Source organism: Anastrepha ludens, chromosome 4 (assembly GCF_028408465.1).
Source record: "Anastrepha ludens isolate Willacy chromosome 4, idAnaLude1.1, whole genome shotgun sequence".
Taxonomy (NCBI): Eukaryota; Metazoa; Arthropoda; class Insecta; order Diptera; family Tephritidae; genus Anastrepha; species Anastrepha ludens.
In genome coordinates, this window is record NC_071500.1 from 58,334,580 (window position 1) to 58,622,937 (window position 288,358).

At 36.9% G+C, this 288,358-nt stretch overlaps 6 protein-coding genes across 8 annotated transcripts; 2 read left to right on the forward strand and 4 right to left on the reverse strand.

Annotated features, from left to right (window-relative positions):
- Positions 1-73,693: 73,693 nt before the first annotated feature.
- LOC128862508 (aspartate aminotransferase, cytoplasmic) lies at positions 73,694-102,715 on the reverse strand. Its single transcript, XM_054101168.1, has 7 exons — positions 102,190-102,715; positions 80,673-80,780; positions 79,779-79,852; positions 78,549-79,026; positions 78,321-78,486; positions 74,602-74,744; positions 73,694-74,515 (listed from the first exon to the last, which is right to left on the reverse strand). Exons 1-7 carry the CDS (start codon positions 102,302-102,304, stop codon positions 74,379-74,381), a joined length of 1,221 nt encoding a protein of 406 aa, XP_053957143.1. The 5' UTR covers positions 102,305-102,715; the 3' UTR covers positions 73,694-74,378.
- A 1,931-nt stretch (positions 102,716-104,646) lies between these two features.
- LOC128862510 (serine incorporator 1) lies at positions 104,647-108,774 on the forward strand. 3 transcript variants are annotated; one of them, XM_054101173.1, is made up of 7 exons: positions 104,647-104,831; positions 105,120-105,672; positions 105,735-105,844; positions 105,934-106,117; positions 106,185-106,391; positions 108,106-108,244; positions 108,311-108,774. In XM_054101173.1, exons 1-7 carry the CDS (start codon positions 104,796-104,798, stop codon positions 108,447-108,449), a joined length of 1,368 nt encoding a protein of 455 aa, XP_053957148.1. In that variant the 5' UTR covers positions 104,647-104,795; the 3' UTR covers positions 108,450-108,774. The 3 variants fall into 3 exon arrangements, with proteins under 3 accessions (XP_053957148.1, XP_053957146.1, XP_053957147.1); XM_054101171.1 differs by having other exon boundaries at positions 104,649-104,831; positions 108,085-108,244; XM_054101172.1 differs by having other exon boundaries at positions 104,649-104,831; positions 108,094-108,244.
- Positions 108,775-108,786: 12 nt separating this feature from the next.
- Positions 108,787-110,916, reverse strand: LOC128862509 (probable glutamate--tRNA ligase, mitochondrial). Its single transcript, XM_054101170.1, has 7 exons — positions 110,695-110,916; positions 110,400-110,634; positions 109,936-110,346; positions 109,489-109,875; positions 109,278-109,426; positions 109,072-109,220; positions 108,787-108,984 (listed from the first exon to the last, which is right to left on the reverse strand). Exons 1-7 carry the CDS (start codon positions 110,801-110,803, stop codon positions 108,862-108,864), a joined length of 1,563 nt encoding a protein of 520 aa, XP_053957145.1. The 5' UTR covers positions 110,804-110,916; the 3' UTR covers positions 108,787-108,861.
- Positions 110,917-113,048: 2,132 nt separating this feature from the next.
- Positions 113,049-115,282, reverse strand: LOC128862511 (tyrosine--tRNA ligase, cytoplasmic). Its single transcript, XM_054101174.1, has 7 exons — positions 114,984-115,282; positions 114,445-114,883; positions 114,208-114,393; positions 113,913-114,093; positions 113,515-113,841; positions 113,343-113,460; positions 113,049-113,286 (listed from the first exon to the last, which is right to left on the reverse strand). Exons 1-7 carry the CDS (start codon positions 115,182-115,184, stop codon positions 113,158-113,160), a joined length of 1,581 nt encoding a protein of 526 aa, XP_053957149.1. The 5' UTR covers positions 115,185-115,282; the 3' UTR covers positions 113,049-113,157.
- A 351-nt stretch (positions 115,283-115,633) lies between these two features.
- Positions 115,634-118,962, forward strand: LOC128861844 (elongation factor-like GTPase 1). Its single transcript, XM_054100220.1, has 7 exons — positions 115,634-116,166; positions 116,228-116,461; positions 116,568-117,191; positions 117,253-117,569; positions 117,633-117,912; positions 117,973-118,759; positions 118,823-118,962. Exons 1-7 carry the CDS (start codon positions 115,801-115,803, stop codon positions 118,960-118,962), a joined length of 2,748 nt encoding a protein of 915 aa, XP_053956195.1. The 5' UTR covers positions 115,634-115,800.
- A 3,815-nt stretch (positions 118,963-122,777) lies between these two features.
- Positions 122,778-242,332, reverse strand: LOC128862512 (uncharacterized). The gene is made up of 5 exons (XM_054101175.1): positions 240,866-242,332; positions 141,912-142,063; positions 141,319-141,397; positions 123,906-124,059; positions 122,778-123,710 (listed from the first exon to the last, which is right to left on the reverse strand). Exons 1-5 carry the CDS (start codon positions 242,330-242,332, stop codon positions 122,956-122,958), a joined length of 2,607 nt encoding a protein of 868 aa, XP_053957150.1. The 3' UTR covers positions 122,778-122,955.
- Positions 242,333-288,358: the final 46,026 nt, after the last annotated feature.

Below are 288,358 nucleotides of genomic sequence, written 5' to 3' on the forward strand. Positions count from 1 at the left end.
TTCGTTTAATATTCGTTAAGAAAAAAAAACATAAATACTGCACATGAGCGTTCAAAATTGATATGGCAATCCAAAAATGAAAGAGCTAACCTTCGCGTTACGTATGTATATATGTATAGTATAAAAAATACGCTTGTAATATGTGGCAACGGTGATTAAAAGTAACAAACTGAAAATACATCGAGCAACTTTTTCTGTAAACTTTTGACGTTTTTTCTCGCAGTGTATGCTTCATGACAAGCACCTTTAGCGAACGTAATTGTGGCTTGTCAAAAGTTTTAATTTAATTAGTTGACAACTTTGGGAAATTTACCACGTAAATTCATATATTTTATGATTTAATCTGCAACACACTGACTTACAATCATTCCCCCGCACTTTCACACCTAGATAACTGCAATTTCCAGCCGCTCCACTCATTAGCGCGTCAATACGCCCTGCAAATTTGTCTATCTGTAAATTGGTTGATTTCCTGAGCTTACATGCACATGCATACACACCCACATACGTGTATGTATAGGTATGTAAATTTGCTTTTACTTGTTTTGGTATGTAGTGGTGAGCGTATTCGTGTAATGCCATGTTTGCGTTGACAATTGATTTCTAAGTGACGGGCAACATACACTTCACAACCAGAGCAACATCAAACACCCAATGACAACACATCGGAGACACAAGCTGACAACGAAATTACAATTCAATTTAAACACTCAATCTTGATCTGTAAAGCAGCTAGATATGTGGAAATTATTTCATCCACTAGTTGACGTATTGGCACATACGACTCATGATAATTGCGTGAGAATTACAGAGACGCTTGTACATAAATCGGATGTTTATGTGTTGGGGTATGTTACAGAAATTAATGAAATTTAGCATTACGGAATTCCAGGCCAAGCGAAGGTGGATGGTACTTCGGGATAAGCAGTTATAGAATTCTCATAGTCGATGGCTTAGCCATGCAATCTGATTTAAGGCACATAGGCTCCGACCCGAAAGATCACAACGGACATGGAGTAGGCACTAACTGATTTTAAATTTCAATCTTTTTCCCCCCTGTCATTGCTGAGTAAGAAAGACTTACCCACTTAGCGCATGCTTTTTAGGAGACTGCTCGGCTCTCAGCGAATTTGACAGAATCAGCCGATGGGATGACGTCACTTGGTGTGTGTTTACAAAAAAACTGAGATTGTGTTGGTGATATACGACAAAAATTAATCAACCATCTGAACAACGACTGATTGGACGAGAGTGTGAAATGATTGTGTAGAATTCGGTTACCGAATACCCAAGTGACGTGGCAGCCAAAGTTACCCTCGCTATTTTCTTTTTCACCATAGTTAAAAAGCAAACCTGGTAAATTTATCATCCTTGACGAACAGTACTATTCAAAATCCCCTACAAAACACACCGTTCGTTATGACGTTTTTAAGTATTGGAAGGCATAGTCAAATTTAAAAGCTCAAAATCTCACAATTTTCACAAAACCTTTGATCAACGAATGAAGCCATCATCAAACGAAAATAACAGATTTTGTTTTGCCAATTCTGGGTGCATTCGTAAATTATAACGAAATTGTGAAAATTCGACAATAATATTGTCAGAGTTATGGCAGATTTGTGAGGTTTTTATGGGAAAGCTCAATGAAGCGTTAGAGCTAACGATAGTACTAAATAGCTTGCGGAATCTCAGTGATCCGTTTTTTCTATAGGACCACATATTTATACAGACCTTTCGGTTTTCGGTATTCAAAACGAATAATGTTCAGAAATCGAGTATACAGTTCACTCACGCTCCAATTCTTCTTCTTCTTATTAACTGGCCCGATAACCGCTTACCAGAATTGGGCCGAGTTTAACACAATCCGCCAGCCGTTTCGTTCTCGTGCTAACCAGCGCCAGTTGGACACACCAAGCGAAACCAAGTCCTTCGCCACCTGATCTTTTCAACATAAAGGAGGTCTTCCTCTGGTACCGCATCGAATACTTTGAGAGTCGAAGAGTTTGTATCCATTCGGACGACACATCCCAACCAACGTAGCCGCTGGACCTTTATTCACTGCGCTATGTCTATGTCGTTGTGAGTAGGATGGTTCCATTTGTAAAAGTCCGCGCAAGTGGAAAAAGTCCCTGATTGCCATTCTCTTAAGAGTGGTAAGGACTATCCTTCTGCATATGGCCCATGCAGTTCATAACTTCGGGGCCTCGTCCAAGTATCCTCTCGGTAGCTTCCGAACATCCGATTGCGATCGAGCTAATGTGAGAATGAGAATGCGAAACAATGCAGGATATTTGGATATGCGCTTAGTTTGAGACCTTCCACGTAAAAATCCTCCTCAATGAAAAAGAAAACAAAGCCGCATCTCCATATTTTTACACATGGCTCCTATCAAAAATGTGTGGGGAATGGTTACATAATACCAATGAAGTTTACTCCCCGCAGGATTTGGAGTATGTGAGCATATGGAGGCAGGCTTCACTTTTTTATACGAAAGTATGGTATGGTTCTTTAAAGCATAGTCTAACTGCATCGTTAAGAATAAGTGGAGATTATGAGTTTGTCTGCATTCAGTGAAAGCCCTTAAGACTTTGGTCAACCCACATGCGAACTAGTGCATAAATGGAAATTTCAGCGTGAATATAATCAGTAATGGAAATAAGTTTGAATATGAGGTGATCTTGGCAGTTAAAACTCTCCCTCTTATCTCTGATGGCTAGGAGGTACGTCAACTAAGCGCAGAGTACCGTTTATCTCGAAAGATCTAGCTAAACTTCTCTTCCCATCAAACGAAAAAATCGACCGCTTTCGTGGCAACCATATTTTTCACGTCTGTTTTAAGAATGGCACATGCCATCGAAACAATAATTCTGTATTTTCTCGTATTAGGTAAAACGATTTTCAAAACTCTGTGTTAAGAGATGAAAAGCCGAGCTCTGAAGCAAAAAACGTTCTACCCCTAGGTTAGCTTAAAAAATGGAAATACAATATAATGAGAATTTGAGTATATTGCGCGAATTTGAGTAGAATTTTCCAATTCTCAGTTTTCTATTTTGAATTAGTCGGATAGCCACTTTCAACAGAATTATTTCTTGATTTACGATGATGCACGATGAACAGGGTATCATCATTTGGCTTCTTGTGAACCTTGGCCTACAAGACGACTTTGCGCCATTCTTCAGGCTCACGTACGGCAGGTTCTCTGGTACTTCAACCTTCGTCTGGATCTTCCTTAGCCTTGTACGCTTCTAACATTCGCCCCAGGTAATCTCATCTGGTCTCACCGCCGTTTTGCATTTTATCTTTAGTAGCTTTAATTTGAATATGTTTGATAAACCATAGAGCGCCTTGTTTCCCACCTTCAGCCTCACTCTGATGGTCGGTTGCATCGCATACCGTACACTATATAGTATTACTCCCAGATAGATAAAGTCTCAACTCCCACGTCTTCTGTTTTCGTATCTTAATATGTAATATCATTTACTTAGTATTATGTTGGTTGATTCTTAGGCCCATCTTAGTTGTCGGTGCGTAGATAATATTAACCCTAATCCCATTTCGATTGTCGTTCGTGTCCGGCCCGTTTTCTATGAAACTACTGCACGGTGTTTCATACCAATTGTTTATGATAAAATATTATTAAAATAAAAAATTTTGAAAAAATCTCTTCGGATATGTTTAGTTAAAGCTTAGAAGAGACCTTATGAATTTTTTCTAATTTTCTGTTGGCGTTATATAGTAGAAATACTCATCGACATGGGATTAGGGTTAAGACATTCCTCCAGCAGACGTATATTTCTGCAGACCAGGCCGATGTCATTTGCACAAGCAGAGATCTGGGTCTCACTTATTGTAGGACAACTATATCTTGCCTTCGAAATGATGTCGTTGGATTGTAGAGATGGACTCCCAGCTGGACTGCCAATATAAATAGTGGCAGTTTTTATCAATCAGCTACATTACACAGACACAAAGGAACTGATTCCTTGTTTTTATTACTATGTTAAGCATCTGTGAGTGAATCGCACAACATAACTGAAGTTAACAGCAATCTTTCAGAATAATAGAAAAATGTAATCGAATAACCTATTCCTGTATAAACCTACGATTTATTACACTTTACGCATAAGGGAGCGCAACATTGCATTTAATGAAGAGGATAATTTTTCTATTATTTTTTTATTTTATTTTTTTAATTCATGTTGCTGAAGTGCAGATGATCTCGTACATAGGTAAGTACTATAACTGGGTACTTTAAACAAAACAAATAGAAATTGTCTTCTTGAGATGAAGACATCGATATATGTATCTAAAATCCGACTGTAAATGCCTAAGATATACCGAAAAATGTATAACAACGAACTTGCGTACGGCCAAAAAAACAGAGATCTTAACACTAATTAAGTTATTAACGGGCAGCGATGAGGTCCATTTTCAGATTAATGGCTATGCCAATAAACAAAATTGTCCAGCAACCCAAATTGAAGAGCAACCCGAAGTCTTCAAAAACAGCCATTACATCCGTTGAAAACAACCGTTTGGTACGGCCTATTAGCTGGAGAAATCATCGGCCCATATTTCTTCAAAGATGAGTATGTAAAATCTAAAAGCTTTGTGGATAAACCAGCATCACCTTGGGCTTTAGAAGCCAAAATTATTAAAGTTATTCACGATACACGGATCGACCGACCAAAGTCCTCCAGAGAGTCATTCAAAATTGGTGTATACGAAATGCCGAACTACGGCGCAGTTACGACCAAGATTTGAAAGGATTATCGTTAAAAAATTAATGTCACAAATGGTTATATACAAAAAAAATAAAGTTTGCCCAATCAATTTAAATTTTCGTTGTTTTATTTCAATTTAAAATCCGGTACCTCTAAATTGATTACCCTTTGCATGTATTTTTTATTGTCATCTGAAATCAGAAGCTTCTTCTGAATATTCTTGTATTGCATCAAAAATTGTGTAGGCGAGTGCCGAATTTGCTCATAGTATGCTAACGTATGGTCACTTTGAAGCAAAGGCAAAATTACTGAGTTGCATTACGCTATCAATTGCGGCCTCTTGATCCGCGTTCTCCAGATATGCGATTGTTCATGCGATTATTATCTGTTTCCAAACAAGAAAAATGGCTCGATGGCAGTTGTTTTGCACCGACTGAAGACATTAAAGGGGAATCTAAAACATATTTAGCAGAGTTCAAACAATATTTATATATTTTTCGGAAGGCATAAAAATATAACGAAACATCGTTGGACGTTGAAGTTTTCCGCACTAAAGACGACTAAATTCACAAATTAAGTGAATTTTTTTAGTCAAGAGATGTGTAAATGTATGCATGTATGTATCGTACTATATGCATATGTATTCAGTCTAATTAACTTGTTGATGGTTGGCAAAGCTCTCTCCACATTATTCGTACTATTTACATACATATTTATGTTGTCACCACAAAGTCTTGTCTACTGTCTGTCCACTCATTGATTGATATTTTAAGCCTACAAAATATGCCCAAAGAAACTGAGAAAGCAGCTGTCGTACGCTTATCTTGAGGCCATGTAATCTCAAATGCAGGACATGTACACACACACACACACTGGCACAAAGTTGAGGTTGTTTAATAGTCCATGTATTAAAGATTTAGTATATCTCAACTGAAATTTCATGGAACAAGTCATCTTTGTTGGTGAATGATTAGAATTATACCATATGCAAAATTACAAATTAGCGGTGTTTGCTCTGGCCAGTTCACTTACTCCAAAAGTCATAACTGAAGCTCTGATATTCTGAGTAGATACCCACTAGGAATTTGTGGCACCCTAACTTATTTAACTTATTCATAGCTAAATTTAATTATCACCAGTAATGCACCCATCATTCGAGCTCTTAGCAACTTAATCAAATTATTGATATTCTTAAATTACTTCAATAGTAGGTACTAGTAAGTGTTTGTGTAGTCGGTAAGAAACTATTGTATTTACCGATGTTAAATAAATAAATAAATATGCATAGTACGAGGCCGCCGTTGGTGCATGACTCCTATTCGTAGGCGCCCAGGCTCGAATCTCCGCGCATGAAACATCAAATGATAGAAAACGCCTTTTCTAATAGCGGTCGCCCCTCGGCAAGCATAAGCAAACCTCCGAGTGTAGTTCTGTCATGAAAAAGTTCCTCATAAAACATATCTGTCATTCAGGGTGACTTAAAACTGTAGATCCCTTCATTTGTGGAAAAACACCAAGACGCACACTACAAATAGAAGGAGGGGTTCGGCCAAACATTCAATAAAACATGTAAGTGCTAATTATATACGCATATAAGGTATGGTAGTATATTGGGTATGGGAATAAGTTTCCGTCAAAGAGGTGTCGCTGCTGATAATATTTTTGTGTTCGCTCTAGTAATATACGTTGATTTGAAGGTGTGTACGTGGTCTCGATCGCAGTAGTTGGCATTCGTTTGAACCGGAAATATCCTTTTTTATCTCACGTCAAAAATGTTAACGTTCGTCCCTAAAAGACAATATTTACGGGAAGTCATGCTTCATTATTACCTTTTAAAGAAAAGTGCAGCTGAAACGTGTTGTATTTTGATTAATATTTACGGTAATCACGTTCCATCACATACAACTTGAAAGTGGTTTCGACGCATCCAAATTGGCAATTTCGACGTGAGTGATAAAGATCGCATAGGGGCACCGAAAAATCAGCCGCAGGTAAACGTTTGCATGCGATGGCAATGGTCCCGAAAGCAGGTAAGTGGGTGCCACATCTATTGAAAGAGAGACGTCAAGAGACGTGTCAGATGGAGGCTTTCAGGTGAACCAGGTCCATCGACAGCGAAAAAAAAATATTCATGTTTCAATGATTATATTGTGCATGTGGTGGGATCAGAAGAGTGCCATCAATTACGAACTCCTTAAACCATCTGAAACCATCACTAGCGATCGTTACCGACTGCAGCTAATGCGTTTGAATCGAGCTCTCAAAGAAAAGCAACCGGAATGGGACGGTATACATGACAAACTGATAACGTTGTAGCTTCCAATGGCTTATACTTCACATAATATTATGTATTATTTAATTGTTTAAATAATTCGTAGTTCTGGCTTAGAAAGGACGGAAACTTATTCCCATACCCAATATATATCACCTACGAAGGAAATATTCTTCTATTTTTTATAAAAAAGAATGCTTCATTCTTGCGAGAGCTGCTAAATCGCAAAGGATATGCCCTGGTGATTCATTACTCAGCTCGCAAAAACGACAGACATTTGTTTTTACTAATCCTAGTTTGCTGAAATGATAACGAACACTTTATTACCCCGTATAGTATCCAGTGAGAGTTCGTAAGATCTCTCTATCCAAATGTAATAAATAAAGTACGGAATTTTGCCTGTCACTGTACTGGGCTTCCCATTTAGTGCCGCATGAATTCCATGCTGTTTCGATAGTTGACAATTTCCTGCATGTAGGCCTTTTTAAGCTCGCAGAACGGTTCGGGTTCATGGAATTTTGAAGATAGGATGAATATAAATCTTGAAAAAGTTATTGATTTGCTTCTTTTTGTTCATTAAAAACTAATTCATTAATTAGGATGACACTGAGGCAGAGGCTAACATTTCGTTGATTATCGCCAACAAGTTAAAAATCCTTGGAAAAAAATCTAATTTTGTAGCAACATAGTAAACTTCCCATTACTATCACAAAGTATTTGGATGGTGGGCGGAAAGGGAGGGGGCCTAGCATCACCCACCACCGACCTTAGAAAGACCAAGTCCCACTATTATAACCATGAAAGTTACAACTTTCTAGGGTCCCTATAGAATCCCCAAAAGCGTAAAAATAATGATTTTTCACGACTTTATTTGATTACTCACTGAAAGATTTTTGAAGAGAAATGCACAATGCAATTAATAACCCATTTAATCTATTTTCAAGCATTTAACTAGGGTTTTATAATTCGTAATATTGATTTAAATGTTGTTTTATTGTACTTATAAAATTTATAAGTGTATCGCGCGACTTTTTATTTCAAATCTTCACTTTTTATAAGAATACTAGCAAACCCGGCCCCCTTCGCTGGGCACACTAAAATAGAATAGATATGGTTTAGAACAGAAAATATATGGTTTTCATATTATTTATTTCTTTATTCTTTATTCAAGCGCTTTGGCATAAACAATATTTTTTGTTTTTCTATTTGTTTCTGAGTAAATATACAATAAAATATAAATTGAAAATCAGGAAAAAAGAAGATTGTTTTTAAATTTCAAATCAACGCATATGAATAAATAATCGTCTTTTTTCCTGATCATCCATGAATTTTTCGTTTCAATTTATATGTTTTATTAAGCATTGGAGCTTTTTTAACCATTATCCATTTATATTTTTCAAAAAACAAAAAAACGAAAAAAATTGTTTTTTCCACGAACACATAATTTCATTCGGATTTCACATCAAATTCTCAAATTTCGTAAGAAATTATTCACTGTTCCAAAATCCACTCCAAAAAAATTCACAAACAATTTTTACATGTTGCACTTACGTTTTTTCCTTATGGCATCCAAATCAGAAAGAAATATTGGCACATTGTAACTCACACTGTCAATTTGACAGTTCAGTTCCGCCCCAAGCGTTAAAAAGGTAAACGACGTTATGGCTGGCTCAAAAGAACGCTGTACCCGTTGCCACTGCTCCGAATTACAACCGAAAGCCATTTCAATACTTACTTAACAATGTGCATAAGTTTGGTTTAATTCGGTTCAAAGACACGGCGGGTTCACGTTTTGGCATATATTTCGAGACCCTAGTCATCAATAGGTATGAAAATTACCCCGTATTAAAGCACTAATCAACAGCTTTCATTTGATATCCATATTGTACAAACACATTCTAGGGTCCACGTTTTGGTCTCTATCTCGAGACCCTAGTCACGGAGCGGATGGAAATACTTTGAACTAAAGCATTCACCAACAGCTTCGATTTGATACCCATATTGTACATACACATCCGAAGGTTACCCGGGTCCACGTTTTGACCTATATCTCGAGACCCTATCTACCAATAGGTATCCAAACTATACGGAAACCATCTTCAATACCTACTTAACAATGTGTGTAAGTTTGGTTTAATTCGGTGCAAAGACACGGCGGGTCCACGTTTTGGCATATATTTCCAGACCCTAGTCATCAATAGGTATGAAAATTACCCCGTATTAAAGCACTTATCAACAGCTTTCATTTGATACCCATATTGTACATACACAACCAAAGGTTACCCGGATCCACGTTTTGTTCTATATCTCGAGACCCCAGTCACGGAGCGGCATGAAAAATACTCTGTACTAAAGCATTCACCAACAGCTTCAATTTGATATCCATATTGTACAAACACATTCTAGGGTCCACGTTTTGGTCTCTATCTCGAGACCCTAGTCACGGAGCGGCATGAAAAATACTCTGGACTAAAGCATGCACCAACAGCTTCCATTTGATACCCATATTGTACATACACATCCGAAGGTTACCCGGGTCCACGTTTTGACCTATATCTCGAGCCCTATCCACCAATAGGTATCCAAACTATACGGAAACCATCTTCAATACCTTCTTAACAATGTGTGTAAGTTTGGTTTAATTCGGTGCAGACACGGCCGGTTAGCGAACACACACAAAAAGTTGACTTTATTTTATATATAAGATATAAGATTTTTTTCAGTTTGTGTCCGAAAAATCCAAATATCTTACGGAACCCTATTTTTTTCCAAAATAAAATGTAATCCATGTTACTCCTGGATAATGTAGTTTTCGAATGGTGAAAGAATTTTTAAAATCGGTCCAGTAGTTGTTGAGCCTATTCGTTACAAACAAACAAACAAACAAACAAACAAACAAAGTTTTCCTCTTTATAATATTAGTATAGAAAAATCCAAATATCTTACGGAACCCTATTTTTTTCCAAAATAAAATGTAATCCATGTTACTCCTGGATAATGTAGTTTTCGAATGGTGAAAGAATTTTTAAAATCGGTCCAGTAGTTTTTGAGCCTATTCGTTACAAACAAACAAACAAACAAACAAACAAAGTTTTCCTCTTTATAATATTAGTATAGATTATTTTATCAAAAGCCATATGTCAATGTCGTTCATTTGAAAAACCACAAAAGTTCTATCGAACCTCAATTTTTGGGTTTCGCTCTTTACTTGCTTACAGTCTGTGTCAGAAAAAAGGAACCGTGATTATGCATGTTTTATACTTCCTATATATAAAATTTTCATATATATTTAAAAAAAAATTTTACATAAAAGTATGTACAAAACTACGAGTAGCAACTACTCAATAAGCCGTGTAGTCTTCATCATTATCGAATATAGCCTGGCATCTTCTTCATGCTTTGCACCAGCTTGCTCGTCGACAAAGTGGACTAGATTTTGCGAACTTGACGCACGAGTTGCTTTAAATCATGGACTCGCCTTCCAGCAAGATGCGTTTTCATAGTACTCACACAATTTCAATGGGGTTGGCGTCTGGGGACTGTGAAGGCCAGTTCGATGCTGTGACGCCATTTTCTTGTTTTGCTGTTTCTCAATATGTTTTTCTGATAGCACTGGTTTTGATTATAAGGGACGGTAGTTGATTCTCACATCTTTTCTCTTTTGAGCAAGAACTGATCGTGCTTGGCGTAGTCGCAAAGAAGGATCCCGCTTAAACAGATGGATGGTCACTTTATCCTGCTTTTTTGTTGTCACTCGCTTTTAGCCGCGCTCGAAAAAGTCATCAACATTTTCGTACACCTCATACCGCTGATTCCACACCAGAACAAACTTTTTTGATTTTTTAATAACTTTTGCAGCCGAGGCGTTATATAATTTCGGTCCTTTCGAATGCGTGCATAAAAATACTCACTCATTTTTATTTGGGTGCGTTTACGGGAAAGTTTCGAACGACACTAACCTGAATTAGCATTGGCATCGTAGCGTCAAGCAAGCAAAAAGCAGAACGAAATATATCTTCAAGTTAGAAGAAAAAAACCGGTTCTTTTCTTCTGACACAGACTGTATACACCTTAAATATTAGCATTTACGCAAGGTTTTACAATTCATAATAGGTAAAAAAAATATATAATATTATTTGTAACTTCGGCCAATGAACATCTTCACGATCACATCCCACAATCAACAGAATTCTCAATAAATCAATCAATAGAAAAAGTTTATAAGTGAATGCTGTTCCTTTTCGGTATTTGAATTTAGGTAAAATAAACGTATGTAATTGTTTGTGGGCATTTTTTAACTTAAGGAAAAAAATAAGCATTTTTAACGTTAAATATTCCTACTAATTCTTAATGGTAATTTCTAAAGAGTATAATACTATAAATCAAAAGGCTGATATATTAACTACATTGTGTTATAACTTTTAAATTAAGACATTTTAAGCAAACGTTTTGTGGTAATGATGGAAGGCCAACCCAAAGCAAATTGGTGGTAAGGTAGTACTACAGAACTAGTAAATTTGACTGCAGGGATGCTAACCACAGAAATTTATGCACACGTTCCTACATATTATACCGCACATTTACATCAACCATTTCCAGACATAACTTGCACGTGTGCAGTTTGCGTAATATACGAGGGGTGCTTGAAAGGACTATGCAAGTCAGAGATGTGGCACTACTGGCACGTATCGTCGTTGTGTTTAATCAGTGGCATCTATTGGAAGAACACAAACCAAGTTTCAGCCAGATGGGTATGTTTCTATGTGCCTTCCTTTGAAGTCAAGTCGAGTGATTTTTCTTTTCCACGACAACGCCCCAGCTCACGCCTCGACAGTTGTGGTCGCAAAATTTATAGAAATAGGTTACCAATTTGCTTTACAACCCCGCCTATTCTCAAGAGTTAGCTCCCTCGGATCCCTCGGATTACTATTTGTTTCCAAATTTGAAGAAATGGCTAGGAGAAAAGGATTTTATTCAGAGGAGAAGGTGATTACAGAAACGAATGGCAATTTCTTAGATTTGGACAAATCATTTTATTCGGAAGGGATCAACAGACTGGAACAGCGTTGTGAAGTATATAAGCGAAGTGCACAAGCTTAAAATGAGACGAAACTAACAATTAAGTAGTTTTCATTTTTGCACGGACTTTTTAAACGATCCTAGTGCTAGATATGCATACTATACATACATACATATGTGTATTTACATATTGATTTATTCCATTATTATAATAATACTAATATAATCAATTGCTCTGTACTGGCATATTTGGTGACGTGTGCTTGGCATGTGGCAGTAGCAAAATGTAAAAAGACTACAAATATACAAAACCTTTAGCTTCGAACAACAACAAAAATTGGAATTCAAATTCAAATTAAGCAAGCATGTATTAAATTTCAATTATTAATATTAATTGGTAATTATAAAATAACAATAACAATAACATTTCCATCAGTACCACTAATACTACAAGTATAGCAATAACCACCATAATGAGGATATCAGCCTGGAGATCAAACGGAGAATCACTCCTGCTAATAGGTGTTACTATGGGCTAAGTAAGCAATTGAGTAGTAGCCCTCTCTCGCATGATCAAACTGACACTTTACAAGACGCTCATCATACCCGTCTTGCTTTATGGCGCAGAGGCATGGGTAGTGTCACAAAGCGATGCAGCCGCTCTTGGGGTGTTCGAGAGAAAAGTTCTTCGTAAGATCTTCGGTCCTGTGCGCGTTGGCGAAGACTACCGTTCAAGAATGAACCACGAGCTGTAACGCCTGCGTTGGCTAGGACATGTCGTGCGTATGGATGAAGAAGCTCCAGCAAAGAAGGTGTTCGAGGGCGAAGTCCAAGGGAGCCGACGCAGAGGAAGACCATTGATCCGGTGGAAAGACCAGGTGGAGGAAACGCTATGCTCGCTTGGTGTACAGAATTGGAGAAGGCGCGCGCGGAGCAGAGGCGCCTGGTGAGAGCTAGTGAGGTCGGCCGTAACTCGGTAACGGGTTGTTATGGCCACCTAAGTAAGTAAGTAAGTACTTATAGCAAAATGTATTTCTTTATTTACTTATTATAAAAAAAATATAATCATTGTCCTACTAATCGTGGGGCATGCCTTCAAAGCCTTCCACTCACTGTTGTCATAAGTAATACTCAAAACTAATTGTTAAGTTTTTTTTACTTGAGGATTGAGTGGTTCTTCTAGTTAATAGCCGTAATCTTTTAAACATGAGTTGAAGAAGGACAATCGATGTCGATTTGCATGCAAAGCAATAATACAACTCCAATAAAGTTGTATGTGTTGCTGTGAGGTGCTGTTTGTTTAGTTTTTTGAATCAGCAATAGTTTGTATAAATACTGTCATGATACTTGAGAGTTACCTATGCACAGGCTGGCTTGCAAATATGCAGCTGCATGTGGACGAGTCAGCGAAGAAATTGTGGGTGATAAACTCTGTCTAAAGATAAATATTCTACTCCATTATTTTTTTCGTGAGTACTGGCTTAGAAGGGTTTTCAGTGAGTAGCAGCTACAGTGAGTAGTAGCTTACCATGAATCAGTCGGACTATTCATTGAAATTATTGGAGTTGAATCTGAGCACCTCCAAAATCAATTTATCGTATTTTAGCAGAATACTTTGGCTATCGGGAGAATTTCTTACGTAGAGGTTGTCTATGCCACCTCGTCAGCTCGTCATTCGAGACTTATGGCCGAGTGTTTGCGCTAAAGAACGTAATTTAACTATTAACTACTCTCCGCGCGATCATTTGCACTACGGGAAAATATATTTCCCGACGTAAGAATAGAGTTAAATGAGCGTAGAAGTCTTACGAAGGCTTAAATCTGTGTTCTGGAGATAATCGCGAGTTTTTCATATTTTAAAAAGGTCTTATTTTCTTCGGAATGCGCCTTGTATGTATTTATGTACGTAAGTATATACGAGTATAATTGTCGCATTCTGGCTTAGATGTTTGATCGAGTTCCTCCTCTGATAGGTGGCGTGGATCCAGGTATAGCAAGAGTATAGTGGCTGACCATCGTAGCCCGGCACAAGTAATAAGAACTCTGAAACTCTGTATGCCAATGTCTCTATTTGATGGAGCTTTTCAGATAACGTAAGACAAGTTTTACAGCACAGCATTGAGTTTGTCGGTGTTCACAGCATCACAGCATTCAATTCCTCGGTATCGCCCCAAATTGTGAACTGCATAGTGCTACAAGGATCTCAATGGGAATGGCAGACGATTTGAATGCCTGCCCGCGCTTGTTATGAAAAGTTTTTGTGCTGTTCGATCTTGTATTTTTGCATTGGGTCGATAACCCGATATAAACCCACTCGCCTACTGCAGAGCGATGTATTTTTGCTAAAGTTAACTGAACTACGCGTATACGAGTACACTTACATAGTTGTAAAGGTATTACTCAAAGCGTAGACTGCGGCACAGTGATCTATTGTACTCCACTCACTTCACAATTCTTAGAACAAGAATATGTGAACACAATTGGTGATGTCTCCAACTATTTTAGCCCAAGCGGTTATCGCAATTCAAGTAGCATATCGAGCGTTAGCATTGTGGCTGAGTCACGAGCTCATATTAGAAAATTTATTAGTCTACAACAGCCCTGCCACAAAGAGCTTTGCCAATATATGGTAACTCTTACAATTTTTTCTCATATTTACTGAGCTTTCCTTTGACGGTTGGTGTATTGGTCCGCTGTATAGATGAGTTGGCATCTTGGCATTTTTGGCTAACCTAACTGCTCACTTGTTTCCCTTATAAAATGTTTAATAAGCACCCAGTTACACCATCTCGTATATGTGTATATTACTCCCTATTTGGATATTATGTATATGGGCGCACACATACATTTACATACATGTATAAAATGTACAAGTAAAAATTTTAAGCTGTTTGTCTTTAAATGGTCCCATTAATCGCTGGTAATACCTACAGAAAGCTGTCACGCCAATGATTCCACTTAACGAAGTGTGGCGACAGCGTTAACTATATACACTAACTACAACCATTGAATTGTGGTTACAACCATGTAGCTTCGTGTTGTAATAGCCAAGTGCTCGACGGTTAAATCGAAACGCGAGGCAACTGACATGTGTGGGAAAGACGTGATCCGTCATATTGTCAATATAAACATGACAGGGCACATACTTACATATGTATGTATGTGTTATTACATATAAGTTAATATTTATAAACATACATATTTATGTGCATATGTATGAAAGTGTTTACATGAAATATTTATCACCACGTTTGAGATGAGCAACAAAACCACTAGCGGTGAGTAAACTACCGCGAAGCGTGGCTAATGCAAAAGTATACATGTATGTGTGGACAGATAAATTAAAACGTTGACGAATATGGAACATTGAAAATGCTATTAAATTAAAAAGAAAAGATGAAAACTATAATTTCTTTCACTTTTCATGGCAATTCAACTACGAGTCCGAGCAATTTTGCAGGGTGAAAGTATGTACCTATATAATGAAATTCCTTTAATGGCATTTTCTGCACGTAAAACTTTACAGTTAATGTAAAATAAACTCCTAGTGAATAAACTAAACTAAACTACAGGGTCCGGCACTCGAAGTGTAACCAACTTCAGACCGCTCGCACAACTGATGCACGGACATCAACCGACGGTTAATTGGCCAAATGACAGTCCAGAGTATTGTTTATAAGCGCGAGGAAATATTTTGCTGAGAGTAAAAAAGGAAAATCAGTAATTTATTTCAAATGTAGTAGTGTGATTGCATTATATTTGGCTGGAAAATCACAACCAGCGATTGCTCGTGAACACGAGCACTTTAACGTTAACAAATTTTCTTTATCGCACCATTACTCGTTACAATGATACTGGTAGCATCGCGAAACGTCCATGAGGTGGTCATCAAAAGAATGCAACGTCACGTGAAATGGTTGAAAAAGTGAAGAAGCGTCTTGAGCGAAATCCCCGACGAAGTGACAATCAAATGGCGAAAGAACTGAAAATATCTGACCGTAGTATCCGCCTAAAAGGAGCATGATCTCACACCAAAGCAGCATCAAGTCAGACTTGACAGAGCGAAGGAGTTGATTCGCTTGGCTAAAATCGATCAATTTCCGAACATTGTGTTTTCTAACGAGAAAAATTTTCAAATTGAGTAATTCGTAAACTCCCAAAAACGATAGGGTTTATTTGATCGACCGTTCATAAGAGAATTTGAGTCACCGAACTAAAAAATTCACCTGTCTCGAGGCACTGAAAAAAGGCATTGTCCGCCGTCACATTCGGGCAGCTTGCGATTCGTTTCTGGACCATCTCAAGGCCATAGTCAAGGCAAAAGGTGGTCATATCGAGCAAAAGTAAATTGATTCTTAATTTTTTATTATTTTCACACATTTTTTGCTTTGAATTGAATAAAAGTAATTTTCCAAACTAAATTGATGGCCTTTTTAATTGGTTACACTTCGAGTGCCGGACCCTGTATCTAGTGAATAGTTGACATTTTATGTGCATATTTTACTACAATACGACATTCTCGTATAAACGCATTCTTAATTTTAGCTTTCCTACTTTCTCTCTTTTCTTAATGCATTGCTCACAACAACTTCTAACTCATATTTTTTGTCAAGCTAACGGAAATTTAGATTGCTTGCAAAATTCAAGCCGTTGCTTTTTAAATATCATACTAAAAATAAGAACATATTTAGAATAAAAGAAAATAAAGTGAAAAATACCAAAAATATAATAAATTTCAAAAGGTATTTAAAAAAACAAATTTAATTACGTAAGTTTTCGAACTAAAATGGGGTATTTCAAAAGTGACGTCTAGACGTCAGTAGTGAATAATTCCTAGACGGTACCTTTTTTATGTTATCAATGGCATTTGTCAAGTAGTCAGATGTACCTACAATTTTAACCATAGAAGCTTACACAATAGAACAACTCGCTAAAATTATTGAAACTTATTGTGAAAATGGTCGATCTTTAAGAACAACATATCGCAAAATTGATGATTTTTTTTGGTAGAAATAACCGTCCGAATGTGTCCACAGACTAAGGTTTTTTGTAAAGTAAAGTCTATATGAACAAGTCAACAACGATTCCAGTGATTGCTGAACTCAATGCGATAATGTGTGAGCGAGTCCTTGAACATTTCAATTATCGTATGACAGCCTGTAGACGCACTCATGGCGTACATTTAAACTACGTAAATTTTCACATAGTTGTTAAAAGTCGTATTTTGAATAGAAATATTGAAACTTTAAAGAATAGAAATTATTACATGTTTTATTTTAAAGCCACATCTGGGCGCGTCTTTTGAAAGATCCTTTTTTACAGTTATAGCTTAATCTAATATTTTATAAATATCTATATATTGATTATATTTGCTACAGCCCCTTTTTGTCCCCTTATCCTGTCAGAAATTGTATGGTTGTTTCTATTTGAGAAAATTCATTTTTCTTTTAGAATCTTGAGGATGTTTTTATGCGAATGTCTTTCCAGTGTATAGAAGCATCGACTGAAATAATGTGTTGGTGAATTGCCAGTGGCTTTTTCTCTAAGTAATTTGTGTTTGTTTGGCAAAAATCAACAATCTTTCATCTCATTAAACATGTGAGTATTTTTATTTCTTCTTTTGTGTAAACTAAATATTTACATACCTACATAGACACAAGAGACTGGCGACTCAATTCAGTTCCGTAATTTCCTCATGGCAGTAATTGGATTTGACATTTAATATTAGATTGCAGTTTTGGTTTTGTCCTCTGACAAATTTTAACTCTCTTCATCAAAATGATAGTGAAACGAGCAACGAAAAACTTACGAACATAATTATGTATGCATACATTCTTTGTGTGAGTTCATTTGTTGAGTAAAGTTTAGTGACTTTATTTGTACACCGTTGATCATAGCCTGCGGGAGAAACCTGAGCTTTTGTTCTAATAATTTGAATTTCGGTAAAGCACAAATGAATCAATATACGTGTGTATATACATAAATATGTAATGTTAAAAAAGTTCAAATAAAATTTAAATAGTTTGTATGCAGTTCCGGTTTTTTGCAATTCCCAACTACCGTAAAAGATTGCATTGGAAGATATTAACATTTACCAGTTAAACTCACTAGTTGCTTACATGCATACCTACGAGGCATTGCTATTATATAATATATGGAGTTGACACTATAAAACACGTTTTATTGATTTCATGCTTATTAACCAAGAATAAAAGATTTCTCTCTCCCTAGGCCGTCAGCACAGAAACAAAAAACGAATAGAAGAGGCAGAATAGGCGAAAGTAAACTTAAACTGTCAAGCAAATGAGCTTTTCATCTTTCAATTTGTTCGCAATAAATTTGTATTACTGATTGTGATCTATTATAGTGGCAGTATAATTTGTAATAAAATTGTAATAAATTAATCAAGATTCCGATAGTCGTTTTCCGTAAAGTTCGTCATACAAATTTCACTCGACTGTAAGTCATTTGGATCATTTGGCTTATCTTGCCTGCAGAACTCTTCCCACTTTCTTGCCACGGTGTACTTCATTTGTACGTTGTTATGATTCGTGCGTTTGCAATTTAACATACGGCACTTCATTTTTATTATTTTGATTAATTGAGAATCCTCGTATTCACTGAATAGTGAGAAATAAGTAAGTTGCTCACAAATGTGTGCCTATTTACTATGCTAACCTCACTAATTCTGTAACGTATCTGCGAATGGACATCTATGTATTTATGTATATTCTCTATTTCCCGCATATTAACTTACACCAAGGCGAATTCAGAGAAGGTATTTAGCATGTGAAACGCCTTCCAATCCAATGACCAACAACCAAATTGCAAGAACAAAACACATGTAAATGTTGTTATTACTCTAGAAAAGTCATCGCATTTTCTTGAATTTTTATGCGGAGGACGCCGCGGATAGAAATTATGTGTATGTATGCGTATAATTTCTTGTGTTTGGTTGATTTCATTGCTTTTGTCTACTCTTCTTCTTCACAAACAAATAATTCCCCTTCATTTTGTTTGTTCAAAGATGGACTCTTACGACACGGCAAATTTGGAAGGTTCAATCAGCTCAATAGGTATACATGCATACATAAATTCTATAATGCTCCATACGAATCTTCCACTGTTCGAAATAGTGCGGAATCCTTCTGACAGTCATAAAATTTCTTAAGGCACCTTTCTGGTCTATAATTTCGAAAAAATCGATTTTATTTTTCATCTTATGTTAGTTTATACTTTCAAAAATATACTTGCAAATTTGCGCTTTAATCGTGTTTTTCTCGAAACTATTTTTTCCGAGTTGGTGTTGGTAATTTCTCAAAATGTACTGAACCGATTGAGCCGTGAATTTTTAATATGTTATTGAGTAGACTTGTGGCTCTCGCGGGTAGCAGAACTATTATTTTATAATCAATTTTTCTCCCTATGAATAATCGACCGAATTTGTTTTTTCAGAGGTACCTGAGCAGCCCAATCAGTTAAGCCAGTGGCATGTGTTACGTCAGGGGAAGCAATTTTTTTATTATTGCCACTGAAACATTTTTTTTTTTTGTTTTTGTAAATAAAGAATTGATCTAATGAATAAAAACGATTTTCAATTGATACCGATTGTTTTTCTTCAATCTTCAACGCCTTGAATTTTCACGTGTCTAGACCAAAAAGGTTCCTTAAGACACAGTATTTGGGAATATTTTAGCAGAAAATCTATTAGTTAACTTATCGTATTATATTTAAGACAAACTTATTTTTCTCAGCTACGGAAAAATATATGGCAGCTACCGCACAGTGGCTCCTAGCAGGGAAAAATCCTAATAAAGGAAATCTAAAGAAATGTTCGACATTTGTTTTTGATTAGCATTTAAATATCATGAAAATCCACCTGGTTGCAAGCACTTAACCGTGTTTGCTCCACTATTTGATAAAAATCTAAAATTGTTTGATCCTCATAAAAACAAATCAGCTTTTCGGAAGCAACATAAAACTGTACGCGTACTACGAAATGAAGGACAGGCGCACATAAGAAAGAATCTGCGTCCCATTTACATACGAGATCTGTTAAAAAAGTATCGCGAATTTTGTATTTTTTCAAAAATTGCTTTTTTATTCATTAATATCTATTTTGTCCCCTTCAAAGTAATCCCCACGAGATATTATGCACTTGTGCCAACATTTTTTCCAATCTTGGAAGCACTTCAAAAACACATTTTTTTTATCTTGTTCACTTCCTCCTTCATTTACGTCTTTATCTCGTCAATGGTAGCGTAGCGTCGTCCTTTCATGGGCCTCTTCAGTTTCGGGAACAAGAAAAAGTCACAGGGGGCCAGATCTGGGGAATACGGTGGCTGTGGCATCATTAGTGTGATGTTTTTGGCCAAAAAGTCGGGCACAAGCAACGATGTGTGAGCAGGGGCGTTATCGTGATGCAGGAGCCAATTTTTGTTCTTCCACAAATCCGGGCATTTCTGTTTTTCGGTCTTGGTTCGAGCGGCAGCTTCCATTGACATGATTGAGCTTTGGTTTCCACCTCGTACATATACCATACATACAGTACACTAAATATATGGGGAAATGCAAAAGTACTTTTTTCACTCCCCGCGCATCTATCACGTTTTAAAAATATTTCTTTCCAGTAGGAAATAGTCAATTAGCGTGCTTAAAAGTTTTAAAAAATGGTCTGAAGACGACACAGCTAATTATCGCTCTATAACTCGAAATCGATCAATTTTAGATATTTTCATTCAGAATCAAGTGAGGCATAAGCATTTCTTTCATACAAATTTTCTTTCATACAAAGTTCGTTGAGTATGAAGTAAAAAAAACCGAATGTTTAGAAAATTCTTGTGTCAAAGTTCCCCTAAATGTTCTCAAACAGATCATTGGATGGAATATAAAATATAGATTTATAATATAAAATTGAAAATTGAAAAACTAGAATGCAGATCATAAAGTTAAAAAATTAACTTTTTATTCCTTTCATGATGTTTGTAAGTATAAGAAGCAGAAGAGGAACATGTGTACATATAAATATACCTGCTTAATAGGCGCCTGCCAAACCATTTACGCTTTAATAATTTATGAAAATTGTATAAAATTGGACGCCTTAATTCGTACGAGGTGCAAAGATTTCCCATAGTATATTTTTGTCAAAAATAACTTTACTAAAGAGCTTCAATGGCCTACATTTTGAACAACAGATGTGGGATTTTAATTAACTTTACGATAATAAATAAAAAAAATCGCCTACAATGGATATGAGTGACTTATTATGCGATATTTTGACAACTTTAATTACCGTAAATTGGATGCAAACACAGCCATTAGGAAAATACACATACATACATACGTGGGTAATTACTAGACATGCAAATCCCGGAATCTCTTAAGTACTGGCAATCGCGCCAATTTTTTTCTGGAGCCACGGAGTCAATGTGTGTAAAAAATTGTGATCAGGTTTATATTATAAATCCCCATTTTTTTTCTCATTAATACTAGAGTATCATAAAAAATATAATATTGAATTCATTTATTTTGATCGTTTGTATTAAATTTAAACTGTGAAGGTTTAATATTTTGTATAATGAATTAAAGTCCAGCTACTTGTTTAAGGTAACATATTGGCAGGTAAAAAATGTTAAGTCGTTTTAAGCTGACTCCATACAAATCTATAATTACACATATGCACACATATATACGTATATGCATTAAAAGGGTTTTCGAAATGGATGTTCGAAATGTGTTAGATTAAAGCAATTAGATAAAGTTTTTTAGTTATTTTTTTTTTTAGTTATACTCGTATTTAGCTAGTTTTTTAGTTTACATTATCATAGAAGGCTAAAACGCGGAGCAGCTCGTGTAATTCATTAAATTTCATTTCATCAGTTCGAAACACGCTCAGCACATTGCATGATTTGTATTCAGAAACTGTACGCTAATGAAATGCGAAGTCTGCTGTAAATATTGTTGCTGTACGTGAGAGTTGTGGGGCAACCGGAGGCAGTTGTTTTCTCTTCATTTACAAGAATTTGGCCTTTCTGTGACTTCAATTTAGCGCGCCTTTGGGAATTCAGTATAAAATCCAACTATTCCAGGAATTTATGATAAATCCAGCTTTTTAACGCTTTAGGCTTCGAAAGCCATCTTATGAAAGTCAATCATAAACCTGCATCTAAAAAATTTTTTTTTTATGTGACATTGTCATCAAAACCAAATTCTGATCTACCAAATACTTGAAACCAAGCAAAGGCGCTGCATACTTATTTTAGATATTATGTAAATACTAATTATGGGGGAAAATGGGCTGGGCTATTGCAAACAAAAAGACCGATCTGTGAAAACGACGCTCACCCGAGTCGCGCAGTGACCGATAAACAAGTCCAAAAAGACGAAAAATTAGTACTGGCTCATAGGCTATTGATACTAACCATAGGCTGGTTAATAAAAATAAGAGTTTAAATGTAGCAGATGGCAGAATAACTACATTGGCACATGAAAAAATTGCAGGTCGATTGGAGTATTATAAATATTGAGTTACGACGGATGTCTTAAAAGCTAGTAGATTCAATGAAATTGTATGCCCAATTCACATAATCTAGCTTCCAGTGACATTCTCCTTTTTTCAAATTTTTAGCTGGCAAGGTGGTAGCGGTCATAAAAGTAGGTCTGTAAAAAATTGTTCAGGGGTCTAAGTCAATATATTCTCGAAGTAAAAAGTGTATTTCCTTTAAATGGTATAAGACAAAAAAATACCATCCTTTCATTCATTAAGTACCTTATGCCGGAAACTTATCTGTCGCACCTTGTACTCGCGTAACCATTGACGTTGATGCCAAGAAAAATTGTGGGCTATGCGCCCTTTATTAATTTTGAATCGTCTGCTAAAACATAAGCATTTATTCATTTTTTTCGTTAAACTCTAATTTTCTATATAAAATGCAATACAAATTCTAAAAACAAAGTGTGCGTCTTGATGTTGTTCCACAAATGGAGGAACCTACAGTTATAAGCCGACTCCGAATTGCAGATATTTTTATGAGGAGCTTTTTCATGGCAGAAATACACTCGGAGGTTTGCCATTGTCTGCCGAGGGGCGACATTTTTTTATCATTTGGTGTTTCATGCCCAAGGTTTCCCGCATAGGCACAACCGAATGATAGTCACGCACCAAACACAAAATTAGTCTTAGAATAGCATTTCAAATGGATCCCGTAACACTGGGACATACCACGCGCGCTTATATTATCAATCTTATTTTTTAGTGAAGTTGCAGGGCACTTGCATAAACTTAGCAAAATTTCTTGATTTATATGCAGAATTTTTTACAAATTCCGCGCGCATTTAAATTAATAAAATTATATGCAGATTAAGTAAAGAGCAAACGATGAAAGAGCAAGAGGTTGGAGAAAAAAAAAACAAGTTAAACAAACAGACACAAATTTGCCATTCAACATTCGCAATGCATTAAGCAATCAAAATTCATTGACGGCACCGAAAAAATTACCAACTGCCAACGGCACGCCGGCACAAAAAAGGCATCCAAACTTTGCAGCAACAGTAGAAAATGGGCAAAAATCAAAGAGCTGAGCAAACAAAAATGCAAAAAGTCAACAAACAAGCAGCAGCGGCCACTCCCAAGTCTGTTGCCGCAGCAGCGAAGGTGGTTGCTGATGGTTGATGGCGCAATGGACATTCACGACGCTACGAAGACGCGAAGGCGCTATGTGGTGGAGGCGGACAGTTGGAAGACAACCAGCTGGCGTAAGAGGATGTAAGTGGGCCTGCTCGTTGTGGCGAGGTATTAAAATTCTGCAGAAATGCAGAAAAACGTGCAACAACTAAAAAGAAAGAGAAACATCAACAACAAAAATACACTTGCGTGTGTCAACGGAGCGTTTAAGGTGAATATGAATTTTCTTAGGTTTTGGTATATTTGTGCATATGCATGTGTATATGTATACGGATATATGTATGTGTTTTTCTATCTGTTATTCCAGTCAGGCACATTTTCTACTAAGAACCACCCCTGCCCTTGTTCAGTTCCTTAGACGCACCAGCCAACCGCGTCGTATGACAGTTGAATGAGCAAATCGTAATAAATAAATGCATTGCGAATACGCAAATAAGTGAAGCTAAAGGCGACAGAAAAATGTTTTCCAAACGAAAGTAAAAATTCATAAAAGTAAAGTACTACTTACTAAGAACAAAAGAAACAGAAAAAAATCAAGCAGTAAAGGGAGCCGAGTAAGTAGCAGAAAATGCGACGCTCTTCAAGGCACTGAAGAACCGAAGACAATTTTTTGCTACCCGTACTAGAATATGCAGAAAAATACCATTTTTAGAGTTATATACTAGGATCATGTGTGTGTGTGTGAGTGTATTTTTGTATGCGTGTGATGCCACTAAATTGAATAGAAATTAAATTTCATTGGAAAAATACGCCAGCGACCACCATCATGACTGCATGGCAGTGGCGACAGCGACAAAGACGGTAGCGGCGGCCAACACAAGACAAATGCCGCACGCCGACAGCTAGACAGCGTAAGACAGGCGGCTAACTTGGCATTGAAGGATCATTAAAATAATGACAACTCTGACCAATTGTCGTTGCCACTGCTGCTGCTGTTGCTGTTGCTGCTGAGTGGTCGTGGTTGCAGACCTTTACGAGTGTACGCGTTCAGCAGCTCTGAACGTTACCGTCTTGAGTGTGGTCGTTGGAGCCGGCAATACTGGACGCTGGGCGCGTGAAAGCACGAATTAATTTAAAATTCTGCGCACACGCAGTTGTGCACAGCCGCAGCAGCCATGTGGATTCACTGCCGCCACTGATGTTAAGTGTGTATGTATGAAGGGTGTGCAAGACGAATTTTATTTTAAAGCTTAGTGCCTCTTAGTACTTAGTACGCAAGATATTGTGGGTTCTATTCCTAATCTTTGCTTCAGGCATGTGGTAATAAAATTAAATGTATTTATTCTAAAGCTAATTATGAAGAAATTAAATTACTTGGTCCGGAAGTAGCAGTCATGCGAATAACTTGTCTACATTTAACTACTGCATATCCATTTCTCCATATGGTTTGTGAGTATATTGTTTGCCTTGCGGTATGAGGTCTTGCGTTGTCGTGGTGAAACAAAACTTTGCGTCTATTCACTAAAGATGGTCGATTTTTGTTAAGTGCCTCATTCAAGTTTGATAGCTGATGGGAATAATAACACAGGTCTGCAAAAAAATGGGTTCGGAATGTTCTATAAAAGTGTAGTGTCATTTCCGAAGTAATTTTTTGCGTAGAATCCGAATCCGGGGTTTAAATTGCTCTATCACGTCAGGACTTTGAGATATCCTAACCTAAAAGTGCAAAAAACGCTGTTTTTGGCCATTTTTGAGGTTATGTAGCTACGAAGATTTTGCTCTTCATAAAAAAGTAGACGTGGTATATCTTAATTTTTCACTGAGATATCGCATTTTGAAGTCTCCATGTTTGTTTTTTGTGCGACTATGTAATCGACCGTATCACGTCTCATGTTATCTCAATGGATTTTCGAATATCGAAAAATTCACAAACATGGAAACTTCAAAATGCGATATCTCAGTGAAAAATAAGGATATTTAAGCAAACTCAACGGCATTTAAAAGAGAAAGACTTATACTTTAAAATGCTATGTTTACTTTTTTATGAAGAGCAAAATCTACGTAGCTACATGACCTCAAAAATGGGCAAAAATAGCGTTTTTGCACTTTTAGGTTAGGATATCTCAAAATCCTGACGTGATAGAGCAATTTAAACCCCGGATTCGGATTCTACGCAAAAAATTACTTCGAAAATGACCCTACACTTTCCTAGAACAAAACGTTGTTGACCTGTGTAATCAGCAGTTATCGTCTGGTTTGGTTCCAGAAGTTCATAATAAAAAATACCGGCCATATCCCACCAAATAGACAAGAGAATCTTCTTGGGGTGAAGGCCATCTCAAGGGGTTGGTTCTGGTATTTCATCTTTAGTTAACCATTGGTGTTTGCGAACAGGATTATTGTAAATGACCCATTTTTCATCACCAGTAACGATACGGTTCAAAAAACTATCATTTTCAAGCCGTTGCAGCAGCTGAGAACACACATTCACTCTCTGCTGAAGGTTGGCGACGGAAAGCCTATGCGGAACCCATTTTCCCAGCTTTGAAACCTTTCCCAACTGAACCAGGTGCCTGTGAACTGTTCCATGCGATGAATTTCCCTCTGAGCTATCATATCGACTGTCAAATTTGGCTTAGCTTCCACGAGTTCGAGCAAAGCGTCGGAGTTAAAGACTTCAGGACGACCAGAGCGCGGGGCATCCTCCACGTCGCAATTACCACTTCGCAATTTTGAAAACCACTTTTGCTCCTTTTATATGCCTCTTGTACGGGTTCGACATGCGTATCAATTCCAGCTGGATCGGTTGTTGCAACCGCATGGGTAGTGACAATTATTAATTACAGGTATGTACAAGGGGATGGGCCAAACAAAAATTTGTTTCTGAATGCTACCCGCTAAAATTATTCTTTGACCAAAAGCTTAGGCTTGTAGGAGTATTTAGTACTTTTATTTATTTTTTAATTTAGTATTTACGCGTGCCACCAACGCTTTGAAAATTGCCATTAAATTCTCATGGTAAATGTACACCTTTCCCAAAGGTCTCAAAAAAGTTACAAGTAATAAAGAAAAACGAGACTAAACTGTTTGCTTTTTAATATTTCAATTTTTTTTAATTTTGGTGTTTAAGGGTCACTATAAAAAACGTGTTTTTTTAACATAGAGTACCATTTTTGGATATTTAGAAAAACTCATCACAATGCTGTCAGCTCTTTTACTTTTTTGTATTGTAATATTTAACATTTTTTTAAGATTTGGGTTTCTGTCTGAAAAATGCTACCCTATATTGAACAAAAAAAAATATTTTTTATAGTCAGGGTGACTATTGTCAACCATTGCCATAAAAAAAACCTCACAATGCTGCCAGTTTTTTTTGCTTTTTTATCCAGTGATTTTTTCTAATAGTTCATGCCTTTGTAATTTAAAAAGATTGACTTGTCAATCTTAGTTTTTTTTTCAGGCTATCGACATGGTTTGACAGCTGAAAATGGCAAACTGTGTTGACATTTCTGTTCAGTGAGATTTGGCAAGTCATCATGAATCGTTTAACGTCAGCGCGTCCAAATTGTGGATATTTACCTTGAAAAAAAAAATCAGTCCAAGAAGTTCGTAGAGCGAAGTGTTGAAGAAGACGCCGAAATATTGATTCGGCGACGTTCTCAAACTGTTGTGCTTCGTTCTTCGACTACGTGGAAAATTTTACGTAAAAATGTTGTCTTACGTACCTATAAAATACAACTCGTGCATGAATTGAAGCCAAATGACCATCGCTTTCGTCGCATTTGTGCTGATTAGACTCATTAGGATTTATTATTTTGACTTATTTAATAAGTGGTCAAAATTTGAACCGATAGGTCATGACGGTTCATTAGACTGTATGGTTCAGTGACCTTTCTAAGAATAGCAAATTATTCAGTCGTGATAAATAAGCAATTTACTATAAGCGAACATATAATCGACCTGTAAAACCTCTTGATTCCAAATTTGTTTCAATAAAAACATACGCATTTTACTGCTCAAGGCATTTTCTTCTTCAAAGAGATTTTGGTTACTTTATATACATAAGTGCGTTTTCGCGACACTCAGCCATTTTGTGATTGATTCACCAAAAACGCCTCGCTTGAGAAAACCATTTTTTTACATTTTAAATCAAAGTGCTGCTTCGCAAGTATTTAACCAGATGGCGCTAGGTCTTGCATACAACCGTGTCAGCCTCTGCCACGCTTTGCTCGATGTGATGGTGCATCACTTCGCATTGCGACTTTTTTAATAGTCTGTGCGTTTTTGGAACAAAGCACGTTTCAGTATGATTAATTGATTTTGGTAGCCTTGACTTATAACAGTTTCATTTTATTTTAAAAGCTCATACCAGATCAAAAGAGCTAATGATGTCTGCATATGGTAGTTTGAAATGTTTTAACGTTGGGAGTTAGAGATTTTAAGCAGATGTCGAAATCAGTTTGAGAATACATGTGTAAAGTACTTTCGTGAAATCAGATTAGAAATAGAAGTAAATATGTTTGTGAAAAAGTTATTTTACAAACCGTCACTAACATGCAATGAAAAATTCCATTTAATAAAACCTTGATTTGTATAGTGTTCACTAATGCCTACTTTAGAAAATGCTAAATCAACGTCAATTAAAACGTTAATCAAAGGAAAAGCATAAGAAATTGGTTCAAAATTTAATTAAATTAAAAAAACTTTTGTTCAAAAAAACAAAACTAACTTTTCGCAAATAAAGGTTCTTCGAAAAGTGACGCCTAGATGTCGGAACGAACGCCGAACGTCAAGTACTGAGGTAGCATGCCTCCTGTCTACCAGCACATGATCTATCTGGTTAGCTTTTCGGCTTTCAGGGATTTTCCACGTTTGTTTGTGGATGCGCCTGCTGATCCATAAGTTATTTTCAGTTGCAAAGCTTATTAGTATTACTGCTAGAGCGTAAAGTGTTACTGAACAACCATCAACATCGACATCTCGACGTTGTCAGCAGTGAGGCATTCATGAATCGACATGAATCGGCAGATTTTAGACTTGTTCATGGTCGACATTTAAAAGATCTAATTTTATAAGCCGTTTTAATTGTTAAGAGCCGTAGCTTGTACAAAAATAGTATAACTTATTTTAAAACAACATCTAGGCGCGTCTTTTGATAGACCCTTTAGGAACGATCAGTGATATTTTGTGACAAAACATTTTAACCAATATATTCGCCTTCTTCACATCGATACACAATTTTTCACTTTTTTCCAAGTTGCCAAGCGACATATCTATCTATGTCACAGTAGCCTGAATAGGTTGAACTTGTATGACGCTCTGCATCCAATGTCAAGGGAGTATCTATAGAGTCTGAACCTTTTTAATGCATGTGGAATAATATCGTAAAAGAGATAAAGTTTCAAAAAATTTTATTTAGAGTTTTTATCAACAGAACGGCCTAAAATGTATACTTTTCAGGGTCCGGCACTCGAAGTGTAAAAAACTTCAGACCGCTCGCGCAGCTGATGCACGGACATAGGGCACGGGCATCAACTGTATTTTAGTTAGCTAAATGATATTCCAGAGTATTGTTCACAAGCGCGCGGAAGCTTTTTGTCGAGAGTAAACGTAATGGATTTCAAATGTAATAATAATAACATGGAAAATAACAGCCAGCGATCGTTCGTGAGCTCGAGCACCTTAAAGTAAATAAAGTTTCTGTTTATCGCATCATTACTCGTTACAATGATACTGGTAGCATCGCGAAACGTGATGGAGGTGACTCCCAAAACGGTAAAGTTTATTTGACCGACCGTTCATACGAGAATTTGAGTCATCGATTGTCACCAGGAGGCAGCACCCGCCACAAGTAATGGTTTGAGCCGCGATAACTGCAGATGGGCGCTCACCAATCGATTTTATCGAGCTTGTCATCAAGGCAAATGCGAAATATTTATCGGGAAAGTATTCTGGAGGTTACTTTGAAGCCGTTAGCAGACAAGTATTTCGGTGGCAGACCATGAACGTTTGAACAGGACTCGACACTGTTGCACAAAGCTCGAGTGCACCAAGAATAGCTAAAAACAACCTTCCGAACTTCATAACATTCACAAAATAGCTCTCAAATTTGCCAGATGTCATATTGGAGAGCAAGGTCCGAACTAGAAGATTCACCAATTTCGAGGCGCTGAAAAAAGCCATTGTCCGTGAGTGAGCCAAAATACCTGCAAGCCACATTCGGGCAGCTTGCAATTTGTTTCTTGACCGTCTCAAGGCCACAGGCAAGTAAAAAGGTGGTCACATAGAGCAAAAGTAAATTGATTCTTCATTTTGAATTATTTTCACATGTCTTTTACTTTGAATTGAATAAAAGTAATTTTCCAAACTAAATTGATGGCTTTTTTAATTGGTTATACTTCGTTTGGCACTCGAAAATTTAAAACTAAACAACTCCTAGTTACAGGTAATACAGAAACAATCTGCTATAGATAAACCCCTTAACTGGGGGAAAACAACCATTTTCACAGCGCTAGGCGAATACAAACGAGTGTTGTCGATGGAGTAAAGTGAGATTACCAGTACATGTTTTGGAATTCTATTCATTAATGCTGATAAATATTCCCATATATACGCGTGCGGAAATTTTTGTAACAAAGAAAGCCAATTGAGCATTTTGGCCTCGTTAAATGATTGTTGGTAAGTGCTAATGCATATTGAATTATAATAGTTTATTGTTTGTACACGCAATTAATTTTACTGCATCGAATGCAACTACACTTAATCAGTTGAATATTTCTTTTGTTAGTGAAAAGAAAGAGAGCTTGTAAATACTTACGCGTAACTTTTGCAAAGTAGTTGCTGGTGTTGTTGTTGTTATTGGCTTTTGCATTTAATTTTGCGCTTTAAAATCGTTGTTGCTCATTCCTCATTTTTGAATGGCCTGCATTTTAATATTGTTCACCTTTATTTGTACTTTTACACGTTACCTGATTGCCACCGTTTTTGAATGCGCCACACACACAATGCATTGGAGTATATGTGTACATGTTATGCATATGTGTTTATGTCATTGATTTTGTTGTAAATCACTTTTTTGTTGTTGGTTTAGCTATTAATGGCAAGCTGCGGTTTTTATTGCACCTATTTTATTGGAAACTGACATTTCATTAGTTCAGTTACATAATTTTGTCATTTGCAGTGTTTTAATTTGCAATTAAATTCATAATTAATTGTTGTTATTTCTCTTTACTTATATTTTATTTTTCTTTATTGGATTACATTAATTAAAAAGTCAGTGTCATGATTAAAAACTGAAAAACAGAAATCGTTAGAAAAGCACGCGTTCACGCGCATTCGTAAGTGCACGAACGTTTACAAGCATGCCTTGAACAGTGCTTAAGTTTGGAAAATGCTATAATAAAAATTTATAAAATTTCAAAATAATATATTAATAAACATAAATTAACACATATTTTATTATGTATATGTTTTTGTAGCGTATTCAGTTTTCTTGTTATTAATATTACTTTATTATTAATATTATTTGTATTTTAATTATTGTTGTAACCATTATGATCATCGGGTAGTGACCCAAACAGATATTTTATTTCGGCTCTTCACTTTATGGCGTGTCGTATTCCAGAATTCCGGAGGATCACTGCAACCTTAACCTATTTAGAACGTTTAGATCTTTGAAGGGTGTTATGTACCAGATTTTTAATGGGAACATTCATCGATCTCCCAAGGTGACTACATATTCATTGCTTGCATATATACGAGGTGGCGCAAAATTAGACCCCCTATCGGAATATTTATAATTTTGTGCACATGGCGTCGTAAGTCAATCATATCTGGCGCTTGTGAGCCAGATAGCTGCAAAATATATGTAGAAACTGAGCGCGGAAGGTACAAATAAAGATTTCCATTACTCAAATTCATATTTTTTTATTTAGTAAAAGAGGTGGTTGATTAATTTTACGCCACTTTGTTTGTAATAAAATAGGTCGGCAATTATAACAGATAACCTGCACTACTTTGACAGCTAAGCAGTAAAGGGTTTCAGAGTCACTTGCAGAACTGCGAGTTATTTCTTTAGCATGGGACTAACTGTTCATGAGGGGTTAAGTTAACTCTTAACTCGGGGATAAAACGTAAAATATTTCATACATCAAATTTTAAGGGTTAACCTGATAGCCCTGCGATAATTCAGAATTAAAAAGAGGTTGACTTCAAGTCCCTGTTATATTAAATTTTTTTAATTAAAATATGTACTCGATTAATGAAGTTTTGCTATCAAGCGATAGCGAATTATTCTTTGAAAATTTGAGTTCTGATTATTTCGACAAAAGAGTGACAGAATGCATAGATCTCAACAAAAAAACAAGTCGTTTCCTAGACAGTTTTGACTTGAGAAAAAAAGGGTATTTTTATTAAATAAAATGCGTGCCGGATTAGAAAGCTCACACAGATTAGAACCTAATGCAAAATGTATTTCACACTCAAGTAAACGTATTTTTATTATTTTGCTGCGGGCCCTGATATAGAATTGTATTACTCTTTTCACGCATTCGTCTTTTATAGAAGGAACGCTCCATCCGCTCGTTTATTTCCAATTAAGTGCTTACTTTTTTCAAAATATCTCAAGAAATACTAATTTTCAGTGTTACCGAAATTTGGAGCATGGATGCTTTGACTTGTATGATTGCATTGAAGTGCACTAATCTTAAAATTAGCTTAACAATATTTTCTCAAAACAATCTGAGGTTAGCGCATTACACGTATTGGGAAACTGGTTCGAGAGAGGAATGCAACTAATTTTAATCTTTATTCCATTTTGAAAAGATTTACATTTCCACTAAATCAGAATAGTGCACCCATCATTTAAATGTACTGCTAATTTCACGTACTACAACAAAAATTATTTTTTTTACTTTTTTACTCACTCTTTTCCAATTTTACGCACTTTCCCTCTTTCTAAAAAAAAAACAATCTCATTCCTCATCCCCAAAAACTTATCCTTCCCAACTTTACGCACGCACAATGGTCAGTGCATTATTTGCATTGTGGCTGCTAAAACAAGCAAAAACAAAGAAGAATACACAGTTACACAATGCATCAGTGGCGACAGCTAGAGGATATCTGTAATCTGAAATCCCTTTCAGAAATCAAAATATATTTACGAAACCAACGCAAGGGTAGTCTTTCTATGTTCCCGAGAGGAGTGAACAAGGAAAAAAACATTTCAAAAGCTTAAGAATTGTATCCAATAATTCCAATTATATTATCGAGTAGTTGGAGCACACGTCAACTATCGCCTATATTACAACAACGAATGCCTAGCTGAGCTAAACGGCTTCCAAATCGCCAACTACATCCGCTCGTTCGTGATTATACAAAATTACAAAAATATATACAAGAGTATGCTGTATTTGCCTTATAAAAGAGGTCGACTAAGGAAAACCCGGATTGATACAGTTAATGACGACGCTCTTTGGCCTGAAAATATGAAGGATGTCTGCAAAGGATTGAGATTATTTGAGTGAGGCCTGCAATTTTAGCACAAAAGCGTCCATATAATTATGGAAGTACGTAATATGTGTAAAACAAGGTTATGGTGCAGCATGGCTCATTTTTTTACAGAGGGTCAAAGTTTTAATTTTTTTAATATTACATGTAAAAAGTGTTCATTTCTTATACAATAATTGTTGTTAATGCTCTGTGGTGGAATTTCCGAAACCATTTTTTTTTTTGCAACACTTAAATTCCAACCCTTCTCGTCTTACGTGCCAATTTTACCTCTTTATTAAAAATGTCGAACGAAAATGTTGTACGATAATGGACTAAATATCTCGCTCTTTGCAAGGCGTACCGGATTTCAGCGAAAAAAATAGCGTGAAGCTATTTCCGTACTAGAAGCATGCTACCATACTAAGGAACCAAGAAAAGATAAGAAAAAACTCAAGGTGGAAAATATGGTAACAGATTCGTCGGTTGACTTCCAATACTGCTCTCTGAGAGCACTTTAGCAAAATATTAAGTCGTTTAATGAAAAAGCAACTGATACTATGTGCGAAGAAAACCATAATAAAATAGCAGGAATGAAAGTAAAAATTCAGTGAAAATACTGCGTGAAAATGTGGAGTTGAAAAGGTAACGAAATTAAATACAAAACAGTATAAGGCAGCGACCGAAAATCATAAATTGGAAAAATCTGAAAGTTTCACAGACCGAAAATGTTACTTGAAAACTCGAAGAATTACAAAATTTAAAAAAGGGAGACCTTAATAAAATAAAGTAAAATTGAGTAAGAGTGTATTGAATCCTCAAGGAAAATTATCGTGAAACCTACGCTATTTATAATGAGATTAAAATTTCTAAAATATCATTATCAAAAACACTTGAATAACAAACGACTTTTTCAGGGCTATATTTTACGCGCCGCTGAGCTGACCCACTATATCACCTTTGCAATTGTTGCAATGAACGACGTAGTGGAGTAAATTTCTGACGACCTGGTATCGATGCCAACTATGGACATGAGACATCAAGTTAAGAAATAAAATTGTTTAATAGAGGCGCTTCCTTGTCCTCTAAATGCATTTTTGCTAGGAACAATCATTTACTACATAATATCGAAGGTCGATAAATTTGTAAAACAGGATCAAAATGCGCACAAATAATTGGAAGAAAAACTTGGCCAAATACGCAGACAAGGAGACGTGCGTAGTACCTTCCTTGAACACAATTCAAGTTCTGCAACAGATTTGTGAACTTTTTAGCATTGATGATGGCGAATATCGCTAATTATGAGCTGCATAATCCCTGCAGCTACTCCGAGGGCGTAATACGGGAGTATTCGTTACGGTAGTGTTGGTGATTGGTAGCGGCCACCATAAACAAGTGGATTTGTGTGTGGTTATCATTCAGTGGGTCCGGATTCGAAGTACACTGTGGACATGAAACATCAAATAGAAGAGAACGTTTTTTTTTTTCTAAACAATCATACTTCGACAAGCAGTGAGAAGCCAACAAGTTTACCATATTTCTGCCATGAAAAAGCTTATCGTAAAAAGCAACATATATGCGTTCGTTATAAGAATTAATCCTGGAATGAATACCACTAGTTGAAGGAGAAGCACGGCCAAACCCCTAATGAAGGATGTTTGCTCTAGAGGTGAGTAACTCAACTCAGAGCTGAGCTATTGAGTTAATTCCTTTTTTGTGAATCAAGCAGAGCCTCTCCAGAGATTTTTTTGAACATTTTCGAGAATGCAATTTTGATTCCATTGAATTTTGTTATAGAAAAGTACAAGTTTCAAGTAGCTCAAAAACTTCAATGATTTTTTACAATTTTTTCTGTTGGCGGGGTTGGATGTTTTCCTCCATCTAACGAATGCTCGAAAATTTCTGTACACGGGTAAAGTTATGATTAAATCGTTTAAATTTTAATGAAAATTCGGCGAATTTTTATAAATTTTGTAAAAAGTTTGAAAATTTGCGTCATATGGTTTTTGTTGTAGCATAAACTATAGCTTTATACAAAAATAGTCGAAACGTGTCAATATGTGATGTACACGCTGACTGTATTTACTTGTTGGTGATAGTATAGAAAGGGCTAAGCTTCCATGCTGTAGAATTTGAGGTGAGAAGGCCAGTCGCTATTGAGGAATGCGGAGAGTTCATCTAAGATGTCAATATTTCCGAAGCCTATTGAGCATTTGTGGCGTAGCCGAATGAGAGGAATACCATTCAATAGTACCCGGACTCAAAACCACTCGCAAGAAACACCAAATGATACAAAAATGTTTTCTATTAGCTGTTGCCCCTTGGAAGGCAATGGCAAACCTCCGAGTGTGTTTCTATCATATTTGCCTCTAAATTCAACTGTCATTCGGATTCGGCTTAAAACTGTTGTAGGTCACTTCCTTTGTAGAAAAACGTAAATTCGCACACTGCAAATAGGTGGCGGAGCTCGACTAAGCACCCAACCATTATTATTATTATTGTTGGGAATTGTGCGGTTGTTCAAGGTGATGAGTCAAGAAAAAGGATAACTGATATACCTTTTATCACTTGTACTCTCCAAAATCGTTTTTATGTTTGTGAGCCCATTAGCAGATAAGTTAAATTATGTTCGCATATCTTGACGGATGTGATTATGTTTTATTCTCACATTAAACACTTTTTGTTGACTTTGAAACCACTGCATAGCCCATGACAACTAAATTCATGCAAATATGGATATATGTACCTATGTAGGTACGTAAAAACGTGAGTAAACTTGTATTCGAATAATCGTGTAGTTTTTCATAGTGTAAACTGCGCATGAGCGCTGTGTTCGCGCTGGCACTGTCGCCCATTTGCTTAGTTAAATGGAAGCTAGAAAATTTATTGCTCTTGGTGTACAATTTTCTGTTACTACATATATGTAAGTATGTACATAGTTTTACATTTTGCACACCTCCAATAAACATCAAATGTTAGACATACATACATGCATACATACACGCATACATACATTCTCGTACATATTACTGTACTAGTTTTTGTAGACTTCGTCACGAACCTGTGCAGCGATTTACCACAGGTACAACTTTATTTTGTTATTGACGGTTAACTTAAATTTTTTTCATATTAATTTCTCTATTTTTAACATTTGTTGCATTGACATCACAAAATGTTGTACATAATTCTTGTTCTCAAAGCTACTATTGCTGTTTACCATTTTGAACAACATTTTTTTTTCACTTTTTTATTTGTAATTAGGACTTATTTTTTTCTGAATTTTTTGTTACTAAGCAGCGCTTGAAAAAAAAATAATTTAAGCATAGAAAAAGTTATTTGCGTTTTAACCTTTTTCAACCCAGGCTTATTCTTTTTCTTCACATCGAAACGCATTACGACACACTGGCGACTCATTTGCGCGCTCATTAGCGCATTACTCAACGCTTTGATGACCGCTTAAAGCTTAGTAGTATTTTGCAAGTCGTTGCCGCTGGAGTTGATTGCCTGACCGTTAGAACTTTTGTAGCAACAACAATATTATACCCATTTACGCAGCCCTGACTGGGGTGACCAAGTTAGCCGTACGGTTAAGTTGATTCGACCGCATAACTACAAGTACACAAAGTAATTTAAGCTGGTTGGAAGTATTGGAATTATGTTAATTTCAATTAAGTTTTTCAAGTCGCGTTGGATGCATGTAAAGATAGGCTAACACTTTAACTAATTAACTAAATTCTTGAAATTTCCTAGTGTGTTCCTGAATCAAGTATGCTTTCACGGACTTTCTAAGGAGGAGCTGTGAGATCCCCCAAGTTTTTCCACAGTCGACCTTTTTCATTTTACATCAACTTCATGTCAGTTTGCAAAATAAAAGTTAACATTTTTTTACCTAACCTTTACCGCCAATATTTTCCAAATTGATTTTCAAACGTTTATATTTCTTTCCATAAGGTGAAGTCCAAAATAAACAAGACTGAGCTAAAAACTCAGTCACAAGAGTGAATCGATGAGATGGTGCATTATCATGCAATGAACGCCAGCTTCCTCCTTCGCGGTATTCAGGGCGATTCGACGAATGCGATGCAACAAACGCTTAAAAACCCCAAGATGGAAAATTGCATTGACGGTTTGGCCCGTTGGCATGAACTCCTTGTGGACAATTCCCTTGGAATCGTAAAAACAAATGACCATCGATTTGATTTTTAACTTCTCCAAACACAATTTTTTGGGTGGTGGCTCGTCTGCGGCCTTCCATTCGGCACTTTGACGCTTAGTTTCAGGTTCATGTTAGAAACACCACATTTCATCACCAGTTACAATGCTGTAAAGGAAGTTCGCGTATTTTCTCGCCTCTTTAACTAGGTCTTTCAAATGTTGAATTCTGAGCAATTTTTGGTCCTCAGTTAACTTGGGCGGAATGAAACGAGCACAGACCTTTCCTAAGCCAAAATGATCAGTGAAAATGCAATAAATCGATGTTTCGGAGATATTCAAATCCGATTCCATGAATTTCAATGACGGTTTCAGTTCATTTTTCATGAATTTACGAAGAATTTCGAAGGAGTTTTCGGTGATTACTGATTACTGATTTTGCTCATTGTCATTTATGTTCTCACAACCATCTTTGAAACGTATGAGCCACTCATGAACTCTAGCACGAGATAGACAATCATTGTCATTAACTTTTTCCATCAATTCAAATGTTTAGGCAAACGTTTTACCGATTTCAAAACAAAATTTGATATTAGCTTTTTGTTCGAAACTCATTTTTGTACCTATGACACAAACATACTGCCCCTTTAGACGCAATAATTTCGCTTTTACTGAACCGAACGTCACCAAGCTTTCACTGGGATATAGCAGCCAACGCACTAACTCGGTCTTGTTTATTTTGGACTACACATTTTTATCAAAAGTTATAGCACAACTCTTGTGCATGTATCTATGAACAATACAAAGCAAAATTAATCATCATACATGTAATCAGGGAAGTATTTAGAGTGTAGGTATGTAGAGCTCTGAATTAGAAAAAGTTGCCGGTTGACAAAATTGTTTGTCAGTCGTATAATTATGCCAAAAAAATGTCAGGAGCGAAGCAAAACATATCCGAAATGTGTGAAATACTCGAGATACTCTGTACATTCCATGCCAAACCCATCTCCATTTTTGTGGAGACCTCATGCAATGCAAGCTCTTTGATTCGAGAAGTTTTTGGTACCTTTTTTTTTGTTTGTAAGCAACCAACGGAGCCTATGTCTTATATCATATTTGAAAAATGTATCAAATACGCAGTGAGCAGCCAGAGCTAAAACTGTCAATGCAATCCAAAAGCTGATGAGCGCATAGGGCATGTACATACCTATGTACGAGTATTAGAAGAGATAAAATCTTCTCTGTATTTTGATAGCAGTACGCATAACAGTGCATTTGGTAGCAGCCACAAACAGGTTTTCGACTTCAATTTCATATAATATATACCTGACATTTCTGCTAAAACGTCATGCCCAACATCTAAAGTCTTTCAGCTCATTTAAAGTACACTAAAACCCCATTTCAGGAGCGAACGCTGCAACCGCATGGCTTTGTGTGTGACTACCATTCGAAAGGGTCTCGTTTCGAAGCCCATAGTGGGCATGAAGCAGCATACATATATCATTCGGTAGGATTTTTCTAATAGCGGTCGCCCCTCGGTAGACAATAGCAAGTCTCTGAGTGTATTTCTGCAATGAGGAAACTCTTCATAAAAAAATTATCTTCTTGGCATTGCCTATCTGTACTTGGATTAGTTACGGGCACTGCAGATACTATTTTCTTTGCATCCCCTCTTTGAGGATCGCGTAAGAGTCAAGTTGTATAATTGAGTCAAGCTTGCACAGGGAGTATTCGTATGCCAATGCATTCAATATAAAGTACAGAGCCTCAACTAATATTTGTTTTTGATCTGTTGGTAAAATTTCTATACTTTTGTTAAAATTTAGAAAATTTGGTATCAGAAGGGCTACTTGAGGAGTGCCAGACCGGCACTTCAACCATTTCACCTACCTACCTAAATATCAAGGGTAATTATTTAAAGGGTTATATACAGTTAGAGTTTTCAAAAAATCTTTTTTTTTTTTCTTAATGTATATATATTTAAGAATACACACAGAAAATTTAGTATCGTTCCGGTGAATATTTTCGAAGTTACACGCCAATTTGAAAAGAGTGCTTGAAAGTACCAGGCAAACTTTAAACGCGTTTTTCTCAAAATGGTGTTTTCAAAGTCGGTGACCAACATTACTCGAAAAGGGTTAAACCGATTAGTTTCAAATTTTAACACGATATAAATATATTTTTTTGTAATTAATCGAAGATTTTTTTTCATCGATAAATATATATTTTTTATAAACAATTTAAGGCCGAAATTTTGGTCAAAAATCGTCATTTAGTCAAAAAAAAACTTATTTTGCTTATTCCTTCGATTAATTACTAGATTTAACATTACTTTAACCAAATCTGTTTGGTTTTTTAATTTCAGAGCATCCAGTTCAGAGACATAGTGGTTATTGCAAAACGTCTTTTTTGAGAGGAGCTCCCGGAGATCAGCTGTAGCTCCTTTTCAAATAAACATTTTACTAATACTAAGGTTTAAAATACAGTTAAAAGATAACATAATATATGTACAAATTTTTAGATCAATAAATTTAAAAGTTTTTTTCTGAAAAATTCGCTAAGTATTCACGCCACGCTACAGAGCTTTGCCAAGGTGGTCGATATTCACTGTTAAAGTTAAAGTTAAGCTGTGTAACAACACAGGCAAGCGGAAGTATTTTCTCTCACTTAAAGAGTTGGGGGAATGAACCGAATTAATACATAGATTAAATTACTGCCAGTAGCTTTACAGTAGCGGCTAATTAGCAGGAAACTCATTTTACGCTATACTTATTTAGAAATTAGACGACCTGACGGTGGGGTTGTGAATACATGTTACAAGAAATTACAAATACGTCATACACGCATTAAAAAATACATAAATTGTTTTCAAACGGATATTTAATGTATTTTTTTCAACCAGCAGAACATTAAAGCATTACACAAGCAAAGCTCATAAACATAATAATGCATTAGATTTTCAGCGATTGGGCAATATTTCTCTCAGCAGGTGTGAAAATAATCTAATTCAGCATTTTTATTGTATGAAGGAAATGAGCAGTAAGCATTCTTAAAGACTAACTAAACTTCAAACACACATATTTTTTTATTTGGTTGATGTTGTTGTCGTTGTTTATTGCTCACATGTCATTAGAGAATTCATGGACACATTTGGACATATTTTTTCAACTAACAACAGTAAGTAAATATGAACAAACGTATAAGCATTCCCTCCGTTAAGTCTTTTGACTCTTGTTATGATAATTATTGTCATCCTCAAGTTTATTGTTTTTTGTTTTCCATGTGTCCTCTAGTGTAGTTTTAATGGTTTTTCACTCGTTTTTGTCCATGCTTTCGCTTGTAAAGTTCTTTGTTGCCTGTATTTATTGTTATTTTGTATTTATTGTTGTTCTGTAAGTATGTAGATTTAAAGATTTAGTTAGTTAAGCATTCAAATACAGTAGTGGCCAGATAATTGCAAACGCCACCAATCAATAGAACAGTTTTAAAACTATGTCAAAACAGTTATACGGTAATCGCTAATCTCTCTGTTAACAAACACAATTGGACCCGTATCAATCCATCAAAATATAAAACATTTCAGAGAGAATATGTTTATTATTAAGCGCCTTACCTACCAATGTAAATAATTTTTTTAAGTTCTCACTCATCATTTTTATGGTTTATTAATTTTTTAAATTTTTTCTTTTTGACATTTAATACTTTTAAAGTAAAATCCGAAATTCTGCCGCTACTTTTTACTAGAGAACGACCGAACATCGATTTTTAAGGCCGAATCGAAACCAAGCTGTACATTTTTAAGGGTCCAGTAATAAAAAAGCAATCATTTTCTAAAAATCACATTAATTCCAGCTCATAACATATAAAGGGTGTTTTAAAGGTCTCCTAGACGTTTTTCTATCCTACGCAGAACCAGTTTCTTGAAATTTTTTCACAAACCTTTGAATTGTCATGCGGACGATTAATTCCACCAAAACCATCACGAATTTTGCGTATGTTATTCTTAAAGATCGGTCATTTTCATTATAAGCTTCAATAATTTTAACGCGTTGTTTTATCGCGTAAAATGTACTTCTGTGTACTAGACAAATATTAAAGATGACATAAAAAGATACCTTCTTCTAGGAATTATTCACACTAACATCTAGGTGCTATTTTTGAAAGAACCTCTACTTATGCTTGTAAATATAACCAAATATTATAAAAAAAAAAAAATTATGTAATAGTCATAGTTGATTAATTGTATCTCGCAATGTAAAAACTATAGCTTATCGATATTGTGACATTGCTAGTGGCCCGTAAATCGGGCTAGAACTCAGCTGCAGCAGCGAACAATTGTTCCCTAACAACACTCGGAAGCAATTTTTCCCCAACAAAATATGCGGCATTCGTTTCCAGGGGTTAAAAAATTTTGCAAAAGCTCCGACTTAATACAATACAATATAAAGTCAAATAAAAAGAGGAACAAATATTTAAGAAAATATTTGGCCAAATTTGTTCCACTATGTAATCCTTCATTCATCTCCGCAGGCTATTGAAATATGGTCAAAAAGTATTTGGATTGTTTAGTTTACAAATTGTCTTATTCGCCCGCGGTCTTAATGCATTTTTCTACTACACGTTTTTTTTTCATAATTAGAATAAAAATTCCTCTTTCTGGGAAATTATTTCTAATTGTATGGTCCTCACTGTACTTACATGTATTCGCCCCACTTTATTTTTAAATGCTAATATTTTCTTGCCCTTTGGCTCATTGCCTGAAGTAAGTTGTTAACTACAAGAAGATCCACACATTTATACATACATACTCGTAATTTAGTTGAGGAACAAATTGCCATTGGATGAAAAAAAGCAAATGGCGCGTGTTCTCTTTTGGTAAATAATTATTTACTGTGTTAACAGAGAAAAGCAAATTTCAAAATTAGATGAAATAAGTTAAATAATACCAAGATGCCTTTTTTTTACATACGCAAATGGTTGATTGAAATGTGATGTCTTCTGCCGTTTGATACTTCAACCAATTATAGAAATATAAGACTCAGAAACCCGCAGGAGTTAAGGTACCCTAACCGCAGTCTACGAGATTATCATAGATGAAGTCCTCAAAGGATAATCGCACCCGTTCGCTTATTGCAGATTACAAGGATGAGAAGACTGCCAAGCGGTTCTCAAGCATGGTTTGATAGGCTCCGAACTGAACACCACAAGAGAGGATATTATACCGCTTATGCAAAACGCGACCGAATATCTTGTAAGGAATGCAGACAAATCTACGGAGTATGCGATTTCGGTCTATTACTTTTAACAACGCAAAATGTGGGAACTAATGCTGTTAACTGGCACACCATCATTGCATTGAGAACAATGGTATCAAGTTTAACCTAGGAATTGATGAAGACTTCTTCAAAAGTGTTTGGAGAGATGGTCTTCGGGTGAATTATCGCAAGATAAGAGATAAGACAAGAGATTGCCATAAAAACCAATCGAGTTTCCAAACTTAGAAGGGACTTTATAACTTTCTCAATATGCCGGGATATTATAAATTTTGCCACAGCTGCCGGCTCTGAAACGAGTTTGTTTCCAGAAATCGACCAAGAAGGTGTTAGTACCAGTTTCTTGGGATGTGGATTTGTGAATTACTTGTAAACTGGTAAAACAATAAATTCTGAATATTATTGTAACCTTTTAGACCAGTTAAAAAACAAAATTCGTGAAAAAATAAAAAATATCTTTGCAAAAGAAAAAAATATTTTCCATCAGGACAACGCACCGTGTCGCAAGACCATTTTGAAAATGGCTAAAATCTATGAATTAAGGTTCGAATTGTTGGAGCATCCACCGTATTCTCCAGATTTGGCCCCTAACGATGCTTCGATTTGTTTCCAAACCTAAAAAAAATCATGCATGGAAAGCGTTTTTCGTCAAATGGTGAAGTCACATCAGCTGTGAATTTTGCAGCCCTTCCAGATTCTCACTTCAGGGATGGAATTCATAAATTTGAATCTCGTTGGATCAAGCGTTTTGATGTTCAGGGAGACTGTGATTTTTTATCGAACCGCAAAACTTTTTTTTCTTTGTTTTCCGTTATTCTCTTGCACCTCTAGACCAGTGAAATGGTGCATTATCGTGCCAAAGTGATCTGCTTCCTTGAATTGAAATTTCGAAGCTTGGTAAAAATTTTGTACATAGCTACCTGAGGAGTCCACAATTCCACTTCAAATGTTATCAACAGACGATTTCTTATTATTTTTTTAGGAAACAAATTACTTTTATTTTCTGGGAATAATCAAGCCGATGATTGTCTTGGATCTTTCGCCGTAACTAAGCGTTTCTCTGCCCAATTGTAATCTTTTGTATCACTCGTAAATTTGTTTACGATCAAATAAACTTGCTCCGGTAATTGCCATGTGCTTTTTGAAACATTCCATGCGTTCCCGTAAAATATAATATTTACCCAGTTTAACACAAAAGCCTGATTAAAGCTCATTTTTCGACAGCTGTACTAACAAAGATATTTACATCCACATGTCATACTCAGGAATTTGAACGGGAATAGGCGACTAGTATAGGGTGTTCAGAATTTAAGGTTTCTCCCTAACTGTTGAGCGTGTTAGCAAGGAGTGGACAACGTCAGCTTCATTATATTTTTCGACGATATAGCAAAGGACATATTAATAACATTCGTTCGCAATCGAAGCGTATTTCAAGGCTAATAATTAGTCTTGCAACTGCTCGTCATAGATTTGGTTCACTTTACAATATTCGACGTTTACGTGACGCTCTAAGTGAAGATTTGATTCGTTCATGGGTGCAAACAGCGCACGGCCAGGGCGCAGCCAGACATCGAAAACAAATTAAAATATTGAATTCGTTGCTACAAGTTTGCACGATAATTCACGTCAGCCACCCTAAGAATACCAAAGCAAGACAATATTGGAGGGTAAATAAACAGTATATTTGTGGCCCGATCTTATCCCTATGGACTTTTTTCTATGGAGATACCTCAAAAGTAAAGTTTATGAAACAAACTTAGTGACCATCTCAGCACTAAATGAAATTATCGCCCGAGATCAATGACAACCCGAAATCACTTCTCCAGGGAGTGGCAAGAAATACGAAGGCCCAGTTTCAAACGTGTCGGATACATGCTCAACAGTCAGGATTTAGAGGAAATAGTTAGAAAAATAAATAGCGGCCGCCGTAGCCGAATGGGTTGGTACGAGACTACCATTCGGAATTCAAAGACGCACACCACAAATAGGAGGAGAAGCTCGGCCAAACCCCCAAAAAGGGTGTATGCGCCTGGGTAGCTCGGTTGGTAATTTATTATTCTATTCTAATTAATTTTCAACAACTTTTAATAAGAAAATATAACAATTCTTCCTTCAATAAGCAATAGCGCTAGCGCACTCTTTTTGATTATATGTAGAGTGGTCACATCCACCGTAGTACGTACGTAGTACATCCATCCTGCGTAGTACGTAAAAAATGTTAGCTCTGCGAAAAATGTTTGCTGTGACAATATAAGTACATATTTCTTTGGGCTCACTGTAATATAAGAATGTTACATCCCTAATGAATTGCCGCAAACGAAATTCCCATTATTTCAACTCACACTGAAGGGTTGCAAGGAAAGCAGGCAGACGTAGCAAAATGCTGCAAAATATTTATTCGCCGATTCAGTTTCACTTGCGCGTAATATCTCCATTGAAAGTGACAACATGGGACGAAGTGCGGATTCAGCACTAGAATTGTTATTAAATTGTATTTGGAAAATAAGTCCCTGCACGAAATCGGCAAAGAATTGGCAAATCGCATTCTACGGTGCAAAGTGTTATCGCTAGTTACGTTAATACTGGTAAATTGGAGGCTAATAACCACCAACCCGTTAGGCGAAAAATATTGGCTCCACGTAAGGAACGCAACAAAGTAGCATCAGTCGCGCAAAATCCAAAAATGACCTCCACGATACTATGCCGAAATATTTAAGAGTATTTGCATAAAAAAATAGGCCCACAACAAATCCGTAATTGTCTGTATAACGCTGGTTATCAAAGCAGAGCTGCACACCGCTAGCCCTACATTTCAGATATTAACATTTCAGATATTATTTACCATTGTAAGCAGCTTAAAACTCCACCTCAATCACCGGATCTGAACCCAATTGAGCATGTCTGGGAGCTCTAAGAAAGGCGAATCACAAAGCACAAAATAACATCAAAGACGTCATTACAGACTGCTTTAAGTGTTAAGTGGGAGAAAATTGCAGCTAATGAAACCAAGGTATTGGTAAAAGTATTAGAAGCAGTTGTTTAAGCTAAAGGCGGCCCAACAAAGTACGGAATACTCGTTTTTTCTATTATTATTATTAATAAATACTCTTTATATGGCTATGTACGAATAATATTTTTGCATCAAATCGTGCCTTATTTCGTTATTGCCTTAAGGGGGGAGCCTGGTTTATGAGGTCTAAAAATTGCATCTCTTGGCGATTTTTTTTTTTTAAGAAAAAAATAATTTTAGCGCTGCAAAGTTTTTTCTATCTTGTAATGAACATTTAAAAAGTATAAAAAATTTTTGTTCTGGTTAAAATAAGTTGAAAAAAATGTTTAACATAGAAATTAGTAGAGCGCTACAACGCTGGAGTTTCCAACTGGCGTACAAGATACAGCTCGTAATTATTATCTAAAGCAAAAAATTCAAATGGATTTCTAATTATCATGATTTTTTATTCTAGATGAACTAAGAAAACTGAGAGAAATTCCAAAATTTCAACTTTTTGGGGGTTTTAAAGAAAAAAATGCCTTTCTATAAAAAAAAATTCACTTCAACTTGGTAAAAAATCTTGAAAATTTTTTTTTATCTATTTTGTTAGTTCAAATAGAAGAGAATTTAATACTGAAGGGAACAAGCTATGATTCATTTCAAAAGGTTCATTAGTTTTTTTTCATTCTTGTACGCCAATTCAAAGAAATCATAAAAATGAAAAGTCGAGAAAAGAAGAAAAAGTGTGTACTATAGCTGTCCGGTCACAGCGTAACTACCTAACGCTCGACTACCTTTGGCTTTGTATCTACGGAAATATTGAGAATTAGGCTCTGTAACTTTGTGTGAATATTCTGAAATATATTAGGAATCGCTTAAAACGAAAAAAAAAATTGATTTTTTGACCTTATAAACCAGGCTCCCTCCCTAAGTTCTCTAATCCCAGAAATGAATGTGGAAGTTTTTGTTCCTTAAATATGGAATAAAAATGTTTTTTACGAATATATTATATTAAAATTTTGTTCATTTGTATAAATCGTTCTAAGTATCAGGTGTATCTGTTTATAAACTGTGAGTGTACGAATAAATTGTGTGACCACTGTATAAAGGAAAGACAAGTGCTGGAGTATGGCATACCACACCACACCACTAAAGGGTTAAGCCGAAAGATATATTGTTTTGTTACTATCACAGTCCTATTATTATAAAACGTATGCAGATGTGCCGTTTTGTAAATTATTGCAGGCATATACATTTGCATATAATTATGTATATATACACATACACATTCATACATGTTTACTCGTCTCTTTTTTGTGCTGTCGTTTTACTACATACAAACCACTTTTCTTGTGTATGCCTATCTGTACATGCATATACATGGGCATACCCATTGTTTTGCGATCTTGATTTGTCGACTTTTAATTCTCGTTTTATATTCATATTTGTTATTGTTGTTGTTACTGCATTATTACGGTTTCGTAATAGTGGCTTAAAAAATACAAAACTATACAGTTATTTAGCTACGGTTCTTGTGGCCCGTTGCTCGCGGGACACACACACATACGCAAAGATACACATAACACTAAACACTACAATACGACGACGCGGCCCGCACAACACATGCCGCAGCATGACATTTGGCTAAGCGACCAAGACGCGACCACGCCGCGCCGCGCCGTTTCTAATCATGCCGATCAGCACCCGCAAAACAAGGCAAGTTGATGAAGTAACACAAAATGCAAAACCCGAACAATAATAACATAGAGCGTCACCAGCGGTGCTACACCTGTTACATTAAGTTGTTGACAGCAGCGACGGCGGTGGTGGCGACGGCAGTTGATTTTTCGCGCTGTTATTTTACCTTTAATTTTTTAATATTATTTCATTTCACAAAGTAGTATATAAACACAAACACAATCACTTATGCATATGTATGTATACATATACTATATTCAAGTAAATAATTTCACTTGCAGGCAAATCGTTTTACTTCATGTGTTCACATATTCTTACATGATTAGCGCGCGCGCGCAGGCGCATTTCTATTTGTACCCCACTAATGAGCGGGCGCGATTATAGCTCACTGTGCTTATGGTAAATATATGGGTATGGGAACATAAACATATACATCTGTATGTATGTATGTGCGTTGTGCACACCCTGAAACGTTTAAAGGCGAAGCCACGTCTATGCGAGAGTTGCGAAGACAAACTTCACTGAAGACAACAAAATGAATATACTACAAAAAATAAAGACGGGGCAACACCACCGTACGCGCTGACACACTGTAAGAAACTGAAAAGCTCAACTCAAAGTAAACGCTTGTGCAGGTACTAGCAGCGGTCGCTCTGCAATGGTCGCTTGCCGCCGCTTGCAATTGAGTGAAGTGGAGCGACGTGTTGTGGTGTGGTCGCGCTTTGGCCAAAAGCGCTGAAGAGGTTTTGAAATATGTTTATATGCATACATATGTATGTACCTACTCAGCGCCGCGCGCCGGCAATTGAACTAAGCGAGGCAAAGCAAAGCCAGAGAAAAATCAAAAGCGAAGCGTGCAAGCGCGCGTTTGAAAGGTAAGCGAGTGACCAGGTGAGCTCAATGCACGACGCTGTGAGTTTGTGTGAGCTGGCGATGGCGCTAGCGCTGGGATTGAAAACAGTCAGCAATGAGCGATTTGTAAGTTGCAGGTTGTATGTTGTTATTTAGCCACTACAATTTTAATGCCCAAGTTGCTGGTACTGTTGAAGTGTTGATGGCGCTATTGTTGTTTGGTGTGTTATTGTTGTTGTTATTGTGATTGTGATTGGCTTCTTCGTTGTAATTTTCTTTGCTTACTCGAGTTCATGTTTTGGCTTGGTTTATTGCACGTCGTTCAATGAGTTTACTTTGACTCTTGTCTGTTTTTCTAACTTAAAAGAAATTGAAACTTTCTTACGTTTCACTTGAACGTTCTGACGCGATTTAATGTAAAATTCGTTACACTTGTCTCGCTAAAGGAATTTGAATTGGTGACGAAATGAAAGTGGAAATTAATTTTAATAAATAAAAAAATATTATTTTACTTACACACACTGTTTCCTCAATACTCGTATTAGGTGTGTAGAGTACAGAAGGCCAACATTGCATTATATACTTGCAAAAACGCGGTCGGTATTAAATGGGGACTAACACCTCGTGTTACGCATTGGCTCTATACTTCTGTAGTTAGGCCAATCTTAATGTATGGAATACTTGTATGGTGGCCTTCTGCTCAAAGGGCGAGTTACGCTAAAATCATGAGTAAGGTCCAAAGTACAGCTTTCTTATGCATCTCTGACGCTTTAAAGACTACCCCAAGCAAAGCGCTGGAAGTGCTAACAATTTACCTGCACTAAATCTGGTAGGGAAACACGTGGCCGCCGCCTCGGCGCTCAGACTCAAAAGTATGGCGCTATGGAAAGACCGGTGGTTTGGCCTCGCTTCTATTTTGCACTCTCTGAATAGTCACAAACAAGAAATAGACTACTCTATTGATAGACTCACCTTCGAAAGGCTCTTCAAGAAGAGTATATCGTCAAGAAGGAAGTGGTAGACACCCAAGGCCATGGAAAAAGGGGGAATTAAATTTTTCTACAGATGGTTCCAAGCTAGACGATACGGTTGGCTATAGAGTTTTCTCAAAGGAACTAGGACTGGAACTATCCGTTCGATTACCAGACTACTGCAGCGTCTATCAGGCAGAGGTTCTAGCTATAAAAGAAGTGGCTACTCGGATAGCCAGGCAGCCATCAAATCAATGAATGCGGCTGTACTAATATCTAAGGTTGCACAGGAATGCCGGGCAGCCCTAAATGATATTAGTATTGTATTCAAGGTCAGTCTTATTTGGGTTCCGGGGCACAGAGATATTGAGGAAACCTGTAAAGCTGATGAGCTAGCCAGAAAAGGTACTGCTTTTCAACTGCTCACTGATATAAGTACCATCGAAATACCCATGGAGTAAACTAGTAAACTCGAGTAAACTAATAAAAAAAAAAAAACAATATCCAAGAGGCCAATAGGTCACGGAGAAATGAAGATACGTGTCTAACAGCTAGGCTACTATGGTCCCAATAAACAAGAAAAGAACAAAGGAATTGCTTAGTGTCTCAATAGATAATTTCTCGAAGGTCGTGGCTTGTTTCACCGGTCACAGATTTGAGCGGCGTATGTTTGTATGGATCTGCACACAGCTTAAAACCGCTTCCATTTACAATAGCTTTGTATGAGATGTGTGGCTTAACTAAGAAATTGTTCCATATACAATTAATGCTAGCGTTTGCTGAATTATTTCTGGGTTGCACATGTTTGGCAAACACTATTTTGGATATGAGAATGACACCAAGGTATTTATATTCTGCTACCACTTTTATTTCCTCGCCTGTGTACCACCATTTTTCTGCCTTGGCTAGTTGATCACCTTTTCTAAAGACCATCATCTCAGATTTCATTAAATTTACTTCGATGCTCCACTCAGCGCAATATATTTCTAGTTTTTTAATCATAGATTGTATGACATTAGGATTATCCACCAAGAGAACAATATCATCAGGATATAGAAGAAGGCGTACATTTATTCCATCAATCAGTATAGTAAGTGTACTATAGATGCAAGATGCAGTTATTAAAGGTGTTATATGTTGGCAACTTGTCACCTGAAATCGGCCATCTTGAACGCCCTTAAAAAGACAAAATGCTTCTTTGAAAAACTACTTTTTATTTCATATCAATTACACAAAAGTACTATAAACCAATAAAATCATTTAATAAACTTTCTATTTGCTGCAATAACCTCCTCGGTTCTGGTCCTGAAACAATTGCATTACTGGAGGTAAAGAAATAAAGAGATCCGTTCCATTATTGGCAGGAAATATATCATTTTCAGAGACTTCATAGATGTGCTCGTATCGACCGGTGATCTGCCTCAACTCTACAAGACCATTCAACCTTAAGATATAATCTTGTACACCTATACCGCGTGTCCTTTTTCTAGTTCTTCCTTCGCAAGACTAGGAAGCATTGAAAGAAATTCTAAGCAGATACAATGTATAACATATGTATAATGAAATGGGACCAACGAGTAGTAAGTATGGTCCGGAGGTTTGCCATTGCCTGCCGAGGGGCGACCGCTATTAGAAAAATGTTTTTCTTAATTTTGGTGTTTTCACCGAGATTCGAACCGACGTTCTCTCAGTGAATTCCGAATGGTCGTCATGCACCAACCCATTCGGCTACGGCGGCCGCCTCAACCTTAACATACCTTTACAAATTATACAAACAAAATTTTTAACCATCATTAGATGTTCCATGTCCACAGAGGGCAGCATCCGGAGGCATCCGAATGGTAATAACACACAAACACTCTCGGCTGTGGCAAAGGAACCGAAGCTATAATCAACCACCTGCAATATGAATAGGACCAATCTTAATCGAGGGAGGCCGTATGCTTAACAATTTCTCCCGCCATGCAAATACAATAATCAACAGTAGTTGCGTTAATCGCTAGTTAACTCATGTCACTGGCTTATGAAATGAAATGTTTATTGAAAGTCTATCTTAACCGATTGCATATTAAAACTATTCTCGAGGCAACAAGCTCAAGACTCTCAAGAGAAGGCTTTTCACAAATTTACAGAGCAGAAATCTAAACACTTTTGTATAGTTATATTAGGTTAGTTAGACTAATAATCAAAACTGTTCCATCGTGGCGCCATGCAGAGGAAACACAGAATACACTAACCAACTAGAGGAAGGAGAAAGGGACTTTGGATTAGAGAATGGTAACCAACGGTAGACCAATTACATTTGTATTGGCTAAATCTCGCTACAAGTTCTCTCGAGCGCCCTCGCTGCCCGTGGCCAAAAGCACTCGCTGAGTTGACGTGAAGCCGATCTTTACAAGAGGGAACCGATCTGTTAAGGGAACCTTATTTCTCTCATTTCGCGGTGAAACCGTCTCCAGGATCCCGTGTCTAACTAGTTCATCAACCCGTAATTTCTACCGCAGAGGTGCCTACTAACTAACAGATGCATTTTTTGGCTTGAGGTGCCTACCTGACTAACTGTTGCATTTTTGGCTTGAGTGGTTAAAAAGACAGGGCATTTTCAAAGCATCTACTCACCTTTCGATTTCACGAAAAACTTCTTAAGTTCACTGAAGAGTCTGTGAAATATATTTAGATAAAACTTCTTATCCAGCTAGCAGCCTTAATTATATAAATAAAATGAGAATGCATGTAAAATCACCATGGCTTCTCCGACCAACTCCAAGCGCAATCCAATCCACTCATCCACCGTTTCAACGTTTGAAGTTTGAGAGAGCCACGCGATAAACTGAATGTTTAACTTAATTAGATCCATGTCATCTTCATATAAATGTTCAAAACAAAAAGTATTTTCAAAAAATCATTTAGTCCCTCTTAAACCTATTGCCATTTTCCCAAAGTGTTGCGACAAGCAAAGTACTCAAAATGAATTATAATTGTGCACCGTTCGAGCATTTTTCCCATTTAACTTTAAGTATGAAGATAAACTTTAACATTTAAATAGGTAAGACTTTGCGCTGTTACCATTTGGCAATAAAAATCCAACGACAGCATTGAAGTCACAGACGTCAAAACGGCTGTATCGGGGACGTATACAGCAAATGAATATGCAACACGCAGTACAGCACGTGAACGTCTGAATGGAAATATACGAGTACATACCTATACATATGTAGATATGCATGAGTGTGTTGTGTTGTGGAAGTCAAGGGGCAATGGCGGTGTTGCGAGCGGAATAAAGGTGGCAGTCTCTACGTCGAGTAGCTGTGACTGTCAAAGCAAACACGACGGCATGCAACATGCAACAACCGTAACAGCCGCAGCAGTAGCTTGAGCTGGAGCAGCAACAGACACAACAACAAAGATAACAACAAAACACACAGCAATTGTTTTTGCTACTTATACTGGTGTCTCAACAACAACCACAAAAACAACACGTGCAAAAGTTGCGTTCGGTTGCGTTTTGACTACCCCAGTACGTGTGTGTGTGTGTTGCTGGTATTTATTTTTCATTTTGTGTTTTGTTTTTACATTATTTGCTCTTGTTGCATTATGTTTTTGTTGCCTGAAATATTTTTATTTTGATATTCATTTTTGCCAAACCTCAGAATTTTTGAGGTGTAGCACCGCGTCTGATATTTTTTTGCCTGCAAGCAACAAAAAAAGACAAAAACTGAATACAATGCACCAGCTTTACGCTCATACACCAATCTGTTGCGCATCGGTCCCAGCAGCGGCCATACTGTTTAGGATATCTTGAATGAGTTTTTGTGGTTTTGTTATGGAACTCACTTGTTTTGGATTTTGTAAATGTTTTTATTGCCATCTTTAATGCAGCTTTATGGTTAACAGTATTGCAATATAACAAATTGCTTTCAAGAATCGTTGTTATTTAAAGAAATTGCGGCAGTGGTCGAAGTTCTGACCTTTGTTCGTTTTAGAATTGTGTGGGCAATTTTTGTGACTCGTCAGTGGAAATCCAAAGCTCAAAGCTCAACAATAATTATCAAAAATATGCAGGAAAATAAACATGCCAGTAGTAACCTTCAAGAGATAACCTTTCCACCTTTCACAAAAATCAGAAAAAATGTAAAAAAAAACTTTCCGGAGAAAGTTGAAAAACCATTTATCAAGCTGCAACCATACAAAAAGGTAGAGTATGAACGAGGGAAGTTCAAACGGTTCGTGTAATAGATGGGTTGGAAGGGGAGTTGAGACTTTCACTCAACACTAATTAGCGACCTAAAATATGCTAACCAATGCTAGTTTTCAGCCGAATTGATTGATTAACCTTTGAATAAACGAATTTGAATTAACCAACCAATGGGAAGAAAATATCAACTATGGAAAAAATGTTGTTTCATTTAATGACCAATTCTTCTGTAAACCATAAAATATATTATGTACCATATTTTATGAAAAAAATATTAAGGGGACAGATACCTGTAAACGGCCATATTTTCCCTGATTTTCATTAAAATTATATAAAATGAAGAAGTCAAGATATTTTTTCAAAAATGGCATACAGTTTATTTATACATTAAAATAATATAAATTTTTTATTTTTATTTTAATCATTTAAAATGGCGGATGTACCATACACTCAATTCTTCCAGGAAGGTCGCGGCGGGGCTTCTCAATCGGCGGGCATTGTAGCATCGGCGTCAGTGACCTCAATACAAAAAACTAAAATTTTTTTTGTTTATTAATGTCATAATTTCTATATAAACTAACAATAAATGAAAAAAAAAAGTTCGCGGAATAAAATTCTCCAAAAAAAGAAATTAATTTTGGGGCGACTTTTCATACTACTTTTGCTTCGAAAAAATTATTTTTTCGAAAAGTTTTCGAAAACTTGAAACACATATAAAGTAATATCATAAAAAATATGTGTGCAAAATTTCAGGGAGATCGGTCAATAACTTTAAGTTATCGTGTACGCCAATTCGAAAAATATAGTTTTGAGAAAAACGCGTCTAAAGTCGGCAACGCAACTATACCTCTCCCAGCGCACGAACGCAAAGAAAAGAGTCGTCACGGTTGACGATCTATAATACAGGGTAGGCCAAATAAGACCTACTAATGACTAAAATCTACTGCTTAGCAATATGCGCAGTTACTCCATCTTGTTGAAACCACAAATTAGGATACTGCTCCGCCATTGGCCGCAAAAAGTTTTCAATCAATGTTCTGTAAGAAGCTCCTGAAATCGATTCCGGCATTTCATCCTCATTTTCGAAGATATATGGACCGATAACTCTAGTGGCTATAACACCGCACCAAACAGTACATTTAGATGGGTGCAACTGATGTTGGTGTGTTGCCCTTGGATTTTCAGAGCCTCACAATCTACAGTTTTATTTGTTGACATAACTGTGTAAGAATAGAAAAACTCGATAATTTTAACGCGTTGTGTTGTACTGTAGGGTTCCAACCTACAAAAAGAGAAAAATAAATAAGTATGCCAAAAAATAAAAAAAGTTATTTGTGCTTAACATTAGTAGGTTTTATTTGGTCCACCCTGTATAAGAAATACTTAAATTTACGTTCTAAAAATTTTTTTACATATTCTTAAAGGACTATATTAACATTTTATGAAAAACAAATTTTTTTCGAAATTTTAAAGGTATCTGTCCCCTTAACTAAAGAAACAATTATTCCAAAATCGCACTGTCAATTCAAGTGAGGAAGGGCTACTTTTGATAAGGGAACTAATCGCAGAAATGCTCCAATTATTCATCTTTACACATTTTCCTCACACCACTTCAGAAGCAACAGTGCGTTGACTTACCAACTATTCAATGAGTACAGAAAAGAGGAGTGTATTTACGAACCGGATTGTTATTGGAGACGATATTGTGTCCAAAGCAGTAGTGGATGCATTAGCACCATTTGCGAAGTTCAACTAGTCGGAATCGGCGAGATACACGATGGCTATATTTATAGTGTGGGATTCGGAAAGCAAATGGATATCAATGTTCTCCTTCTTAATTGACGCGATAACCGCTTACGCGATTTTGGCTGAGCTTAACAGAGCGCGTCAGTAGTTTTTTTCTCGTGCTAACCGGCGCCAGTTGGACACACCAAGTGACGCCAAGCCCTTCTCCACCTGATCTTTCCAACGTAGAATACTTTCAGAGCTGGAGCGCTTGTATCCATTAAGGCGGCATAACCCAGCCAATCTAGCCGCTGGCTCTTTAATCGCTGCGCTATGTCTATGCCTGTTTCTGCCATGAAAAAGCTCTTCATAAAAATATCTGCCGTTCGGAGTCGGCTTGAAACTATAGGTCCCTTCATTTGTGGAACAACATCAAGGCGCACACCACAAATAGGAGGAGGAGCTCGGCCAAACACCCAAAAAGGGTGTAAAACTCATACAGCTCATCGCTCTATCGCCTGCGATATTCGCCGTTACCAACGTATAAAGATCCAAAAATCTTCCGCAGAATCTTTATATCAAACACTCCAAGCGTCGCTTCATCGGATGTTGTCGTCGTCCAAGCTTCTACGCCATACGTTAGAATGGACATGATGAGAGCCTTGTAGAGTGTTAGTTTGTTCGTCGGAATTGTTCGGAGGAATTTACTACTTATTTGCCTACTTAGTCCAAAGTAGCACTTGTTGGCAAGAGAGATTCTACGTTGGATTTCAAGGCTGGTGGTTCCTAAATAAACGAAATCATACCTGTCAATAGTAACGTGGGGGCCGATACGCTGTTTGTTTGATGGCAGGAAGTGCATCGTTTTGTCTTCGTTCACCACTAGACGCATTCGCTTTGCCTCTTTATCCAGTTTGGAGAAGGCAGAATCAACAGCGCGGTTGTTAAGACCGATGACGTCGAAGATGCATACGCCAACAATTGTACACTTTTATAAAAAATTGTGCCTGACCGATTAGGTTCTGCGGCTCGTACGATCCTCTCCAACATCAGGTTGAAGAAGTTACACGCCAGCGAGTCACCTTGTTTGAAACCTCGTTTGATATCAAACGACTCGGACCGGTCCTTCTCAATTCTGAAGGCGATGCTGGTAGTGAGCAACGTTATCCAGCATAGTTGTATTAGTTTTGCGGAATACCAAATTCAAAAACCGCGGCAGGTAGGTAACTCCTTTTCTTACTGTCGAATGCAGCTTTGAAGTCGACGAAAGATGGTTTGTGTCGATTCTCCTTTCATGGCGATTTCTCCAAGATTTGGAGTATTGTGAATATCTGGCCAATGGTAGACTTTCCAAGTCTAAAGCCACACTGATAAAGTCCAAACGGTTGGTTGATGGTGGGCTTCAGCCTTTCACACAATACGCTCGCTAGAATCTTATAGGCGATATTTAGAAGACTAGCCCCTTGGTAATTTGCACAGATTGCAGGATCGCTCTTCTTATGTATTGGACAGAGCAAGCTGATGCATACACCTTACCAGCTCCTCGCCGCCATGTTTGATTAGCTTAGCTGGCAGTCCGTCGGTGCCAGCGGCTTTGTTGTTCTTTAACCGCGTTATCGGTATTCTCACCTCATCATGGTCGGATAGCGAAACGACAATTCCGACGTCAACGATTGGGGTATCGGAATCTTTACATTCTCTGTAACATGCGCAGTCATCACTTTTTAATAGGTTCGAGAAGTGTTCCCTCCATAATTTAAATATACTCTTGATGCTAGTCACCGGATCGCCATTTTTGCCCTTACAGGAAAACGCCCCTGTCTTAAAACCTTCTGTAAGCCGCCGAACTTTGTGGTAAAATTTTCGGGCGTTGTTTCTATTGACCAGCATCTCAAGCTCCTCGTGCTCACGTATTTCGGCCTCTCATTTCTTCTTTCGGCTAATACGTCTCTCTTCCTTTCTTAGCTCTCGGTAGCGATCCCACATGGCTCGCGTTGCACCCGGTCGCAGCGTGGCTCTATAGGCACCATCTTTTCTTTCTGCGGCAGCATGACATTCCCTGGCATGCCAACTGTTCGGGCTCGCTGGGATCCGATTCCTTCTTCGGCGGCGGTACGTAGAGAACGAGAAATGTTGCAAGGTCCTATGTTTTTCTTGCCTTGCCCCGTCCATCGCATCTCGCATCACAGGGACATCAACCAGCGGGCAGAGGCACCTGCCGCAGGCGACATGGTAGCATTTTCGATCAGTTAATACCGTATTTCTCCGAACTTCGAACAGATCTCTCTATCCGCATACTAGAATTTGAGGTTCGTGCTAGGGCGATCTTTCCAAATACGCAGGATTGGATCGAGGGGAGAATCTGCACCGAAGCCTGCACCTCTGTCTTCACTGACGGTTCCAAGATGGAATCAGGAGTCGGAACAGATGTTTTCTCTAAATCAGCCAATTTATTTATCTCCTTTAAACTGCCGAATACTGCTAGTGTTTTTCAAACAGAAGTCTTTGCGGCCCTGAAGGCATGCAAAATACTTAGGGAACGCGGGAGCAAGGGAGATATTAACATTTTCTCCAATAGTCAAGCCGCGATCAAGGCTCTGACGACGCCATGGTGCAGAACGAAATTAGTAAGCTCTTGTAAGAAGGAGATCAAATCTCTTGGGTGTGCAGGTAACATTTCTCTGATCTGGGTTCTAGGACATAGGAACATGGAGGGAAATGAAATTGCTGATGAGCTTGCCAGGAAGTGGACTGAATTGGCCTCAGAGACCTCTTACCCGCTCATAGGCATCCAACTGACACTTGTTAAAGGGGAACTGCACAAATTATTTTTCAGGAAAGCGTAGAGAATATGGAGCTCCATTTCTTCATGTGCTATTTCGAAAACCCTTTGACCCAAGTACAATATTCGAAGGACTCAGAAAGTCCAATGGACTCCTCACCATTAAATTTCCAAACTCGTAGCTGTGTTTACCGGTCACTGGACGATCGGCACACTTACAGAAAAGCTAGAGATGTCATTTAAGGGGACATTTCAGAGGAGGAGACTGTTGAGCACTTTCTCTGTAAATGTCCGGGTTTGGCAGCTAGACGATTAAGGTCACTGGGTGATCCTTTCTTCGACAGCCTGGGGTAGTCCGCGAACCTAAATCCCATCAATCTTCTCCATTATATCAACAGCTCTGACTGGCTGTAGATAACTGCCTGTTGGATGTCTCATAATGGTATCAAAACGGCACTTCAGTGCTACTTGAGGAGTGCCAGACTAGCACTTCAACCATTTCCTCTACTTACCTACCTGCACCCTGGTTGCACAGACTGAAATTTCTTAAATTTCAGCCAGAAAGCCGCCAGGCCATTTGTCCATTGGTTCGCAGATTTTCGAGTGTGTACCATAGATTCACGCACCGACTCCAATATTTGTTTCCTAGTGGACTTTTCTATCACCATTTCAAGGTAAGACTTCTAATTGAGACGTTTATCTAAGATATCACCCGATATTTTATTACGTTGCAGCAGCTTATAGAGCCAGAGTCCAACTTTAATTTGTTTGTAAAAGGATTGTCTTGTAGGATTAATAGAAAATCCTAATCACCACATCAGTCTGTTATGCGCTCGATCCATGAGACTGGAAATTGTGCCTCCAAATTTGCCTGACACAATTCTCAGCGTCCTATAAAACCACCTGCAGCTCGGAGTCGGCACAAAATTCCAAGATTTTGAGAAAATTCAAGACACAAACGACAAATTGAAGGTCAACCAAATACCTAGCAAAGAAGATATATATGTCAATCATTAGGTTAGGTTATTTTGAACCGGTTGACTTGCAGTCACGCATAGACCGGTTCGGTCCTTAGCGATATGCAATGGAATTTATTAGATGTGCGTTTTGAAATACTTGTTTCGCATGGCATTTGTTTCTTTTGCGAATTTAAGGAGCCATTTCCAAACCATTGCTGAGATGTCAATCATTGGCACAGGGTTCCTTCAAAATGATGTCCATTGCGCTACGAGTGACTTTTTTTTACAAAAAAAGATTCCATTTTACTTAACCTATATTGCACATAAATATCTCACAGAACTAGGTTACCTCAACATATTCATATTTACAAGTGTACTACATTCCTTGCAATTCCTTCAAACATAAACGTCTTAATGCGCAAAAGTAACTGTAGATCGAATTAAAAAAAGCGAATCTATCTATGCGATAACAACCTATACTCGTAATAGCCTTAAACAACTAAGTGCTGTGGTAAATACCATAAAAATTACACGCTACATGATACTAAGTGCATTTACGAGAACTCATGCACAATCACACACACACACCACCTCATAAGCAACCTCAAATGAGTGCCACCAACTGTGAGGAGCAAATATTGTAACCATGACGGCTAAGAAGTGATTATCCAACGGCATGAAGGAGGGAAAGGGGCCAAACGCGCTTTTCGGCGCTTAAATATACACACATAAATGCACACATATACATACATATACAGTCATAAGTAAATGCCTGCAGACACTTGCATTGGAATCACAACAATTTATTGCAGCTGTGACGTAATTGCTGCACAATGATGATGCTGATGATGATCACGATTACAATGGTGATGATGATGGCGATGACGATGAAGATGGAGATGACGATGATTAAACGAATATTGGTGTTTTTATTGTAATTTGCCTCAATGTTGGTAGTGCGCAGCGCTGAAGTGCTGAGCGTGCGAGCAAGTGACTGTCATGATTTTTTAAGTATGTTTGTTAAGTGGTATTTGCAGCTAAACTGACGACAACAACAGCAACGGTAGCACCAACTACACACCGACCAGGCAACACGTCAGTAGCATGAATCGACGTCTCTGCACAAATTGCAGTTGCATGTTGCAAGCAGCAAGCGGCTTAATACCTTCATGTCGTTCTTCAGCTTAACGCAGCTCAGCCGTTTCGGTCACTTCAACTTCCAGTTGGAGTTCATTTTCAGTCTGAGTTTCGATTTCAGCACTCGGATTCTGTCTTCGGTTGCAACTAAGCGTATAAGTATGCACATATGTATGTAGGTTCATCCAAGTTGCGGTAGCATAACAAGCAATTACAACTAGCTGTCCGATACCAATCAACGGGTGATCCCCCAAACTGCCACTTAACCACTGCGCAGTAGCGAAAGTCTCAGCGCTGTTTAATTCATATGCATGGCTCAAGTTACGCTCCACACGGCAGCCCATTCAGACAGAGCCAGCCAGCTTCTTGCAAACATACGTACAGCACAGCATGTTGCAAGTTATGATTTGAGTGGCAACGGCGTTTTTCTGAATTGAATGTGTCGTTGGTTGTAATTTTTACGCGCTCGCATTTTTAATTAAACGCGAAAAACGCTCACTCCTGCTGGCCGCCGGCTCACACTGTAGCTGCTATAGTTGCTAGGTAACGTGGAATGTAACGTCTGTAGGCATTGGATTGCTAAGCGTATCGAACGTCAAATGATGTGTGTCAACAACAGATTATACGAGAATGTATAAAAAAGTTGAAAAGCTATCGAAAAGTCACAGCTATGTACTCCGATTGGTGGTGTTGCAAATTAATTGAGTGGTTTATTTATGAGAAAATGCTGACAGCAGCAGCAGAAATATTGTTTTGACTGTGACGTGTTGCGGCATTGCATGAAAAAGCCAAAAATGGAAATTTAAAAAACTTAGTTTTGGTTTTATACCCAACGCATATCTCCGTAGTTTCTAACTGACTTAAAATGCTTTTGAGGCGCTTGAACACAAAGTATTTTTTTATACCATATTTTTTCATCTATTTTGCTTAAAAAACCATATTTTAAATAATAATACAATATAATCCCAGAATTAGGTTCATATAGATTAGAATTGAATAAAGAAAAAATACCGAAAAAGTTTAGAACTATTGGTAGATAACTTTTTAAGCTAGAATGCCCAACAGTCGAAAAAAAGTAGTTTCGAGAAAAACGTCGTTCTAACTAACGCGCGCTACGGTGCGGGACCGACGAGCAGTCACTTAAGTGCTCATAGAATCGGGAATAATGCGAATTTTGCTTTACAATTTTTACCACATATTCTTGAGTAGATATACTAACGATTTATGCAATAAAAAAAATCGGGGTAAAAAATCCCCGAATCAAGTCGATGCTCATTTGTTTTTACGATTCCAAGGGAATTGTCCAGAAGGAGTTCGTGCCAACGGGCCAAACCATCAATGCAATTTTCTATCGTGGCGTTTTTAAGCGTTTGTAGCATCGCATTCGTCGAAATCGCCCAGAATATCGCGAAGGAGGAAGCTGGCGCTTATTCCATGATAATGCACCACCACATTGATCCACTCGTGTAACTGATTTTTAGCCATCACCGTATTCGCCTGATATGGCTCCCTGTGACTTCTGCCTATTCGGAAAATTGCATTTGGCTATGAAAGGAAAACGTTTTACGTCCGTAGAGGCCATCCAAAAGGCTTGTATCGACATCCTGAAGGACATTCCGGTCAATGACCTGAAACACTCTTTCGAAAAGCTTTTAGATCGCGCAAAACAGTGCATCGGGGCCAGAGGTGATCATTTTGAATATATAAACTCGAAATTATCAGAACAAATCTATTTTAGCTCAGTCTTATTTATTTTGGCCTCACCTTGTATATCTTAAAAAGGGGACTTTAAGCAGCGTTAAAATACCATACCGATTGTATGCACTGGGTTTTAAAACTTATTTATTACTTTTTATTTTGTAACACTTTTCAATTCATATTTATAAAATACTGCATTTTTTCGTTTTTGTTGTTGCAATTTTCATGTGTATTTTTATTGTATCACAATTCATTTGTAATGCAATATTTTGTTACTCAACGGTATATTTATGTGGCATTCTAAGTGGCCGCCGAATTAATTAAAAATTGCAACAATAACAACAACAAGAGCACCTTGTCACCATCAGCAACTTCCAAAACTATAACGCATTAAGCAGCAATGGCTGTGTATGCATATATGTCTAGATGTATGTATGTATGTATTGGTTTTGCTCTATGCAACATTGCAACGAACTGTTGCAGTTATTGATATGAAAACTGCTATGAAAAGCAAACGCAATAATTTATGACGAGATAACGTTTTGCATTTTAAGTAGTTTTAATAGTTTCGCGTAAAAGTGAAAGAGTCCAATCGCTCGCTGACTCGTTTGTTTGATAGCCTTTAAGTGGTGTTGAAAAGTATTTAAGTGAGTTGTTAATCGATCGTCGATGCGAAAATGTTATTGGGCATAAATGTCATATTTTTTTCGAGACGAGGCGTAAATATTTAGTTAACTATTGGCAGTGTTGTTTTCGGTCTGGTTAATTGTGTACAAGGCCGTAACAAACTCGTTGCATTATGTACATAGTAACGCACAGTAATACGTTGAGTTATTTAACAGTTTTAAACTTTTTATGAATTCTTGAAAGCATAACCAGTAGAATGTAAAATTCCGTAATTTAGCTCAGATAGTTACGTGTTAATATTTCTGTTTCTTTTATGGATATTGTGGCCATAAACGCGAATCGAAAATGCAGAACAATTTGTTCAAACAATATATGTACATATGTACATACATGCATAACTACATACAGAAGTATATTTACGTAATTTAAAAATAACAAACAATAAACATACGTTTTCCACCAATATTTTCGTCCTAATATTAATAATTTAAATTAAATAATTTTATAAATATATTTAAATATAAATTTAAAGGATATATAAAAATTATAATAATTATAATTAGCTGTTATGATATTTTTGGCCAGGTTTGACTATTTCTCTTTGATTTGCTTAATTAGGTAACAAAAACCGTATAAATCTGAATTTCAAACTTTGCTCAAAACTAAAAAAAAATCAGCAAAAATTTCATAAAATATCAAGATTTTTTATTAAAATGTTTAGCATAATTTTTAGAAGGCAAGTTCAAACTGTTTTTCCTGCTGCAAAACACTCACGATAATAGCGTTGCAAACATCCAATGTTCCTTAGAAATGGTAGTTATTATACAGGGTGCGCCATCTTTATGTCGGTATGAAAACATTGAATAACTTTGAAAAAAAAACAACTGATTTGTATAAGTGAGGTATTTTGGTTATGTTATTTGGTCTGGTTATTTCCAATTTATTAAAACTATTTTTTGAACACAATATCAATCCAGTGGACACCTTTATTAGCAATCACATACTGCGATCTTTTTTCTGCGTTTGTCATCACCTTATCAAACAGTTCGGGTTTTATACATAGCGTCAATTTCGGCACAAACCTTACGTAAACCTTACTTTTCAGATAACCCCACAAAAAGAAGTCCAGGGGGGTTAAGTCAGGTGATCTGGGGGGCCAGTCGATGTCACCTCTTTTTGACACTAAACGTCCCAGTATTTTTCGTTGCAGAAATTCAATTGTTGCATTCGCAGTGTGGCATGGAGAACCGTCTTGTTGAAACCAGTAACCGTCTAAACCTCTCTCATGATGAGCCAACATCCATCGATATCGGTTTCCATTGACCGTTTCATTTTCTCGGCAAAAATATGGCCCAATGATGGATTTGGCGCAAATGCAATGGCGTTTCATGGCGTGTGGATTCTCAGTTCCCCAAATGCGGCAATTTTGTTGATTCTCGCTGCCAGAGAGGTTAAAATGTGCCTGGTCAGTCATTAAAATTTGCTTCCAAAAATTGGGTTCAGTGTCAACCATTCGAGTGACTGTTTGGCCGTATCCCAAGCGACATGAATGGTCTGTCGGCAATATTCTTTGTGTCAATTGCACTTTATACGGAAACAAATTTGAATCATCTTTCAAAATGTGCCGCATTATGGTTTCACTGACGCCAAAATGCTGAGCAAGATGGCAATGCTGGGCAACGCTCTCCCTCACTGCTTCAATAAGTTCATTAGAACGTCTTGGTCGTTGATGAACGGCATGTTGCCGCGATACTTTTTGCGATTCAGCGGAGCGGTTAAGCTCTGTGGTTCGTATGATGCTGTCCAACATCAGGTTAAAGAAGTCACTGGACAGCGAGTCACCCTGTCTGAAACCTCGTTTGGTATCAAACGCCAATTCTGACGGCGCTGCTGGTGTTAAGCAACGTCATCTTGCATAGCCCTATTAGTTTTGAAAATATTTACAAAGTTAAAAAAACATTATTTTATTTTTTCTTGCGAAAACTTGAAAATTTTCGATTTCGACAGAAAAAAATTATGTAAGTTTTTGGACTCTGTAACTGAGTTTATGTAGGAATTGGATACTCTGCTTCTAGTGTTTGTTTTTTTTTTTTTTGCTGTAATCCGTGCAATCTACAATGTGATTCATTCTTCTTTTGTTTCTCTTTCACAGCTTCAGTGCAGATTTCAACGTATGAAACAGTCCTATGGCGCAAGATCCGGCGAATCACGCGGATTTCTAACTCTGATATATGTAGTCAACGCATTGCATTGGCAAGGAACCCATGACATATCCTTCTAGTACTCGGATTGCTTTCTTCTCATAGCTTCCTTTCAAGAAGAACGCGTTGGCAAATACTTTGATCTTCAAGAATCCAGTTAAGGTGAAAGATCGACCCAGTTTACAAAAGTTTTTGATACCGTAGCGATTTTTCAAAGCTTTATGTGAAGATTCACAACAATTCATAGCCATCCAAACTGATTCGTTTACAGAAGAAAGAGGTACTGCATTCGAAAGAGAAGGTTCAGCTGGCTATTGCTAATGTTTGACATATATGTCCTTCTCCTTAGTAGGGCCATTCACGTCATTTAAACTCATGAGTGGAAATGATTTTCAAGATTTTCTGTACAAAATTCGCCCATCTGAATTTCTTTAAACCTGTAAAAATAAAAAGACTATTATTGTACATACTGGAAACTAGGGAAGTGGAAAACGACCTCGGCATAGAAGACATCCTCGAAACCGACCCAAATCTGCAAGAAGTGAAGGAGGGTGAGCTGGAGCAGATATCCAACCCGGCGAAGGAACCGAAGCCTGATGCTGAAGGTGCTTCAAATAAGCCTTCACAAAAGTAAGGAAGCCTCAGTTGAGCTCCTTCATAATTTAGAAGGGCCAACTACGATGTGGCTCAAGTCCAGAAACCATGGATTGGTTCGGGAAATCTGGTGTCTCGACTGGTCTCACCAAACTGCAATACCTTCTTCTCGAACGCTACGAACAGGGTAAAAGCAGTGATACTCGTTAAGAAAAGTGTGTATTCCTACTTTAACACTAGTCTCTCCACAGATTATGGGAAACCTCACCTTTGCGCTAAACATGGAACGGTTGATTGCATCTGTTACACGATGTACTTGTATGCTACGGCTAACGCACGACTGGCTCATGGTATTCCCTATTGCCCACCTACGGGTTGTTGATAACATTCAGATCACAATGCAGCTAATAGGTTATTAATATAAGGGCATAACTTAGAATTGAATAAGCTTTAATGTTACAAGATTTACTTGTTTTCCAGTCGAACCGTTGTTATTCTGAAACCTCTATGTTGACTGTCAAGCTGAGAAATTAGGTGCTCAGCTATGTCTGGAGTTAACAGAAATAGTTTTTGGAACTAATTCTTATTTTCTCGTTTGAGTTAACTGCACAAAAATTGTTGTCGTGTAATTTGCGATAATTGGCTTGTTAACTAAAACAGCTGATTTTGCCTTATCGATTTTTGTTGTGAAACAGGTTACCGACTAGCAAAATCTTTAAAATTGTGGTTAATGAAAAATAACAAAGCGAAATTAAATGGGTTAGTGAATTCCACTACAGCTCTCTTATTGCACTTTCAACAAAGTTCCACTTTTTGCACATTCCTATGGTAAATCGGCACAGAACACTATGTGATGTTTACATTTTAGATAATATAATGTGCTCAACGATTCTATGGAAAATCAACGGGGGAAACATTTTATCCCCGAAATTTCTCAGCAGATAGGTATTTATTTTCGCAGAGGAGAAAAGTAATCATAACAGAAAATATAACGAAATCATAACAGAAAATATAAAGAATTAGCATGTACCACAAAAACATTTGTTATAAAATTCTACTATAAGTCTTTTAATACATAAAAGCTCAAAATTCGACTTGAACGCCAGAAATAAGTCATGTCAGCGCACCTCGTCCAGCAAAAATGAAGCCGGTACTTCATAATTAGTGTGAAGTTACATGCAAAACGACGCATCACTCTTTTAAATTTCACTCTGTAAAATTTTTTTTTTAAACTTAAAAACTGACAAGCAAAATACCAAGGCAAGAAATAAATAGTTTTTCCACACATTATTCAGCTCCACAATTTGTAACAGTCAAAATAATTCATACATAAATATTATATATAAGAGTGCATGTATGTTCATATGTACGCATGTTTTTACGTTTTTATTTTACACTAAATACTTTTTTCAATATTCAGCAAAGACACCGACTAAAAATGTTCTGAAAAATTAAGGCGCAATAAAGAAATTAAGAGTGAATTAACTCGAAGATTAATGAACTTATATTGAAAATAAGCTACTAAAAACAGGGTAGTGGAACATGCATGGGTGTATAAATATGTACATCTGTAATAACACGATAATTAGTGATGTTGGAATGGTGTTGCGCGCACTGCCATAATTATAGATGCCTCTCAAACCGGCGACGCGTACAAGAGTTTAAATTTTGTGAGCTCCAGTTTCAATGATTTCCTCATTTATGTATTGTATTTTTTTTTTTTTACTTTTTATTTTTTTTTTTTATTATTTTTTTCTTTTTTGAATATAAACGGCTTTTTTCCTGCTCTGTTGTTGTTGTTTAATAACAGAAACAAACATTTTGTTCGACTTGCGCTTCCGCTGGCACACAATTATAACAACATTAAATGATAACGAAAAAAAATATGGGCAAAAAACATATTGGAAGGGTTACGTAGAAAGGAAGAAGTTTGTATAATTGGAGATTTGCTACACAATACATATTCATTCTCGTTTCCCTGTTAAAACTTGTTTTGACTAGCAATTGAAAAATGTTTGTTGGTAAAATACAATTTCCTAAAAACCAAAATGTTTTCCCGTGACTTAAAAGGAAATTACATCAGTATTAGTGTTATTTATTTATCAAAAAACTTTGGTTTAAGAAAGAATTTTGCATGTTATACAGAGTGCGCCATGTTGTTATTGTAGCAGCATAAACATTCCCCATACATACATGGGGAATGCTGCTGAAGTGACAGTCCTTCGCCGGATATAAATCCGGGTCGTTCCGGTAACGTAGATCCGACTGTCGTGGGAACGCAGGGTGCGTCATCTTTTATGTCGGTATGAAAACATTAAATAACTTAAAAAAAAAACTGATTTGTATAAGTGAGGTGTTTTTATTTGATTTGGTTATTTACAACTTATTAAAACTAATTTTTGAATACAATATCAACCCAGTGGCCACCTTTATTAGCAATCACAAACTGCGATCTTTTTTCTGCTTTTGTCATCACTTTGTGTAGCATTTCGGGTTTTATAGCGTCGATTTCGGCACGAACGTTTGCCTTAAGCTGGTCAATAGTGTGCGGCTTGTTGGCGGAAACCTTACTTTTCAGATAACCCCCACAAAAAGAAGCCCGTGGGGATTAAGTCAAGTGATCTGGGGGCCAGTAGATCTCGCCTCTTTTTTACGCTAGTCAGTGTCAACCATTCGAGCGACTTTTTGGCCGTACTCCAAGCGACGTGACCGATCGTCGGCAATATTCTTTGTGTCAATTGCACTTTTTACGGAAACAAATTTATATCATCCTTTAAAATGCGCCACATTGTGATTTCAGTGACGCCAAAATGCTGAGCGCGACGCTCTCCCTCACTGCTTCAACAAGTTCATTGGAACGTCTTGGTCGTTGATGAACGGCATGTTGACGATCTTCTTCTGTCCCGTGCTCAAAAAAATTCGAAACCAAACGACGAATAGTATGGTCAGACAGTGCCTGTTTGCCGCGATACTCTTTGCGATATGCGCGTTGAGTTAGAACAATAGAACGACTATTTTCGATGTATAGCGTCACTATTTCGGTGTAAAGCGATCCATGGTTGAAATTGTATTGAATTGACATGTGTGTTGAAGTCGATCGGTTGATAAATGACAAAGTTATTCAGCGTTTACATAGCCACATAAAAGATGGCGCACCCCTGATTGGGATATACAAAATTAGATGCATTGATTTTTTTAAGAATCCATTTTTTTTAAATAAATATGTAATATTCAAATAAGTATATCATTACTTCGAATGTAATAAAAAAACATATTATCGGAAATGTATAGGCCCATTCGAGAGAGCCGAAGCCCGCTGGAAGTGCTTTAAGCGGCAGTAGATAAAGTGGAAAAGTCTTTCACTTTCTCAAAGTCAAACACTTTCAGGGCTTGAGTCTGAAAGTTCATCACTCAGCCATTTGAAGGTTCATAAATATTTTGGTTGGTGGCATAATCAACTTCGGGTTTTAATAGCCGCGAGTAAATGGTATCGTTTAATTGGTACTTTTTGAAAGTTGATGTTGCTATTGTTTTTGTTCTTCGTGGAATGATGTGTTTTTTAATTGAAATGTATAGCAATCGATTTACAAGGGTGTTGAATGCGATAACTGTTTGATCAATGGCTAGATGTGTCTAGACTTTTTACCCTCAAGACGGCATATTTTATTTAAGTCAACCTCATTCAGAAGACGTTCCAGATAGCCGATGGCAAATGCTTCCTTCGTCTGATCTAATTATACTGCACGACATACATACATATGTATCTGCTGTAAAGATAACTTTTTTAATAGAAAAGACTTTTTACAGTGGTCGCTATAATCTTCACTTTTGGAAACTAGAAAAAGGAGAGATTCTCAAGGAGGCATCAGGTGTGTGCGTACGAAATCCGGCTCATAACGGGTCAGAAAGCCTAGCTCAAAGGAGGATATATGTGTAGGGCGTACAATTTTGCAAATTAAATTGAAAATTGTTTACGGATTGTTCACGCTAAAATTTCTTTTGGCAACCGAAAATGCGCAAACGTCTCTAAAACTTCACTAAGCAAGAAACCGGCTGTGATCCTATGGATATACACAGCACTTATCAGACCAATTATCACTTAAGCCTCTGTGGTCTGGTGGCGACGGAGCATGATTAAGTCCACGATCCGGGAACTATACAGGCTGCAAAGAAGTGTATGTTTATGCATTACGGCTGCCATGAGTACAACCTCTGCTGATGCCCTAAGTGCTATGCTTGATTTGCTCCCCTTGGATCTTAAGATACAACAGGAAGCAATAAAAGCGATGTGTAGACTCCATAAATATGGTGTCTGGCACGAAGACGGAACTTCGGGACACAGAGAAATCTTTAAGTTGCTTTCCGAGCAGTATCCACTGTTTTCGGCTCCTAAAGACAACCTGATACCCACAGTTTCTTTTGGAAGGAAATTTGATGTCAGATTTCCATTGTATTCAGGAAGGTTTGACGGATATTTTCTTTACCGATGGGTCCAAGAATGAAATAGGGTCTGTTAGTCGGACGGTACTTAAACGATAGTAATAAGTATCCCTATGCTATGGGAAAATGGCAACTGTTTTCCAAACGGAAGTTTTTGCCATCCTGAAAGTACCCGAATGGATAATCGAGAGGAGATGGAGCGGGGAAACAGATTAGAGTTTTCAGTGCCAGTCAGGCTGCACTGAAGGCCCTGGAGAACGCGAAGCAAACCTCAAAAGTTGTTCAAGAATATAAAAAGAAGCTTAATTCTGTCGCAAGACAAAACAGGCTTGTTCTTATATGGATTCCAGGACACTCCGGTGTTCAAGGAAACGAAATTGCCGATGAATCGGCCAACCGTGGATCAGCGGTTCTCCCACAAGAGCCAGAGCCAATAATCAGAATCAGTTCCACAGGAATTATGAATTGGATCAGCGATTATGTATGCAATTTACATAAAGAGCGATGGTCCGGTCTAGAACGCTGCGGAACTGCAAAGTGTTTTGTGACAAGTCCGAACAGAAAACTGTCAAACTTTCTACTAAATCTTGGAGGAAAGACGTTCGGTTGATAGTCGGTATTATTACAGGACACAACTTATGGGGTAAGCATATGACCACCATTGGAATCATTGAGAACCCAATGTGCCTGTCGAGCTTGGAGGAGCCGCATAGCACTGAACACTTTCTCTATGAGTGTCCTGCCTGTGCTAGAGCACGGCTACGAGTTTTGGGTTCCGATGTCGTGAGAATGAGTAATATTCGTTCCCTAAAACTTGCCAAAGAATCTGGAAAATTCTCTCAGGACTAACTAGCTCTATCTCTGACTTTTCTTTTCTATCTCTTTCTCTGATACTTTTCTCCTTTACTCCTTGACTATCTACCTTCTTTCCAGAGCTCTAAATACAATGGGCTTTTTAGGCTGAGTGTTTTAGGAGCCTCCAAATCTCCTGGTGCTCCTTGGTTCCACCTTTTCAAATTTCAATTCCAATTTTTTCAAGAAAGAGACTACAATTTGCAGTAGAAAAGTGATTTTCTCAGAGCAGTCCAAATATAAACATTTTGGTTCTGTAGAAATGCCGTTTGTAACGATGTGTTCGATGCGTCGTTAGGCAAACTAGTAAGCAAATCGTCTGGGCGTGCTTTTTTCAATCATCGTGTTGCGCAGCTGGCTGGCAGTTGATGGAAATGTATATACCAATGCATATACTATATATTCGCGGCTTGAGAATAGTTTGATTCAATCGATTGAAGCGAATATTGAAAATTACATTAGTCAGCTAAATTTTTCTTCTCGCAGGCCAGCAATTATTTAACAAAGATTGGAATTTCGGCCCAAACTAAGGCCCCTATTATGAGTTAGATTCGATCTTCGATATTCGCTGGTTGTCGAAGATCGAAAATCGAATGTCAATTTGGTATTATGAGCTGTGCAACGCTATCGAAATTTTCGTTGTTTACCGAATTTAGAGTCGAATGCAATTTTGCTTTCGATTGTGTAGCGTATTGTGGGAAAATTAGTTAAAATGAAAGTTGTTTGCGATTATTTATTGTTTTATAGTAACCAAATAATAAACATTAGTATATGTTAATTTTATGCAGGTCGAAAGTCGTGAGTACCAAACAGCAATTAGAAAGGCTGATTGCATTAATGGAAAAGAATCCACAAATCGCAAAAGGGATTTACACAAAAGCAGCAAAGAAGTGGGAGGAGTTTACAACGCAGCTGAATTGATTAGGACCACCAGTTAGAACGGCAGCAAAATGGATTAAGGTTAATAATGGTTTTTTTGTGATGTTTGTTGAAATATATTTTTATTTTATTTTTATTTGAATAAGGAAAATTTATAACAAAAATAAAAAATAAGCTATGGCGTAAAGGTTTTTATTTAATACTTTTTAGTTTTTTCTATTGTATAATATTCTAAGAATTTCAATTCTTATGTTTTCTGCTTCTCCGTTATTTGACTCCACTTCAATATCTCCTGCATCATCGTTGAGGGTCTCATCGGATAACTCTTCATCCGGAGCTTGAATATTGTAAAGCAGACAAATGTTGTGCAAAGCTGCACACACATTAATAATTTGTGTTGCTGTTTTTTGGAGAATAGTGGAGAGCTCTTGCCTGCAACAAACATCTAAACCGGTTTTTCAAGACTCCAATTGTTCTCTCAATGATACTTCTCGCTTTAGCATGTTGTTTGTCATTAAATATGGTTTTAGAGCGTATCCAGCATCACCTGAGACAGACAAAAATTATTAAAAACGGAAATACAATTGGTATATATTACATACCGAGGAGCCAAGTATTGCGACGGCCATTGAGATGTTGCTCCTCTAAATGCGCTTTCAATGGCGACATGTTGAAAGCCATGGAATCATGAGTAGCTCCTGGATTTTTCGCACTTATATAAGTTATTTTCATTGTATGATGCCAAAACCTAAAATTTACATTATTCACATTGAGATGAATCATCGAGCCACAACTCCGTTGTACTCATTTTCACAAAAAATACTTTTTTAACTTTTAAAAATGTTGTTAACAAAGAATTTCAATACAACTGCTTTTTCTCTTATTTTGATTTGCTGTATCAGCTGAGAAACAATTATCTATTGTAAATGCGTCGAGCGATCGAAACTCACAATAGTCCTATTCTTCAGCGAATGAGCACCATAATACCAAATGAAAATTCGTTCGATCAGCACTTTCGACTACAGTCGAAGATCGAATGTTGCTCATAATAAGGGCCTAAATCACAGGCAGAACGTTTGGTAATAAAGAGGCCACTCAGAGCTTCATGCAAGTCTGACCGGAACCTTGCACAACTAAAGTACATAGCAGCTGGTTCATATTTGTATAGCTCCGCGGCAAGAAATGAATCACTTTACGCTTGAACGGCGAAAATGAAATCGAAATATATTCAACAAAGTGAACCAACTATCTGGCGTACGCTTATTTGACAATACGCAAATAAAAAATTCCTTTATTTGTTTACATTAACCCGTTTGTATTTTTTGCCTTCAAGTATCATTTTGTGCCTGAATCAGTTCGACAATAAAAACTTTTCGACACAAAAACCACAGCATAACATACAATATGAAATTTCCGATCACGCGTCAGGAGCTTCACGCAAGCAAGTTTAGTGGAAAGTAAATTCAAGGAAGGTACTGATCTGTACTTCGTCGTCAAGGGGGCATTCTTTTATCTCCTCCGGCTTATCAGCATCGGTGCATACTGTTAGGTGCACGCCACATGCTTTTATCCATTTCTCTCTTTGTGACTTCACGAACGGGTCACAAAAACTTACATATTAGGCCTCTTCTATTCGCCACTACTCTGCTCGCTATTTCTTCGCTCGGCTCACTTGATGAAAAATGTACATGTGAAAGTAACAACAAAGTTAACGAGCAAGATTCGCCACTAGCGAGTATTATTATCCCTTATAAATCTAGTTATATTTTACAAACAAATGTAATTTTAGGCAAACAAATGTAATTTATACCAACTCTGCCAAGATATGTTTATTAATACCAGTTGCTTCATATATTGGCCATTTGCTAACGCTTGGCGAAATGAAGAGGCGTATTGTGTCGTTCAGTGACCCTGCGCAAATCACAAGCATTCGGCTTTATTCCCATATAATGTATATGCTGCTACACAATAACAACAACATAAACGGGAGCGTTCATTTGCCTTGCAGTCGCAGCGTACAATTAAAGTTAGCAACCCTGCAATTGGGCTAGAAAACCTGGACTAATCCCCCCAAAAACAAAGTAAAGAAGAAAAATAATGCAACTCTTTTTACAGATACTCATATTTTCTTAACATTCGGCGCGGCACCCGCATTTTCGAAAAAGTTTAAATAATCGGATTTATCTTGTGAAACCCATACATTGTACCTACAATGATCGAATTTCTTCGTTACTTACTGAAATGTCATTTTTTTTAATTTGCGCAATTCTCGGAAACTACTCTGATTATCGCATACCATACTTTAAATAGCAACGGAGAATTATGTGCACTAAGATTCATTGATTTGATTTTATCTCCATTTTTATTCGAGTTGCCCATTAAACACACAGACATACATGGTTTAACCAACTCCTCTCATCATGCTCAACGTTTTGATATAAGTACAACGGATATAAAAATTACATTATTAACAGTTAAGCGTCATATATAGATTTAGTTTGCTCCTATCGGGTTTCCGTTTTTATTAAAAAACAAAAAACAATATTTTTATTATTTATTTTTATTGATTTTTACTGCAATAATATCAACACAAATGAATGTATGCACACAATATAACGAGGAACCTGATCGCTGAACGCTTAATATATTTACAGTATTACAAATAGAGTATACGTTTTTTGCTATTTATCGTAATGTAATAATAGTATATAATTATGTTTGTAAACTTTTGTGTAAATACATAGCCTTGATTATATTTGTTTAAACTTGACATTTGGTTTTTATTTCTTGATACAAACATTTTTGGCGGTTTCTATTTAATATTTGTATTTTACTTTGATTACGGTTCTACATTTATTGCATTACTAATACAAAATAAATTCTGTTGGTTGCATTTATTTGTTTATTTTTGATTTTTTTGCTTATTTTTGATTTTATCAGTGGGGAGTTGTCATCGATTTTAGAGGTCATTTAGTTGGTTGGGTGTTTTTGGACTGCTGGCTATGAATTACTTGTATATTACGCGTATGTATGTATGTACATTGTACATCTTATAAACATTCCCTAATTAATTTATGTGTACTCGTTTGAAAGCCATTTAATATTGAAGTTTAGCAAATTCTAGCATGTTTTCGTTTGCTCCGTTTTTTTTTTTGCCTTGTAAAAGCCTCTCTTTTTTGAATGTATTGCCAAATAAATGCGTTGCCAATTCTCAAAACATATTTGATTTATGCTTTTGTAACAACAGTGTTTATGGCACTGGCCACGAAATCGACATTATTCTCATTGAGGCCACACATGTTGATGCGTCCTGATTTTAGCAGGTAGATATGAAATTCGTCGATTAGCATGCGCACTTGTTTCTCTGTAAAAAGAAAAGAAGATGGAGTTAATTAACGTGAATAAGTAAATGATCATGGTGAAGCTTTCAGCTACTGTCTATAAGCATACCAGACAAGCCAGTGTATGAGAACATGCCAATTTGTGAGACAATGTGATCCCATGTGCCAGGTGTCTTGAGTTCTGTGAGACGATTGAAAAGTTCTTGACGCATTTTGATAATACGAGAAGACATCGTTTTAATGCATTCCATCCTGTAAAAATCATAAAGAAGTAGCTCAAAAAATAGTTTAATAAAAAAAAATAAAACTAAAAATAGGTATAAAAAATAGAAAATGACAAATGCAATATAATAAACAACTTAAGCGAATTTTCAGCGTTATAAGAGGTTCACTTATAACTGGATTATCTGCTTTTTCGAGCTTAACTGCCAATTCGTAATTAAATAGCGAGATTACCCATACAAAATTTCTCTCTAGAAATCCGAGATTATAAAATAATCTCATATTATGAATATACTTTTTGCTGTACAACCCTGTGTTTTCTGTGTTATCGATAATTATAATTACAAATAAAAGTAGTAACTAAATAAAAAGGTTTCCGGCAATGAAAAGAGGTTAGCAGACATAACTCGAATACAATTTGTGTTTGATATTATTAACTAGTAAGCATTCATATTAAAAAAAAAAATTGGTATCCATGGATGCTTTGCCTTGTTATTGCTTATCATAAAATGTAATACGAGTATCAATTTTGGCTGCCATAATTTTTTGCAGCCCCAGTAGTCGTCGTTTACGGATTCCCTCTTACTGTCTATTACTAGCAGCAAATCGCGCAATTCAATTGACTATTGCTTCTTTTGTAGCGGCAGTCTAATCACTTACCCTGTCAGAAATCAAAAACAGCTAATCAACTGATAGAGCAAAAAAAAAAAACATTTTACAATACTCCAAAGAAATTTGATACAAAACCTTTAAGCAAGTAAGAGGGAGGAGGTCTTGCAGGCTGTCAGCAACGTAATATAATATTATATATAAAGTGGCGAGCAGAACTGGCTAAATGCATTCACGCATTTTTGATTGCTCTGGAGTCGCTTTTTTTAAATAATTCAAATTTTCAGGTTAAGTACTTCATTTATCAGGAAATAAATATTAATTCAAGTTTACAAAATATTAAAAAATAAAAAATATATTATAATACAAAAATAACGAAAAATTCTATTCGTGCTATTCGCCAACTTTGCACGGCGATAACTTTTATTGCATAAAACTTAATATTAATAATTTGTGCTTAATTGCAAAATGACTTCAGCAATCGTAAATGCATGAATGTGACAAACATTTAGCCAGTTCTGCTCGCCACGGTACATATTCAACTTAGATTCAATAAGAAACGTCCATAGTTTTTGCTTGCCGAATGGCAGATATGAAGTTTGAAGTATAAATGGACACTAGTGCCAAAACTAGTGAAAAGGGTTCATTTCCGCATGGGCACATTTTTTGTATTTGAATCAGATGTTCAAAATGTATAAATTACACCCAATTACAACTGGCAACTATGTTTGGTTCTACAATACAGATATGACCCCGTTTATGGAGTACAATTAATGTATTCGGCTCTACATTACGAAACAAACCGGAATTATATCCAATTTTTCTGTTACAAAAAAACAATAACTTTATCTACATTTTTAAAACATTGTCTTTATTTATTCGGCCTACCCATGATTAATCGGAAATCGAAATGTTACCAGTAATAAAATAAAGTAAATCTTTTTGGGCCACTTTCATCTGCTTTTAAAACAAAATTCAACACAAAAAGCAAAAACAAAGTAAACATTTTTTTTTTTTGATTTTGAACTCATTTCATTTGTAAAACCTATGAGAATCGACCGTCATCGCATCATATATGTCTGTGCATGACCACCAGTCAGCTGCAAATCTACTGTATGCATGCAACATAAAATAATTGGAAAAGTTTTATTATAATGCCGGTTACCAGTCCAGCAATGACAAAACTCCGATTGTAGTTCTGCGACGAAAAAAGATTCTCATAAAAACTATATGCTTTCGGAGGCAGCATAAAACATTGAATTCCGCAATTGTGGAACAAAATCAAGACACATATGGCAAATTCGAGGAAAAGTTTGACCTAACACCCAACAATGACTATATACATATATACAAATATATTTATGTTATATATTAAAAAATTATATTAAACTTCCACTGCTTGAAACAGAGGCAATATTGGAATTCCTATGGCAACTTGCAAATTAAGGATAAAAAATAATATTCTACAGGAGGCCAATGAGGAGAAAATACGCGTGTTACAACCAGGCCAATCTGTCCGCAAATAGATATGAGAAAATCAGAAAAGTTGCTTAACCTCTCAAGAGAGATAATCTCGAAGGTTGTGGCTTGTGTCTCTGGTCATTGGCCACTCTTCTAGGCTTGAAATATTTTCGCATGAATACTGCAGAAGTTGTGGAGACGAGGAAGAAAAAGAAACAGCAGAACACTTCCTCTGTAATTATCCAGCCTTACCTAAGAGTAGAGCAAGGTTGTTAGGGAAATACCATTTTGACTCTCTTACATATCTCTTTATAAGAAAGTCTAACAGGTTCCATGAAAAGTAAACAGTAAGATTCCCGTATCACACAGTGGTGCCACAACAGACCTACATGGTCTAAGTGAGTTCGCTACTCTATGCAAGCCGAGTACCACAAAAACCTAACCTAGCCTACGTAAAAACGATTAATTTTTGAACACTGAAATGTGCGTTGAAGTATTCTGAATACGGATTACTTTTTAATACTTTTCGAGTACTAGGATTAATGAAACTGAAGAACGATTTAAATTAGACTAGGTGGTTTTCTGAATTGTTCACTTATTTAAAGTCGTTGGGTGTGCGTTGAAAAAAAAATTAACTAACTTTATGCCGCAAGCGCGAAAGCGTCATAACAAGAAGCTCTCCCCAATAAGAATAACTCCACAAGTCACTGAGCCGCAATGTGATTCATGTATAAGTGATAGGGTTGCATATAACATTTTCACTTACGAGCTTTATTTGTTTTTTTTTTTTTAGTGAGTTGAAAAATTCAGCCCTGATTTAGTACCTAATGATTTGTTTTTGTTCGCGAACATCAAATATAAAATGCGAGGTCAACGTCACCTGTAGAAGCTGTTGAGACCTTTAACAGTTTTGGAGGTATCCACTTCTAAGTGACAAAAGCGCTTTGAAAATTGGTTCAAAAGAATGCAGAAATGTATTGAATTCCAAGGAGAATATTCTTAAAAAGCAATAAAAATAATTTTCATTCTTGTTTTGAGCGCAAAATATAAAAACAACCCTCGTACGTATACTTCAGATATATTTTTTTAAATCACATCCATCCAACTTTTTGAAACTTTTTAGTTCTCAGTTCAGTAAGAATGCGCCCTAAAACTTGCTATATTTTATAGAATACCGTTAGAGTGATACTCCGGAGCAGAAATGGAACAGTATTGTTGGGGTGTCACATAACCGATCATCGTTTGGACGTATTTCCTATAAGTCAACCAAATTGTGCAGCTCAAAAATTTCAAATGCCAGAATAATGAATCAGTTAATCATGATGAAAGTGAAAATTGTGTGTAGTGCATAATTTACTACATACATACTACTTTCTGATCTAAGTTTCTTGGGGCCAGTTTTTCAGTCCCACTTTAACTAAAAGTTCCAGTTAAACTAAGTTTAAACGCAAGGCTTAAACTCAATTTCGGAATTCCGCACAGTTAAACTAGCACTCAAAAACTGTATTTTAGTAATTGTCTAGCTTTTTTACTCACCACTCCTTACGCAGCTCTGGGTTATTCAACACGGTTCCAACAATGCGGCTGCCGAACGCTGGTGGATTCGAGTACATACCACGCACCAACAATGTGATTTGCGATGCCACCGCTTCTGCGGTAGCAGAGTTGCGTTGTACCACCGTCAAATTACCAACGCGCTCACCTTAAAACACGTACACACAATTAATATAAATGTTATATAGCGCACTTTGCATTGAAACCTACAGTAAAGACCGAAGTTTTTAGCAAATGATTGCGCGACCAGCATCTCGAAACCGCGTTCCACAAAATAACGCACTGCCCAGGCATCCTTCTCCGGATCACCGCTAGCAAAGCCTTGATACGCCGTATCGAGGAATGGGAAGAGTTTCTTGCGTTCCATTAAATCGGCAATTTGCTTCCATTGTTCTTGTGTTGGATCACAGCCGGTAGGGTTGTGTGCGCATGCGTGCAATATGATAATGGCACCCTCAGGCGCAGCATCCAAATCGGCCAATAAACCTTCGAAATCGATTGTACGTTTCTCCTGATTCCAATAACGATATGAGCGAAGCGTATTAAAACCGGCATCCGCGAATACTTTGTGATGATTCTCCCATGTGGGATTTGAATAATAAACGACATTACGTTTCAGAATGACGTTCAAAAATTGCGCGCCTACGCGCAGAGCGCCAGTACCAGAAAGCGTTTGGACGCCAAAAGCCTAAATGAGAGGTGAAATTTTATAATTTGCAAATACATTAAAATTTCAGTTTCACGGTTAGGGGTAGTCAGAGGCCGGAAAGAAGTCAATTGTTTTACTTTACAAAAATTAAAACATAGCATTAATGTTTCGACTTGACTTTAGCAAAATTAAAAAATAATAATAATAATTATAAAAGTTATTGCTGTTTGTGTTCAGCCCGTTTCACCAGAAGTCCCTTACGGTATCATCACAAGTCCTTGGAGATTCAACTAAAAGTTTTATTAATAGATAATCTTATGACTGATCGATGCTTTTTCACAATTAACAATATGGCGGTCTCAGGAAATATTTTTCAGATTTTTGAGAAAAAAACCGACAATTCAATATTTAAAAAAAATCGAAATTTAAACGAAAAATCCTTCAATCAGGCACGAGTTTTTTATGTTTTTCAAAAGCAGTCCACATTTCATTGAAATCTACCCGGCGGTTTTTAAGTTACAGTGATCACCAGTTCAAAAAACATAGTTTTGAGAAAAACGCATTTAAAGTTTTGCGAACGCTCCGAAGCGTTTCCTTTGTTAACTGTTGAATAACTCGAAAAGTATTTGTTGGATTCGCTTCAAATTCTCACACAATATTTTTAAGATATTATACAACAAATATAAAATCAAGATATTATACAAAAATATAAATTATATAAAAACCAATTTTTTTTTTAATTCTGACTACGCCTAACCCCTTCATGCAATTTCTTTTGTTATTTTACTTACTCGTTTGTCAACAATAGCAGCTGAGTTCTCACCCAACAACAAACCAACGGCGGCTTTTGTGAATGCCTCATTGCCTTTAATTGAAATTAAACGATGTAAATTAGTGCAAATACAGAAATGTAGGCCAACAAGTGAAAATAAAATATAATAAAGGGTTTTTTTAACAAGAGGTGTTATTTCGATGTTCAAAGAAAAATAATATTTTTTATTATAAATGATCGGATATTTATTTCATTATAAAGACGAAGGTATGCCGTTAATAGTGAAAACAACATCAGGTAAAGAAGCACCACGACCACGCTTGCAGGACAATATCCTTTTCATGAAATTTTCCAAAACCGAATTGCAAAGTGGCTGCCCTATGTTCTCGATAGCCTCATGAATTTCATCTTTGTGGTCTTGAATCGACCCTGGGATGTTGGCGTAGACCTTCTCTTTCACGTGGCCCCAAAGAAAAAAGTCACAAGGTGTTAAATCACAAGATCTCGGTGGCCAATTGTGATCACGTCTTCGAGAGATAACACGGTCCGGAAACTGTTCCTGCAAAAGATCAATGGTTTCGTTCCTTGTGTGGCAAGTAGCGCCGTCTTGTTGAAAATAAACGTTGTCCAGATCAATACCATCCAATTCCGGCCATAAAAAATCATTCATCATCTCCCGATAGCGCAATCCATTCACCAATAACACCTGTTATTGGAAAACCCTTTATTATATACATATGCACGTATCTCAGATACATCTTATACATAAATACGCATTAAAAAAAAAATGTTTTTAAGCTTAAAATCAATCCGCAAAACAATGGATTTGCATAAGCAAGCAAATATATATAATATACAGACATATGTAAGTATAAATATATATGGAAATGCATAACTGTCTACTGATACTTACCCAATACTGGTAAATACTCGTGATTCAATGTTTCATCGCTGGCAATTTTAATTTCAGTTTTACGCACCACAGGCAGCACCCACGGTTTGCCCTCATTCGTGCGATAAGCTAAAAGGAAAAAAAAAATGCCAAGAACGTGCATTAATTAACTAAATGATATTGATTAAATTTGTATGTAATATTATTTATAGTTGAGAGTAAAGCTTTTTTATTTAATTGGAGTTTCAAAAAAGTGGCACCTATTAAAATAAAAACTGTTGCCCGTAATGTTGATGAGCGGATTTAATTTATTATAAATATTATAAATCGAATTAATCAAATTACGAGATGTAAAATGCATTTGCGGTGAAATACATTAATTGGCCTATTAATCAACCTAACCTCCATGATACAAACCACAACATGCGTGAAACGCGACAATGGGCTGTGCGAAGAGTGGTTCAAGCAAATACTAGCAAATTCGAAGTTTAACTCTCCGCTGCACATCTGTTAATTCTCTATAAATTTATGGATATCACCTTTTAAAAACGATCCTCGAACAGAACGAAAATAGGCCAGACCCGAAGGCAACCAAAGGTTTTAAAAAAGGTGTCCAAGGGAGGGTTAAACTAGCTTTGAGCTGAATAAAATTTCAGTTAAAACTGGCTTTTCCAGCGTTCTCTTAAAAAATGTATGAAGAAAAACTAGTGAATACTTAAAATTACTGTAATAGTTTATACTTCAACTTTTGTAAGCATATAATTGAGGTGTTGGATGTTTTCGGGTTGCTGCTTTATTCGTAAAAAAGTGTTTTGATGTTTGTTTCGATTTAAGTTTTAATTTGCCTGCTTTTATGGACGTTCCGTCGTAGCCGAATGGGTTGTTACGTGACTACCATTCGATACCCCGGCCTCGCATCGAAACCCCGGGCCATGAAACCCCGGCGCTGAATGTACATATTTCTGCCATGAAAAAGATCCTCATAAAAAACCAACTACTGTTCGAAGATGGCATACAACTATAGATCCCTCCATTTGCAAAAAAATATCAAAGACACACATCGGCCAAACTCCCGACAATAGATATTATTATGATATTATTTTATGAACGTTCGCTAAAGAAAAAATACTGCATTCTCCTCCAGACGACTATATCGATTTAATATAAGGGTTTTCCAATAAGAGGTGTTTTTGGAGATCTTTTCCCGTAAAATATCAATGGTTTCGTTGCTTGTGTGGCACGTAGACCCGTCGTGTTGAAAATAAATGTTGTCCAGGTCAATTTTCATGCAATCAGCAAAGACACGACGTTGTTGATGATCGGCCGGCTTGAGTTCTTGTGTTAACTGGACTTTATAAGCCTTAAGACCCAAATCTTTATGCAAAATACGGAGTAATGACGTTTGTGGAATGCCTAATTCTAAAGAACGACGAGGAATGGGCAAACCTGGGTTTTCTTCAACACTTTCGGCTACAACAGCAATATTTTCGGCTGTTCTTGAGCGACGTGCACGGGTTTTATTCTTCACATCATTAACTTGTCCAATAGCTAGAATTTTTTCACCAGTTTCTCTATTGCGGTTCAACAAGGCGCTTCACGATGACCCAAAAATGTTCGAGTTTTACGAACCGCCTCTGCCAAATTTTCACCATTTTTATAGTGAATTTTAATAATTTCAATGGGTTGTTTAAGCGTGTATCGTTCCATTTTTATTAATGACGTAGTTTCTACTCGTCAAATATCAAAAAATGGCAGCTTCAAAAGTGGCATCTACCGAAATAGCGGGCTATTCAAAATAACACCTGTTATTGGAAAACCCTTTACTTATATATGGTATGTAGATTTCAGAGAAAATGGTTTTTAAATGAAAGTTGGGAAAGAAGAAAGTAGAGGACAGTGGAAAACATAGTTATAGGAAAATATAGTATCAAACATTTCAGTAACATATTATTCATCATTCTTCAGTTCTTCTAGGTCTTGCGCTTCTTTGTGCACAAAGGTATTTCAAACTGCGCATGCTAAACATCTGAATGCAAAAATTTAGATTCTTTCAGGTTTCACTATTTTTATTCAAAATACGTCTCTTAATCTTATTTTTGTTAAAAATACAGCTTTAACTGTTGAGGACGCCGAGATATCGATGTTGAGTGTTGTTCAGCAACACTTTGCGCTGCAGCAGCAATGGCAGTATTGACTGCTCATTTCGTTTGGGAAGAGTATATTTTCATATACCAAATTATAATATGCATAGCTCTTTGCCTTGTGCTAAATACATAGCGGAGTATTCGCGTAATGCTCTTTTTGTTAGAGCTTTATGTGAGTTGAATTCGTTCTCGGGTTCTATCCAACTAGATTTTTCTTCTGCATATTTAATTACTCTATATTCTATTTTTTAGGTATTTAAATCAGATCTCATAGTTATTATACTTATCGTAGTATGTAAGAAGCCAGAGTTCATAGATTAACATATGCCCACTAAGCAGTGAGACTAACTTCAGACATATATTTGAGTGCATAAAGAAACACACAGATGTAGCTTCATGGACTTGTCATCCCCAAGTGTGCTTATACTTAACCGTCAAACTCATATTACGCGAAAGTTTCCAAATTATAATAATAATATTGGACATATGTTAAATAAATAAATATTCTCAACAGAATCTTAAATTTTTGGTTTATCTGGCTTTTTTTATTCTTGACAGAAGTAGTTTTTTGAAATTTGTTCACCAACCTTTGAAGTGTCTTCTCATTCGAACGATTATTTCATCCAAAAAAATTACGAGTTCCGCGATATGTTGCTCCTCAAGATCGACTATTTCCATAATAAGTTGGAATAATTTTAACGCGTTGCTCTGTAGTATAAAATTATACATCTGTCTACTTGACAATTTTCAAAGATGACAAAAGAAGGCACCGTCTGGGAGTTATTCACTACTGACATTTAGGCGTCACTTTTAAAAGGCCATTTATTTTTTCACATAACTAATATATAATATATTATATAACAGTATAATGAAATCGAGATAAATATAGGCAGGTAATATACCAAACAACTGAGGGATTATGACAAGAGTCGATTAAGCCATGCCTGTCTGAACGCCCGTCAATAAAGCTTGGTGCACATATTACCCTTTCTCCAAGATAAGTTTTAGAGCCCATATAATTATATATGCTATTTTGTAAGCTGATTTTTTACAATTTTATGTCGCTGAGGTGTCACAACTTTTCTTCCATACAAAGGAAGAAAAAGTCTAGCACTGTCAATAAGAAAAATTGCTAAAACTCAACAGTATTTTGTAGTTACTTGAAACTTTCGTATACACGAAACATTAATTTTTTTAGCTGATAAAAGCTGTGGTATATTTTTAGCGAATTTCTTTAATGAAGAACATGCGTTAATAAATAATAAGAAGAGGACAATGATGATGTGGCATCGCCGATATGATCATTTAAATGAGCGTGATTTGTGTACGTTCTCTAGTAAAGAAATGGTTGGAGGCTTAGACATTAGAAAGCCCAAAGATTTTTCTAGCGTAACGTGCGCTTTATGCAAAATTTCATGTAAACCTTTCTGCTCATATCACACTGTACTCAGCAAAGGCAAGTTAGAGATAGTTCACACAGATATCTGTCGCTCGATGCGAAATGCTTCGCAAAGTGGATCTCTGGCAAATAGGACATTAATGGAAATGGGAACGTTGTATTATAGAGGAGTCGAAAGTGGCAAAACGCTTGTGGTGTGAGGTTATAAATGCGACGAAATCGTGCACCCACAAAGGTTCTTCATTCCCACTTAAAAATTTTTGGAAGTCGTAGCACTACAAAAGCAACAAAATCAGTCAAAACTTATATCAAAGAGTCGTAAATTAGTTTGGATATTAGTTTTGGATATCCGCATGAACGCAAAGCAAGGTTGTATGACAACCAGCGAAGAAGCAAGGTAAGTTCACGAGATGTAAGATATTTTGAAAATTGTTTTTCCGAAAATAAGTCACGTCAAGGTTTTAAAAACCAGATAGCGGAGCCTTGTGATAGTGAAACTCTTACTGGCCCAACAAAAAGATTTAAGCAATGTCACAGTTCCTTATGTAAGCACAGTTGACGTCGATACTGGTGAGAATGAGGAACAAATTGAGAATGAAACATGAAATACTGAAAAACAGACAAAGCGGAAATGACAAACGTTGTAAGAAAGCGGAAGATAGGCAGACCTACAGTAGATAGATCCGGAAATGTTGGTAGACCTAGAAAGATATTTGTTTTTAACGGTAATGCTAATGTCGGAGTACTTAAAACTATTTTCTCTGATCCGATCTCAGTAAGAGAAGATTTTGAAATTTGAAAGACCTAATAAAATTCAATGGTGGGAAACGATGAAAGCTGAGTACAATGCAATAATGAAGAACAATAATTGGGAGCTAGTTGACAAGCGTGTTGAAAAAAATATTATTGGATACACGTGGATTTTTTCAACGAAGTTGAAGCGTGATGCCAGCATTGAGAAAAAAACAAAAACGGCGTGTTCTTGAGTTCAACCGAAGTTGAATATACTCTATGATCAAAAAGTACCGGGAAGGTGATATTGACTGTTTTCTTCCAAGACTGTTTTCTTCTTCTTGACTTCTGTTGCTAAGGCGTAGTGCACCATGAATACCTTCCATCGGGCAAGACAGTTAATAAATAATATTATTTATCCGTTTGAAGCGTTTGAGAGATGCTGCACGTCGCAAACGGCCGGAAATGTGGGCACACAATTCCTGGATTTTGCATGATGATAACGAGCCATCGCACCGAACCCAAACTGTGCTGGATTATTTGACCAAACACCAAGTAAATACCATCATGCAAGCACCGTATTCACCTGATATGGCTCGTACGACTTCTTTTTGTTACCCAAGTTGAAGTTACCACTCGGAAGAAGATTTCAGTCGATAAAGGAGATCAAAGAGAATGTGTCGAAGGAGCTGAAGGCCATTCCTTCATCGGCCTAACAGAGGTGTATGGACGTCTGGATTAAACGTTGGCACATGTGTGTTGCTTCAGACGGGTCATATTTTGAAGGAGATAAAATAAGCTTGCCTGAAATTTAACTCTGTTTTATTTTATTTAAACATTCCCAGTACTTTCTGATCATAGGGTATGTCAATGTGCGAGGAAAGATAATTTTCTATTGTATAGTCAACTGTTGCAAGTGCTTGGTTTAAGAGAGTACTGCAGCAAAGCAACAGTAATTAACTGCGATTATCGCGGAGCACAATTTCTCGTACTTAATCCCATCTCAAAGAAAAGAAGCAAACATATTGATATTAAATATAATTATTTAAGAGAGAAATATGAATCGAAAGAGACAGATGTTGAGCGTGTTACTTCGCCCGATAATGAGGCCGACTTGTTGACAAAATCTTGACAATTTAAGCATATGAATTGTTGTAAATATTCCTATTGTATACTGTCATTTAAAATATTCTCTCTATTCCTTCGATTAAATTTGCTTAAACGAGACGGTCGCGTGCTCCTTTGACACTCTATTTCGCTAATAAAAAAGTGAAAAGTTTTCATGTAAATTTTAAACATTTTGTACAAAGTTTGAAACTTTGCGTTACACAGTTTTTGTTGTAGTATGAACTATCAGGTCAGTCCATAAGTTCGAGCGTATTTTACCCGTAATTTCACTTTTTTACGATTTTTGCATACAAAAAATTATTCGCGGAATATAACGGAACTATTTATATTTTCTTTGACATATTGTGCTTTCAACAAGTGATTTTAATGGCGGATAGAAGCACGTGTTGTTAAAAAATTAAATGAGATCTCCGCACGCGTAGAAGAGGCATAGGTATTTTGTAAAAGTGGTAAAAATGCAACAACTACTACTGCAGAAATAAACACTGTACACGGAGAGGATACTGTGAGTGTAAGGACTGCGCAAAAGTGCTTTTCATTCCGAAGTGGTAACTGCGACGTGGAGGATGCCCCGCGCGCTAGTCGTCCTGAAGTCTTTAACTCCGACGCCTTCCTCGAACTCGTGGAAGCTGAGCCAAATTTGACATTCGATATGATAGCTCAGAGGTTAAATTCATCGCATGGAACAGGCACCTGGTTCAGTTAGGAAAGGTTTCAAAGCTGGGAAAATGAGTTCCGCATAGACTTTCCGTCGTTAACCTTCAGCAGAGAGTGAATGTGTTTTCAGCTGCTGCAACGGCTTGAAAATGAAAGTTTTTTGAACCGTATCGTTACTGGTGGTGAAAAAGGGGTCCTTTACAATAATCCTGTTCGCAAACGCCCATGGTTAGATAAAGATGAAACACCAGAACCACCCCCTAGAGATGGCCTTCACCCCAAGAAGATTCTCCTGCCTATTTGGTGGGATATGGCCGGTATTGTTTATTATGAACTTCTGGAACAAACCAGACGATAACTGCTGATTATTATTCCCATCAGCTATCAAACCTGAATGAGGCACTTAACAAAAATCGACCGTCTTTAGTGAATAGACACAAACTTTTGTTTCGCCAAGACAACGCAAGGCCTCATACCGCAAGGCAAACATTAGGCAAGCTGAACGAGCTCGGATGGGAGCTAATGCCGCATCCACCATACTCTCCGGATATTGCATTGATTAATAAATACTTTAAACATCTTTTTTATTAATTTTAAAACCACCTTTAAAAAACGCACGAACTTATGGACTGGACTGATATATTTTTTCTAATTAGTAGTGTGTTTATAATTTTGCAATGGGATGTACACACATACATATATGGGAAAAAATCGCAGGAGTACACACATAGTTATTAACATCTGTGCGGATGAATGTAAGCAAAGTTATTAATAGCTTAAAACGTGAATACAAAATGCACTTGTTTCATCATCCACATTTCTTTTCAGTGGTATTAGCCGCGATAACAGGTGGCTGGCATTAACGAGCTGAATTGTGAAAATCGGAGGTTCACATTTCACACCTTGATTATATACATAAAATACGTGTCTGCATACGTGCATGCCTTTAGAAAAACGCATACATACTATACGTACAGGGTGGCTCAAAATTAATCATGCTAAAAGGGTTTCCCAATAACAGGTGTTACAGGTGAATGGGATTACACTGTCGAGAGATGATTAACGATTTTTTATGGCCGAAATTAGATGGTATTGATCTGGACAACGTTTATTTTCAACGAGACGGCGCTACGTGCCAAACAAGCAACGAAACCATTGATCTTTTACGGCAAAAGTTTTCGGACCGTGTTATCTCTCGAGGAGGTGATCACAATTGGCCACCGAGATCTTGTGATTTAACACCTTGTGACTTTTTTCTTTGGGGCCACGGGAAAGAGAAGGTCTACGCCAACACCCCAGGGTCGATTCAACACCACAAAGATGGAATTCGTGAGGCTATCGAGAACATAGGGCAGCCACTTTGCAATTCGGTTATGGAAAATTTCATGAAAAGGATATTGTCCTGTAAGCGTGGTCGTTCGTGGTGGTCATTTGCCTGATGTTATTTTCCACTCTAATGGCATACCTTCCTCTTTATAATGAAATAAACATCCGATCATTTATATTAAAAAATAGCATTTTCCTTTAAATATCAAAATAACCTATTAACAAATTTTGCTTTATCTAGACCTAATTTTGTAAACAAATTAAATTGAGTTACTTTATATTGTATTTATATTGATTGTTAATATTATAATTGCCAAATTTGGCTTCCTTTTTTGCAGTAATTTGTACTGATTATTAAAATAAATAAATAAGTAAAACCATTCTATATATATAGTAAAACTTATTCAAAACAATATTAATTGTGCGCCACCTTGCATCGTGTTTTTTAAGAGCTTAAGAACTTGAATAATAATACAAAACAGAAATATTTAATACGAGAAGCAGCAGAAAATTGGCCGTTTGGAAGTCCAGATCTGAGTCTATTGGACTACAGTTTGTTGTCAAAATTGCAGAACATGACCTCTCGAAAAACTCAGAGGAATTTGGAGAGTCTCGAACAATCTTATGTTCAAGCAGCGACGTCAATATCCACGGAAACCTTGCGTGCTGCAATAGCTGAATGGGCTCATCGTCTGAAAGGTTGTGTAAACGGAAATGGTGACCATTTCGAATGAATTTTTTTAGGGCGACTAATATTGAGTATGGGAATAAGTTTCCGACCTCGTAAAAAATATGTCGCTGCTGATACTATTTTTGTGTTCGCTCTAGTAATATACTGCTGATTTGAAGGTGTATGGCAGGTCTCGATCGCAGTAGTTGGCGTTCGTTTGAAGCGTAAAGATCCTTTTTTATCTGACGTCAAAAATGTCTACGTTCGTTCCGAAAATATAGCATTTGCGCGAAGTCATGCTTCATTATTACCTTTTAAAGAAAAGTTCAACTGAAACGTGTCTTATATTAATCAATATTTACGGTATTCACGTTCCATCAAATACAACTTGTAAGTGGTTTCGACGCTTCCAAAGTGGTAATTTCGAAATGACTGATAAAAATCGCGAAAGGGCACCGAAAAAATTGGAAGACACTCAACTATTTTCAACATTTATTGGATGAAGACGTATGTCGAACCCTTGATGATATAGTTGGGTGTTGACAGATCAACCGTCGGTAAACGTTTGCATGCAATGGGAATGGTCCAGAAAGCAGGTAACTAGGTGCCACATCAATTGAAGGAGACAGTCGGTTCTTCGTAACCGGAACAACCCAGATTTATATCCGGCCAAGGAGTGTCATCTCAACAGCACATGTATGGGGAATTTTTATGCTGCTACAACAACAACAACAGCGATATCGAGGGCCGTTTGGTGACGTGTGCGATGCTTCTTGAAAGGCAAAAAAAGAAAAGGTTTTCTTTCTGCATCGCATCGTCACTAAGCGTCGAAAATGTTGGAGCCTGCCGGGAGAACCAGGTCCATCGACAGCGAAAAAAAATATTCATGCTTCAAAGGTTATACTGTGAATCTGGTGGGATCAGAAGAGTGCCATCTATTATGAACTTCTTAAACCATCTGAAACCATCACTGGCGATCTTTAACGACTGCACCTAATGCGTTTGAATCTAAAGAAAAGCGACCGGAATGGGACAGTAGACATGACAAATTGATTTTGCTGCATGACAACGCCAGGTCACACGTTGCTAAATCGGTCCAGAAATATTTAGAGGGACTGTATTGGGAAATCTTGCTCCACCCGCCGTATTCCCCAGACATTGCACCTTCGGATTACCTTCTGTTCCGATCAATGCAGTAGCCCTTATTGGAGAGCAGTTCACTTCTTACGAAAGCATCGCAAACTGGCTCAATGAATGGATCAAATCAAAAGAACTCGAGCTTTTCGTCACAGGAATCCGTATGCTGATTGAAGGATGGAGTAAAGTTGTAGCTCCCAACGTCACATACTTCACATAATATCATTGTTTAAATAATTCGTGATTTTGGCTAAGAAAGAACGGAAACTTATTCCCATACCCAATAACATACCGCATTAGAAGCTTTAGATACGCAGTTTTATAGCCCATTAATAAATATGTATGTAGGTATAAATATAGATTTGCAACGTAAGAAATATTTTGCATGATAGTTATCAGACAATGTAAAAGTCAACGTAGGGAATTTTCTCTTATCGGCAACGGAAAAAATCACCATCTCATATAATAACTGTAATGAAACATTTTTTTCATTACATTTCAAAATTCGAACAAAGTTTTCAATTTGTAAATTCGAGATAACAGTCCCTGCAATTAATGCATTTTCCTCAACTCTGGACAACGTTTCAGTGACGTCATCCCCACACTTGCCATACTCGTAGTTGCAGCTAAAATGCCAAGGCGCTTATCAGAATGATACCACAAAATACAAATGTACGTATAATTCATTACTGTCAATTAATCGTTAAACTATAGTACGTGCAAAGATGTCTCTATCTCTCTATCATTTTGTATATAATATCAGTAATGCTATTTTTTATATTTATTATACGCATCAATTTTAACAATGCACATGAATATATATTCACAAACACTCATTCGCGTATATGTATTCATGCATACATTACGTTACGTTAATATTGTACACAATCCCAGCAATTTGTGGGCAAGGTCAACTTTGTTTGGATGACTTGGCTTCTTCATTAATTTGCGTGATCGGAAGTACACTTAAACTCACATAATTAAGTCACTTTACCTTTTTACAGTAATCGAAATGTTGTCATGCTAAATTTTTTAATTAGTTACAAATAAAAAACAGTTCATTCTATAACAAAAACTTTCAACATCAAAGTTCCAGACTTTGTACAATACAAAATTTACAAAGCGGCTTCCGAATATGTGCTTTAAAATGAAGGCAAATTCTGAGCATTGGGTGCAAAAACAATTGACAAAAATCAACGCGATTTTCGCGCGACTTCAAACTTTCATTTTATAATTGGCGCTTACACCCTTCTTGGGTAATTGGCCGAGCTATTCCTTCTAATTGTGGTGTGCGTCTTGATGTTGTTTCACTTATGGAGGGCCCTGCAGTTTCGAGCCTACTCCGAACGGCAGATATTTTTTATGAGGAGCTTTTTCATGACAGAAATACACTCCGAGGTTTGCCATTGCCTGCTGAGGGGGAAATAAAAATAATTCTAAATATAATATTTCGATTAAAAAGTTCAAAATTTTGCGCTCAACTTTTTGGCATTTCTTAAATTTTTGAGAATTTTTTGCAAATTTTAAAACTTCGAATTATAAGGATTTTATTACACAATCGATTATATTTTTATAAAATTATAAATCTACCGAATTTTGTAAAAAAATAAAGTGACTTAATTATGTGACCGCAAGTGTAGTTCCGTATATAGTAAGTACATATTTGTATGTATAGGCAAAGCTTGTCAACAAAGCAAATAGAAACAGCTGAGCGCTCATCATTCAACTTTAAAATACAAATATTTACCCACGACTAAAGAATAGAAAAAACAAATAATTTAATTGCAATACATTTATATAAACCTACACACATATGTACACATGTATGTGTATGAATGAAAATATACATATGTATTTGTACGTACGGTACTATTACGAAATGAAAAAACAAATTAATAATTCGAATGTGATTTAAATACTTAAATATATTCTAATTGACGTCACAGCCAGCGCTACCAAGAAAATCAAAATCAAACAAATGGGAACGCTGCTGCTATCGGCTGTGCCAAAGGCTACGCCGTAAACAGTTATCACTAAATTGCACATTATTATTAGATGAAATAAAAAGTTGTGAATGTGTTTTGCTATATGGCTTTAGTGAGCGATATTCACGACTCATACCATATGGTGATTTATATAAGTTATTTAGTAATTAGGTGTTGGGAGAAGCCAATTTTTAAGATGTGCAATTAGATGAGAAAACATCAGCCCAATCACAAATATTCCCGGCATGTTGTATTCGCGTGAATTTTTTTTTCCCAGTAAAAATTTCTCCACTTCTAAACTCCCGGGGAGCAGATTCCCACGAAAACAGTGGGAATAGAATATTCGAACTTCGAAACAGCAGAATTCTACATTTTGAAAATTTTAGGAGGTTTAAATTGTTTGAAAATTTTAATTATTTAAAATAAAGTTCAAAAAATTGGAAAAAGTAAATTAAATTTTATACAATAAATACATAATGTAGCTTTCCAAGTGGTAGCAGATGAAGAAACTGCTGAAATGAATCGTCAGCCACAGGCACAAAAAGCTTTAAAAAGGCATATTCGCTATAAAGCGGACATACTTCAATTGAAGTAGGCCTTGTGCATATGCAGCTGCTATGTTTGAGGTGCTTGAAACGAATATGTGGCAAAATAAAAGCAATTTACCGTTACGCCTATTGCAAAACTTGCTACAGCTTTGCGCTTGTTTTTCTGAAGTTCAATATCAAACGAGCATCGAAAAAGATACCAAAGTTTCTTTGGCCCAATGCAATCTCAGTAAAATTTTAGATCAGGTGGTTGAAAAACTCATTTATATCCAAAGTGGATGAATGTAAATAGGTAAAGTAGAAGAAAAGAGAAATGTGTGACGCGTTTGCCCTCACCCCAATATTTTGTAGCGGCCCAAGGTATTCGAAACAAAGTAGAAATCACTCTATAAGATCAGTGAGCAAGGTGGTAACACAATTTTCTAGAAATTCAAGTGATTGTCAATAAAAAATTAAGAAAAAATACTAAAATTATCATTTTTTTATTATAACACTTTTCGTAAAAATAAAACTATTTACTATATATTATTGCTAAAAGAGTTTAGTACAATTTTTCGTTGCTTAAATCCTTACTAACCAACCTCCCGGTGTCATTATAAATCTTTTCATTTTTGCAAGTAACTCTAGTTGGCAGTAACTGTTGTTAGTAGTTTTTGACCTAAAAACGAAAGTTTAACCTAATTTTCTATTGAAAAGTTTAAGTTCTTAAATTGTTGTGTACTGCTCCCTAACACTTTCCTAAAACACAATTTTCCCTTTTACAAGTTATTCTGTGATAGGAGGAAGGGGAAAAGAGAAAAGGTCCATGCAAATTTTTATTCATGAGGAAAGCGATATTCATGAAAACCGAAAAAAAAGAAAATAAGTAAAAACAAATGGTAAGCAAAATTTATGGTAAATAAATTAAAATCTTTTTTTTTAAATATGCACCGAAACAAATAAGTAAGAAACTGGGCTGTAATGAGGGTAGTCAAGTGGCCCCTCTAGATTTGTGACCAGAGCAAGTGTAGCAACTTTGTGCGCAATTTTACCCACGTCTCATCACCTATTATGATGCGCTGGATAAACGTTGGGTCCAAATTCACTTGCTCAAGCTTGCCTTCAGCCACCTTCTTGCGATGAATTTTTTGAAAGAAATTCAACTCTCTTGGAACGAGTCGAGCAGCCACGCATCTCATGCCCAACTGATGGTGTAAAATGTTGCGAATTGATTCGTGAGGCACGCTAAGGTCACGAGCTACCTCCGTCGAACTTAAATGATGTTTTTTCAGCATCATTTCCTTGACTTTGTCGACGTTTCAATCCGTTGAAGACGTTGATGGTCGACCAGATCGGGGCAAATCTTCCTCGATTTCTCGGCCCTTGCAAAAGCCTTATACCACTCGCAGATCCGTGTTTTTGCCATAGGCTTTCTGCAACATTTTCAAAGATTCGGCCCACGAAATCCCGTTCAAAACACACAATTTAAGACAAATTCTTTGTTCGATATTTTTATCCAATGTGAAAATCGCAGAGCACACCTGCGGTTGACTGATATAATTAAATGCCAAAATCAAGCAAATTGACAGATCATGCTCGTTTCCACAACAGTCGGTTCTACGTTAGCGAAACGACCCTGATTTATATCCGGCCAAGGACTGCCCCTCCAGCAGCATTCCCCTTATGTAATTATGGGGAATGTTTATGCTGCTACAACAACAACAGATCACGCTCAAACCCTACGACATTATAGAGCACAGTTGTACCAACATTCCAGCAAAATAAATTTGACATACAAGCCTGTGTAACGCGCACTTTTTAAATGAACAATTCCCGATAATATTTTGAAAGAATGTATTTGTGATCACTAATGTCAATTTAAAACTTAGGTATGTCAATTAAGGTGCACGGATGCCGATAATACATATTATGGTTTAAAATTTAGACTACCATTTGCAAAAATTATAAATTTTCCGATATGCTGATTAATTTTACGCCACTTTGTTTATATGTACATACTGTATTTCATTTCATAATTCATTTTTTATTTTTTTCATGTTTTTCAATTCATTATCATTAAAAAGGCCATAAAAACCAAAACCCACGTAAGTGTTAACACTTTTTATGTTGTTGTACTTTTCTAGTTTGATAGAACTTCGAGTACTTTTTAACATCTCGTTGATAATGCTTACTTCACACATCTATAAATACTTCTGTATTCTGTATTACTAATTTTCAAGTAAAAAACATCTATCCGTCCCACTAGGGACCTCATGAACACTCTTATATGTTACCAAGTTACCAATGCGATGGAATCTTATTTATATTCGGCAAAATGCATACTAACATCAGTGTGTGGGTGCATAAGTCAGTTCCTAGAGAAGATATTAAATACACCTAAATATGGCCTTTTTAGCTTTTGCTAGATTCAAGGGCAATACAACCACAAAGGGATTTGGTTTTTTTTTTTGGTGAACAGAAAAATATCGCATTTTCTTGTTGAGCTTTATCAATTCTTGATTCATTAATATTCAGTTAACTCGATCATTTCCACATTCAATAGCAAAGCAACTGAAGCAGCAAAAGAACGCATGATCGACTTTTGAATGCAGCGCAATATTTGAAACACATAATTAAGATACAGGCGTGAATAGATGCACATGCTCGTATGTGAACTAGTAAGAATTAACCAGTAGGAATTAGCAAGCAACAAAAATCTTGAAACTTTTAAAGTATTCCCTCTCAAAGAGAGTGGCCTGCAAATTCTTGTGCGAACGCGAAATTTCCAGAAACTTGCTAGTGTCAATAAGGGGGCGTCCATAAATTACGTGAGGTGTTTTTTTCAATTTTCTGACCCTCTCTCCCCCCCTGGTGAGATGTCGTGAGATTTTATTCAACCTCCTCCCCCATCCCCCAATCTCACGTGAGATTTTTCAAAATGTGGGTTTCTTATGTAAACGCGTTGGATTGTTATTGTAAAAAGAAAAAAAATTTGCTTCGTTCTTTTATTTACGACTAGTTAAGACTAGTAATCAATATTGCTGCGAGTTATAAGTGTAATAAAAATTTAACAATAGAAGACTTAAATCGTAACTACTGCGATTAAAAAAAGAATATCTACTCTAATTCAGTCCATGGAGAATCATGCGCGGTTTCAAGAGAGACTATTGGGTCCAACATGTCCATATGATTTTCAGTAAAATCATGTGCTCCTTAAACTTCGTTCTAAGCCGTTGATGCTTGCGCACAGTAACTCATTAGCTCGTCTTGTGGCAATCCGTGAGGGTCGCACTTTGCGGAACATACGCGCTTGCTTAGCTGGTGCAATGTGAGCTGCTCTCCTGTGCTCTGCAGCTCTTGTGATAGATGCGAAGTAAATACCGCATGTACTGCAGCATATTTTCTCGAAATCATCACGTATACTTGGGCAATAGAGATCAATAGGCGTGCTGATGAAGGCATTCAGCGGTTGAATCGGTACGCGTATTAGAAATGGAGCAAATGATTTTCCGTCATGTTCTTTAAAGTCCGGAATTGTCAAACGTCAACCTGAGTGATAGGGCGTTCGGCTCATAGTGGCGCGAAAACAACCGACGGGCTACACTGTACCGCAAATTCAGATTAAATTGAGCTCTTTGGTATAAAACAAATATGGTGGTTTGACAGTAGTAATTTATAACGTCGAAGTATGAATGAAATTATTTTCTTTCGAACGAATTAGTGAATGATCTTAATCATACTACGATTACGCTTGAGATTAAATCTTAAGCATGTACAATTTTTTTGTTTCAATCAGAAAAAAAATTGCGTGATATTTGCCGAGACCCCCCCCCCCACTCTCCAACGTAAGATTAGATGAGATTTGATTCGACCCCCTCCCCCCCTTAAACATCTCACGTAATTTATGGACGCCCCCTAACTGCTAACTGCAGCGGTTGCATGGAGAACAAAACAAAACATTTAAAAAGAGAAAACAAGGGAAAACTACATTTCTGCAGATTGGATAAGATTGGAATCCAATAAATAAAATAACAATAAAAATAAATAAATAAATTACATCATTTGTAGATGTGGGGTATAGACAGAAAGTTCTACGAAATACATCTGGAAATGTTTTTTACGAAAATATATATTATATTTTCCTCAAGATGAAGGGAGTGCTAGTTTGCCTTTCTACAAGTCTCCTGTCAGCACGAAGATTGCTGTAAAATTCGCTTTGCAAGAGTTGTTGGCTTAAATTTTTAAACCGCTACTTGAAGCACGAAAATGAGTTAGAAACATTTCGAGAGTTTATTAAGATGTTAATGGACTCTTGGTGAATGTCGTTTAGGGACTGTCTGTTTTCTGACCGGTCCGGTGTCTGTTTTTTGTTCGTCTGTATCTTATCAGTGATTTGGAAAAGATGGCTTTTGACATAGTCGCTAGCCAGCAGCATTTCATACACCTGTGGGATTGTAGTAAACTAACAGTGTGGACCATGAACACCAGTGACATACCGGAGAAAAACCTTTAGACTTATAAAAACGCCGTACTCCATTCGGCTGGTGGGTGGCTTCTTATCATTTTGGACCAACAAGTCTCATCAAGGAACAAATTTTGCTTCTATTCAGACAGTTCTTGTTGATATATCATTGTTCGAATCATCGAACTACAATTTTGGGACAAGTCATCGCTCTTCCAAACGCTTTGGAACTTTTTATGCTATGCGAAAGAAAATATCAAGATACCTAGTTTTCTTCATACATTTCATTTGCATATATGTATACACTCTGCTCTTAACGATACGTGAGCTGGGGGACTTACTTTTTATAGGTAGCAAACGCCTCCAGCGAAAGCCAAAGAGGAAATGTTATACCCTACACCGATCACCTCGCATTTCTAAGAGTTTATATAAAGTACGCAGCAATATTTCTTCCCAATATATAAATACAAAATATTTAGTTGTATTGGAGATGTCCCAAAACCGGTATGTATGTATGCAAGCATATACTATATATATATGTATTATATATATATAATTGGCGCGTACACTCTTTTTGGGTGTTTGGCCGAGCTCCTCCTCCTATTTGTGGTGTGCTTTTTCATGACAGAAATACACTCCGAGGTTTGCCATTGCCTGCCGAGGAGCGACCGCTATTAGAAAAATGTTTTTCTTAAATTTGATGTTTTCACCGAGATTCGAACCGACGTTCTCTCTGTGATATAAGCATATACTAGATTGTATACTCACACCTGCGTCCACAATAATCGAGCCTACATATTGCAAAGCGTTTACTATCGTATTTATTTAGGTTTTATTTAATTTGTTTTTATTTCCTTACAAAAATATAGTTCATCTTATAACAAAAAAAAAAACCAAATAACTCAAAGTTTCACACTTTGCACAAAAATTTAAAAATTCAACAAATTTTCATTAAAATTGCAAACTTTTTAGTCAGAATTGTTTGAAAAATGTTTAGTCTCAAAATTCGCTTTGATTTTTGATAATGATTTTTGTTGTCAGTGTTATTTAAAGCTTTGTGAGAAAACTGCAGTGTATCAAATATAATTGAAGCTGTGTACATCGGCATGTGCATATAAAAGATTTACGACCTGCGTTCAGATCGATAAATGCGCAAAAACGAAATTTAATTACAATATTTTAAAATTATTATTTACTTTTTCCACATTTTTTATGTGCATATTCACTTTTTCAAGATCTATGCCAAAAAATATAATATGTAGAGTACTTACGTATGGAACCTTACATAACACTTGAATTTACTTCCACACCTGTAGATACATATATTTATATACATAATATTTATATTTAGAGGCAATATTAACAATAACGAGATTTGAAATTTTGTAAAATACTCCCAGTTTTGTATATCCTAGATTATATATTCTACCAGTGTACGAATTTTGAAAACTATCTCCGTTTTTTTAGATCATGGTTTTCCTTTTTCGATGCCAAAACCATGTATACTTTTGTCATGTATGCATTGACATAAGCGTATTTGAATTTACGTACCTATATGTATTTATATTTAGAGGTATTATGCAAATGTATGAACACGAAAAATTTATTTATAGACCTAAAAATAAAAACAAAACTGCTGACAACACAGAAGAATGTATCATATTTATTCAATTTTGTATTTGTACTTAGAATACATAGATATTATACCTATATACATATGTACGTCTGTACATATACGAAATGCAAACAATTTCCATTTCAAATGAAGATTTTCTTCTTTTTCCTTCTTGTTTTTTTCTTATAACAAATTTCCGCAACCAGTATACAGACAAACACTAAACGGCATTCGTCGGTAGTCCCTTACCACCTTCTTAAGCTCCCGACCCGCGAATGCCGTAATTGGAGTCCAACCACCATCCACAACAGAAGAATAGCTCCAGCTATCCCGAGAGACCCACATAACCGTGGCACAACTACGTTCCATCCAGAAACGACACCGACCTACCCAATATATGTCCAGCATGTGAAGGCACACCGCACGGCACTAGCGACGTATTCACATGCCCTATTAAACCTACTCACCTAACACCCCTTTCCCTTTGGACCCAACCTGTCGAGACAGCACGTTTTCTGGGCCTACCGTTAGATGAGTTAGACTAAGACTACCCCTGACTACATCGCTCAGATAGGGTTTAGTAAGCTGTGCAACAACAAAAAAAAGGTATTAATTAAATTTAACTGGCGGCCGCCGTAGGCGAATGGGTTGGTGCGAGACTACCATTCGGTATTCAGAGAGAACGTAGGCTTGAATCTCGGTGAAACAACAAAAATAAAGAAAAAAATCTTTCTAATAGTGGTCGCCCCTCAGCAGGCAATAGCAAACCTCCGAGTGTATTTCTGCCATGAAAAAGCTCCCCATTCGAGCCCATATCCATTCTCGGCTCGAAACTGTAGGTCCCTCCATTTGTAGAACAACATCAAGACGCATGCCCCAAATAGGAATATATATATACACATATATATATATATATATATATACATATACATATATATATATAATTAAATTCAACTTAACCTTTAAACATATAAACGGATCTACATAAATGGCATAAACAAAGCCAAGCCCTTCATAGAAATCTATTGATTCTGCTCTACATGGCTGTCAATTTATGTAATTGGTTCGCGACTTTTCAGAGCATTAAATCATTACCGCTTCTTTTCTAACCAAGAGTTTATTTAATTTCAATTCAACCTGAAAAATAGCCTGATCTATTCTCCAGAAAAGTGATAGCATTTTACTGTGAACTCTAGTGGGTTTTTCCGATTTTATGCTGATGGCAAAAGCATAATCAAATAAATTTTTGCCATCAGTATAGTTTCACTTCCAAAGTCCCTGGCCTAACCCATAGACGGCACTAGTTTTATTGCATTCACCTCTTTTTAGTTACTACTAACCCTAAAAAAACAGCTGTGAGTTATTTTGCTAAGAGTGACGCTATTTTTGTTATTTTCAAAATGGATCAAAAAGAATTTCGTTGTTGTAGCAGAATTTCGTGTTTTAACTTTACACTGCTTCTTGAAAGCAAAAAATACCATTCAAGCGAAGAGAACATCAAAACATCAAAAAACCCCACAAAATCGTTTCGAATGATAGGTGACATCGTAAAGATATCAAAAGACGTGTTGACTTTGTATTCCATGAACATTTGTTATCGCTGAAAGTGAGGCATATTTCGAGGCAAAAGATAAATCGTCTTACAAAAGTGCTATTAAAATATTAGAACGGCACTGGAATGATGTCGTTGTTCTTGATGGGAAGTACGTTTATGAATAAAGCTAATTTCGAACAAAAAACGTGTTTCCTCAGATAGTAAGGGCCTGTTCCCCGAAAACATTACCTATTATTCATTTCCGACGGACGCTGTTGCTGTAACTGTTATTGCAACGGTTTGCATTAAGTCATTTCCTTCATGGCAAGGAACGACTTGGGTCCTATTTATAACAAGGCCGCAGCCTCTCTAGGCAATGCATCTACTACTTTTTTCCAGTTATATCCATATGTCCTGGGACCCCGGAACTAATAAGAGCTCAAACTCAAAGGATGACCACGCTTTGGGTGCCGACTAACTGTTGCTCAGTCTACGCTGATCTCTGCAAATAGACAGATGGCATGTACTACCGCTTGGAAGATGGTGGGAAAACTACTCATCGGCACATTCCGCTTTGTTATGGTCCCAGCACCTATGCCTTCAGGTGTCTTCGAGCGAACTGTATATCAATGTAGGGTACACTTTTGAGTTTGCTTGGAGAACACATGTACTCCAGCTTACTTTTTTGTCCAGTTCGATCCTGAATTTCTTCACAAATTTAATAACCTTAGTGACGTCATGACGTCATGACGTCGATGAAGAAGCTGATTTTACCCGCAACTATTTCATAAGCGCAGATAAAACTGTGCTCTTAGTGCTTCATACATATTTTCAGCGCAGATTCATGGGAGGCACATTAAAATTGTAAAACCTCGTGACAATTAATATTTAACAATAACAACTGAAATGGTTTTTTTAGAGTCAATGCAATGATTAGTTAAATAATTTCTTTCATACTACTTATACACAAAATGAACATTGTGATTAGAAACTGGTTGTAAAGCTGTGAATCTCTTGTGCTAAGTTTCTCTAGTATAAATCGGTTATCTAATTATGAAATTGGTCACCACATCTCCTGCCTCGTAGTTTGCAACATTCACAAGTTCGTTACATCGTTAAAAGAATAATTTGAGTGCTTAAAAGTCGTTTGCAAACTATTTAGCCATATACTCCACAAAAAGTTGTTAAAATTAATAACGTATTCTACTACTTTTACTTCAGACAATAGTAATATGTCGACTTGTCGAATGATGATGATACCATTCACCCATTTTTGGAAGATGTAATCGAAAAAAAATTAAAATTACGGCAGTTCTCAAACTGCAGCATCAAATATCAGGGACGATTACATTTCTAGTATTTTCTGCAGTTTTTTACAAATTACGCCTAATTCCTGCTTAGCGATTTAAAAATTGAGAAAAATGTCATTTCAATTTCTGGAACATACCAAATCGTTGCAATTTAATGTTTGAGAACGAAAACGGAACAATGACAGTCAACACATATCAGCACGTTTTCGATAAGACTTTCATGTGAAAATGAATTGCAACACATGCGAGATTCAACATAATCTCTATAAATAAATATAAAATGTCGTCGAGAGGGGTATGCGAGTTAAAATTTCCGGCTACATTTAGTAAAATAGGAAACACCAACTGGGTTTCGCCACCAATGAACGATGATATGTAATTTGAACACCACTTACGTATGTACGTATGTAGGTGTGGATATGTAACCATCAACTTTTACTAAGATTTCAATTATTGATCTAGTTATCCTTCCTTAGTTGATTTTATTTATTTAATCTTCGCTTGCGAAATCTTATATGCATAATGTGTAGTGCACCAAACTTTTAATATTTTGTATAGCAAAGAAGTAGAGACAACTTTGAAAGCTGCCCTGCACACGCCTCTTATCGGCATATTGCACTTAGCACAGTGGATTCGACCTTCAATTTGACCTTTTAGCAATGATTCCATAAAAATTTTCTCCAAAACTTTACTTGTAATTGCAGTACAATCACACAAGCACTTCATTTATCAACAAATCAATACCTCATGCGATTTCGTGGAGGGCAAATTCCAGCACTACTATTCCTTTACTACTTTAGTCATTAAATTACACTTCATTTTTTTGGTAGAGTTTGCTGACAAGACAATTGTTGCTTCGAGTACATTCACCTTTATATTACTTTATTCAACCTATTAACTATTTCAACTCACCTCCCACTCCCAGATTAGTCTTTTTAGGATCGGTATCCTCCAAAAATGAGCGATTTAGGGCAAACACCTCAATGGCTGGTCCCTTTTCAACACCTTCGTACACAGATTTAGACATTTTGTTCTCAATTAGGTAATAGGTTATGATTATGTCTAATAAAAAACCAACCGCGCAGCAGTATTGCTCGAGCAGACTGAGAATATAGCAAAGAGCTGCAGAACGTTAAAGTGGATGCCGCGCGTTCTCAACGTACTTGGCGACACAATTGTGTGTATGAATGTATATACGAAAGTTATCAGTACAGCGACTTTGTTGATAATCTGTGAACGCTTCTTTGGCTTTGTATATTGCTTGCGGCCGGCTATTGGCAAGGATTCTGGAAGCTAATGCCGTGGATAGTTTGTAGATAAAAATATACAAATAATTTACCAGCAAACCCCAACACAATAACGAATTAATACCGAGAAACGCGTTTTAAAATACTCATAATTTGGGAATGCAATAATGAAAGATGAGAGAAGTCATTAAACAATTGTTTTAAAATAAGCAAAAGAGCTTACGCAAGAAAATGTCTAATTAGACAACAATCAGCTGTTTTGCGAAATGCAAAAGAGGAGAGCAAGAGTGGAAACAGATGCATAAGTGAGAACAGATGCATAATTAGACAGCGTTCATATAGGGAAACTTTCGTCGGCACTTATTCGGAACATTGACATGCATAACACGTTGATACAATATTTTTGTCCAATATTTTGGAATTTCCTTTTTGTGCCATAGCTCTGTACACTGTGACGATAGTATGGTAGGCCTAAAAAACATGATGTTCCGACGGGTTGAGTCCTTAAGGAGGGGTTGTCAAGTGAGTGGGTTTACGAGGGCATTCGAATAGGCGGTTAGCGTTGTACGCGGTACCTTTACGTACCGAATATAATTGTTTAGTCTTTATTTTCGCTTTGACGGGTTCCCGTATGCTTTATATTCATTCGAAAAATCAGTTCTGTAGAGTTGATTTGGAGAAATTTTATTAAAAAATAGCTACATAACTATAATTTAGGAAACTGAAACTTAAAGTACGTTTACATATGCATTAATCACCATCAAATCCACAAAATTAATCTACCCGTTCACATATGGCAGATAACCTGCAAAATCGACAATCAGATGCCAATATTGTTGTGAAAGTTTTCTCTTCATATAAATTATTTTGGTGGAATATTTCGATGTTTTTGGTTTGTTTGATTATTATTAACGATATTAAGAAAAGACAAGGAAAAGGAATAGTTAATTGAATTATTATGAACGATATTAAAAAACGACATGGAGAAGAAATAGTTACGCACTGGGCTGCTAATAATAAAAAGTTGGAGGAAATCCGTAAACGACGTTTACTGAGGTTTCAAAAAAGTATGGCAGCAAAACGCATTGGAAATTCGATATTACATTTTATATAAACACACCCTTTTTTCTGTTATATGAATGCATAGTTAATAATACCTAAACAAACATTTTATTAGAATTATGTCTGTATCCCAGATTTTGGGAGAGAAATTTTGTATGGGAAATCTCGCTTTTTAATTATTGATTGGGAGTTCAGCACGAAAAAGTACAAGATATTTGGATACTGTTGGCCTAGACTTAAAAACAAATTAAACATACCTTAGTGAAACCTACCATTCCAGTATTACGGGTTTCTGGTTATTCTAAAGCCCACTTATCTTAGAAAACATTAAAAGTTGTAGGTGTATAGTGAAAATTATCATAATGTGTAGCCAACATCGAACCGTAAACCGTCTCCCTGCGATTTTGAAAGTAGCTGTTTAGCTTATGTAATCGGGGATATAATGGCAATTTAATTGAACATTTCAAATACCAACCGTTTGCAATGTATAAACACACGAAATAGTAGCTGTTGGTTCACTTTCGATGGCAAATGAGTTAACGTTATGGTGACGCCGTTGCTTGTAACTGTTATACGGTCGTACTCGCCTTTATTTGTCATTGACGAACAAGAATATTGGGTAAAAATTTCTAGTCTATGAGAACAAAACTTACGATTTTATGAGTATTTCATCGTCAGTTATTCTAAGCGGTGTTTCAATACTTGTTCGATCTAGGAACTCAAAATTTATTAGACCAGTCACCACTGTTTAAAAATGTGTCCATACTCTGTCATATTTATAGTTATATGCATTTATATAAATATATCAGCAGAATGAAGAAAAGAGAAAGCAAACAAACAAATGGCAAATTAAACAATGAGTTTCCTAAACACTCCAATTTGATAGTTGTTTATTATCATATATCCTTAAACTAGAGTTTATGGTACAATGTGAACACCATACTACTGTTATTGTATTGAAAAAGCATAATTGTATCGAAAAATCAACCCTGCCTGTGAACTGCGTTGAGTTCGAAGTTGCATTCATTCATAATCGTATGCAGCTCTGTTTTTATTTTGTTGACATATTATTAACAAAGGAAATATTGCAAGATACCAGCTGGAAGTAACTCACATTCGAAGAAAAAAATCTTAAATAAGGGCAGTTTTTGGAAAATTGAATATATTTAATAGGAAAGAAATATCTTAACGTGAAAATTTAATTATAAAATGGGTGCAGTTTTAGGATTGTGCTCTGCAGCACAGGTAGGCGTATATATAAGTTAAATACAACCGAAAAAAAAAAACGCGATACGACGCAAAATAGTTGCGTTCTTTCTCAGTTGGTACAAATAATCAAAAATCAATACTTCGCAATTGAATATATTATGTGACATAATGTGTAACTAAATTATTTATATCTTCTCGTTAGTTTCATATCTACTCATACATTCAAACTCAATCATTGCTCATCATCTGAGTTTACTTGGAAATCTGTTTTGTTCATCGTTACCCGTATGGACCAATAATTATTCATGTTTTTTTTTCTTGTAGTGCGCTTTGTGCTGCACCGGTACAGCGGCGAGCTGCTGTTGCAATGCCTGCCCTTCGTGTAAAAACTCAACTTCATCCCGTTTCATGTACGCCTTCATGCTGCTGGTGGGCACTGTGTTAGGTGCTATAGCACTTTCGCCTGGATTACAGGATACGCTGAAAAAATTACCTTTTTGCATTAATTCTACTTCCACGGTTAGCTCCAAAGCATTGACAACTTTTTCTGGAAATTTACAAGTAGACTGTGAATATGCACTCGGTTATATGGCAGTGTACCGCATTTGTTTTGGACTGGCCTGTTTCTTCATGTTAATGGCGTTAATTATGTTAGGTGTGAAGAGTTCACGTGATCCGCGTTCACATATTCAAAATGAATTTTGGGGATTAAAATTTTTGATTTGCTTTGGTGCGGCAATTGGTGCCATTTTCATACCTGATGGCTCTTTCGGGCCCGCAATGATGTGGGTAGGTTTAATCGGCGGACTGGCTTTCATATTGGTACAATTAGTAATAATTGTGGATTTTGCACATTCTGTGGCTGAAAACTGGATTGGTTAGTAAATTACAATGGACCGTAATGATTTACATTAAAAGCGTTATATTTTTGTTTTGCAGAAAATGCTGAAAATAATCGAGGCTACTTTTATGCATTGGTCGGAGTTACACTTACAAGCTATGCATTATCAATTGTAGGCATTTCTTTGTTGTACATCTACTTTACGCATGTAAGTTTTAAAATTTCGAATAATAGTTTAAGACTATATCTTTTCCCGCTAAACTTTCTGCGATAATTGTTTTCTACATTCTTTTATAGTCAGATGGTTGCGGTCTCAACAAATTCTTTATCAGCTTCAATCTTATACTTTGCCTGATTGTGAGCGTTTTGTCAGTTTTGCCAGCTGTGCAAGATCGTTTACCACACTCGGGGCTTTTGCAAAGTTCGCTTGTTACTATCTACACTATCTACTTGACCTGGTCTGCAGTCGCTAACAATCCAGGTTACATCGAAATACTGTAACTACTAAAATCTATTTTTAAGCTTTCGTTTGCTATCTCTTGTAATAGAAAAAGAATGCAATCCTGGAATGTATGGCGTTATAAATGGTGTTACAACTGGCAATACGACTACTTCGCCCCCAACACACAATTCCAAAGTGACTTTCGATACGACAAATATTATTGGCTTGGTCGTATGGTTATTCTGCATTCTCTACAATTGCATTAGCTCGGCTGTTGAGGTTTCCAAAATCAATAATGATGGCGAAAAGCGTGGTGAGTTTTAAATTAGTTTTAATACTTTCAGCTTCATAAGCTTCTCTCAGCTTTAAATTTTTGACCAACTTTTGATTAAGCATCAAATTTATATCATACAAATATTTTTCAAAGATTATATTGGGTAGCCCAAGAATTTTTGAGCTTTCCGAGCGAAATGTTTACGTCAAATTTATCCAGTAACTTAATTTCCGAGAATTCTCTCTCAACGAGAAAAATATCAGAAAATACACGAACGCAAAACCAGTAACAATTTGCAAGTTTTACGAACAGCTGATTAAATAGTTTACAAGAAAAATTACAAAAATTAAAAATGTTTTAACTTGAGCAAATAAAATAATGAGCTTCGGAATCACATGATTTCATTTTGTCCACAATAATTTGCTTCATTTCATCATCCCTGTCTAATGAAGAACATTCCATTAGGAATGACAATTCGCAAAACTTTAATTCGTGTTTATTTTTACTTTGCGATCAACTGTTGCATCTCACTTGCAAATTATTACGAGTAAAAATTTATCCAGTAAAAACTTGCAACTTCCCCTCAAAATGAAAATGTCACTTTGCTCTCTCACTTTCCCCTACTTTGCAAGTGGGTGCATGAACACCAAAACGTGATAATTTGTGACAATTGTTACAAACTATTTGCTTCATGAACAGATCTAATAACTGCATAACAATACTTGGAAGCGCCAAATTCGTCTGCAACTACTTCGTACGCTCAGATAAAACTGTGGGGCTTCATACAAGTTTTAAGCCCAGATAAATATACCCGGAAAAAAACACGGCAAATATCACCACAAATATATTTTATATTCTCAGGTTTTTTGTTGGCACATTTTCCATTTCAGCGTTTCTGACTATAAACGGTAAATTTCAAATGGCAAAGGCAAATTGTGTACAAAATACCAAATTCTGTAAAAAAATAACTTGTGTGTTTACAAAAAGTTCAGGCATATCCTTGCAGGTCATATGTTTTCGTAAAGGATCATTTTTGCCAGCGTAAAAGAAGCGTCTCTCTTGCACCGAACTGTCACTTTGCTCTCGGAATTTTTGAGTAATGGATAATTTTGTGGCGTTAACGACACATTTTTCGTAATCGAACACGGCTATAGTCCGCAAGGGGTGCAATATCTTGGCTTTATGTTAGCGGCATCATATATTTTCTGCCAAATTCTGTTTCTGTCACATCATCAATGGCAAACATATGCATTTCTATTTATGAATTCTGGCCACCTCAATTTAAATTCTTTCTTCATTATCATTAATTGTTAACAGTAGAATAGTAATAGTAAACAAACTGTGTATCGGTACGGAACTTTTTAGACTACCCAATATTACAACTTAACCATTTTTGGCACCATTAAAATTCCATCTCTTTTGCATTCTCACATTACATGATCATTGCGGCACTCTAACTATTCACACTGTAAATACAGTTTCAAACAATTTATTGGAATTTGCTAAGAGTCTTTTCTTCTTTCATTTTATTTCTTTATAATTTGCCACTTTCGGTCACCTTTAATGTAATGTACATCCACAATGAACTAACACCCAACATACGAAACTAACGGTGTAAACATCGGTGCAATGGATTTGGTTTTCTTTCGGTTCATTTTAATTTCTTTCATATTTTGTATATTATATGTACTCTATTTACAATTAAAATGCTTTTTCAAATACACTAACATAGTCTTAACAGAAAACCTCTCAGATTCAGAAGCCGGACAAGGTGATGGCAAAGGTGCAACCGATAACGAAAATGAAGGCGTTACATATTCCTGGTCTATGTTTCATATTGTGTTTGTATGTGCTTCCCTCTATATTATGATGACTCTTACCAACTGGTACAAGTAAGCATAACGCGCATTATTGTTAGCTACGCATGTGTACAACCGACTTTTTACTTTTCCTGCCAGACCGAATTCTGACATTGAATTATTCAACGCTAACGCGGCTTCTATGTGGATCAAAATAATATCCAGCTGGCTTGGCGTCTTCATATACGGCTGGAGCTTGGTGGCACCGATTATACTTACCAATCGAGATTTTAGTTAAACAGCATGAGAGGAAGCAAACGAATGGCAGGAAGCTTTATGTGGATTTGGAAGATTAAGAAAGGAAATAAATATGCAATATAACTAACACTATTTCTCCATTATTAGAACGAATCGCTAAATTTGAAATAGAAGGAGTGATGTGATGCACGGAATATTTTCCCTTTTCAAACCATATTCGTATATATAGCCGAATACTTCTAATCCTTAAATGTGAATCATTATAAGTGTACTATTCATATAAATTAACTTATGACTACGTGTATAATCAAAAAAATATTCGCCTCAAAGCGTATACAATAATGAATTATATTATTATTCGATGAACAAAATCTTAATGTTTTTTTCTTAAATAGGAATTAACTTTTATTTACAGAATTAGGTATGTTAGCAGAAAATGCATGAATTATGGGCTATGATTTTTTCCCGACTTTGGTTGCTGCCTCGTTACTTTTAAAATTAGTGTTACTTCTAAGACGTTGTAACACAGAATCTTTTCCAAGAATGTCCATCATCTCTGCAACGCCGGGACCTTCCTGCAATTTTGAGATAGTGTATATCGCTATGTTCTCAAAACAATTTTTAAAATTAATGAGCGTGTACGATAAAGAAAAGCTTATAACCTTTAAACCACTTAAAGCTGACCGCAGTGTTTTCATGAACGTAGCAAATTTGAGATTATTTTCATCCGCGAATTCCTTCAGTTTTTGATTCAGATTATCTTTTGTGAATTCTATGCTTACTAAGTTCTCTATCAGAGATTGCATTTGATCTAAAAGCAAAATTGGTTTCATTTAGAACTATAATTACTCCGTATGTTACTTCTTACCATTTGAAATAGTCTTTAATTTGAACTCAGCAGGTCGAACCCAAAGGAAACTGAGCTTTGTCGCGGTTAAATCTTGAATGAATGTCAAACGCTTAGCTGCCCATTTTAAAACATTCTCAATATGCTGGTCATCTAAATCAAGGTTTTGTCTACAAAAAATAAAAAGCATACAATTTCATGCTTCTCCTTAACCATCATATCATTGGCTTACTCCTTGGGATAAGCTTGTCGCACCAACGCTTTTACACGACGCACCAAATCTTCAGTATTTTCTTTGCTTTGCAGCATTTTAAGTATATGAAGTTGGTTAAAATCATTTAGTAAATCAGGATTCAAACGGCTGGGATGTGAATTTACACGCTCAATGCTAAATTGTTGTGCCAGTTCATCTATCGAATATACTTGTTGTTTTTGCCCAGGCGTATGTTCAAATCCGCCACCAGCACTGACAACATAGTTTACGATTGCCTCCGAGAAATACCCTTTATCCCGGAAATGCTTGATACCAATGTCACCTTGACGTTTACTCAATTTTGTGCCATCGTGATTGACTAACAATGGAAGATGGCCATATAATGGCGGTTGCCAATTGAAAGCTCTATTAGATATAAATAAACCAGAGTTATGTGGTATTTCCTTACAAATCTGCCACACTCACTTGTACAGCAGTAAATGCTTTGTCGTTGATATCTGCCATTCAACGCCGCGAAAAACATGTGTTACTCCCATCATATGATCATCTACCACGTTCGCAAAATGGTATGTGGGAAAGTTGTCGCTTTTCATAATAACAGGATCACCTTCGTTTTCACTTACGTTGTGCGAAACGGGACCATATATTAAGTCTTGCAGTGGTTCCTCATGCGCCGTTAGTTTCAATCGTATGCAGTATGGTGTCTTCTTAGCCAACAATACGGCGATTTGCTGCGGCGTTAGGTACCGACACTTATTGTCGTACCGTGGAACTTGCCGCGTTCGAATTGCTTCTTTACGTAGCAATTCTAGCCGACGTTCGGTACAAAAGCAGCGGTAGGCAGTGTCGTTCTCAAGCAGTTCACGCACAGCTTCTCTGCAAGATCTCTAAAATTATTTTAATACTGGAAAATATATTTTTCGACTAACAGATAAATCTGCTTTCGCTCGCTTTGCACATATGGACTACACTTGCCACCAAAACCTGGGCCCTCGTCAATCTGTATGCCTGCCCATAGCAAATCTTCAATTAAACTTTCTGTTGCCCCTGGCACAAGCCTTGTTTGATCTGTGTCCTCTATGCGAAGCAGGAATTTACCATTTTTATTTCGTGTAAATAAGTAATTATATAAGGCTGTGCGCAGTCCGCCCAAATGCAGGTAACCTTGGAAAATGTTTCAGTTATAAATTTACTATTCTAGTTAGTTAATCCTTCCAAACTAACCTGTTGGGCTGGGTGCGAAACGTACACGGATCTCATCGTGGATCCAGCGTTTCGTTGTCCGGATACTGTGATGCGTAAACAGGGCCGCTAATGTCCGTTTGGAATACATAGTCCACAAATATTTAAATCAAATTAAAAACTAGGATGAATCTTTCATACGAGCCGATCAGTATTTTTAGTCAGAACGGTAGACAGATGTTCGAATTTTATCTATGACTAGAATGACAGCTGATTGTGCCGCTAATCTGTGAATTCACAATGGCTTTTTTTATAAGCGCAAATATTCAATTCTTTGATTAGTGTTGTAACAGAATTTTCTTTTCATTAAGAAGAAAAACTTCATCGATCTTAAAAAACACAAAAAAAAGAGGTTGTCTGGAAAGTCGGTTTACTGAACGATAAATTCGGTTCGGACCGTATTTTAAATAGCATATACAAAAGTGGGCGTGGCTTTTCGATTTCAACAATATTTCTGTCTGATCTAAAAGAGATGGAGAGTAATAAATGTACGAAGTGTGAGAGTGTTTGATTAAATCGTTATTGTTTTCAAAATATTACCTTTGGCGTATACATTTGTATAGGTTTTTTTGTATCAAATTCAAGTCGTTTTGTTTGATATTTACCGGAGGTATCACGTTTTCTTTTTGAAATATGACGGGGCTATTCACCAACTTTCCACATTTTACCAAACTACCCTGGACAGAGAGTGATATGTGTACCAAGTGTCATCAAAATATATAAATTTTTGTTCAAGTTATCGCCTGCACGAACGGAAGTGTATACGTGGCTGTCTATCAATATCAGTATATCAAGCAGTTTTATGCGAAGCCGCCTTAATGAAAATAAATTGTATGGGCGTATCAGTAGAAAAAACCGCTACCGTCTAAAAAATTAAGGTACCCTTGTCTTTCACAAATGCTCATAGAGATAAGGACGTAAAATTCTGGAAAATAATACTTTTTGCGGACGAAACTAAAACTATTATGATTGGTTCTGATAAGAAGAATTTTATTCATCGTGAAAAAACCAAGACTTCAATCATCGGTATACAACAAACACTGTAAAGGACAGTGGGCAAATTCAAAATTTGAGCATCTTTTTCGTGGACTGGAGTTGGACCCTAATGAAAATAATTGGCAACATGGATCACTTTACTTAAAAATAAGATGGTTCACATTCCTTTGAGTCCATGGTTATTCATGGATGATAATAAAAAATTGCATTTCTGGATTGGCCAGCACATAGCTCCAACTTTAATCCCATTCAAAATATATTGCATTAAGGTTAAAAATTTAAAAATGGTACTGAACTATGTCAAGGAGTTCAGGAAGCGTGGAACTTCTGACTTACGGTTTCACCTTATTTTAGCGGCAATACCTAAATATATGTGCATGCATTTAACAGTGAAACAATTTTATCTAAGGTTTTTAAGGTTCATTCACTAACATCCTTAATTATTATTTTCCTATTCATATATAGGGTAGAATCACCTTATTTAATACACAAATAACTTGGATATATATATGTATATCCGTTCATGGTTCACTCCAGCAACATTCACTGTTACAACATTCTTGAAATTTTTAGGAGTTGTTGTTGTTGTAGCATCATATACATTCCCCGTGCATATACGAGGAATGCTGCTGAAGTGACAGTCCTTGGCCGGATATCCGGGTCGTTCCGGTTACGTAGAACCGACTGTCGTAGGAACGATTTTTTAGGAGTGTTTAATGCTGCTACAATAACTCCCAATTCTTTCTCTCCCTTCCTATATATAGATATATGTATATACATATACTTATACCATTGGCATATCATATTTCCGTTTGAAATTGATAGTTCGGTATAAGAATTTCTGTGATTTTGAATCTATAGAATGGTTTCAGAACTGCTCTTCATAACCAGATAACTAGCCTTTGAATCTGTTACATACAAGGCTAACAAAGTAATATGTCAGTGTACCTGTATCATGATTATACTCAATCCTTGAATAATTCCTCCGATGGTGAGGTCTACGCTATGAGAATGGCCTACATTTAAATTCCATCAAGGAGCGACTGAGTTCCACATTTGCTCTACTACTTACACTTACCCGACCGCTTACAGGTCTCTGTCGGTAGGTCTTAAGTGGATACACATTCCATACAAGCTCATGCGTTATCCAACCTATGAAATATACACCTTATCGTGAATTGTTATTACGAATTCCTCTTGAAATTCATTTCTTGCTGGTGGAACGCTTCCAAAAATACTGAGGAATAAATGCAAATTCGGAAACCTCCCTTCTGTTTTTATTGCTATGGGAAGCGAATGTTAATTGTGCCACATTTCAAAAATAAAATTGCAAATAAATATTAAACTTGCGGAGTAACAGTTCACTATTACAAATTTTATGAATTACGTCTTGTAAAAGCATTAGCTGGCTTCACATCATATATTTCTAATTCACATTATTTTTTTGCGTTACTTAATGCTGCAGTTCGATAATTTGCTTGTAAGTTTCTCGCCCTCGGGTGTGAGAAGAAAGTTTTCTTTCCAAACAGCAACACCGTCGGCATTTGTTTTTAAATCTACAGAAAGTTTCTCCCACACCTTCGAATACAGAAAATATTATTAAACATTTAGCAATAAGTAATAATAAATTGTACCTTCTTTTTGGGATTTAATTGTTCGTCTGGGTTGCCATCATAACCTTCGAATGTCAATCGACTACCAGGTGCTGCGCTGGCTGGAACAATGATGGGTTCCACCACAGTGTGATCGGGGCTATAAAAATAACTAGTTAAATACCTTTAAAATGCTTTACTATTTCCTTTATACTTTGACGTGCATAGCACCATGCCTTCAGAAAGTATGCCACGCATTTTAGATGGTTTAAGATTGCACAGGACCGCAACTAATCGTTGGTTTAACTCCTCAATTGTGACAAACTTCACCAATCCGCTAATAATAGTACGTGGTTGTGCTTCGTTCAAGTCAATCTTCAAAACATACAAAGTGTCTGCGTCGAGATGACGAGAAACTTCCGTAACCTTGCCAACGCGTATATCTAGACGATGCGGACCGTCTTCTTCAGGTGCTGCCACATTATTCGCATTCACACCTTTGGCTTTACTTGGTGCTGGATAGGCAGCTGCACTGAGTTTTCTGCATCAGAGATATAATTATATGCCAATTAATGTAAATCAAAAGTATGTTAATGGTAAGCCAATTCTTACTGCAATTCTGGGCTTTCGAAAGTTTTTCTAATTGGCTCTAAAAGCTTATTAATGTATTTTTCAACGGAACCTTTCAAGTCTCCAGGATGTAACTCGTTGTCGGCAAAACTTTTCTCTAAGTCGGCGTAGTTGTGGAATGTGACATCACCTCCAAATTCCGCTGGACGATTTACAGAAAAGCCTAAATGAAAATATGAAAATAATTGAGATTAAACAAAATTATTTACCATCTTCTGTATGTACCTTGACTGGTTGTAAACCACTGCCAAGGAAATTAATAATATTTAATACGGACCTTCTCCCTCTTTGAAAAGCGAAAACAGCACATGTTTGACGAATGACAAAAGACCATTGTCCGCAATATTTCCAGGCTCGCAGAAGGCTTTCTTTAGCTTCTTTTTAACATTTGCGGGCGAATCTAAAAGGTCAATTTTTGAATCCTCTTCCGAAGATGACATCTTGCCGCCCGCTAAACCCGGTACTGTAATTGATATATATTAGAAATTTTCTCTCAAAAAGTAAGTTTTTATACCCATAGGATTCATAAAATGTATACGCTTTTCATAGCCTAACTGTGGCAAATATTTCTCTGAGAAAGTGAAAATTTTACGCTGATCAACACCTCCAAATTGTGCATCCACCTTTAGGTATTCTTCATCTAAAGCTTGCAATCCTGGATAAAGTAAGCCCGAAAGTAATGGGTATTCTATTTGCTTTACCACTTCAGCACCAGCTTTTCTTGCATCGTGCTGCGTCACTACCGAGCTTAATCTGTATACGTCCAACGTATATTCTCTTGAGAGCTGATAGTCAGTACCCCTAACGAACTTCAGCTTCTCCAATGGAACGTCTATTGAGCTCAACATAGCTTTGATGACAGCTTCGTAATATTTTGTACGAAGCTCGAGCAGCGCCCATGGCGCCTTCATATTATCGAGGTAACCATGCAAATCAGCAAAGAGTATAGTAACCTAATAGACAAAAAAAAAAGTGAAAGGTGTGACAATTAAATTTGATTAGTAGGGAGTGTTATATGCTTGGTAATGTTATTAAAATTTCCAATTTCATTACCTCGCAACCGGCCTTGAGGAAATCGGCAACTTTTGACATAGGCACAAAGTAGGCTACATGTGGTTTGCCTGTAGTCGCTGTGCCCCAATAGATTTTCAGATCACGCTCTTTGAGTACCGCATTTAATTTGTCCTCTCCCAGTGTTTCCTGCAGATTGCGGGTGATTAATTGCTTCTTTTCTTCAGCTGTTAATTCAACCATTCCGATAATTATTTTTTTATTTAATGCCTATGAGTCAAAACACTTTCGCAGAAAGAAAGAACCGATTGCAATGCAACACATGCAAAATAACGTCAGCAACTTTTGACACTTGTTCAGCTCTTCTTCAATTTGACCGAGCTGCCAAGTGCATTTACATTTTTTTTATTGTAGGACCAAATCAAACTTTTCCGAATAAAGTAAGGCTCCAGCAATGGATTCTGGTAGAGGGGCAAAAAAATGTTGATGTATCGGTGTCTACAAGTTAAAGTCTTTTTGCTTATTTTAATGTGTGAGATGCAGCTGGAGTTATAGCCCTTAGCCTTAGCTTATAAATTAATTTACCGTCAAGTAGTTGAAATTCTTTGCTTCAAATAATTATAACAATTGTGAATAGTCGCGATAGCGATTTCACAATTCGGAATGTAAACAAAAAACATCTGATTGAAACACACAATTCCCCTTTTTATTTCGCAGGAGGTGTGATTGTTGCGTTTATTTACGAAATAGTAACCAAAACACGTGCAGATAAGCATTCGCTTTATATTTTGCTCGTGTTCATTTGTATTGGGTGCGTGAAGTAAAGGCAAAGATAGCAACTAAGCAAAAGTGAATTAAAATGACGGTGGTAGATACAAATGCTTTGGTTAAACTCCAAAAGGACATCGAACGAGTGCGCAATATTTGCATCTTGGCACATGTAGATCATGGCAAGACAACACTTGCTGATTCACTGGTAGCTAGTAATGGCTTAATTTCACAACGTTTGGCAGGCAAGCTGCGTTACCTGGACACGCGTCAAGATGAACAGGAACGTGGTATTACTATGAAGAGTAGCAGCATATCGTTGTACTACCGTGGCGGTGCTGACCATCCTGACCATGAGAAAGATTATCTTGTTAATCTGATTGATTCGCCGGGACATGTTGACTTTTCCAGTGAAGTATCCACGGCTGTGCGATTATGCGATGGCGCCATTGTGGTGGTAAGTAATAAAAAGCAACAGATATAGGAAAATATTTTACTGATATGCGTTCCTCTTCAAGGTCGATGTAGTTGAAGGTGTCTGTCCACAAACACGCGCATGCTTAGAACAAGTTTATATGGAACAACTAAAGCCAGTTTTAGTTTTAAATAAAATCGATCGCCTCATAATGGAAATGAAACTAACGCCAATTGATGCTTACTTTCATATATCAAAAATTTTGGAGCAAGTAAATGCTGTACTTGGTAGCATATTTGCCTCCGATGTGTTGTCGAAAGAAGACATAACAAAAAAGGTATGCTTATTGATGTAAAATGTTTGATATAAAAGAACATCGTTATTACTAAAATTAAAATACGATCAAATTGAAAGACAACTTTATTATATAATTATACTTTCAGAATAACTATGAATCGGCATTGGAAGAGGCCGATGATTCAAATTTATACCTCTCCCCAGCTGCCGGTAATGTTATATTTTGCTCTGCCTATGATGGTTGGGCATTCTCGGTATGCGATTTTGCTAAAATTTATGCCCAGCGTCTAGAAATGTCGCAATCGGACCTTGAACAAGTACTCTGGGGTGACTTTTTCTATAACGGCAAAAAAAAATGTGCAGTAGCTGGTGCTCAAGAAAAGGCCAAGAAACCAATGTTTGTTCAATTTGTATTAGACAACATATGGACTCTTTATGATATCATAGCAGTGCGTAAAGACAAGGAAAAACTACCGGAAATTGCCGAGAAATTAGGCATAAAACTGCAGGCGCGGGATTTACGAATAATCGATCCGAAAGCTCAAATAAAAACTGTGCTTGGTCAGTGGTTACCCATCGATCGCTCTGTGTTAGAAATGGTGGTGCGTCATGTGCCGCCACCAAATGTCATCTCCGATGAACGTGCAGAACGGTTGCTATTTCCATGCAATGTGGAGATGAATACCTATCCCAAAGAAACTCTATTGCTGAAGGAAGATTTCAAACTATGCAACGACGAGAGCCCAAATATCATTGTTTTTGTCTCTAAGGTATTGCTTCTTTAATAATCTCTCCTTTATCAAATGTATCAAAAAAATGTGTTATCTACAGATGACGCCTGTACACGTTTCACAACTGCCGCAGAACAAGCCGAAGCGTTTGAATGAGGAATTGTTACAAGCGCGTCGGGAAGAAGTTCGTCGGCGTATTGAAGAACGCAAGCAGATTGCTGCAGCTGCCACGGTGGAAAATCTAATAAGCGGTGTAGAGAAGCTGAATGTAGAAGAAACAGCGCAAATAGAGGTTCAACCAGATCAAGATAAGGGTGATTATGTTTTTGTTGCCTTTGCGCGCGTCTTTAGTGGTACTCTGAAGCCGGGAATGCGTTTGTATAATTTGGCACCTAAACATGACCCCAGAAATAAAAAGTAAGCACTTAAATCTTAAGCCATCATAAATTGACTCTGAATAAAAGACTTGTGTAATTTTAGTCAGGATTCGCCTTACATAAGCGAAGTGACGATTAGCGATCTGTACTTGTTTATGGGTGGTGAGTTACAGACACTTGACGAAGTACCCGCTGGTAATATTGTGGGTATTGGCGGTTTGGATCAGGATATCGTAAAGACAGCAACATTAAGCAGCACTCTCGATTGTACGTCATTTAGTGAGTTGAATGTGATGGCTACTCCTATATTGCGTGTCGCCATTGAGCCAGTTAATCCACAAGATTTGCCCAAACTTGTGAAGGGTCTAAAATTATTGAATCAGGTAAAGTGAACTAAAATTTAAGTAATTTTTATGGAAATTGAGCTAATTAATTAATTGTAGGCTGATGCATGTGTTCAAGTATCTGTAGCGCCCACCGGCGAACATGTCATCACTACACTAGGTGAGGTGCACGTAGAGAAATGTGTACGTGATTTAGAGGAAAGCTATGCAAAAATAAAAGTTAATGTGTCTGAGCCTATCGTGTCTTTCCGCGAGACAATAGTGCCTGAAGCCACCGTGGACATGGTAAATGAGGTTATTGTGAAATCAGCTACAGACAAAGACGTTAGTAAAAAGATTATCACACTCCAAACGGCCAATAAGTTAAGCACATTAAGAATTATAGCACTGCCACTGCCGCAAAGCACTATTGATTTGCTAGAAAAATACATTAACCTATTTAAGGAATTAGCGGCAAATGTAAAAGGTGTGACAATATCCGAGAAGTATGTGTCGCTTATAACGCAAATAAAAGAGCAACTAGCCACCACCTTAAGTGAGTTCGATTTAAAAGGTTTATCGACACTTACACCAGCGAAGTTAATCGATCGAATCTGGGCGCTCGGTCCGCGCAATTGTGGCACTAATATGCTTTTGAATTTGAGCGACTACGAGCACCCGAATTTCTGGCAGTCACTGACCCACCAAATCGATATAGAGGCTACAACAAAAGCAGCGACTGATATACGTCGAGATAATAATAGTTCATTTGTTAATGGCTTTCAATTGGCGACCGCTGCAGGACCACTCTGTGAAGAGCCCATGCAGGGCGTTGCCTTTGTTGTGCTAGAATGGTCAATAGATGCGGCTGAGGATCTGAATTCCAAGTCTTATGGCCCATTTTCTGGTTTGTTAAAAGTAGTTATAGATTTTTTGTTTTGCATATTCAAGGTTTAATTTCTATTTTCAGGACAAGTTTTAACTGCATCAAAGGAGTCGTGTCGCCTGGCATTCCAGGCCCAACCGCAACGTCTTGTCAGTCCCATGTATAGCTGTAACATTGTGGTGAATGCTGAGGTTTTAGGTGAGTTCGAAACTGCATTTTTATAATAACTTAGTTTATGTTGTCTATAGACACATGAACACGTCAGCTATAAATCGGTGGTATCGTCGGTATAAATAGTAAGATAAAATATAAGAAGATGTCGTTATAGGAATTCACTGGAACTTCTGGTATCTCTAGTTTTGTGCGTTTTATTTTCCTTATATTTTGGGGCCGTCGTAGCCGAATGGGTTCATGATTATCCTTCGGAAGTGCATAGGCTCGAATCTCCGTTTATGAACTTTAAATAATAGAAAAAGTATTTTCCATAATAATAGCGGTCGCCCCTCGACAAGCATAGGCAAACCTCCGAGTGTATTTCTGCCCTGAAAAAGCGCCTCATAAAAACCATTTACCGCTCGTTTCGTCTAACTCAACTAACGGTAAATCCAGAAAACGCGCTGTTTGGAGAGGTTAGGTTGGAAATAGGTGGCTAGTGTCATACAGCACGACACTAGACATATATTGGGTATATCGTGGTCGATTCTGGATAAGTTGGAGTTTAACCTACTACAATATCCAGAACGTAATTGGGCCAAAGTTATGCGGGTCTCGAGAGGCAGTTGAAGCTCTTTAACTGTAATAGGAGCTCTTGGAACTCACTACGAACTGTTCCTGAGGACGACCTCTTGGGTAACATCGTGGTGGTTGTGGTTTGATACCTAATTGTAAGGGAAAACCATTTTGGTTCAATATGGAGTTGCATTGCAAACGGTTGCCGGAACTTAAGCACGGCCGAGGTTCAGAGGGATCTCGTACCCTACCAAAGTTGCTATAGTGTGTATTCCACCCTTCCAATTGGTACTTGAAATGCTTTTAGCGAAGGGGGACGCTTATCATGCATTCTAGCAGAAGATCTCTCAGATTTTATTCGGTAATACTGTAGTAATGACAACTGTATAAGTACGTTAACGTAATGTCGTAGATAAAAATCAAAGGCAGTTGCCTGAAAATTGTTTATTTTATTATTCTCTTAAAGCGCTGAGCGCGACCACGGTCCCTGGGGACTGCCACTGCTCTTTCCCCGTGGCCGGCTCCGGTCCCTGGGAGCCGTCGTTACACTTTTCGTGGGACCGACAATATTAAAGTTAAAATATACAATAGATGTAACCTGAATGAATGTAGGCGAATATACTTTTAATGAGCTTTATTGGTGCATTCCAAGCAAATATGTGGCTGGGATTTACAAATATAACAAAATGTAATATAACAACCTGTTTTTTGTTAAATTTTTGACTTCTTAGACCCAAATAATGTCGAATTTTCATCATAACAAGCAGAACTTTATTTTCGATATTTATTGACGTCCCCTTCTTTTTCTGTAATTTTTCCTTTATGATGAGTAATTTTTCTTTCCCTTCATCTACTCTTTGTGTCAGCCCATTTGCCGTTTGTCTCCGAAATTCCTTAACTAATATTTCTTGTCCGGTTACTTCTTGACAGGCGAAGAGGGAATTGATCGCTGATAATATTATATTATCGCATACTTAGAGAGCGACCGCTTTCTGCCGGCCCACAATAGGAATTTTTGGACACATTTTGTTCATAAATCCTAGAGAAGGCAATTATTTACCGATTTTAATAATTTTTTTCTTAAAATGTTCCTAAATAACTTGGGATGAGAATGTCCAGGCCCGAATTTAAATTTTTTTTTGCTGTAGGTGTACCTTTGTGAAAAATTTAAAAGAACTTTAGGAATAAGAAATTGTGTGTATTCAAATTCGGTTTGGCATTTTTTTTATTGTAGTTCTAATGAACGGTATACATCCCGGCAAGTATGCAAATTCTCAGCATCCCTTAAGGGGTGAGTGAGAGTTTCACCCTAATTCGGGAGTGCTTCCCCCGATGTGAAGGCTATTGAATAGTTTGGACTAAAACCAAGTGCATATAGATCTGACCTCGCAGGGGCAAATGGGCAATGAATTCTGATTGAGTAACCTCAAAAACATATACCTCAACTTTTTTTGAATATTTCCGGTGAATATTCTGTGTTTGACCTTAAACTGCCCTTCAATTTGACCCTAGAAGAGCAAAATGACAACGAATTCGGACTCAGCAATGCTAAAAGCAATACATCAATTTTGTTTTTAATTTTCCGGTGAATATTCTGTAATTGACCTTGAACTGCCCTTCAATTTGACCCCAGAATAACAAACTGACAACGAATTTGGAATCAGCGAATCCGAAAGCATATACATCTATTTTTTTTTAGTTCTCCGGTGAATATTCTGAGTTTGGCCTTGAATTGACCTTTAATTTGACCGCGAAAGGGCAAACTGATAATGAATTCGTACTCTGCAACCCCAAAAACGTATGTATCAATTTTTTGCAATTTTTCCGGTGAATATTCAGGTTTGTCCTTGGAAAAAATTAGTTTTTACGTTTTTAGTAGTAGTTCTTACGTAGTTCGGGTATGATTTCACCCCTGATGTATTACCGTTGATTAGAACATCAATGAAAAAATTCCAAACCGAATTTAAATATAATACATATAATTTTTGTTTTTCAAGTTTTTCTGAATTTTTCACAAAGGTACCTCTATTTAAGGGTGTGTTTTGATATAAAAAGAAAACTTTAATTCGCACTTAGATAATCTCTTCCAAAATCATTTACGAGCATTTTAAGAAAAATATTATTAAAATTGGTCAACAACTGGCTCCTGTAGCCATATTTGAGCAAAATGTGTCAAAAAATCCCCACTGTGCGACCGGAGGAAAAGGTCAGAAATATCGGCGCCACAAGTATTTATCTATCTACTCTATTTAATTCTATTCCCGAAATTCAATGAAACGCTATTGTTTTTATTTTCAATAAAAAATAATTTATTACAAATTACAAGCGAATTACAAAATGCAATTTAATGCGTTTATGTCGTTACTAAAATTAATAACTAATAAATGCAGCTTAAATTTTATGCATAAAATAAATAATTTTTTTTTTCACTATATGCAAATACTTAAATAAACTTTATGTTTAATTATGTTGATCTCTTTTTAAATTTCAACTGAAAACGGTGTCTACGTTACAGTTACTAAAACTTTTTCGCACTAAATCGTAAATTAACTATCCATGTGTGTGTGTGTGTGTGAGTGTATCGAAAAAATAGACTAAAACAAATGAATCAAAGCACTTCAATGGATTTAACGAAATGCTTCAATTAATTTGTTATACTCGTATATTTAAATACTAATATAGTTAAATCCATATATTATTTATTATTTAGTTTATCTATATATTTTAGTGTGAAATATGTAGGCGAAAAATTCAACACTATTGGCAAAAGGCAAAGCACTAAAGTATTTCCGCACTAAAAAGCATACAATTTAGAGTATCGATAAACGTCTATCAATAATGGAACTTAGTTGCTACGATAATGATATTATTTTTAAAATAGCTACTTTAACGTGTTGATTAAATTTAGTTAATATATTATTTAGAAATATATTTTTTTTGATGAAATAAATGTCTAGGTTAGTATCAACTTTGACATCAATTGTAGCTAAATGCCAGAGCAAGGCTTATACCCCTTTATAGTCGACTTCATGCTTTGTAATATTTATTATTACATTTATATGTTTCGTGGTTTATTTGAATTATTTTTAAAATATTTTTTAATTTCTCTATAAATCATGTGTTTTTATTCTTAAAAAAATCCTTGTGTGTTTAAGCTTTAATGCTTTCTCTTTTAATATTCCTGCATACTCCTGCTATGATTTTCTTAATATCAATTATTGAGCATTTAAGACTCTTTTTTTTATTTTCTTTCAGTCAGTAGTATTTTGAATAAATACGACTATTAAAAAAAAGGCCTCTTTAACTTTAAAGTTTTGTTTCACAAAACTTCCACGCCTGTTACAACTTTATACGCTTAATTTTACTTTCGTTTTCACTGTTTTGTAATATTAACTCTATTCGGGCTTTTACCGATACGACGATCACTTTCACACTTAAAAAAGGAAGAAGAAGAAGAAAATTACTCATACGCCACTGCCGCCTTCCTCTTAATCCCAGACGATCGTCTGCTGAAACTCCATTACACGATCCCACGGGAATTCGGGCGTATTGTGTTCCCAATCGTTTGCCGCTCCAACGACTACTGAGCGTTTTTGACGCAATTGTGCCTCTTCTTCGCTTTGTTGCTGGGAAGCAGCAGACACCAAATCTCCGTCGCTACTTAAGTTCGCGTTCGCCGTTGTCTCTTCAATGCCAGCAGTAGCCGCAGTTTCAGCTGACTGTTGTGTGCTTGTGATCAATGATTTATCCTCATCTTTTGCTGCCTCAATTGGTGTTTCACCTTTGCGTTCATTGTTGCGTCCATAGATACCCGTTGGGAAATTATTAATCGAAGCGAGTGTATCCGGTCGATAGTTATTAACACTGAGCGATTGATGTGGGTTAATATTGTTGTTAGTGTCTGGTCGATTCAAATACTGATAGCCGCCAGCTTGATGTTGGTTTGCGAAGCTATTTTCCGGGTGGTAATTGTTGTTGTTGGCCGCCGACGATGAGGCAGAAAATGATGACGATGATGAGCTTGGACGGCCGTACGTGTCTTTAACACCATATTGTGGCACATTTATGTAGGCGCTACTGCTTTGCGTACCTGGCCGGTACAATGGTTTCTGTAGCTGATAGCGTTTGGGTGGTTGTGAGGATGGCTTGCGCACTGAGTAGCCAGGCTTGACGCACATCATGCCAAACACTCGTATGCCGGGTACACTGGCGTATTTGGGCTGATCATGGGCCATTGGACCCTCTGTGGGCGAGAAGAGTAGAGCGGAAAAGCAACCAGAATATTAAAAAAACCAGTAAAATTGCATTCGTTTAATTAAGTTGCAATTTTATACAATTATTTATCGATTTTATAGAATTGTGCATTTAATTGTTTATTGTGTAGCAAAATTGTTTATTAATTGCGCATCTTGCATTTGGCTCACCGCCGGAAACTTACCCATTTTGAAATGATCCGGACACCTGCAGATGATTAAATAATGTGACTTGCCAGTGCGTATATTCTGTAGCGCCAATAATGACCAATCTTTGGGTGAGTTGCATTCTCGCATCTCTGTCGTGGCTTCGCATGTCTTCGCCAAAGTAATTGCCTGCTTGAAAGGTGCAAAGGAATAGAAGAAGAGTGCCAGTGTTTTTAGATAGAGATACAGCCGAAGAAAAAAAATGTATAAACTCGAATTTAGAAAATGTTCTTTTATTAAATTTGTATGCATGAATGTAGATATACTTCTGTATGTACGTATATGAATAAATGCGATGCGTGTCGTCCAGCAGCAAAATACGGGTTTCGTCATCTAAGCGTTGAACCTGACGGCAGTGTATTGCACTCCCAAGGCGCGTGGGGCGCTTGTGGGCTTTAATGTCTAAAGATAACCCATTTTCACAAGAGAAAGGAATATAGTAGACAATAACTCAGGCACTTTGACATTAACTCGGATTTTCCAAATTTGTGTACTAATGAAAGTTATGTGGCATTTATTGCTATTGTGCAACCACTGGTTAGGAGTTTAGTGTCAATTAAATAAAATAAAAATAAAAGAATTAAATAAATATTTTAAAATATCACTTAATTCGCTAGTCAATTGCTTTATTTTACAAAAATAAAAAACATAGCGTTAATGCATTGGGTTTCGACTTGACTTTCGCAAAATTAAAAAAAAACAGTTGTTTTTATAAAAGTTCTCGCTGATTGTGTCCAACGCGTTTCTCCAGAAGTCCCTTGCGATTATCATTACAAGTCCTCGGAGATTCAAATAAAATCAATCGGACAAGAGAAATTAGTTTTATTAATAGATAACCTTGTGTCTGGTCGAAGCATTTTCCAAAATTATCAATATGGCGGCCGCAGAAAATATTTTTCAGATTTTCGAGAAAAAAAAACCGACAATTAATTGTTAAAGAAAATTCAAATTTTTGAAAAAAAAATCCTTCGATCAGGCACGAATTTTTTATGTTTTTCAAAAGCAGTACCATATAAATTTTATTGAAATCTACCAAGCGGTTTTTAAGTTTTAGTGATCACCAGCTCAAAAAACATGGTTTTGAGAAAAACGTATTTAAAGTTTTGCGAAAGCTCCGAACGCCCTTTGTTAATTGTTAAATAATTCGAAAAGTATTTGTTGGATTCATTTCAAATTTTCTCACAATATTTGTAAAATGAATTAATTAAAAAAAATCCAATTTTTTGAAAATTCTAACTACCTCTGGGATTAGGTTTTTGTTCAATGTTCAATGTAATTTGGACTTATTTGAGTAGAGTATCGGAAGCGCCTCTTGACGCTCGCCGCCTGTAATCTGTAATCTCCAATAGTCTCGCTCTCCATATTTCCGACTGAGTTTTACGAAGATCAAATTCTTAAATCTTACCAAGATCTTCTTAAAAAGAAAAGAAAAGTCCAAAGTTATATACCTAACTATCAACTTAACTGTCCACGAGCCATGCTTCCCATAATAATAATAAAACTACGTTAGGCTTCAGTTTCAAGAAAATATATAATACATCTGGCGGGCATTATCTTATCTCAAAATCTGCTTCTCGCTTTAATGCGTTCTAAATGTCACAAGCAAATCGAAATAATGCCCTCAGGCCTTGCTTCTGTATGCTTTTCGACTACAACAATCATTTCGTGTAAAGCGTATTGAGTGAATCCGCAATTGGTCCTGAGAAGGTTGATCTTTTTGAGGCCGATGTTTAAAAATTTTAAACATGAATAAAGTGGGTTTATCCTTGCTAATTTTTGAAACGAAAGATATATACGTATGATGAGCACCGACATTGACTCAATTTCTTTATTCAGTTTCTACAAAATACGAATTTTTCAGCTAAATATAGATCCAAATCTCTACCAGTTTGAGGCAGAAACTTCAGGTCTCGATATCATTTCGTTTTAGTGGATTCTGAGATGCATCTAGGCGTGGGGTATTTTTTTCTTGGGTTCATCATTTCTACCAAAGTTGAGCAATTTTTCATCAATTATAATTATAACAGCGATATCACGTTTTTTTCTTTTTTGAGAATTACTGTTATATGGCGCTTACCTCTTAAAGGTCGTGGTCGCTTAGCTCGCAACTACCACATCTTCATCCAAGGTCTGAGGTTGGTAAACGAATGTCCTGTCTACAAAGGTTGATAAGAAATTTTGTGCTTTGAGCACTAATTGACAGGTAAAGAGAGGTAGTAATGTGCCATAATTTTTTTGGCATTTCCAAAATAAGAGAAATATATTAATAAAAAAATATAATTTGACAAGAGAAGATAAATGTGTTCTCCTTGCAGTAACTTGCAAAATATCAACAAGATTATATGTAGTAAGCCACGAATGTCTGTGCATCCACCCTTGGGAAATCGGTTAAAACTTATTATCTTATTAGAGCTTAGATCGGGCTACTGCGAATAACTTTTATGTAAGCAAAGTATTATTGCACAAGTACACTAGCCGACTGGGTTGATGCCAGACTAACATTCGGAATTTGGAGAACGTAGGTTCGAATCTCCGTAAAAACTCAAAATGAAGAAAAAGTTTTCTCTAATATCGGTCGCCCAAAAAAATATTTCCCGTTCGGACCCGGCTTAAAATTGTAAGTCCCTCCGTTTGTGGACATCAAGACGCACACCACAAATAGGAGGAGGAGCTCGGCCAAACACCCAAAAAGGGTGTAAGTCGTAATTATATACATATACTTGCCCTAACCACAATTAATTCGTACCCTTACGATTTCTTCCAACGAGGTGTGCAAAATTATAAACACACTACTAATTTCTTCCAAAAATACTTTGTACACAATTTTTTAAATTTCATTGCAACTTTCAAATTTCTTTACCAGAATTCATAAAAAAATGACTACAGAATATCGTTGATTTTCCACAATTTTTTTTTTGACGGTGCCACACTTTTCTTCAGCTTGTATGTGCTTCATGCGTAAGAAAAGGCGTCATACCTCAGGAAAAAAAATTGTCAAAACCAACGGTATTTTGTAGTCACTTGAAACTGTATAGGTACACAGTAAAAATCTTAAAAAAAATTATTTAAAAGTTGAAAGCTTTGAGGAAATCTTAAAAAAATTTTTTGCGAATACAAAGTTTGAAACTTTGGGTTATATGGCGTTTTTATTATTTTATTATTATTTTTTAAATAGTCGTGTGTTTATAATTTTGCAATCCGGTGTGTATGAGAAGAAATAGTAGGGGCACCAATTAACAGCGGTTAAGGCAAGTTTATGCATAGCGCACTAATTATGAAAAGTTATATAATAAATATGGGATTTGTTGGCAGGCACCGTAGCCGAATGGGTTGGTGAGTAACTACCATTCGGAAGTGTAAAGATTCATGGATCCGCGCACGACACCAAATAAAAGAAAAAGTTTTTTCTAATAGTAGTCGCCACTGGGGAGGTTATGGAAAAGATCCGAGTGTATTTCTGCCATTAAAAAGCTCTTCGTAAAAAACCATTTGCCGTTCGGAGTCGCCTTAACAATAAAAACGCACACCACAAATTGGAGGAGAAGCTCGGCCAAATACCAAATAAAGGGTATAAGTGGCAATAATATACAAATATTAATAATACATATACAGTTTTTGCTGTGTTTGAATTAATTTGATTAGATTGCAAATAGGCGCCAGAAAGAACTTGGGCGAACATAATATTCAAACTCAATGAATCGTTTATAAGCTTTCGCGCAATATTCTCAGTAGGTGTCCACGTCCATTAAAATAATCTCGCGCACAATAAAAAATTATAAATTAGCTATCATTTTAAATGCGGTTCAATTGGTTGATTTATTGTACATACCATAATAACCCAATTACTGGCAATTTTAATAGTATTAGAAAAATTAGTAATCACAATTGATAACACGCCTAAATTTAAATAAAATATATACGTAGGAGATGTGTATGCGCTAATTGTAAAAATAAAATAAATTATTGTTTGTCTCCTCAAATCACCAGGTGTCCGCTAAATGTCGCTGCTAACATTGCTACTGCTGCTGCTGCTTTCCATTCCAACTACATTAAATTGCATCGCGTGAGACAGAAAAGCCTCACAGCTTTGGCGTAAATTAGACGGCAATTTGATGGTAGCTGGAAGTGGCTGCAGCCACGACAATGCAAGTACCATATAAAGACAACAACAAGGGTAATATGCTTTCATACATATGCATATAGAGCCATATGTACATATGTATATACTTAGCTACAGGCGAAATAGCAAGCAATAGAAAACATGCAAAACTCAAGCAGCAAAAATAGAATCGAAAAAATATGTATGCCCATACATACATACATATATATGTACTCGTATAAAGAAAAAATCTGAAACCCAGCAACGGCAACAGCATGCATACGGATAGCGCAGTTGGGGCACGATGTTGGTTCGCTTTATTGCAAAAGCATGCCGTGTGTGTTGCTCTTGGCGCGATACATCGCCAATGGCGGGTTTAGAGGCGCTTTGACTTACCGTGGAACCAGTTGCAAGTGCCATGGGGCAGACCTAGATGTGTGAGAGTGTGCTTGGTTGCTGCTGGAAGTGTAGCATTTTTTATAAAAATGCATATGTATGTGTGTATGTATTTTTATTTTTGCATTGCTGCACTTTGGTAATTGCTGCCGCTATGGCTAGGCGTTGTATGTGTGGATATGTGTATACATTTGTTGTTCTTATTGGTTTTTGCCTTTAGTTCTGGCGTTTGCCGTGCTTGATTTTTCTGTACGACTGCACAACAGCACAACAGCATGTGTGGAAAAATCGTGATTAGCGGTTTTATTTGTCATTAAATGAGGTTTTAATGCTGTGTTGCAGCAATACAAGCGGATTTTTATACACTGGCGCATTAAGAAATTTATTAATAAGGGGTAGGTTGAAACTTATTGAAATGTTGCGTTTTTTAGTTTTTTTTTGGTTTTGAAAAAAATGATAAATCATTTATGTGGTATACAAATGTGTGGGTATAAAAATGTTATTAACTCTGTTATCTCAGTTATTTAATTTATAACTATTTAGTGCGAGCTAGACAAAAGAGTCGCTTGAATCTTTATTTGCTTAAATACTTGTGTGCCGCCATTAGTTTCAGACAGTCCATTAATCTTCCGTAAAATGATTTCCTTCTTACATTCGTAGAACGCATTGAAGCATTCAACACAGTAGAGGGGCGCTAAACGATAAAAGTAAAACCTATTACTTGACTTAGTAAAACTCATTAAAATCGCCTAGGTGGCTATAGGCGTCAATCAAAGAGTGGGAGAGGTGCAGAGGGCTAAGTACACATGAACCTAATTGTATCCTCGTTTAACGTCATACGGCTCACTTTTCTTTATTATTACCCATGGCGGGATCTGGTTGAGTTCATTAAAAACATGCTCTTGATCAGATTTGTGATCGCAACCCTAGGTGTCTCAAAGCTCAGGAAAAAAGTTAGTAGAGGAACACCTCAAGGCGGTGTGCTGTCCCCTATCCTCTGGGTGCTGGCAATAAACTTCTTGCTAAGAAGCCTAGAGATGTTGCAATGGTAGTAAGAAGAAATTTCCCAATACACTTTGCGAAGTCATGCAAAATTTACTAAACATGGTTGAAAACTGGTCAAAAGCAAATGGGCTAAGCGCCAACCCCAATAAAACTGAACTCATCCTATTTATCAGGAAACATAGAATTCCAAATATAACTCCCCCGACTCTAGATGGAACGGCACTGTCATTCAGTGATGAGGCCCGCTATTTAGGTGTAATACTATGTAGACAAAAAACTTAGTTGGAAGGCAATGTCGAAGATAGAGTAAAAAGAGCGACAATAGCACTCTACTCTTGTAAATAGCTGATAGGACTAAGTTGGGGTCTTTCCCCATCTATCGTATATTGGCTTTACACAGCAATTGTCAGACCAATCCTAACATACGGTATACTTATATATTAAAAAACCATTATTATTATTAGAAGGCCATTACGCACTGCGACCAGAGTTGATCTATTGTGCAAGACCTATTTTTGTAACCCTAGAGTTTAAGGCTTTTTATAAATTTTAGCACTATTGTGGGTTTGTTGTTCCAAAGATTACATGGAGATACTACGATACCACCAAGGTGGTGAAGTCTTTGTCTGCCCAGCGCAGGACATTCACAAAGCACATGTTCTGAGCTTTCTATATCCATTTCGCAAAAGCGGCAGACATTGGTCTCTGATAGACCAATGTTATTTAAATGATACCTCAGGCTGCAGTGACCTGTGAGGTATCCTGTTAAAAGACGCAGATCTACTCTGTTTAGTGAGAGTAGCTTGTCTGATATTCCTTTGTTGGGACTAAGAAATTGTTTGGCTTGACGCTGACCGGCACAATTTAGCCAGTGTGCAGCAAATTTCCTTTCTTCCCATTTCCTGAGGAATTCATTAATGTGGCTTTTCGTGAGTCCACAGAAAGGCTCAGGACCAGTAAGTTGCATATTTGCTCCTTGTTTTGCGAGGTCATCAGCCATTTCATTCCCCTCATGCCCTTCATGTCCCGGAATCCAGACTAGAGTTACTGTGTTGAGGTTTCCTAACATGTTGAGAAGGTTTAGGCAATCATTTACCAATTTAGAGGTGATAGTTGTTGATAGAAGGGCTTTTAGAGCCGCTTGACTATCTGAGAGTATGTAGATGTGAGTACCTCTCATTTTCCTGCGAAGGCATTCTCTCACACATATTTCAATGGCATGTATTTCTGCCTGGAATATTGTTGGGTAGAGTCCCATCGGAATCGATTTTTTAAATTTAGGCCCATTGATTCCTGCCCCTGCTCTACCATCTTCCAGCTTGGACCCATCAGTGAACCATAATTGAGATCCAGGCTTGAAATTGATAGAATTAGTTCTCCAAGTTGTTCGTTCATTAATAATAATTCGGAAGTTTCTGTAGAGAATGGGTTTGGGAGATATTGTATCCACCCTGTGTAGTATAGGAGTGTGTCGAAAGTCTTCTAAGATCTTTAGATGTCCTCTCATATCTCCACTTTTAAGATCGGCGTTGCCTTAAAAAACCATAGTACATGTACAAATAATGGCCACTCTTTGCATCTGCAAGGCCCTTAGGACTACACCCACAGAGGCAATAAATATCATGCTTAACTTCTTACCAATAGAGCAATTCGGTAAGCAAACAGCTGCTAAAGACTAAGACTAAGAGGGCACTCTTCAATTTTAGAAATATTGCCCTGCATTCATGGTACAACAGATTTCTGTAACACCAAGGATATCAACTTAAATAAATCCTTCGTCACAGTACTTCCTTCCAAAGAGGAATGGGATAACGGCCTTATTGTGTGGAAAAATTATATAAACATCTATACAGATGGCTCAAAACTAGACAACAAAGTGGGTGGAGGGGTTTACTCCGATAAACTCGGAGTTAGCCAACCATTTCGCCTACCTGATCATTGCAGTGTCTTTCAGGCGGAAGTCACTGCCATAAAAGAGGGACTTACGGTAATAAAAGCGAGAGTGTTATCCATAAATGAAGTCTTCATATACTCGGACAGTCAAGCGGCAATAAAAGCACTTGAATATAAAACACACTCATCAAAAACAGTCTTAGAATATTTTAAACTTCTAAATGACGTATCTAAGTGCTACAAAGTGCACCTTATTTGGGTGCCAGGCCATAGGAATATAGCAGGGAACTGTAAGGCAGATAAACTTGCTCGAACCGGTACAACGTTGGATCTCCAACCGGATAAGGCGCTGATACCCATGCTTATATCCACTTGTAAATTACTTATAGATAGGGACACCATCAAAAAGGTAAATACAAGTTGGTAAAATCTTACAGCATGCGAAATAAGCAGACAGACATGGCCGAGACGGAACAGCGGTCGATGGAAAATCTTGTTAAGTTTTAACAGAGAAGCTATGTTTAATAGGCAGCCACGCTAGAAAGTTAGGACTCCCGTACTTCGATTTCTGTAGAAGCTATCTTAATACAGAAGAAGAGGAAACAGTCCGACACCTTTTATGTGAGTGTGAAAGCTTAGCTATGAGGAGGCTTCGCACTCTTGATATGGCATTTTTAACCGATGTAGCGGACATAGCGCATATAAAACTAACGAAGCTCTGCTCGTTTATTAAAGCTACCGGATGGTTTGAAAAGGAACATGTAGGGTAAGGATAAGCTCCAGTGGTATCACAATGGATCTAAGTGTGGTCTAAGTGTGTCGTTACGACACCCTCCCAACCTACCTACCTACCTACCAATGGCACCTAATATAGAAAAAATATTTACTTCAGGGCAATAAAATTCTATAGATCGGACTACCTTCAGAATATATTGCGAATATGTTCTTACATTGGGTGCACGAATAGAATATCGCAACCAAGGTAAAATGTTGCGTTAAAAGCATATAAAAATTGTCAGATCGGCAACTGTAAATAACTCCTTACCATTACACTCGTGAATTTTTAATCCGCAAGGCGTTTAATCCGGGCGAGAATCAACAATACTACAATAACAACGAGCGTAATGAACGAAGGAAATGGTTTCAATATGAAAATTGGAGATATAACTCTCAGATGCCAGCAGAATTTTGTTATTAATTGACACAGTAATCAATTTTTTAACTCTTCAAAGCATTTTGATTCAGTTGAAGATGCCGAGCGACAGATTGTTCACATGTGAAATGTAAACGTCGTAAGTGAAAAGAGAACTCCATACAATAATCCAGTGTAAAAAAGACTTAGGAGGGTTACTCTTCCATGCTCAAATGTTGCTCAGGACGTTAAAGCTTAATATTAATAGTGCAATGAAAAGGTGTGCTTTATACAGGGTTGGCCATATTAAACTGACCCATGTGATTATTAAAAAAATATGGGAAAAGAAACATTTTTTTGTGTTTCATTGTGAAAAACATTTAATTTAGTTCAAGGAGATTCGTTTACATCACTTTTTGAATATGATATCGCGTAAGTGGTCGCCCTTAGCTCGTATAGCGTAATGTGCCCGTTTTTCGGCGTTTTCCATAGTTTTGGCCAGCGTCTCGGCCGATATGGCGGCTATTTCCCGTCGGATATTGGCCTTAAGTGCGCCTAGTGTCTTTGGCTTGTTGACGTAAACCTTAGATTTCAAATAGCCCCAAAGAAAAAAGTCCGGTGGCGTCAAATCCGGTGATCGTGGCGGCCAGTCAAAATCGCCGCTTTTTGATATCAAACGGCCAGGGAACAAAGTCTTCAATAAGTTGACGGTGGCTCGTGCTGTGTGTGGTGGTGCGCCATTTTGCTGAAACCAGAAGTGCTCCATACCATTTTCACGAACAATCGGCATCACAAAATCGGTTATCATGGCCCGATAACGCTCTTGATTGACGGTCAATGGTTGGTGTTGACCATTTTCAAAGAAGAATGGCCCAATGACCATATCAGCGCAAATGCCACACCAGAATGTAACTTTTTGGTCGTGGAGAGGTACCTCTTCAATAATTTGAGGGTTTTCAGTGGCGTAGAAACGGCAATTTTGCTTATTTACGGTTCCGTTCAAGGAGAAATGGGCCTCATCACTCATAATGATTTGATGCCAAAAATCCTCATCAGTTTGGGCCATTCGGACGACAAAATTGGCATATTCCAAGCGACGAGGCTTATCGGCCGGCAACAGTTGTTGATTTAGTTGTATTTTGTACGGGAATATCCCCAAATCCAAACGAATGATACGTCGTAGAGTGGTCCGAGGGATGTCCAACTGAGCAGAACGACGATTACCTGACGTTCGCGGCGATGACTCGATACTGGCTCGTACGGCCGCGATATTTTCGTTAGATCGTCTTGGCCGCTTTTTATTTGGACGTCGGGTATTAGCCACAGTGCCGGAAGACAAAAATCTTTTGTGCATTTGCTTGATTGCGTTCTTTGACGGCGCACTTTTCACTTTATTTTTTTTTCTCCACGCACGTTGCGTTTTTACAATCGAGAAGGAATTTTGAATGTACAGCTGAACAATTTCAGCGCGTTCTATTGGGGTGTACTGTTTCATGGTATAAATCTCCTTCGACTGACGCTTCCAACGCGGTATGTCATTAGCTGATCTGAAATTACAGTAAAAAGTTATAGGGTTACTCAATGGGTCAGTTTAATATGGCCAACCCTGTATATGGAAAGGTTGTGCTGAATATATTTAACCCACATATTCGGGGAGGTTTTGTATATATATTTCAGTGTAATTGCTGCTCTCAACCACCCGATACATCAGCGAACACTTCAAAAATTACAGAATCTAAAAAAACGAGGAATCAGGAATCCGCAAATTATCGAAAAGATCAAAAGAATTTTTGGCTATCCATGCAAAATTCATTCAAAAATAGCTGTTCGCAAAAATAAAAAGTCGACGATTAACTGTCAAACGAAATTAACTTTAATTAGGTTAAGCAAGGACACGGCGGTATTTACGATTATGTAGAAGGGCGCACTTAGACCATACCACTTGCTTAGGCGCAACTCTAATCAGCGATGTGGTCTAACCACATGATAAACGATAAAATATTGTGGATGCTTGCAGATTCCACGTCTGGCAAATAAGCAAGATTTTAGACAGTGATACCGCGTTCGGGCTACAGCGGGACAGTGGCAGATGAAGTCCCAAACCCTCTCCACATTCTCCTAGCTCATGCAGTCGCGACAAAAATCCTCTACGTTCCCATTACAACTACTGTACTAATGAAAGACCGATCTAAATTGTTGAGGAGCCTAATTCTGCGTTCATTATTACATTACTTCTAGGCCAGACCTGTCTGGTTACCTCACAAATAGGCTACGCCGTCCATATATTGATGACTTCCGTGATGTCGACCGACCTGATATACAGCTTGCTTGCGAATAAAGAGATACCCACGTACTGGGCATAATTTACTGACTTAAAATTTGTTTCCCACCTTGCCAGCTTATCGGCGCAGTATAACGCTTATTATGCGCCGCTTAGTCACTGACTTTAGAAAGCAGGCCTCGACAGAAGCAGGCTTAACAGTTAACCTTCCCTACAGAAGAACGTCAAACAAGCTCCTAAACATGGATAGAGAGGACTTCCGAACTCTTACTGGATACTACAAATTGTATGCTTCGTTATGGTTTCAAGAAACTAGAACTGGCAGAAACAAGCGTTTGTCGTTTTTGCGAACTTAATAATGAAACTCTTGAGCACATTATCTGCGAATATGCAGCTCTCACAAGACGAAGATTCATACACCTACGTGATGCGATCTGAAATTCTGATATAGTGCGATATATTCCTCCTCTAAAGGAGCTAGTCTAGCCCCGCTATTAGATATCACACTCAGTTGGAAATTTATGTTTAGCATATCTATCTATGGCTACAATTCGGCCATCTAATTCCTGCCAGGTATCAGTAACTATATTCAATAATAATTTGCTTGCTACAACTATAGCAACAAAAAGGAGTAGAGATATCGACTTGGTACCACCAGCAGGCAAGCACATGCCATACGCTCCGCTCAACTTTGCTTCATCCTAAGTTAATTGAGGGACCTGGGTTTGGATGGGATATTGCGAAGAGTAGAGTACACAAAAGATAATAAGGCCAAAGTTATAACCTTTTTATTATTTTTATACTTCTCTTATTCTAAGTATTGCGGGATCGGAAAAATAAAGTCGGGGTTCGAATAAATAAATATCTTACAAGTTCTTCTTTTTAGTTATGATGTAACCACCCGCGTTGGCAACAACTTTTTGCCATCTAGTGTGCAAATTTTCTACGCCGGACCGATAAAAATCAATTGGTGTTTTAATAAAACATCTGTAGATGGCATTTTTCGTATCAACCAAATTATGAAATTTTGCTAAGAAGTGTTGAAGTGAACTGAATAAATGGAAATCCGATGGCGCAATGTCGGGGGACTATGGTGGGTGAGGCAGTACCTCTCACCCTAATCCATTAATTTTTTCAGAGTTTTTCTTATGTTTTTGCATTATATTGTTGCAAAAAAATATAATTTTCAATTAATTTACTTGACCGAATTGTTCATAGTAAAGGCCCGCATTAAAAGTTTCTCCAGGTTTGAGCACTTCAAAATTAATGATTCTACGAAAGCCCCACGAAACGCAGTTAGCAAACCTTCGAGGCGGTTCGTTCGGAGAGAGCCACTGCCTTTTGCGTTTTGGATTATCATACAGATCCATTTTTCATCTGCTGTCATCAAGCAATCAAAAAACGGTTCTGTATTGTACCGTTGAAGCATTAATATGCATGCCGTGGATCGGTTTTGTTTTTTTCACGCAGATAATGCGGAACCCAAACACTGGCCCTGCTTGTTTTGTCAATTTCTTGCAAGCATTCTTGGGTGGTCCATCAAGGTTGGTTAAGAGTATTTGACAGTTTCTCGATTTTCTGATAGGAATTTGCTTCCACTCCCGCCTTTAATACGTCATTGTCTGAAGTCGTTGATCTTCCGGATCGATGTGAGTCGGAAAGATCGAAATTGCCGGATCTGAACTTAGAATACCTTCGGTATTCACGAACATCTAAGACAATGGGGTAAACTTCGCAAATGTTTTTGGTAGCAACTGCTGCTTTACTACCCTCCAAAAGCATGCAATGGCTGATATGAATCTCTTCTGGTATTTGGCTAGTCATTTCACTCAAAATGGCGAAAGAAAATTTAAACAAGTTATTTGAACTTTAAAATTTCTTTGGCACGACTTTTCATTACACAATGAGCTCAAAAATGAGAAAGAAGCATTGACATGCGCAGATATGACATTACTTTTAGGTCCCCATAATATTTACCTAAAACCGGCTAACTTGGCAAAATAATACGACCATACATAGAGGAAAACCTTTATCTCATGTGGAAGTCGTGAACAAGGCTTCAGTTGCTTCAATTTATCTAGTTCATCAAACTTTTATATAAGTTTTTGTTAACATTATTTAATGGATAGACGGGAAAGTTCCATTCCAACATTGCATACGTATGCTTAAACATACATAAATAAATATATATACCTACTGTGTGAATAGTGCTATGTATAATTCAACTCTAATGAATAGCTAGTGGCATCGACTTCCAACTGCTTCTAAATTCAGATCTCTTCCCGCATATCAATGTTATCTCATCTGACAATGGATTATCATAGTACATTGAAAAGGTTTTAGTACCCTGCACAATAAAATGCCTGATTACCATTACATTAGCTTTAATTTTTACGCCACAACGAGACTCACAAAAACACATGCACTTCCCACCTTTATGGTAAGTGCAGCTAACGTGACTTCGATAACATTTTAACTACTAGGTTTTTAAATGCACTCGACTGATCAGTATGCAACAGCTTGTCTACTAATGATTTATCTACCAGCGAACCCGCTATCATCACCTCAGGCTTTTACACAGAGAAGCCATTCTAAATAATTTCATGCCGTTTAATTTGATTTTAATTTTTCTCTCCTCGTTTCTCGCATCATTAAAGCATTAACTGGGCACATTATTAGCGTTAAATGCATTTAGTTCGATTACTGACTGCCATAAAATGCAGTCATTGCAATTACGTACTGCTTGATTTTTAACATTTTAGCGTCACAATAAATTTTCGCCAGATTGAAATTGCTTTATTAGGCATAATTGCAAGAATTTTGCATTGAACAGCTTCCTATCTACTTACCAACCATATGTTGCGCAATCAAGCTGCAGGCCTAAGTGACTATAATGAGCTGTGCCTCAACTTGTTGTCGAGTAGCTCAATTGCCATTTAGGTGTATGGTTATGGTTCCTATTGTGTGTGGGTAATCATCTACTAGCCGTTTACTGTAGTGAGCTTAAATTCAAAATAATTAGCGTTGAGTGGCATTCAGCGTTGAGGCAATAAAGATCGCCCCAGGTGTTATAGAAAATGAAGGTTAAGAAATCTAAAGATGCATTAAAATTGTCTGCAGTCTGAAGTTCTCAACATACCAAATACCCGCTGCAACTCATCAGCTCATTGTATGCTTTTTTTTCCTTGTGGGGGTATAGTAAAACCCGCTTAAGTACCTCAACCAAAATTTTCAGCATTTCGATGTACTAATTTGCTTTCCATTTGGGGCACAATCTGGTAATCACAATCTCTTTCTAATGTGCAAAATATGATATGCTGATGGTGCATAAACTTATATTATAAGTATTAAACAATTATTTATTTATCATATTGGTTCTGCCAGCGATGTCAGTTCTAGAACTTAACAATTAACCGTTTATGGCTCCTATTGTTCATCCTCTTCCTTATTTACAACTGCAGCATAAAAAAAATAAGTTAGCAAAACTTGAAAAAAAGGAACTTGAAGCTTTATAATATGAAATTTAATAAGTTACCATATTCACCTTGATAAATGTTAAATAAGTTCACTAAGCTAAAAAACGACCTGTATCTATGTTGTCGAGTACATCTACGTACGACGCTCATTCTCAAGTGGGGCATGTTTCTTCGAAAGTTGCTTAATATAGGAGAGTTGCAAAGGTTGGCCTCGTAGAGTTCAGTACCAGTCACATACCGACCGTTTCTGCGTACTAAAATGACACGAATTTTTCCCGACCGCACACTACTATTTTAGCGTTTTAATTCATCGATATACTCATAGAGGATGGCAACATCTAAGTGGATATTGCATACAATTTTTTGTAACAATATTTGTATTTTAGTTTTACGCGAAGTTCGTTGCTTAAGTCTTTCATATGAATATGCCTAAAATATGGTATACTATATGGTATATGTACATTGCAGCTCCTCATAAAAGAGCATCTACCGTTCGAAGGCGGCATAAAACTGTAGTTAACTCCATTTATGGAAAAACACCAAGACGCACACACACAGAGGAGGAGGACTTCGGCCAAAACTCCAATAAAAGGTGTATGCGTCAATTATGAACATAACCATTATCCTATTGAGATATAGGATGACATAGAAGAGTGTGCTCAAATGTGGGCTTATGCAATTGCAATGATGCAATTCTATCTATAAAACTGAGAGAATCTCAGTCGCAATTTCGTTCAATAGAGACAGGATAATCTCCGTTAGTGACTGTTTAACTTTTATCTTCATCTAAAGTAAAAAATTACTAAGGATAGCAGTTGAGGGATCTTTACAGTAACAGGATATGATATCTGATGTTTCTTGCTATCCATATACTCTGTATTTTCTCACACAGGCAATACGTTCTGTAGAACTTTGATAACCCTGCAGTGCCTGAACCAAGAGCATGAGTATGAAAACTTTTGCTGGTCTGCTCATATTTTGTAAAAGAAACTTAAGTAGTACGAGGAGTTCTATACTCGCTGGAGACTCGTTTATTGTTCAACTGCTTAAATATTTCTTCGGAATTTTCGCGGTTTTGAACAATTTCAACAGCTAAAGGAAAATTGTCAGTTTTATTTGTCAGCATATTTAGGCTTCCAACGGTGCAGTGTTAACATTGACAGTGCTGACAAAAAAGTCAAAATAATCAAACAGGTATCGCTCCAATAACTTGAAAAAACTCAAAACACTCGAACTCACGCTCGAAAACTTTCGAGCTATGAGCATCGAAAAGGTATGCGGGTACTTGTTGCTCATACGCCCGGGCAGTTCAAAAATATGCGCAACAAATCGAAAGCTGTAATGTTAACTAAAGATAGAGAGAGAGAGGGTCTTTTCAGTATCTCTTCTGGCCAATCCATTTGATTTTTCATAACTAGTGAGCTCAATGTGCCGCCATATCAATGTTAGCAATATCTCATTGTGAGTAGGGACGCTTGGCAATTTTCGCAAACAAACGCAAATTAGTTTTGAACTTATTTTCAAGGAATTCAAAAGGTACTAGAAGTTTCTCATGAGATATTTTTAAAATAGGTTGGTACATCTGACAAAGATTTTATGGCCAGCCCATGATTGTAGAATTGTCCCATTCTAGGCTCTGACTGATGGACATAAAAAGTTGGGAAAATTTTACGCGAAATTCGTTGCGCTAGCCTCCTGATGTTAAATATATGTATATAAGTACCTACATATATGAACTAAAAGTATATACAGTGCCTCACTTGGATCAGTGCTAAGCTTTATACACTAAGCTTAAGGGATGAGATTAGTACCTATAAGCGCGTTTTGTGCACTGAAGTTGCAGGAAAAACAACATCGCATTGTTTATTGTTGTTGTAGTTGTTTTTACTACGACAATGCACCGCCTCACAGTAGGTGTTGTGCGCGTGCCCACAAGAAAGATAACACCATTTCATAAACTCGACATTCTCAAGACTCAATCTGCCAGTTAAATTTACTGGTAGTTCGAATTTTATTTATTTATTTCCTTCAATCTATGAGCAATAATTCTTACTGACTTGTAGCGCAATACTTTTTTATTAATGTTAATACAGATATTTTTATTACAAAGTAGTATGATGAAGATTTCAAAAAGAAAGAAAGAAAGAGCAATCAATGGGGATACATTCGGATTAATAATAATAATAATAACTGGCATGTATACCCTTTGTTGGGTATTTGGCCGGGCTCCTTTTCCTATTTGTAGTGTGTGAATTGATGTTTTTCTCACAAATGGGACCTACAGTTTTATGTCGTCTCCGAACAGCAGATGGTTTTTCATGAGAAGCCTTTTCATGGCAGAGATTCATTAAAAAGTTTGCCATAGCCTACTCAGAGGCGGTCATTAGACTGCCTTTTGGATTACAAGATAGCAATCTACGTTTGTCCATTGTGGAGTGCTACATTGTAGGTTAGGTTAGGTTGGTCAGGTTTTTTGTCTAAGACAAGACACTCGGTGGCCCTAAGACCCGTTGTGGAACTTGCATTTGATTTCCATCCCCTAACTAAGTTGCTTAAAGCCAATGGTAAATTGTAACTGCAATAAATCTAATTAAGTAATTTTAGACAGACATATCTTACATTTTCTATTAATTGAAATATACTTATATTATTAACCTTTCCACATACTAATTAGGTCGTGTTCACACTTGCATACATTTGTTTGTACTTATGTATGTGTATATTTTTGCACACAACTTGGCTCTTTGAACCTTCACTTAATTCAGTTGAAGTGCAGGCTAATCTACAGTCCAACTACTCATTTAAAATAATTACATCACACAAAAAAGCATAATAAAACAAAGAAGTGCAAAATATTACTTCTTCGTTTAGTTCAATTTCTCACCATTTCTCACTATTTACACTAAGCTTCTGTAACTATGGTCAAATGCACTTCTTCCCCCACTCATTGCCTAGCTAATGCCACTCGCTGTTGCCTTTTCTAGCACTTTAAACGATTTCTTGTTAGTCTACACTTTTCCAATTTGCTGCTGCACTTCCGCACAACACTAGCACATTTATCCATATATTTTACCTATAATTCATCACATTTCACTCGCCTCTCACTTACCTTCTTTTTACTATCGCCCACCAATTTCGTTGTATGCTGATCGTCCTCGTTCAAACTGGCCGAGCAGGGATCACGATATCTGGTGGTCCAACGTAGCAGCGCCGCATTGGTAAAATGGAAAAAAGTACAGAAAGCAAGAAAAAAATTAAATGAAATAGTAAAAAAATCAGGCATTCCCTCTATAAAACGATATAATCAATTGCGAAATTATTTAATTCTATTCATGCAGTAGGCAGCAGTCGGTTAGAAGTCATGTGGTATATTTATAACATTTGTAGGAATGTAGCATGCAATGCTACGCTGGGCGATTGGGCACCCAGCTTAGCTTCAAATGTGTGCAGCTTCCAACTGCCAGCTTGCAGACATGTGTATCCATTACACGGCCAGTCAAGCAGCACCGTTCCGTTCATCATTCGTTTAACTGTCAGTTTGTATATTTGACCATCTGTTTGGCTGTCCATTTAGTCTTCCAATCCACTACTTTACATGTCCATTCGCTGGCATACTGGCTATTGCATGTTATTCATGCACACAAGCACACATACACGCATACACTTCCCAACTCATTTGCTACAGGTCGTCGTGGTACTCACCTTGATGGACAGGCGCACAATGGCTGTGTGTAATTTAGACGCACATAAACCGCATTGCAGACCTGCTGTATCGCACACTCTGGCAGCAAGTAAATATGTTGATTGTGTGGATAGTAGTGATACTTTGTGGGTTTTGCAGTGGCCGATGGTTTCTGCAATGAATGAATAAATAATCAAATGGGAAAAAGATTAGTAATTTGCTTTACTACTTAAATAAGAAGAAAATGAAATGAACGAAAAAAAAACAAAAATGTCGCGATTGGTTTTACCACTTTTTTATGCATTGCCTTGCATTGCTTGCATATTTGGATAACAAATTAATCTGATTAGCGATTATTTGCAAAATTAAGTGCTTAAAAAGCTCAAATTAGTTGCAGTTATATGCATAGATAACTGTTCCATAAAATCTGCTTTTGCAATTAACAGTGTGTCAACAGTTTTATGAGCTAAAGGCGCTGTAAAATCTCGTAAAATTTGTCTTGATAATATTTATGTGAAAAAAGATTAAAACAGAGTCATCTAACCACTAGCTTTGTCATATCCAAATTTTTATACAAAATAGAAATCACTGACGCATCTGATAATCCTGATTACTCCTCAAGTTCGAGCATCTTTACTCGTAATTGAGAAAACTCATGGAAGTGAGTTCGAATTAGTCAAGTAGTATTGATATTGATATTTTCTTGGTTTAATTGATTAGCTTTCTACTAAAAAAAGTGAAATCAGCTCACTAAATGTCCGCTATCATAAAGTAGAGATTCGGCAAACTTAGCTTCAGCCGTTACCGCACCAATTATGGAGAAGGAGATTGATTCGAAATTCACTTTTTTCATAAGTGTCCTTTTTGTTCTATTTGCGTTGGTTTGAAAGTTGGTTTTTATTTAATAAAATGTTAAATTTGGGAAGTTGAGGCTATTTGTTTGAAATTTTAGGGACTTATTGAACCGCTCTCGTATACTAACAACTGTTCAGAGACATCCTCAATTCTCTGAATATATTTGTTTTATGCAAAATATGGAAAGGCAAATATTTATTCACATCTCCGGTGTTGCATATGAATAGCATTATTGCCACATTACGCAATTGGTGGTGGCCAATGTTTGCACTTACATTTAACGTTTAATAAGAAAGCAAATATTTGCAACTTGCATACAACAGTATGTTGCAAGCCGAATGTGCCAACCTGATTGCTTGATTTAGCAATGTACCAAAGCATTAAATAAACTGCTACTTAATTGGCAGTAACCAGTTGACGATAGCGCCATTGCGTTCGGTGGAAGGACGGTTTTTGTTTTTTGGGGTTGCTGTACTGCTTTTTCAAAGTGAGGAACTTGGTTTTCAGACAACTATGTAAGCGTATTATAGAGGTTAAGTAACTCTATAATGATTAAAGATTTTACGTTTTTTCTTATGAATATTCAAAGCCATTTTTGCATCATTACTTTTTACCTTGAAAAATGCAAAAGATTCTGCAAAGATAGAAATACTGAGACAGCGGTGCGAATATTCAAGAAAAGGTCTCCCTGAATGCGTTAATTTAAATAAAAGCATTGCTTAGTATCGAAGAGAAGCCAATGTCTTCCAAAATGTGAATGAAACAATATATGTTATGCACTGCTGGTAGGAGATTATTAACGCATTAAGTGCCAAGAGCATTTAAATAAAATCTTCATCTGAGCCTTGGCAGGCATTTTTTTAGAAATCAGTGTAAAAGTGGTATAAATTGATTCCTGAGCGATCGCCGATCTGCCTTATTGTTTATTTTAGATTTTATAACGATTTTTATATGTCGTATATATTGCATGTACGACACGACCCTATATGATTGAATTGGAATGGTAAAACCCATAGTAGCGTTATGAAAATTGGACCACAATTTTTTAAAATATTGCTCTACTCTATTAACGCAAAGTATCATGCAGTGTGACATGAAGGCGCAGGACATGGTAATCAGTGTGTTAAGTTAAAGTAAATTTGTTAAAAGCTTGTTTTCATCACCTCATATATGATCAATACAACACTGGGATTCAATAAGTTACAGTTCAAACCGTACACCCTTTGAAATTGGAACAAATTATTTTCTTGCGTAATAATTTTTTTAACAGCGGCTGTCACAAACTATTTCTGCCGTGAAAAGATTCTCAGAAAAATGATCTGCCCTTCGAAGGCGACATAAGACTGTAGGCTCTTCCATTTGTGAAAAGACATCAAGGTACACAGCACAAATATGAAGACAAGCTCGGCCAAACATACACCAAAGAGTGTAAGTGCCAACTATTATTATTATTCGTAATCATACAATATTCTTATTCGTTGGAGTGGAAATCGTATGGGTTTTACGTTCAAAAAAGTGGTTTCAATTAGTTACACGCAACATTTTACTATTTACTACTATTATATGAACTATGGGAAAGCCGAAGAACTTGTAAGTTGTAAAAGGGATGTAAACATTTATAAGTAAGTAGGTACATACATAAACTTAAGCCACATATGTGGCACGAACATCAGATCACATAAATATTTACAATTGTCTAAATTATTACTCTACTGTAACACTTGCCTTGTTGATGCCAAGCGGATGTATGGAAATTGGGTTAGGCAACTACTGCAATGGTGGCCGCGCGAGCTAATTATTACTTTTCATGCCAAAAGTGTCTGGTTCAAGCACTAACAAAGGGTGGATGCGATTTTTTAATTTTATATTTATTTTTTTCTTGCCCCTTTCACTGAGTGCACCTTAACATCTGTCAAATTTCTGTTTGGACTTTGTCCCCTTTTCTTACCTTGCCACCTTGCTATTTTAACGTTTTATTTTCAAAATGGCATCACTCAAATCTAATCGCTTTAAATTGAAATTTGAGTTGTCAAACTACGAAATTACAGCTCATTTTAAGACGATGATGGTAAGGAATTCGTTAAGGCAGGTATGTTTTAACAGTGAAATTCGCGATCTCCAACTCGCATTTCTGTTTTAACAGAGCTTTCTCAACATAATCTATAGGTGCAATTGTGGGATCGAGAGATACCGCTACCCTGCTCTTTGCCCGCTTACATGTAGAACAGTAAAATGATTTGTTTTCATTATCGTTAGTAACCAAAGGAACTCTGTTTGGTTTTAAAATACGTCATTGGAGTCCGAATTATTCGGCTATTCTGACTGTTAGCGTTGGAAGTAATAATAAATCGTTATTTTACAAGCCTGTTTGCCAAGCCAAGAATGATAAAATACAATATTCGAATATTCTCTAAATACTCATACTCAAAAGTGATGGCGAAATCAGAAATAGCGGCGGAAAATATGTACAAAGTCAAGGATGATAGATTACAAGGTTTGGCTAACCGAAGCAAAATTTGAATGGTGAAGTAGGTAACATGAGCAATGGCCGCGTTGATTTTCTGTTCAGAGAAGAGTAGTGGCCCGCGGATTGCCAAACCTTCTGTATTCTTTCAACTGTGCTGGTAGTCGACCTTTTCTGCCATTTTCATCGTACTGCGAGCTCATTTCAAGTTATATACTTTTAGTAAGGTATTTAATGTGGCCGAAAAGTTAAGACCGGCTTGATATTATATACATATATATATATGTGGGGGCACCACAACTAGATTAAGCTTATTACATTCTTAATAATTATCCTTTAATTTGTTCATATACTTTTATTCATCTTTAATACTTTATAAATGCAACCATGAGTGACTTTTCATTTACTTTTAACTTCTCATTATTTCGCTTTGTACTGTTGAGCTAATAAACGAAATAATTTTCGGTCTCGTTCTTTTTGGATTGAGCCGTACGAGTGAACACATCGTTTTCGCTATTCACTAGCTCCCACATATATGTATATATAAATTGCACTTACACCCTTTTTGGGTGTTTGGCTGAGCTCCTCTCCTTTTTGTGACGTGCGTCTTGATGTTGTTCCACAAATGGACGGACCGACCTACAGTTTTAAGCCGACTGGGAATGACAGATATTTTTTATGAGTAGCTTTTTCATGACAGAAATTCACTCGGAGGTTTGTCATTGCCTCCCGAGGTAAGACCGCTGTTAGAAAAAAACTTTTTCTTCATTTTGATGTTTCACGGATATACGAACCAACGTACTTCGAATTCCGAATGGTAGCCACGCACCAACCCATTCGGCTACGGCGGCAGCCTTGAGATTAGTCCAACTTAAATGCAAGTCAGTTCGACTCACAATAAAAATAAGAAAGTTGCAGACATTTTCTACACAGGTTCCCTGCCTGTTTGGAGTCTGTCCGTTTTACTGTAGACGGCTGCTTTCCCAACTGAATCATAAGATCTCTTGTTTTGTCGTGCTGAAATGATCTCTAAAAATCTAGTTATTTTAAAATTATGTTAAAAATTGTCACCTTAGGTCATCTACTGAAAAAATATGAATACAAAATTGTTTCTTCATAAACTGGGGCAAAAAACCCTGCAACACTATTCTTGGACGTATTTTAAACACGACCCAGCCACGATTACTGCATGTTGAGCTAAAATATTTTGATGGACGTTGTAAAATATACCAAATTTTATCATTCACTTGGAAAAACATACCATCTTTTATTCTGCAAGGTGAGGTACCTTAATGCACTGAACAGGGTGATCTATACAGCGGCTTTTGTTTTAATAATATCTTATTTTGATAGTTTAGTGACAGCTCTTTACAACTGTAAACTTTCTCAGAAAGTCAGAAACATATCTTACATACTTTGAAAGTGCTGCTGGTAACGCCATTTTGGTGGCTACAGTCTTGATAAACAATTTTTTGTGACAGGAAAATGAAGCCGTGGACTAGGGTTATTTTTGGTTGAAGCAGGATGGTGCGCCATGCCACATAGCTCATGCCTCAATCGATATTTTGCGCGCAAAGTTCGATAAACGTGTTATTAGTCGTCTCGGCCGTGTCAATACATTACCGATTTTACGCCCCCAGACAGGTTCTGTATGAGATGCCGCGAAGAACTGATGTTATGCGAAAATTCCATTAAGGCGAATATCGAGCAAGTCATTCGTGAGATAGAGGCAGAAGTATTCCATAAGTAATGCAAAATTGACTTGCTCATTTATGTGAATTTTTAAAAAGATATCACTATATGGACCACCCTGTAAGTGCTTATGTGTGTGTTGGTCAGCTAGTACGTTTGGTTTGTGCTCAACAATATGACTTCGCCTAGAACATTTCTGCTCATCTGTCCAAATGCCACGTTGCTGCCTGCCCATCTTCGTTCTATGTACGTACATATCTCTGACTGTCGGCTTGCCTGTCTATCTGGTAAGTGTTATCAGCGTGGCAAGTGCAAATGCGGTGGGCGCATAATTCAATTATTTGTTGTTGTTGGCTTGCGTTTTTTCTGAGTGTTTGCCATGTTGCATAAAAATGAGGTTAATCAAAATCAAGACCTTCACACACGTCTGAATTTCACGTCTGCGCGCGCGCCCAAGCCAACGTGCCGCATGCAACGTGAAGGAAAAAATGCATTCACATGAGCAGAATACAAGTGGCATGCTGTTATACGTACGCTCAATGCAGGCATGCCAAGCAAATGTGCATGCAAATACTTATGCATGTATGTATGTATGTGCACATGTATGTGCATGTAAGATGGCAGGTAATCGACTAGGAGTGAAAGAGTTGATTGCGCAGGCAGTTCATTACTTGTAATATGTGCTATGGAAAAATGCAACATAACATTTTTTTAATCATACACGTTATAGTATACACCACATGCATTCTTTCTTGATCAGGTTTGAAGAAAAAAATTCATTCAATAGCTTTTTTGAATTATGAATCAATTGATATGGCCGCATGCCGCGCACAATCAATCGCGTAATTGTATTTTTGCATGTGATCTGCTAATCGACACAATTCACTCTATACAATGGCGTCACAATATTAAAAATCTTTTGCGTTACAGCAAATGCTCAAAATTTGTTCATTGTTTGCAATGAAAGATTCTTAATTCTAGAGTTCCATTCATAGACTCGGGCAACTGAGCATTTTATTAATATACTTTCCTATCTCGCCTTATATGAAAACCAACATTTTGGTTTTTAAAAAATACTATAGGCTTGAATTTAACATGACACGATCTTTTATTTTTTAATAATATAATACACTTCGGCTTGAAAATACAAAACTGATTAATATCTATAGACATTAGACTATAAATGTGATGCTATCAAATCGTTAGCCAATACAGATGATAAATAGATGCGGTGTTTGTTTTTAAGATCTTTTAAAATTTTCAGAGATTGCGCAATATTTGTTTTATTTTTGGTTCAATTCATTAATTTGTGCTTTTTGCTTAAAATATATTCCTGTGTACTGGAAGATGGAAGAAGTAATTATGATTATCAAAGGCGGAAAATCGCAAAATAATGTGTCTTTATACCGATTTGTATCACTGTAATCAATGCTATACAAACTCTTTGAACGACTGCTGCTAACTCCAATGTGGCCGATTATAGAAAAAAGTACGTAATTCCAACTCATCCGTTTGACTTTCGTAAAAATCATTCAACAATCGACCAAATTCACAGGGTTGAACGAAGAAAAACTAAGTCTGCGCTGTGGTGTTCCTTGACTTGCAATACGCGTTTGGCAAAGTTAAGCATACGGGTTTTACAAATTTATTGAAATATGTTTTCTTTTATAAAATCATCTACCTCTTTTTTGTAAATTTTTGGTTGAGAATCACTGTAAAAAGCTTTATACGAGTACAAAGAAATTTTAAAGCATTGATAGCCAGCTCCCAATTTATTACGAGATAATTTGACACCAGACCTTAGTAATTTCTCTCTCTGTGCACATGTAACCTATCTGTTGGCTTAAAATTAAAAATGTATAATCCCACAATAAATATTTGTCTTCGAAAGTTATTTTGGAGATAGCTTCTATAAACGTACGCACCCGTTTCGTTTCCACTTTTAAAGCTCAAGTGATAAAACTCTTGAATATCAACTATCAACTCAAGTGTTGCTGCGGCAATGTCACTTTCTATTCAATCTACTCTAAAACCTCAACAACTTAAACAACAGAAGATGAGGAAGCAAAACCGCAAATGCACAGGCAACACGAAAACCAATAGTGAATGAATCGTAAGAAAAAAACCACTAAGGAATCGCGCCAAATGTACTCGATAGTCCAGCAAGCTAGAAAAAGCAATCGGAAAACGTGGTTATACAAAAGAAAAAGAGAGAATATCGAACCACATCACACGAGTGGCCAAAAAAAGGGTACCGAAATGCAAATAAGCAGCGCATAAAAAAAAGGAAAAGTTTCCTAGTAGCTGCGAGAAAATCAAATAGTGCAAATAATGTTTAGTAACTGTAAGTATCGGTGAGATGTACTATGTGGGTATGTATGTAAGCGCACAAATGCATGTAAGTGAATACTCCTTGCATTTGCTTTTGCAGCTGTGCTGAGGCAACTTGAGAATCACAAATTGAATATCAAACTGAATCTTTGCGAACACGATAACATATGTACAGTCTTTCTAATAGAAACGTGGTCGCCATACCTTAGAGCCTATTGGACCAACTCGATTCAAACAAACTGCATTGTATGGGCTTATAATATCTATTACACGCAATATATTCAAATAAATATGTAGTCAGCATCTTTAACTATAATGGCTTCACATCTTCGTGTCAAACTTCGTGTTAATTTCTGCGCACGTTGTGGAGGTAATCGGCTGCAAATCAGCCGAATTTGGTTTGACCGTCCATGTTTGTTTTCCTATGAGTTTCTGCTTAATTATTGCCAAAATATTTTAAATAGGGTGGGCATGACGTGACTTTACTCTTAATTTGCTGTTTGCACTTTACATACCTTCTTGTGAAATCTAAGGTTGGCTAGTTCTTCCCAACATATTCGTAATTGACGGTAATCTTGCTTTTAATTTATTCATTAATTCAATTTAATCTACGTTAATTTGTTTAACCAAAGCTTCATTCAAATTGGCGGCAAACACAAACGGACAACTACTTTTTGGAAATAGCAGCCCCAAACTTGTACCTTAACTCTATGCTTAACAGTTCGTTGAAGTTGCCGTTTGAGAAATTTCGCCCGTGACTATTACGTTTGCCCAATTTCGTTCTGAGATTGCCTTAGTCCATGCAAGTGCATTTTCAATGTACTACAGAATTTGAGGTCTTCTGCACGTAAATATCCTCGAATTGAATTTTTGGATACATGAAGCCAAGTTTTCCTGAAACTGGTTCAGCTTCACACAAGTACAAGTACAAGTTATTTGCCACAAAAAAATCAATGATCTTCTAATCTGGCTTTGGAGCGGTATTCTTGTTTGGGCCTCATCCGGGGAAGTCTTTAACGTTTTTCACTTCGGTATGCCATTGCACCCATTTATTCATGAACGTCTTTGACTTCTTCAAACATTTTGCTGCAGACGCACGTGCTATTTTTCCACTTTTAGGGCATGTACATAGGAACACTGCTTCAAATCGTACGCGAAACACAGTTTTGTAAAAACAAAATTCTAACAAATTAACTAATTGCACAACGCGAATTGCGAAAAGGAAACGTCTATTTAGCAGCCTTTTGGTTTTTAATGGAACTCTAAGATCGAATTTTGCCGGTCACGCTTCCATTAGACAGACTGTATATGAAGGTTTGCACATACACATATGTACATCTGCAAGCATTTTCAATATACTCGGCATCCGTTGAAGCTGAACGAGCGCGCGCGCGCGTTCCTATTTACCATGCCAACCAGCAATGTCAGACACGATTTTATCGCTGCCGTGACTAGTGCAACAAAAGCAACATCGACAACGAGCCGAACTGCAATACAACTTAACGACAGCATCAACAATTTCAGCACAGATTGAGTGTTGTCGTTAAAAAAAATTAATGAAAACTGCAGTGCAAAAAAAAAAAGTTTGCTGCAGCCTCTGCTTGAACTCTAACCCCGTTAGATGCTGCACAACAGCAATCGTACGGAAATAAAAAAATAAAAAAGCAACGAAAAGAGAAAATCAAACATAAAAAAGCGGAAAGTGTTCGTTGAAGTAGAGTGGAATGGAGTGGTGTTGAGTGTCGAGTGGCGAGGCGTGGATTGAATTGAGCGTGCTGTGTGGGGAGTAAAAACATTTTAATATGCAATTCGTGCAAATTTGTGGCAAAAGTCGTACTACACTATTACTGACTACTACAAATGTGTATGGGAACATTTGGCTTCATAAAATGATTATTTTTATTTTCTTTAAGTGATAAATACCCATTTAGTGAAACCAAACGAAATTCTAGTTACAGTTCAGGTTTTTTAATACGCACTCGTACTTTATCGACTTTTCTTTGCTCTAACATTTGTAAAAAGTGAAAATTACCAAGTATTGTACAAATACTAGACCTGCGGTGGTTTCCTTATTTCAGGGTCAAATAATGATCTTAGAAATCTGCTTACTCAGCAAGGTATATATTTTATAAAAGTTATTAACCGATTTTTATAATTCCCCAGATAAAATTACCCAGATAACTAAATTGTTTTGTGGGAACTAAGATTAATAGTCGGAATCGTTTACACGTTTTTTCTTACATATAATAATGATTTCATACTTGACAAGTTTTCTCAAGAAAAAAAATTCAACTTCACTACAGCGAGATAGGGGCGCGGGGTTGTTTGTTATTTGGAAAAGAATATCAAAAATGAGCCGTGTGCAGAAAAATATAATAATGCTTTGCATCGAAGGGGTATTTCAGTCCAATAAATCAATAAAATCTTTCACTTTTGTTTTTAGATAATTTTTTTTAAAAACGAAAAAATTATGGCAATCTTTATTTTGATCTTTGCGCGCTCCATTGCATTTACAAAAATTATAAATCTTCCGATAGAGGGATTAAGTTTGCACCAACTTGTAGAATACCATGGGTTGTATGACATAGGCATACCCTTACAGACTTGTTAGGAATTTAATATATTTTTGAGGAAAGATGGCATAATGAAATCACCTGCAAAATCGCTCTACAATGGTGGCTGACTCTCAATGCTAAGCACACAGAATCTCTGCCAAGTCAAAATAAGCACAGACTTCGCACACAGATTTCAGTTATAACGGGGCGTTGCCTAATTCACAGGCACACCGAAAGAGTGTAAGAGTGCAGACACATGACTTATGCATAAGCTGTCCAAAAGAAGAATTTTTGAATAGTAAACACTGGTATTAGAAGAGATAAGGTTCCCCACGCGGCGTCACAATGGGGTAAGAGCCTGAGTGTGTCCTACAGTGGACAACCTCTCCAAATTAACCTAACCTTGGTTGTCAAAGAATCTCAATTATCGAACCAGTGTTCGACCAGTAAAGTAAAAAAAAAATCTGGATATACTCCTTCAGGGGTGTCAAATGAATCGCTACCTTGTAATCACGCGATTTCTTAAAAGCCTCTTATGTAATACGTTTTCCTCTCTTTTTTCATGATTCAAACTTTTTTGAAATATTTAGTTTGGCAGACGTAGATTGCGTAATATTTACTCCGCAGTGCTTGATAGGGATGATATAATAGTATTCTCCGAATAATCGATCCAAACTTTATCCGCTTCGATTCGTAGAATTGGTTGAATAATTTGTAAGAATCGGTCTTTGCGACTCGCATCTTTGTCTTTGGAATAATATTACTTCAAGTTCAGATGTAGTGAAAAACATATTATTTTTCCAGTACTAATTTGCACCTCGCCGTGTACAAGTTCGATCGGGTTATGCTAAAAGTATACAAATACACAAAGAAGTTCGATGTACGGATGTTACACGAATTTACGCAAAAAACCTTATAGACTGAATTTATACCTGCCGATTTAAAAAAAAATGTATCATCAAAAATTTTAACAATTCTAACAAACTTCTGGATATGCAGCTTTAAATACATAAACATATAATTAGCGCTTACACCCTTTATTGGTTGTTGAGACGTGTTTGCCGAGTTCCTACTGCTATTTGTGGTGTTCGCCTAGATGTTTTTCCACAAATGCATGGACCTACAGTTTCAAGCCGACTCCGAACGGCAGATTAAGTTTTATCAGTTTTTTCTTGGCAGAAATACATTAGAAGGTTTTCCATTTCCTGCCGAGGGTCGACTGCTACTAGAAAAACCTTTCTCCATAATTTGATGTTTCATGCGCGGAGATTCGAACCTGGGTACTTCCAAAAGGTAGTTATGCCCAAGCCTTTCGGCTACAGCCATCGTCAGCTTTATAGCCCATTCAATTTTAGTATAATAAGGTGTAAGTTTGAAGTGACACAAAAACATTCGATTTTTGAACATTTTTCTCGGCATGTGATGTTGAGAATTTTTTTCCATCTAAAATACATGTTTGGAAGTCTTTTATATGGATTTCCGACTTTCTTAAATATTTTGTGAATTTTGTATATTACAAAGTTCGGAACCTTTGATTTATAAGGTTTTTGTTATACAATGAACTATATTTTTATAAAAAATTAACGAAAAAAATTAAAAAAAAAATGTCATGAAAGGCTAATGAGTTTCTTTGATTCCATTTTTTGATTAAGATGAATGTTTCAATTGCCTGTAAAAAGTCGGGTACCAAACCTTTAGAAACTACCTCTGTGTAACATCACTTGTTAGATTTTTTGTTACGCTTAGCCCCTAATTTGTAGTAATTAAAGTTGTCTTACAAAGTAAAATATTCTAGAATATTGTGGCTTTTTACGAGAACCATTTCCAGGGCAGAAACATACCCTTATAGGCTGAAACATACCACTATTACAAACAAAATTTTCCATCATTTGACTTTTCAAGTCCGAGGCGGGCTAGCCAATCGCTAGCCTTGCACAAGCCCATTCGGCTAAGTTGACCACTGTTTTCTTTTCCCTTCTTTATACCAACGAACTGCACACATTCAGCTAAAAATTAACATTTCTTAAAATTATTTAAAAAACAATAAATTGTCATTGATTTTGTAGCAGAGAAAAGAAAAAAGTTGCTACAACATAAAAGGCGAAAAACTTTAGAAACATTTGTAAGAGCCAACAGTTAAAAAATATTTGCATTGCGGCGACTGTGGTTGACATGGACTACCAACTAGCACGGCGGCCTACTGATGGTGTAAATCACTGCAGTATCGCAAAAGTTGCCGCTTGCTCTTGGCTTCTGCAGAGGCTAGTTGCGGCAATAAAAAAAGCAGAATAATATAAATAAATTTGTGTGGTACAGCGCTAAATAGCAGAAAAAGCTTGGAAAAATCTTGTTCGTCGAGCAAGCAATCAACTATTATGAATGTACATACCCCTGTGGGAAGTTCGGCTGCACTAATGTATTTACAAGTTTCGCTGCAGTAAGCAGACGCAACAAAGTTGCATAAAATTATGTTCAGTATACAGTAGAAAAAGTTAGTGAAGTACAACTCACGGCTAAGCTTATGAGTTCTCCGAGGCCTGAGCTACTTTCGGGCCACCCGGCGCTAGATGAGCAGTCGGTTTTTTCTTTGATGAAAGTTTTTGTGTTTATATGTATATAAGAGAAATGTACAAGTGTGCATTTGCTCTCGTACATGTATGCATTTTGCTATAGAAAAAAGTACTATGCAGAAATGCAACTACAGCTACATTTGCAATTTCATGCTCCACTTCATATTCCACACATAAATTCGCATACTAACAGACAAATCGTTACAAGTAATGAACAATTTGTTGGCAAACATTGTCTTAGTGTAGGGCTTCTGTCCCTCGTAAAATAAAACATATATGTTTGTAGACACACTTCTTTTTAGCTGGTAGATATATCCATATATATTATATATATAGACTTAAATATGCAATTTGTTCAGCAGTAATCATATTGTGAAAATGAAGAAAAGGCTTGAGGTAGAGTGAAAAATACCAAAAATGTCTTATGAATGTGTATATGAAAAATTTGATAGTTTAATTTTTTTAAAGGGTTTCTTACAGTTACTGTAATTCTAAATTCCTATGTAACTGCCAAATTTCTAAATAACTGCCAAATAATAACTGCCAATAAAAATTAGCTGAATTGGAAAACTTGTGATATTCTGAATACTGACATTTGCAGTTAAGCCGTGTTTATAAGTTCCTTTCATCGCAAAGTGGGTCCGGTTAATAGATGGCGCGTCATAACTAACGGCCCTTATATATAAACATTGAGCTAACGCTCTTCTCTTCTTTTTATCGATTGACGCGGTTATAATTATTGCGATCTCGTGCTAACCGGTGCCAGTTAGATATACCAAGCGAAGGCAAGTTCTTCTTCACTTGATCTTTCCAACACAAAGGAGTCCTTCCTCTGACCGCCAGCTGGTACCGTATCGAATACTTTCAGATATCGTTTGTATCCATTCGCTTCATTATGTCTCTGTCGCCGTAAAATTCATTGCTCCTTCGCGTACAATACACGCCGTTGCCAACGTTCAAAAATTTTCCGCCGAATCTTTCTCTAAGCTTAAGTTCAGACACAACAATTTTCCCACTAAAAATAATTTGGACATTTTAGATTTAATTGTGATTATGGGCGATGTGTGAGCCAAAGGCCCATTATGAAAATTTCATTCTCAAATCGATTTTTCTTATTGCCAATTCTTATCTGTTTTTTAATAAAACATCATCACATATTTAGTAGCTGCCCGACCGAGCTTTGCCTTTGTTCAAGTTTTTCAGAAATTAAATATGAAATGAATATTCTTCAGATACATCCCGGGTTGCCAGTGGAATAAGTAGATAAATAAAATTATTTACTTTAAATAAAATTATTTACTTACGATTATGGAGATGTAAAATTTACAAAATTCTTCTACAAATCGAGCCGAATAGGGTCCATGACCTTTGACTATTATGGCTTTGACTAGTATGTCTTGTTAACTGTTGAATCCACATACTATACAGCAATCGCAATAGCGCGATACTGATTTTCGATCAACTTGCGATCGATTTTTTCTATTTATCTGTTCGGATATACTTGTATATAAACACATTTACAATATCTACCATACGTAAATTAGTAGAATAAATCGGCCTCTTACTCGTATGACCCTTACAATTGCTTAGCCATGTGAGCATGAGTACGCTGAAAAAATTTACTATTCCGAGGAGAGTCAGTGACTTCGCACGAATTTGGTCTCATAATTCACTACTTGTTTTTCCTAAGTATGCACTTATATTTGTATGTATGCATGTATTCTATCATTTTGACTCTTCACTCGGTTTAATGAAATCGAAATAGAAAGTTCAACAAAGACGTACAAACAGAAAAAAAGAAAACACTATAACCAAAGAGCATATAATTGGCTAATAACGGAAATTGCATCAATTGCCCCGTCTCCATCATCGTATTTATTGCTTAATCATTCCTTCATACATACTCGTATATTTCTACTGTTATTGATTACAAACGTGATAATCGAGTGCAATGCCCCCAGTGGCAAGCAATGCTACAGTTACTGTTAAAGTTAATTACCGCAGTGAAATAATTACTTCATTCGTGAATAAATTAAAATCAGCTCATTGAAGCTGAAAACTACATGGTTTTCAAATTGTTGTTGAGAGTTGAGATTTCAGAAATGGCTTTAATACACTGTAGAACAAAAGTCCTGGAGGAAGTTGAGGAAAGAGTGAAAAAGGCCAGTAATGCTCTGTACGCACGTAAAAGAATGCTGGACGTTACTTGGGGTGTGTCAGCCTCTCTGATATATTGGTGCTACATGATAGTAGTTAGACCTATATTGCTGTATGGGGCCTTAGTATGGTGGACTGCGACAAGAAGACTGGCATACTTAAGCCACTGGACAAGATTCAGCGACTCGCTGCTCCGTGCATAACAGGTGCGATGAAAACCACTCCAACGGCGGCGCTGAAAATGAAAAATGGTACTTATTGACCTTATGGCGGGAAATCTGGCAGTGAAATCCGCGGGGAGGTTAGTGTGTGCTGAAGTATTGACCTGTAGAACCTTCATGCATAGCTCAATAGGAAAGTGGAGCTCAGGTTGCACAGACTACATTAATTGGGAGAGAAGGTTTTGTACTACAATTGAAGAGGACAGATGGCACAAACTCATGTAGCTTGGGCATAGGACTTCTGACACCTACACAGACGGCTCTAAAACTTTAGACGGAGTGGGAGCGGGCATTTAATGCTCCAAACTAGGGATTAGGCAGCCTTTCAAGCTGCCAGACCAGAACAGTATTTTCCAAGCGGAAATTTTTTGTTGTGGGGAAAGCAGGGTTGCCCATATTCGACGGACCCGACGGATTTCGATGACTCTTTGGGCCCATTCCAATCGACGAGGCTTGTCCGCAGGCTATAATCTTTGCGTCAATTGAATCTTATACGGGAATAAATGCAAATCAATACGGATAATTTGTTGTAAAGTGGTCCGAGCAATGCCCAACTGCTGAGAACGTCGATTTTGGGATGTCCTTGGCGACGCCTTGGTCGGTTTTGATTTGGCCTCTTTGGATTAGAAAGAGCATCACCAGTCGTAAACCTTTCGTACAAACGTTTAATGGTGTTCTTAGAAGGCGCACTTTTCACATTATTTAATTTTTTATACGCACGTTGAGTTTTTACAATTGGCTTCTTTTGTTGAATATAATTTTCAACAATTTGGGAGGGCTCGCGTGGCGTGTACTGTTCTATGGTAAAAATCTGCTTGGACTGACGCTTCCAACGTGGTATGTCATTAAGCGATCTGACGTCTCTGTCAAAAGATACAGGGTTGTCAGATGGGGCCGTCGAATATTGGCAACCCTGTATGTGGACAGCCAAGCAGCAATAAAAGCAATAAGCTCATATTGTATTAAGTCCAAAAATGTTCCACCGAGCAGGGAGGCCATAGAAAGGCTAGCCGCAAACAGAAGGCTGCATATCTATTGGATACCTCGTCACAAAGGCATTAGGGGGGACGAAATAGTAGATGAGATAGCAAAAAGGGCTGTTAGATTCAAATTTGAACAAATGAACGACATACCAAAACCGCTAAATACAATATACAATGAAATGGACGACTACATGAAAAAGCAAGTGGAAGCTAGGTGGACTAATCTAACCACATGCAAAACAGCAAAATTTATGTGTAGAACTAACGAACAAATACTAACTCAGTTCGTACTTACGCTCTCGCGAAAGGACTGTAGAACTATCATAGGTATGCTAACAGGTCATAATCTATTGGCGGAAAATGCGTGCATACAACAGAGGAATTGCTAACACAGACAAATGCAGGAAATGCAGAGAGGATGTTGAGGAAACTTTAGAACACCTTCCGTGCGTTTGTCCGGCATTATTAAAAACGCGTTTAAAATGCCTGGGAGCCCCACTGTTTGAGGGTCTGGAGGACGTCTCAAAAGCGGATCTCCCAGCTCTGCTTAGATTCGCTTAAAGTGTTGACATCATCTAGGATGTCTCCTTTCAGTATTCATAGACGTTGGTCTCTCCAAATACTGATTTCTAACACTCAAAATAATTTTTTTTTATTTAGTGAAAAAACTATTCAAAAACAAAATTGATTGATGACAAATTTTGCACCACCTTGCAGCATTAAGTATTTTGTTCTACAAGGTGTATTCAAAAAATAAGGTGAATTTTTAAATTTCGCGGGCTACGTACATTCGACTTTCGATTATGATTTTTTTTTATGTTGGTACACTTGTCTCAAAGATGTGTTCACGGTTTTAGCAAAAGAGCATGTTTAGTTTGTTTGTGAGAGGCTCAGGAATTGTTGAATGACGTTAACGATGTTCCAGATCTGCTTAAAAGGGTCATAACTGGTGACGAATCATGAGTACATGGTTATGACAACGAAACCAAAGCCCAATAATCCCGATGGAAGAGTCCAGGAGAGCCAAGAGTCGATAGCAGAAAATCGCCTAACACGCAAACCACTTGTCTTATTTATGCCTCTCACAAACAAAGCAAACGTCGAGACATCCAACATAAAAAAAAATAATAGTCGAAAGTACGTAGCCAGCGAAATTTGAAAATTCGCTTTATTTTTTTAACACACCTCGTATATTCATTTGTTTAAATTAACTGTTCTCAATCACAATTTGCGTGATAATCGCATCCTAATACTAAATTCGTCTGTTCATTTGTTTACCATTTCCGCCTCAAAAGTTAGTTGGCGACGCTGTACACAAGTAGCTTTAATTAAAGGTTTGTTCATGTTTTGACAACATTTTTTTCATACCCATGTGATAACATATAATTAAAATTTGTTCCTAATAGTTTTTGCTTTTGTTAATTTAATGCCAACGCCTTTTAAATGTATTGTTGAAGTAAAGCCGTCTTCACCTCAACAAATTTATTTCAATTAATATTGTATCGTATATGTATGTTTTTGAGTGAGTCCCTTTCGAAAAAAATTGTCTACGTTTTTATATATCCGGCCGCCGTAGCCGAATGTGTTGGTGCGTGACAACCATTCGGAATTGAGAGAGAGAACGTTGGTTCGAATATCGGTGAAAACACCAAAATTCAGAAAAAGTTTTTTCTAATAGCGGTCGCCCTTCGGCAGGCAATGGCAAACCTCCGAGTGTATTTCTGCCATGAAAAAGCTCCTCTTAAAAAATATCTGCCGTTTGGAATCGGGTTGAAACTGTAGGTCCCTCCATTTGTGGAACAACATCGAGACACACGCCACAAATAGGAGGAGGAGCTCGGCTAAACACCCAGAAAGGGTGTACGCGCCAATTATATATATATATTATACTTAAGAGATTGTATATATGTACTCGTACATTAGGGCAGGGCAATTCTTTTTTGATCGTATCTAGCATATTCGGATTCTACATAAAATTGTAAGACCACTAGAGGATAGCTCTAAGGACAATTTCGAGCCTCCCTAAAAATTTAAAAGAAACTATCTTTAATTAATACGAAGTTGGAATGAAGATTAATGTCGATCATAGTATAAAACAATCATATACCATTTATAAATTTTTTATTTTATTATGAAGGAAATTTTTTGTTTCGAAGAATTTATTTTTGATTTTTATTGGCGCTATAAAACTAATTGTATGGAATTTTTTAATATAATATAATATTAAAAATTTTAATTTATTACATCAAATCACACTAGAACATGCAAAAATAAAAGGAAAACAACTAAATATTAGAATCTTTGTTTTAATCAAACAATTTTCAATGCCCATGACTCATATTAATTAAATTTAGCTTCTTTTAAAATTTGTGGGGCTTGAAAGAAATCGTTCCATTCAAATTTACCCACCCTAGTATACATACACATAGAAAAATAGAATTTCACTTATTGTAGTTAATAATAAGTGAAATTCTATTTTTCTGACACAACACATGCAGCCTCTGATTGAAAGCTCCAATTTCCACGCATGAAGGAGGCAAGTCATGAGTGAGTTTTGCATGCATACATACATACCTATGCACATAAACATGTGCGTGTATTTAATATGTATAATTATTGTTTCATTTAATTAAATTGAATGTGAAAGTATGAGTTATTGAAAGAAACGGTGGGAACATATGTATAATTAAATGCTGTAATGTCTGAATATGTACATAGCTGTATAAACCGTTTATTTTCTAACTGGCGTAAGTTCAGTTATATTAAAAGCTTAATATTTATATATATATGGCGTGTACACCCTTTTTGGGTGTTTGGCCGAGCTCCTCCTCTTATTTGTGGCTTGCGTCTTGATATTGTTCCACAAAATGGAGGGACCTACGAACGGCAGATATTTTTTATGAGGACCTTTTTCATGGCAGAAATAAACTCTTGAGTTATTCGGCAGTTTAACATTTTAGTCAATTAAAAAATATATATAAATTGTACTAAGATTAGCAATGTGTACATTACTTTTTGTTGAGGTTTTGTTTTAAATTAAGAATCAAATGCCTATAACTAAAATTCTTACACTAACTAATAATTATGTTGTGATTTTCCTTCTTCGTTTGAAAGGGACTGCAACACTACTTTCTCGATAAAAAGCTGATGTAATTGAGTTAATAAACCTACTACATATATATGTATGTACATACGTGCAATTGAAAACCAAAGACAGGGAGCTCCATATATCCGTAAAGAAAAAAGCTGTTGCATTGTTTCATTTGTTGCTGCCGCTATATTGGCTACGCCCAACATAGAATTTAATTACAATTATCTTTTGCTTGAATTTAATGTTAGCTTGTTTTTTCATCTGACGTAGCATAAATAAACTTCATTTATACGAAAATATGAAGGTATGTACTAAATACCACATGGGTGAGTACATAAATAACCCAACTGGAAATAAATAACTTATAAGCGGGTAATTGAATTCGCAAACGCCACATAGCCTGTAGAGAAAAAAACCCTTAGATAGTATTACTGAAAGCAAGAATAGCTGAAATAACATTTGATCAATCATAAACAAAAATAAAGCTTCTGATCGAATGGCACCAATAGGGCCAACGCATAATTATTACTCGCTTTGGTTTTGCTAAAGGGGAAATCTACAGTAATTTATTGGTTATGTTAAGACGCATCTACTCAAATTATACCTGAATAAGTTTTTATATTTGATTCATTGATGTATACGTCCTGCAAAAAGAACTCCCGGAATTCATTATATTTGATATTTACTGAAAGTTGCTCCATTTTGTGTATATTGATATCCCTCAGTTGGACATTTCGTCTTTTGTATTGTAATTTGGTGGTTTTGACGTCAAAATCTCAATCAGAAGTTTAACAACTAAACTAAAAAAAAAGAACATAATTTTGTTATTAAAAACACTGAATCTTAAAACAGAAACGCCTCGGTTTTATGTGTGTATTCCGCATTTTGACATATAGCTGGAATTTCCCAAGAGCTTTGCAACAGCCCATTCACAACAGTGTCAATTTTAACTTTACAACACTATTAGAGAGGTCGCAAATAGTTATGCGCCTTCAACTCAAACGATGCGATATCAACTCAAGTAGGTCATTCGGTGTTCTTACTTTCCACACAGAAGAAGAAGAAGTGGAAAACAAAAATTAGAATTCAATCATCATACCTATTTTACTAGCAAAAGTTACACTGTGTTTTCCAAGCAACATTCTGATGTTTGTCATCTATCTCTTCCATTTGATTAGAAACCAACACAGAACTTTCTCACACAAAAGAAGAAAACGCATGAAGCAACCTTCAAAAATTTGTTTACAGCCAACTTCAAGTTAACAATACGAATAATACTGGCGCGTCGCCAGTACGGGAAACTAAAATCCCTCTCTTTTCTGTACGTCCTTCTATCGCGTACAAAACGTTCCCCTACGTAAATCGGGACTAACTCTCAAATTTCCTTGTGTTCGTTTACAGGTCTGATGCAAAATGAAAGTACCTATTAATTTGTTTTATATTAAACAAAGAGAAAAGTGATTTGGTTGGTTCTTTTTTTATCATATAATGGAAAGCATATTAAATCATCCAGCTTTAGTCCAGTGATATTTTGAATATTATCCAAGTTACAAGAACAAATGTACACTTAAATGAAGATAATCAAACTTTTCATCAGATTTGTCTATAGAAAGATTTTCAAATTTGTCTGACCAACTGGTAAACTAGTCAGTAGATACATTGCTATCGACAGGCCATCACACTGGTCTGTAGGAAGCCTTTTGGTCAACTGGAAATCTGAGACATTGATGATACATTGCTGTCGATCAATTCCAGTTGGGATGGACAAGTCAACTGTTAATTTTCATTTTGGTCTGATGTAGGAAACAAATTGAAGAACATGTGTATCTAAGTAAGTAAAGGGTCTTTCAAAAGACGGGCTTAGATGTTGTTAAAAAATGTAAAAATATATATTCTTTCAAGTTTTGCTATTTTTCTTCAAAATATTGTTCTTAACAATCATACGTGAAAAATGATCAGTTTGTTAAAATTTTTGGGTTGTTGCTCAGTCGGACAATTATTTCCGCCAAAAAAATCACGAATTTTGTTTTTAAAGATCGACCGTTTTCATATAGCATACACGGTTAAAATTTTACTACTACTTGACAAATGTCAAAGATGGCATAAATAAAGTTACGCTCTAGGCGTCACTTATGAAATACACTAATGAAAGTGCTTTCATCTTCCGCTCGCACACATACGTACTGTGTACATGTACTCGTAGAAACATATATGTATACATATGTAGTTATGTACCAAGTAAGAAAAAAAAATTGTGCATCGTTATACTCGTACAAAATTAAACAATGCGTAAAGATGTACGATACGCGTTGCAATTGAATTGAATGTTTGTCTGTCAATGCTGTTCGGTACATAAATCCACTCACAATAAATGATCTGTGTTAATTTAGCGTGAAATTTGTTTAGAAAACTCACAAAGTAGTGTCGATGTTAAAAGCGCCACAATTACAATGAAAATAGCTTTAATTATTAGGAGAATCAGAAATGGGTTTGAAAGCCTTTTTAAATGAAAGCGTTATTATGATGACATCGGTTACTAAGCTTGAAAGGCTTTTTTCACTAATTGTTTGGTTTGCGTAACATGTTGATACAATTTTGTGGAAATATTATCTAATTGTTAATAAAAAATGTATGTAAAGTTTGGTAGGCTTAACACTTATTGGGTTAATATTACTTTCCATTGTGCTTCGCTTTACTTGTTTAATTTAATTTAATTTCGTTCCGTTTCACTTCCATACATATGTAAATTACCGGAACCTCGAATCGAATTTGTGGTTTGTCTGAAGTATCTTACACTTTTGAGTCGCTTTTAGATCCAGATAGATAAAAATATCTTTCATGTCAGCTATACTGTCTGCCCGCCGAGCATCAAGTGCTTTTGTATATTATAGGTGTTCTATAAGTTTTATTAATGTTTATGGGGCAGATGTATATGAAAACGCCAAACATTCGCGGGCATCGGGTTAGGATAAATGGTTGTCCACGTGAGGGAGCCACTTGGACAAAGAATTAAAATTCGTGATGTCATAGGTAAAAAAAACCGAGGGAAAATAAAGAAACAGCGAAAAACGGAAGAAGGAGCTTAGAACGGTATTGGAGGATGACACCCAACGGTGGCTAATTATATTTGTATGTCTTAACCGTTTGAAGCTACTGACGAAATTCACGAGATGTGTGATATTTAAACCTGCTATATACGCAAGTATAGCAAAAAAAGTGAGAGCCCAGATGTCTAAATCTTAGCCGGAGGAGAGCAGGGCAGCTGAGAAAGAGGTGCTGAGATGATTCCATCTCATCCTTTAGACAGCTTCTGCAGAAAGGCTTTGAAGTAATTTTCAGTCTCACCTCATGGATACCGAACAGACAATGCCCGTTAAGGTCACCCAACAAATTTGAGAGCAGCGGCTTTGTTAGCCTTAGCAGTTTCCTCGAGCGCTTCCGACCTGCCCGCAACTTTGCATGCGTGTGCACTAACCCGGCGCTCGCTGAGTTGACGCGATACGCATCTTTCCGGAAGTAGACTACAAGATTTCAAGGTAACCCCAATCCTCTTTTTACGCAGTGAAATCGTCTAGTCTGCTCATCAGTCCAGCGGTTTCCCGCTATGCCACTGTGACCGGGAACCCAAATTAGTCTAATAACGAAGTATTCGGATACAGACGAGAGAGAAATTAGGCATTCACTGACTAATTTCGAACGCATAAATACTGGCTGTAAGAGTAGATGCCAATGCAAGTCAATAAAATAGGACAATTACTATAATTTTTGAGAAAGTTGGGCTCAGAGAAATACTCTGAATTCATAAACGGGGCACATTATGTATCATAAACGGGCATATCTCTCAGATCACAGTGCTAAATATCCTCATACTCGTAATAATAATAACAATTATATTAAAAAGACTGAATATAAATGAAAACTGGGTATTTTTAAATTTTGTTGTGTTCGTCTCTTGCGACGAATTTTTCGCGTTGAAAAATGTTCTAATCTCTTATTTGTGAATTCAACTAATTTTTGGTCTTTACATAAGAATCGAAATTTTACTCAGTCAAGACATCCGTTATCGATCGGAACAAGTGAAATTTGTATGTTTTAGCATATTGGCTATCGATTGTTCCTTGTCTTTATAAAGCTTTCCTTTCCTTGAGTCTATAGACGAGTTGAATAAGCTGACCATCTGAAGTTTTAGATCGAACAGTTTCAAGAATTTTCCGCTGGCATCATCAAACGCGAAAGTACGAACTAAATTTTTTAAGTTTATTATTTTACAATTTTTTTTATTTTTTATTTTATAAATTTTTTTTTTATTAATTTTATACATTGTTTTTTTATTCTTTTAATTACATTCGTTAGATTGGTCACATAATATTCACGAAATTTTGGAAGCAAAAAATTTTTAGACAAACAATCTCGGTGAATTCATTTTATATATTCTTGCTCTGCATTATTTGAACTTATGTAGTCCCAAATGACGCATTCAGAGGAAGATTTCCGACTTAAAATTCCAGTCAGTAGAATCTCCTTTGCCAATAAGTGCTACTTTGGGCTATGTATGCAATTTAACCAAAATCACACTTTACCTGTCTATATGGCGATATAGACATAGCGCAGCAAACAGAAGTCCAGCGGCTCCATTGGCTAGGTCGAATAAATGCAAACGCTCCAGCCCTGAAAGTATTCGATACAGTAACAGCTGGTGGTAGCAGAGTAAGAGGAAGACCGCTTTTGCGTTGAAAAGATCAGGTGGAGAATGACATAACTTTACTTGGTGTGTCCCAATGGCCCCGATTAGCAGGAGAAAGAAATGACTGCCGCTCTTCGTTAAACTCGGTCCTAAGAGATTTGAGCGATTATCGTGCCAATCCAGAAGAAGAATTTCTAATTAAGGTTTCTTGTTGTATAAGCTATTACGTCGTATAGGCAAATCTATGTACTCATTTTTTCAGAGTTTTCTAATTCAAAAATGTTCAAACATAAAATTTTCTTTACGAAAAGACCATAGTTAAGAGTAATGGCGCAAGCAGCTTTAACCACAAATATTAATTATTTGTGCCATACAATTCCAATTCACAAGCTAGAACAGTTATTTTTCCGTCGCTTGTTTCATCATCAGCGCTTCTGTTAACACGCTGCAGGAAAAACCATAACTAGTAACCTTGCTCAGAGTTAGTAAGCTTTCAGCGAGGCACTTCCCGAATGGCATTTGTGTTTAGAGCATTACAGCAGCATTACGCCTTAAGTTCGAAATAAAAGTTAAAAATGAAACTTCATAAGTTGTACTCCCATGATCTATTATACTAAATCGTTCCTTCACCGCATTCTTCCATCAACATATCTACCACTTCATCAAGTATTTACTGGTTATGCGCGTTTGTCGCTTAAATCTTTTGTTTCGCACATAACTGGAATTGTATTCGCCTTTTATTTGTTTGCTAATTATTCCCCTTGTTAGTATAATTTTTGTGATGCGCCAGAATAGAACAGTTTATGACACAATTAATGCTATTCATGATGTTTACTGTTAATTGAGAGTAGTTTTCATTTGTTAACCTTTTTTGTTTGCTTTAGCATTTCATATCTGATCTATAAGTTACAATTTTATAATATACTTAAAATTGCAATGCAAACAAAAGCACGTTTCCGTGAAAATATATGTTGTTTATTTTTTGACGAAAGACCAAGATTTGGTAAAAAGATGTTTAGCAAATGCGCTGAATTTGCGTTTTCTGGGTTAGGAAAGCAGAACGCGTTTAAGTATTGGTATTTATGCAGTATTATAGTTTGGGAAAAAAATTTTAAGTGCAATAACTTTAATGATCGATTTTATCTATACCATGTTTTTGACATGAACTATTTAACGCTTTTGCGATATTGTTAGTATTTTGAGCTCCATGCCCCTTCAGGTAACTATAAATGTACCCAATACAAAGTAATATCGTTTGACAAGTGAAAGAATAATTGCCGGCATTGCTAGAAATTGTTGGAGCCGTTGATTTTTAATAATTTTTTTGCTGATTGTTTTGTGCATTTTTCCCATACAAAAAAAATTTCGAGTATTTCAATCATTATATCAACCAAAAATTTTACGAAAAATTATCACGAATTGTGAGTCACTTTAAACTGTCACAATACTATTTAAAAACTATTTTAACTAAATTGACTTGAATAAAAAACTGCGTACTCAGAATTTTTTTTAAAACTCCGATTCAAAATTTGAAAATTTTGATGAAAATTTCTGGATTTTTTTTTAATTTTATACAAATTTGAAGATCTGTGACACGCACATATTTTATAAACAGTGAAAACTAAATATCTATACTAAAATACTTAATTTTAATAACAAAGTTTAGTGACAGTCTCTTGACCCATTGATGTTGTGAACAAATTCTTCCATCTCTGAAAAGAAGACTGTTGACTCACGGCTCTCAATATGATGTGTCCTTCAGCTTGAAATAAACCCCAGATTAAACTTCAAATTATTGTGCCCGCAATACTCTTGACTATTTGATTTCATTTATTAAGTCCATGACTGCAAAACCTTGAGGACTGGAAGTAAAAATAACTTCAAAATAATGTCAAAAAGATAAGACTTAAAATTAGTTTGATTCCAGCTTAGATAAAAATAGAGATCTAAGAAGGTGAAATCGGTAGGGTGAGACTATTTAAAATTCTATTAGTTTCATTAAGAGATCTGATGCATAATTTAAATAACAGCGAAAATGCTTTGGGGAATATTGCAGCTTATGTGCTCCAATATATCTAGACAACCAATGACTTCTCTTCTTTATTCTTTAAAGAAATTTCGGTAGCCAGATTCCCTTAGACATGATTTCGATTCCTTGTCGTCTAAACATAACCGAAAACAAGAAGATCGCCGACAAGTTGGCCAGTAAGCTTCCTTATCACTTCAAGCGAGAGTGGTGAGTTTGGATAGAGTTACTGAAGGGGAGCGATTGTCTTCAATATATTCGGGTCATAGAGGGTATACTTCGTTAGGTTGCAAAGAACACCAAATTCACATAGTCTGTATAAAATCTAAAAGGAATATTCAATGCGGTAGCGAAGATCATATCAGGTACTGCGAATTTCTTTACTATGCTTACTGCAAATTGACCCATGGCAGCAACGCCAAATGGCTGGTATACTGTCTTACCACGACTACTAATAGGTCTATTTATAAGTTCGTGCGGTTTTACAACAGATGGCGTAACTTGATTATTATTCCATCGATCCACATTTCCAAACATTCATTGGAGAGCTACTGTCGTAAGGCACAAACGTCAGTATAAGTTTTTTATTTGAAGCGTAAACAACAATATTTTTACCACACTTGAAAATGTCGAATTTCGTGCCAAATAATGTGTTTTTGCGGGGAATTCTTCTTCATTATTTTAATATGAAGAAAAAAGCAGCCGAAAGTCATCGTATCTTGGTGGAAGTTTATGGTGAGCATGCTCTATCTGAGCGAACGTGCCAGAAGTGGTTTGCACGCTTTAAAAGTGGTGATTTTGGCTTGGAAGACGAAGAACGCGAGGGTGCGCCGCCAAAGTTCATGGATACCGAATTGGAGGAATTGCTCGATCAAGATCCGGCTCAAACGCAAGAAGAGGTTGCAAAAACTTTGAGAGTTGATCAATCAACCATTTCCAAACGTTTAAAAGCCATGGGAATGATCCGAAAGGTAGGCCATTGGGTGCCGTATGAATTGAAGCCAAGAGACGTTGAACGCCGTTTTATGGCATGCGAACAACTGCTTCAACGGCACAAAAGAAAGGGTTTTTTGCATCGAATTGTGACTGGCGATGAAAAGTGGGTCCATTACGACAATCCAAAACGTCGGGCAACGTATGGATACCCTGGCCATGCTTCAACATCGACGTCGGCGCAGAATATTCATGGCCTGAAGGTGATGCTGTGTATCTGGTGGGACCAGCTGGGTGTTGTGTATTATGAGCTACTGAAACCGAATGAAACGATTACGGGGGATGTCTACCGACGACAATTGATGCGTTTGAGCCGAGCACTGCGAGAAAAACGGCCGCAATACGCCGATAGACACGACAAAGTTATTTTGCAACATGACAATGCTCGGCCACATGTTGCACAAGTGGTCAAAACATACTTAGAAACGCTCAAATGGGATGTCCTACCCCACCCGCTGTATAGTCCAGACCTTGCGCCATCCGATTACTATCTCTTCCGATCGATGCAACATGGCCTGGCTGACCAGCACTTCCGTAATTACGATGAAGTCAAAAAATGGATCGATTCGTGGATTGCGGCAAAACCGACCGAATTTTTCACAAAGGGAATCCGTGAATTGCCAGAAAGATGGGAAAAAGTAGTAGTAAGCGATGGACAATATTTTGAATATTAAATTTGTAACCATTTTACGTCAATAAAGTTTCAAATTTCGAAAAAAACCGCACGAACTTATTCATAGTCCTATTACATTAATGGATGAACAGAGTATTACCCTGGAAGCGTTTGAGTAAGATACTCTGCGAAATGTTTCCAAAATTAGCCTCCACATTATTCTGAACTACGTTGGTTGTTGACTATGCCACCAAAAAAATAGTTGCTACTTGGGTGTGCAGTGTTTTTGCCCTATAGCTGCTTAACCAAACCTAAACACTGATTATTTCCAAGTAAAAAAAAGCACCCTGAAAATCCTAGAATTCTCCAAGGAAGACTAAAGTAGGATTATTTCCACATAAAAAAAAAAACGATTTCTTTTCCCTGAAAATGTTAGAATCCTCCAAGGGAGCCACTGTGAATCAATCAAAACTAGATTATTTCTATATGGAAAAATGGTTAATTTGCCGGAAAATGCAGGTTATAATTTTCAGAAACTGGTGCTAAATATTGATCAGAGTTGGATTATTTCCACTCAAGTAAAAGGTTATTTTCCCTGAAAATGCTATAATTCTCCGAAGGAGGTACTTTAATGATTTCCACATAAAAAAGCCTTATTTTTTTTGAAAATACTAGAGTTCTCCTACTACAGATAACAGTTTTATTATTTCCCGATAAAAATATCCCTTTTTCCTGAAAATGCTATAATTCTCCAAGGAAGGCACTATGGATCAAAGTTGGGCATCTGTGAAATTGCGTCGAACATAAGGAGGCACTGCCGTTTTTATACACTTTTTTCGTTTCTATTCAGGTAGTTGTTCTTGCAGCTTTGTACAACAACATTGCTTACAAAACATACGTACATACATACATGCGCCACAATCTACCGGGTATTCGCTTGCACTCGTACTTGCATGAAGACTCACACGAAGAACACCTCAAGTGTTGCATGCATTGTATGTAACTATTTGTTTGTGGCATGCAACCAGCATGTTATAATGGTGACAAGTACAAACCACTTTTTTGTACCTACATATTAGTTATGTATGTATAAGTATATGTAAGTATGTACATAGATGACCGTTTACAAGCTGGTTTGCTACATAAATAGCGCTAGTTTAATGCTGCCATTGCGAGTGTTGTTGTTACTACCGCTGTACAAATCATTTCATGTCATAACAGTACTAGGTATTCTTTGCACTCATGCTTGGTTAGAGTTAAGCAACATTGTAGCCAACATGGTTTTTGTAGTAAGCATATGGACGCATATGAGTATTGGCTTTAAGTTTTTAATATTCGTAAAATATTTCTTATGTATGCTGCCAGTAGGTAACATAATTGTTGCCATAATTATTACTTCTGTTACTGTTACATCTGAAGCAATAAAAACACGTATTAGTCTAACAACCATTGGTCTAATGTCTACTTCCTTTATGGGGGACTCATTGAGAAACAACGTTGAGACTCATTTAGCTACTTAAAATAGGTGACAAGTGAGTAATAACGCCATCCGGGTCTTTTTTATAGAAGCTAGATTAGCTAATTTCTTATTACGTGTTGGTATTATTGAATGCATAACTAGATATTGAAACTCTTGATTGTTTTCCATTTGCGTGCCTGCTGCTGCTTCCAAGAAGACTCACGCATATTTGAAATTCCATGTGCTACTTTTTCGAGATTGTTGTTTTATATTCGAGCGAAGTTATGTTGTGTGTACGTACATACTTGATTATACATTTCTAAATACATATTTACGTGCGTACATATAAATGTGGATAAAATGTCACTGCTGTATTTGTAACCGCTTACCATCATCTGGTACTTGATTTTTCTAGCTTTATGCCAACATTTGTGGTACCTTCCAAAAAGCTGCTATTGCCATCATATTACTCAAGTAGTGGGGTAAATATATTTCGTGCTGATTCTATTTAAAAATTAATTCATCCTGGACTATTTTAGAAACTGAGCATATTAGGTGATGGCAACTCCTCAAATTTTGTATGGAGTTTTAAATCAAATCTACTCAACTTTAATGCCTGGCAGTCAGAAAAAGTTCTTTTAGCAATCTCTCAAGTCTGTCCAACGATTCTTGCATAAAACCTTTGAGCCTTTTGGAATACTTTTTTATTTGATACAGTGAGAAAGTGAGATGCTCCCTCACATACCTTCAGTAAGTAGTGTTAATATGTTCTTTGTTGTTGTTTTGCCCTTTTTACTGCCATCGTACAGTTCAGCAGATTTGTTTTGGAAGAGCAAATTTTTTACAGTTTTGCTTCTAGCCAAAAATTATTGAGAGGAGTTTCAAGTTTTATAGCTCAAATTAAAGGTAAAGACTCACCCAAACATAGAGATTTGTAAATATTTAAAATATTTTTGGTAGTTTTAGATATGGTTTTTGCCATTATATCTCAGAATTTACAGAAATGAAAAAAAAATTGTTCTTCTTAATTGGCGCGATAGCCACTTAAAGGATTTTGATCGAGCTTAACAAAGCGAGCAAGTCGTTCCTTTTCCTCTGTTACCACCAGCTGATACCGCATCGAATACTTTCAGAGTCAGAGCGTTTATATCCGATGTCGCCGTAAAGGCCACACAGCTCATTGTTCCTTCATCTGCGACATTCGCCGTCGGCAATGGAGGGACAAACATTTTCCAAATAATCTATTTCCGAAACACTCCAAGGACGTCTTATTGAATACGGTCATCGTCCAATCTTCTGCGCCATACAATAGGACGGGTAGAATAAGAGAGAAAGAGAGTGAGGTATTTAGTTCTTAAATGCCTACTTAGTTTAAAGGACCACTTGTTGGCAAAATAGATCCTTCGTTCGATTTTAAGGCATTGCAGTGTATTGAGCCAAACACGCTTCGGAGTACTTTTTTTCGAAAACTCATAAGCTCATTTTTTGCTTGTCATCATCCAGCACTCGCAGATATTTAAAGCGCTGAACACCTTCGAAGGTGAATGCCCCGATTTCGATGATTTCAGGATTTCGTCTCTCATCGCTGCGCGAGATCTTCAGATAGTTAGTTTTGTGTTCATTTATTCTAAGACTTACTGCTCTTACCCAACTTTAAAAGCGACGGAAGATTTAAAATAAATACTTTTTGACTTCATTTCTTATCGCCTAGTGGAGGAGCAGATAAAACAGAACAGAACAGAACAGTGTTATAATTAAAGGGAGTCGCCATGATCAACGGAATGAGTTTGAGCTGACATTATTGTCGGTATTAATGTTTGTTCCTAGATAAACGAAATCTCTTACAACGAAATCATAACATCCAACAGTGGAACTGTTGTCGCTGCGCGATTGCGACTGTTTGTTTGAGATCCTTCTTCTTTATTTCACTAGTAGACCCATTCGCTTTGCTTCTTCACTTAAGTTAGAAAAAACAGAACTAATAGCACGGTTGTTAAGGCAGTTGATTTCTATATCAGCGCAAGCAAAGCCGTGCATTTATTATGTATATAAAAAGCTGCTTATAAAAAAGGTTCTCTGAGTGCGCCTCCATTTGTAAGACAACATTAAAACGCACACTACAAATTGGAGCAGGACAAAAAGCGAGAAAGCGATAATGAATGTGAAGTGAAATAAAGAATGAAATATATTTTTCTCATTATGCAGATCTCCGAAAAGTAATCAGGTTGTGCACATTCATTTCCCTGGCCGCGATCACTTATTCGATTGAAATTTTTCATCGTGCGCGTTTCCTTTCTTGTAAATTGTATTTATTTCGCAAAACAATTTTTAGTGTGCCCCACGCGAACCTGATACTGCTTTCGTACATCCTGATTTAATCGAGCATCATTTTGTTAGCATGTTTTCAAAAGCGTATCAAGGAAACATATTGCAAGACATTCATCTTAAGCGCACAAGTATGATGACTGATTATTTTCTATATTGTTTTGCTTTTGCCGAAAAGGGAGGTAGAATCAGTATCGGGTTCGCGAACGTCGCTGAGTTTTACTCCTTATCGGGCTATCTGCCAAAAACCAGCCTTGGCTTGTGAACCTCTCGATCCTTTTATTTACTGTCGGTCTTGATTCAATTTCTTATTTCACAATTAAATAAATTCAGACTTTTTGACCGTTTTCAGTCTTTTACGCTCGGCTACTTTTCAATATTTTTCCTTCATATGTATTAGCAGCAATACTCCAGTGTATGCTCTTTGGGTAAGTGTCTGTCCAGCAACACCATTTGTCATGAATAGGATTGCCATAGGCATAAATGGATGCCTTCGAAGATGTAGACATTCATTCTTGATACTTGTTGACTACGAATGCATTATCTCACTTCACCAATTGGAAAATTTCAAAACCCCATATTTAAAACTTTTGTATCCGCAGATGCGAAGCATTTGAAAATATGGAATTTTTCTTTAACGAGTTATCTTCTCTCTGCCATTCAAAATATTTACTACTACTGTGTTATCTTCAAGCTTGTTTTATCTATGAAAGTCTTATTAATTTGCATATATATTGTTCGCTTAAGTTTTAATCTGCTTGTCTCAATTGTTCTCGCCAACAAAAAATAAGTCACCTACTTTTTATGTTCATATATTTACACTTCCATGACTTGACCCAATACCATGCAAATTTACATGACACTGAATGTTGTTGTCCATTTAATCCGGTTATTTTTAGTTTGTTTGTATTCAAAATAGAAAGTGTTGCCCGAATTGTTTACTAGTTCGACTTGTACTAAATCTGTTATTAAGCCAAATTTGTATTTGTATGCCAGTCGAATGAGTTTAATAGATTTACAATAGACAAGCTCACCGCACTTAATACGCGCCACTCATTCCATCTTCGTCTTTGTCTTATCACCCGTCATCTTACCTGCAATAAAGAGAAGATAATAAATGGTTAATTCTATTGAATTAATTTTGAAAAGCGAGTAAACAATCTGCCAAACATATTATACTTATAAACTTATTTGCCATTTATTTAAATGACTTTGAGTCGGTTTACTCTTCCAAAGGTTTTCTTTTTATTATTCATCGTAGCAGCGAAACTATTATTTACAGAAGAACTTTTACATGCATTGGAACATAATTAGGTAAGTAGGTGGGCCACGTCGCAAAGGCAAATGTGTTGACATGGGAATTAAAAGCCAAAACGTCTTTTGTATCTGGTCTTGGAAAAGTCTTAAATATATTGAGCCCACATTTGAGCATGTACGCGACGCATAACATTTTATGTAAATGAGGAATTGAGTTTTCCTGGCCTTCATCTTCTTTATAACTCCTGCTATAACTTTGAGGAATCTCTTTTATGAAATTTATTTTTCTCTAAATTAATTGAGTTACATGACTCTTTCCTGCTTTGAAAGTTCTTTAAGTACAAGCTTTTGTTTGAGGCATCTCCTATAGGAATCGGTGCCCGCTCAGCACCAGCTAAGAAGGTGTGAGCCAAATATAATATTTTAATTGAAAACGGGTCATACCTAAAAATATATCCCATGTAGAGCAATCTTGCTTTTAAATGTTAATAAGCATTCACAATATTCGGCGTGAATCTGGGCCCTGAGCTTCTAGCCTGTAAGCAGCTTGCCTTGGATATAAGAAGAAAAAAGGCATCTGTAGGCTATTGTATGGTATAAGTAGTCTAGTAGGAGGGGAGCCTTGAGTATAGGTGACTAGATGAAAAACTCTATTATTATTTAATGTGATAGCGCGCTCAAGTACTCGTTGGACTACTTGGCAGAACTGGCAATCCGCAGAGCTGATAGGTGAAATGGTGGACTGCCAGAAAAAAGGCATCAAAGGCAAACAGTTCATTTTTTCGTTAATACCGCGACATACATATTTCTGCAGGAACTTATATTCAAAGACGAGAGAAGGTTTAAGGAAGAGCAAAATGAAAATATTAAAGCTAGTGCAAGGTTCTTGTTTTAAACTCATAAATTATATTGTAATACTGCCTTTTCACCAAGAAAATGTCAAATGTAAAGAATAAATGGGTTCGAGGATGCGTCGGGAGAAAATGAGTTTACCGTTTCCTAAGTCAGGTGAAATAGGAATTGATCTATTTAATTTGTCATATTTCACAAAACGAAAAAATTGTTTTTCTGAGCCTAAATAAAAAAATCTTGTTATGTTAATTTGTTTGTTGTACAAATTTGTTTTTGTTACTCACTTTCTATCTGATATTCAAAATTTGCTATATTTTTATATATTCTTATGATTATGGTTGTCGCCTCCATTCTGTGTTTCAATTTTTGACATGTAAATTAAAAATTTTGAACGTCTGATCATTTATGTATTTTATACAGGTTGTGCTTATTTTTATTATATGTACAAATATGTATATATCATTTATTGTACATGTTGGTATGGAAACTCCAAAATTCCTAATTTTTATTTAAAAAGTATCCAATTAATGTTGCTTTCGCTGTGACATCACTGGCTAAAGTTATTAAAAATACCCATTTTGACAGTGCTCTCACGTGAAAAAGAGTTTCGCATATTGCCATCTATGCCTTGGATACAAACAACGGCTTTTACCAGTTTTACTCCCATTTTGTGGATTTTCAAAATTCAAGAAATATTCTTTTCATCAAAATTTCGCACTTTTTAATTAGCCATTTCAGGAGAAAAAAGTCGGGCAATCGTTATATGAGGAAGATGCACAAGACCGCCAGTAAAAACAAATTGAACGCGATGTTTTAGCCACTTCAAAGATGCACTTCTTATACCAAATAAAAAAACTGCATACGCAAAATTTTAGAATTTTTTTAAATTTTCACAAAGTTTGAAACTGTGATTTATACGGTAGTGTATACTAGTATTAGTGCAGCAGACTGCTTCAAATTTTTATCAAATGTAGTGAGTCCCAATTGAATAAAGACTGTTACAATAGTCCTTCCTTTGAATAAGTTACATACAAATTCTTTAGAAATTATTTCATTCAAAGCAAAACAAAGGAAATTTTACACAAATCAATCATCCTTCTAAGCACAAAAAGCTCAGAGTTTTTTTTCATAATTAATTCCTTCCATTGTTAAAATTTTCATACGCCTTGCATCTGTGTTAAAAATATATGAAAAGATACAATTTTTATTTTGAATAAAAATACTCAATTTAATTTCCTTAACTTAGTTAGCAAGCCAGTTATTGGCAAACAATAGAAACCTCCCTGTCCTCCTTTTCAATTTTCTACTGCGCGTTAAATTCCAACAAAACCTTTATTCGGCATTGGCAATTTTGCCATCATCGCATCATCACGTCAAAACGGCTTTTGGCCATTGACCATTGACCATATCTGTGCAAATCATCAGCAATTTTTCTGCGACTGTCACACATACTTTACTATATATGTATGTATGCATAAAATTTTGCATAAAAAGTGAAAATTACAGCACTCAGCTTTTGCGGTGCGAATATGGAATTTGGCTGCGGCTTTGGCACTGGTACAAAACCAACATTTGCATCGGCTGTCATTCGTTTGGGTTTTGGCTCATGCTTATACCCTTACTTGTTTTAGCGAGTCTATAAATTTCGCATAAAATTGAATTGAAAATGGTCAGACGCCAAGTACAATGATAAATTCTAGTTCCAGTTAGTAAGCTGATATTTATACCCATCAATGGGATGGTGGTGAATTTTTTAAATTGAAAGTGGGGCTCTCGCTGCTTTGCACGTCGACTTGAAAAGTGGCAGAAATTTAATGGCTTATGTATTAGTAGGGATCATCACATATTGCGCAGATTTAAGTAGAATTTCGGGAGTACTTCTCCGATGATGTAGTTTAAAATTTTTTGTAAATAATAAAGAAAAGTTAGGTTAAGTTAATGTAAATATGGAATAGATTAAAATGAAGCCAGACCTTAAAAAACAATTGTTTACAAAACTTTAAAAGTACAAAAGTTCAACACATTCACTTGGAACCGAGTAGCGGTGCTGCGATCTGCGCAATCTTCTTCTGTATTCTCTCCAACGTCGGTCTCATAAGCACTGCACAATGCGATACAAATTTAAGTGGTCGTATGTAGTTCAAGTTTAATGGGTGTAGGGCATAAAATACGCTTGTAATTTATTTTTGACTTTTTTCAGCTTCTTACCGTCCCAGAGCCAGCCCAATGTCAATCGATGATGAGAAAATTTCTGCGTGTCGCAAACTTGTCGCGACAAAAGAGTATGCAAAACCGGCAAAAAAAGCGGTTAGACCAAGTGCCAGAACACTGCGAAGATCTAAATGCTTCGAATGCCTAACTCGCGTGTTTGGTTTCGCTTTGAAAGTGCGAAAGACGCATTGGAATTTATGTGCATTCAGCTCACATTCCGCATTTAATTTTTACCAGCTTTCCAAATCTTTCTCTGGATGTTGTTTTTGTGCACCTACATATAAATGCGTATTGCCAATTCTTATTACCCACTTTCCTACTTTGCGTTCATTCGCGACAATGCAGTGGCTAACGGCGCCACGAAATTTGAAAATTTTTTAATTTTAACTATTTTTAAATATTTTTTTTTTTATTATTGGTTAATACTCAAATCAATTATGAAAATCATCAAAGTTCTTTAAAGAGAGGTTGGTGGTGGAGCGCATGTTCTTTTGCTGATGCTATTGAGCATTTTGTTCCATGGAAACATATTTTTTATATGAAGGAAAAGTTCAACACCATAATTATAATTTTTTTTCAAAATCAACGCGGTTTTGAGCCACTTCAAACTATCTGTGTACTCGAAAGTTTTCAAAAAATGTTGATTAAATATTCGAAGTTTTATAAATCTGGCACAAAGTTCGAAACTTTTATTAATATAGAATGAACTATTTTTTTTATAAAAATAAATTAATTTTAATATTGTATAATTACAAAGTAAATAAATAAATAAATAAATAACCAAAGCTGTCGCATAACTACCATTCGGTAGTGCTCGGGTTCGGTTCTCCAGGCATGAAAGATTAAGTGATAAAAAAAGTTTTTTCTGATAGCGGTCGCTCCTCGGCAGGAAATGACAAACCTCCGAGAGCCTTTCTGCCATTACAAAGCTCCTCATAAAAAACCGTTTGCGTTCGGATTGGCTTAAAACTGGTCTCTCCATCAAGACGCGTGCCCCAAATAAGAGGAGGAGCTCGGCCAAACACCTAACATAAGTGTACGGGCCAATTATTTATTTATTTTTATCGGTAGATTTTTAATTTTTTGCTAAAGGGCGCATAATTTAAAATTAATGGGTAAACAATTTTGAAATTTTCCAGTTTTTAAATATTTAAAATCAATTATATAGTCCCCCTTTATAGTCCCACCATATTATTCCACCAAAAATTCTTTACAGAAACCTTGTGTTTCATATTTCCAAAACCTTTCTGGCATTTCATTAGAGCGAAAAAATGTAGTTCCGGCTTACCCTACGATTGTTTTCTGTAAACAAATCTGCGCACTGTCCTGCACTCGGCACCAATCTTTATGTTCAAATTTAACCCAGGATGATTTAACGTCGCTCTCTAGATTTTAAAGCAAACTCAAAGTTTTGTTTTGGATTCCTAAGTTTGTCATCTAATAACGTTACCAACGTTAACGTTACCAATGGTATTTCCAAGTTAAAAGTGTCTGTTAAGGCTTCTTAGGCGTATTGTTTAAAGACTGTCCTGCTTTAGTTCTCCGTTTGAAACTTATTTTTAACATCTCCTTAGCTCCCGGGGTCTGCTTAGATGGCTGCAAAGAAGAATCTATTAACCCTCCCTTTAAAAGTGGGTATAAACGAGACGATTGCAATCACAGGCCAATAATATCTAAGTTATATTCAGTTTCTAAACTTTTTGAAACTATTATAGTTGAAAAATTAAGTTTCGCTACCCAGAGGTAAGGAAAGAAATATACAAAGTCTTCTTGTCCTCCGCGTGCTGAACTACCTCTCGCTTTTGCTTTGAAAGTAGGTTAACCACCAGATCCACTCAGGGAAATGGATGGGAAAATCTCACTCTAGCTGCATTCAGCACACATTTATAGGAAATGCTTACGCTTTTACAATAACAAGATTTATAGTAAAAGATAAATTTGATAGTAGAATTTATCCAAAAGAGCGCACACTGAATCTTAGCCATTGTAGCGTTTTTCAGGCTAAATTAACAGCAAAGAAGGTTGCTCGTGGCTCTATGGGCCTAGAGTGCGCTCATCGAAATCTTTTCCAACATAAAATATTTAATTACATTAGTCAACCGCAGGTATGCTCTGTGATTTTCGCTATGGATAAAAATATAGAGTAAATAATTTGTCTTTAATGTTTTGTTGTTTTGAACGGGATTTCGTGTGCCGAATCGTAGAAAATTATGCAGCAAGCCTATGACGAGTGAGCTTTGTCCAAAATACGCACACAGGTCTACGAGAGGACCGAGAACTCGTGGAAGATTTGGCCTAATCTGTACGCCCATTAACGTCTTCAACGGATGAAAACGTCGACAAAGTCAAGGAAATGGTGCTGGAAAACCCTCAAACCATCATTTAAGTTTGAGGGAGGTAGCTCGTGACCTTAGCGTGACTCACAAATCAGTTCGCAACATTTTACACCATCAGTTGGGCATGAGACGCGTGGCTGCTCGACTCGTTCCAAGAGAGTTGAATTTTTTTTTTTAAATTAATCGGCAGAAGGTGGCTGAAACATGCTTGAGCAAGTGAATTCGGACATGGGTATATGAGTTTGACATGCAAATCAGTCAACAGGCAGCTGAATGGCACTATTCACATGAGCCGAAACCCAAAAAACCACGTCAAAGTCGGTCAAAAGTGAAAGTCATACTAATCGTTTTCTTTGATTATGATGGGGGTCTACTCGGAAGTTATGCGAGTTTGAGAGAGAATGTGTGTAGGAAACGGCCCAGTTTGTAAACAGAAAACGCATGGATCTTGCACCATGATAACGCACCGTCTCACAAGGCTCCTATTGTGAACACTGTTTTGACCAAAAACTCGACAAATATCATCGAACAACCATCGTAATCACCGGATTTAGCCCACTGTGACTTTTTCCTTTTCCCAACACTTAAATTGCCACTCCACGGACGCCGCTTTGAGTCGATAGAGCCATTAAGAAGAATTCGCAGAAGGAGCAGAAGAAGATCTCTTTAAACACGTTTAAGAGGTACTTGATGACTGGACTAATCGTTGACAATTGTTTATTGCTTTGAACGGAACCTATTGTGAAGACGGCAAAATAAATTTTGAAGATTAAACAATTATGTGGCGTTTTAGTGAACAATTCCCGATACTGTTTTTACCTATATATCGTCCCCCTATCGTGCTCATAGGCTATTCTTTTTTTTTTGAATTTTTGGATTCTCCATCGTCGATTTTATATGTGGTCAAAATTTTGTCAAATTCTAGTTCCACAAAGTGGGTCAAAACGTCAGTCAAAAAATAATAAATATTTACAGACATAACGAGATTTAAGTGAGAGCTACTTTCGACAAAAAGTTTGAAATTCGTTTTCTCAAAACATCAAAAAATGTATAGGCTATTTTAATACTAAGGGGACGATATAATTGGCGCGTACACCCTTTTTGGGTGTTTGGCCAAGCTCCTCCTCAAATTTGTGGCGAAAGTCTTGATGTTGTTCGACAAATGAATGTGAAGGATAGCGAAACTAAAAATAAGAGTACCTTTATACGAATATGTGGTAGTGTATAAACAGTCAAAACGTGTCAATGTGTGGAACATTTATAACTTTTTCTTTACCATTATTAATTCATTGGACCATTATTAATTCATTGGACAGAGAGGTACTCCTTTATATAGTTTAAAATATCAATTTTAATCCAGGCTGTAAATCCTTTTTAATAAACTCAAACTTACAACCGCGCGGTCGCCCATATTAAGACTCAATAAATTTCGTTCGCACCCTTGACACTACAAAACATAGTTACGTTTAATAGTTTTTCAGCTGGACCACTAAATCTTTAATTATGATTGATAGCCATGAAATGGAGTAGTGCTTCGAAATTAAAAATAGTAATAAGAACAACAACTCATACTTAGAGGCCTAGTTCCCAGCGATAGGCGTGAAATAGTGTTGCTGTTTTGCAATCATTCAAAAATAGTTGAATTAACAGTCAGTGGATTGATTTGCTATGGTATCGTTAATGATTTTCCAGTGCGCAGGCATTCACACTTTCATATGCATATACATACATACCTATGTAAGTATATATGTATGTAGCCATTGTTTTTGTGTTTACTTTGCTTAGTTAGTTAATTAAGTTATAAAAGCAGCGCTTCTAAATATTTTCTTTTTATTCGGTCATTTGTAATACGCTGACTTGAAGAAAACTAAGAAAAAAAAAACCGGTTGCAGCACATTACATAAGATAATAATGTTTTCCAGAAGGCAAAGTTCTCAGGAATTAATGGAAATTTTGTAATATTTATGTATAAAGTTCGAAATTATTACATTTTTGACGTTATAACGTCTTATAATTCGATTTAACAGGCTGCATGCACGAAAAAATGTGTCGTTACCTTGCTCATATGTCGTTACCTTGCTCATTAGTGTTACCTTGCTCATATGTCGTTCCCTTGCTCATTGCCGTTACCTTGCTCATTTGTCGTTACCTTGCTCATTGCCGTTAACTTGAATGAACTGCAAGCGAACGCGCGGAACGAACAAAGCAAACGAACGGCAACGTTCGACATCTTGCTCTCTCCTACTTAAGTGAGCGTATATATGTATGTATATGCGCATATGTACATATATAAATTCACGTATTTGTATTTGCATATGCCTTCTTTTTATTATATATGAAGGAAAAATGTATGGTAATATTTACCGTATACCTTATAAGATATGTTGTATACTAATATATGTATATAAACATGCATATACATACATATACTATTTCGCGCAGTTTTCAAAAAGAACAAATCTATATGTAAAGATGCATACAAGTCATATGGACATGTCAAATATACGAATCTATTCCGTACGCAAGCAAATGTAAGCTAATGTGCTTGAACTGCAAGCGAGAGCGCGGAACGAATGACAAAGAGCACAATCGGCCCCCGCGTTCGGCAACGTTCGACATCTGGCTCTGCCCTACTTGAGTGAGCATATATATGTATGTATATGCGCATTTGTATATAAATTCACATACTTGTATATATATACTTGTACATATGCCTTCTTGCTGTGTGCATGGTAATGAACCATTTCTCTGTTGAGAATAGGACGATGATAGAAAAAGTAGGAAATGAAAGGGAGTGTTTCGAGTGTAGACACTTTACACGCAAATCGATGATGGTGCCTCTTAGTGTTGTTGACTTATTAACGTCTGATGCATAATCGAAATTGAACATATCTTTCATGAATTTGATAAATGTTTCGTCATTTTTCACGTTTGTGTAAATGTAACTTGGCCTATTCCATTGCGATTCCACTTACCTCCTTCTCTATATCCATACAAAATATCTATCAGACAAATAAAATTAAAATTTTGTTTTGAAAATTGCATCCATTCCATCAATATTTTCTTATGACGTTGTCACGTTAAACTATCGTCAGTAAACCGACTTTACAGACAACCTCTTTTTTTAATAAAAAATGAAGATTGAAATTTATAAAAAAAAAAACAAAACGAAAAAAGAAGATTAATATCTTTTTTTATAAACAGTAAAATTTGCTCAGTGGCAAGAATTGACCAAATGATGCTTATAAAAAACTATTACAACTGATTGATTAGCTTAACTCTAAGTATTTCCAAAATTGATGACATTGTTAAGGTTGTTACATTTAGTTGCCCTGGACCTAATTATCCAGAAAGCGAAAGAGAAAAGGTGAATATAGCGGTAGAGGAGTAGTTTGAAAATAATTAAATTTGTTTGTGAACATTTCAAAAATGCTAAGCCTGCTGCTAATCATTCTGTATATCATTAACTGCCACCGTAGCCGATTGGCTTTGTACTGCCAGCGTCAAAAAAAGGTGTACACCTCATATTGATATTTATTTATTTATTTTCTAATTTCAACTATTTTTTTATAAAATTATAGGTCATACATACAAAGTTTCGAGCTTTTCATAAAACTAACAATAAAAAAATAGCAAAATTTTCATGAAATTTTCAAACTTTTAACTGAGGGTTTTTTGAAAAAAAAAATTCGGATACGCCATGAAAGTTTCAGGTGGTTCAAAAATTGCCGACGATTTTGTGTTTCCTTCAATATAAAAATTTGAACTAGGCGTTAAATGGAGAAAATGAGCAAGACCGCGACCGAAAAAATTTTTCAAAAATCAGCCTTGAATCTGAGTAAAAAGTTCGAAATTTTGATGAATATTTACCGAATTCTTGCGAATTTGGACAAAGTTTATATGGTTTTTGTTGTTTTTATATAAAAAAACAATTGAAATTTCCAAATAATAAATAGTCAAAACTTGTCCATATACGGTGTACACTTTCTTTTGACGTTGACTATAGTTTTCCTTTGTCCTACTAATTTCTGAAATTTCTTACCACACATACCATATAATCATTTATAAAATTTCGAAAATTTTTTTTTAAAAACTCTAAAAGGTTTGAGAGGTCAGAATTTATAAAAAAAATTGGATGCGCAGTTTTCAACCCCATCAAATTGAAGTGAGCTAATATTTTCGTCGATTTTTTAATATTTCTGTCCTGATCATGATGCGCTTTTTCTCTATATAAAATTGCATACGAAGAAAATGCGCAAAAAAATGTGTCGTGTGTTTATTATTTTGACCATAGGTATACACTTATATATTTCATTATCGAAACACTCATGACTTCACATTCTTTTCGCAATCTGGGTTCCTTTTTCTTATTATTTTTCAGCGATCAGCAGAAACTAATCCGTAACTAAGCAACAGTGGCAATAAGATTGAACACTATAAGTAAGTGGTCAAACATGGGCTACGGACACAGCAAAATCTTAGCTGACATTTTGAGGCTTTCCAGATCGGTGGACTATGTACTGCCGCCTTCCTTTTGCCATTATAACTTTCAAGACTCGAGAGCGAGTCCATCCATGTATACATAGACATCTCAAAGCTCGAGCATTTCCGAACATCTGGGAATTTCCTTCAGTTTTTGGCTTTCCGAGTATTAATGTCTTTCAGGCTAAACTAATGGCAATAGTAAAAGCCCTGACACTGCTACAGTGTGATGCGATACCTGGGGAAGGTATCTATATTATCACTGACAGCCAAGCGGCGATAAAATCCCTCATAAAACAGTCCACAACCACCAAATATTCATGAAATGCCGTACATCTTTTAACGAGATGACTGAGTCATTTCACCTAAAGGTAACTGAGCTCCTGCCACTGTCTGATATGCAGACTCACCCAGCATGCAAACACATGACTTTTGCAGAAGACATCCAAATGAGGAAGAATAAGGGATTTTCTCGAACCTCTTGTGCCATTGTCGTGTTCTATCCACACCCAGATTTAATTTTTTATTGAATTGGAAGATCTGGGTATTGTGGAAATCAGACATCTTCTAAGAATTCTGAAAAGTACTTACTGGTTTTAGAAGAGTTAAGATCAATTAGCGTCAGGCCACACAATGGGCTATGTGTCAGACTGTGCCCCACAGTCAACAACCGCTTCAACATAACCTAATCTATGTAAAAAGTAACTATTATATACACATTAATTAGCTTAATCATGAGAAATTACAATTGCACGAATAACAAAACAAAGGAAACATAATTTCCCCATAAATAATGGAAACACACCTATAGTTGTTTTTGAATGCTTCTTCAAAAACCCTTCCTTAGTAGTTTCCCCAAATTTATGTAAATTTCTCAACAATTCATTGCTTTATTGTTACATTTCGAATTTTTCCATCGAAGCAACAAGCCATACATCGAACGGATATACTGATTTGTTTACAGAAGCGAAAACTCTGTATTCGAATAAGAAGGCCTTACGCTAAACAGCTCGCGGTCGCTGACATGATAGTTACAGCTCGCTTAAATAAATTTCTGATTCAGAACTCAGAATTCTCAACCACTTTTCAACTCATATTGTAAGCAGCGACAATTTATAAATTAAAGTCCAGTCGTTAAAGGTAAACAGTTATATTTGGTAAAGTATACAACTCTTATATTTTTAAACTAATTCGAAGTGGTCGAATAAAAAATGCAGGCCACATCTATGAATTTTACCACAAGTTTCAAACTAATACATGCATCGGAGGACAATTGATATTTTCTGGAAAAAAGCCGTGCACAATTCACCAACTGCTGGTATGGATGAGAGGAGGAACGTGAAATGATAATGGTTTTACATCTACTAGATGCCAAGCAGTTCAGTACTAATGGTGCCATCTATAGTACACATGTGTGTGTGTACATACATATTTCTAACTGCATGCATACATATGTACCGGTATAGCACCAATCACTACGTTTATTCCTTTGCATGATTTTCACAATCTTCTTCCTGGACCACCATCGTTGTTGTTGCTGTTGTTGTTGATATTCAACTTAATATGCATAACGTTTTCGTGCAATATTCAACTGGTGACTGCTTGCATATATAAGTACATAGCGGCGCATACAGTTAACAAGGAATGCGGGCTGCAACAACGGTTACATAAATTTTATGCTTATTTATGCCACTGTTCTTATTGCTGTTACCAACTGTTTTGATTGCTTGCTATTGTGGTTACTGTTGTTTAGGCTCGTGCAGCAAGCGTTGGTGCTATTTACGAGCATCTGCGTAACATTACATACATATTGTACATATATGTATATGCATCTGTGTGTGTCTGTACAAGCGACTGCAATGAGTCCGTTTTTGGGGAAATGCTCCTCTAATTTTTGCTTACTTTTTGATGAAGGGCAAATACCAAGTAGTATTGTTTTTGTTGTTTCTGTTATTGCTGTTACTGTTGCAGTTACAGTTGTTGGGTCAAGTACTTTATTCGTGCGCAATTTGTTACTTTAATGAATTCACTAGAATCGAGTCGGCCATAATCTGCCGTGGAAATATCACATTTTGCACCGGTTTCAAGCATAAATATGTGTATAAGTATGTATTGGTATTTAAATAAGTACATTCCCAGTAAGGAAAATATCTCGATTAGACTTGTATCTATTGAAAGGTCCCACATATAGTAGGATTTCTTTCAAGTAAATTGTTTTAAAAAATCTGTTTTTGTTTGTTCATTTTATTCAAAATGTTTGGACAGATTTTTCAAAACAATATAAACGCACACCCGTTGTCAGTTAATTCTAATTGAGTGTTGATAATTCTTTTTCCTTTTCAAAATTCTTTTTTAAGCAAACTAATGTACATTCGTTTTACGAAAAATGCGCAACAACTTCAAAAAAAAAATTATCAAAAATCGACGAAAATTTTCAGCCAGCTCAAACTTGCTCTTTAATATACTAAAATTTAATAAATTTATAATAAATCACTGTACCCATTTCTTTACTCTTTAATTCTGACGGTTTAAGAACACTTTTCAACAAATCTGGTACAAAATTTTATACAACAAACATTTGTTGTAGAATGAACTATATTATTATAAAAAAATTATGAAAATTAGAAAAAACACAAGAAAAGTAGCCAAAACTGGTAAAAATATGACATTTCTAATTAGATGCCCACGCTTGAATGTATAGAGTTTTTTCAGAGCCTGAGAACTAAAAATGATAATACAAAGCACACATCTTTTCGTTGCAATCTGCAATATATTTCATGGTTTTTACTTTCTGAACATGATATCCCCCATATGTCCGCGCACCTACCAATTACTTGGTCCAATCAATTTTTGACTACTTTCGTCAATATGGCGTCAATCGTGCATTGCATATTGCAAAAAATCGATTGTTAAGTAAGCTGTATCTTGTTAGAACCAAACGCCGTCGATGGTTAGCAGATTAATTTTTAGAAACAAAAATTCAATCAGCATGGATAGAAGGCGCTGACCACTCACCGTAATGGTAGCTCCTTTCTGATTTCGAATGAAATCAGGACCGATGATGCCGCCAGTGCTCTATAAACTAAATAAAAACGGGTATAGTCATTATTAAAAAAAAAAAATGTATTATCTTTCATAGGCGTAGAAACTATTCAACATCATGAGATAACTTTGAGGTGAATTTTTTTTTGCGAAAGAGCGTGACAGCATATTACACTAGTTTACACCAAAAATGGTCCTCGACCAAAAGGCGTCTTTTAAACTATTTTGAGGTCGCTGAAACCAAAAATGAATTTTATTTTTATTTTTTTTTCAAAGAACGGTTTCCGAAAGAAGAAATGGCGCGCTCTGTTTTCGAGATTGCAGGTAATAACTGCACTATTGCCCAGGTTTTTTGGGAATATCTCGGATACCGTTCTTTTAAAAAAAAATCATGTTTGGTTTCAGCGACCTCAAATAAGTCTCAAAAACGCTTTTTGGTCGAGGACCATTTTTGAAAGTGAAAATTCGTAAACTAGTGTTATCATCGGCAAGAGTGGCATACTTTCCACATCACTCATACGCAAATTTTATCATAGGTCAGGCTGAGCTAGTTATCGTTCTGAATTAAGTGATAATGCTCTAATTCGGTACCAGTGAATTTCCATGCAGGCTTGTTTGGTTGAGAGTTCTGATATTTTTTCCTAAGCAACGGTATTTAAATATGCACCAATACATACTCATACATAGCGTTCAAAGTAAGTATTGATTTATTTTATGTTGTAACACATCTTAGTAGTGTTAAACCATGATGATGTAGATTTCTATTAATGCTCCTCGATAGCTTCACTCTTTGGTTTGATGATTAATTTTACCATTAGCAGTTCAATAGTTTATGTACATAGACTTCTACACTAATAAGGATGATTTTCGTGAATATGTACTCAATTTGCCCGTTTGCATTACACAACTAAATAAAAAAAAAAAAATTTATTTGTTCGTGATCTAATAAGTAGTTTTCGTTATGTCGATGTGTATTGAGTGGATGACTTAGGTTGAAGTGCAGCAATATATTTTATAAATTTCTATTATCAATTCTCTGGTGTAAATAAGAAAAATTCTGAATAATTTCGGTTTGTATGTTAATCAGCCTTTTGAATGTGAAGCTTGATTGATTACTCTACGACGGGAACCAGTGTCTACCTCTTAATGGCTAAAATAGTTGTTTCTTAACTCATCAGATATTCTTAATGCAAATTTCCCTTTAATAAACAGGCATTAGTCGTGCGGCGGATGATTCGGCAAATCTGGCGGATGTTAGAACACTGAAAATGCTTTACTTGGCTAGCGACGTTTTGACAGACCATGCAGAATAAGCAGTCGTGACTAGCTCTTCCACAATGTGAATATTTTTTTTCTCAAATACTTTCACGGAGCTCATAAAGGCCGGGAGGTAGTAATGTTTACTAATAGTTTGACTTTCCGGAATCCAGTGAAGCTGTACAATCTCATAGATAACAAAAAACAAACAAGTGTAACTCAATAAAACATAAATGTCTTTCAAGGTTCATATGATATTTCTTAATAATTTGCTCTATTGCAACACTTAATATTTTCGGCAAATACAACACAAAACTCGAATGCCAACGAAAGCTTTGGTTTTCATCTGCTTACAAAAGGGAGAAGTATCTCATTCAAAAGAGAAGGCAGGTGATTGCTGCGTACATCTTCTTCAGTTTAACTCCTTCTATCGTCGAGAGTCCAGAGATGAAGAGTCCACACTCACAAAAAGTGAAATCTCACTTCCGCAATTCCTCAATTTTGCACTTCAGTGGGCAAGCACATTTGTCGTGTCATTCGCAATGAGTTTTATTATTAATTTCTTTGTTTTTCTAAAATCGTTGCTACAACAAAAAGCCATTCCAACTCACAAAGCATAGAGTTTCCGTAAAAAAAACAAAACTATTACATTCACACAATGGCAAGTAATTGCGAATGCCAACGAACATAATTACAGCAAAGTTTTAGTAATAACATGAGTGAAGAAATACTGACAGCATCCGTAAATAAACGAGTGCAAACATAAACATTTGCAACACTCAACACAAAAAAAAAAAAAAAAAAACAAACCAAACCTTACGAAATGCATGGACAGTGCAATAGAATTGGAGGCGGGGCAAAGTGTGTAGCAAAATGTCTAAAGGCGACGGGTAATAGCAACAATGACTTAGCCATTCAGCCAAGTTGCAGCAAATGCAGCAACACTAAAATACAATATAATACACTTGTATGTGCATAAGTTTCCTAACGACCGTTGCGTGATACTACTCATTGAATGCTAAGGAAGTGCGGCCACTCGCAGTCCCTGTGACTTTTGCTTTATCATCAATACACGAATTCAATGTTGCTTGTCCTTATACGTTTATAATTGCAAGATTGTTTGTAGTTGTTTGTTATTTATTCTGTTCTGCTTTTTAACTTTTTCATATGGTATGCTTTGACCTCAATTGAACTTTCATTTTTATGTAAATAATCAAACAGTTATGAACAGAAATAAAGATAGCAACAACAACAAAAATACACAGTATCTAACAAAATTATCAAATAGTAAATGATAGAAAATACTAAAAAATAATGCCTTAAAATAATCAAATAAAAATCAACAAACATCATTACGGATACAAAAAAATTGCTACAACAACCTATGTGGTTAATGCGGCTTGAGATCAGTAGAAAGCAACATTGTTTCAGCAACATTTTACTAACTGAATAAACATGTTGGCGTTTGTTAAGTAATGTCTGTGTTGTTTTCGCCTGCTAGTCTTTGAGCGTAGGTAGTCAGTTGGGGAAAATTGACTTTCAATATTGGCTAAAAGGTGAAAGGTGTTCGCGATCGAGCAAAGGGAGTGGAGCATTTAAGCTATAATGTTCTTCGACAAATAAATAAAATAGCTAAGATAAATAAAATTGCAATATTTTGTGCAAACTTTTAGACTAAACAAAAATAATTAAATAAAGAATTTCCACTTTAATGTTTTTCGACAAATAAATAAAATAACTAAGATAAGTAAAATTGCAATATTTTGTAGAAACTTTTAGACTAGGCAGAAATAATTAAATAAAAATCGAACAAAACAAAAACAAAAAAGGATAAAAAAATTTAAAAAACATCAAAAAAAAGGAAATAAAAAAATAAGAAATAAAAATTAATTTAAAACATTTTAAAATTAAATATAAAAATTGAATTAAATTAAAAATTTATAAACAGAAAATTTGTTTAGAAAATTAATAAAATAAAACATATAATAAATGAAAATAATAAAAAATCATAAAATTGTTACACGGTGCCTATGATGATGGGTTTTATTTGTGGGCCACTCATGTTCTTTTGGGGATGCGTAAAATATTAATGAAAAAGGGCAAAAATGTAAGTTGGGATCTTCTTCATTTCGCTAAAATAAATCTAATTTCAACATTTCATAGAAGAAATTTCGATAAAAAGTATTGAAGAAGTAACAGAGAAAAGTAGAATAAAACTAAAATAAAGAAACAATATTAAGAAAAAAAGCATAAAGTTAAAAAAACTATTAATAAAAAACATAAAAATAAATAAATAAATGGTGTTTGGCCGAGCTTTTCCTCCTATTTGTGGTGTAAGTCTTGCTTATTGTTCCACAAATGGAGGGATCTACAGTATTAAGCCGACAGCACATATTTTTTAGAGGAGCTTCTTCATGGTAGGTTCACATATAACTAGATTATCCAGTTTTTCGAGTTTAACTTCTAATCCGTAATTAGATTAAAGAATACCCATACAAAATTTCTCTCCCGTTATCCGAGATTATTAAATATTCTTAGATTATAACCATCCTTTGGAAAAGGAACTCGCATATATCATACTTATATATGCAGACAAAGCAGTCGAAGTGGCCACAAGAAGCTGTGTGTTTTCATCAATTAACAAACTGATAATCAATTTTGCAGCTAATCTATCAACAAAACAGAAAAAAACTAACACTTTACAAGGCTCTCATCATGCCCGTCCTAACGTATGGCGCAGATACGTGGCCGATGACAACTTCCGATGAAGCGTCGCTTGGAAGAAGAAGATTAATATTTGAGGATTTATAGCTAACTACGGCATAAGTGAACGTACTTTTATTGCATTTGTTGTGAGCATTTGCGTTACCTACCTTGCACTCACTTTTGAGAGATTATGATGATCATGAAGAATAATGAGGATGATACCAATGGATAGGTTAGCCTTCTCTGCTAATAATTTAACCATTATTCGGGTGTTCTCCTATAAAAGTTGCTCAACTTTTTTCACAGTTTCCTTTGTAGTGGCAGTAACGCGGCCGCCGAGTACGGGACATCCGCAGTACTCTACCTTTCCCTTTTAAATTCACTTTATAACTTTTGAATTGCAGATAATAAAATTGCAAAATCGTGATAAAGCCATCATTTCTTCGATAATGACTTTTTGTGTTTTTCCTTGCCTTATAAGGAATTCAATCACCGCGCAGTATTCGATTTTATTCCATATTGTTGCGTCAGTCATTAAGATCTTTTTCACCGAGGATTGCTACATCCCTAATGACCCCAATTGTGTGCATTTTTGTATTTATACCATCAGGCAATGCAACTATTTTTTTTATTCAACTGACCACCTCTTAAGTACATTCTCCTGGTGCCAAGAATATATTGAACACGCCTACATTCAACCCTAGATACAGCTCACTAAAAACATTGGGCAGAAAACGTCCAGAACTTTTTACTTCATTTAATAAAAACCAATTATTCAAAAACTTATACCTAAGCTTTTGGTTTTCATACAATATTTTTCTCGCTTTCCAATAACATCAAAGCAATGGTTTCATGCAAAAAAATTTGAAATGCTAATTTGTTTGGTGAATTTGCTATATACCAAAAAGGAGGTTTCCAGCACCAACAATCGTAAACATCGCAAAATAAGTTTTTTAAAAATGCTGCTTTGTGCATACTTATTTGTATAGTACTTTTATGTTGCTTGCATTGTCGTTGTAATTGTGGTAGTTGCATATTTTTTCCAACTTTTTGCTGCAGCGCCAGGAATGAATGCGCAATTTCTCTTTTGCATTTTTCATTATGCCTGTGGCTAAGGTCAGTTCGGTCGCGTCGACGCATTGTATGTATTTATATTATATATGCGATATAGCAGAGTGTTGTTAAGGAGGGGTCGTAAATGCCCCATAGGCACAATCGTACAGTGGTAAAAAGGTAAAGATAAAAACAAAAACGCCACTAGAGTCGTCACTCTCAAGAGTCATAGTTAGCGATTGACATAGTCAGCGCACAGCCATCAAATAGGACAGTCAGTCTCAGTCACAGTCACAACCTCAGCCGCTATTACCATTGCCGCCAGTCTTGGAGTGGTGGCTACACAGCTTTACTCGATATGGAGGCGCAGCCATCCATTGTGTTTTGCTATTTATTTTCTTTTATTTTTATTTTTGTTGTTGTTTTTGAGGCATTTTGATTTCTTTTTAAATTCATCTCATAAATATGAAATTTTATGCCAGCCACAAAAAAAAAAAGGATTTGACGTTTAGCAAATGCAACAAGTGCCCAACTGCAATAGCGTCAGCTCAGCTTCCCAGCTCAATCCATTATCACTTGGAGCTGCTGAAATATGCCATAAAAAAGTCTGGTATTGTCTAGCTGCTCAGTTTGGTTGCGGTTTCAAATTTGACTTTTTCCATCAATCAAAAGTGACGGTGAAAAATGTACCGAATGACTGTGACCGGCTGTCAAGCTTTTAGCTGTGCCGTTGACATTTATGCTTTAGCCATGAAAATGGTTTATCAAACATTTTATAACATTTTTTAATCTTGCTAGTCATAGTTATGAATTTTCAAGCATAAAATTTATAAAGAAAAAAGTTCACTGATTAGTAAAAGGTATATACGAAGTTTGGGAAAGTCCTGTCGAAGAAGTGGGCAGCAGTTTAGACATTATTTTTTTTCAGAAAATAAATCATCAAATTCAAATATTTATATAATACATATACATATACAAATAATTATATATGTATATATCTAAATAAATTAATCTGCCACCTTAGCCGAATGGGTTGGTGCGAGACTACTATTCGGAATTCGGAACGTAGGTTCGGAACTCGGTGAAAGACCAAAGTAAAGAAAACGTTTTTTCTAATAGCGGTTGCCTCTCGGCTGGCAATGGCATATCTCTGAGTGAATTTCTGCTATGAAAAAGCTCCTCATAATAAATATCTGCCGCTTGGAGTCGGCTTGAAACTGTAGGTCCCTCTATTTGTGGAACAACATCAAGACGCACGCCACAAATAGGAAGAGGAGCTCGGCCAAATACCCAAAAAGGGTGTACGCGCCAATTATATATCTATATATACAGTGCACTCGCGATAACTCGAACTAATTAAAACAGGCGCTGTTCGATTTATCGAATTTGTTCGACTTATCAATTGAGTGTGCTATGTTAAAAAAACAGTCATCGATATCGATTTTTCGATCGATTGTTGAAAATGGAAGCCAGTAGAAAATTTCTGTAGTATAGTTTCGTTATACGAATTACATTTTGGTCCATTGGCTGGATCAATGGTGTCACATTCGGCGGCATAAACATAGTTAAAATTAAACCATCCTCGGACTTTAATTCGATTTCGTTGGGATGTGATGGGGCATTATCAATTAGAAGAAGAGCCTTCTCAGGTAGTCCCCATCTTTCAAATTTTTTCTTACCTAAATATTAAAGTCATTTAACTTGGTTAAAAAAATTGTTTTAATGAATCTGGATTTTACCTGCGGCACGAACGAATTATGAAACCAGTCTTTGAAAATCGCCGAAGTCATTCAGGCTGATTGGAATTTTTGTACTCCACTGGACAGTTAAAATTTTTGAAAACACGAGGATTTCTTGCTTTGTCAATAACGAGAAGTTTAAGCTTATGGTTGCCGGTAGCGTTAGTGCAAGCCATAAATTGCCTTATCTTTCTTTTTTATAAGACTTATGGTGGACTTGGCTACCCCATATTCCTTCGTTAGAGAAGTAACACTACGTCCACGTTTAATTTTGTTAAGGACTTCAGCCCTCTCTTTTAATGTTAAACACTTCAACCTTTTACGATCCATTACTCACGTGCACTGATATACTACAAATGACAAATTTAAAGCAATTTGGTCAATGCAAGATGTTGTTCCCAGAAAACTAACGGGATATTAACGCCGAAATATTCATATGGACAATACACTAGTATACATATAATTTATATACATATACTATTACATATGTATCTATGTACAAAATGTACATGTTTGAAAAGAATGTGTGTACAAATAAATTTGTTTTTTTGTTCGAGTTATAGCGCTTTTTCATTGTTCGAGTTACAAAGAAGTCAATAGGGGAAAAAATGTGTTCGAGTTAGCACGTCGTTCGACTTAGCGGCTATTCGAGTTACCGCGAGTGCACTGTATATTATATATATCTACATGTATCTAAATATATGTATGTATATTTGAGGGTAAGCGCGGTGGTTTTTCCACCAAAAAAGCTTAAACAAATTGAGTCCAGCAATACTGGTTGGGATGAAGGCAGTAAAAACTAAAAATATTATACATCCTATCAAACTATTCGTTCTCTGTATTCAACTTTAATATACCTATGTACATACTCTGAAGAAGTTTTTCATTTTACGGAAGCCGCCTCGGCAGAGAGGGCTTAAGCGTGACTAGTCTTCGGTTGGTGCCGGATTCGATGTCAATTGTGGACATGAAATATCAAATGATAGAGATAATTTGTTTTTTCCACTATGGCTGTCGCTCTGCATGCGATGTCAAATTGCCGTGGCGGTCCCTCCATTTTGGATCCATTTTGGTGCATGCAACATGCGAAAAATTGGAGAAAAGGCTATGCTAAGTGCCCAATAAAGAATGTTTGGACCAATTATTTACAAATACATATCTACATATCTTTCTTACTTTTCTGAGCTTTTAAATGCTATTTGAACTGATTGCAACGCAAGGCGCATTTATTGAAGGTGGTGACACCAGACCAACACCAACGTTTTGTACGTTTGATTGGCACGGCAAGGTATTGGCGAAGTAGAAAACAACCAATTAATTCGCCTTGTTTTTTTCTGTGCTGATAGGTACATGGACACAGCGAAAGAAAAAAAAGAAAAACAAATCAGCTGATTTACCAACAAAACCTTTAACAGATTCGCCTTGTTGCAACCTAATTACATTAATTAAATGTAATTAAAAAAAAATTTGAAAATAAAGTAATTGCTTTTCAGCAAAGGAATTAAGAGAGAGAAAGTTCTTGTACTGCGAACAAATAAATAAAAAAATAAAAAAATTCAATGTGGAATATTTTTAAATATGGAAAAATCACAACTTGATTCATTGCATGTGAAATGAAAATAAAGATTTAGTTCCCACTGTCTCAAACGCTAAAATCTTTTAAATATGTATACATAATGAAATTATATTTAATTGCAGCTGTCTGCTGAAAAGACACGTGCTGGTGCTGCTTTCAACGAATTGCCTATTAAACAAATACACAAATCATAAATAATCAGTGGAAAATGAAAAATAAAAAGTCTCACAATAATAAACTCAAAAAAAATCCGTCAGTTTCTCTGTAATTTTCTCCTCTTACGTCAAATAAGTATTTTTTGGCTTTCCCTTTATTTGTTGTAGATTTGTTTTTTGCGTTTTTCCTGCAATCTGCAGAATGAAAGGTATTAAAATAGCTAATATTTGCAATTATACTGCAATGCAATTATATTACAATTGCAAATACATTCAGCAGTAATGGCAATTAGTAATCAATTCCTTCAGTTCACAACAAACGAGTTGATTACTTTTTCCATTCCTTTGTAGTAATTTTTATTTATTCCATTACAAGGAATTATATTTTGAAATTGGAATTAATTATCTGCTAGTAATGTATTTTTTCCAAGGCTTTGATTACTATTCGGAATTCACAGAGAGGTCGTTGGTTCGAATCTCGGTGAAAGCAAAATTAATAAAAACATTTTTCTAATAGCGGTCGCCCCTCGGCAGGCAATGGCAAACCTCCGAGTGTATTTCTGCCATGAAAAAGCTCCTCATAAAAATGTCTGCCGTTCGGAGTCGGCTTGAAACTGTAGGTCCCTCCATTTGTGGAACAACATCAAGACGCTCACCACAAATAGGAGAAGGAGCTCGGCCAAACACCTAACAGAAGTGTACGCGCCAATTATTTATTTTTTTTTTTTTTGTGAAAGGAATTGAGAGTGTAATAAATTTTTTGAATTTAGTTGAATGGAATTTTTTGCTTTTGTAATCGGCCGCCGTTGCCGAATGGGTTGATGCGTGATTACCATTCGGAATTCACAGATAGAACGTTGGTTCGAATTTCGGTGAAACCAAACCTGCCCCTCGGCAGGCAATGGCAAACCTCCGAGTGTATTTCTGCCATGAAAAAGCTCCTCATAAAAATATCTGCCGTTCGGAGCCCGCTTGAAACTGTAGGTCCCTCCATTTGTGGAACAACATCAAGACGCACACCACAAATAGGAGGAGGAGCTCGGTCAAACACCCAAAAACGGTATACGCGCCAATTATATATATATATATATATATATATATGTGGCGAACCCACAAATTATTAATTTTGTTATGGCAACGCCGTACTACTGGCATGAGCTATGGCAACGCCGTGCTACTGGCTGAAACCGCCATTTTGACTTACTTCTTTTTCAATGTACTTTTTCTTATTGGATCGAGCGCGTGTTAATAAAACGTAAATTTAATATTCTTAAAATAAAACACAGCAAAATCTAAATTGGTGACCCCGAACGTTTTAAAAAAGCTATCGTACACATTTTTGTACATTATATTGAATTTTCGCCGTTTACTTGGAATTGCTGCCGCTCGTTTGCAAGTGCGCACATCGAAAATCCACATAACCACACTTTTCGTGGGACTTCGTGGAATATTTGCACACCATGTCTCTGAACGACAGCATGGCAATTAGCAATAGCGGCGCGGATGCTGCGCACAACGAAAATTATACCACAGCACCAAGAAACCCTCATGGTAATAGCGGTCCGGATGCTGTGCATACCGAGAATTACAGCACAGTACCACGAATTCCACTGCCGCAAATGAGTGAAGAGAACATTGAGGCCTACTTTTACGCCTTAGAATTCTGGTTTCAAGCTTCGCTCATATATTCAGACTCCAGAAAATTCCATATCGTTTTAGCAAACCTTTCGCCGCCTAAACTACTTGAGCTTAGGTCGATCATCGAGACAGCGCCGGCAACCGGAAAATATCGGTACATTAAGCAGAAGGTAACGGATCATTTCACTGATAGTCAGCAACGGCGCCTGCAGAAGGTGCTCAAAGACATGCCGCTTGGCGACCGTAAACCAAGCGAACTTTTCAGCGAGATGAAGCGCGTTGCTGGCACCACGCTCAACGACAGCCTATTGCACGACTTGTGGGTAACGCGTCTTCCACCGTATGTGCAAGCAGCTGTGATAGTAGCAAAAGTGCCCCTCGACGAAAAGGCTAAAATTGCTGATTCCATCGTGGAATCCATTGATTGGCAAAACGGTCATGTGGATGTTGTGTCTACACACAACGAAATTTCTAACCTCAAAAGCGAGATCGCAGAATTAACTCGAAACATGCAAAAGTATTTAACCTTGAAGGACCGTCCTCTTCGATCAAGGTCACCTTCTCGAGCAAGGAGCGTACGGCGCGACAACCAACATGCCACTTCGGGACTTCATTGTTGGTATCATCGGACATTTACCGACAAAGCAACGAAGTGTCGCAAGCCATGTGCGTTTTCCCAAAAACAATCATCTCAATAATGCTGCTCAGCTGCAGCGATTTCAGGTACCAGCAAACAACCTGAGATCGTTAAAAATTACCGGCTTCGTATCTTTGACTCTTCGTCGAAAATTAATTTTCTTATTGATACGGGCGCTGATGTGTCAGTAATACCGTCACATACGAGGGCAGCTAGAGCTAATTCAACCGGGTTAAAATTGTTTGCCGCGAATGGTTCACCTATTAGAGTGTATGGTGAAGTCATTTTAAAATTAAATTTAAATTTACGCCGCGAATTCGTTTGGAATTTTTTGATTGCCGACGTTTCTCATGCTATCATCGGCGCTGATTTTTTAAGTAATTTTGGAATTTTGGTCGACCTCAAGCGGAAATGCTTACGAGATAGTAAAACCGAATTAAAATCTGTTTGCGCAATTCATACGACCCCTTCGGTGAGTGTAAAAACTGTCAACGCGGAATCAAATTTCGCTGACATTCTGCAAGAATTTGTTGATATCACCCGGCCACTACCAATGGGTACAACGACGAATTCCAATGTAGTTCATCGAATTATAACGCAAGGTCAGCCTGTCTTTTCGCGCCCACGACGACTTTCGCCCGAAAAATTAGCAGCTGCCCGCGCTGAATTCGACTCACTTTTGAAATTAGGAATCTGCCGGTCATCAAGCAGCAGTTGGGCGAGTCCGCTACATATGGTGCGCAAAGCTGACGGATCGTGGAGACCCTGCGGGGATTATCGCTCGCTCAATGCGCAAACCGTGCCGGATCGTTACCCACTCCCGTTTCTGCAGGATTTCGCAAATGTCTTGGCAGGTAACACAATTTTTTCGAAAATTGATTTGCAGAAGGCGTTCCATCAAGTCCCTGTACATCCCGACGACGTCTGTAAAACGGCCATCACTACGCCCTTCGGGCTATACGAATTCACAAAGATGACTTTCGGTCTACGAAATGCAGCCCAGACGTTTCAACGCATAATAAACGAAGTTTTTCGTGGTCTTGATTTTGTTTTTACGTACCTCGACGACGTATGTGTTGCATCGAAATCATTCGAAGAGCATCGAAAACATCTTCAGCAGGTATTTAAACGATTGCGAGATCATAATTTAACTATCAACGCAGCGAAATCCGAGCTTGGGGTTACGAAACTTGAGTTTTTGGGACACTCTATTACCAAGGATGGCATTCGACCCCTAGAAAGTCGCGTAGAAGCCCTTCGTAACTTTAAACGACCCACCGTCGCAAAGGAGTTGAAGCGGTTTCTAGCAATGCTAAACTTCTATCGAAGGTTCCTGCCGCATGCAATGGAAACTCAAAGGTTTCTCTTCGACATGATAGGCGCAAACAAGCGCAACGATTCTACTCCTCTATCCTGGTCCGACGAAACTTCAAGTTATTTTGAAGCCTGCAAGGAACAGCTGGCGAAGTGTGCAATGCTGGCACACCCCGTATCCAATGCGGAATTATCTTTATGGGTCGACGCCTCAAATTTCGCCGCGGGTGCCGTGCTGAATCAAGTGGTGGATGGTGATATTCAGCCGCTGGGTTTTTTCTCGAGGAGATTCACGAAGGCTGAGACGCGATACAGCACATACGACCGTGAGCTGACAGCTTTGTACATGTCACTACGCCATTTTCGCTACATGGTAGAAGGCAGAATGTGCCACATCTACACCGACCACAAGCCGTTGGTGTACGCATTTCATCAGCGTCTGGATAAGGCATCGGACCGGCAAGTAAGACAGCTCGACTTCATTTCACAAATAACGACAGATATTCGTCACGTTGAGGGTGAAAATAACGCCGCCGCTGATTTGATGTCGCGAATCAATTCGATCGACTACTCACCAATTGACTATAACCGTCTAGCTGAAGACCAGATTACGGATGATGAGCTTCTGTCCCTGCTGTCAGGTAATAAGACTCATTCTCTTAAACTAACGAAATTTGCTGTCCCTTCTAGTTTGCGGAAAGTATACTGCGATTCGTCCACCAACAAAATACGTCCATTCATCACAAGCAAGTTCAGATCAAACGTTTTACATGCTATACACGATTTGGCACATCCAGGCATAAGAGCTACTGCACGTCTTATGTCTGAACGTTTCGTGTGGCCTTCCATCCAGCGCGACAGCAGGCAATTTGCCAGAAATTGCATTCAGTGTCAACGATCGAAGGTTATTCGTCACAACAGAGCAGCACTACAACGCATTACAACACCAACACAACGTTTTTCACATTTGCACATCGATATTGTTGGACCTTTTCCTCTATCCGATGGCAATCGTTATTGCCTTACGATAATCGACAGATTCACGAGGTGGCCAGAAGCCATTCCCATGCCTGACATCTCAGCATCGACGGTGACAAAAGCCTTGCTAAACGTATGGATCTCGCGCTTTGGTATTCCTGTGAATATAACATCTGATTTGGGTAGACAGTTTGAAAGCGCTCTTTTTCAAGAACTTCTAAAACGCCTTGGAGTTAACCACCTGCGAACAACGCCGTACCATCCTCAAGCAAACGGTATGGTTGAGAGATGGCACCGTACTCTGAAATCAGCGATTTTATGCCATAATCATGAGAGATGGACGGCGTACCTGCCCTTAATCTTACTAGGACTACGATCAGTTTTCAAGGATGACATAGAGGCTACCCCTGCCGAGCTTGTTTACGGAACGACACTTCGGAATTTTGGGTAGACAGCAAACCTTCGAATAACGAACACGAGATGCTGTCTGAGCTTCGCCTAGTCATGCAGAATTTGAAACCTGTTGACTCCGCATGGCACTCCACACCCAAAGTCTTCATCCATCCATCACTGAAGTCCTGCGAGCAAGTCTTTATCAGAGATGATTCAATTCGACCATCACTTTCATCGCCGTACAAGGGCCCCTATAAAGTCCTACGTCGAACGCCGAAATATTATACAATTCAAATAGGAAGCAAACACGTCAAAACTACCATCGATCTTCTTAAGCCTGCTTTTGTTGCTGCGATGCTTCTAAGGGGGGAGTAATGTGGCGAACCCACAAATTATTAATTTTGTTATGGCAACGCCGTACTACTGGCATGAGCTATGGCAACGCCGTGCTACTGGCAAGAGCTATGGCAACGCCGTGCTACTGGCTGAAACCGCCATTTTGACTTACTTCTTTTTCAATGTACTTTTTCTTATTGGATCGAGCGCGTGTTAATAAAACGTAAATTTAATATTCTTAAAATAAAACACAGCAAAATCTAAATATATATAATTTAAAAAGTAATTTAAAAAACTGTCTGTAAAATAATAATTTTAATAAATAATTCATATTAATGATCTGCTCTCATTCCCTTTAATAATTTCTGCCCTGCCCGTTAATAACTTACGGCTGCTTTCTCATCTAACCAATAAAGGGAACTCTACCAGTCGAGCCGTTCGCTTGTAGCGGTTATCCACTATGAGAGATAGTGAGAATCGTAGCTCACTGTGATGCCTTATTTCTCCTAAAACCACTGTGATACTCTTAAAATGCTTAAAATATCGTTGATTTTCACAGTACTGGGATCTTCCGACTCGTTAAAAAATGTTCCGCCTAATGTGATGAATGGAGATGCTCATTTAGACAGCCTCCTCTTGCTCATTTAGACAACCTGTAAAGAAGTCATTGTGAGGCACGCCACCATTGTAACGGAAATCAGTGCGCTAAAACTGTGCTTATTTTAGCTTAGCAGAGATATTGCGCGTTTATCATTGAGAGTCGGCCACAATTGCCGGACGATTCTTAAGGTTCACTACACCACCTTTCATTCGATGTTTTACAATTTTCTCAAAAATAATGCTCGGAATATACACCTCCGACCACCCTACACTCGTGCTTTGACCCATCCGTTCGTAAACGGATGGACTTGCCCTGCTTAATATCGACTCGTTCCCACTCTTCCCTTGAGAGTAGGAAGGTCGGGGTCGTTGTAATGGCAGTTGTAGGAGGGAGTGTACAGGATACCAGGGCAGGAAGCTCCAAAATACCAAATGGGATCTTACTGTGGTCGTATCCCATGTTTGACCACCTATTTAAGCGATCAATTTTGCCTGCAGATCTACTGGAAGGAAATTTATTGTTGCATATAATGCTTTCGATGGCATGATTGACATTGCGACGGTTGTGGGAACAGATGCGAGCTTTTGCTGCTTGTCAAGCCTTTTAGTTTTCATAGTCTTTTCGAGAGCATTCCACCATACTATAATACTGCAGTAGAGTATTAGCCTAACTACCGCTGTGTAGAGCTAATGTATTATTTTGGGCTCTAGCCAGCATTTTTTCCCGATTAGTCCTCTGGAGGAGTACAACACCATCATAGCTTTGCCTACTCTGTCTGTAACTGTGAATTCCCAATTTAGCCTCCTATCCAGTACAAAGTCTAGGTATTTAGGCCTTTCCGTTATTGCAAGAGGTTTTCCCGCTAGGGATATTTGTTTAAGAACAAGTGTCTTATGTATCCTGGTGAAAAGGATCAGATCCGTTTTTTCCGGATTTACTTCAAGTCATCGACTATAACACCAAAGGGATAGTTTGTTTTGGGAACTATTACCAACTTAAAGGTTCGTTCCATTTTCTCAACTACCAGACTGAAGTAAATTTTTAACCCCACTATTTTGCTCAACTATTTTTAAGAATTATTGGAGCAGAACCATTTTTTCTTTACATTGCCTTGATTTATTTCACATCTCTTTAAACCAATCTACAATTTGCTATGTAAATTAACTTTTAAATTTATATATGTACTAATATATTCGCATATCGGACCGCCGTAGCTGAAATACCCAATAATAGAACAAGTTTTTTCTAATAAAGGTCACCCCTCTGCAGGCAATTGCAAACCTCCAAGTGTATTTTTGCTGAGAAAACAGCTCCTCATAAAAACCCATCTGCCGTTCGGCGAAATTTGTAGAAAAACATCAAGACGAACTCCAAAAATTGGAGGAGGAGCTTAGCTAAACACTATATAAAGGGTGTAAACGCCAATTATATGTATATGTATATATTTATATGGAGCAGCCAGAGTTTAGCATAATTTTGAGATCAGAAAATATTATATATTTATCAGGATGATACAGTGAACTGAGAGGTTAGCGGTTAGTTGAAGAAAAGGTCTTTAAGTAATAAAAACTCAAAACGGTCATTGGTTAGTCTAAGTAGGGGAGACAGGCTTCTACTACAAATTGTTTTTCTTAGCCCGATAATAACTTTCTTTTCAACTGAAGAAGTTCTACCTATATAAAGTTTTTGAACTTTCAAGCTTTTTGAACTAAAATTCCATTTGGCCTGATTTCTGAATATCGACTAAAATTTGTTCCATAATATTAAGCATAGCTTTTTAACTTTTTATCTCATTTATCGCGGAGTTTTCTAAAAGAGCAGAGAAGTGGTGAATCGAAAACTTCAAATGTTATTTTAATTTCATTGCTGTCATCATCATCATCATAATGATCTGCCTACAAATCACTCCAACAAAATCTTTAACTCTTGCCTTCAATTCATAGACACTAAAAGCGAAATTCCACCAACTATTTACTTACATGTGTACATATTTATATATATAAATAAATAGGCCTTAAAGTATGCTTAACGACTATTGTTGTCTTTACAATTAAAGTGCAATTAGAGAATGTTTTGACGCTTGAAGTTGTGCGTTGTAAACATGAGTTCATCAGCCTTCTTTACCCTTTCACTGGACAAATGAAAATATTAATTCGAAGACGGAAAAACATACACATATGCATACACATACATACCATATACTTTCATTTTTCTTAGTGATGACGATTAATTTTCAAGAGCATTGGCTGCCATGGATAGATGCAACTGGATAGTTCATTGAAAGTGAAAAAAAGGTCCCGAAGGTGTATTTTTAATTAAAAAATTTACGTATGTACATACTAGTATTAGGGGGGTTCTTATTTTTCAATGCTTTTAACTCCTAATTAACGATCCTGGCATTTTTTTATTTCGTCAAATTGAGATTTCGGTGTTGTTATCACGTGTCAAAGTTTGAGAAAATAATGATATGCTTTCCTACAAATTATCGTAAGCGACACACTGGAATTAGTTATATGAATATGAACGTGATAAACAGTGCCATTTAACATCTTCTGATCTAGCGGGTAGTGGTTATCTTCCACGCCCCTTTCGGGTATTTTCTGTTGCAGATTGGCAAATTAGTAACCTACATGCCGTGGTAAAGTGTGCACGTCAGTTTTGTTTTGCCGCACATTACGTTTCATCACGTGATGGCATGATCGCCCAATTTGGTTTTAATGACTTGTAATAAAACAAGTGTTTTGTTGATATTACATGTAATAATTGTTTGAAATCATGAAAATAATACATTTTTAAAAATTTTTAATTTTCTGGCACCGACACTTCAATATTTTTATAAAACTACGAAAAAAATATTTAACTTTTTTTATGCCTCTAAATAGGGTACAAATATGGCACGTGAAACCACAAAAAAAAAACATATTAGGTCAAATAGAAGCACCCTAATATCAATATCTCGTCTTGTGCGTCGACAAGTCTATGGATGACACTTGGCTGTATCACCATGACCCGAAATAATAACAAGCGGTTAAAGAGTGTTATGAACGTGGATTTCTGGCTCCGAGACGAGTTCGTGTTCAGAAATCGACCAAAGAGGTGTTAGCATCAAACTTTGGGTTGCGAAAGGAATTTTGTTTGTGGATGACTTGCAAACTGGTAAAACAATAAAATTTGAATACTATTGTAACTTTTCAGATCAGCTGAAGGAAAAAACTTAGTTTCCAAAGGAAAAGTTATTTTTCATTAGGACAATTCACCTTGTCACGAGAGCATTTTTACAATGGTTAAAATCCTTTAATAAAAGCTCGAATTGATCGAGCATCCACAGTATTCATCAGATTTGGCCCCTAGCGACTTCCATCGGTATCCAGACCGTAATGCGTGGCAAACGTTCATAAATACTATATAAGCGTATGTTCAGGGAAGTTCTCATCCGAGGCTTTGTTGCTGTTTTCATTGGGGGGGCTTTTTAAGTGGCGGGTCCCAAACCCAGCGCACAACAAGCTATGCCGGGATGCTTCGCCTTCTCACGTTAGCTCACTCCCGAACAGGTGTTCGGAAGCTAACCAGAGGATACGTGGGCCAATCCCGGACGTTGTGAGCTGCTTGAACCATATGTAGAAGAATCGTCCTGGCCACTCCCAAGTGAATGGCGATCAATAACTTTCCCCACTTGCGTGGACTTCTACACATGGAACCATCCATCCGCATCAAAGCGCGATTTTTTAACATCTCGCTAATTTGCGCCCACGCCCCGACGGAAGAGAAGGACGATGCGACCAAGGATTCTTTCTATGAGCGCTTGGAACGTTCCTATGAGCGCTGCCCCCGCCACGACATAAAAATCGTGCTTGGCGACTTCAACGCCAGGGTGGGCAAGGAGGGAATTTTTGGTCCCACAGTCGGAAAATTCAGCCTGCACAACAAAACATCCGGTAACGGACAGAGGCTGATCGACTTCGCCGGGGCCCGAAACATGGTAGTCTGCAGCACCAGATTCCAGCATAAAAAGATACACCAAGCTACCTGGCTGTCCCCTGATCGAAAAACGCGAAACCATATCGATCATGTTGTGATAGATGGAAGACACGCTTCTAGTGTATTAGATGTACGTACGATCCGAGGAGCCAACATCGACTCGGATCATTACCTTGTTGCAGCCAAATTGCGCACACGCCTCTGTGCAGCACAAAACGTACATCTACCTACGCAAAGAATGTTCGACATCGAAAAGCTGCAATCACAACAGACAGCCAGAAGATTCGCCACTCGACTCTCACTCCTGCTCTCGGAGAGCACTGCCCAACACACCGGCATGCGCGAGCAATGGAGCAACATTTCTCGTTCCCTACGTACCGCCGCCGAAGAAGAAATCGGATTCCGGCGAACCCGAAAAAACAATTGATACGACGAGGAATGTCATGCTGCCGCCGAAAGAAAAGATGCCGCCTATAGAGCCACGCTGCGATCGGGCGCATCGCGAGCCATGTGGGATCGCTACAGAGAGCTGAAAAAGGAAGAGAGACGTATTATCCGACAGAAGAAACGCGAGGCCGAAATACGTTAGTGCAAGGAACTTGAGATGCTGGCCAATAGGAACAACGCCCGAAAATTCTACCAGAAAGTTCGGCGGCTTACAGAAGGTTTTAAGACCGGGGCGTTTTCCTGTAAGAACAAAGACGGTGATCTGGTGACTGACGTACAGAGCAATCTTAAATTATGGAAGGAACACTTCTCGAACCTGTTAAACAGTGACAGCTGCGCATGTCGTAGAGAAAGTGAAGATCCCGATACCCCAATCGTTGACGACGGAATTATCGTTCCGTTACCCGACCATGACGTGGTGAGAATAGCAATATCACGGCTAAAGAACAACAAAGCCGCGGGCGCCGACGGACTGCCGGCTGAGCTATTCAAACATGGCGGCGAGGAGCTGGTAAGGTGCATGCATCAGCTCCTATGCAAAATATGGTCGGATGAAAGCATGCCTGCCGATTGGAATTTAAGTGTGCTCTGCCCAATCCATAAGAAGGGCGATCCTGCAATTTGTGCCAATTACCGCGGGATTAGTCTTCTAAATATCGCCTATAAGGTTCTAGCGAGCGTATTGTGTGAAAGCCTGAAGCCCACCGTCAACCAACTGATTGGACCTTATCAGTGTGGCTTCAGACCTGGAAAGTCTACCATCGACCAAATATTCACAATACGCCAAATCTTGGAAAAGACCCATGAAAGGAGAATCGACACACACCATCTTTTCGTCGACTTCAAAGCTGCATTCGACAGTACGGAAAGGAGTTACCTGTATGCCGCTATGTCTGAATTTGGTATCCCCGCAAAACTAATACGGCTATGTAAGATGACGTTGCTCAACACCAGCAGCGCCGTCAGAATTGGGAAGGACCTCTCCGAGCCGTTTGATACCAAACGAGGTTTCAGACAGGGTGACTTGCTGTCGTGTGACTTCTTTAACCTGATGTTGGAGAGCATCGTACGAGCCGCAGAACTTAATCGCTCAGGCACAATATTTTATAAGAGCGTACAATTGTTGGCGTATGCTGATGATATTGATATCATCGGCCTTAACAACCGCGCTGTTAGTTCTGCCTTCTCCAAACTGGATAAAGAGGCAAAGCGAATGGGTTTGGTGGTGAACGAGGACAAAACGAAGTACCTCCTGTCTTCAAACAAACAGTCGGCGCACTCGCGTATCGGCACTCACGTCACTGTAGACAGTTATAATTTCGAGGTTGTAAAACACTTCGTTTATTTAGGAACCAGCATTAACACTGATAACAATGTCAGCCTTGAAATCCAACGTAGAATCTCTCTTGCCAACAAGTGCTACTTTGGACTAAGTAGGCAACTGAGCAGTAAAGTCCTCTCGCGACGAACAAAACTAACACTCTACAAGACTCTCATCATGCCCGTCCTAACGTATGGCGCAGAAGCTTGGACGATGACAACATCCGATGAAGCGACGCTTGGAGTGTTCGAGAGAAAGATTCTGCGTAAGATTTTTGGACCTTTGCACGTTGGCAACGGCGAATATCGCAGGCGATGGAACGATGAGTTGTATGAGCTTTACGGCGACATAGACATAGCGCAGCGAATAAAGATCCAGCGGCTTCGTTGGCTGGGTCATGTCGTCCGAATGGATACAAACGCTCCGGCTTTGAAAGTATTCGATGCGGTACCAGCTGGTGGTAGCAGAGGAAGAGGAAGGCCTCCTCTGCGTTAGAAAGATCAGGTGGAGAAGGACTTGGTTTCACTTGGTGTGTCCAATTGGCGCCGGTTAGCACAAGAAAGAAACGACTGGCGCGCTTTGTTAAGCTCGGCCAAAATCGCGTAAGCGGTTATCGCGCCAATTAAGAAGAGAAGAGTATGTTCAGGGATACTCTACTGAATAATAAAGTGTATTTCAAACCATAAAATTGTGTTTTTCTTATGGAGCCACAAAACTCATTGAACAACACTTTTGTGCTTGCTTTGTTTGAGTTCCACTCGCTTGTCGCTTGAGTTGAAGCAACAAAAGTTGTCGTGTATGAACGCGGTTTTACTAGTACACATTGAGTGCTTCCAAATAAATGCGATTTTTAGCACCAGTGTTGACAACGTATGTTCATTTATACCGGTTGCTTCATTTTTCGCCAATCACTAACGGATAATGAATCGAAGAGGGCTGTAGTTAGAAAGGCGCTCGATAGAATTTTTGTTATAATACTTCAAAGGAAAAGAAGGAAACTTAATTAAACATGAAATTCTGTAAATTCAAATTTTTCGTATCACCGTTTTATAGTAAATATTTTAAATAATTTATCCTGTGATGTACTGAGGCCTAAAAAAAGTGATTTGAAAAAAAGTCAATTCGAGCCTTTGTATATTAACCTCAAAAAATCATCGTTTCAACTCAAAAAACAAACAATCCAAAAAAATTATTTCATGTTCTAATAAGTATCAATTGTTCATTACTTACATATAGATCGGTAAAAACTTCGAAAGTTGGTTTCCAAATTCATTTACATACCTGAAAATAAAGAAAATTTATTAAAATTCGCTTACTACAAACTGTTAGGTATAAAAATTTGAACTTAAATTCAATACTTATTACTAGAGAACGACCTAACTTCGACTTTGACTTCGAGCATGCTCGGCGACAAAAGTTTAGTTCGTTTTCGTCAAAGTCGAATCATCCTTTAAATTTTTTTGGTTAAAAAATTTTATAATCTTAAATAATCTAAATAACACACACATATTGTCCTTGAAGAAAATTGCATTGTAATGTCTATCTGCTCTTCCATTTTGTGTGGCTAGTGAGTAATTGTTCAGTGAGGTAGGTCAGTTTTATACCGATGGATGATGCTGCTATGAAGATGATAATGCTGATAAGCCCTTGAAAATGTTCCATACGGTTCGGTTTGGCCTCAAAAATCGATGTTCCGTCAATCTCTAATTATTAGCATTGGTTCTCCTATTACGGTTTGCCTAATTTTTTATAACAAACAGACAGCTCTCCCCATTGAACTTTAGTGAGAAGAGCTAAGATATCCAAAAAAGCCCTTTGGGCTGAGTTAGATTAAAATGACGGAAAAATACTCAACGCTTAGAGTAAAGTGAGAGTTGTTTTTTTTTAGACCGAACCAGCATAGTTGATAAAATTGAGAATGCCGTAGAGGCTGTGGTTAGGCACACACTCTGTATGAGTTGTAAACTGTGCATAGTTGTATAGAGTTTCTGTCTATCCTACTCAAGCTAGCCGTCCACCTTCATTAAATTACCTCCTGTTCATTACTACTCACTCAGTTTTTAAAACAATCACTGCAAACTACCTCTTGTCTTAGGGCCAATAAACCAGCCCTGAGCTTAACTTACAAATTGAATGCTCTCTTAAGGCTACAAGCAAGTCACAAGAGTAGGATTGGCTGATTCTGAAACGATGTTCGTATTATAGAAAATATTTTGCACTTATCGTTCTACTTCTTCTCTAGCTAGCTTCTGCAGCATCCTAACCGAACTTTATAAATACAAATCGTTGGAGTCACTGTTCAAATATAACTCTTACAACACGCATATTATATGTATATTACTTAGTAAACTCAAGACCTTGTCTTATTTCGTTTGAGAAGACTTTTAGAGGTAGCTAACATTAAAAAACTATTCAAGGCAAATAAATCATTTAAGGGGTAACACCACTGTAGACATTTCAAAAAATTGATTTTTTTTTTATAAGCTTAAAAAATTCTTTGAATCTTTTAAAATAGAGAACAAAAAGTTTTGTACGTTACCGAAGTTTATTTCATAAATATTTTAAGCTTTTAACCAAGCGTTAGTGACTGCTACCTAACGACTTCTCAGAATTTCCAAACTTTAAACGCGTTTTTCTCAAAACACGTTTTCTGAAATTGGCACGCAGCATAACTCAAACAATTTTAAATATTTTTAATCAGGTTTTTCACTACGTCTGTATAATAACCTTCTTAAGAGAAGAGCGTAGGGGATTTTCGATAGATTAATTTAAACGATTGTTATAATTATTTAAGTGCCGTTTTTTTAGTCCAAAATAGAGTTTTTTCCTTCAAATGCTTGCTAATTCCACAAAAATAAATATTTTTTAAATCCCCTACGTGTTTCTCTAGTTATTCTTAGATTAAGAAAAAAAATTTTTCTTTGTTCCAGATTAAAATTTGCACCCTCTGTGCTGCGTGTCGCGGAGCTCTTTCAAGAGAAACCACATTACAAAAATGTCTCCAATGCCGCCATTTTGTAAAATTTTTCGATCAAACTTTGTAGTTTTGTATTTTAGTATATAAGTAATAACTTCCCAAATCAGAGTGATTGTTTTCCCTTTCCTTCTATATAAAAAAAATTCTTTAAAAATGGAGTTTATTTTACGCGTGTACAGTGGTGTTACCCCTTAAGAAAGTCAGGCCGTGAACATAGCTGTGATTTCATTCGCGTCAAAGTCACGTTTATACTTATAATTTTTAAACGGTTTGTAGAACATTTGCTATAAGCAGCATACGCATGTTTTCACTAAGTACATCGCACTTCATTTAACTGAATATATTCCCTGAGAGCATCAAAGCTGGAAAAATGAATCGCATGCCTTTATTAAGGATCGCCTGATCTGTATGGCTTAAAACTTGAAAATTATTCCATGTCTGCATTAGTAATGCTACTCTGAACTAAAACGGTTTAATTTTTCTGTTTGAATCGATGGACACGTTTTTCGTTCCTTTCATTTTTAACGATCCACCTATAAGCATACCCGTTTTCGTACATTTACTTTTCTTGCAGTTTGTGTAGTTTGGATGCCAGTGAAGAAGTGCTACTGTAGTGAATGCGACTGCCGCGAAACCAGCAATTTAGCAACTCAGTTCATAAATGGCAAAATACCAATACAACTGAAATGATAAATGAGTGTTGCTTCGATGCCTGCAACTGGAAAACTGGGCTATTCGCTACTCATTGTCGCAAATGCAATGGGCTGATCCGAACAACAGCAAACTAAATACCAAACCGTAGTGCCTTGTAAATGTTAGCGGCATATGGCAATTAAATTACAAAGTACAAGATGCAACGTGCAAATAAATGACTGCTGCACTACGAAATGGAAAATGGATTGTGTGCGTCGACAACAAATCGATTATGCCACTGCTGTGAAATTACTATATGTTTGCGTCAGCTGAGTGGCGCTGTGTCACGCCACATCACGCCCCTTTTGACCGGCAAACTTAGTGAGTGCTATGCAACACTGTAACTTTGTAAAAATTAATTGGAAGTGTGAACAAAAAATTGGAAAGAATATGTATGAATTGTGTACAATATAAAAAGTTGTGATAAAAAAAAACAACAACAATGAAAACATTCGCGAAATCTTGTCTAGAGTAATTTATAGCAGGCGTTTAAAGAGTAATACAAATGGTGAATGTATAGCCTACACCCACCTACCCAACCGACATACCTCTTTTCGTAATTAAATATGTTTTTTAATACTTTTACCGTCTTTTGACGTCTTGCGCTCCTAGTCATTTAATTGGCCATGGTAAAGGATTTGTTTCTAAAGAATCTGTATCAGTTTTGTTATTGTTTTAAAATAAAATATATATATTTTTCAACACAGCCTAATAAAATTCAGTTGCAAACACACCTTAAACACACAATATTCACTCCTACCCCTTCACTTCAACCCAGGCCCGTCGAGAGGGGGGGGAGGATCGGGTACTTTTTCCCCCGGGCCCGGAGTTTTCAGAGGGGCCCGGACTCGAGGGTAATTCCAAGAAATTTCCGGCTTGAAAAAATATATTGTAGTAAATAATACTTCTACCAGAGTTCCGTCGCAGACTTTTTTTGGTGTCACCATATCGAATGTTATGATCACGATTACGAAGAATAAATATAATATGGTGATACAAAAGTGTATATTATTGAGCTCTTATTAAAATGGAATTAGATTAAATTTAGATAGTTGTATTTTAAATGAAGACCAATTTTGAAACGTAGTTATTCTTTAAAGCAATTTGTCCTTCGATGATATTATAAGAGCTTTTGCCTAAGCTAAAGCAAGAAAAGCAAAATTCTACCCATCGCGGCAGTCATTTTCAAATATTTGTAAGGCTCACAAAATGAATAAAACATTTTAACTTTTTTCAGCTGCGTTTTTTATTTCAGATTTGCTGAAGAGTTTTCTAAAATTCATTTTAATCAATATTTCATAAATAATTCTATCAAAAATTTTATCAATGAGTTTTTCAATGTTTAAATGTTAAATCACTATAACATAATACGCATTTTGATAAAAAAAAAAAAAAATTTGAAGGGGCCCGCATCTCAAGTTTCCCCCGGGGCCCGAATACTCTCTCCACGGCCCTGCTTCAACCTTAAGCACACAATATTCCTTACTTCCGATTTCAACTATTGCAAAACAGACCATATGGTTATTATTTTACATTTAAAAAATGTATATGCAAAAGTGCAGCAAATAATGCCAAAAGTTGTATATCTCATGAGGGAGAACCCAAAATTGATAATTGGCTTGTGCCATCTAAAAGCGCGCTTGCGAACTTCTGCGTTGAAAAAAAAAATTATTGAATTTTTCTGATCGCTTACTATTCGGAAATTAATGCGTGAATGCAAGGTGGCCATCCGAAAAGTTGTCATATATAATATTCGATTCTCATTTATTTGTGATGAATATTTACTTCAACTGTGACTAAAAATTACATACATTTTAATTTCAAATATATGAAGTATTTACTTCATCGTTGCTTACAAAGAAGCATTAGAGTAAACTGTATGACTATTTCGTTAATTTGTCCACACAATTCATGAGAAGATGCAACATTTTACTTATTTGTATTCCACGTCCACGGGTATTGAACATTTCTTTAAACTAATCTTAATCATAGCCGAATGGTTAGTGCGTGACTATTATTCAGAAGTGCCCGGGTTCGAATCTCCGGCCCTGAAACACCAAATAGTAGTAAACGTTTTTTCTAACAACAGTCACCCCTCGGAGGGCAACGACAAACCTCCGAGTGTATTTCTGCCATGAAAAAGCTCCTGATAAAAAATCATCTGCCGTTCGGAGTCGGCTTAAAACTGAATGTCAGACCGTTTGTGGAAAACATGAAGACATACGCCACAAATAGAAGGAGGAGCTCTTCCAAACACCCAAAAAGTATATAAGCGCCTATTATATGTATATTTATTTTATATAGAAGAAAAAGAAATTTCATTCCTGAACCTTAAAAACCTTATCCTTTCAATCCTTACTCCGTTACAAAAGTCAGCGCATTACTTGCGTTGTGGCTGCTAAAACCAGCAAAAAACAAAGAAAAACGCAGTTACACTTTGCATCAGTGGCGCCAGCAAGAGAAAGCGGGCAATCGCGATAATAGTGCAGACACATCAAATTTAGCGAAGTCCTCAACCATCTGTGTGATCTTTCTGGCAGAAAAATATGAAACACAGATGACGCTTTAAACATTTAGAAGGCGTTGTGCCTAAGCAACGACAGGTGGGCATTCCCACTACTTAAGACTGGTAGCGGGAGGCTAATCACCTACCCTGCCAGAAAGAAAAATATATTAACGAAATAGTGCAAAAAGTCATTCTCTCATCTTCAACAGAACTGATCTTAAAGCGTATCGCTATTTGCTTCACATTTCTGATTTAATTTAACCTTGTGGCTGTTTTAGTTAGACCCTTCTCCTGCCAAACTAACAAGGAGGGCACAGTCCGTATGATATACATTTTTATTTTGGCGCTGAGCAAAGAAATGCGTTAGTTTGTTACAAAAAAACAAAAAAAAAACAGCTGAATAAAGATCGAAAGGTATACCATCGTCAATAATTTATTTCCGGTAAAAAGCGGGTCTGATATATCTTGCTGAACTGAGAATTAAAATTTTGACGTAAGGATCGCTATGGTTCGTAATTTTTCTTACACGCTTTTAAAAAACGCGTCTAAAGTGCCTTGGTACTCGAGAAGGACTTTTAATTTTAACTTCTGCTAAAAGAAATGGGTTAGAAATTGTTTCTCTGAGCACTTCAATTATAAATATAATCCCCAGTATAGAATATAAATATACAGGGATGACCGATAAGCTGTAGACGACAATTGCATAAAATATGAAGTTTTGGTGTGGTCTGACTGTTGCTTACAATGGCAATTCGCTTATACCGGAAGTTTCTCTATAAGTTTATCTCAGGCCATAGACAGATGGCATATACTAATGCCTGTAAGATGCTGGAAAAACTACCGTTCGGCACAGACCGCTTTGTTTTGAGCCATATAATTTAACACTTATGCCTTCAGGTGCCTTCGAGCCATATGTATAGCAGTAAGAGTACACTTTTGGAATTTCTTTTCTAGAGCAGATATACTCCTAACATCCAGCTCCGTCCTATATTTCTTCTCAGATTAAATTAATAACCCAAGTGATATTATTCCTGTTTTGCTCGGCTAGTGAGAGATGCAGAAGAAGGAGAAACCTTACATGCAAAAATCAATTTCAAGCTATTCCATAAAAAAATGTACGTAGCAACGCACCACGGATTGGGTGGTCTTCAATACTTTTCGATATATATTTAAGCATACCTGCATTGATATCAACACATACGGATTTTCGGAATTTCAAGTTGTCTTTTTGGTTATATTTCTTAACTTTAATTTAATTCGACCAGCTTAGTTTTTTCTTTACGCAAATAAAAGAAATAATATTAAAAAGAGTATGACTTTACATCGAGTCATATAATAACGGAAGCTAATTGTTAATATTCTCACGGCGTAAGGAAGTCGTAAACGATCATTATACTCTACCCATGGAATGACCAAAATGACAACTTTAATCTGTGTATAAATAAAAATTTAACCACCTTGTAATTGCTTAATATATTTTTTTCGAAAGCATCTGCATTATACACCATACAGCTACAGCTACAGTAACAGTACCCAATCACATGATTACGACAAAGTACAATAAAAGAAAATGAAATGAAAAACTAAAAAAAAATTTCTTACATGCTACCTTCTCCGTTTATCTGGCATCAAACAACTGCGACTCATTCGCGCGACTCCCAACAGAAAATTTTACAGCAAAATGCTATAAAATGCCAATAAATATCTAAGCAATTTCTAGTGGTTGCTTATCAAGCGATAAGCCATCTACACACTCATTTATGATGCTGCTGGAGAGAGCAACAGAAAAAAGTAAAAGGAGAAGAAAAAAGCCCGAGACAAGCAGACATGTAAAAACCTTAAATTAGCAAAGTAGATACGAAAAACAGCGACTTAAGCGCACTTACCCAAGTACTAGTACCAGAAAAAGTATAATAAGAGAAGTAAAATTCCAGGTTGTGCGCTGTCTGGTGGATGCCGCAATCAGCATGATAAATCTTGCAACTTTGAACTTTCAGCATGTCTTTTTTTTGGGTGTCGTTGCACCAGCAATTTTAAAGACAGCCGAGGAGCCTAAAACCAGGCATATTTACTGTATAAGTTCAACTACGAAGGGAGGGCATACATTTGTAGCAAGCGTATGTGTAGATGTGTGTGAGAGTGGTTGAAAGTTTTTGGGAAAGAAAACAAAATTGTAAAATTGCAATAACGAGAAATGAACCAATCTACGCCGCGCTGTAATGAAAGAGCTGGTGGCGAGGAGCTGAAAAAAAACAAACCCAAAAACACAAAAATAAAAAGCAGCAAATAGTATAAGCGAATCTGCATTTTTTTTTTTGCCTAGCAAAAGTATGTATGCGAAAATGCGCAGCTTCAAGTACACGTACCAAAGTTCCTAGCAGGGCGGAGAAGGCAGCGTACGTGGAAGCGCATGTTACTTATTGCTAGCTGCTGAGAAACAACAAGCGCGCACAAATTAAGATGCGGCGCAGTGATTAATAAGTACGCGTTTTGATTTTCCGGCGCCGCTCCTTCGAGCCACTACTATCAAAACATTAATGAGCCTAAGGGTTAAAGGTGCTTTCCTTTTTCGTTGTTTTTGATGGTTTAGCCAGAAAATAGTACATGACAAAAATATAGCAAGAAAGAAGGAAAACCCAAAAACACAACAAAAAACAAAAAAAAAAACAAAAGCAATAACCACTGAAATCCCAAAGCAAGCAGTGAAAGAAGCATAAAAATTGGCTTTTATTGGACGTTAAATGGCAACCGTTTTATGGCCCATGGTGATCAATGAGGAAATCAATGCAGAGAAATCGATGTTGAATGTTTTTTTAGCTGGCTACACATTTTATTTACTGCAATACTTTAACAGCAAATTCTTAGAGAGATCTCTTAGATTTTGTAAGCGGTTTGCATATAAGAAACAGGCAGTGGGAAATCAGGTGTGGAGAATTTAAACAAAAAGCGGAGGAAGTAAAAAAGGAATAAAGAGAAAAAAATTAAATTGCTGCTGAATGAAAAGCCACACAAATAGTTAGCAAGGCAAGAGGGCTCATCGGTGCCATAAGAATTCACCAACAAAGCTACTGCTTGTTGTTACTGCTGTGCTTTTATGTACTGTAGCCAGTTTTCAAGTTATTTTATGCCTGTTCATATAGCAATCGGAAGACCGGCTATGACTTGTTTAGAAAGCAAAATTTATAGACCAGAACTAAAGAGTTTGGTGGCAGCAGCAGGGGCATCACTTTCGTTCAAATGGCTCAGAAACAGCAGAAGCGACAATGCGCAGAGGGTGAATATTAGGGATGCCTGTATACAGAGTTGAGTGCTGATCCCGTAATTTCGAGATATATTTAGTGTCATTTCGGGGTTTCGGGATTATGTTTTTGTAAAAACTAAACACATATTGAAATATCCTGTTATGTTTGATGTTAATAATTTTTTGCTGAAAATCAAAGAAAACTGGTTTTAAAATAGTTTTATTTGATTCAATTTATATGCAAAGGAATAATAATAAATGATGCATGCACTCTTTATAAACACATTTTTTAAATCGGTTTTTTTTCTAAATACCAGATTCGAATCTCCAGCCAAGAAACATCAAATAATAGAAAGTCATTTCTAATAGCGTTCGTTCCTCGATGGGCAATGGCAAACCTGTGAGTGTATTTTTGCTATGAAAAAGCTGCTTATAAGAAAAAAATCTACTGGCGTTCGGAGTCGGGTTAAAACTGTAGGTCCCTCCGTTTTGGAAACAACAACAAGACGCAGATAACAATGCTTCTTTAGCAGGTAGCAAACGCTCAGTGATCGTTTATGTATGAAGTCGACAGCCAAAAATTCTTCCAGTAGAGATTTCAAAGTGACCTTTTGGTTCCAGTTTTAGAAAATTACAATAAGTAAGAAATCATAGAATGTTCATGCACAAATAGTTCCAAACTCCTCACCCACCATCCATTTTCGCTTGGGTAAAAATATTAGTATTGTCTTCCAAAGTATTATATTTCGCTTTCCACATATACCCGCTGTGTCCCGAACTGCCATCGAATCACAACTGTCCAATTATCAAACTCTTTCCAATCATCTAACACTTTCCATTCATTAACTGTAACTAAAGAATACGCAAAGGGCTCTCCTTTAGAATGAGATTCGCTTGGTCTGAGTAACATTTTTGCTTTATTTTCAAAACGTTATCATGGGCAGTAAAAGGCGAATATCAATTTTACTACTCATAAAACTTCTAATTAACAAATACAGATGCTTTGGTAAGCCGTGGCTGACAAAATCGAGCATTCTATGTTCAATTTTTCCTCCATAAAAAATGGGCTTCATGCGGAAGAAAATACACAATGCTATGACTAAAACTTTTTTTTAAATTAACGCGATTTTCGAGCACTTCAAACTTTCACTTTACTGTACTTAAATTGAAGGGGCTATAAAACTGCAGCTGCAAAGTTTTCTTTAGTTTTCGACTAAAAGGTTGAACATTTTGATAAATTTCAAAGAGTAAACGTTTTTGAAAACATAACGGGACAAAGCGTTTTTCGAACCTTTGTAATACCAAATAATTTATGTTCGAGGTTAGCTTGATTATCTAGTTGACAAACGCCATATATATACATATATACGCGTACACCCGTTTTGGGTGTTTGGCCGAGCTCCTCCTCCTATTTGTGATGTGCGTCTTGATGTTGTTCCACAAATGGAGGAACCTACAGTTTTAAGCCGACTCCGAACGGCAGATATTTTTATGAGAAGCTTTTTCATGGCAGAAATACACTCGGAGGTTTGCCATTGCCTGCCGAGGGGCGACCGCTATTAGAAAAATGTTTTTCTTAATTTTGGTTTTTCACCGAGATTCAAACCGACGTTCTCTCTGTGAATTGCGAATGGTAGTCACGCACCGACCCATTCGGCTATGGCGACAAACGCCATAAGCCTTAAGGAATTTTACACAGCAAGTTCAAGCTCCAACAGCTATAGCTCCTAAAAAGGAAGTATAACCGGCGGACTGTCTATAAATGTGAAATAGTTGCAGATTAACTTTTTTTCCTTTCAATAAATAGCTTAAAAAAGGATTATCTTTTATTTGATTTTTTCTTATTTGATCACTAATTTACAGTGTCTGATAAACAAAAAACTAGTTTGAACGTTATCTGATATATAATTTATTGGTCTTCGAATCAACCTATTTCGAACCTAGTATGTAATAATAAGATTTCTACATCAAAATATATAGTTTTTGTGTGACCCATCTTCATAGATGGGATTAGTAATTACATTATTAATATTTATACTGCAATTTCTTTCAGTAAAAAGTAAAAAAATAGTATTACTGGATTTTTTTCCAGTTATCAGTAAAAGTTTACTTGCATTTTTACTGTTACTGCAAAGTGACCATCTATGTTCGTTGGTAGGCAAGACAAAAATAAAACTGGCCGCCCTCTCTAGGGCATCCCAACTTTCAGGTATCTTTAGTCATAAAATTAACTACATCTTAAAGTCTTTTTGCTTGGTAAAAAAACAGTCAGTTTATGTTTGTACTTATATGTTATACGGGTGTAGATCCATGGCGCTACAAATCGAATCCACGCCGTTTTACCGATATTTATCTCTTGAATACAAGATGAAGTGTGAAAAATTTCTTAAGGCCGGCGGGCCAATTAAAAGGTCAAAAAAATCGATTTTTTTTTCCTGAAATCAATAGCTTAGATATTCAAGAACATGAGACACAAATTTTCAGAGTTAAATTCCAAGTATTTGCAGAGCTACAGAGCCGAGCGTAGTGCGGCGTCGAGCAACCGTGCGCTTATTGTTGTAGTTTGAAGCGCGTTTTCTCGGCTTTTCATTTTCACGATTTTACCTAATTTATGTACACGATTGCAAAAAAACTAAACGAGCTATCCATTTCATTCAAAATGCGTTATCTTCAGTATTGTTTTCTCTTCTATGTGAACTAAAAAAAACATCCAAAAACTTTTTTTAAGCGACTTTTTTAGCCAGTTGAAGAGTTTTTTTTTTCCTTGAAAAACCACTTTTTTTTTCTACCTTCCCCAAAAATTCGAATTTTACGTGTTTCTCCCAATTTTCTTAGTTCACATCGAAGATAATTACATCAAAATTAATAATCTTTTTTTTTTTGTTTTCAGATGAAAATTGCAAGTTGTATCTTGTACAGAAGTTGGATACTTCAGTGGCAAGGCGCTCTGGGAATCTATTGATAACTCGGCTTACAATATATTGTAGGAGATTGTACAAATTTTTTTTTTTAGTTCAAATATATATTAAACTATCTCTAAAATTTCATTTGGCTAATTGTTTTTTTTCTCATCCTACAACGCTTCGCGAAAACTACTGAATTTTGGACATCTAATTGGCCCGCCGGCCTTAAAAATCGCTCAATGCATCCACGGAATTAATAAATGGGGTTTTTACTATAAGCCTTTAAGGCGGTTAGAATTTTCATGCGGTAACGGATGCCTGCCGTAAGAGGCGACTAAAATCCACACCTTAACCTATAAGTTATGAACATTACCTCAACGCTAATAGGCTGTGCGGAACAGGTACACAAATGGTTTGGTGATAATGGGGTTTGGTCTCGTCATTGTTCTAAAATTTGTTGAGGAAGTTGGGTTGAGAGGATTACTCTAAATTTACTCTCGTTGTGAGTTGTATTTGGCTCTAAAATACTACTACAAAGTGGAGTCTTTGACTGGTAGAATTTATTGAAGAGAACGACGTGGGTAAAGAGTCTGGAGAGAGTTCAAACGTTTTCTCTCATTGGAATCAGTTGGGCGATTTGTACCACTTCTATTCTAGCGTTCAACGGGATGCTAAATGTGGTACCTATAGACATTGCAAGCAGAACTGCTGCGGCACGTGTCGCAAACAGACTGAGAAATTCGAGCTACCGGCTTGACCTCACTTTGAGACATTCAAGTATTCTCCAAAATTTTGGCTTTATTCCTTTGTGACTGATCAAAGTACACCCTAGCTTAGTTCAAACAAAACATTCTCCGCTGGTGCCGTCATTTGGAGAACAAAGTCAATACGAAAGGGGAGTTCGGCGTAACACCCAAAGTGGATGTAAGCGCCAATTAGAAGTAAGTCAACGAAAATATATATAATAATATTAGCCAAGAATCTTATGTATAATTTTCCACGTAGTCAAAGGACAGAGGCTAACAATTTGAAATTGACGGTGAATCGATATTTCAGCGCCTTTATCAACACTGCGCTCTATGTATTTCGTGACCAGATTTTGTTTTTTCAAAGTGAATTTTCACAATTTGGAAGCGTTGTTCGGGCGTAAGACGGTTCGTAATGACTTGCCAAACCTTGCTGAATAGAAATGTTATCGATATCGATAGTTCTCGTGTAGCTAAAAATACACCCGAAATGAGGAAATTAAAACCAGTTTCATTGCATGCTTTTGTTGTAATAAAATCTTGTAATAAATAAGTTTTTATTACCTTGAATTTGATATTTAAAAGTTTTCGGGATCCCGGGATTCACTTCATCTAATATAGGGTTTTACCGGACCGGAAAATCACTGGCGTCTCGAGATTGGAGGAAAAAGCTCAGATTTATGACAGCATTGATGAAATCTCATCTCCGCCCCCTAACTATTCTGAAAACTTGGGACCAATTATAATCATTATTTTAGTATTTACGATGAAAAAAATAAGAACATCCAAATATATGCATATTTTTTATGCCGATTTTAAAAAAATTTGAACGATATCTTTAAAAACTATTATTAAAAACCTTTTCGTTTTAAATTAATTACTCAGAAAATTCAATCATATATTGAGCTATATTTTTGATAAAAAGAAAACTCTTTTTTCGAGTGTTCTTTTTTCGATCTGAAATAATTAGCATTTGTCGCAACCAAATTCAATGGGCTATAAAACTGCGTACCCGAAATTCTTCTAAAAATGCTTATTACAAGGTTTGCCATTTTAATGAAAACTTATTGCTTTTTTTATTTCATTTCATTCATTTAACTCCTATTTCTTAAAAACATATTAAAAGTAAATAAGAAACAAATAAATTGCGGAAACCTGCAAAAAAGTTGGCGTGAGTTAGGGTGATGTAAGACTGTTTTGAATTTTTCGATTTACCAAAAAAGTAAAACTAAGAAATTAATACTTGCGACTGGGAGAGAAAATAGTTTCTGTTTCGATCGAAAAAAATCAATAAATAATCACCATTTTTCATAACACATTTAAAACTCAAAGAATAATGATTATTTCTGATCAAAAAATAATAACTCACAAAATAATTATTTTAGAGCAAAAGAATAACACTCGAAAAATGAGTTTTATTTTTGATAAAAAATGTATACAAATAGTTGTACAATAAAAGTCAGAAATTTATTATTATTATTTATCACAAATTTTAAAATCGCAAAATAATGATCAAGCTTCATTTTTTTTTGTGATAAAGTTCATAACAATTACGGTCCCTGCCTAAAAGTGCCGACAACCTAAATTGCAAGAGCGCATGCAATAAATTAATTTATGAATAATAAAATTTCCAAATTCTTCCATTTTCATTATAACTAAAACAACAACAACAAAAATCCGAAATAAAAGTAAAAATGTCCGATGAACCTGGTATTTCGTTGTTTGGTTTCTAATCTCCTAAAAAGACGATGGCCCTTTCTAAAAGTCACCTACTTACTTTCATGAAACCACTTATGTAAAAGACTGCCACCGTGCAACAACTGCCTGCCTGCTTCAATACTGCTCTGCTGTTGCACATAAATACAAAAGCAACTCACTCGTATGCATTTTCAGCGGCAGCTGCAAAAGGTTGCACGTTTTCGCCTAAACGTAATTTATCAATTCACAAATCTGCTGACAGGTCAAAAGAGCTCTTCAAAGGAGATAAAAAGAAAAAATATAAATTTATTTCCTCAACAATTTAAAAAAATATAATATATACCTATGAAAAAAACTAAAACGCAACACAAGACTTATCAGCTCTTTTACTGAACGAAAAGTGAAATTAGTTTGCTTGAAAACCTCAGAAACGCATTTAAATCGCTTTAAGCCTCTCTATGAATTGAAGCAGAGAAAAAATTGGTGTTTGTCTCGCTCAGTGTGGCCTACAAAACGCTTTCGACTAGTTGAAAACGAAATTGGTTTGCCGGTTGTTAGAAGTCAAGTGCGTGTTAAAGAGTCAATGAAGGCACAATAAACGAAAGACTTAAGGCACAAACCTTTTGTCGTTATTTACATAAACTCATACATACATTTACATATTGTATATTTTCATGAGTGCATACTAGATACTTAGTTAGCTGCTGAAGTAGCGTGGGCGCAAATCAAAGCAAACGTTATAAAATAAACAAACATGAATAGAGAACGAAAAAATAAGTACCAAATAACTTGTAGCTTGTTATATACCATATTTGCAAGTACATCATATTCAAATAATATGTACATTTGGTACAATTATCGAGATATCTTTAGAGAAGTGGCGCGTTAACCCAGAAAATCAAAACGGCGAGAAGTTTGAATATGCGCATGTTTAACCAGTTGAGATCTATCCGACTTCTTTCTTGGTAGATATATATGTGTAGATTTTACATGTTTTTTAATTATCTTGTGTGGCCATGAGTCCAAGCTCGCGCAAAATAATGCTATTTGATCAAGTTTAGGCCTAAAAATGTCGACTTATTACGAGAAACATTCGCAATCGGTTTCAGATACTCGTGAGAACTCTGACGCAAACTTTTCATCCGATTCTGGACTCTGAAGCAAGTGTTGGAGGTGCGGCAACGTTGTCAAATAATGAGAGTTCTTCTAAATGAGATTCTGAAAAAGTAAATTTTATTTTTCTAAATTTTTAAATTTCTAATTTATTTGTTGTTTGATTTGCACTTCAAGATAACTCCTCAAAATTCTTCAACTTTTAGTAAAACTCTAAGAACTCAAAAATTTTTATTATAGAAGTTCAGGAATGTGTCAGAAACTATCAGAATTGTATCAAACTTAGCCCAGTACAGCCGATTTGAAAAATCTTATGAGCGTGAGCTCTGAACTATTTAAAGGAGTTTACACATTTCCTGAAGGCAAGGGTTGATGCAAGGATGATAGATTACAAGGCTTGACTATGCGAAGCAAAATTGTGAGAGTAATTGCAAAATTTTGCATTTTGTAAACAAACTACTGCCATAACCCTGATTACGTCAGCAAATCAGCTGAGAGCCCGTTAATGGTCTAATGTTGGCCACATCTCTGCATTCTGTGCAACGGAAATTTGATAGATACGTTCATTGGCTCAAATTCGTAATTGGCATGCGAAAAGTTGTTGTATCTTGGGCTATGAATGTCGCTCTAAAAGATGATGTCTATACTGGAAAATACTCTTATGCTTTTCCAGCGTAAAACAATGTATCAAAGAATATCATAAGATATAATACGAGAAAAAATTAAGTTTATCGGCAAAATTATAGTTTTCAAAATTAAAGTGTTTCAAAGACTAAACATCGTTGGATTTACCAGCAGGCTGAATAAGCTGGGACCTAAGCCGACCAATTTTTTCTTGTTTTTTTCCCAGTTTCTTACATAAATTAAAGGTAACAATCAAGTCTAAGTTCCGGTGGAATCGTACAATATATATCCAGCTGCAGATTTTAATAGCATCCTCTAAAAGCTAAAAGGGAACAATATTTCGTGTTTGTTTAAAATCTTCCCTGGCGTGTATAAAAACAAATTAATGGAAGAATTAGTTTCCTATTAATTACGGCAAAAAATGCTTCGCCTTAATGGGTGAAGTTGCCGCCATCAAATACATTCACAAAATTTGTCTCCTCTATCCAAGTCAATGGCTGGTCAAAGTGGAGAAATTCTGACTGCAAGTGCAGTGGTGATGTTTTCGGCATGCAAACCAAATGGATGCAATGGAAAGGCACCAAAAAAAAAAATGTAAATAAAAAAGCAAAAAAGAAAAACACGCTTGCCTTGTTGGGCCATACATACAAATATGGTAATCGATTTGTGAAAATCACTTCTAGTCACACTCTGCTATTGTGAGCGATTGCAGGATTTTTATTTACATGTTTTCTGATTCGAATTGTTTTGTTCGGTTATCATCGTTCCTATTTGTATCAAATATACATTTACTTGAGTTTGATCCACAGAAATCTGGTATTGCCCCATTTTATTGCATATTATGGGAAACCTTTGTAAAGGCCTAAGTGTTACGCAGTTTTTAGGTAGATTTCCTTCAAACTCAATTAAAAAAAAAGAGAAAAACTATCTGAAAAAAAATTTTAAGGATGACAAACATCTAGTATACAATTTTCTGGCGATTTTGGGTACATGTCTGAAATTAGATGTGAAATTATTTTTAGATATCTTTGATTTTTGATGTTCTTATTTCTCTTTAAGTCTTGTCTTCTGAAGCCAGTTATGAGCAAGTAATCTGCCATTTTTTACGATGTTTTTTAACGACGAAATCTTTAGTATGTCCGAAATCATTTTCGTAATAGCAGTAAAGTGTGCACAGCCCTCTCAAATGTTTTGTGTCACCTTTCAAATGTGGTTCAGTGGTTAGTTCAACATCATCAAATTTGTTTCAGCGAAGCTCTCGGTACAGTGAGATGCGATACCTTTCTTACTGATAGCTAGGCGGCAGTAAAATCCATCACAAAGCAGTCGACAACCTCTCTTCACAAGATGCCTGAGTTATTTCACCTAAAGGTAACATGGGTTCCTGGCCATTGTGACCTTGAGAGTAACTGCAGCACCAATGAACTAGCAAGACTCGGCACCAAGTTGACTGAGCACACAGACAAGGCATATCCTTACAAACATGTAAACCACTTATTTTTAAGGAAATTGTAAGAGCAACGAATAAAAGATGGCGTAATGAAACCTCATGCAGAATCGGCCGACAATCAGTTATGGCGGTTCACTGCCTAAAAGGCACATACCACTAGAGGATGGGTGTGCAAATACCTGTATCACACATACATGACTTCTATAGAAGCTGTCTCGTACCTTCTGTGCCATTGTCCTGCTCTATCCAGACGTAGATTTACCATTTTAGGTCAATAATTTTTTAATAAATTGGGAGATTTGAGTATTGTGGAAATCATGGATCTTTTAAAATTTTTGAAAATTACACACTGGCTTTATGAGAAATAAGGACAAGTTTCCCACGCGGCATCACAGCGTGCTATGAGCCTGAGTGTGCCTCACAGTGCACAACCGCTTTAACCTAACAACCTGACCTAACTCATGTTTCGTCTCCATTTTCGGTTCAGAAATTCAAAACATGTGCAAAAATTCACTTAATCGCCGTACTTCTGAAGCACTCATCAGCATTCTGGGCACTTATCTTTCGCTGATAACTAAGCGCGGACTGTAGGCATACCCAGATACCAATGAAATAATTCAAAATGTTCGTAGATGCTCTACACTCATTTCTGCGATTTGTTGCCTTTCAATTTACCTTCCAAAACAAGCTTTTCGAATTTTTTAAATGTATCTGAGAACTTTGCCTTAATCGATGAATCTGAGCGTGTAAGCCGTCAATAATTTACTCACTCATTTTTAGAATAGTCCATGGTTTTTCTAAATCATTGTTTTTTTGGACAAAAATTCACATTAATAGCTGGAAGGAATCTCTTCCTTTTTGTTTGTTCTTGCTTAGTGAAGTATGGCACAAAATTAAATTTTCTCTATAGTTGATGTTTTTTTTTTTTATTGAAATGTTTATGCGTCGATATCTCGTCGAAAAAGTAATAGTCTAATTTGAAACTTGGTATTTAGAGTAGTGCCAAGCGTAAGAATATCCCCTCACCTCTTCATGTCTCGAAGATTGCGAAAGTTTAAAAACATTCAATAATATATAGCAAAGCACTTTGGCCTCTGAAAATGAATTTTACTACAGTCTTAACTTAAACTTTCCCTATAAAAGTGAGTACTATTAGCATTTTTATCATTTTTAGTACTATTATTACTACCAAAAGCGGCCGCCATAACCGAATGATTTGTGCATGACTATCATTCGGGGGTACGTTGGTTCAAATCTGTAATCCAGCTAACTTATAGAAACAGTTGTTTCTAATAGTGGTCATCCCTCAGGGGGCAATGGCAAAGCTCCGTGTATATTTCGGCCATGAAAAAGTTTCTCATAAAAAGTATTTGCCGTTCGGTGTCGGCTTAAGCCGTAGGTTTTTCAATTCGTAAAACAACATTAAAACTCACGCCACAAATAGGAGGAGGAGCTCGGCCAAACACCTAACAGAAGTTTATTCGCCAATTATTTATTTATTTTTATTTTAAGTAATTTACTGCTGAAAACTAATGAATTTGCAAAGCCAACAACAACGAAATCGACTGACACCAAATGCGAGATAGAAAAAATAAAAAAGCTTTTAGTTGTTTGGACACATAAGCCTTAAATCCAAATAACGCTGAATTAAGCATCTCTATTAATTAGTAATTTTTATTGAATCATTATGTTCATTGCGAATTTCTGCAAATATCAGAGCTTAATCAACAATAACTAGAAAATATTCTGCAAAATTAGCACAAAGAAAGCCACTTCAATGTAACTCGAAGTTGGTATTTTGATCGAACGCCGACAGCAATAGAAAAACACAGCCGCGGCAACAACCAACTCATTCTACATTTTGTTCTTGGCTAAACTTTCTTGTTCTAAGCATGATTTATTTTTGATTGGCCATTGATAGAGGCGAAAGTTCCACTACTAGCTGACTAATGCCACTTGTATGTGACCAACTATCTATCTATCTATTGCGGTCGTTGCTTACAATACTTTGTATGTATGGTATGTATGTGTGCCGTTACTGAGACAAAAAGTTTTGCTGAAAACCGCTAGCTAACACAGAGCGATTGGATAAATGTCTAATTGTTCTTTGTGCCAATTAAAATTCTATTCCCTAGGAAGAAGTGTTGTAGTTGCCGCTTGATTGTCCTCACTATTATTAAGTTATGTTATGTTATTTTACTGTGAATGCTGTCACAGCCACTTTCTGGCATAACGGTGAAAGAACTAGCTTGTCGTTTGGCTACTGAATAAAATTTTAAATGTAATTTGTTCATTAGATTCTGCAAAGTGACAAAAATTTGTTGGTGACATCAGCTAATTACACAATGGTTGCGCAAACACTAATAATTATGGAAGAAGATGCCTTCCACACTAACTCTACCAAGAGCATGTTAGTTCAGAGATTCGGATTTTATCGAAAATTTCTTATATGGGAGAGAGTTAAAATATTCTGTGATCATTTTAAGCAGGTAATTTTACGTGGGGTTGTGGAAGATGGAAAATTCGGACGGGTTTAAATAAGTGCGTCCAATTGACTTCAATACTTTTGTTCTGGCCTTACGCTCGTTTTGTGAAATTGTTGTAAACTCGCCTAAAAGGGGAGGTAGCGTAAACTAGCAAGCAAAAAAGTATTTTGTTTTACTTCTTTCCAGTCCAGAGCTGTATGAACGCTATGAAGTTGATCGGGAAGCTTAATACTAATACTATGGCGCACAAGAGCCATCGGAGTTGGCTCCGACCTCTCCATAAGGACGGCCCTTCGAGGAGTAACATGGTGCTTATTGTGAACCCCCGTGTCCGGTGCACACTACTCACGTATCGAAATATAAGTGAAAAGATGCCGTTCGAACCCTGGGAGAATGTACATGGATCAGTCACCATAGCGATAAACTCGAAGAATATGGGAGTATTCATGGCTTAAGTCTAGTCAAACACCTCAATCTGATTGCGGCACGTGCAGCGGCTATTTTGCCTGCAATATCCATAAGTACCACATTCAGTATTGCTTTCAGTGCTAGAGTAGGAGTGCTCCGAATCACTACACTGATTTCAATGAGGGTAAACTTCTGGATAGGGTCGAACTCCAGCTTCTGAACCAGCGGTATAATCTCTAGCGAGTGACATTAGGTTACCAACAAAACAGGTTTTGTAATTGAACTAAAGCATGAGAATGTAACTCTAAGCGAAAGGTCGATGGCGCCCTAGCATTTACGCAAGGCGTCTTTTGCTTGTATAATCAGCTCTTCAATGCTGGGATTCCACGTTAGCTTTCCGTTAATGATTAGCCCCAGGTACGTCACTCTGTCAGAGAGCACTAATAGAGCCACCCTGTTGAGAGGAGTTAAGCAGGGGATATTTATATCTTCTCGTGAATAGGATGAACTCCGTCTTGATATAATTCATCGACAAGCCGCAATCTGCGGCCCATTTGACAATTACTTTTTGGTAACCCTGCATCAATTCATGCAGAGTATCCATAGATCTCGAAAATATTAAAAAATTAAATAAAGAAGTTAAAAATAAGAAAAAATTGCTTGATATTCCCCTCCTTTAACTATCAACTATATTACTTTATTGTCTTTCCTTTTGTCGCAATTCATGACCTTTGGGATCGTCACTATCCAACACACCCCTTCTTTCAGTTCATTCATCACTCTTCCTCGCGCCATTCACTTTTCATTTTCTCATATAATAGTTAACTTTGGCATCACGTAGCGTGCGTGTGGGCGACAATCTCAACCACAAGCAATAATTCAACGATTTTATCAGTCAACAAGCCAGAAAATTAGCCCCACACTCATATACATATATGTATAGTAAATATTTATATATATGTACATACTTTTGTATAGATACATAGCTCTGTTATTTGCGATGGCAATCGCTGCAGTAACAACAAAAAAATAATAATATGAGACGTGACGAATTCGGAAAGAAAGTGAATTGAGACAGCAAGAATCCCGCTGCCAAAGACCTGCACCCACACATTTTTCCCACCAAAATATTAAGAATACAGAAACCTTCATAGCGTCATGTAACAGCAGCGTTTTTAACGTACAGCGGGAAGATGAAGACTGCGTGTACTGAAGTCATTAGCGACTCTTTGAGACAAGTTAGGCGAAAATGAGGGATCTTTTGTGATTTTCAGAATCTTTCATTTCAAGTTTAGTTCGCGCTTCATAAATTTCCTCTACTGTCTCAGGTGCTGAAATTAATTCACACGCTTAAAAGAAAATAAAGACATACCAACGCTACAAAAATTCATACAACATTTTCACAAACTTCCTTTTCTTTTGATGCTCAGTCTTTGCGACATGCTAATTTTCCTCGACATAAAACTCAAAACTGCTTTAAATTAAAGATTCATAGTTGTAGAAGTTGTGTATGGAAAAACAAACTATGGTAGTAACTAAAAGTATTTGGTTGGCCTTTTTTATTACCAACAATGTATTAAAACGGGAAATTCTTTTGTCTTTGTGGTATTTGGCCTGTGGTGCACCTAGCTTTAAATGCTAAAACGCTCCCGTCTATCTAGTGAGCCATTTGAGGTCTGCAAGCTAGTGACACACTTTACTAGTCATCTGTATGTCTATGCAAATATACTGACCACAATTGGTGTCCCCAACTAAGTCTGTATGGTTTTGTGTCTGTTACAATCGATCAACTTGAAGCTGACATTTTTTAACATTATTATCTTAGCCACGGATTACCACTGTTTTTCCTTTGCAAGATTCGTTGTGATGATCATCTTAGCTTCGTAGTAAAAAAATTAAAGAAATATTTTACAGAAAATAGCACAAGAATAAAGCACAATGTTACGGGGAAAATGTGTAGTCGCAGATCAGAAGAACTTTCTTTGAAATATAATTTATTATTTATCGATTTATCTTTCCAGTGAATTCTCGTATATAACTGATTTTATATAATATACGATTAGGAATAGGAGCGCTTCATGATTAAAAATTCTACAAACTATTATCAACTGTTTCATAAACCTATTGAGAATAGGAGAGTTGGCAAAAGAAAATGAAGAATAGCACATGGCGCAGCGCAGTTATAACTTCTTTAACCGTTTTCGGCTCATCATTTCTCTGCTCGCTATTCTTGGGCTTTGCACGCTTGTCGAAAAATTTGCATGTGAAAACAAGAACAAAGTTATATAGCACTCTTCATCATTAGCGAGTATGGGTATACCTCATAAAACTGGTATAATTCAGTACTTTCAATGCTGCCACCATTTTTTAATGGTATTAGACAAGTGTTCTTAGATACGACAACTTGTAACTTGTGAAAGATAGGTTGTCGGGGAAGGTTGTTGAAAGGAGGAAATGGACGGCGCGATTTGTGCTCTTTTTATTTTAAATGTTGTTGTAGCATACCGTAGACAAACAAAAAAATAAATGCATGCAACTCGATTAGTCGATGTCTGAACGCAGCCTTACTAATATTCATTAAGTGGTTCCAAACAAATGTCAGTTTTGGCAGACCTTTCCAGTGCTGCCAATGTATGCTAGTTGCTTCACCGATTTGCTATTAGCTAACATTGGTATGACGAATTGAAGACGGATTTTATTAGTCAAATTCGGATCTCATAAAGCTGTGGGTACAATAGCTATTTGCTAGGGTGAAGGAGAGCCAGACAAAACAGAATTTTAACCTAGAAGTTGAATGCTGTAAATTGTCATATAGTAATAGTTAGTGCTAAAAAAGATTCGGTATTCAAAAAACTTTTTTTTTTTAATTCAATATTGAATGACCAAACTACTTAAATAACAATAAGAAATATTTTTTTACCTTTTAATATTATTCACATACATATTTATATTAATTTATTTATGTCTCTGAGGAAAGTCACCAGGTTGCGTATTTTTTAAATACAACAAACTTGAATAATAAATTAATTACCGCTAAACCATTACATGCGCAAGCAGGTCTTTGTTATTTTAATTAAAAAATACATATTTAAGCTTTCTTTAATCGCCGCAAATAGCAGCGGCCTATTTTTATTATTGTAAAGTTTTTATTACTATAAATTTATGTATCTCTGGATTCTAAACAATTTTCCCCTTCTATCTCTTTTCAGGTAAGCCAAATGAAGCCATTTTACATATGTGTGTCGGCAATAAAACATAAATACTATTGTAGTTTTGCTGTTGATTGGCAAAAGCGAGACAAAATGTGGCATAGTAAAATGAATATTTAGGTATGCTAGTATGTTATTATCCATGTTTCTACAGGTTCTTTCAAGTACGAGTTTATTTTCCAAATTATCTGTTTATTGACATATTTGGGCAGAGGGTCACGAGGGTTGTGTATGATAAATGTTATTTCCACGCTTTCACCCATGAATCGATGTCTGTCACAAATTCTAAACATTCCACCAAATATGCCAATAAACAGAAAATATATTTCTATTCAAAATATTTGTATTTAATTTGAATTTAGAAAAGAAGCTTATACTTGAAAGACCCCTAATATATGTATGTGTGTAAGAAAGTCAATTTGGCCGACGGCTCCGAATGGACTGTTTGTGAATTACAATTGGGTGAGTGTGACTTGTTGGCCAATCTTACGAATGACAATAGCAACAAGTGGAGGAGAACGTTAAGCATGCCACCATTACCATGACATTTTTATTAATACCTAGTTGCAACAATACAGCGGGCATAGAGACGAAGCTGTGTGAATTAATGATATTCCATTACAATTGTGCTGCGAATTTTCTTTCGAATGGCACACAATTGCTTTAATGACGATGATGATGTTGACGTCGCCGCCGAAGACGAGTATTGGCACTAATATCCAATGAAGTGAACGACAAGAATTGATCCAAGCGAAAAAAATATGCAGGAGATGAAGCAGATATGATGCGAAATGCTTCTACTATATGCCGCAGTCTGTGGTTTTTGATGGCATTTGGTCTGTTGCAGGCAGAGTGCATGCTGCATATAATTTATGTGGCAACGACCACTCCTCCACCACAAATGCCAATGGCATTGACCATAGAGAAGGAATGAAATTTATAGGTCAGTAGTAACGAATTGCAAACCACACTTCTATATGAAAGATAAGAAAGTTAAACAAAAACAAATATGTATGCGACAGACAACTGTAAAGACTAAAAGAAAAGTAAAAAATATTCTTAATTCATTTTAGTAGCTACTATGGTCTTCTATGTTGAAGATGCAAAAGATCACCTACATGTTGTCTACTATGAGTTGCGAGTAGAAGATGCACAGTTAATTTTAGCCCAGATTGAATCAAACAAAAGAAGGCTATGAGGAAATGGGTGTGTAATAGTTTTCACTTATACCATACATATATAACCGAATGAAGCAGTGTACTTTATAGGAAGGGAACTTTACAGCGTAGTCCACATAAAATGAGATTTAATGAAAGAAACTAAATCCCGTTTGGTGCATTATTGTTTTATTAGGTTAATTCAGAGTCAGGGTAAGGTAATATTACTCCGATTCTACCCCAATATATCCCTAAATCATCCTGTGACCTTTTGTCGATTCCAGAAAGTGCGGAATCGGCTGTACTTGTCGACTTCCAGCGTCTCCGTGCACGTTGTTCAACGAGTGTTGGTCGAGCTGAAAGCGAAATTCTGGAGGTGTTCTGATTACTCCACCTACTTTTAGTAACTGTGCTCTACTTTCCTCCCCAAATTGAGAAAACAGGAAATCAAATACGGCGTGCACTCGATTTTTACAGCACTTGGCTCAGTTCCTTTCCTTCCACACTCGTCTACTTCCGATAGTTTTACAATAAAAATAGTCTTGTTGCTTATGAAATACATAATAGTAGTAGGAAGAATATATTGTGGGTTTCTGGTTCTATCTCACAAGTAGTTTGGACGATATTCATCTTGAGAAATTGGATCGTTTCGAATTGTTTTCCGAATAACATCGATTTTTAGCGATACTCAACAAATCAAAGTTTCAACTGTGTAATCTACGAATAGTGTGTTCTCTTTGCTTCTTAAAATGTAGCTCGCAAAAAGACGGTAATCTGGCTGGTACAGACATAAACACCCTTACAAGGTTTCTCAATCTCACAGACTGGATATAGTCGTGTTGGAATAACCCGTATAATTTGCTGGTAGCGAGCATGCGACAACAAAATGGTGAGGAAGCGCTAATTGCATTCTTGGCGAATCACTAATTAAACCAATCAACTAACCTATAGGCGAATTAGCGTTTCCTGCAACAGTTTAAAAGAATTGGCCTATGAAACAACTAATACGATCATTCTTGAAAGCTTCTTCCGTTTTCTTCAATATGTTCATCTCCGGGACGGATAATCCAAATGTGAAGTGACTTTCATTTCATTTATCCTGAAAATATTACTCTGCAGATTACATCGGCCAGATGGCGCTCTTATCAAGATATTTCCAAAAATTATTTTTATAATCCGTTTTAATTCACGGAATATGAATGACGCTCTGCTTAAAGGAAAGGCTAGTTCTCCCGGCATTAATTTATTAAATCATGTTGATACAATAGCGAGCCTAAGAAAAATAGCAATTTCTTTGAGACAAGTGTTGTCATGCCTAAATGAAAACAGCAGCTGGGATGGTTGATAGAACCTTCGGAAATCTTCGGCGAAGCGATCGGACCCTGGGTGGGGTTACGATCCTTTTCTTTTTGTGGAGAGCTTAGGAAGACAGTACCAGTTGTAGCACGGCGAATAACGATTAAGAGTTCGTTTTTCTTGAACTCTCAGCGGTATGCTTTTATAGTTTATCTTCTTTTTAGTGCCAGGAATTCTTATATTATGTTACTATTTATTTGACTATTTACGTTACTACTACGCTGTTTTTATATTTTAAAGTACCCACTTAAACTCAGCTATTAATCGGCAGCTAGGTAGCACTTTCACGTTGCGCTTCCATCACTGCAATGATACTCCACTTCAATCACTTTCTATCTGCTGCACTTCACATGCGGTGGTAACCTTTGCATAGTCTTTATTCGTACAAATAATGCCACATCAACGCTTGATAATCCTGTCTAGCAACTTTAAGAGTTTTTGACATCCTAACACAGAATTTTCAACGCAACCGATCAGTTGCATTGAGTACGATTTTTAGTGTAATAAAAAGTCTTTTTAAAATTTAGTTTGGTCTGACAGTTTACTGATGCATGATTTGACCGTTTCTTTTTTATCCAAATGTTCCATTATGACTTAATGTACTTTTTTTTATAAATTATTTCGGATTTTGTTGCACATACATATATAACTAATGCCCTAGGCGTATGTTTGTCACTTTTATTGGTTAGCTGAAGTACATAAATACTTTAATGCAAAAAACCCGCAACACCGTCGGGGGAAAAATCATCAAAAATCGATTTTTCGATTTTTTGAACCTTGCACAAAGTTTGACATTTGGTTTTTATAAAAAAATAGTTTTCGGTTTTATAATAATTTTCCATTAAAAATTGAACGCTTGTTTTCGGGATAGCGCTCTAGCATGCTTGTATTATATATGGCAGCAACCGGAGTGGAGGTCAACATTTGTTCGGTTGAATTTCAAAAAACTCCAACTTATTTACATTAAAGTACGTTAAAGTTTCTAAATAAATGAATAAATAAAAATACTGAATGGACTGAGCAAATACGGGTTAAGACACAGATTTCGAAATCTCGAAAAAGTCTATACTAAGCGACGACCGTTAGTAGAACAAATAGTTCGGGTGTGACGCACAAACCTAGTCGTCGACGGCCGCCGCATTACGTGATACGATCTAGTTTTTTGTGAAAATGGAAAAAGAAGAATTTCGAGCACCAAAAAAGCAGCCGAAAACAAACACAAGAAACCAAATAAATGGATACTTCAAGCAACTGCCAAGCTAAATAATATGCCATTACACCCTCCGTAACCTCGTGTCTTTTGATTTGGTTGTTACAAATATTTCAGCTTTGAACATGCATACATAAATAGATATGATGACCTTGTGTGAATATTAGAATGGCCCAAAAAACGTTTTGTTTTTCTTTTTTCTTGAAGCGCCTTATTTTTTTTTTTTATTTATTTAATATTCATTTAATATTTACAGGTGCCGCCAATACATTCAAAGAATAAAGTTTTATTACTTTTACTTTCTCTGCCACTTATTATTTATTTTATCTAAAAATTAATAACTATAATATAATTGTATAATTATGGTATAATTTTTTGGAAATTGTTTTTGGCATCAAAAAATGGAGTCTTATCTGATGCAGCCGTGGACATTTCCGAGGCAAAGCTTACAGTCACTTCCTCAATTAGTTTTTCAAGAGCCTTATAGAAGTATATATGTAGCGGACCGTTTTGTTTAAAATCGATATATGCGTGTATGCACACTTACTTCCTGGTGAATAGATGCTTGCAGTCATACCATAAGTGAACTCTTCCGACGAACATGTCGAAGCGGCTCCATCAGGGTTCACAATCCATCCAACAGGAGCTTTGCTTAAAAGTCAGGGTATACTTGGCTGAAGTCGAAAGCTGTTAGCTATTTGGGAAAGTATGCAAATTAATCGTTTTTAACCAATTCTAACTAAAAGTTACGAAACACTTTTACGCTATCTCCAGTGGTTGTTACTCGGCTAGTGTTTCAAGTCTTCGTTGCTAATTGTCTATTCTCTATAACTATGTTCAATTCTTTTGCATTTGCGCATACGAGTACATACCAAATATATACACTTTCGTTCACATACTTAACCCGCTTTAACTTTTTAAAAATATAAGCAATATTTTTCATGGTAAAATTTGTTTTTACCGATCTCTTCTGAAGAGTTCATGCTACTCTTGCTTCATTGAATCTATTTTTAACGCAGAATTTAATACAAACTCCTATCGTAAATTTTACAAATGTCAAGTAAAGGCGATACAATTTTGGTACGAATCTTAATCACAAAAATGGTAGCCTAACAAAAAATAACAGAAAAAAGAACTAAAATCAGTTCACTTAAAGTGTCACCTGGCGGTTGCGCCGAAAACTTTGTAATCCAGGTTTTAAACTAAAATTTAATGGGCTTTTTTAAAAATTTAAAATTTTAACGACATTGTTTTGAAATTTGCTAAATTTTTGTGAATTTCTTTCAAAGTTTAGAGCTTTGATTTAAAAGGCGTTTATTATGCAATGAACTATATTTCTATAAAAAATTCACGAAAGAAATTAAGCTGAAAAATACTGCGAATATTGAAAGATGATAAAGTGTCGTAATTATTTGAGCACAAGTGTCAAGTGTACGTTCCAAATACTCATCCTTGTTTAAAAGAGAATGTACGCATACATATACAGTGTGCGAGAAATGTCTGCGCCAAATGTGTATAATAATCGTAAACGAATCTTCTCGAATCTATGTATATCAACCAGTAACAAGTACTTGTCCTCAACTATTCCATTACTCTTTTTTTATCGATAGGCTATTACCATTGCCGTTATTCTACCAGCGCAAACTGTGTTTTTATTAGTACGTTTATTACTATTGCTGTAGTTATTGTTGTGAATAGCAAATCTGCACAATTGTTTGTAAACGCATGCCCATAAATAAGTGTGTGTATAAGTGGCGTATTTTATGACAATTGATTTGCGTTGCAAGCACCAGCATTAAAGTCATACACACATACATATGTGTGCATATATACATCATGGTGTGTGTATGAGTAGGCATTCATAACTTGTATTCTGTTGCTCTTTGCTTGAAAGGCCACGAGCTCAATGCAATAACCACAATCAATTCCAATAACAACTATCATGAAAATACAGCAATAATAGAAAAAATGCAGTTGTACGAGTAGCTCTTGTTGTCGCCTGTAAAATGGTTTTCTTCTGTGCAACAAGTGGCATTCACCAAAAAATTGTGTTGTTGCTTCCGATATTTGTTGTACTTATTGCTGTTCAGACAATCACGGCTCGTTGTAGTTACTGTTACTGTTGCATTGGTTTGCCATTTACTGTTCGTTTTCACCGGTAAAGTTGATCTCATAATTTAAGCGACATGCGCAGTTGCTTACATACACATCTACACACTTACGGGCATCCCCCTGCAGTAATGCCTTGTACAGTATAAAATAGAGCCGTTTTCCTCGCAGGCTTTTCTTTTTTCTGCAAGCAGTTGACGAATGTTAGGTGTATATGCTCGAGACCCTCTGAATTTTTAGTCGCTGTATTGATTTTCGTTAATCTGGCAGTACTGCGTTTCAAAAGGTTACCCATAGGTATCTGTAGGCTGCAAAAGTGCCATAGAAAAGTTTGTCACGATCGAAAATGTAGAGCTTCACAGCGTTCTAAGGCAAATTAGGTCGATGTGTGTCTAGTAAGTACCGCCCAATAATGGAATACTAAAAATAGTTCTATCAGTTATCTTCTGCAGCTATCTTCTTCAGCTTTGCTCGTTTCTACTTTCTTATTTTCATGACTATTTGAGCCAGCCAAATGTGTATTGGTAAAAATATAGATTTTCTGTACGATGATCAGCTCGTCGACGGGTCAGATCAGTTTTGCTTGATCAACTAAAAAGCGTGATCTAAAAATATCGAGGGCTGCACGGTTCCAGAAATCGTTTCTTCTCTTCCTCTTTGAAACTTGTGTAACTTTTTCGAAAAGTCATATCTTGCATGTAGAAAGGCTTTCTGTGCGTTATTTGAGCTCCGGCGTTTGTACTTGCATTTTGTTTTGTAGCATGTCGTGTCTAAGCATGGCGTGTCTAACTTTATTTTGATCTCGTTAGTCTGTAAGTCCGATATGCCGCGCTTTTCAGTGTACGGCGTATAGGGCACCTTCCGGTGTTGATCACGAGTGGTCGAACGATCTTTTGGGCATCACAAAACTTCATATCTCATTAGTTATGGGAATCTGAAGCTGATATTTTCCATTATTTTAATTTTCATAATTTCATAAACATTAGCTGTATGGAGGCTGATGCGGTGGAACCATTTCGGCATGTTCTTTTAAGCTGATCTGCTTTCGCAACTCTTAGATCTACACATTTTGTCCCGCCCTTTTTAACTAAATCTGTAGAGTTTTTAGACAGTTTACAAAATTTCCTTATCAGCACTTTGCCTTTTATTTTCGCAATTCCTCACTGCTCGCCGTTTATCTATTTGTATACTAACGTGAAAGCTCAGAGTGTCGATCCAATGTGAGAAGTCATGAATTGATAATAAAGTTTCAAAAACTCAAACACAATGCCCAACAAGAATCTGCATAATATTTGATGCAGTTTTCCATGCCGCTGATACCTGGAACTCCAGTGAGGTTAATATTTGAGAAGTCAAAAAGTTAAAACAAAAATTTTAAGCAAGCTCGTATGTAAGTGAAGATTTCTAAGTAAACACGGTGAAAGCGAATAGTGCCAGGAAGCTTATTCTATTGATAGATTAGTGGATATTAAGTACTAGTTTTAAAATGAATATTTAAGCAGGTAACGCTCAATTTTCTTCCCGACTGTGAGTAGTTAGCAAAAAGGTCTTTCATTTAACATTTCATTTGCCGAACAGATGGCTGCATATCTCAAAGCTCATTCCAGTAGGAGAAAGTGTTTCCCAGTGTTTCTTTAGTTGATGAAATTTAGAAATTTATGAGCTTCAAATGTGGCAGAACAATAGCACAGGGAATATTTTCATCCACTCGATTATCTAACTAACTTTGTGTCTGCATGTGAATAGCATAAAGCACTGATCAGTATCGAAAGTTCACCGCGCCTCATCATTTTTACATGTCAATCTTCCAGAAGGATTCTACACTCGATCTCACGTGCATGTTCGAGAAAAGTCGCTTTACAACCTTATTCTACTTGCTTGTTTCAAAATGATTTCATTAAATGGTTTAGCATAGGCCATCAACGTCAATTATATCCGTCAATAATATCCGATGATTTAACAAATAAGAAAATAGTTTTTTTTTTAGTAAAGGCGAGAAAATGTCGTTCATGATAGTATTGTAAGTGCCAGGATTTCCGAATTACGCAAAGAAATTCATAGTCAGGGCTTAACATCTCAGTTATCCCAAAAATACTCAAGACATTAAGTAGGCCACACTGGAGCGATGTGATAAGTGCATTTAAATCAAAGAGGAATAAGTAGCATAATCTGGCTTAAGATAATTTTATGGGAAGAAGAAACATTTTCAAGACACATATTTTTGTTGTGCTTAGTGTCGGAATGTTATGCCAAATTTCTAAGGTCCAAAATAAGCAGCGAAGTAATAGAAAATTTTCAAATTTAAATTAAATTCAGAATCTATCTTTTTTTTAATTAAACAATATCCTAGGGTATTAAAAACTATACACAGCTCGTTCTCTAGTATAAATTTGTTTAAAAGCAAATTTGCTCTCGGAAGCACCTCGGAGTAAAGAAGGTGTTTATAAAACATTAAATGTATTTTTTTCGAAACTACGATTAAATTAATTTAACACTGTTGCGTGCAATGATTTGAAATTTTACTGGTACTTCGCACTTTTTCTTTCCTTTTTCTAAATTTTCCGACAAACTAGCCTGCTAGCTTACATCGCCATCATTTTGCATTATAATGATAAAACTTTTTTTTAGTTACAAATGTTTACACTTGTGCTCACATAATTGGATCACTTCATTTGTTACAATATTGTCAATTCCTAATATTTTTCATGCAAAATTCCGAACATCTGCTTAATGTGGAAGAACATTCTCAGGACAGTATGAAGAATATTGTCAAAAATCAACGCTATTTTTCAGCGATTTCAAACTTTCACTTTATTATAATAAAATATGTAACATACCCAGACGTTTTCTAAAGCTGCTGATTCCAAAGTTGGCATTCTGACGATAATTTTTTCAAACTTATTAAATGTTTGACAGTTTTGCACAAAGCTTCCATTTACAGGGGGTTTTCCATAATTCGGCATGAAAAATATTTGCGAATATTGTGAAGAGATGGTCCGAATTTATTATGTGAGCACTAGTGTATCTCTCAAAACAAATCTTCGTCGTTTTTTATACTCCCAAAATACCCTCCTTTTTCAAACACTCACTATATCTACTTCCAATCCGAATAGTTTATATTGGACTATACTGTTTTTTATTTATAAATCGTTAAAATCAGTCCTTTTCGAGCGCTGTAGTGATGTTACCTTTTAATTGAAATACATTTCTGTAACATTCGAATTAAATTAAGTCAATTGAATCCTAAGTTCCCGAATTGAAATTCGGTTATTATTTGCACTCGTTTTTGCACAAAAATTCGATTAAACCAGGAGCGTATTACTGCTTTTGCAAAGAGCTAGAACATCATGTGTTTTTTGTTTGTGTTTTTTTCTTTTTCGTATGAGCTGCCTTTCTCTTCTGAGCATTATGGCTTTAAATTATGGCGTGTATGGGTCAAAAACAAAAAAAGTGGCTGAACTGGATAATAAAAATATCTCAATTTTCCGAAAAAAATATACAGCCGACCATAACAACCTAATAAATATTGCTGTACTTGTGTAAATAAATATATCTAAAAAAATAATAATATTTTTTCTTTTCTTATCCACGCCAGACATCTCCGCCAATGTCTGATTGCTGGAACGCTTGACACCATTTCACACTTAAACTCACGCTAGCAAACGCTTTTCCTACTTACTTGTAATATCGCAAGTAGCACTCAGTACCGCCCCGCGCTTACAGTTACAATCATGGCCCCAACATTTGTGTACCTACTCACCTTATCCTTATTGCTGACGCCTTGCTTCTGCAGGTAGAACTCTTCGCGTGCATTATTCAGGCTATCAATTAACGCCGACGTATTGACTTGCGGCTCGTAGTCCATGTCATTGTTCGCATTGCCATAGTTGTTGACCAAGGTAGTGGTGATCGGTGTGGAGGAGTAGGTGGACGCTGATGAAATGGACACTGTAGAAGCAGCAGCAGCAGTAGCTGCAGCAGAGGTCTTATCTGTGGCAAGCGTTGCAGGCGATGCCACAGACACTTTATGCGCCTGATACAAGGGCGAAGAGGCTGACAACGGCAACTGTGGAGCCTGTAGTTTCTGGTATTGCAATTGTGGCTGTTTCGACTGTTGGTGCTGCTGTTGTGGCCGTTGGTAGGCTTGCAGTGGTTGTGTGGTAGTAGTGGCCAACTTCTGCTTATTGCTGCCTGTGTGTCGGTGTATGCCAGCAGTAGTGCCAGGTTTTTGACCACGTTTCGTATTGCCCGTTTTAGTAATACCAGCGGAGCCAGGCCGCTTTGTGGCGCGCGTTTTCGTCAATTTACCACTAGTGGTGAGTGTGCGCTGACTGCCAATTGTGGTAATGCCACCGTTCGATTCCTCTGGCTCGGCTCTTATTGAGGCAGCAGCAATATTATTGTTAGAACGTGCTGCAACAAACTGATCATCGGCATCGGTGGCATCAGTGAGCGGATCGCCAGTAGTGGTGGGATAATCTACACCCGATGTGCCACCTGCTAGCAAACTCTCAGTTGTGTCCTCATTTTCGCCATTTTCTGTGACACTCTCCGTTTGTTCAGCATCGTTGTCGGCGCCATCAGCTGCATTGAAATTGTACTCCGTTGTGGCGGGTAAATCGCGTGCAAAGGGAGTTTGTGCCGTTACTGCCGCCTGTGCAGCAGCCAATTCGTCCATAGAGGTCTGCAGTTGCAAGAGTGTAGTTTCGTCCAAAACTAGCGTGGGGTCCGTCTCGGCTTCGGTATTAGTTGAGGCTTCCGTGGTTATGTCTGTACTTTTAGCTGCCGTTTCTTCGCTGCTGCCAGCATTAAAAGCGGTGGTTGCGGGTGCATCGTTCGCAATGGGTTTGGTTGATGCTGTGAGGCGCTCGGTGTCGTCTATGTCCAGTGACTCTTTGAGGCGTGCCACCCGCTCGACTATGCGCTCCAGCATATCCTTTTGCGATTCCGGCAAATTTTTCGTATCCAGTGTGAGTAGTTTATTGTATTTTTCGATGTTCGCTTTAACCGTTTCAATATCGGCCTGAATTTTGGCGGGTGGTGGAGCGATTGTGGGAAAGTCGCCGGCAGGTGGCATGTAATGCGTGCGTGCGCGCCGATTACTATAACCGACCAACTCAATGACGCCAGGATAGTCGGCATTTGTAGCTCTGCAGAACTGCAGTAGGACCATGAGGCAGGTGGCGGTAGCCAGTATAGCCAGAGGAGATAGCCGGGAAAATCTCATTGCTGTCATATTGTTTGTTTTTAATATTTGTAGAGAATATTTAAGTTGGATGTCTAAGGAGAAGCACTTTGTTATATAAATTTAGATTTAAAAAATTTAATTACTTTTAGTTTTGTTATGCAGTTTTAAATATTTCTTTTTTTATGTATGAAAATAAGTTTTTTCGCATAGGTTGTTTTTTAAGTATCCTTGCACTTTTATTCTTTTTTTAGTATCGTTAAAATTGTATGTTTTTCAAAAATCTTTCTATGATGTTTTTAAACACTTTGTAAAAGTTTTGAATTTGATACGTTTTTTCTGCCTTCCAAAAATTATTTTTCACTTTGTTATCCTTTTGTTATTATATTTTAATAACGCTTTAACGTACTGGTAAAAAATTATGCTTTTAATTGTTTTCTTCTATTCGTCTATACCAATCCAATTTTGCTATTTGTCTGCTCTTTATGCTCCACGAGCTAATTTTACTCTTTGTTTCTACTTTGTTCACCTTTGAAGGCGTCCTGCCCAGCCACAGCCAATCGCCTCTTTGCACGGCTTCTGTTTTGTGTTATCTTATTTCTAATTCTCTGGCCAACTGCTTCAAAAAAAAATCAGCGGCAAACCGTATTAGTGTCAACTAACTGTTCTTTGCTTCTTTTCAAGCTTAAGCCTCCACCTTTGTGCTGGACGGTTACTTCACTTCACGTGCAATGTCGCAATGACGTTACGCTTGCCACATCCACTCAAAGCTACAAATAACTATTGTTTCTTTTTATGGTTTTTTGTATTATTTTTGTAAACTATAAGGCATTATTCAAGTCCCAAATACGTTGTTTAAATCGTTATTTTCTGTTTAAAGTGTAACCGTTTGATCAATAGTAAAAAATTCGCATAAGAAAAATAATGTTTCCAATAAAAATTATTAACCGACAAAAAAATTAAGTTAGCACACAAGCGGTAATACACAAAAGAGTACCAAACAAAAAAAATAACGAAAGACTTAAGCGACGAACTCGACGACCTGTAACTAGTAGCACCGCAGCGGTACAAATGTTCAGCCAGTAGATTTTGCAGCGTCTTTTAAAAATTTTTGTTCAACCAAACCCATCCACAACGACCATCTGCAACTAGAGTGCAACTAAGGAGGCCGCACTCTACCACCAATAGCACCGAAGGCCACAAATAGAAGATATTGAGCAATAAGTTGAGCGCTGTAAGAGCGCGCACAGAAGAAAAATTAAAAATCAATTTGAAAAATACAGCTGCACAAGATGAAGAAATAGAAATGCTGAATTGTGATTGTAGGAAAGCATTTTCCCAACTTGCTGGCCGTGACCAGTTGGCGGTCATGGCTATCTCGCTGCGCTCTTTGGCTGCCTGGCACAACAGTGGAGTAGCGTGTCGTTCAGAGCTGTGCGTAGTTTGAACCGAACATCGAACTTGCACTTCAAACTTGTTCTTCTGCTCTTCACAATTTTCTGCATTTCTTTGTTGGCACACTTTATGTTAGCTTTTCTTTTATAAACGCCAAAGCAGTCATTTCTATAGCAAGTTACACACATTTCGTTTGGTTTGCAGCTTTTCTCATACCATTCTCTCTCTCTCTCTTGTTACGGTGCTCACACATCGCTTACTGATAGTCTTCCGTGATTGTTGCTAGCGCAACTACAACTTTTACACTTTCTTTTACTCTGACCTTGCTCCGTAACGCTCTGAGCGGCAGCATTTTCACCTCTTTCATTGTGCACTACCAGTTTGTTGCAATATTAAAGTCTACACCTTTTGTTGCCAGCCGTATTTTAAGTGCACTAACGATCAGTTGCGAGTGCTGCTACTTTTACTCCATGAAAATTTCTGATCAGCAGCACAATAATTTTGTCAATAGAGCAACATGTTGCCAGTAAGATGAAAAATGTTGCTAAAAGTATGTTTTTTATAACAATGCTGAGACTTTCTTTATGTCGAAGCGCCGTCAATAACTTTTGTTACATGGATTCCTTTGTTTTGAAAATGTGCCAAATTTTATGTCCGCAAAGATGAATTGGTAGCAAGTTTGGCATAATTTTTGTTTTTATATTCATTGGAAGAAAAATTAAGCAGAATGTTATGAAGCTTATCGTAATAAATAATACATTTATAAATATATTGATTGGGCTTTTGATAAGAATATTCGCGATGTGTGATAATCTCAGAACGGATCTTTAGGCGGTGCTTCTCAACATGATCGTTTGTGCTACTATTTCAAGCTGCTTAAATCTATATGTGCCATGCTCACTAGAATGGCAACAAAAAATAATTCTTTTCTTGATGCTGTCCCGTAAATAAGTTTTTTCGAGTTTTTTTTGGCAGGTGCCCAAAAAATAAGACAATAAATAAAAAAAGCGAGGTTATTTTTACATTTTTTTGTATTACATTTTTTTGACATTTTATTTTATCAAAACATAGGATGTCATTTGTGAACATTTGTAAATTAAAAGAGGTGATCACATAATATCGATCTGTAAATATTTTAAACTGACTTTTCGAAAAAATGAATTTATTCATGGGAATTCAATGCTAATTTTCAAAACGTTGGCGTAGAAAAAATAAAATAAAAAATAGGTGTATCGTTTTATTGGACAATAAATAATGTTTCTTCTTACAAAAGTCTGTGCAAATCGGCTCCGTGTATAACTGCGACGTCCACCCGACAGAAATGACTGAGAATCGGATATGGCGCATCCAGTTTTCACTCCCGGATCAAAACTATGGTATGAACTGGATCAGGAGCTGGGACATCATTCTTCCGAGAAACGCTGACCTCTGCTTCATTCTTGCCCTTTAAAAGACAAGATATTTACAATTGACATGCCAGCAAAGCTTTTTGATATGTTAAAAATATCGTTCCGTGCGTTCTGATAATTTTTTAGACAACACTTTGGCAATCTGTGCAAGTTTTTGGGACACAGTGCAGAGTAGCGCGTTCACTCTAGGAGATACTTGATACTTGAGGAATGAGAACACCAGACTACTTACTCTTACTTCCTTAAAAAAAAAACTGCAAAGAAACACCAGCTGGTCACTAAATCAGTAGCCTACAAGTACCCATTTCAGAGCCTTTTATAACGAGCAGTAGAGGTAAGCAACAAAATTCTTAACTTGAGTTTGAACAATCTAGTCTGAGGGGTTCATTTTTTTTACTCAAATATCCGTGATGTGTCAGAAATGTAGTTTATGGTTAAACTTGGTTATGTTTTAATTTATTTCCACAGAATGGGCCGCTTGAAAATTTTAATTTTCAAATGAGGCTCATTTTTAAATAATTCGGCGTCTACGTGAACAAACGGAATTGTCCCATTTGGGTGTCGTAATGTCAAAACATTATCATGCATGCATGCCTCTACAGTGAGTGTCAGTGATATTTTGGTATTCAAAACCTAAGAATTTCACTTTTCATTATACTTAGTACGTCTAAAAATTAAAACATATAGCCATGAAAACTATGCAGTTTGTCTTCGTACTTTTACACCAAAAATAACAATAGAGTTATAAGTTTTATAATCCTCTTTTGGTTGCACCGTTCCAGTAAAGATTTCGCCTGGCCTAGCGAGCCAGCTAACCTCCCTTAGCCTTAGCTTATCCTTAATGTTGAGTTGTCCTATACCAAAAAATGGGTCTGGTCCTGTTAATAATGAGGCCGCAGTTTCTCTCGCGAATGCGCCCGCAACTTCGTTCCCATTTATACCCCTGTATCCTGTGACCAAAATTCTTCTTCTTCTTCTTAATTGGCGCGATAACCGCTTACGCGATTTTGGCCGAGATTAACAAAGCGCGCCAGTCGTTTCTCTCTCGTGCTAACCGGCGCCAATTGGACACACCAAGTGAAGCCAAGTCCTTCTCCACCTGATCTTTCCAACGCAGAGGAGGCCTTCCTCTTCCTCTGCTACCACCAGCTGGTACCGCATCGAATACTTTCAAAGCCGGAGCGTTTGTATCCATTCGGACGACATGACCCAGCCAACGAAGCCGCTGGATCTTTATTCGCTGCGCTATGTCTATGTCGTCGTAAAGCTCATACAGCTCATCGTTCCATCGTCTACGATATTCGCCGTTGCCAACGTGCAAAGGTCCAAAAATCTTACGCAGAATCTTTCTCTCGAACACTCCAAGCGTCGCTTCATCGGATGTTGTCATCGTCCAAGCTTCTGCGCCATACGTTAGGACGGGCATGATGAGAGTCTTGTAGAGTGTTAGTTTTGTTCGTCGAGAGAGGACTTTACTGCTCAATTGCCTACTTAGTCCAAAGTAGCACTTGTTGGCAAGAGAGATTCTACGTTGGATTTCAAGGCTGACATTGTTATCGGTGTTAATGCTGGTTCCTAAATACACGAAGTCTTTTACAACCTCAAAATTATAACTGTCAACAGTGACGTGGGTGCCGATACGCGAGTGCGCCGACTGTTTGTTTGAAGACAGGAGGTACTTCGTTTTGTCCTCGTTCACCACCAAACCCATTCGCTTTGCCTCTTTATCCAGTTTGGAGAAGGCAGAACTAACAGCGCGGTTGTTAAGGCCGATGATGTCAATATCATCGGCATACGCCAGCAATTGTACGCTCTTATAAAAAATTGTGCCTGAGCGATTAAGTTCTGCGGCTCGTACGATGCTCTCCAACATCAGGTTAAAGAAGTCACACGACAGCGAGTCACCCTGTCTGAAACCTCGTTTGGTATCAAACGGCTCGGAGAGGTCCTTCCCAATTCTGACGGCGCTGCTGGTGTTGAGCAACGTCATCTTACATAGCCGTATTAGTTTTGCGGGGATACCAAATTCAGACATAGCGGCATACAGGTAACTCCTTTCCGTACTGTCGAATGCAGCTTTGAAGTCGACGAAAAGATGGTGTGTGTCGATTCTCCTTTCATGGGTCTTTTCCAGGATTTGGCGTATTGAGAATATTTGGTCAATGGTGGACTTTCCAGGTCTGAAGCCACACTGATAAGGTCCAATCAGTTGGTTGACGGTGGGCTTCAGCCTTTCACACAATACGCTCGCTAGAACCTTATAGGCGATATTTAGAAGACTAATCCCGCGGTAATTGGCACAAATTGCAGGATCGCCCTTCTTATGGATTGGGCAGAGCACACTTAAATTCCAATCGGCAGGCATGCTTTCATCCGACCATATTTTGCATAGGAGCTGATGCATGCACCTTACCAGCTCCTCGCCGCCATGTTTGAATAGCTCAGCCGGCAGTCCGTCGGCGCCCGCGGCTTTGTTGTTTTTTAGCCGTGATATTGCTATTCTCACCTCGTCATGGTCGGGTAACGGAACGACAATTCCGTCGTCAACGATTGGGGTATCGGGATCTTCACATTCTCTATGACATGCGCAGCTGTCACCGTTTAACAGGTTCGAGAAGTGTTCCCTCCATAATTTAAGATTGCTCTGTACGTCAGTCACCAGATCGCCGTCTTTGTTCTTACAGGAAAACGCCCCGGTCTTGAAACCTTCTGTAAGCCGCCGAACTTTCTGGTAAAATTTTCGGGCGTTGTTCCTGTTGGCCAGCATCTCAAGCTCCTCGCACTAACGTATTTCGGCCTCGCGTTTCTTCTGTCGGATAATACGTCTCTCTTCCTTTTTCAGCTCTCTGTAGCGATCCCACATGGCTCGCGATGCGCCCGATCGCAGCGTGGCTCTATAGGCGGCATCCTTTCTTTCTGCGGCAGCATGACATTCCTCGTCGTACCAATTGTTTTTTCGGGCTCGCCGGAATCCGATTTCTTCTTCGGCGGCGGTACGTAGTGAACGAGAAATGTTGCTCCATTGCTCGCGCATGCCGGTTTGTTGGGCAGTGCTCTCCGAGAGCAGGAGTGAGAGTCGAGTGGCGAATCTTCTGGCTGTCTATTGTGATTGCAGCTTTTCGATGTCGAACATTCTTTGCGTAGGTAGATGTACGTTTTTTGCTGCACAGAGGCGTGTGCGCAGCTTGGCTGCAACAAGGTAATGATCCGAGTCGATGTTGGGCCCTCGGATCGTACGTACATCTAATACACTAGAAGCGTGTCTTCCATCTATCACAACATGATCGATCTGGTTTCGCGTTTTTCGATCAGGAGACAGCAAGGTAGCTTGATGTATCTTTTTATGCTGGAATCTGGTGCTGCAGACTACCATGTTTCGGGCCCCGGCGAAGTCGATCAGCCTCTGTCCGTTACCGGATGTTTCGTTGTGCAGGCTGAATTTTCCGACTGTGGGACCAAAAATTCCCTCCTTGCCCACCCTGGCGTTGAAGTCGCCAAGCACGATTTTTATGTCGTGGCGGGGGCAGCGCTCATAGGAACGTTCCAAGCGCTCATAGAAGGAATCTTTGGTCGCATCGTCCTTCTCTTCCGTCGGGGCGTGGGCGCAAATTAGCGAGATGTTAAAAAATCGCGCTTTGATGCGGATTATTGCGAGACGCTCGTCCACCGGAGTGAACGACAGTACTTGGCGACGAAGTCTCTCTCCCACAACAAATCCGACACCGAATTTGCGCTCCTTTACATGGCAGCTGTAGTAGACGTCGCAAGGTCCTAGGTTTTTCTTACCTTGCCCCGTCCATCGCATCTCTTGGATGGCAGTGATGTCAGCCTTTACTCTCACGAGGACATCAACCAGCCGGGCAGAGGCACCTTCCCCATTAAGGGACCGGACATTCCAGGTGCATGCCCTCAAATCATATTCCTTATTTCGTTTGCAGGGGTCGTCATCAGTAAAGGCAGTTCTCATCCGAGGCTTTGTAATTCTTTTCATTGGGGGGGATTTTTAAGTGGCGGGTCCCAAACCCAGCGCACAACCAGCTATCCTGGAATGCTTCGCCTTCTCACGTTAGCTCACTCCCGAACGGGTGTTCGGAAGCTACCCAGAGGATACGTGGGCTAATCCCGGCCGTTGTGAGCTGCTTGAACCATATGTAGAAGAATCGTCCTGGCCACTCCCAAGTGAATGGCGATCAGTAACTTTCCCCACTTGCGTGGACTTCTACACATGGAACCATCCTCCGTGACCAAAATTAGCCAGGTTTAAAACCAAGCTTACATTTCCTGAAACACAGGCTTACACAGACAGCCTCAAAAGAAGATACAAAAATGTCGAGCATTCATTATATGGAGCAAAACATCGAACACCGTCAGCAGAAAAAATTGTCAAAAATCAAAAACTTTTTCTTTTAAAGTTGACTTATACACAAATATAGATGGTATTCATGCGAATAAGGGTGTTTCTTTAAAGAACCTTTTGTAAATCGCATTATGACCCTATTTCAAATTGAATTTTTGAAGTAATTGTAAAGAATGGCCAACCAACATTCCTTTAACATTTCCCTCTGGGGCCTTACTTAAGTGAACCAGAAACAATCACTTGCCGATTTAACATAGGTTTTAATTTGCAGCTATCACCGGGAGAAGAAGAATTTTTGCAATCACTAAAGACTTTTGAAAGAAACATCACACCGAAACAAAAGGAAAATATTTGGCCTTAATCAAGTGGGAGGAGGCATACAGAGATGAAAACTCCTTCAGTGGAAAGAATTTTAGAAAAATCTGCTGAAGACAAGCGATGAAATGTTTTTTATTTTTGCACTGTAATTTTATTTAATTTGCAGCCCTATTTTGTATTGCGAACGATCTCTTGCCGTGTAACTCCCGGTGCGATTTCGGTAAAAATGCTATTAGTAATTCTGCCGTTCTCGTCGTGAAATTCTAATAATTTTTGCTTACATCGTTGATAATTATTAATATAAAAAGCATTATTTAAAAAATATAATTAAATAAAGGGCTCTTCGATTCGCCAAGCGCCCAAAATTGCGATATTTAAAATTAAAATGGATTCCATTGTTATAGCAGCTTTTATTAGTAGTAAACTGGTGTTTACGAGTAGATCGCGACATGTGGAGAGATGCTCGAAATCCCATTAATTTGGATGACCAATCTCTATAAAAGAAAATATTTAATTTACACTTGTTTTTAAAGCACTTCTTATTAAAAAAATGCGCATTTAAACACATACTTAATGTGTCGGCGGATGCTTTCGGTTCGAGCCATAAATATGGAGTGACAGCACTGGGCTTCACAGAGAGCACACTTCTATTTCTGGCAGATATGTCTATATCTCTTCATTTGTCACTTCATTTCTTTTTATGAGAAATTGTTAATAAATTAATTTTAATTAAATCTGACCCTCTCGCCAGCATATTAACCAACCGCTAGTATTGAGCGCCGTGTGTGGATGGTCGAGGCGTATTGAAAAAAATTGCTTGAAAATTATGCACCATTTACGAATAAATCATTTTCCTTACAATTTTGTTAATTTAGAAAAAAAATTAATTACTTTTATTTATTTATTAGATATTTTATGTTTTCCCCCGACAAAGTAAAAAATTCGCATAAATTTGGTACGAAAAACTGTCAAAGCTGTATTTCTTTCGGAATTAATTAAATGACCGATTTAACGAATTGCGAAATTGCAGGAGAATTTTGTGATCACGTCGGAATCGATAATGGAATTTTTCCGAAGTTACCATGCCGTGATCTCCGATGGAATTAATAACAGGTCTGTTATTTTCATACAGTGCTTTTTTTGTCTTAATATTCATTTAGTTAATTCTATACAAACGCCCTCGAAAAAGTCCTGGTTTCGCATCTTATATGTACACACATTCGAGTTTGCTGCAGCTACTTGTGCCTTGTAACAATGCAACTTCTTGCGAGTGAATTCACTCATAAATACTATCCTTAGCGCCACCGCGTGATCTATATACCACATATTTATGTGACTGCAAATGCATACCATATGTCCGTTATTGGCACGGCAACACTTCTTAATTGATTACTTGAGAGCCATACGTTGCACCACTTGCAATTAAGTATCACCGCTTAGCCTACAGCGGGAAATATTCTAATGTCTATAAATACTCGGAGACTGCCTTTCTAACTACAATATATTCATTTATATATGTGTGTATGTATGTATGTTGGTCAGTTTGTACATATGCATATATTCGTTTATATGCACACATTAGCCATATGTGGCAAATGCTAATGTCAATGCTGGCTAGCTAATTCCAAGCGTTTTAGCGCCGTTCCACTGCCATATATCTTGACTCACTTACCGCTCAATTTTTCCGTGCTATTAACGCAATTTTGTGGTCAACTGCTTGTTCAACCACTATTACCCATGCTACGATTTTTTCCACCCCCCTCCACCTTACCAATCCATAATACGTATGACAACAATTTTCTTAGCGACCACTAGCATTAATCTTGTTCCTGTCGCATTGCTTGACTTAGTCAGCTTCCTAACTTGTTTTGCCGAGTTGCGCTTCTCTTGTATTACCAAGAGCAACAGCAACTGAAGTCGAGCCACTGCGTTCAGTGCATGTTTATTAATGAAAATTGCTCAAGGCGCGCCAAATTATTGCATACATGCACATAGCGCTGTATAGTCCTCGTAATAAATGACAAGCACTGAATGTTGCAGTGCCACAAATTTCAGCTCGGCCTTTGCAACTGGTGATTTGTGCATTGATTTCGCTTTGATTTGGTGATTTTTGTGTGGGGTGTTGGCTGCTGGTGGCTTTTGATGCTACGTTGCAATGCGTATATTTCTGTGTTGTTATGATAATGTATTGTATAACAAAACAGAGTTAAATTTCAGGTAAAATTATTTTATCTCCTTCAAAATATGGCCCGTCTGAAGCAACACACATGTGGCAACGCTTAACACAGTCCTCCATGCACCCCTGGTAGGACGACGAAGGGACGACCTTCAGCTCCTTCGTCACATTTTATTTGATCTCCCCTATCGACTGAAATCTCCTTCCACGAAGTGGTAACTTCAACTTGCGAAACAAAAAAAAAAAGAACCGTACGACATATCAGGTGAATACGGTGCTTGCGCGATAGTATTTACTTGGTGTTTGGTCAAATAATCGAACGTAATTTGGGCTCGGTGCGATGGCGCGTTATCATCAAGCAAAATCCAAGAATTGTATGCCCATATTTCCGGCCGTCTGCGACGTACAGCATCTCTCAAACGCTTCAAAACGTATAAATAGTGACAGATGTGTGTCTTACAGTCCTACCAACATAAGAAAAAAATATGGACCGGTTCGTTTAAATTAAATATTCCCGGTATTTTCTGATCAAACCGTATGTATGATAGATAATTCGTGTGCTATTTTCTCGCAGTGAAATAAAAACTATTTTATTAACTTTTTGACAAATTTGAAATAAATTTTAGTGCGTAGTCATCGCAAATGAATAGTGACAAAATACAGTTGTGGCTATATTATGCTCAAGTTGGTCATTTACCATCAGCAGGTTGAAGCTTTTAGATGTATCAGATGTTGACAAACCACTGATTAACAAAATTTATTATCATCGGATTATGAATATTACAAAAAAATAAACGATTTAAAAAGTGTTGCATATCCTTCTAGAATCGAAATAGACTGTGGCCTTTGAACTTAAATGCTCATCTGATACTCATTTGTAGGCATAACGTAGCAAGATCAGGCATAGTATCTAAGACCTCTCACAGTACAAAAAAATTATGCTTTGAGGAATGTGAGAAAACACGTCTTACTCAAGCGATAATATAAGGTGGCCCAGAATTCAGCATCCAATTTTGCTTGTGAAAATTTGTTCCTCTTCTCCTTGATTGGTGCCACAACCGCTTGGACAATTTTGGCCGAGTTTAACAAAGCGTGCCAGTCGTTGCTTTCTTGCGCTAATCGGCGTCAGTTGCAAACATTAGGTGAAGCCAAGACCATCTCTACCTGATCTTAACAAAGCAGAGGAGGTCTTCCTTTTCCTCTGCTAACACCAGTTGGTACCGCATTGAATACTTTCAGAGTCGGAGTTTGTATTATTTCGAACGACATGACCCAGCCAACAAAACCGGATCTTTATTCCCTTAACTATGCCTATGTGGTCGTAAAGGTCAAACCGCTCATTGTTCCGTCGCAAATGTGCAAAGGTCCGTCAACTTTCCGCAGAATCTTTCTCTCAAACACTACAAGGGATGCCTCACCGGATATTGTCATTGTCTAAGCTTCTGCGCCATACGTTAGCATGATGAGAGCGTTATAGAGTGTTAGTTTTGTTTGTAGAGAGAAGATTTTACTACTCTATTGCCTACTTAGTCCAAAGTAGCATTTGTTGGCAAGTGAGATTCTCCGTTGGATTTCAAGGCTGACATTATTGTTAGCCGTGTTAACGCTTAAAGAAGTCACAAAGCGTCTAAAACCTTGCTAGGTATTAAATAGCTTGGAGTGTTCTTTTCCAATGTTGAGAGCGCTGCTGGTATTGAGGAACGTCATTTTGCATAGCCGTACTAGTTTTACGGGGATTCGAAATTCAGGCATGGCGACATACTATAGTGTATAGGAAACTTCTTTTCGTACTGTCAAATGCAACTTTAAAATCGGCAAAAAGGTATGCCAAATCTGCTCTCATGGGTATTTCCCAACAGTTAGCGTATTGTGAATATGTTTTTTGCAAAAAAAAAAAAACAAAAAAAAAATTGTTTTGATTGATCTTTACGCGCTTCGTTGCTTGCCGCAGCTGTCGAGCTTGCAATTGTCAAATATGATTGACGTTCTTTGCCATCTGCAAAAATTAGAAATATTTCATTGCTTGAAACCAAACGTCATTGTTTTGCAATGTAAATTGAAGTCACTAAGATCCATTCCGATAAGGTCCATAGTACGATACTGAACTATCGACGATGAAGGTGAACGAAGGTGAGTGATTGCAGTTTGCAACAATATTTTTATAGAAAAAAAGCTCACAATTGGCAATAAATGAAATTGTTGGACAACTGCAGAGGGTTACTTCCCAATTCTCAATCGCGAGCCAAATTATTTTTTGCTCTATTTTGTAACCATTTATCCCAGTACCTCAAAAGGTAAACAAATAGTCGAGGCAATGAACTTGTCGTAGGGAATCGAAAGAAAGGCTTTTGAGGGATGCACACATTGGGATCCATGAGCCCTGAAGAAGGTAAAACTAAAAATCGATCTAATTTGTGAGGTAGCAAGTTCACACCGGCATATTGTTGCAATAGTTCGCAGTCGCAATGGTAAAACTGTATTAGGCAACGAACGGAGCTCCCTCATCTATCATTTTCTTTAGTTTAGCCCACTGCCCCTTTTTTCTGACGTACAAAGAACGACAAAGAAAATGAAAATACTCATCGCTGAGGTCTCCAGGAAAGGTATTATTTACAGAGCACACACAAATTAGATTTAGATTTGATGTCATGAAGTATATGAGAGAGAATAATGGTCTCTAGAAATAGTATTATTAAGAGAATATCAAGAAATTGGAGAATCAATAGATTATGGAATTTGACCGAATAGAGAAAAAATTTGTGTTTTGAAAATAAATGTACAACACTCCTTTAAAGTTCCCTAACTAGACTACTTTTAACCAATTCACATATTTCCGTAAGTTTTTTTTATTTGTTTATAATTGTGGCACAATATTTGGGAAGTATTATGCTTTAGAAAAATGTAGAAAACCAAAAATCGTTGATTTTTGTTTTAATGTTGCGAATGGCGGCATCTTGTAAATGTTAACTGTTTGGTCTATGATGTCTAAAATTCAATACCTCAACGACAGAGCTACCATACAATACTTTGGCTTTTCAAGTTCTCTCAAATAACTAATTTAAGCGAAAGCACTCAGTTTACGAAAGCGAGTTGGTTCGTTTTATAAAAAAAATATAATTATTTTAAAACAAAAGTGCCTTCTCTTTAAGCGTAGCAAACATGATTTAACTAAATTATATATATATATATATATATATATGTATGTCAATTGAAATTGAAATTTGAATAGGTCGAACCAAGGAGCACCAGGAGATTTGGTGGCTCCTCAGGCTAAGAGGCCCATTATATCTAGAGCTCTGGAAAAAGGGTAGATAGTCAAGGAGGAAAGGAGAAAAGTATCAGAGAAAGAGATAGGAAAGAATAGAGACAGAGATAGCGATAGTTAGTCCTGTGTGAACTTTCCAGATTCTTTGGCAAATCTATAAATATCGTCCAGTTTTAAAGAACGAATATTACAAAGGCAGAACACTCACAGATAAAGTGCTCAGTGCTATCCGCCTCCTCCAAACACGAGAGGCACTTCGAGTCCTCAATGATTCTAATGACGGCCATATGCTGACCCCATGGGTTGTGTCCTGTAATAATACCGACCATCAACCGAACGTTTTTCCTTTCCAATTTTAATAGAAAGTTTTACAGTTTTCTACTCACACTTGTCACAAAACACTATGCAGTTCTCTTTATGTAAATTGCGTACATAATCGCTGATTCAATTCATGATTCCTGCAGAACTCCTTCCGATTATTGCCTCTGGTCCCTGTGTGGGAACCGCTGGTCATCTGAACACCGGAGTGTCCTGGAACCCATATAAGTATAAACCTGTTCTGTCTTGCGACAGAATTAAGCGCCTTTTTACATTCTTCAACAGTCTTAGAGGGTTGCTTCGCGATTCTCCACGGTCTTCAGTGCAGCCTGACTGTCACTGAAAACTCCAATCTGTGATACTTACTATCCAAACAGTGATACTTATACTATCGTTTCAGTACCATCCGTCTACAGACCCTATTTCATTCTGGGACCCATCGGTAAAGAAAATATCCGTCTATATGTATGTATGTGTGTATGTATGTATGTATGGTATGTACATAAATCTATGAACCTATCTGTGATCTGTAATTTTATGTGCTATCGAGCTTCGCTTCTCGCCCACATTGCACTCTAGTACCTGTTAGTTGTTGTTTACTTCAAAATGCTTGTAACGAAAAGAGAAAAGATGTATTATCTTACAAAATAAAGATAGTGTTGATTGAAATTCACGCAACTGTGAATATTATGTGAATAAGAAACTTTGTATCTGAGGTAATATATTAACAACATTGTACGCAGCAGTAAATTGCGTTTGTTGCTATCCAATTTTTGTATTCTATTTTTTTAACTCATTATTTATTTTTTTTTTTGCTGTTGTGGCATGATTTCCATGCCAATTTGCCAGCCCATAAACCTTTGACATGAATGCAACTGCTGGGTGCTGAGAGTAACACGGCGAGGCTGACGTAGAGGACGGGCCTGGAGCATCTGAGGCCTGAAACGCCTCTCTAGGTATGATAAGATTGGAGTATACGAGTGCGTATATTGGTGCATCATAAAAGATAATATGGTGTGTAAGTAACACAAAATAAACTGCTTCCGTCTATGGAGCTAATGAGTTCTGAGTTGTTTGGAGCCGCGTGAAAATTAGAAGTATGTAGAAGCAGCATTCCACTGCTTTTTACAGTGAATGCATGAAAACTTACTACACACTTTTTTCACTTTTCTGCTGACTTCAAAGTGGCGTTGCGCCCGATGCGTGTATGCTCACCGCCTTCGGGTAAGGCAAATAGACACCTCATACGCATAAGAATTGATGAGTTGCATAGTTGATGAATAAAATAAAAAACCTACTGCGTCACTCATAGTGAAATTGGTCGATCGATTGCGGACGAGAAGCATGGAGTGTTTTTTAGAGTTATTTTAGAAGTGGGCTGTATGGCCTTAGGATTAACCGCAATTTTCATTATGTGTATATTGCTATCGACACCGATACTGCCACAAAAGCATATACGTAGCGCTTGCCACCAATAAAAACACTAAAATTTCAGATCTGTCGGAAAATTAAATTTCGCTTGCTGATAAACCATAATGAAGGCAGCATAAGTTTGATGTACGGCTGAATTTCCATATTGCAGTGGAAATATTTTTTTGAATTGCACTGATTGTAAGTATTCACGAGTATTTGCCGCTGTTGTGCTCGTGCAGCAGCGCGAATAGAAAATGCGAAGAGTTTTTGCTGCGGCTGTTGACTGCTGCTATGATGTACAAGTAGTTCTTGATGACATACATCAGCTGCTGCAGCAGCAGCTTCCAAAGCTACCACAACCAGCAAAGTTACATGCAAGTTAATGGCCGGTCGTCTGCCTCTGGTCGATGACGATTATGATCGAGTTGCCACCGCAGTTTTGGATGCGTTCTGCGCTGTGTCTGCTACAAAATTTGTTGCGGCAACATGTTCTAGCCTAATACCAATACACTCGGTTTCCGCTTGCGGCATTGCAAAAACTAGTGTATGCTTAACTCTTGCAGTCGGCCCGTGAATGTACAACACCAATGCTAGCGTGGCACTCATAATATTGGTCGTGTTTTTGTTAGTATTACTCTTTTTATTCTTATAATTGTGATTGTAATTTCTAGCGTGGTTAGGAATGGTGTTTTTGTTTTTGTAATTGTTGCATTTAGATGCTGTTTTTCTGTATTTTCTGCTCTGCGCTGTATATTATTACCTCTTAGCTTAGTAATAGCTGTGAGCGTTTCCACTGCTGCCACGTTTGTGGCATGATTGTTGCTGAATGAAGAAAGTTGGTGAAAAAGTTGATTATTCAGCTGGTTGGCGGTTTTGTGGCTTAACTTGGTTGACTTTTTCAATGTTTAAAAAAAAATGTACCTACCAGTTCGACTAGTTGCCTGCTGATTGGTGTATGGACATTTCTTAGCGTTTGGTGAGTGCTGGAAGCAGCCTAAATGAGTAATAAAAGTAGGCATAATATATAATTCTACTGCCATACCATGTCAGTGACTTGGAATATCGAAAAAATCGTTCTGTGATGCTTTGTGTTAGAACAATAATACTTATACTAAAATACATATGCAGATGCAACAATGCGAGCAGTAAACAACAGTCAACATAGCGTCTGAATATTCCTTTCATACTGAAATATGTCTACCCAATTTAAGATTCTCTTCTATGATTCTCCTCTTTTTCTATTTTTCCTTTGAAATCCAAGTGCATAAAGGATGATAAGATTGGAGGTACTTTCTCCAACAGGGCTTGTTTTTTGACAGATCACGCGTGACTACTTTCAAACCAAATATGATACATAATGTTTTTCAGTAGTCATTGGCATACCAATAATTCATTGTATTACGAAAGTCGACGCTCTGTGAGAAGTGTTCATCTCGCGCTTAGGCCAACTTATGTTGTTCAGGCCCATTTTTGGCTTAATGGTTACGTTAATAAGAAAAATTTACGTATTTGAAAACAACCTTTTGGTGCGTCCTATGGACTAGAGGAATTATCGAGGTTGGCGCCAATGTAACAGTGAATAGGGTTCGCGTCATGATAAACGACTTTTTGATGCCGGAACTTGAAGGCCGTGATCTCCACAATATTTGCTTCCAATAAGATGACTCTTGCCATACCATCCTCATCCCGTGAAACAATGGCTTTACTGCGTCATCGTTGCGGTGCATAATTTATCTCTCGTCTCGGACCAGTGGATTGGCTACCAAGATCGTGTGATGTCACACCATCGTGTGTTGTCAATGCTTTGTGGGTAAATCAGCTTCAATTGAGGCGTTAGAAGCTAACATTACTAAAGATATTCACGAGATACCGACCAAAGTTCCCCAGCGAGTCATTCAAAATTGGTGTTTATTTAACATTTGAAAGTGATTATCTTTCAGAAATAAATGTCATGAATAGTTCTACACAAAAATAATGAAGCTTGCCCAATAAATGTAAATTTTCGTTGTTTTATTTCAATTTAAAATCTGATACCTCTAAATTGATCACCCTTTATATATGTATAGTAAACTACAGAAAGTTGTCTGAGTGAATATTTTCAAAAACTACTACAAAGTTATCTGTTTGAATCATTTCAAAGGAGCAGGTGTTGGGATCTGAAGCCGTTCGATCATCGGCCGACCTGCTGCAGCTCTAAGTTGGTTTAAAAAAGCAAGCGGATGATGTTGCATGCGAGGTCATCGAATTTCCTGCTATCATCATGCAAACATTCAGCGTACTCAAATCTCAGTACCCACTCGGCCTCTATTGACAGTCATAAATTCGTTTAAATCTTAATCAGAATCTCTCTTTTCTGACGACGGCTACTTAGACTAAAGTAGACAATTAATTTGTAAATACCTCTCTCAAACCATCAGTCCTTCACTATTATCGTCGTATTGTATGGCGCTGAAGCTTAGAGAATAAAAACTTCGGATGAAACAGCCGTTGCAGTGCTCGAAATAAAGATTCTGCGAAAATCATGGACCTTTGCCAGTTGGCGATGGTCAGTGTCATAAACGTTGGAGCAATGAACTGTGTGATATTTGCGGTGGCATAAACAAACTCGTAGTGCAGCGAATTCCAGAGTCATACGGATATATAGAAACACTCTCTGGAACTATTCGGTGTCAAAGAAAGGGAAAGCAAAGAAGAGCTTAGCATGACCTGATGTTTCTTATTGGCACGAAGAAGAGAAACGAATCTCTTAACGATTACTGTGTCAATTTATAGGAAGAGTCATTTTGTTATATTAAACAAGATTTGAAATACTTGTGCAACAAAAATAACTCTATCAAAATCCATATTCAACTATGGAATAACAGAACATATGTGCCAAGTCTTACAATCATTGAAACGCCATACAAATAATGTAGCTCTTACTTTAACCTGTCTGATAAAGAATATTGCGTTACTGTTCGCATGCCTTATAGGCCTTACTCACAGGGTATACTCTGCAATCCTAGAAATACGTGTCGCCACCTGTTTGTTTTTTTTTAATTATATATGGTTTTGAATAATTCCTAGTATGAATTATTCCCAGTCAGCCTTGAAATTGATGTTTGTCTTGGCGTTCTGATCCCACAGCGGTTAGAGGTTCACGGCGGTTTGGGCTTCTCCCTTCGATGACGTTTGTTTTGGCAACGCTAGTACTTGGGTTGCATACTTCCTTTGGTCTGTGTTTTGGGTCGGTGCAGCTGCATATGATGGGCTATGCCGCAAGATCGACAGGGAAAAAGCCAAGAAAAAGCCTGGTCAACTAATGACGCTTTTCTGGGATCATCGCTGGAAAGGCATGGCAGTATCGCTGGAAAGACAGCAGCACAATCGAGATTTCCGAAGTCTTGATATCTGTAAGTGAATTGAGCATTGTAAATGGGATGGAGATTATAAAAAATGTGAGTGAGACAATACACAAAGTAAGCAGAAGAGACGTGAAGGATTGAGCTATGCGGGTGGTAATAGGCAGGGCTTTGTTATGTTCCGAACATTTTGATCATAAGTGGAATTGAATTTCACAATTTGTCTTATTCGCCATTCATTATGAGGTAATAGGTCATCCTTGATGGCGACTAAGCTTCTTTCGCGCATGCTGGTTTTCTGGCTTTTCATTTATAGCATTTGTAGAGACCTTGATGAAGGTACTAGCGCTTGATAAATTGGTGATAGAGTACCTACCTATCAGTTCAACATACGGTCTATGTCAAAAGAAAAAACCCGGTTCTTTTCTTCAAGATGTAATTTGTTACTTCAAGATATATTTCGTTCTGCTTTTTGCTGCATAAAAGTCCCACTCAAGAGCTACAACGCCAGTTCTAACTCAGATTTCTGTCTTCGAAACCAAACAAAAATGCGTGGGAAGTACGTGAAGCCCATTGAGGGGGTATTTTTATGCACGTATTCGAAAGGGCCAAAATTATCTTACGCCACGGCTGGAAAATTGATTAAAAAATCAAAAAAGTTTGTTGTGATGTGGAATCAGCGGTATAAAGTGTACAAAAATGTTGATGACTTTTTCGAGCGCGGCTTGAAGCGAGTGACGACAAAAAAGCAGGATAAAGTGATCGTCCAACTTTTTAAGCAGGACACTTCTTTGTGACTACGCCAAGCCCAATCAGTTCTTGTTAAACTGGGAATAGATGTGAGTATCAACACCATCGAACGACGACTGAAGGAGTTGAATATCCTACCGTCCCGATCATCAAAACAACATTGAGAAACAACAAAACAAGAAAATGGCGTCACAGTATAGGACTGTGCTTTCCAGCACGCCAACCCCATTGAAAATGTGTTAGACTTATAAAATCAAATCTTGCCAGAAAGCCAGTCCACGATAAAAAGCTACTCGTGCGAAAAATCTAATCCTATTTCTCGACGAGCTACTCAGAAAAGCTGGTTCAAAGCATGCCGAGAGCATGCTATACTCGACAACGACAGAAATTACACAGCTTATTGAGTAATTGCAACTTATTTTAAATATATATTGTATCTTTTATACTTCATGAATAATCGCGGTTCCTTTTTTCTTACACAGACTGTAGGTTACAAAAGATCGCCTTTTCAATGAGCTGCGTGAAACGTGAAACACGAAGTTTCTATAGCCAAAATATTTGATGAGCATTTTCGAAAGAAATTGCCAATAATGCCCCACTATAAAAAAGGCATCAAACTGTCATCCTCTTCGGATGCATTGACTTATTGCGGATACCAAAAAGTCCAAGTTCGAAGACACCCAATTTTCGCATTTTTATCCACATTCGATGCATTGCGCGGGGGCGGCAAAACTCCGCTTTGGTAGGCTTGGATTAAAGACTTACTGACTGGTTTTGCTGAAGCATTTGAATCATTCCCCTATGACACTTTAATAGAGATTTCATAAATTCATAAATTTAATTTTCATAAATCGCATTGCAATCTATTAGAAATTTAATGCTCCATTTCGGAAAATAGCATACTAAACGCAAAGAGGCCAACTATTTATTGTAACTTTTACTTCATAATGCCACTCGACATAGTTGAATTCAATATGAGTGGGTTAAACTTTGAACAATATCGCGAATCGATCTTAAAGCAATTTGCAATGGTTGGAATAATTTTCACTACTTTAAATATCTAGGTGAGCAGCGAAAAGTGGTTGACCATATGAGAATGCAACTTTGGAAGAAGAGGAAATCGTTGCTAATGCAGCTGACAATACTGCTTCTGGCTTTCGTAAAAGCAAGATACAGCGGTTTTTTCTGACTTTGTACATGCAGATACTGACTTTTCGCTGAGCAAAACGAAAAAAAATTCAAGCAAAAAAAAATGTCCATGAACACATTTCGAACAAGCCACATTTTCTTTATTAGTTTGTTAATGTTAAAAGTGTATGTTCTTTGTATGTTCTTGCAAACAAAGTATAAAAAAAACTAGAATTCTTTGTACCACGTCATAGAATGGAAATGCGACTTGTAAGTTTGCGCATTGTAGTGTCGTCGTAATTAAGTTTGGTAGTCAATGGTGGAAAATGCGAAACTAGTAGCTGTCGAGAGAGCGAGTGCATGGAAAATACAGTGACTGACTGAAAACATATAGACAAAGAAAAAACAGAAAAAAATTAGCTTAAAAATTGTTGCCTTGAACGCAATGAACTATTGTCACAACATTGCCCGCTAGGGTAGAACAACTGATCGACTAAGAAAGTTAGAAAAATGAAGTAATACTCATAGTTGCCACTTTTAAATGTAATTGCGATTACATCAAATTGCGTATTAAGACAAAAAAGAATATACAAGGTGGCGCAAAAGTAACCTTGCGATGCTTTTTGGCTGTAATTTAAAAAAAAAATGAAAAACTTTGATTCTTCTTGTGGATTATTTTTATTTGGTCTTTTAATTTTTTTTACATCAAGTCGAGAATATGATGTCATGTAAATGGCCGCCGCCAATACTTCCGGCGATAGGTCCTCACATTCTTGACGGATATTGTCTTTAAGAGCTGCAAGAGTCTGAGGCTTGTTGACATGAACTCGCGACTTCAAAAAGCCCCACAAAAAGAAGTCTGGAGCGGTCAAATCAGGCGATCTTGCTGGCCAGTGCAAATTGCCAAAACGGGAGATCAGGCGCCCGGGAAATGCATCCTTCAGCATATCGGTTGTGGCACGTGCAGTGTGTGCCGTTGCACCGTCCTGTTGGAACCACATGTTTTCCAATCCCAATTCATCAAGTTGCGGCAAAAAGAACTAGTTGAACATTGCTCTGTAGCGCTCACCATTAACAGTAACCGTTTGGCCCGTGACGTCTTCGAAGAAAAAAGGTCCGATGACAGCACACCAGACAGTGACTTTGAGCGGGTGTAATGGCTCTTCGTGGGTTACACCCGGATTTTCAGTGCCCCAGATGCGTAAATTTTGCTTATTTACGTAGCCGCTAAGATGGAAATGGGCCTCATCACTCATGATTATTTGTGATGAAAAATCATCTTCCTCTTGGTGGTGATTAAGGATGGCTTAGGCGTATGTTAGACGCGATTGGCGGTCAGCAGCTAACAGCTGATGCAAAATTCGCTGTAAAGACCGTCGACTGATACCCATTTGCGTGGCACGTCGATGTCGACGGCGCTTCCATGACATCCTCGACTACGGCCGCAATATTCTCTGCAGAACGGCTACTCCGGGGTCTGCCACGCCTGGCAGCATCTCGTGTTGTGCCAGTCTCTTCGAGGCGAGCGGCTAAACGTCGCAGTGCTTCACCAGTAGGCGTTGGACGGCGAGGAAATCTGCGACGAAATTCACGTTGTGCCAAAGTCACCGACCGATTATTTGTCAAATAAATAGTCAGCAATATTCTGCGTTCTGGAGCAGTGTAGCGTAACATTGTTTATTAACGTGTATTTCGCATGTGTTTACTACACAAATGTCAAAACAGAACTGACATTAGGGGCCAATCGCAAAATTTATAGCATTTTCTGATAGGAGGATTACTTTAGCGCCACCTGTTATATATATATACATATATATATATATGTGTGAGATGGTGTAATTACCTCAAAATACTAGTCTACAATCTATTCCATGGAGTTTCAACAAATATAGGGTGTCAGGTGGCAGATTTATGTTTAATTTAATGTGAATTTTTTTTCGGGTTATTTAGTCACGAAGCCAGTCCACCTGTCCACAGCAGGTGAAGAACGTCTGTTCGTAATCGAAGCGTATTTCAAGGCCAATGATTCGTGAGCAACTGCTCGTCGTAGATTTTGCTCTCGTTACCACTCAGATGATATTTATGCTGACGGCTCAAAGGTGGAAAATGGCACTTGATCGGTAGTGCACTCGGAACAATCGTTCTTAAATTGCTCCTCTAGGCTCCCAGACCGGTGCAGCGTTTTCCTAGCTTAGCTCTACGCTATAGACAAAGCAGCAACAACGATAAGACTAATAGACTTAACTACTGAAAGTTTTCGGATTTGCATTTTCTTTCTGTTTAAGTAATCTTGCCAATTTATTTTCATTAGACAATCTTAATGTTTTATTTTTCGCCTCTAACAATTTCACTTTCGTACGAACAAATTTTGTGGCTAGAAAAATTGATCCGATTCAATGTGAAACGGGTGTGAGCATATTTACCAATTCTTCGTTCATAACAGTTTCCGAAGATCTTTAGAGCAGTTTGTTTCCGGAATATATTCAGAAAATTTAAAATACAAGTTTATTCCTCGGCTTCAAAGTACTCCCTATCAACTGCAAAGCAATTAGGCCAGTGGTTGATCCAACTCTCGAAACATTTGTGCAACTCTATTTTCAGTAAAGCCATCAGAGCCATCTTGAATTTTTCCCATTACTCCGTTTCGGCTGTTAAAACGCGTTCCCAGTAGTGGGTTTTTTGAATCGACCAAACAGAAAAAAATTGCACATCAGGTGAATTTGATGGTTGTCGTATGGTATTCCTCTCGCCCACTCCCCTAATGTGTGGATTGCGTGCTTCACTCATAAACCCTCGTTTCACCTTCAGTAATGATGCAGTATTCAAGTCCTCTGCCAGTTCTCTGATGGTTAATTTGTGGTTATTGATCAACTTTTCTTTCACTTTCAAAGGTTTAGAATGATAAGGAGAATTGATTTATCCAGGATGGATACTCACACAAGATAGCTAAAGAAAAATTAATGACTCTTATTATGAGTTGCATTCGTTTTTCGGTGGTTATCGAAAGTCAAACATCGAATTTTAATTTCTTATTATGAGGAATTCCATCTTGCCAAAATTTTATTTGCATACTACTGGGCTATGCCCCCTCAGCACGCCTATCAGAGTTTTACAATATCTTCTTGTTAGTGACAATATTAATCGATTACGATTGTGATCGTCATGTTTACACATGATCTTAGTATTCTTGCAAGTGGAAAATCTCTCCCATCTTGTTCTTAATTGCGTAATCACGTTTTCGTCTAGTTGTTTCGGATAGAGATACCCCGTTTTTCGCTATACCGCCTACAATCTCGTTCCCTTCAATATCCTTATGACTTGGAGCCCAATAGAAATGTAGCTAACAATTCGCTGCCAAGCTTTCTACTGCCTCCCTGCTCTGAAGAAATATCTTGGACATTGTACTAAACGATGCAATTGCTTTAATCGCCGCCTGACTACCTATGTAATTTCAAGGCATTTATTTTTTGAATATGACCTCCGGCATATGCCCGGCGTGGCTCCGATTTACATGGTTCATTCGATCAGCTCAGTTTTCGACTACTTTCTCCACTAAATCTGAATAATAAATTTAAGCGAGACCAATCATCAAATGTGCGACACAAACGATGATCATTTGACTTCAATTCTTGCACGACTTGTATTTTATAGACACGAAAGCGAAAATGCTTACGCAAAATTTTCCACATAGTCGAAGAACGAAAGCCAACAAGTTAAGAATGACGATGACTCGATATTTCGGTGTTTTCTCAATACCCCGCTCTACAAACTTGGCGAACAGATTTAGTTTTTCAAAGTAAATTCCCACAATTTAGAGGCGTTAAGCGATTCAAAAAATGTACCAGCTATAGGTGGTGCCACCCTCTATCCTACGAGAAACGCTCAAAGTATCGAATCATGAAAATGTTAAAATCGGAATTTTTTTTTTTTTTTTTTTTTTTTTATTTCAAACATAATAAGTAAATTACAATGTTTAATTACACTACAACTAGTTCAGAAACTAACGAGCAGTTTGATTCGAAAATAAATTACAATTGATAAAAAGAAATTACAAACAATATTTCTTATTTTCTGTTAATAGCCAGCAAGTTCATGTGGTTTTTTCCTCTTTAATCTTCGAACTGGGCACGGGTTACTAAGGATGCTCCTAGCTTCTTCGTTTACATGCCCTTGAAGTCGAATTTGGTGCGCTTCTGCTATTTTCTTAATTTCTTCAGTTACAGTGTTAACTTTAAGGTCCCGATGAATATCAGCATTTCTGACGTACCAGGGTGCTTTAACGATGATTCTCAGCACTTTGTTTTGAAAGCGTTGTATTACATTGATATTTTCTTCACTGGCGCAACCCCAAAGCTGTGCACCATAGGCCCATAATGGTTTTAATGTTTGTTTATAGAGCAATAATTTGTTATATATGGATAAATGCGATTTCCATCCAATTAGCCAGTTCATTTTGTTTAGCCTGATGTTAAGCTCATTTCGTTTTATTTTTATATGCTCTTTCCATCGCAACTTCGCATCTAGGGTAATACCTAGGTATTTTGCAGTATTAGCGAATGGGACTTTTTCATTAGAAATCATTATTGGTTGGTATTTTGTAATTTTATTTGTAAAATTCACGTGAATGGATTTACTGTTATTGAGTTTGATTCCCCATTTTCTCGTCCATGATACCATAGAGTCGATTGCAGTTTGAAGGTTCCTTGCAGCTTTTTCTTCTGTCTTTTCAACACATAAAATTGCAGTGTCGTCAGCGAAGGTGGCAGTTAAACAATTTGCCATTAGTGGTAAATCTCGGGTATAAAGAATATACAGGATTGGACCCAGGATGCTACCTTGTGGTACGCCGGCTTTTATTTCAACCAGTTCAGAATATTCCTTTCCCTGTTTAATTCTTAAATATCTTGAAGTAATATATGACTCCAGCAGACTACAATATTGGTATGGGAGGCAAGTCTTTAATTTGTAAATCAAGCCTTCATGCCATACTTTATCGAACGCCTGTGCTACGTCGAGGAAAACTGCTGAACATACCTTCTTTTCCTCTAATGCTTTTTCGATTTCTGATATTATTCTATGGACTTGTTCCAACGTGGAGTGTTTACTTCGGAAACCAAATTGGTGAGAAGGTATTAGATCTTTTAATTCAATAATGGGTTTCAACCTGAGGAATATTAGTTTTTCAAACAACTTGGATATTTGTGATAACAGAGAAATCGGACGGTATGAAGACACGTCGTGAGGATCTTTTCCTGGTTTTGGAATCATTATAACTTCCGCAACTTTCCACAGTCCAGGAAAATATTTTAGTTTAATAGCTGTATTGAAAAGATAAGCCAATCGTTTTAGGACTTTATTTGGCAATTGTTTTAAAACTTCTGCAGTTATAAGGTCGAAGCCTGGAGCTTTTTTATCTTTAAGTTGCTTGATTTCCTTTCTGAGCTCATTTAATGTAATTTGTGGAATTTCAGAACGGTTTTCATATGTACCACAGGAGTTTAAGTCGTAGTTACTCTTATTAGGTGTGAAAGTTTTTTTTCAAATACTTCGCAAAAGCAGTGGCTTTTTCTGCATCGCTTCTAGCCCAAGTACTATTTTCATTTCTAATAGGTGGAACATGGCATATTGGTCGTTTTAAATACTTTGTACTTTTCCAGAGGGAATAGTCATCTTTTTTATCAGCTGAAAGCTCTGATAGGTAACGTTGCATTGACTCATTTTCAATAACTGCTATTTCTTTTTTTAATGCAGTTGCTGCATTGTTGAGTTTCGTTTTATCTGCAGGTGAACGAGTTTGCTGCCACTTCCGGCGAAGTTTTCTCTTTTTTGCAAGAAGAAGTTTTATTTCTTTAGGGTAGTTGGTGCCTATCGTTTTCCGCCTCAATTCCGGCGTGTTTTCCCAAGCAGCTTTCTGAATTTTCTTCGTAAAAGAATCGATCTCAACCTCCAAACTTTCAGCTGTCAATATTGGTGCAGAAAAATGCATTGCGGTGCTAAGTGTTGATTTAAACGAAGCCCAGTCAGTGTATCTGTTGTACAGAGTCAGATTTGGTTCTTTTTCAACAACTGATTCACTTATGGTCAAGTATATAGGGGAATGGTCAGAATTCAGACTTAATCCCTCTTCTATTTTGACGAAGTTTTGGGATACTTTTCGGACCATGAAAAAATCAATTAAATCTGATTTTTTGTTTACATCTGTTGGCCAGTACGTTGGTTTTCCAGTAGAAATGAAATCACATCCGGTTTCTTGGGCCGCTTTAAGTAGCTCCCGACCTTTGGTTGTAGTAAGGCGCGATCCCCAATAAGTATTTTTCGCGTTAAAATCTCCACCAATAATAAATTTGCGTTTGTGCATATTAATAAGAGTTTTGAAGTCGTCAGATGATATCGTGTACCTCGGTGGACAGTAAATAGCTGTGATTGACATATATTGGTGTTTTAACCTTACTGAAACAGTTGTTGTTTGGAGAATGTCAGAGCTAGTTTTATTTTCTTCGTAGTGTTCTAGACTGTTTTTAATAATTACCGCAGTACCTCCTCTTGCGCAATTGTTTGGATGTATTGTGTGATAGACATTATAATTTTTGAAGGAAATGTGGTTTTGTGTAGTAAAGTGTGTTTCGGATATTAGGCAAATATCTATTTTTTCTATATTTAAAAGTAGTTCGAGTTCCTTTTGGTTTTTTAATAATCCATTCGAGTTCCACGCTACAATTCGAAGGTTATCAATCATAACAATGTTTTTAACTTTTGTTCGAGATTATTTAGTCTCTTTTGGAGGTCTGTATTAAAAACTTCTTGCTTATTTAATTTATTAAGGATTTGAGCGAGAATATCTTCACTTTTTGTTTGGGTTTTGGTTATAACCAGTTTTTCACTACCTTTACCTTTTACTACATCGGAAAGGGTTGGTTTATTCCGATTACTATGTAAAATTGCTTGGCTATTATTATGTTTTGTCATATTAACAGGACGTATATTATTAGGCTGATTATCAGTAGCCGTATTTTGTTTCTGACCAGTTTTATTTCGCATTTTTTGAAGCTCTTTCGCAATTACGCATCCACGGTAATTGGCCGGGTGGTCTTCACCACAGTTACAGCATTTGGGCTTTTCATCCATTTCTTTAGTACACTCGATAGTTTTATGTTTTCCGCTGCATTTGACACATCTGGGTGATTTGCCGCAGAAGTTTCTTGTGTGGCCAAAAGCTTGGCAATTTTTGCATTGTGGAATAACTTTGGAGTTTTTAACTGGTTCGATTATAACGACAGAATGCAGAATGTATTTAATTTCATAAATTTTCTTGATGTCTTCGGTGGAGTCGAATGTGGCAAGAAACATGTTTAGTGGTTCGCGGGTTTTCCATTTTAACTTGTTTACGACATTCGTTATGTTAAAGCCTTGTTCTTTAATGTCAGCCACTATCGAAATTGGGGTACATGAATGGTGTAAGTTTTTGATCATCACTTTTATTGGACGTGTTTGTTTATCTTCGTAGGAGTACCAAGATGAATTTGAAATGGTGAGCATTTTTGTAATGGATCTGTAATCATCACTTGAAGATGCATTAATTTTGTATGTTTCATTATTTAAAAGTTTTATAAATCGGAATAATACTAAAAACTTTTTACTACACCTAATACTATGCATCCTTAGATAGACTCCTTATATTCTATTGTTATCGATGATAAGGATTTGTCGCTAGATATGAAATGGAGATATGCCCTTCGACTAGAAGATCTATTGTGTCATAGTTGATCAGTAGGGTGCCTAGTCATTACTTGTTGATCTAATTTGCGTAGTTCACGTCCATACAGCAACTGCCCAATTACTTAGAAACAGTTTATCTAGAACGATCTCTTGCCTCTTGACCATTGAAATATGGGTACGTAATATGTACAGTCAATTTATTTCAAAGATATTAAAGCTCGTTAAAATGCTGTTATGCCAAGCATACGCGTGCTGTGTAGCGAAATGCAATCATTGAAGCGAGCATCCTGCTATTACCACTGGCTTTTCGCAACTATCACTTTTCTACTGTGAATATAAATAAATGTAGGTATGTGTGTTACGTACATTCATATTCGTTTTGTGGCGACACACGTTACTGGACCATTGACAGCGCACTGTGAGACTGGAAGCCCACAAAATGAGAAATCGTTTAAATAATTGAAACAGAAAACGCATAATGCCGCCTTATTTTCTATACTTTTCTGCACTAATGGTTAAAGTTTAATCGGTTTTTAATAATTATTTTTTTTTTACAGAACATTTTAAAATAAAAGTTATAGTTCGACTAAATTATTGAAACTTTAAAGCAAAGTTTGTAAGCATGCTGTTGTGAAAATTATTTCTCAAGATGTTATTCTCGTGTATCACTTTACCATTTTTTTTGACATCAGAGACTGTTTTTTTTTATTAAAACTATGCGTATTTATGTTTCACATTCTTATGGTAGATCAGGAGAGGAAACTACCTGATCTTTACATTTTAGTTATATTATAAATATATTGCTGGTGAACCGAGACAAAGCGAAGTACTGTCACTGTTGACAGTTATAATTTTGAAGTAGTAAGAGGCTTCGTTTATTTAAGAACGTCGGTAAAATCTCAGCCTTGAAATTCGACGGGGAATCCTTCTTTGAGTAGTAAAGTCCTTTCTCAAAAACTGTATCATAGACGATGGAACAATGACTTGTATAAGCTTTACGGCATAGAAATAGTGAAGCAAATAAAAATCCAGCGGTTCCGTGAGCTAGGTCATGCCATCCGAATGGATACAAACGCTCCGACTCTGAAAGCATTCAATGCGGCAGCAGCTTGTATATTTCTGGCGTTGGAGACATCTAGTGCTTTCGGTTACCATCTGACGTTTGAACGTTTTGATTAGTGGCTTTAAAAATGAAAGAAAGAAATTGAATTTAACCAGCAAAGAAATGTATTTAAACCGCGAACCTTTTTGTGCGTTCATAATTTTCGACGTGAATTGATGGGACAATTAAATGGCGAACAAGCACCACCATTTAGCACCGTAAAAAATTGGTACAATGAATTTTCTCATAGTCGCTGTATACTCATCGACAACTCGCGGAAAGTCGTTCAAAATTAGAAAATATCGTTGCTGTGCGCGCTGTGATTGAGCAAGATCGTCATACTACATACCGTGAAATTTGGGCATCCTTAATAAAAGTAGGAAAAGTAAAGTAAAGTAAGAAAAGTCACACGCTCTTTGTCTTATATCATTCTTGGTGCACCTACTAACTGCTGGATCTAAACTCCGACTGTATGTGTTCACCAAATCGTTGTTATACAGGGACGAGTTTATCTTGCGATGCATGATAAGATGCGATGCTCAAGAACTTTAAATAGAAACGCCAATATTTCAATCGAGTTTTTTATAGGTATAATCTTGGCTCTCTTCCAAGAGACGGGAAAGATTGGCGTAGTCGTAAGAAAGATATGGTAAGATCTTTGGTAACAAACATATAATTTTGCAATAACAAAAACTGGACATCACAAGATTTAAATTACAATTGTAACTCTCATAACATACCTACATATCTTCGTATTATTTACACATTTACCTTAACATAACATGATTCGGACGTAGAGTGATTTTTGTTTCCAATCTTAAATAAATCTTAAAATACGATAAATCGATGTTTTGGAATCGGAGCCATGAATTTCAACTATGATTTCGGTTCGTTTTTGATACATTTACGAACAATTTCGATGGAGTTTTCGATGATTTCTTATTTTGAGCGGCCCGTATGTTCATTGCCATTTATGTCCTTACAACCATCTTTGAAACATATAAACCACTCATGAACTCTGGCACGAGATGACAATCAACGCCGTAAACTTTTTCATCAATTAAAATGTTTTGGTAAACGTTTTACCGATTTTAAAACAAAATTTAATATTAGCTCTTTGTTCGAAACTCATTTTTGTACCGATGACACAAACATACTGACACTTTAGACGCAATAACTTCGCTTCCACTGAACCGAATGTCTCCAAGCTTTCGCTGGAAGTTAGCTAGGGATGTAACTTCCAACGTACTGACTCATTAAAAAGATGGCATAATGAAAAACATTTTTATGACACTAGTCTTGTTTATTTGGGACTTCACCTTGTATTATAAAAAATGTTGGTTGCATAGCTAAGCAACATCGTAGCGAATCTATGTATAGATTCTATAGTAGGTGTGGGAAAAGGGAAAAGTTAATTTTTCAAAATGTCTGTCTTCCATTTTGAATTTTTCAAAGAGCCCCTAGATTCCCAGTTGAATAATTTTTTTACTAAATAATTTTTTTTTTAATTTTTGAAATTTTGACTACTAATTCGTAATCAAAGACTCAAAAAACTATAACAAACGTAATTTTATTTGATTCTGTGACTTTTTCTAAGATTACAGAATTTTGAACACTCACTTGATTTTTCTGGCCCATAGTGCCGCCATGTGAACCATAACTTGTTCGCTGTTTTTTGATGCTGCTGTTGTTGATGTATGTAATATACGGTTTTTTGGGTAATTTGTCATAGTTGGCGTTGTCATAACTTTGCTGTTGCTTCTGTTTTATTTATTGTTTTTATATTTCTTGTTGCTGCCAACATTTTTTGTCGTTTATGTCACACAATGAATTATTAGCACCTGCCGATTTGTGACATAAGTGACATGCAATTTCATGGGGTTCACTTTGTTTTTTTTCGTGTTTCTTTGTTTCGCATTTTTATGTATGTATATATTTTTACCATTCGGAATTCACCGGGAGGTCGTTGGTTCGAATCTCGGTGAAAGCAAAATTAATAAAAACATTTTTCTAATAGCGGTCGCCCCTCGGCAGGCAATGGCAAACCTCCGAGTGTATTTCTGCCATGAAAAAGCCCTCATAAAAATATCTGCCGTTCGGAGTCGGCTTGAAACTGTAGGTCCCTCCATTTGTGGAACAACATCAAGACGCACACCACAAATAGGAGGAGGAGCTCGGCCAAACACCTAACAGAAGTGTACGCGCCAATTATTTATTTTTTTTTTTTATATATTTTCAGATTGTAATTTCTCTGAAATTCAATTGATAATTATACGGCATTATATTTTATCTCACATTTGATGAAAAGTCTAGAAATTTATTACTAGATTTCTTTTACACAAAGCGGAAAGAAAAACGATGCACAAAAAGCAGAAAATGGTAAAAACTCTTAAGTGGAATAAAATATATAAAAATTCTCAATATTGAGTTCTATAAACTGTTTGATATTGCTGTGCTTACCTTTGTCGCACAAATCAGTTTCCTCTAAAGCAAAGTCACCTAGGGACTGTTGTGGTTCTAGCATCATAGCATTGCCCATTCACTTTTGTGAATGCTGCTGAAGTGACAGTTCTCGGCTGGATGTATAAGTCAATTCGCTTGTACGTATTTACACATTGGACTGTTGAGACATTTGCGACATTGCGATTCCATTCGACTTAAATTCAGAGCATACATATATATATACATACATATATAATAGGACTATGAATAAGTTCGTGCGGTTTTACAACAGATGGCGTAACTTGATTATTATTCCATCGATCCACATTTCCAAACATTCATTGGAGAGCTACTGTCGTAAGGCACAAACGTCAGTATAAGTTTTTTATTTGAAGCGTAAACAACAATATTTTTACCACACTTGAAAATGTCGAATTTCGTGCCAAATAATGTGTTTTTGCGGGGAATTCTTCTTCATTATTTTAATATGAAGAAAAAAGCAGCCGAAAGTCATCGTATCTTGGTGGAAGTTTATGGTGAGCATGCTCTATCTGAGCGAACGTGCCAGAAGTGGTTTGCACGCTTTAAAAGTGGTGATTTTGGCTTGGAAGACGAAGAACGCGAGGGTGCGCCGCCAAAGTTCATGGATACCGAATTGGAGGAATTGCTCGATCAAGATCCGGCTCAAACGCAAGAAGAGGTTGCAAAAACTTTGGGAGTTGATCAATCAACCATTTCCAAACGTTTAAAAGCCATGGGAATGATCCGAAAGGTAGGCCATTGGGTGCCGTATGAATTGAAGCCAAGAGACGTTGAACGCCGTTTTATGGCATGCGAACAACTGCTTCAACGGCACAAAAGAAAGGGTTTTTTGCATCGAATTGTGACTGGCGATGAAAAGTGGGTCCATTACGACAATCCAAAACGTCGGGCAACGTATGGATACCCTGGCCATGCTTCAACATCGACGTCGGCGCAGAATATTCATGGCCTGAAGGTTATGCTGTGTATCTGGTGGGACCAGCTGGGTGTTGTGTATTATGAGCTACTGAAACCGAATGAAACGATTACGGGGGATGTCTACCGACGACAATTGATGCGTTTGAGCCGAGCACTGCGAGAAAAACGGCCGCAATACGCCGATAGACACGACAAAGTTATTTTGCAACATGACAATGCTCGGCCACATGTTGCACAAGTGGTCAAAACATACTTAGAAACGCTCAAATGGGATGTCCTACCCCACCCGCCGTATAGTCCAGACCTTGCGCCATCCGATTACTATCTCTTCCGATCGATGCAACATGGCCTGGCTGACCAGCACTTCCGTAATTACGATGAAGTCAAAAAATGGATCGATTCGTGGATTGCGGCAAAACCGACCGAATTTTTCACAAAGGGAATCCGTGAATTGCCAGAAAGATGGGAAAAAGTAGTAGTAAGCGATGGACAATATTTTGAATATTAAATTTGTAACCATTTTACGTCAATAAAGTTTCAAATTTCGAAAAAAACCGCACGAACTTATTCATAGTCCTATTATATATATATATGGTGTTTTGTCGTATATGCTACTGGGAAGAAAGTGCCAAAAAATCAAAATCGAAAAAGTCGTCAGCGCAACTTACGCTTTATGCCGCGGGTAGTAGTTTCGCGATATGGGAAATCTCCAGTATTCTCTCATGGGTAGCAAGAATGATACGTTACAAGGTTTGAGCATCCGAAACAAAACTGTTGGAGTAACTTTGGCTGCCACTTCACAGGGAATTCGGATGTAGATTTGTGCTTACGCTCTTCCGATCAGTTATAGTACAGTAACAGCAACAATTTCACTTTAGTCGCAAACAAACCGCTGTCACATACCCTATTACGTCAGCTAATTAACTAGTCAACCTCTGAGAGCAACTTAAGCGACCCCTTGACAAGCTCATCTGCAATTTCATTTCCCTCTATGTACCTATGTCTTGGAATCCTGTTAAGAAAAAGGTTACCTGCACACCCAAGAGATCTAATCTGCTCCTTGCAAGAGTTGACTAGTTTGGATCTGCATCATGGGGTCAGAATCTTTATCGCGGCTTGACTACCGGAAAAAATGTCAATATCTCTCCCGCTCCCAAATTTTCTAAGCATTTTGCTTGCCTACAGGAGCGCAAAGACTGACAAACACCAGCAGTATTCGGCAATTTTAAGGAAATCGGTAAGTAGGCTGATTTAGAGAAGCCCTTTGCTCCGACTCCCGAAGCCATCTTGGATCCGACAGTGATGATAGATATACCAGTTTCGGCACAGATTTTCCCCTTGTTCCAATCCAGCCTACGTGGAAAGATTGCCCTCCAGTTTGTGGATAGAGAGATATGTACGATCTTCAGAAAAATACGGCGTTAACTGCCTAAAAATGCTACCCTTGAGAGATTGCCTGCAGAGGCCTGGAAATTTAACCTGATTGCACTTTCAGCAGAGATAGAAATAATGTAAAAATCGATGGAAAGTAAGTGCAAAATGGCATTCAGGGCTGCTCTAGGGCAAGTTCTACATGCTCCGTTGCAGTTTCCAGTTTAGTGATATTATAACCCTTCCGAAGAGATTCCCACCACCCCAGGCATCTATGCGTTAAAATTGGCATACGTTAGAAATGGCTACGTTGAATATGCAAAGAACGACCTGTAGCTTGAGACCCCATTTTTTTGCCGTGAATAGATTTACTTGTGTAGCTTCCTATGGAATTTGGAGTCAAGTATTACTCCAAGATACCTAGCACCAGCTCCCTTTTGTCATAGTTGACTTTGAGGCAGCGACTGGCCTAAACGATTTTAAGGAAATATTAGAAAAGGCAATACCACTTTACTTTATAAACAAAATAAACAACTTCCTTTTGGGCAATTATCTATAGCACGTGTATCTTTTTGTTGTTGTATGCCATGCTAAATAACATTTATAGGCCAGTAGGCTACTTGCTGTTCACACTTCCCTTTTTTTATCAGTAACGGTCATACGGTCATCAAACTGTGCTTAATATCATGAAATTATACAAATACAAACATACGTGTGCGTAAACAATGCGATGTATATTGCTTTTTTATGGCATACTATGCCGCATTCGCACTCAGAAATCAGGAAACATCTTTGTAGGTAACAGTGATTCAAATCAATTTAATTTTATGACATTTTTGTGTGAAAACAAAAGAATTTTTGCCAAGCATGCAACGACCATCGCTACATAGTGCTTTTACGACTCTACTACTAAACCACAAGCACATGTGGATATGCGCATGGATATGTATGGATCTATACGCGAGTGTGAACTTTTTTGTGCTTTGGTTGGATACACACAAAATACATTTATGACAGCTGTGTGTGCGCACGCTTCAGACTTTTAGATGGATGGCCACTAAAATATACTTTTCTCTGGCAAATTAGAAATGCGAGTTTTATTATAGACTGAACAATTCTGGAAGAATGTTCATATATACATACATACATACACTTGAATGAGGAAATAGACAACCGTATAATATTTATGTATGTAGGTATATGTGTATACGTGTGTACGCATGTGAGAATGTGACATAGCGGTTAGTATGAATTTTTGAAGAACTTTGCTGAGTTGCTGTTTAAGATTTTTGTTTTTTCTTTACCTTTCTACTTGAACCTCTTCAACTGAAAAGATGGCCAATTTATGGTCATAGCTTATTTATTGTACTTCCTTTTTTGAATATTTTTTTTGTTATTGTATATAGTTTGTTGGTCTATAAAACGGTGCGACCGCATATTTCGCACAACCACAAAATTATTGCTAATGTTTTTTCTTATTTTTTTGTTTTCATTCGAACTCTTTTCGTTCTCTTATTATTGATTCTCTTTTTAAAATTTGTTTGTTCATTGCTATTGGTGCAATAAAATTGTATGTTACCATAACTGTAAATTTGTATCTTTTGTATTTTCATAGAGTCAATTTAGTATAAGATTTTTTAGGGTATTCGCAGCATAAGATATTCCAGATAAATACGCGTATAATCTCATTTATATATGCAGCTACCTTCTGGCAGCTTCGCGGGGAGGGTGGTAGATTTTGGAAAGTTTAGGACATAGAAGTAGCTGTGAGGCTAAAAGTCGTGCATACTGCTTTGCCGGCATAGCAGTACTCATGACAATTTTCTCTTTACGGGCGTCATTCAAGAAAAAAAAAATATAAATATATGTATTTATGTCGTATTTGTACCGACCTCGTGCATAATGTCCTCAAAAATAAACTAAGTCATATCTGTCCATCCTTTCTCCCTTGCACACGATAAGTCGATTAAAAATTTGGACACCCACGAAACTGGGTACGCATATTACCCTTAGCCTAGGGGCACAAAAGATCTTAAGGATCGCTGTACTTCATTTGTAATAATAATAACCTTAGCATGAGGTAAGCTGGTATTGAAAATAAGTAAAATTGGTTAATATCACTAATTAACAAATATCTAATTTTTAATTTTTGTTAGTTTGTTCGAGATCGCACTATGTACGTAATACTCATTGATTGCTTGTACAAAGGCCTATATAATTAATTTTTTGTTTTTTGTAGAGATTCTTCTCCGATTATTTTTGTGAGCTAAATACGATTCTATAGTTTAAACATCTCCATCACGTCATAATCCTTTGGTAAAACCCATAAACATATGTTTTCCTCATAAACCTGTTCTCACCTTACACCTCTCTACAACTACTACATTAATTAGCTTTGGCACTAGGACCTATTGACAAATTTCGACAAACATTAATAATTTATTTGTGTTTCATTTAATTTTATTTTTTCTAGGAAAATATAGTTCATTCTCCCATAAAAACCATATAAATCCAAATTTCGAACTTTGTGCAAATTTGAAAAATTCAAAGTATTTCCTCCAAAATTTCACACTTCTTCGTCAAAATTTGTAGAAAAAAATCCGAAAATATGCAGTTTCATAGCCCATTGAATTTATGTACGATAAAGTGCAAGTTTAAAGTGGCTCAAAAATCGCGTCGATTTTTGACAATATTTTGTGCTGGCGGTCTTGTGCATTTCTCAATTTCACCATGCTTTATATGTTTTTTATATGAATAAAGACCAATTTAAAGTGGTATCTGTACCAAGCTTCATTGACATATGCACATTAATTTTTACTCGAGTTATTGAGCGCTTGCGCGGATGGATGGACGTGCAGACTTTTGGTATGCTTGCATATGTTTATGTTTATATCTGTCTGGATTATTGGATGGAAATTACCCTTATACGAAGGGAGTAAGAGTTAATATGCTAAAAACAAAGTTATCCTTTTAGTATTTCACATAAAATTGCTGAAAATGTTTTATATCTCACACGTGAGGATATTTTGGTTTCAGCCAAAAGCTTTAAATACCCTACTTGACATATTATTATTAGTATGTTAATTCTTAGACCCCTTTACCATAACTTGTTGCCAGAATCTTTTTTATTTTTATTAATGTGTTTCAGTGTTATTACTACTATTTGTCATGAAATATTGAGTCTGCAATTGAACTTAGAATAATTTATTGCTTAATCATCTACAGGTATATCATATATTTATTGATTATATAACAGTTGTTCTAAATAGTTGAAACTCTTAATTACTTAGAAAAGTAGGGGCCAACGCTTGAAACAAGATTATCGATAATACAAGAAGCTTGTATCATAATTATTTCCTTCACTCACCTGCTGGACCTACATAAAAATCATTACAATTATTTACTTCTATACGCGGCCGCCGTAGATGAAACACCAAATGATAGAAAAAAGTGCTTTCTAATAGCGGTCACCCGTCTGCAGGTAGAAGAAGAATATCCTCATAGAAAAAACTATTTACCGTTCAGGAGCGGCTTAAAACTGTAGGTCCATCCATTTATGGAATAAAATCAGGACGCATACCACAAATACCAGGAGGAGCTCAGCCAAACACCTAACAGAAGTGAACGCGCCAATTATTTATTTATTTTGTTAGACGAGAGGTCATTTTAATATTTTCGTAATGGAAAGTTTTTTACCATGAGCAAAGTGTAACAAAGTCTGGTTGGACAGTGGCCCCTTCGTTTCGATTCTTGTTTTCATAAATTATATCTGCATCAAATGTAAGTAAAACATTTTTTCGATATCCGCATTCGTTAGGAAATTACATCCTACAATTTTCCAAAGGCTTGAGATAAGCACTCGCGTATTGAATCATTTAAGGGGTTAAACCCCTCTGAAGTGCGAAAAATCAAAACATGCGTTGGGAGGTTTGATTTATAATAAAATTATACACATTTCATTTCAGGGCAATATTAAAGTGTCCCGTTTGTATGGAACTCGAAAATTTAGGGTATTTTCAGGATTTTGTTTACAATACAAAAAATGAAAAAAAAAAACGATATTTAAATTGTTTAGGCTTTTTATTTAACTTATTTTACATACATAATGATTTTTTTTTAATTTTAGAAATAGCGCTGAAGTTGACCCTTCCGAAAAATTGGACCTGGACGATGTTGTCCATTTCGGCTGTTCCATTTATATGAAACACAAAAACTAAAAAATTTATTAATCAGTATGACTGTAGCTATGTCGCCGCTATTAGAATAGAAAAAAAAATTTACTATCTGGCGCGGTTTTGAATGTGACACTCTAAAAATCGGGGGTTTTTCAGTTTCTTAATCAAAAAAATTGGAAATAATTGGAATAATAATTGATTCCAATACGGGCGATAGCCATTGATGTTGTGAACAACATTTTAAAATTTCAGACAATTCGGCTAAACAGGTTTTTCTTTTGACAACACCAGGCCGAAAAAAGTCGTTTCGAGATAAATGAGTTTAAAGTTTGAGGTAGAGGAGCGTGCGGACCGCTCTCTACCTAGTTAATGAGCTGTAGAAACTTTAATATTGGGAATTTCCGCATGAAAATTTCAGAGTATATTCCTAAGATACTAAACTTTCGAAATATGGAAAAGCAAAACATAGAATGTTTGACATTTCTAGACCAGCGAGTCCCCTTAAGAACTTAATGAAATGAGGCATATGAGATATTTTTAATCGAAAACACACTAGTAGTAGTAGTATAGTAATTTCTTAGCAGCTTCTTGAATAAACAAACATTTCACAAACAAGGGTTCACTTTTTTTAGTCAAAATACTGCTCTGAAAAAATATATGTAAAAAATGGCATCATTCAAATGTACACCATGAGCACGTCTACAGGTAAAATCCGCCACACAGACGATTCGTGTTTGCCTGTTTGTTGAGAACGTTGAGAACGTCGAGATATCGATGTTGAAGGTTGCGCTATAGCAGCAATGTTCTTAATGGAACGTCCAACTTTTGATATGTTACTCCTTTTTTTATTCTCGATATAACCTGTTTCTTGAAAGTCGTTCACTAACCTTCGAAATGTCGACTATTCGAGTGATTATTTCCACCAAAAAAAGACATAAAAAGGGTACCACCATCTAGGAATTATTCATTACTGACATCCAAGCGTGACTTTTGTTCGAACATTAAGAAACAATTAAACGAAAAGTTACCAAAAATCGTATTTATAGATTTTGACTCAATATGTTCGACTTTTAATGATAATGTCTCTTAAAACTTAACCCAACTTATTCAAAAAAGTGACAGAGGTTGAGGCAAAATATTTCTCAATAAATTTTTAATATATTTCTTAGTATAATACTTGGTGGTGGTTTTCTAATACAAATGCCCAATTATTTGAAATTGTTTCACCCGCTACTGGGCGCAAAAAAAAAATCAAGAAAGAGTTGACACAATTTTCTGTTGGAAATGTAAAGGCAAATACTTCATTAATCTAAGTGTCAGCTTCACTCCACCATTTTTTTGCAATTTTCATTGCGCTGTCATGTTCGGGAAAACTCCTACTGCACTAAAATGTTGGAGCCATAAAACAAAGTAGTCAACCACACAAACGCTAATGAATGAATCAGCATTAAAAGATTTGCCAAGAAAAAAGAAAAAAGTAAAAACGAAAGATAATGTCACACATAATATTCATGAAAGTCACTAACTTTGTGGCGTAACAAAGTGCTACTGGAGTTAATGTTTTTCATAAAAGTTGAGGTAACAAAGTTACTGTAAAGTTTGAACTATTTTTTAACAAGTACCGAAAAATGCAGTGATTCGTAGATGGAGAGTTATTTAACCATTGAATATTTTCTTAAAACTTATCATACATTGAAAAGCCTAATTATTTTTATTGCTACATTGAGGACTATTCTGAGCGGGTTATATACTAATTTTCATTCTTCTCCCGGAAATATTATTATTCTGGTGATGCGTTGAAATTTTTCTAAAACCGATATTTATGGTTTTCATTTCGGCTTATATTCAAAGCATATGTTGGCTGGCTAAAACGTAATATTCTTTCAAGAAAATCTTTTGGCACTCAGATCGGATTTTAACATAAATGGTAAAGGTTTATCTGGGAACACAATACGGTGTGGGAGTCATTAGGATTCTAGTAGATTCTTATAGAGAGTGTAACCAGTGGTCCTCAATTGAGTGTATGTATAATTGATTTGCTTGCACGGATGGTGTAAGGTTTGAACTTAAACATTCAAACAAATTTTCAAGATAGGGATTGCTAGTAATGACAAATGCAGGAAGTGCAGCGAGGATACAGAGGAAACTTTAGAGCATCTTCTGTGCGTTTGTCCGACATTATCAAAAAAGTGCTCGAAATGCCTGGGAGCCCCACAGTTTGAGGGTCTGGCGATATATGAACATTGGATGCTTTTGCGCTGCTCAGGTTTGCTAAAAGCGTTGACATCCTTCGTGATGTCTACTTTAAATCTTAATAAAGGTCAGTCTCCTTTTGGTATCGCTAGGGACCCAAAGGTCTATGCGTAGCTTATTGTCAGCCGGGTTAACCAACTTGTTATTTGTAGTACGTAAGATTTTTACGGCCGCCGTAGCCGAATGGGTTGGTGCGTGTCTACCATTCGCAATTCACAGAGAGAACGTCGGCTCGAATCTCGATGAAACACCAAAATTAAGAAAAACATTTTTCTAATAGCGGTCGCCCCTCGGCAGGCAATGACAAACCTCCGAGTGTATTTCCACCATGAAAAAGCTCCTCATAAAAATATCTGCCATTCGGAGTCAGCTTGAAACTGTAGGTCCCTCCATTTGTGGAACAACATCAAGACGCACACCACAAATAGGAGGAGGAGCTCGGCTAAATACCCAAAAAGGGTGTACGCACCAATTATATATATATATTATATATAAGATTTTTAAATCATAATCTGAAATAAATTGAAATGAAATAGAAGAGAAAGAGCATATTTTTATTTATTTGCCAGTCTTGGCCTATTGCTGAAGCCTTAGACGCACATTGCTTGACTACATTTTGAAGGAATATATAATAATATAACTAACTGCGAAATAAATTTTTTCAATGTATTTATTTAGAACAGAAATCACTAAAATTATTTACATTTCAAATTCATTAACCTCTTAAGTGGAAATGACTAGTGTCGCCCGCAAACATTTTCTGTGCCAAATTCGACATGCCCGCCGCAAATTGAAATGTTTCAAAAGCAGTAGTAGTAAATTTAATAAACTGAAAAACAACCGTTATAATATTTTAGTTTTATTTTCTGATAACACCCGCATAGAGTTGCATTAAAATTAAATAGTCTGAGCACGCATGTTTCTTCGAAATTAAATCGTAAGGCAAAGGGTTAAAACGAGAGATACGATACAATTTTAAATATAACATAATTTTGCGCGAAATTTTCTTATTTATGTTTAGATAAAAAATATGCGTATTCTTTTTGGGGGTAAGTCAATTAACTTACCCAGTGTATTTATGTCCAGATCCAGCTATGCCATCAAAATTTATGTTTTTAATTCTTGTACCGTTGAAAAGTGGCATCCATTGGATACACAGCCCTTGCAATTATACATTCATTGGGGATTTAGGTCTGGACTTCTGGCTCGCCAGTCAATCGATCGGGAAGAAAACAACTCCATTGACTTGCTTGGAAACGCGGATACTTGAAACGTAAACTCAGTATCTGCGTTTTCTTTCAAATAGTCAATGAGCACATAATCTAACATCTCAATATATTTTTCAGAGTTCAGTTTTGTCGTGCTTCCCATATCATGATTGAACTACCTATGAAATTCTGAATCATGTAAATATTAGCTGAAATCATCAGGACCATCAAGGTCATCCAAATTTAACTTTTTTTCATCTGAAAAAGTTATATAGCGCTAGCTCTGAGGCCAACCCATGTGCCCTTTTGCAATTTTAATCTGGCCACCTTATGTGATTGCGTAAGTCGGGATCTTTTTAAAGGTATTCTACTTTATATTTTTGCCTACAGACAAAATTTGTTGAACATTTGGTTTCCCTTCTGGAAGTTGTAATTTTTTTACTGTTCGTAATGCATTAAATGATTTTGACGTGATAACGTCTTATAATTCGATTTAGCCGGCTGCACGCACGAAAAAATGTGTCGTTACCTTACTCATTAGTGTTACCTTGCTCATTTGTCGTTACCTTGCTCATTTGTCGTTACCTTGCTCATTGCCGTTACCTTGAATGAACTGCAAGCGAACGCGCGGAACGAACAAAGCAAACGAACGGCAACGTTCGACATCTTGCTCTCTCCTACTTAAGTGAGCGTATATATGTATGTATATGCGCATATGTACCTATATAAATTCACGTATTTGTACTTGCATATGCCTTCTTATTGATTATTATTAATTTGATTTACTTAAAGAATTTAAAATAAAACCAAGTTTGTTAATAATACCTGTTGTTTTAATGTTATTATTATTAATTTTTTATTATATATGAAGGAAAAAATGTGTGGTAATATTTACCATATACCTTATAAGATATGTTGTATACTAATATATGTATATAAACATGCATATACATATACAATTTCGCGCAATTTTCAAAAAGAACAAATCTATATGTAAAGATGCATACAAGTCATATGGACTTATCAAATATACGAATCTATTCCGTACGCAAGCAAATGTAAGCTAATGTGCTTGAACTGCAAGCGAGAGCGCGGAACGAACGACAAAGAGCACAATCGGCCCCCGCGTTCGGCAACGTTCGACATCTGGCTCTGTCCTACTTGAGTGAGCATATATATGTATGTATATGCGCATTTGTATATAAATTCACATACTTGTATATATATACTTGTACATATGCCTTCTTGCTGTGTGCATGGTAATGAACCATTTCTCTGTTGAGAATAGGACGATGATAGAAAAAGTAGGAAATGAAAGGGAGTGTTTCGAGTGTAAAGTGTCTTGAAAAAGGCAAATCGATGATGGTGCCTCTTAGTGTTGTTGACTTATTAACGTCTGATGCACAATCGAAATTGAAGATATCTTTCATGAATTTGATAAATGTTTCGTCATTTTTCACGTTTGTGTAAATGTAACTTGACCTATTCCATTGCAATTCCATTTACCTCCTCCTCTATATCCATACAAAATATCTATCAAACAAATAAAATTTAAATTTTGTTTTGAAAATTGCAACCATTCCATCAATATTTTCTTATGACGTTGTCACGTTAAACTATCGTCAGTAAACCGACTTTACAGACAACCTCTTTTTTTCAGTGGCTACTTCTTTAATAACATGGCATAGACGCCAAGGATATTTTCGTATTCCTCGTAGGATTCTATGGAGAAATTACGTCCAACAATATGGGGTACAAATTTTTGCTTCTGGGGTGTAAAAGCTTCCAAAATATAAGCTTTTCTATAGTGTTGCCATTTTATTACAAACTGAATAAACTTTAAATGCAATAAGCAAATTCAAGCTCCATTAATTCAACAATAAAATCTTAATCGCAGCTATACATGCTGGGTAGGGCTAGTTGAAAATAAGGTGCGCGTTGGTGCGTGACTACCAATCGGAATACGGAGAGCATAAGTGCGAAGCTCCGTGAAACACCAAAATGAAGAAGAAATGTTTTCAAATAGCGATGGCACCTCGGCAGGAAATAGCAAATTTCCGAGTGTACTTCTGCCATGGAAAAGCTATGACGAGATGTCGTTCATTTGACGTTCGGAGTCGGTTTAAAACTGTAGGCCCCTCCAGTTGTGGAACAACATCAAGACGCATGCCACGAATAGGAGGAAAAGCTCGGCAAACACCCAAAAAAGAGTGTAAGCGCCAATATTTTTTTAGCTCTCTACTCACACTTCTCCCAATACTATTCATTGATGAACGACTGAACTTCGTCTTCGGCCATGTTCGACCGCAAATCTTTTGTTGGATTTCGGTTCGGCTTCGGCAAGAAAAGAAACATTCACCGTTTTTTTTGTTCAAATTTTTTTTAAACTTTTAGTTTCTGGAACAATTTTTGAATGCGGGCATCGAGCTATTTCCTGTTGAAAAAAACTATCGTCGCTATTAGTGCAAACCACACCGATTTAGAAATCTATAATTTTCTTAAGTATGCATTCGTTTATAAAGTACGCAAAAAACACAAGAAACGTTCTGATTGTGTCCGATCTGCGGAATTTATTAACAAGTGCAAATGATTATTGACAAGAACCCATCAAAATCAATGAGGGCTATTGCGAGGGAGGTTAATGTTTCTGAGGGTCTTATCCGTCGAGTTGTCCAGGAAGACCTCTGGTATATATCCTACGTTATGCGCAGAAGACAGTTTATGTTGAAGCAAACACGATAACAGCGAATTATACAATCAAACAACTTTCTAAACAAAATTTAACACCCTGAAGCTCCTCAAGTGGTTTTTTTTAATTTCATAAAGCCATTTGATCCTACGAAGTTTCCAGCCATTGCTATTGTTTGTTTGTTTGCATTGTTTCATGTCATGCAACCGCATTTACTCAAGGATTTCCAGTAGTGTAGTTCCACAGTAGAGAAACCCTGTATTGATAGTGCCCATACATCTTTCAGCCAAACTCTGTTCTTTCACACAAAGCGTAGGCGACAGAAGATGGGATGGCTGAACATTTTCATGGCCGTGAAACCAATAAGCTTCCTAATAAACGGTCATATTTTCCCTGATTTTCATTAAAATTCTTTAAAATGAAGAATTCAATATATTTTTTTCAAAATTGGCACACAGTTTATTTATACATTAAAATAATATACATTTTTTTTTTTTAATCTTTGGCGGATGTACACTAAATTCTTCCAGGAAGGTCGCGCGGGCTTTCTCAATCGGCGGGCATTGTAGCATCGGCGTCAGTGACCTTAAATCAAAAAATTAGCGGAATCAAATGCTTCAAAAAAAAAAAAGAATGAATTTTGGGGCGAATTTTCCTACTATTTTTGCTTCCAAAAAATTTCGAAAACTTGAAACACATAGAAAGTATGATAATATCAGCAAAATTTCAGGGAGATCGGTCAATAACTTTTCGAGTTATCGTGTACGCCAATTCGAAAAATATAGTTTTGAGAAAAACGCGTCTAAAGTCGGCAACGTAACTACGAGTATACCTCTCGTAGCGCTCGAACGCAAAGAATAGAGTCGTCACGGTTGACGATCTATAATATATGAAATGCTTAAATTAATTCTAAATTTTTTTTGATTATAGGATTATATTAACATTTTGTAAATAAAAATTTTTTTTTTCGAAATTTTACAGGTATCTGTCCCCTTAATAAAACTACTGGATTTTTGCAAAGTTAGCATTGGTTAAAAATTTAGTTTGGCCTTGGTTCGGCTTCGGTCTTAAAATTCGATATTCGGTCGTTCTCTTTAAAGTGATAATTTTTTAGTTACCTATTTAAAAGATGCTCTAGTGTCGATTTTATCACCCAGCTGCTTACTCCGTTTTATTTGTAATCAATTAGCTATGGAAGTCGATTCATGTCCAACTTCCCTTAACATTTTCACTCTATTCCCCAAAGAACGGCGTTTCTATGCCCTTTTTATTAACTTATCACTTTATGATGGCCATCGTTAAATGTTCATTGCCGATTGTCGACTTTTAGCTGTCTGGTTGACTTACCAAGTGCTGAAATGAATGAATGAATGAGTGAATAAATGAATGACTGACTGACTGACTAGCCGACTGCATGACTGCTTATATTTCATTATATGCTGTCATGAAATTGTTAGAGGGAAAAATTATGGCAGTCATATAATTAAAATGTGAGCACAAAATGTGCCAACGGCACACGCTGCCGCCAACACGACCGCTAGCTGCTTGGCTTGGTCGGTTAGCTGGCTGGAGGGCTGACTGTCTCATCATCTGCGCCAACGTGCAACCACAATCATCCGTTCCCATTTGGCTAGCAAATGAAGCTGAAGTAATGCCTGCTGGGCCTGTTGCCTATAGCTTGCACGCTGCTGGCTGCTATCTGTTGTTCACTAAGGTTGCGGCAGTGAAAATCATTACACTACAGCGCATCATCGCATCCATGTGAGTTGTTAGTCAGTGTTCATCAGTTGGTATTCCGCCTCTTCAACGCGTCCGTGCGTCCCACTGCATATTATCATTGGTGCGGCACGTTGCCACAATTTGAAATTCGAATTTGAATTCAGCTGCGTGCCGCCGACGGTGGCGCTGATGGTGGTGATGAGTTGGATTTTCTATTATTCCTTTTGCTAATGTTCATCCTCTACCTACCTACCTTGCATTGGTGTTTTTCTTGACTGATGCATTTTTCTCTAGCCATTGTTGGTTTTGTTGCTGGCGTTGGTGTTGGCGGAATGGTGTCGCGCAACCACAACACACCACCAACGACTTTTGCATTGCGTCGTCGTGAGAAAATCCCAAATGTGCCAAGCGGCATTTATTAGTGTATGTGCCTATGTATCTTTGTATCTCTCTATGTATGTATACATGGACATATTTGCTTTTGTTGCGCTTTATTGATGGTTTTATTGTTCATGTTGCATGCGACCCTAATTGGGCCAAAAGCGCATCATCAATTGTGTTGT

Bases quoted from the DNA above. Each gene is read 5' to 3' on its own strand.
- LOC128861844 (XM_054100220.1), top strand. From the start codon at position 115,801: ATGACGGTGGTAGATACAAATGCTTTGGTTAAACTCCAAAAGGACATC. The intron at 117,192-117,252 runs GTATTGCTTCTT...TGTTATCTACAG, and splicing joins TCATTGTTTTTGTCTCTAAG to ATGACGCCTGTACACGTTTC. The intron at 117,570-117,632 runs GTAAGCACTTAA...GTGTAATTTTAG, and splicing joins CATGACCCCAGAAATAAAAA to TCAGGATTCGCCTTACATAA.
- LOC128862509 (XM_054101170.1), bottom strand. From the start codon at position 110,803: ATGTATTCCAAACGGACATTAGCGGCCCTGTTTACGCATCACAGTATC. The intron at 109,876-109,935 runs GTGAGTGTGGCA...TATATCTAATAG, and splicing joins AAGCATTTACTGCTGTACAA to AGCTTTCAATTGGCAACCGC. The intron at 109,427-109,488 runs GTAAGCCAATGA...TATTTTTTGTAG, and splicing joins CGACAAGCTTATCCCAAGGA to ACAAAACCTTGATTTAGATG.
- LOC128862511 (XM_054101174.1), bottom strand. From the start codon at position 115,184: ATGGTTGAATTAACAGCTGAAGAAAAGAAGCAATTAATCACCCGCAAT. The intron at 114,094-114,207 runs GTCCGTATTAAA...ATTTTCATTTAG, and splicing joins GCTTTTCAAAGAGGGAGAAG to GCTTTTCTGTAAATCGTCCA. The intron at 113,287-113,342 runs GTACAATTTATT...CTGTATTCGAAG, and splicing joins AATTAAATCCCAAAAAGAAG to GTGTGGGAGAAACTTTCTGT.
- LOC128862512 (XM_054101175.1), bottom strand. From the start codon at position 242,332: ATGAGATTTTCCCGGCTATCTCCTCTGGCTATACTGGCTACCGCCACC. The intron at 142,064-240,865 runs GTGAGTAGGTAC...CATTCATTGCAG, and splicing joins GCGTCAGCAATAAGGATAAG to AAACCATCGGCCACTGCAAA. The intron at 124,060-141,318 runs GTAAGTGAGAGG...GCACCTTTCAAG, and splicing joins TGGGCGATAGTAAAAAGAAG to CAGGCAATTACTTTGGCGAA.
- LOC128862508 (XM_054101168.1), bottom strand. From the start codon at position 102,304: ATGTCTAAATCTGTGTACGAAGGTGTTGAAAAGGGACCAGCCATTGAG. The intron at 79,027-79,778 runs GTAAGTAAAATA...CCTCTCATTTAG, and splicing joins CTGCTATTGTTGACAAACGA to GCTTTTGGCGTCCAAACGCT. The intron at 78,487-78,548 runs GTAGGTTTCAAT...ACGTGTTTTAAG, and splicing joins TAAAAACTTCGGTCTTTACT to GTGAGCGCGTTGGTAATTTG.
- LOC128862510 (XM_054101171.1), top strand. From the start codon at position 104,796: ATGGGTGCAGTTTTAGGATTGTGCTCTGCAGCACAG. The intron at 104,832-105,119 runs GTAGGCGTATAT...TTTTTCTTGTAG, and splicing joins GATTGTGCTCTGCAGCACAG to TGCGCTTTGTGCTGCACCGG. The intron at 108,245-108,310 runs GTAAGCATAACG...TTTTCCTGCCAG, and splicing joins ACTCTTACCAACTGGTACAA to ACCGAATTCTGACATTGAAT.